Source organism: Grus americana, chromosome 3 (genome assembly GCF_028858705.1).
Source record: "Grus americana isolate bGruAme1 chromosome 3, bGruAme1.mat, whole genome shotgun sequence".
Taxonomy (NCBI): domain Eukaryota; kingdom Metazoa; phylum Chordata; class Aves; order Gruiformes; family Gruidae; genus Grus; species Grus americana.
The window spans coordinates 64,568,295-64,772,839 of record NC_072854.1 but is presented as its reverse complement, the minus strand read 5'-3'; the positions used below and the strand labels follow the sequence as shown (position 1 = coordinate 64,772,839).

General features: G+C 42.2%; 4 protein-coding genes across 10 annotated transcripts; 2 read left to right on the top strand and 2 right to left on the bottom strand.

The window, feature by feature from the left end:
- Window positions 1-763: 763 nt before the first annotated feature.
- On the bottom strand, window positions 764-8,245 carry SMIM28 (small integral membrane protein 28). Its single transcript, XM_054820510.1, has 2 exons — window positions 8,059-8,245; window positions 764-1,465 (listed from the first exon to the last, which is right to left on the bottom strand). The coding sequence occupies exons 1-2, from the start codon at window positions 8,167-8,169 to the stop codon at window positions 1,067-1,069; spliced, it is 510 nt and encodes a 169-aa protein (XP_054676485.1). The 5' UTR covers window positions 8,170-8,245; the 3' UTR covers window positions 764-1,066.
- Window positions 8,246-22,470: 14,225 nt separating this feature from the next.
- On the bottom strand, window positions 22,471-124,258 carry ARFGEF3 (ARFGEF family member 3). Of its 7 annotated transcripts, XM_054820502.1 has the most exons (36): window positions 123,719-124,258; window positions 122,503-122,554; window positions 106,158-106,239; window positions 101,604-101,735; window positions 82,813-82,881; window positions 79,988-80,119; window positions 77,598-77,720; window positions 76,015-76,057; window positions 74,917-74,995; window positions 71,441-71,545; window positions 68,403-68,727; window positions 66,884-66,996; window positions 65,291-66,201; window positions 61,032-61,115; window positions 59,698-59,864; window positions 58,271-58,436; window positions 57,345-57,452; window positions 56,881-57,096; window positions 56,512-56,622; window positions 54,957-55,107; window positions 54,032-54,346; window positions 52,330-52,463; window positions 50,632-50,777; window positions 49,197-49,380; window positions 48,678-48,818; window positions 47,444-47,566; window positions 45,061-45,164; window positions 42,094-42,238; window positions 39,275-39,403; window positions 38,565-38,741; window positions 37,868-37,982; window positions 37,064-37,166; window positions 36,299-36,430; window positions 35,233-35,363; window positions 30,395-31,625; window positions 22,471-29,633 (listed from the first exon to the last, which is right to left on the bottom strand). In XM_054820502.1, exons 1-36 carry the CDS (start codon window positions 123,801-123,803, stop codon window positions 29,442-29,444), a joined length of 6,756 nt encoding a protein of 2,251 aa, XP_054676477.1. In that variant the 5' UTR covers window positions 123,804-124,258; the 3' UTR covers window positions 22,471-29,441. The 7 variants fall into 7 exon arrangements, with proteins under 7 accessions (XP_054676477.1, XP_054676478.1, XP_054676479.1 ...); XM_054820503.1 differs by lacking the exon at window positions 61,032-61,115; XM_054820504.1 differs by lacking the exon at window positions 77,598-77,720.
- Window positions 124,259-146,438: 22,180 nt separating this feature from the next.
- On the top strand, window positions 146,439-157,612 carry LOC129205259 (p53 apoptosis effector related to PMP-22-like). The gene is made up of 3 exons (XM_054822506.1): window positions 146,439-146,879; window positions 154,321-154,464; window positions 155,124-157,612. The coding sequence occupies exons 1-3, from the start codon at window positions 146,669-146,671 to the stop codon at window positions 155,357-155,359; spliced, it is 591 nt and encodes a 196-aa protein (XP_054678481.1). The 5' UTR covers window positions 146,439-146,668; the 3' UTR covers window positions 155,360-157,612.
- Window positions 157,613-165,269: 7,657 nt separating this feature from the next.
- On the top strand, window positions 165,270-180,062 carry LOC129204974 (p53 apoptosis effector related to PMP-22-like). Its single transcript, XM_054821838.1, has 3 exons — window positions 165,270-165,583; window positions 179,354-179,497; window positions 179,760-180,062. The coding sequence occupies exons 1-3, from the start codon at window positions 165,373-165,375 to the stop codon at window positions 179,972-179,974; spliced, it is 570 nt and encodes a 189-aa protein (XP_054677813.1). The 5' UTR covers window positions 165,270-165,372; the 3' UTR covers window positions 179,975-180,062.
- Window positions 180,063-204,545: the final 24,483 nt, after the last annotated feature.

Genomic DNA, 204,545 nt, shown 5'->3' with positions numbered 1-204,545 from the left:
ACCACCTTCCATAAACCAGCATCTGTCAACATAGTGAAAATTCTACCCTGTAAGAAAGAATTAAAGATAACATCATTGTCTAAGAGTAAGCGTGTGCAAGCCCTCCTGAGAAACTGAACCACTGCCACCAATGTGCTTGAATGAGATTTACTTTGGTCTAATGATGAAGGGAGAGGGAATATAATGCCGTTTTGAAATATGGAACAGATTTTTTCTGTGCATTTAATTTTATTAATTTTCCCCCTACTCTTTTACATGCTGCACCAAATAGGTCATGGGGTTTATTGTTGTAGACTTGTAAATCGGAAAACAAGTCAAGCCAGTACTCTGGAACATCAGGACCTTGCAGACCTTGGCAAGCAGCTTGCAGCAACAGTGTGAGCGTGCTCTTGTGTGGTGCTGCTGGAGTCTTCCTCACCCAGAACAATCAGGTCTTTTCTGGTTGTCCTCATTGCTCAACTGTGATAAAAGACAGCTTTTACCCACGGTGCACATTTGAACCTTTGAGGACAGTCTCTGGAGACTTGTAGAGGTTATATATTTATTTGCTTTCCTGAGAGCTGTTGCGATCATTCCAGAGCACTGCAGAACGATGTGATGTTAACATACACAGGTTGAGTAAATCAGCTTGTCAATTAAAAATAAACACATAAAAAAGAAAAAGCCAAACTGGAATAGGTATGTGCTAAAAGCCCTTTTAGTGACTGGCAAATCTATAGCATAATTTGTATTTCCATGTAGCTGAGGGATTGCAGAGGGACAGATTCCCACCTGTCCTTGAATTTAATCCTTGCGTGACACACTCTGTTAACTGGAATACCCATGTCACCGGTCTGGGATCGGTTTGGTGCCATGCTGTGTGTGTACGCTTCCCACAAGTGGAAGGCAGAGAATCCTAGGATGAGGTGAAGAGACTCATTCCCTGTTACTCCAAGTTTCTTCCTTCATTGATTCATTGGTTTGGCGCCTCATTTGGAATATTTTTGCTAATTTTAAAGGCCATAGCAGTTCCATGTTTGTGCCTTGAGGGGCTGCATGCTTCAGTTAAGGTGCTTCCGTAGGAAGTTTATTTGGTGCTGCTGGGCTGCAGCGTGCTCTCTTCATAAGGAGGCACTGGGTCTGGAGAGAGCTCAATGTGAGCCTCATCCATGGAAGTCTTCATGGTGGCCTCCTCGTAGGACGGAGGCAAACACACAGTGAGGAACGTGGCATCAGGGAGCAGAGTGGAGTAGTGGAAACTCTGTTCGCTGTTCCAGGGCAACACGGAAAGGAAATTGGACGCATCGTGCTCAGGCAGGGCCTCGGGGAGGTCGATGCTGAAGATCTGCCCCTGCGGAGCGGGGCGCTGGCAACGGCGGTACAGGAAGAGCAGCAGGAATGCCAGGAAGAGCATCATGGTGGCAGGCAATAGGATGCACAGAAATGGTTCTATGTCGTCTTTGGTTGAACTTGTCTGGGGTCTGCTCTGTAATTAAAACACATGGGCAGCGTGTTGGATTCCTGGAGATCTCTTAATCAGAGAGAAAAATTGCATTCTCCATCCCCTCCCCCTGCCCCTGACACAGCAGTTGCTTTTCCAGATGACTTTCTGTCTGCATCAGTGGCATTCAAGCAATATGTTTTGCAGGCTCATGAATTGCCAAACTCTATTTGCTGGTCCATTAAAACAAATGACAACTAGAGACAAAAGAAACGGCCAAGTTGCAAAGAGTGGTGGGTTTCTAGGAAACCCTGTCTCCAATGAGGAAAAATACCCAATAACCTGGAACTGTATGTGTTTTGGTAAGAAATTTTTATTACTCTTGGATTATACTGGGACCAGTCCTCATTGCAGAAGACTGGCCAATCTTTTAAAACTTGGGAGAACACTGAATTGCAGAGGAATAGGGCTGGTGATCCATCATCTCGTGTTGTTTCTTTCTATTTGGAAAACTCTACTGTTTACTTTAAAGAACAAATATTACAACAACTTTCCCTTTCATCAGGACCCACTGCCTACAATACCTGTTCTTCGGGCTGTTCTCACTTTACAGGCCAGCCACAAATAAAACACAGCGTGTCAGGACATCCTGGACTGGGGCTTTTTCTTCAGCTTGTTCTGCCAGCTATCCAAGAACCATTTTTCCTGATTAAAACTGTGGATAAAGAACTTCTGGTCTAAAAGTAATAGCAGCTGTGACTGCTGTGTCAGCTTTGTCTCCTGCAAAATGTAGTCCTCTGTCTCAGCTTTTGAATTGTGCTGTAGTGTTAACAGGAGTTATAAGCTATTTAAAAAACAAAATAATAACATTTGTGCTCTTTCGTTGTATTAGCTTCACTTTTAAAATTTAATATATCTTATTTCCAGTCTGACTCTATCTAGCTCTAGCTTCTAACGACTGTATCTCATTCAGAGTCTAGCCTAGAGATGGGGGGGGGGGGAACCCAAACGCTAGAATGCTGTTTATTATCAACTCATTCCCTTTGTAAATACTTGAAGACTGTAATCAGATGGCTTTTTCACATTTTTATGGTGAGACTAAACAGGTCAATGGATCAGGTTTCCTTTATCTTGAACAAAGGCAGCTTTGCAAACTGGAGTGGCTCTTTCCCGAAAGCATTTGGAAGCAGGGATGCAAACTGCAGTAATGGCTTTGTGAAAAGGGCCAGTAGCTCCCGTACCACCTTCTTACTCTATGAAAACTTTCTCTGCTTATTCTTCCAAGAATCCCGGTCATTCTTTTAGCTACAAAGTCACATTGTAACCTATGTTCAACTGATTATCTACCAGGCATTTGTTACTTCTCCACTTTGTTGTTACAAAATTCTTAGTGTGTGGTCATGCCTAAGAAAAAGAAAGTAAATAGGTTTTGACTTCTAACAAATAGCATAGGGGAGATTTCTGCTTTTTTTCCTGAGGTATTGTGGGTCTGAGGCCAAAGCCATTAAGGTAATTTTAAAATACATTGAAACTACTGTGGATTAGCTATTAAGCTTTTTTTCTCCCAGCTGTCTTTTACCACAAAAATGCATAATAAAGATTTATCTCATATTTACTGATCATTTCTTATTAAAGAGTTTCTGGCAGCACAAGCTGTAGTCTTACGTGACCATTAAATGAGCTACAGGAAACAGCAGAATTGGGAAAAAACTGTTCAGCTATTATTCTAATGCAGATGTTAAATCATCTTTAAAAAAGGAGGGGATTTTCTTAAAAATATTTGTTAATGCTTTTTTATCATGTCTTATGACATGCTAAAAAACCTTCACAGGAAAGTGAGGAAAAAGCATTCAGTATTATGTTTGTGCACTACACATACTGAAGCTCACTGACACTGTTATGTTACTGATACTTTATTTATTTAGAAGAGCTGAGCTTATATTGGACAGCATTATTTATGATCAGTGAAGACCATGGATCGTTTTTGAGATCCGAGTGTAAGCTTTGAGTTTAATTTGTAGTGAGCGAGCTTTCAGTCAGGTTAAGTGTTGTTCTTTGTATCTGTGAGTTGCGCACTCTCGTGGGTGGCTGTGAGGATAGAGGGTGAGATTGCTGCTATGTCCCACGTGGGACTAGTAAAAGGCACATAAAGCCCTGATTCTCTCACCTTTAAACTCAGTGCAACTTCCATTGGAATTTCACTGAAAGGAAGATTGTGTTTTACACCATGGCCAAGGACAGCACATCCTTGTGTGCTGGTGGAAGCACGGACTAGCGTTATGGTTGCCTGACATGGTCTCATAGAGAGACTGGACTTTTGGGAGTCCACAGGATGGCGAGGAGATAAAGGAGGGACTGGTGGGTCGGATGCGGATTTGAAGCACAGGATAAGAACCGACGTTCCTGAACTGAAGAGCTGTGGAAGGGTGCAGAGCAGAATTGTGCACCAGTGTGGATGGAGAGCCTCGGCTTGTGAGGAGGATGCACAAGATGCAAAGCTGTGAGGAGGAAAGCCAAAAGGGAACCGAGAATGAGGGCAGTAGGATTGGATAGGACCGAGAAGAGAAATCTGAGGAGCAAATGGTGGGGCTCCTCTCTCGTGGGGGACACCGGTCCCACTCTCTTTGCAGAAGAAGAAAAAGGAAAGGGCTAGTAATAAACTGGGAGGCAGGGGAAGAAAAGGTTAAGCTTGACAGAAGGAATTAACAACTGGTCTTGGGTCTCTGGGGAATACTTTGCTCCAAAGCCTCAACTGGAACCCAGCAGTCTTGGGTCTTGAAAAGAAATATTTGTCAACAGAAATATGTAAAATGTATTATTCTTGGACGGGTCAATTTGTATCTAGTGGTAAGAAAATGGAAGAAAACAAACTGTTTGTAGTACGAGCAAGCTCAGATGGCCACAGTCTGTGAAGAAGGTTTAAAACCTAGATTCATTTGCATGTCAGCATGGTTCCTGGGCTGAAAACTCTTTTTTTTGGTTTTTTTTTTTTGTTTTTTTTAGAAGCCCTCTAAGAATAACCTATAAGATTGCTTCTCAAGTTGCACATTCAAGCCCTCAATACTGAATAAATGCCAGCATTCTGGGAATATGTGAATCCTTAATTTGATCACACGTAATTTTTAATTATGCTGTTGTGTACGAAGTGCCTGCTCTAGGGTTGTGACAGATTGTTTAGGGGAGAAGACCACAGTACCTCAGAGTAATGTGTTGCAGGCTACGTAGAGTATGATGTAGTGACTGAGTTGGGAGCCTCTCGGAAGAGAGGGGACTGCCTGCTAGTTTGGGATAGTGAATGCTCTCCTGGGGAGCTGTATTCCTGTCTCTTACTGAATGCCCTAGGGGTGGCAAGACAGTTCAGCTGAGGTGTTTGTTGTGGGTTTTTCATTAGTTATACGTCACTTTGAGTGCCTTGGTTGAGATCCATAGGTCTGGTCTGCAGAAATTCTGCATCTGCACTGGTGTCTCTGAAGGTGAAGGAGCCTGCGAGTACTTTCTCACACTAAGGGATCTGGGCAAAAATGACATAGGTAATTATGAAACAGTTCAACTCCTCTTGTACCCCCTGAAGTGGTCAGGCAGTTGGACTAGATGATCGTTGTAAGTCCCTTCCAACTGAACTATCCTATTCTATGCAGAATAACTACACAAGTGCCTGGTGACTACCTATTCAGTAATGTGTATAAAACAAGACATAAGAGATTTGTTGTTTGAGGAAGACGCAGTAAATAAGCCCCTGGGCTATATGCTGAGAAGGGTGGGCAGAGTAGTATATTGAATGGCTAGTAATGAAGTGAATACCACGTCCTGTGCAGTTGTGAAAGAACAGTCAGTATGCGTTACTATGATCTGCGGGGTAGGAGCATGTGAAGCAGGTAGGATTAAGGATCGGGTAATATGTTTTTCCATATGCTAACAGGTGATATAAAGGACCACTTTTCCTCAGTCTGTGTTTCAAAGTGTCCATAGCTTTTTAAACACAGCTAACATTAAGCTTTAGCTCTCCTATTTGGGCAAAATAATCTGTAGGCTACCTAGTGTATTATTTGAGTTAAAATTGTTTTTAAGAATTTAATACTGCCCTACAGATGCCCAGAACTTGAAGTATAAATCACAGGGAGCTGCATGTCCATTTTGATACTGCCTCCTGCCACATATTTTACATGGACTGATTTTACAGTCAGATGTAGTTCAAAAAGCTGATTAACATCTTGTAGGTATATCCAGATACAGAGCAAATGTATTGGAAGACAACTGAGCAGTATTAGTCTCTGTTTTTCTGTTGTGGTTTTGTGCCCATTTCTGGGATGAGTGGCTAAGGGGCTACTGTGAGAAGTTGCAAAGACACACTTGGAAAATCTTGTAGCCATTAAAAAAAAGATTATGCTAAAAATAAAATAATTTTAATAAAATGAAACAAAGGTCACTTAGAAAAAAAAAAAATATTTGCTCTGATGTTCTAAATGAAAACTAAAGTTCTAAACTGAATAAAACTAACTCCTAAAACTGAAGCTCTAAAACTAGAAAAGGAACCAGTGTGTATAGGTGTCAGAAACAGCTGCTAGAACTGGAAAATAAAATGATCTAGAAATGAAACTGAATCTTCGGTAGTCGAAATGAAGCATAAACAAGTAAACCAACTGCAGAACATACATAAAGTAAAATCCTCTACTGTTTAACATCTGGAAGTTTCCAAACCAAGCATATGAAGTGACTGAGGGAATTATTTGGTGGTGTTTTCTTGACTGGTTTGGTTTTGCTGCTGCTTCACTGGAGGTCAGCGTGCCCTGCCTGTCTCATCCCAAGCAGCTATTGTCGGGCTGGAAGTGACAAAAATAAGGCTCCGACTTCCAGCATGAAGTAAGTTACAGACCCATAAATACAGGAAAAACATCCTTTATCAACAGAAAGGCTGAAAAGGGGATGGGGGTAAAAGGGATTATGTTTCTAAGAAGTCCTCTGTTTTCCCAGACCTGATGATTAGTAGGATGGTTTGGCCACTGTAGGCTCATGTTTATTCTCTCCCTTTCATTTCTGTCTTTGTAGGGACTGAACCGGGGGGTCAGTTTTCCGAAACACTGAGCACAGACTAGAAGTAGTAAAGCCTTTCGTTAGTAATCTGCCTGCCTACATTATTTTAACATGCTGAGCATGTACAGTTGCCCGCTTACAGATTACATGACCCATATCAGTTTAGATGAGCTTTTACTCGTGCCTGTTGGTAAAGGAATGAAATGCGGAGTGCAGCCCAGTTGTGCGGCATTTCCATCATGGGTAATGGAGTGGGTTTAGAATTGAACTCTTTGTCTAGACAAAAGAATGGCTTTGAAGGGAATGACCTAATGAGAGCAAACATGAGTTTAAGGGAAGCTTTTGTGTAAGGATAGAAAAATGAAAGTTTATTTGGCTTGCTTAATTTCCCGTTGAAGTGATTGATTGGTGCTAGGATTTATTATGTTGTTAATGATTTGCTAGAGTACTTAGAACTTCATTAAAACTATTTTTATTAATATAGCCCATATTTATACTAATATCTTTCGAAGTTGAATCAGGAAACCAGTACTCCTGAAATGTTTTAAGTGGATTTGGAACAAAGTCTGCTTTGGAGTCGTTAGGCTGTGGTCCACACATAGGTGCTTTTCTAAGCTCCATCCTGCTTCTTAAAGCTGATTCATTATTGCTTATAAAAAGCAAACACATATAACTCTGGCAAATAGAAAAACATTTTGATGTGGTTTTGTATATATTAATAATGACACATAATTTTAAAGTGAGCCTAGATTTACACTGAATTTTCAAATACTTGTTAGAGTGTGACTCTGGTGATGCTGTTTGTTACTCACTGTCGGACAAAACCAGTCTCAAGGCGTGAAGATGTTGCCATTGCTATTCTAACTCTGGCAGTGTTACTGATGAGGTAGATTTTGTCAAAATTGTAGAGGCATTTAAAAACTACTTTTTCTCCTGTTTTGACCCCCCCCCACACACACACCTACCCCTTTTTATTTTACCACAGTACAATTGATATCTCGGTTAAGTAGCATGGCCAGTTCATTTGCTAATGTTACTTGACTCAGACTTCTATTGGGGATATATGTGCACCTTAAATTATTATTTCTGATCAGAAAGCCTTTCGCTGTATTCCAGACAAAGCCAGAAAGGCAGACTGTGTTTTCATCTCCCAGGGCTACTTCCCTCCCCCCACTTGCCTGCATGTGATCCTCTCTCGCAGAAGTAATCAGCGCGCAGCTTAGGGAACAAGAGTTCATTGCTGACTGCTACTGACTCTTAACATCTGCAGAAAGGCTTCATGGGACCAGATCCAAAGCGTAAACATGCATTTAAAAGAAAGGAAACCAAGGAATAGCAGAATGCATTATGCTTAAAAGAAAGAATTAAACTTCTTTACCTGCTGCTCCAGCAGATTTTTCCATCTAATGTTTTTCTTTCCCCACAAATGTGTTTAAAACAACTTAACAGCAACTAATAAATACTCTATGTAATTGAGTAGTACTGCTGTGAAATGTCTCAATACCCAGGTACTTACTCTGTACTACACACCGAGGCATTACACAGATGTACACACACACATGCAAAGTCAAAGGACATGCCACAGAGACGAGCAGGGGGGTACAGACCTGAAGCTCTGTTTCCAGAAGCGGCCCACCTGGTTCACTGTTCAGCCAGTCATAGTTTCCCCTGTCAGCATGTCCAAATTTTCTCCAGCTGCTGCCCAAGAGCCACCTCATGCTTTCATTAACCTGGTCTTCTGTCTTCGTGCCTCCACCTTGCTTTGCTGCTTGCAACCGCGTCCCCGCCTCCCAGTCTTGATCCAGCTGGGCTGCTCTCAGCTAGTGATCCCTCTTAAATAATATCCCGTTTATGGTGGAAAAGAAAAAAAAAAAAAAAGAAGTTAGGCACCCCCCATCGTCAGGAAGCCAAGCAAATAGATCTCAGAGCCTCTCTCCTCTTCCAACTCAATCTCTCTGGATTTGCTTCGGTGGCCTACATTACCAGCAAAGCTGGCATCAGGTATCCGGGAGCCGGGGCTGATAGCGCTCTGATTGGAGCGCTCCCTGCATTAGGATTATTAAAAGGGGAATTTGCATGTGAATCTGAGCCCACATGGTCATGACTCCATGTGGATAAATAACAGTCTATATTTAGGTATCTAACAAACACTTTTTCCAACCAAATAAAATAAATAAACCCCGCACTTCTATGTGGAGAGCGAAGGTTCCCCCTCAGTTACGCAGCGTGAGGAGGAACCACGATCCGGGCAGGTTTTTCCTCTCTGTTGCTGGAACGTACAGTAAACAGCGAGAGTGGTTTCTGGGTAGAGAAGCAAGGACACAAGGCTAAATGCTGTGCTGAATTATTTAGCAGTGTTAGGATGTAGATGTTAATGATAAATCCAGAGAGAGAGCGCTGCCAGGAAAGCTTTGGTCACTGAGACCGTATGATTGCTTTCAGTAATAACGAGTTGTCAGTTCAGTTGAATCAGGACTCGTTTACAGCTTTCTAGGATAGGCGTTGTTAAATGGCAATTGTTTCCAGCGAGAAGCCTTTGTGCTGTTTATGCAGGAAAAAAAAAAAAAGGAAAAAAACTTTTCACTGATGTATGTTAACCTCTGAAGGGAGGACTGTTTAATCCAAGCTGAAAGTTGAATCAAGGTTTAACACTTAGTGAAAAGTTGGAGGTGGTTTTTTCTGCCTTGGTCTGAGCAGAGGGAGAGGCTGGTGGTAATACCCAGTCCAACCGTGGCGTATTTTGCACGGTTTCTCAAGGCTAACCTGGTGAAGCAAAAGTTGTGTTCAGGACAGGTGATACAAAATTGGGGTCAGAATTGTGACCTCTTATTTCCTGCTTGGACTTCCTTTCATCAACTCTTCTTCTGAGCTCGCTGCTCCCAGAAAGTTGCAGGCCTAATTGGCAGCAGGCTGAACTCTTGCAGCTCCGACAGCGGCGGTCGGAAGTGCTGGCGCTTGATGTTTCTAACGGGAGGACTCCGGAAGGGCCGGTTCCGAGGCTGGCGGTGATCCCTGCGACTGCAGCGTGCGGGAGGGATGTACCCTCCAGGTGAAGCTGGGTCCTGGGAAAGAGAGGAGATGGTTTGATAGATCCATCCCGTTTTGTTACCAAAGTTGCCAGCTGAGCAGCGGACGAGGAGCAGTAACATCAACTGAAGTGTTGGTCTTGGTGCTAAAGCAGCCGCATCGTTCATCGGAAACCAGACCCTGCTCTTGCTCCTGCCGGGGAGGTCCTGCGTGACGCTAGAAAGGTCACCTCAGCAAAGCCTTTGCACACCTGTCAGGAGACTCCTCCGTGCCTCACTTGTCATCTTGGAAAGCACTTTCAGAGGTGGGGAGCGCTTGCAGCTGCAACCAGAGTCCGGGGAGTTACGCTGCAAATTACAAGGTCCCCTGAGAAGCTGGGTCCTAACGTGGCTTAACAGGTCACAGCGAAATACTTCCGACTTGATGCCTCGACACCTTGTATGGAAGCAAGAATGATGACCGTCTTTCCCTAACTCATGTTAAGAAAATTAATTCCTTAAGGACTTTTGTGACTGTGTAGCTTAAATCTGTCATCTCATGTGTGAACAGGAAACATTCGTATACTATCTTAATTAGGCTCTTAATACAGCCCTAAGATTATTAATGCTATTTTTAAAAGCTCGCTGTTAAATTTGCTTTGGGACTGTGTCATGAATAATGAGGAGAAGTAAAAATTTATGTCTACTTACAGTATGAATGCTCTGTTCGGCATCCTCGGATCCTAGTCAGATGAATTTTAACCTAAAAATAAGGTGTGCACTTTTAAGACTCACTGACCTGATTTACCAAGTGCTGCTTTGAATTCTTGACCTCTGGAAAATGTTTAAGAATGATTTCATTTTGCACAGCTGAGGCCAAATGGGAATTTGGGGAAATGCAGTGGCTTTTGTCATGCAGGTAATTAGAATTTAAAATAATTATTGTCTCTCTGGCTTTTTATATAATCAGTGGACCCAGCAGGAAGATTAGTGAGAGCAGTAGAGATACAGTTTTTCTGATGCCAGTGGTCGAGTGCCCATTTGATGTACTGCCTTCGTAGAGAAGATCTGCTCTCGTGCAGAACCGAAACAGTACCACCTGAGACTGGATTGTGATGACAAATCTGTTGCAGATGTCTGGTGACCCTGTGTAGCACATGTGGCACTTATTTCTACTTCTTACAAAGAGCTCATAAATATCACCATAGCTTGGGCATGCTGTAGTGTTGAAGTTGGGTGGAGGAACGTCCTCGAATCCAAGCCCCGTGGCCAGATGTGAGGCTTGCCGCTTTGAAACGTGGGGGAAGTTGGCCTCTGGAGGTCTTCAGACCTTGACATGGATAAAGCTCTCCCCTCCCCGCCTCCTCCGCCGGCTTTGTTCTTTGAAATAGTTGAATCTAACAGTTGCCCTGTCAGCTAATCTGGAGAAAATAGCTGGCATGGAATGGTACCACCAAATTGATTACAGTTTGGTAAAGGTTTGTAAAACAATGGCAACATGGTGTTTTTAATTGCGGCAGCGTTGCTAATATCACTTCCAGTGTTCTGGCAGGGGAGTGGGGAGAGACTTTCTGAGGAAGCCACTGCAGAACATAGGTACCTCCACTGTCCTCAGGACAAAGCTCAAACTGTCTGTCATAAATAATTCATCTTTCTGATTTGCTGCGATGTTCGAGGCTAGCAGTGTAATTCTAGGCTGTATTGCCACTAATATTGGTAGGGAACAGAACATCCACAGATGCCTTTCAAATTTCTTGCTACTTTTGTCCCCAGTCTTTTTTGCCACTTTCCACAGGCGGTGGTGAACCTTCCCTGCGGGAATGACTCTGTTCTTGTGGGTGAGCGATGCGAAACTATGAATTATAGTGGGCGAAGTGTTACCACCGTAAATGATACTGTGTTACCAGGTATAGGTTTATTGGATGAAGAGGAGGGAGATCCTATCTCTTGCCTATAACCAGCTGATAGGTGCCTCCTTGTCCTTCAGGCAGGAGTGGTGTTGGCTCCTGTCCATTCCTTTTCACTTCGGTAATTAAGCAATTCATAACGATTCACTCTTTTTTTGGTAAATTTTTCATGATATTGAGATTCTGGCTTTGCTTTTATGTTAAATGTCAATACATTTGTTTTTCAAAAAGAAAGCACCTTCTGAAGAGCAATCTCCTCCCCCCATCAAACCAAAACCACTGTCACTTCAAAGGGTAGGTATGAGTTGACACAGCCCTGGCGAAAACCAGTATTCTGGAGAGCGGCGTTTGTGCATGCTCACGGCCTGCAGAACCGGAGAGAGGGAGAACCCGTCACAAAACGTGCGCGCGCTGACGCTGCGTACCTTGGCGCAGGAGCAGCAGCGGCCGTGGGAGCAGGGGGAGGCACTGCTGGGGTATTGATCCGATGCTGCAGACAAGTAGCTGAAAGCAAAACCTTTAGAGAGAGCGCCAGGGACAGACCTCGGGTCGCTGCCAGAGCAGAATCGCCTCCTGTAGAATATCCCTTAAAGTCTTGTGAGGTTAACAACGCTTGAAGAGCTCTGGGGCTATGGCGGAGCGCTTGTCACTGACCAGCATCCGTCTGGCAATACAGTTGAGAGACAGCTTTTGGGGGTTTTCTTTTTGTTTGTTTGTGTCTTTGGTTTTTTTGTTTGTTTGGGGGTTTTTGTTTTGTTTTGTTATTTCTGTTAATCTAGGTTTAATCTCCTTCATTTACAGTTGGTCATCGTTGCCCTGAATTCCTTTTTTCACTTATTTAAGTCTGCCAGTATGTGCACTGTACAGTATATTGTTCTTGTTTAGCCAAACTACAGAAATTCTTGTTTGTTTGTTTGTTTGTGGGAGGGTTTGCGGCATTTGTGGTTGGGTTTTTTGGTTTTGGCTTTGTTGGGGTTTGGTTTTGTTTTTTTTTCCTTCAGCCCACGTGGCCTTCTGTAACCGCTTAGCCATCTTGTCAGTGCTTTGTAAATCTTCCATGGCATTGGGACGTCGTGGTATCCGCTGTATAAAAGCGCTGTCCAAAAAGGAGCTATTACCTTTGACTTGGGCAGCAGCCAGTGCCTGGTAGAGAGGGTTTGGTGCTCAGCGGGATCGGCAGCTTTCCCCGAGCCATGTCACGAGGTACCGGTAGCCAAATTAAAAAATAATTATATATGCACAAAGTATAGGAATAGAAAAGAGCCATTCAATTTACGTAATACTGCTTCCACCATTTTAGCACAACTTTCTGAAATGTGTTGCTGAACTCAATTTACGCTTGAGTGATTCAGGATGGGCACTGTTCTGCTTGGGAACCCTGAACTTGAACTGGAAACTGGGCATGATCTACAGGTTGTCCTGTACCAGTAACAAGGAAGAGGAAGCAAAGGTTAGCTAAACATCACGGAGGTGGATGGCCTCTCTTTTCATCTTTCTCAGAGTTGTATTCTCTTGCCTTCTGCAGCCACTTAATCTTACCAGAGTTTCACAGCAGTGTGTGTCATCGTTGTCATCCCCCCCTACCCCAAAATATGATTATGAGCAGTTTGCAGACATCTTTTCTGAGATAATGTTATTAAAGACTGGATTTAAGCACCCCCAGGTGAAGCAAAGCATTTCTGAAGAGCCCAGCTGACCACGTATGCTTTTGGCTGCATACGATTGGAGAAGCGTTGCCATAAGCTTAGTGAGACATTAGGTGTTTTGCTACTTGATAAGCAGGATATTCCAAGAAGAAAAAAATGGACTAGAAATGCTTCAGGCAAAGGGAGCGAGGAAACAGAAAGGCACTAACTAGGGATAGATACCCGATGCTGCTGGCATATCCAAGAAGGGGCAATAAGCTCCATGGCAGCGGTCAGCCTGAAGAGGGGGAGAGCGGGAGGAGGGCAGCTGCGAGGGGGTGTCCGCGTGTGCGTGGCTGTGCACACGGAGAGGCAGGTGGTGCTGGGAGGAGGAGAGTTCATTCCATGTTGTGGAAAAGCTTACTTCTTGTGGTATATCAAAATAAATGAAGTCCCCTTAAGTACAAAATAGTTATTCCTTAAATATACGTGAAAAAACACTCATTGAGATTTCCTATAGAAAATATTAATTTGGTCTCCTCTTTTCTTTTTTGTTTTATAAAGCTTTATACCATTCTAATAGCAGCAATACAACCTAATTTAAGTTAAACCATTAAAAATAAGGTTGAACTATTGCTTTCTTGCCAATAATAATCATCATCTTCTATGGCTGGGAGATCTCTACTCAATAGATTGTCTAACACAGCTGTAAAATTTATCTGCATTTAACTACCAACTCTGGGCACCATTATAAATTGGAATACTCGTAGCATCTGCAGTGCTGGCTGTGTCTCTCCTTTTACAAGACTTCAGGAATTAGAGCAGATGTGTGTGTTACCACTGACATTAAAGAATGGCCTGTGGGTTTTTTATATCCTTTATCCACACTTTATTTCTTTTGCTGTTTTCTTCCAGTAATGTGTGCCAATATATGGAAATAAATTTTTAAAGTGAAAATATGAGTGTCTGGTTAACCTTCAGCTGAGCTTTTAAAAGTAAACTTTTAAGACTTACTTACATCTGACCAAACGTTATTTATTTTTATAGTATGGTATTGTTCATTGTATTTGATGTTGCTTACCCTGATTGTTGATCTTGTGTAATGCTGGGCAGGCCTTAGAATTGGACCTTGCAAGAAATCTGCAGAGTCTTGTACTGCATTTATTCAGTAAGTTGGGAATTGGTGAAATAATGTATAATAGGAGAAAAACCTAGAAAACTTAGATTACCCAAATTTCAACCTCTCTTGCAGCATGTTTGAAAGGTTAAAAAAATCCCCAAACAACCACCAACAAACAAAAAGCCTCCCCACAGAAATGCATAATCTCTACCAGTATCATCATTGTAGAAAAAAGATTAGCAAAAGGAGACTTCACCGATGGATCGTCTTCTCTTCCGAACATTCTTGTTTGGGGTGTGGATTAACAGTTAATTATCTTGTTTTGCAAGTTTGTTTTTTTTGTTTTGTTGGGTTTTTTTTAATTTGTTTGTTTTTTCCATAGTCCAGGAGCTCCAAATGTCTTTCATGAATACTAAGTTCTTGGGTTTTGCTCAGCAGCTGCCCTTTGTGCTTTTTTTTTGTTATGGGTTTTTGGGGGGTTTGGTGGCGTGGTTTGCTTTTGTTGGGTTTTTTTTGTTTGGTTGGGTTTTTTAGCTGTATAATTCACACAGGTTGAATCTCACTTTTAAAAAACATCAGTGATGTTACAATAATCTTTTAGTGCATTTGGAACTTTTTTTTTTTAATGTGTGTTTTCAGGTCATTTTATCTTCCTTCATTATTGTGCAGGGCTTTATACTTCTTTGGCGAGGTTGCTGGTGACAGTGTTTAACAAAACAGCATCTAATTCTGGCCACTGTGTGATCTCCACTAAAACAACTGAGCCCCACTAAGTGCAGTTAATGGTGATGTGATTTTTGCTTTGCCTATAACGACTGAGTTTCAATCCATTTAGCAATTCCTTGTTCAAACCGATACAATTTTCCGATGGAATATTGTGAATCTCTGTATCAAATCCCACGAGACTGTATCTAACTACAACAGTCTCTGTGTCAGTACCTGTTGCTAAGACAGTAAATTTTATACAAAAGCATGATCATACCTTCATAGTCTGATTTGGTTAATGTCATTTGCTGACAAAAATCTATCGACTCTAGATGCTTTAGAACCAGTGTGGCCAAGAGAGTGCTGTTGGGAAGGAATAGCTCTTCCAGCTTCTAGAACCAGCTCAGTTCTCCACCAGATTGGAAAAAAACGCAAATGACTTTGTCATGGCTTTAAGGGCAGGTGCAGCTCCGGAGCAGAAGAACTGTAGGTATTCACATACTCTCGTACAGGTTTTACAGGTTTAGAGAAGCCCTGGTACCTTTCCTGTGGCTAGCAATGAATCTGTGCAGAGGCAGCAGAGGTTACCCAGCTCGCGCTGACTGCCTCCAGCACGAATCAGGCAGGTTACGTGCTTCTCCTTAACCCCACCTCAACACCGGTTCGGTGGCTTCCCGGCAGCTGCAGGCTGCATCCGTAGGAGAACTGGGGCTGTACATCAGGAGACGCTTGTTCAGTGTTGTGCTCAGCTGTCAAGCAAAGGCCAAGGGTTTCCTTTGGACTTTGTCCCTTCAGGACAAGAGAGAAAATTCATTCTTGTCCGTGGACTTCTGAATCCGTATGAAACTCCCTGAATTGAAGTGTGCATTATTTAGCAGAGCGTCAGCTGAGAGGCTTTGGGTGATTTTGTGCTGTTTTAATTTAGGTGAACTGGAACATCCCTTTGCTTGACATAACACGTTTTCTGGGCTGTTGCAATTCAGAGTTCACGTCCTGAAGCTGAATCTCCTGTTGTGGATCTAAAGATTTCTGCTTCCAACTTATGGGGAAGACGCACAGCCCCCTGTAACCTGTAAAGTAAAATTTGCTATAGAAATGAAATACATGAAGAAAATCTTGTATGTAAAAAAGGCCCCAAATATGAAGCCATGACAAGAGCTTTATTTTCTCAAGTGTGCTTCTGAATGGTTCAACTTGTCAGCAAAATTGCGGTCAAGCCTAGATTTGAGGATAAGACCCTTGTTGCACAAAGACAGGCCAGCTAGCCTTAAATGCAGAAAGCTTTATTGGCAGGGCTGATGGCATACATTGACCACAACATTACCTGAAAGGGCAGAGAAAAGGGACAACTTCTCCCCATCAGTCAGGTGGGAAGAGAAGTGAGGGAGTCCCAGGCAGGTGTCCCCCTCCTTGGGGTGGCCTCTCGGTGCAGCAGGTGCCCCATAACACTTTGCTGAGCGTGACTGCATTGTTGTCATTGGGAGCTGCTCAAACTCCCCATTGGTTGCCTTTGCTTATGATGCTGTTAGCGCCAATTGCATCACACTTGATGCAGTGCATGTGCTGCATGCTGATTGGTTGCTAAGCTTTGTGCATATGTGTTATTTGATAATGTCTATTAGATAAATAAAGATCCATTACCCTAGTCGGTGCTGAAGTTACCTACTAAATCTGTGAGGGGAAGGCTGAAGAGCTCTTGCTATGGAGCGATAGACTGGAAACTAAAATGTCAGGAGGCAGAGCGAAAAAAAGGATGAGTTAAATACGAAAGGCAGACATTTTCTGATGTAAGGGATATAAAAACATTTCAGAATTGCCCAGTGCAAGGCCATAAGGATCAGAGTGCTTGGGACAACGAGGTAAAAGCACTGCCACAGTGTCCTCGGGCTGGGGAGGTGAGAGCTTACAGAGATGCGAGTGGAAAGTATGCTGCGGGATGGGGAATGAAAGGCCCTTGGTGTCAAAAAAGGAAAGGCACTGTGCAACACCCTCGGTAGAAAACCACAGATATAAAGGCAAAGGCTTTAAGTGTGGCTTCTTACGACAGGAGGCTTATCCAGGCAGCTGGGTATGGAATTGAAAACAGGAGATGGTGAAAGAACCGGGTTGTCTGGGGGATGTGTGAATGATTGGAGGGGAATAATTACACGTTAGAAATACCTGGGCAGTGGAGCTGCTGAGAACCATTATTCAGTGTGCACAGCTTTATAACTAACAGGCCAGGCTTTCAGCTAGCAGATTTAAGCTGCAGCCCATGAATGATGTGCTGATATTGGGGTGTACGGAGTTACGTGACGGTGTCTCCTGTGGGAAGCTGACATTGAGGTGGGGGCTTGCACAAGTGGAAGGGCCAAAACACACAACAGTAGCAAAACGTAAAGAAAATTCTGCTCTGGGGCTCGGGGAAGTTGAACGGATGATCAGAACGGTTCTTTCATGTGCACAGTCTGTCATGTCCTAAATCCAGGAGACTTTATTGTCATTTGAGAGAGTATTGAGAAAATCCCACCGCAGTGACGCCCTCCTGGATACCGAGCGGGAAGAGGCTGCCCCGTGGTGCGTTCCAGCTCAGCCTGCGTTGGTGCTGCTGCGCAAAGCGTTGTTCCTGCGTGAAGCTCCAGCGCTGCTCCATGGGAGCAGAGTTGTACAGCGGGGAAAGCTTGGGTCCAGGCTGATTATACGTGGATTTTCTTTTTAAAGAACAACTAGATTTTGCTTGGATGGTGGCGTACAAACAGAATCAGCTGTGAACAGCTGAGGCAGTTATTTGATTTGATTTCTGCTACAAGGTGGGGATTCTCTCATCCCATTTCCAGGCAGAGCCTCACACTCTCGAGGTCAAGTGACTCGGTGCGTTGTGGCAGGAGGAACGCGGTGGCTGCTGTGGGGCAATGGAGCCTGCACAGGTGAGCAGTTGTAACGGGCCCAGGTGGTGGGGGCAGCACGAGACCTGGCTGGTTAGAGGCATTTGTGTTTTGATGTTGTTCTTCAGATTTTTTGGGGTTTTTTTTTTTTTTGGTTTGTTTGTTTGTTTTTAAACTTTATTTGGCTCCAAACATTGCTTTTTGCCATGTGCAGGATGATGCTCCTTTGAAAGGGATGCTTGTCCTGCCAGCCTGGCTTCGTTTGATGGCTCAGGCTCTGAAGAGACACTAAAAGTGACACAGTTTGGCACGTGTGCCTTGCCCCAGGCTCATTTCTCATCCTGTTTTTCTTCAGCGATTGCTGCAGACCTGTGCTGTTGTCTAGGGTGGCACAGCTTACCCTGTACCCCCCTGCTCCCTCAGACACTTAATGGTGGTCATCCTTCTTGTCCTACTCTCAGTACAACTCTGCCTAAAAAAATCCGTGGCATGCTGTTACACTGCATTGCTGTTCCATCCCTCTTACTGCTCTTGTTCCCCTGAAATGCTAAAGGAGATTTGATTGAAAACTTGTAAGAAAAAAATAATTAGCAAACGAGATTTAAACCTTCACTTTTTTCTTTTTCTTTTCATGGTTGGCTTTGCAAACTAATAATTTTTATTCTCTTGGGCTCGGGGCTGGTCACAAGAGCCTGCATTGAGATATTCAATTATTTAGCATCCTTTTAAAAGAAAAGGTAATGTATGCAAGAGAGATGTAAGATCTGCTCTGATGACCACCCTTGCAGCTGGGACTTCAAAAAAAAACATTTTTGTCAAGGTGCTTGCTCTTGTGGTGCCACCATTGCAATTCTCCCCAGAAACGGTTCCCGTGTTTTCTCAAGGGAAGATGAATTGCTTTTGCAGGTAAGTGTTTTGAACCAACCAAGAGCCTTGTCACCTTCCTCTCCTTACATGAGTTACTGCAATACATTCTCAAAACCATTTTTCACTTTCTCATTATGTTTGACATTCTTGTTTCCCAAGCTTGAAGATTTGTCTGTTTCTGACCTCCTGCACCTACTTACTTATAGGGATAGATTTCAATACAGCATCTTACCCAGTTTTATCTTGATCTGTTCCTCTCCCCGTAATCTCTGGCACAAAGGAGAACCTGATTTGAAGTACAAAGCAGTCTGCCAGGAATGTAATGTAACATTCAAAACCACAGTAAATAATTGATAAATGCCATGCAGGAAAGTATTCCAAATTATTTTAATCTTAAGTAATTTTGTTTGACTGTGGTAGGGAATGAGGATGATGAGAGACCTCCTCAGAAGTGGTCACGTAACCACAGCAAACAAAAATAATTCATCTTGGGCATATTTCCTCAGAGCTGGCAAACCAGAAGTATTGTCTCTACTTTATGGTTACAGATCTCCCAGTAAATACAGTGTAGATGCAGGTACAAGTATCTTGTAAAATCAAAACAGAAAAACCAAACCAGATTCACTGCCATGGATTTCTATCAGGAGTCAGAAAAATTGCACATGCAGCCTGACTAATGTATTGGATTTGGGCTTTATGGGGTTTGGGTTTTTTGTTGTTTTGTTCTTGTTGGTTTTGGGTTTTTTGTTGTTGGGGTTTTTTTTCTTCAGTACAAGACTAGGACCTAACTGACTTGTGCTGACATCTAATTTGCTTTGATTTATTTGGGATTCTGTTGGGTTTTGAAACCTGGATGCTGAGTGCTCTGTTCTTGGACATTGTGTCAGGCATTTGGATAAAGAGTTCAACTTGTGCTTGTTTACGGTGATATTAGATGTTAAGAGGTTTATCCTGATCCTAGCTTCTTTGCCAAAAGCTCAGAAATTGGAGATCACCCAATGTTTCACATGGCTCAGTGGACAGAACCCACGCCTAGTTCTACTTACTTCTACTTCTGTCACAGGCTCACTCAGTGGACCAAAAGAAAGGTTTCTTCATCTGTAAAACATGGATCAAGAAACATCTGTCCTGGAGAGAGCATGCTTCCAGCAGGATTGCCGAAAATATTGGCCCATTATTACCATGGTGGTACCTTCTGAGTGTTTGCGTGTATGGAGGTGCCAGTGGTCTCCTATGCAACCCTATGGTGCATTAGCTGTTGCGTCCAAAGTGTGTTTCCCTTCTCTTTAGTCTTGCACCTGAAGTACCTGCTGGTATCTCTGGTTTGCCTTTCTATCACCCCTCCCATAAGCTGTCTTTGCTCTTGGTGGTTTTTTGGTTTTGGGGGTTTTTGGTTTGGTTTTTTTTCCCCCACTCTTGCCAGATTATCCCACAGGTCTACAGCTCTGGGATAAGCAAGAGTCCAGAGCATATGGTGTAGATACTTTGGGCCCTTTTGAGGTCAAGGACAAATTTTTTACTTGCTCAGTTGTTCATCCCATCTGTAAAATGGTAGTGGTGATACTGGGCACTCTCGTGGCACCCTGTCAAAAAATAGCAGTTAGGAAAAATCTTTGGCATGGTATCAGAGGAACTCCTAGTTGACCAGAGATTAATACAATGTAGCCAGTGGTAAACCTACATTGTGAAAAGCATCAGTTTTGAAGTTTTATTTGTTATAAATAAATGTATATCATGGAGGGAGACTAGGGCAACTTGATGTCCATGCACCAATCTTCGGCACTGGTAATAGCAGATGAAGGAAGAGCTTTACCAAAGCTGTTGAGAGAATGTGTGGTTTCGTGTGGTTTGGGGGTGTTGCTGCTCCTCTGAGCCTCCTGGGGGTCTGACTTGTGGAGGGCTCTAGAGGGAGTTGAGAGAGCTGACCTTCCTGGACCTAAAAGTCAGCCTTTCAAAACTGAACCACAATCACTTTATTCTGATAAGTATGTTTGGTAACAACTTCTGTGGGAAGTTTTCATCACTGGTCAATTAACAAAACCAAAAGCAATCTGTTAAATTTTGTCTACAAAGCAATACATTAAAAGTCCTCTGCCACTCCTGTACCCTGTTCTGGAATCTGGCGTATGAATTCAGTGACCCCACTGAAGGGGAGACAACACTTGAGAATTAATGGTGTGGCTGTTTATTTTTGTTTGTTTGTTTTAAATATTTGTTGACAACTGGTTTCTTTGGCAAGTGTCCTTAACCCTTTGTTCCTCAACAAAGGAAGAAGCCCAAGTGTCTTCTCTATAACTACAGAGAAAGTTCACTACTTCCACCGTGTGTGGACCTTCTCCTTTCACGCCGGTGGCAGCAGAAGCCGTGCTAGTCTTGACCCCACCGCTAAGTGAGAAAGCAGCTGGGAATTTGTACATGTAAGGAGTGAGTGGAATAGTGGAACAGTACTTTCTGTGTTTACCCAGTTGCTGTTTGACATTAATGAATGCTGTTTAGGAGGAAATGAAAATCTTTCTAATAGGATCGAGATGAGCCTTGTGGAGCAGCAGAAGGTGGTTTCCTGGAATGGAATTAGACACGACTGTTGGGATTTAACACACTCTGTTTTGCCAGAAGTGCCGTAAGATTACCAAAGCCTCACAACCTCATTTAGTTGTTTTGTAACCTGCTCTAAAGAGTCATGCTGATGAGGCGGTTGTGTAACAGACATTGAAGGCCAGCCCTTGTGTTGCCTCAGTGTGTGGGAGCCCATGCCCAGAGACCCCCGTGAGGCCAGGTGGGAACGCTGGCTGCATTTGCACTCTTGAGGTTACGTGCGAAGCTTGCCCTTGGGCTGCGGATAGCACCCCTGAGCGCACAGAGGTGTACCCTAAAGGTTACTGTACGCTGCTATGTCTTGTCGCTGGTCAGCGAGCCCCGTGACAATTCTCTTGACAGGGTACTGGTCAATGCTTTCTTCTTCTGTACCTAAATTCTGGTGGCATATAAAAGTCTGTGTGACTGCTCTGAAGGTGTTTACTGTTTTCATTAAATATTTCCATTAAATGAAAGGTTTTTCTCCAGCGGGAGCAATCATTGATCCAACTTTAATCAAAAGAGGGATTTAGGTGACAGGCGAGAGCACTTGCCGAGCTTTTTAGAGGGATGAAACATTGCAGCATCCATGCTGCTTGCATGCACCTGTAAATTTGGAACACTTTTTGAGTGCTAGCTAGACTGAGTGTGGTTGGGGAATGCCTAGCTTAAAAATCCAACAAAAGTTTGGCTGTGAACCAGCATTCCGAGGAACCCTGTCCTGCAATGGCTGCTTGTCCCTGGAGGTGTTTACAAGCAGCAGCTTTCACCCTGGGGGTGGGGTGGTGGTGAGACAGGCACTGTCTGGATTTCACTGGCAGTAAAGTGGTTAGTTTGGTGTGTGATGGAATTTGTAGAGTTCAATCCCTAAGGTTACTTTTAAAGACAATTTTCAAAGTTATTTAGGTGACTGAAAGGAATTGCCTTTTCTGCCATGTTTGTGTGTTGGTTTGTTTTGTTTTGTTTTTTCAATTCCATCTCTAATGAAATCAAAGTCAAAAGTATTTTCCTCATTTTAATGGAGGGATAAATGCTTCACCTGTTTAGATGCTTCAAAATTCTGCATAGTGTCTACTTGCGCCTCTAGCTGTCTCAGTAGCTTCATCCTTCTCCACCCCTGCAAGCCCAAACTCTGGCTAGGAGTGGTGTAGCGCTCATTGGTTAAAGTGGTCAGATCTCGGCTCCAAGCAAAAAAAGCACAGCAGTTCAAGGTGGCTAAAGTCCCCAGGTCATCTCTGAAAACTGCAGTCCCTGCTGGTACATACCAGGTATTTCGGGCCCCTTCTCAGTTCTGCTCCTTTGCTTCATCAGTAACTGTAAAATAACTTTCTTTAGACAAAACCAAAGCATAATTTATTTTGCATTTGCTTCTTTATTCTACAACACAAGCAACATAAATAGTTTATAATTTTTGTTTTAAAATATTTCCATTTCAGAATTCAGTCAGAATAAAATATACACAAAATACAATTTGCAAGCCAGCTGACAGTGACTGCCTGACCACTGGACACCCAAGGACCAAACAAAGCTAGCAGCACAACAGGACGCGGCGGACACGGGAAGGTGTTTTTCTAAAGAGCAGCAGAAAGGTAGAGGGAGGAAACGTGGATGAGACCAGGGAATTGCAGCTAGGTATGAACTCAGTAGAAGGTAAACCCAATGTAAGCACTTGCTTGACAAGGCAAATTACAGTCTCTTAAAAAGTATTAGTGGCTCCTCCTGAATATACAGCTAGAGAGATGAAGTCCTGGGAATCATGTTTTGTGGTAAAATTCTTCCTATGGCAGCCATCGTCACGGAAATAAATTTGATTTTTTGTTTTTGAACAGGAAAGGATTAGATCTTTGGCAAAATAGAGTGTCCACTCCCTTTGGCTTGCTTTCAGTTTTCAGTTCTGGTTGAAGGGCCCATGGAAGCGTGCTTGCAGTCTCACAAATAATGACAAAAAGGGGCAGGGGAGAGAAGTGGGGGGGGGGAATGGAAAGAAGGTGCTCGCTGCTGTCATTGCATACTTTTCAATCTCTTGCTCCCATCTGCCCCAGCAAACAGGGTGCAGTACAGCACCCTGTCACCGCAGAGCTCTGCCCTTCCTGGCTGTTCTCCCTTTGGTATCAAATCCTGCTTTCCCCTTCGGAGCTGGGGGCTGAGGAGCCACAGCCTGCTTGTGGGGGTGATACTTGTTCCTTGCTTCAACCTGCGTGCCTGTGCCTCTCCACTAGCTCAGCTCTCTCGTTTCCGTTCACTGCTTGTGGAAGCATGGCACTTCACTGCAGCCCCGATGAACCGAATGCACGGATAGCAAACAGGGCCCTGGTGCTCCGTGGTATTTAGATGAAATGTATGGAAGTACATAACTACCTTTTGAAAAGTGGGATGTTGGGGTAAAAGGATCAAAATAGATGCTGTTGCCATGTTTCTTAACAGAAAATGCCCTCCATAAACTCAGTTCCCTGATTCAATGTGGCAGTGGAGACTATGCAAACCTCAACTTGCAAATTTGCCAAAAATAAAGAGGATTTGAGGGATCTGGTCCCACAGGTGAGCTCGGTATTGCATTAATCCAGGATCATACAGTGTAGCTCCACCAATATCCACAGAATTAGGGCATTTCTTCTTCCCTCTGCTTTTAGTTATTAGCTTGGACACCTCTGAGCACTAAGTGAAAAGACTGATGTGTACTTATGCCACATGCTTTTATATTTTTTTTTCTTTTTAAATAGCCAGCCCCCCATGTTTGGCCAAAGCTCTTTGTTTAGTATGATAGGATACAGTTAGTGTCACAAATAAATGTTCTGAGGGGGATTAGTGGAAACAACAGAAAGAGGAGCTATGACTTCTTCCTTGCAGCTGTGCAACATCCTGGAGTCCCAGATGCGTTGCTGGTGAGGGCTGCTAAGTGACCTTTACATTGTATCCCTATAGAAGCTCTACTCAAAAAGGGAGGTTTGGTGAAGAGGGATCTCTAGCTGCCAGATGCTGTTATCTACATTGCATAAAATCCAACATTTGTGCTTCAGTGCTATGGTAACTTGGTCCTTTTATACTAAAAAGGAAGAAAAACTGTATTTTTTTAATTGATGGTACTGCGTCATTTCTTCAAATAATTGTAGAATGATCAGAAATGGAAAAAAACCCAACTGTATTTTGTCATATGCCATAATTAGCACTATACATAGGTCTTCCCAGAAATGACTACAACCAGAGTAATGAGTAAATAGCTTCCTTAAACATAAACTTATCACACCCCCCCAAAAGCAAGGGCAAGGGAAGAAAGGACTTAACTTTTTTTTGGTGAACTAAAAACTATCTATCACTGAGTAATGGCATTACTAGAATGGATTCCTAAAGGCAAAAATAGCCAAACCACGTGCTCAATTTCTGAATAAGCTTTTACACAGAAGAGCTAGGTAGAAATCAATTACTTTGGCTTGCTGTGGTCAGCCTCCTACAGGATAAAACTGTATCTGTGCAGAAGTGAAGGTTCTAATTTTGGGGCACTGGGATGTGTGGGAATATGTGCTGGTTCTTGTAGATTTTTCAAGTGGAAGGTGTACAGAGGACAGCAGCAGAGAGGGTGACATCAGGAACTGTGCAGGACTTTCCCTTTCCTGAGAACTTGGTGAACCTGTATGTAGGGACTGAAGGAATCAGGGACTGAGTCCTGAGTATTAAAGATATCCAGGTACGTACCTTGCATTGATTCCAACAGCTTAGGCACTCTAAGCGTGGGCCTAAGCTGTGGGGAGAGGTACAAAGTGCAGGCAGCACATGGAGCTGGACCTCTCTCCTTGCTAGCTTGTTTGCCACTCGGTCTCACACTGGTGCTGTGCCCAGCTCTGCAGTGGAGACACCAACACTGAGATGCTACCGTATCATGTGCAGATGGAGATTACATCTAGTAACACAAGGAATTTAAAGGTGGGGGTTATATCTTTGGCAGGTGAGGATTTGTCAGTGAATTTTACAGTAAGGTTTAGGTTTTAAACAAAACTTGAAGCTCAAATTGAAAGGCAAAGTACCTTATAAGTCACAGGTGTAAACTCTGCTCAGCCTTGACATGAGCCAGCTATAGTCCAGAGGACGTGAATTTTTTTATCTGTGAGGCAAAAGCTGTGCTGTCCATGCTTGGAGTTTTACAAGGAAAGTTTTGCCCAGGTCTATGTACATCTTTCCCTCATAATTCTTTCTAGATGCTGAATTGAGTCAGTTATTCTCAAGTGAGTGTTTATTCCTAGGAGAGTATTAAATCGGTACCTTAACATCTTAAAGATGTGAAAGCAAGTTAACCAAGGGATAGTGCTGGTAATTCTATGGCTGCTGAATGCTCAGAAAGGACTACTGCGGGTAAGTTGCCAGAACAACTGCATTAACTATTGCTGATGTCACACAAATATTCAGAAAGCATCAGAAACATACTACTAATGTGGACAGCACTCTGTAATTATGCAGAATGCTCAGAGTAGACTGGAGCTACAGGAATCCACACATAAACACATCAGTCATATCCTATATCTGCATATATTCACGCTACAGAATAAAGTGCAAGCATACACAATGGCCTGAAACTGGATCAATTAGGGTCAGACCCTGCTCCTGTTAAACAAGAAGAGTAATACTTCCCTCATGAGTATGCTGGATTTTTCCGCTTTAAATATTTGTACGGTGATGAGCTGTTCCATGTGAGTAAAGATAGTTGATGCTGGCCAACAGCAACCTTCTCTGTTCATGCCTGACTGTAAGATTTTAAAGCAAGATGTTGTTGCCTCTGATTCTCTGGTAGCCCTGAGGAGGGTGGTGGGGACTAAGCAAAGGCAGCAGAGGTGCAGCTCTGGTACCTGAGAAGGATGCCAAATGGCTTTTTTTTTTCTTTTTTCTTTTTAGGCAGTTCAGTTAAATAAAAATGACTGGCCAGTCATTTTTAAAAATAAGTGGTCAGTTCCATAAAAATCAAACCCAACTTCTATAGAAATTTATGTGACCAAAAAAAAGTAACTGTGAGAAAAGAGAAGGATGTGGTCATTAACCGGAGCAAAGAGAAAGAGCAAGCTCAGGCTATAATACAGACTGGTTTTTCAAGGGTCAAATGTTCTGATTCACCAGTAAAGCTAGTAATATGCTGCTGTTAGCTGATGTCTTATGTTACAGGGCTTTACGTAAACATCTGAATGGGTTACGTGAGAAAGACTTACACGTGTGGATACAAGGGCTATGTTGTACTACTGACCAAGGTGCTTCCCCACTCACAAGTGGAAAGCAGAAAAGCTGCTGTAGTACGGTACAACTGGATGTGATTGGGGTGTTCAGAGTTGGGGCGTCCCCTTCTGAAGCTCTGGACAGACTGGTGCCAGTAACCTTCTCCTGGGATGTTCTGGCAGATTCCTCGTTTGGGCTAAAAGCTCTGTCAGGCCTGAAAGTAGCAGGCTGACAGCCTTAAGCCCAAAGTATGCATGAAACAGCCTGCATAGGTCTATGAAATGGTGACTTCACACGTTTTGGGCTGTACTTCTTTGGGGCTTGCTGATGTCTGTGGCTAAACTAGCAAAAAAAAAGTAGCTGAGAATCTGATGAACCAACTTCATTTTTTTTATTTAGTTCTACTTTGGAGATGCATCAGAAAGCTTCTGCATCTCAGATTAATGGTTCCTGAAGTGGCGATAGGCTGCTCTCCTCACCTGCTTACCATTTTACATATAAGGAAAAGAATAGCAGCACATGCTAAACTTTGCTTATGTAAAGCCTGCTGCCTTCATGATTCCTTCACTCCCATTCCAATCCTTTTAAATTACATTTCTGGAATTACTCAAAAAGTTACTCATGACCTCTTATGGAGGGCTGTTAATGAGCAGAGGCACTGAGGGTGACAATGGGCACTTAGTGCATAATTTGGAGGGCAAAGTTCAAGGTAGGGCAACAGCAAAAGAGCAAATTTACTCCTACTTGTTTCCAGTATGGTAGCTGTAGTGTAAAAAGTTGAAATGAAATTATATTTTTGGGTCAAGATGGCGGCTAATCGAATAACACTAGGCTATGCTTTGATCATGAACTTGGGGGCGTGGTGGTACTGTCACTTCTAGAGCTGTTCTTCATGTTTTACAGAGGGATTTTTGTATTGCAACCACAATGCATAACCACACTGTTTCCTAGATACTAGGCCCTCTTCTGGAGTCCTGGGTGATTCCATTGGTACTGCTATCAATTTTACTTCAACATAATTTAGGGATTTGCTTCAGTTTTAGATTAGTATAGCAAGGATCTGTATCTGTTCAATGCATGTATAGTGAAAAACAGCAGAGGTGGGTGTTTAACAAACTTTAACAAAAACATAACCACCCTTTTACTCTGCTTAAAGATGTGTAAGAAAGACACGGCAACAGAAATCAAACCATGCCGCTACTCTCCCATATACCAAGGGCTAATCTCATCTGTCCCTAAGGAAGTACAAAAACTGGGGGGGGGGGGATTGACAATTGATAAAATTGTTAAATTACTCATTTATAAAGTCAATGTAGATGGTAAGAAGGTTGTTTTTAAGGAATTTTTATGTCCTTGAAATAATTTAGCAAAGGAAAGTTTTGAAAGAAAGGGAAACAGTGTGATTGATATTACAGAAAGTTACAGGACAAACATTCCCTGCACAAGTCTAGCAGGTGACAAATGGGAAGCAAGTGGGCAATGGAGGGAAAAGGCAGGAGGATAGTGGCAGACTCTTTGTAAAGCCATCAGCTTGGGCAATGGCTGTTCAGTGGAGTCTCCTGGCTCACTCTGTTTTTCTAGGTTTAAGATGCTAAAAGCAGTTAGTTGTGCAAAACCCAGGCCTGATATAAAGAGATGCCGTTTTGAGGATGCTTTGGAGCAGGGACTGAAGCTGTATATTTAGTTAGTGTACGCATTTTAAAAGCCTTGCGAGAACATCACTAAGGGGTGACCCAAGATTAAAATCAACTTATTTTTCAACAAATTATTTCAACTTCTAGTCAACAAATTATGTAGTATGGGAATATAAGATGGAATGTCCCAGGGGCTGTGGTAACCCTTTGCTGTGTCTAGTGTGCACAGCATCACACATGTATTTGACAATCCTTACCCCTTCTCCTCCCCCTTAATAATATCAGCAAATTGTAGTAGTCCCTATGAGCACTGCATAGAGGGGGTGTACCTCCAGGAGGATCTGTCCCCTTCTGTTTATTTACAGCAGCAGACAAGAAAAGGGAGAGAAGCAGGAAAGATATCTTCTTTTCAGACTATTTTCCATCTTGATTTAGCTCAATGTGGAGTGCTAGGCTGAGTTTAACATAGGTGATAAGGGTGTTCCTGGCTACAGCAGCTCTATATAAGCAAATGTGTAAGTTTCCAGTAGAAGCATAAACTAACTTAGCTGCAGTGTTGCTTAAACTGAAACACTTTATCGCTACTGTTTAGTTGAATGCTGGATATTGGCACATGCTGGTGTTTGCTCTGTGGTGGGTCTTCCCCTCAGCTTCACTGGAAGCAGCAAAACAAACTTCCCTGTTGCCCTTGGGGGGAATTAGATGCATGGGAAAATGATGAGCTGTAGGCATAGCTGAAGAGGCAGCCAGGGTAGTGTTGTAGAGAGGGCAGCTTGACAGTGCCATTTCTCTTCAAGCAGTACTCCACAAGAGCAATGAAAGGATGAATAGTCTGTGCTTCATTCACCAGTTTTAGACCTGGGATACTTTAATAGTCACTTATTAGCTACCCAAATGTGACCAGACTTCAAAGGCTCTTCCCAGAGCAAAATAAATTTCCACTTTCTCTAGTGAGTGAGGCATATAGTTACTGTAATAATCTTTATTTGGCCTTCCTCTCTCATGCTAATTTCAGAAGGGAAAAAAGTTACCCTAAGCAAGTGTCACCTTTTTACTTCTCCTATAGCCCCACCTTTTTCCTGACTTTTATTTATTTTTTTCAATTTACATGGGCTTACTGGCCCAGTTTGACATCCAGATGAGAGTTTGTGTTCACAGCTAATTGCCAAGTGTGGAAGTTCAGCTGCAGGTTCATTGTTGCAAATTTGAATTAAAATGAAGGCTACTGAAATGTATAACCCCTTTAGGTACCAGCCTGATTTACTGGCAGTTTCTAGATTCTGAGGCCATTCCAGATCCCCCCTGGACACACTTGCTTTGCCTCCTTTGCTAGTGTGAGGGAGGGACATGCAGTCTCAAGTGGACAGAGGACATACATCGACAAGTTCATTGTTTCTTAATTTATCACCAACAAATAAGCAATTAATGAACCCCAGATACTTCTTTGCTGTATACCTTGGATGTCTTCTCCCCTTTGCAACAGAGCACAGCTAGGTTTAAATGATGATATCGTAAACTCGGCCCACTCTTCCCAGCCATTCCCGTACTGCCTGGCGGACACGGATATCTGTCACGTGGCAAGTCAGCTGGCTGATACAGGGGAACACCGCTGGCTGCAGGGCTGTGAAAGTTTGGTCTGGCAGGGCCTGAATCTGGTTGAGAACTGTCAGCACCATGTTGGTCCATGCCTACAAAGTGGATACAAAAAAAGACGTTTTAGAAGACCCTTCTAAATAGATGAGACCACTAGTTGAAGCAGAAAAAAAGGTGTCTGATAGTTGCAGCCTCATGAAGAGGACTGAGTAACACCAGCATACTCATTTAATATTCCCTCTGTCTTCCTAATCCACATTCAGTACTGTAATACGTAGTTTGACTTTGTATTGCAGATATCACGCTCACCCTTCATCACCTTATATTTCATCCCACGGTGAACAAAGCCTTTCAAGTTTGTTGCTTTCACTGATTTATTCATTTGGACGTGTAAGCAGCAAGTTTCTGTTTAGCAACAGAGCCCACTATTTCTGCTGTGGAATTAACAAAAAAGCCTTCTTAAGGCTTTTGAAAATGTCATGCTGCTTGACACAATGCTTTTGTACTTAAGAAGTGGGCTAGAGCCCTTAGCGGTAAGCAATGAGGTTGTCAGTTGTTAGTTCTTAGGACTAAGTGCAACTTTGGCCCCAGTCACAGAAGCACTCTTGAAAGCTGTGCTACAAATATGCCCGAGAATAATTCCCTGAAGACTGATCTTCTTTTGATAGGACAGAATCAGGTTTTTATCAGTGCCAGCTGTTGAAACATTCAGTCCTCATCATGATGACGTCTTTATATAATGAAGACATTTAATGAAGGGATTATAATCAATAGAATAAAAGTAATAGAAAAAAGTATTTATAGATATCTTTTTAATTATTGCTATTATTGTTAGCATTCTACAAGTATGGCCTACCTGTATCTGGGCCTCAGCATCCCTAACAGATATATTCAGGGAGCTGACTGTGGATCCTGAGCGTGGTCTCTTCTCTTGTCTCAGGATCTCTGGACCAGCACTGAATGAATGCCTCATTTGACCTTGATCTATAAGATGTTGAGGCCGCTGGAGTATAGGTGAGTCTGGCCCTCTTGAACCAAGGAGCTCCCCTTTCTTTTCCACTTTGACCTCTTTGGTGAAAGAGGTCATGGCCTGTTGCTGCTTCCTCTTCTTGTACTCCGTCATAAGCTTGGAGATAGTTTTGTCAGTGGCTATGGTGTAGATCTTGTTGCCAGCACTCTCCCACCATTCTTTTTTCCTGGTTTGCTCTTTTTTCTCTGGTTTAGGACTTAGGGGTGGGGGTAGCAGCAACATTTCTCCACTCCCTCCTCGGGGTGTCAGGCTGTCTCCCAGTTGGTCCCTGATTTGACTCCGGTCATCTTCTGATGGTGTGTCCTTCCCAGATTGCCCTCCAGTCGACGGGGTGGAGGTTTCTGAGTGAAAGGATGGTAAAATGAAGAAAGAGTCACCTTTGAACACTGGAGGCTCCTCTACATTATTCTCCAGGTCCAGATGCATCTGGATATAGTTGTTGCACAGTTCCATACAGAGCTTATGAAGCCGCTTGATTAGCCATCCCCAGTCTGCATTGCTGACTGGCTGTACACTCAGAGATGGTATTCGAGCCCTCCACTGTCTCTTCTCCTTCCCTCGTGGGGGACTGACCTGGGCAGTTTCTTCAAAAATGTCTTCATCTTCTGAAGAACACTGCTGTGAGGAGTCTGTACTTCTCTCATCATCTTCAAAGAGGATCTTTTTCACTTGCTCTGCAGTGATGTTCTCCTGGTTTGTCAAGATTGCACAAACCAAAGCATGGAAGTAGATGTTGAAGCTCATTGCTGACTGGCGATACAAGTTGGCAGCTCCGCTAATACCTGACACTTTTTTCAGCAAACACTTCAACCCAGGTCTGGTGTCAAACTCTCTGGCTGTTCTATAGGAGTCCAGCAGCAAGTCAAAGATGACAGCCAGGTTTTGCATGGAGATGTACCTCAGAAAACCAGCCAACTTGTTTTCTGGTACTTGTACTGTCATTTTCTCCTCCAAGTTAGAAGGGCCTTTCACAAACTCTTCCAGTAAGATGTCATATAAATTCTGGAGCAGTACTTGGTGGGACAGCAAGCTCACCACTATTGTCCTGAAAGGAATACTTGGTAAACCAAGCACAGGAAAGAAAAAAATAAAATAAAATTTAAATGGTGCATTGTGCTTTTACTAGAAGTACAGGAATACTTCATATCTTAGAATCGAACATGAAAGCTGCAAATGAAAGGCCAAAGTTTCACAGCCTTGTTACAAAAAAAGTGGAAGAAGATAAAGTTGTCTAGAATGGTCTTTCAGCTACTCTTTCAAATACTTTCCTAGAAGGGAAGACGCTTACATTGGTTAAGAAAAATAACTGTCCACAGCAAGCACACTAATGGCACTTGTGCAGAGGTGGTATTAAAGCTCTATTATAATTTTTGTCCTTTTCTACAGAGATGTCTAACACTGAGGGATTAAATATGCTGTGTTTTGATGTCAAGGCAGCTGCAAGTACTCTCAATATTTCAGCCTGCTATAAAGAATTTGTTAACACACAAGTTATGCAGCACTTCTGCCATAGGTCCCTGACTATATTTTCTATTTTGGTTGCTGAACTTTGGCTAAATTGAAATATCCTTAAAATTCGTCTACCAGCATTTCAGCCAACCTTAACTTTGGCATGACAAATTGAGGCCAAAACTAGTTTACTACTCTGTTGCCATTTCCACTAATGCCAGGAGTACTTCTTAAACATAAAGCAAAGAGCCAACCAACCAACCAACAAAAAAATACTTACAGCAACATCAGCAGTGCAATGGAGCATGCAAAGAAGCTTAAGTCTTGCTGAAAGCACATATCATTGCTCTTAAGACTTCAACTTGAACACTGAGAGCCTAGCATGGAAATATCTATTCCTAATCCTGTTTCTCACTTATAATACTGGGTGATTCTTAGCTGCGCTCTGGTTAGAGAAATGCTGTGAGTTGTTCTACATCTCACTGGTTTTTTTTAATTGCACAGGGAACCCAGGAATGCCAAATTTTTCAGGTCATTCACCAGTAAATAACATTGAGAGGCTTACAGGCAAGGGAGGCTGGGAAGAAAGGGGGGACAAGATTGTTGTTTGGCATCTCATAGATTTAAAATTATAAACTTTGAAACCTATCTTCAGGCATTTAAAAAAAGTCTTTGCATAAGATTACAGCAGTGATGTTTTAAATGAAGCTGATGCTCTGGTACACATGGTAATACTTGTTTTGAATTAGGGAAGTATGATGGGTCACATTTTAGTTAGCATTGCTATCAAGTGAGGAAGAGATTTTTTCAGTTTGCTTGCAATACTCAAGTTTTAGGTCTAAGTTAAACTAAATCTTCATGCAACAGGAGATGTTTAGTTGTCAAACTTTCATTTTTTTGTTGCAAAAAAAATTGCAGTCAAAAAAGTGAAAGTTGTTTCATTAAACAACTTTCAAAAGTGTTTTCAAAATACCAAAACAAAAAGTCTACTTTTTTTTTTTTTTTGAGAAATCACATCAAAACTCAGGTTTGAGAATGCAATATTAAAAAAAAAAAAAGGGGTCAAAACTGTGCTTCTGAGGTTAATTTACCCATGTCAGGTTGCTTACCATGACACAGCTGTCAGTGCTGCTACACCAGTAAGACTTAGCAGTCGTCTTATCTGACAGTGCTAAAATCTTGATGATTAATACATATATTGGAGCTCTTTCTGGGGAAGCAGTTTTCTGCTGTAAAAATCATTACAGACTCTGACTCAGAAAAGCTTTTAAAAGCACATATAAAGTTAAATGAGTGCTTGCATTGATTTCAAGAGACTAATCCTGTTCCAAAAGCAGGATCAGAATGAAGGAGATCTGCTTGCTTTGTAATAGCCAAAAAGGTAATTTACAAGGACAGTTTAAAGTACTGCTCAATTCCAAAAGAAACTAGTTCAGAACTATAGGTGAAAACACACAATGCCAAAGCTGGTTAAGGATAGTATTTTCTTATTCTGCCCAAAGTTTCAAACTGAAATATATTATTACTTTTTAGGAAGAAGAAAAGCTCCCTTACCCCAGCTTCCTGTGAAACGATGCAGCATTAAGGAAACAAAAGCAAGAAGGGAGAAGAGAAACCCCACTAAGGTTAAAGTAAAACTTTTGAAAGGCCACAGTTACTAGCACACAAGACTGGCACATTATTGCACTGCTGTAGCAAATAGTCTGAAAAACAGTGGCACAGTCAACTTTTGAGCCCTGTTTTGGTGAAAAAGGAACATTGCTGGGGTAACATTTGCCTATTGGCATATACACTTTCTGCAGTTGTTTAGACAAAGCACAGTGTGAGAACATTCAGAGTTTGTATTAATTGCAAGCTTAATTTATTTATTTGTTTAAAGACAAGCAATACCCACGCTACCTTTATGAACGCAGCCTGTTAGATTGCATGGCCTTATGTGCCATGAGAGGGAAGAACTCCAGTCTTTTGCTTTGCATTCATGACAACAAAAAAGAATGATCTGCAAACCTTTGGATAAAGCACATATTTTCCCACCACGAAGGAAGGGTTTAGACTGTGATCTCAACCTTTCTTCGTCTCTGCGCAGGGCCCTGTTCTCTGAAGGTGAGGCAACAGAGCACCTGCTCTTGGGGGAAGCTTCTGTACAGCTGTCTAAGAATAGAGACATCTTGCACGGTCTCTCTTCCTGTCCATCCAAAGAAGGACCATCACATTCTGGCTCCTTGTTGCAAGCAATTGTTTAGTTTTGAATGAGAAGGCCTGAAGTGGTACAGAAGCAGGTTTGGTATCTAGCAAAAGACAATTTCATGCCATGTATTACATACCTTGCAATACAAACACAAACCCTGAATGCAGAATTCTAATTCTTGGCCCTAGTGATGTTACAGCAGTTGTTCAAACAACCGAGTGCAAGCAAAAAGAAATATTCTTTGACAGGATCAGATTGTCACGCAAATGCATGAGTTTCTGAGATGGTAACATACGGAAGGACTTCCACAAAAATAAAGTGCCAAGCAAAACCAATGTTCCCTAGATCAGTATGTTGACAGTTTTGCAGCTTTGGATGTGGTTTCTTCAACTTATACTGCTCCAGTTTATTCATTAACTTTTTCTACCTTCTTAATTCAGTAATACTGAATTTAAAAGACCATTACAGAAATAGACATTATTTCATTTGCTAGGTATCATTACAAACATAACAGTACTTCCAAAGCTTTTTCAAACTGATACTTTTTAACTCTACTTCTTAGAGAATCTTAGTATTGGAAAGATTTTCCTAGTATTTCCTATGAGAATTCTTTACTTAATTTAATCTGCATTTCCTCTACTTGAAGGGTTTGTGTGACCTTATGTATCCTTCAGGTATTTCTAACCTACCAATTTTTACTATCTATTAGAAACGTTTTCCTTATTTAGCGTACTAAGGGCCCTTACTAAGGACCCTGACACAGGTTTGTCTATAACTGTAACAGCTCTTGCACGTGCCTGCTCACCAGTGTATGATCATGCGAACATTTGGAGAGCAGACAGTGGTAAATTATTGTTTCCTGTGTCATAAAATCTACTTTTTATTTGATCAGTGTATTTCATTTTTTTGATGAGACCTATCGAAAGGCATGGTTTGCCAGGCTCTGTTCACATCTCTGCCAGTCTGCAATATTTTTATCTTGCTTTTAAAGTATTTGACACAGTATTTTCCTGAGAAGATATTTTACCTTCTCTGGGTATGCCCATTTGGTTTCTTATCTGGTGGCAGGTCAATGATGAGCACGCACGACTGGGCGTGTTCAAACCCTTCCTTGTTGCTAGGGGTCTTTGGGGAGCACTGAGTCTCCAGCATGAAGACCTAGAAAACAACAAGTTACATGAAACAATCAGTTTAGCACTTGCACTGGGTCCTTAGGGGGGCCGAGAATACAATTTTCTGCATTGTGAAAGATCTGTCATGATGACTTATTTTACGGTGATGGAGAGAATGCAAGTTATGCCCTCAGGCAGACCTTCCCTGGAGCATGCTGCTTTGGTAAAACAGCCTCAGAGCCATGGGCCACCTCCAGACACCCAGCAGAGCACAGGGCAAAGGACAGACATCTTTCTCTTTTCTTCTCAACCCTGACAAGGTTGTCTCCAACCTTGCTCTGCTGATTAGGAGTTAGTGGTGAGTTTTAAATCACTTGTTAAATGTCAGCATTATCTTCTAATTCTCAGTTACTCTTCTTCTTATTTGAAATCTATATCCAGGTATTTATAGACAAAAAAATCCACATTCTTCTTCAAACTCTGCTTTGATAGGTTGAACAAATCTTGTTTTTCTAATTTCTTATCGCAGTCACTCTTCTAGTGCATTTTTTGCCCTTTGAAATTACCATTCTTTAACTTAGAGTAATTAAAAATGTATATGACATTCTAGATGAGAATTCATAGTGCCACTACCATTTCCTTTTCTCTGTCAGAAACATTTCCACTGATGTATGCTAGGGTTGCCTTTTTAAAGATCCATTACACAATAGGCTCATCGTCAGTCCTCCTCAGTACCTATGCACCTTCCCCCAGCCTAGGCATTCCTAATTACTACTTAGAGGGGGACAATTTTAAGAGGGTTTTTTTCTAGTTTTTATTACTTTTCTCAATACTACTGTTAGATAAATAAACATTAGTCTGGTGATGAAGAAGTCCTTCCCATAGGGTTTGTGAGGAAGGTGGAGGTAAAGATGTACTTTTGTAAAGAAAAGCCCCAAGTTTCAAAGGTTCTCTGACTTCCCCTGAAACGTCAGTCAGTACCTGTTGTGCCATGGCTCTGATCCTCCAGTATTCAGCTTCAGCACTTGGAGAGAGGGAGGGGGCTGCCACCTTCACTTCGCAGGCATCTCCACTAAAGCTTTCAGAACCACTGTGGAAATAGCCCAACAGGTTCTACAGAGAGACACAACAACAGACTTTCACTGTGCGTTAAATGAAGTCAGTGGCTGTAGCGCTGTACAGCCTGTTCACATGTAATACAAGATTCGGAGCGATCTGTCCCATTACTATCAGCTGGTCACCTGCTATTTAGCATTTGATGTATTTGATGCAAAGGCATTACAACTTCTTATGTAGTCTGGCCTGTGATGAGGATTTTTTTGTTACAAGAAAGATAGTGAGTTAAGAAATAACCTATATGGAGCATGCAGCTACAGGATCAAGTAAGCAACTTTGTCTTCTGTCTAGTTTTAGCCGATCCAGAGGAAGAAATAGATCAAAAAGTAAGTTTTCACCTACTAAACTCTTCTGATTTCATAGTGGCAGGGCAATTTAAAATAAGTCTGGACTATTAGTGACAAGTGTGGTCTGCATGTTTAGAAAAACTGATTTCAATCTCCATTGTTGATCCAACACCTTGCATTGCAAGTGAACTGACAAAACAAAAGCTGCCACATAATCCTTACACTTCTTTTCTTGGCTCTGTACCCAAAAACTTTTCTGCAACAGAAAAAGCCACCTGTCAAAGGTTAGTGAGTCTATAACTAGTGTGATTACATTTTGATTGACAGCAAAAAGGCAGTTTACCTTTACTGGCTCCAGAGTGGCAGAGAACGCATCCTGCAAGGCACAACATGCAAGCCTCCACATCTCTTCAGTAAAAACAGGCCCTGCTGTCACTAACACATACCTGCAAGGACACAGTAAAACATTACCATGTTCAAGAAGGAACTAGACAATTCTTACTTGTAATGGGAGGAGGTTGAAAACAGAACAAAAGGCCTACTCAGTAGCTAGCTAATGATATCCAATCTCCTCAGTTGTTACCCTGACCTATTTTTGTAATTACACTGTAGTTTTTGACTTCTCCCCACCCCTGTGCTTTTCCTCTTTAAGTAGTCATCTTGCCAGGACAAGAATCACGCATTGTGTTAAGTATATAATGCAGTGCTTATTTTGATTATGACTGTAATAACCTGAAGACTTTGAAAGGTATTAATTACCTCTAAAGACCTGTGAATTCCAACAGAAAGACCCTTGATTATTTTTCCTAAGGGTTAATTATTGACTAACCGCATATAAGTAATGTACAGTGCTTTTTATGGGAATGATACACATAGCCATGCCTAAAATCACAGGTTCTGAAGCAGACAGAAAACAGCAAGAAAAGGTTAGTAAGTCTAATATTTATTTTTCAAATAACAAGAGATAGATATATAGTAGACTTCTTTTGAGATGTTAGCCAATTTAATCAGTCCACAAGTTCTTCAAAGGCATAAAGAGGGCTGGAACTAGATGATCTTTAAGGTCCCTTCCAACCCAAACCATTCTATGATTCTATAAAGACATATTTTTTTTTAATATGCTAACAGAGTGAATAGACTGTGTTACCTGATACAAGAGCAGCCAACTCTGGAAATAATTTCTGTTGGTTCTGCTACACAGGCTACCAGCAACTTGAAAAGATCTTTCAGCATAGTATTGATCATATTTTCATAACCAATATCTATAAGGAAAAGACATGGACTGGTTTTAACATCATTGCCTTTTCATTATATTTAGAGATAAACAGTCTTCCTACACTTACTGCTATTCAGAGACTTTGCAAAACAAAACCTTTTATGCAGCTATCTCTAGCGTTCAATTTTGAAACATGCATCACATCAAACTGAAATAAGAACAGTCCTTTTGATGTTAATAATATAAAATGTCTGGGCTTAAGTGGTACTGGAGAAATTCTGTCAGATCCTGTTTCTGAACATTGTAGTTCTTTATGATCCAAGTCTTAGTATTTTCTTTTGGAAAGTACAATGTAGACTGTGATGATTTAATTTTGAAGATAGCCCTGCTCTGAGCGGAGGCTGGACTAAACAACTTCCCTAGGTCCCTTACAAGTTAATTTTTCCATAATTCTAAGCCCTATAAAAAATGGAAAAAAACCCCAACCCCAAAAAACCAGAAATTTTCAACCCTCTTCCTCCTATTTTATGCTTGAGTAACCAAAAAGCAATGAAACCATCTCCCCAAGTAGCTATTCAGTAACATGCCACTGATGACTGTCAGTAGATGTGACAGTGCAATGACATACCTGAGTGTATGAAATTTTGAATGTGCTCCACTACGAGTTCACAGGAAAGGCCAATGGCATGCTTGAAATTAGCAGATGCCACATCCCAGTAAGAATGATCGCCATGGCTGCGATGGAGCCAAAGAGACATCGTGGGAAGAAGAAGATGTACAACTGCATAAATGCCAAATCCCGGGCCTTAAAATAAACACAACGATGGTTGTATATTTTTGCTTACAAAGCCTACATGCACAGTAAATTTGCTAAGTTGTTCCAAGTTTGAGGCTGGGTGATGCTAAAGAAAGCAGGTTCTGAAACTTTTTTTGTGGGATGAGAGGGGTAAGCAGTTTTGAGTCTAGCTGTGAGGTAGTATTTGAACATTTAGCCAACTGTTTACCTGCTGTATTTCCCGGCAGGTCTACAGGACTATATACTTTTCTTTCTCCATTTCCTAGATACCAGACAAATGTTTTCTGTGGCTAGGACATTAATAAAGTACTGCACCTCTTTATTTGTGCAATAAATGTAAGAGTATGTTTAACATACTTTTGTCAATGTAGAACAATGCACTAATGGAACAACAGATCATGTTCTGAGAAAATTCCTTTCTATTTGAGAACGTCTCTGTGCAGCTCTAGCATAAGTAACACACTTTGCAGAAGTGGTTTAGGATTCTAAGAGGTTCGGGTCAGGGCTCTACTACCTCACATTTTATCAAGCCCTTTCATTACCAGGTGTCTTGGCAACGTCCCTCAGCAATTCAAAGAGCAGGTCCAAAGTTGGAGGCTGGTGCTGGCGGGGACAGTTGGATATGGCAGTTGTTAATTCTTCCAGCAGAATAATCCAGACATTGATAAGGCCTACAAGTAAGGAAACAAAAATTAAAAGCCATGAGCGAGCTACTGCATTGACCACAGGTGAAACTAGCCCTCAGGATGTGATAGAGGCTAAGAAATTAACTAACTTAAGGATCACGGGTTCTTGCACATTCACTGCACTGTTGTAGGCAGTATCAATTTTTTAAATGATGGTCTCCTTTTCCTTCTATTTTATTAAGTTTGTGTTTTGCCCCTTCCTTCCTTCTCCATGTGCATCTTGTTCTTGTCTTCTTTCTTAGTTTACTACTCCCACTAGTCCAGTCTCTCTAACCTTCTTTTTTAATTTTTTTTTAGTGGGACATTTTACACATCTCACTACCATTGCAAATGCTGCCCAGAATGGTTTGTACCCATTTAAGTTATGCTTTTAAGTAAGCATCCTAGGTTCACTAGCCATAATTTAACTGTCTCTGTTTGGTACCCAGAACTGAACAGTAATAATGCCTCATGAAGTATCATCAAGTTGCCTCACAGGTCATCTTTAGATGTTAAAAGGTCACAGGTAGAAGAGTATTAAATGTGGATATGGCAGAGCTGGACAACTATCAAAACAGCAGTTAGGATACAGGTCGTACTGTGAGTTCACATCTACATTAGAAAATATGTATCCCTAAAAGATTATGGGATACAACTAGTTTTCAATATAATTTTGAAGATGATTAAGAATTGTTGCCCTTTAATTTTTCACAGATCATTTAAGTACTTGCTAGTTCCCCATGATATTATCAATGACTAGAAGGATCTTGCATATTACACTCACAATGCTTCTGCAATGCACAGCGTTATCCTTGAGTTGTCTCTTTAAAAGGCTAGGGGTTTATTAGGCTAAAATGAGTTTTACTTTGGTTCACTAATAAGCCCTTCTTCTCTGCCACTGGTAGCCATACTGATTTAATCTGTGTCTGCACGATGCCTGCTGGCTAATTATGTTCCAAAAGCAATAAAAAAGGCTGCAAGGGAGCTTTGTTTAAGATGCACTGAGTTTGCTGACTGCAAGAGTCTTCTGGAGAATCAAGAAAACCACAGTGAAATCATTACTTAGTAACTGTGTTGATCATTTATTTATTCACACCACTTCCACAGGGCAGTATGTATGGTGACATTGTTTGAAGTGATATAGACTTTAATGATGTTTCTAGCTAAGGAAACAGCACAAATCACTCAGCACGAAATTTAGGTATCTTCAAATCTGGGAGAACTGAGTATCTTTTAGAAACACCCTCCTGAAGAGTTTAGCATGGAATCAAATACACGATGAAAATACACTACACCACCATATGGCAAAGTAGGCTAAAACATTTTGCACCATCTTGTGCTGACTTTCAGCACTAGAGTGCCAGGTGAAGCACTGTCTTCCATCTTTGTGAAGTCAGTTTGTCTAGCAATGTTCTAATACCGTTACCAGCTAAATAAACAATGGGTGAGTTTCAGCACTTAGCTCTGACAAGAACCAGATTAGAAGGTTTCTTTCCTGCAGGGTGGCATTTCTATTCACAGCAAGCAAGACATTGATAGGCGGACCCACTTCAGAGCAGTAGACAAGTGGCGCTCACCTAAGGTGGGGAAACCCCAGGTCACGTCCCAAGCCTGACTCAAAGCAGGGACTTCAGTGACTTGGGTGTCCCACATCCCAGGTGAACATCCTAAAATTTCCAGACAGATAAAAAAAAAACCCCACAAAAAACATAGAAAGAAGAAAATAAAGTGTTGGTTTTGGGATGGTTTTTTTTAAAAACCTAGGACTTGTGGTTTGCTTTTTTCAGAGAGCAACTTTTCTCTCCTTTATCCAGGGCGGCAGTGGAACAGGACAGTCCATGTGGTGAAAGACCCTAGATAAAAGTAGGTACCAAGAATCATTCTGGTGAGGCATGTGAATGAAATGCATTGGGATCAGCCTGCTTTCTGCCTGCCTGGATCTGGCTCTTCACAGAGGAAGCCAGGTTAGAATAGCTCAATTGTTCAGATACTCAAAAGTGACTGTACTGCTTCGAAGGGCCGTCATGAGTCCCAAAGCAGTAAGGCTGCATTCCTCTACTGCTTGGCTCCACACAGATCTAGTTCATCAAACACCTGATTAATCCACAACTCATATAAGCCATACAAATAATCAGGAGACAAATGCTGCTTGTTTTTCTGGAGGTCATAGTGCTTTTTATGGACTTTAGAAATACACTATTAAGTTCAACAGACCACAGGACATAAGTTTGGAAATATGTTTAAACAAGCATTCTTTATCTTTCTAAACTCTAATTCAACACTGATTATTTTTTCTGTTAAAGGCAGGCCTGCTAATACCAAACTTAAAAGGTTTTCACGCCTTTACTTCAGCTGTGGTCTAGAAAGTATTTTTGTGTTAGCTCTCAGAAATACATACTGGTTGTATTATGAATATCAGGATAATTAAAATATTGTTAATTAAAATATTATTATATTGTCCCAAGAGAGGGGTTGTATTTTTCTCATATATGAGATGTATCTTTTAACATAAAGAAGGTGATGTGACCTGAACTTCCAAGCTCTGTGTGCGCACATGTGTGTATGTAACCAACAGGGAGACAATAAACTATGACGTTTTTCCTCTCCTTTTTGCTTTCAGCAGTTGGCAAAATTTACAGTGACATGTGGAAGAAGCAAGTGATTAATTCCGCATTTACTGCTTTCAATGCACTTACCAGTGTCATCATCAAAGTCAGAAAGGATGCACTCAATACCATCCTCACTGCTGGCTGACTGTTCCTGCACTCTTCGGGGCAAGTTAACCAGCCGGCCACTGAGGAAGATGGGTTTCAAGGGCATTTTATAGATTTTGGCTAACAACTGGGAGGGGGGAGGAGAGAGACAGAGGGTAAAAAAGAGAAGAAAAGATAAATATATATGGGAAAGTTTGTAAAAGCTATCACAACACAGGTATGTAAACTAAAATAGAAGCTATGAAAGCAGCATAATGTCAGCATCTGCATTGTTCATCCAGCAATAGCGTAAATGAAAAACACAACTACAGGCCAGAAGTCTTCTGTTCAGTGACAAGTAAGGGGTCGGGGCGAGGGAGAGAGGGGATAAGAGAGGGAGAAATACAATTTAAACAGCACATTTTTGGGAAGGGAGTTTGCTCCCTCCTCATTTGTGCAAGACAAACGCTACTACTTACTGATTGCACTTATGACTGAAGAAGCTCCATTAGCTGTACACAGAATATTTTTGAGCTCTGAAGGACTAAGTGAATGCTGATAAAAGCACCTGTACAGGTTTACTTCAGAGCTTCACTGCCTGGGTTGCCCATTACACAACAAACTGCAGAATTGTGCTATAGTAGCAGGCCTATCTAAAGTAAACCACATATTTGCAATATACAGACAGGATTTCTTTTTAGTCATTCCTGTTGTTGTTCTACTGGCAGACTAAAAGGTGTAACAAGATAAAAATGGCTGCTTCTTTTAAAGAGGAGAAAATATTTCTGCTTCACTATGGACTGGGGTTTGTAAGGATGAGGAAGAGTGATGTGATGCACCATAGTGTACAGATAGAACATACATTAGATATACACACAGATATTCACTGATTTTTCTTTGGTGAACTTCCTTTGCGAAGTTCCCACCAACTGGAAAAGGGGAAACATAACCCCCATTTTTAAGAAGGGAAAAAAGGAAGACCCAGGAAACTACAGGCTGGTCAGTCTCACCTCCGTGCCTGGCAAGATCATGGAGCAGACCCTCCTGGAGACTATGCTCAGGCACATGGAAAATAAGGAGGTGATTGGTGACAGCCAACACGGCTTCACTAAGTGCAAATTGTGCCTGACAAACTTGGTGGCCTTCTATGATGGGGTTACAGAGTCCATGGATAAGGGAAGGGCAACTGATGTCATCTACCTGGACTTGTGCAAAGCATTTGACACTGTCCTGCATGACATCCTTGTCTCTAAATTGGAGAGACATGGATTCGATGGATGGACCACTCGGTGGATAAGGAATTGGCTGGATGGTCACACTCAAAGAGTTGTGGTCAACGGCTCAATGTCCAAGTGGAGAACAGTGACGAGTGGTGTTCCTCAGGGGTCGGTACTGGGACCGGCACTGTTTAACATCTTTGTCAGCAACATGAACAGTGGGATCGAGTGCACTCTCAGCAAGTTTGCCGACGACACCAAGCTGTGTGGTGTGGTCGACATGCTGGAGGGAAGGGATGCCATCCAGAGGGACCTTGACAGGCTTGAGAGGTGGGCCCGTGCAAACTGCATGAAGTTCAACAAGACCAAGTGCAAGGTCCTGCACATGGGTGGGTGCAATCCCAAGCACAACTAAAGGCTGGGCAAGGAATGGATTGAAAGCAGCCCCAAGGGGAAGGACTTGGGGGTATTGATTGATTGATGAGAAGCTCAACATGAGCCGGCAGTGTGCGCTTGCAGCCTGGAAAGCCGTGTCCTGGGCTGCATCCAGCTCTGGGGGCCCCAGTACAGGAGAGACATGGAGCTGTTGGAGCGAGTCCAGAGGAGGCCACGAAGGTGATCAGAGGGCTGGAGCACCTCTCCTGTGAGGACAGGCTGAGAGAGCTGGGATTGTTCAGCCTGGAGAAAAGAAGGCTCCAGGGAGATCTAATTGTGGCTTACCCGTATCTAAATACGGGCCTACAGGAAAGCTGGTGAGGGACTGTTTATGAGGGAGTGTAGTGACAGGACAAGGGGTAATGGGTTTAAGCTGAAGGAGGGTCGATTTAGATTAGATGTTAGAAAGAAATTCTTTATTGTGAGGGTGGTGAGGTACTGGAACAGGTTGCCCAGAGAGGCTGTGGATGCCCCATCCCTGGAAGTGTTTAAGAACAGGTTGGATGAGGCTTTGGGCAACCTGGTCTAGTGGAGGGTGTCCCTGCCCATGGCAGGGGGGTTGGAACTAGATGGTCTTTGAGGTCCCTTCCAACCCAAACCATTCTATGATTCTATGAACAAGGCAGTTTGATATGTCTGCTATTTGTTATTCTGAGCTGCCTTATTCTTTCCTTCTCCTCTCAGTCTGTGTACTGAATCTACCCATTATCTCTGAAATTAGGTATTAAGTCCTTTCAGCTATGGTAGTTATCTTTTGTTATGCATTTGTATTTTACCCAGGAAAAAAAAATGGCCTGGGTCCAAGAAAAAGTACCTGCAAGTACTACAGAAATACAAACAACATTATAAAATGGGACAACAAACATCCTAATAACCCTGGATAATAATCTGTGCTGTGTGCAAGGAGATTACAGGAAACATGCCAGCACTCTAATTGTTAGAGATTTGTCCTGAGCTTCAGATATGTTTTCATGGTACAGATAAGCTGCCGCTGTGCTTTAGAGCGTGTAACCTGTTGCTCTTAAGATCTGAGAATTCTTGGGATTTGGGTTTTTTCCCTTCATTCCTAACACTGTTTACAGTAGCTGTTTAAATAAGAATGAATGTAGCTTTGATTATGTTACTACTAGGTTTTCAACATTCGTATTTTCCCACATGCTCCTTGGGTCTGAGTGTTTTTATCTCCTCAGTTTTCCCACCATTAGCTGGCCTAGATTCCTTCAGATCGCCACTCTCCATCTGGCAGTGTAGGTTCCAGCTGGAGGCTGGAACTGTTTCCTAGGCCAGGTTAGTACCTGTGTAAGATTGTTCTTCATACCTGAGAACATCTCCTGAGGTAATCAAGCGCGGGAAGGCACAAGTCTGTAGATGCAGATCCTGATCCTGGCACACAGTCACCCATCTCCTTACAATCTACTTCCCCTGGGGACAGGAAAGGCAGCATTGGGAAGGACAGAAGAAGAGAAACAAACATAGCATTAGTTTTCCTTTTTCGTTCAGTTGTGCCCTAGTGTCTGAATAGAATCCAGAAAACATCCTCTGTTTGATCTTATTAGGTGACGACCAGACGATTCTCATACAAACAATACAGTAATATTGGTCACAGTTCATACATGGACTTTCATATGAATAAAATGCTTTAATAAATACATGCCTATTTAGTAACTCTTTAGTAGAGCCTTTGGGAGTTCTTATAATCACGCCTTGTAGTCATCTGTCATATTATCCCCACTCCACTTTTTTCCATACGTGTATGAATTACTTGCTCATATTCACCCTTTGCTCAATTAATATACTAATTTTTTTCTATTCATTTGCACCCCAGTGCCCTGGAAAATTCTTCTACCACGAGTTCTTCCTTTTAGTTTATTTACACCTTAAATACACCATTTTATATTCTGTGCTATGATATTTCCTTCTGCTAATACAGGTGTCAAGGATTCACAGTTTCAACTGTACGACATCCTCAGGCTCTAGTGTCTCAATACCACAGGTATTACCCTGTGGCATCAGCAGACTCCTACTTTTAGGTCAGCTTCACTAAGGTGTATTAAATAAGCAGACCAGTTCCAAGGCATCCTGTTGCAGAGTTCCTCCTTAGATAACTCCATTCACTCCCAGCATTGTCCCTTTCTGCACAGTCTGTTTTCCTCCCCTCTCAGCCAATGTTCTGACCACCTAGAATACTTGGCTTATAGCCATTTTTCTGGTTTAGCCAAATACTTCCCATTCAGTGCCAAATCTGAAGCTTTACTAAATGTCTATATACAATAACATTTTATAGCCTTAAAAGCTACTCATCTCATAAAAACCACAAGATAAATATTAAATCCTTTTATTAAATCCTACTTTATTCTCCTTTTCCTACATTTATTTGCTTTTTCTATGCCCCTAACTATTTCCTCCATAATGTATTTTAAAGTCTTGTCTAGTATTGGGATTAGCCAAGTCAGCCAGTGAAGTTTGAATCCTTTAGTTTTATGTTAAAATGCACATAAATGGTAGTATATTTGCTATTGCTCAGTACTTAAGTACCCCATAGTCCTACTACCTTTAATACAAAAAAGATCTTGCTTTTTGACATGTAACTATAAAGGCGACAAACTTATCTCATGAAAGTAAGAAACCTAAAGAAATATAAGACAGGATTTCAAGTTCTCCAGAAGGAACATGAGTTCCCTCTACTGGTACTGGACATGCAAATTTGTTTCTCTTTTGTAGTAATAAATACAGTTCCGTTCTGTCATCACAAATTGAACTCTGTCCCTGTTGAAATCGATGGTGAAATAGCTTAATAAGATGAGAATACCATTAAAGACTAAATCTGCTGGAGTTAGGTGCTTCATTTAAATTAAAGGGAGTTGCTTACAGGCCTAGGCATCTCTGTGAATTAAAACACATATTAAAAAAAAAAAGCCCCATTTTACCACTCATTAGAAGTTTTTCAATTTACATAAGGAAAAAAAAATCACTGCCACAGTTTAATGAAAAGTGTCAAGTTCTAACGATCAAGGCAAGCCATGGAACATGAACATGGGGGCAGAATGACCCAACACCATTTTGTCTTTGTTCTGAAGTTTGGTAAAGCACCACAATTACTCTGCAGGGTCACCTTGACTTGACATGCCTGGTCTCCGCTGCCCTCAGCAACAACAACAGAAAACCTAATCATGGGGACAGAGTGTTAGTTGCAATGCTTGTGATCTCACTCAAGGTTTGGCAGGTTTTCAGCACTACATATGCCAAACTACTGCTGCTGAGGTGGGCAAGAGTAGAAGGGAGCTACGTGGCTTTGACTGCCGAATGTAAAACATATCTTGTTCTGTTGCAGACAAGCCATGCTGTCACTGCACAATGCCAGGCCATTTCTGCAATAATCTGGTTTTTGGGTTGGTTTTTTTTTTTTTATTAAATGAATATAAGCAAGTCCTGATGCAAATTAAGATCAAGTGAAGCAGACATTCAATAGTGAGATGCATCTTTGCTGCTATAACAACTTGAAGAAGTGATAGCATTAAAAATGTTTCTGAAATAATCCCTTGGTCTTTCTTTTCTTTTTTAAAGCATTCTGGACTCAACTGCTTCACTGCCTCTCTCTTCCCTACCATACTATGTATTACATAACTGAATTCTACTCTTCTGCAGGATCAAGTATGACATATCATGACTTAATAGGATAAAAGGAAAATAAAAATAATTACCCAGTCCTTTGACAAACTTCATAAGGCACATAATATAACTGGTGGCGGCATTGGCAAAGACCTGGATGCTGTCTGTGTTTAGAAATGCTTCAAAGACATCAAACACCGGAGCCTGGCGTTTCCCTGTGGAAATAACAAGATGAGAACTCTTCTCCATCCCCCATAAAGGTGATTTTCCAACAGTTTTTCAACAATTTACCTGAATCTGTAGAATCTCTTCTATTCTGGGCAAAGGCAGAATTGATCTTAGATCTAAAACCTTCTCTTGCTTCTGAGGCAACTCGTGTAGCCCTTTATAGGAAGTAATAAGGATTCCCTCCTTTGCCTTAGCTATGAAAAATATCAGCTTATGCCTGCCCTAATGATAAGAGCAGGTTTGAGCTCTTGAACTCAGCTCAGTAGCTAACACTTCTGTTTGGTGGAGGCTTCTGGTTTAGCTCTTGGTAGCTGCCAAGATGACAGCAGTCACGTAGAAAACTATTTGGACTATACAGTAATAAAATAGCCTTGCTTTTCCTAAATAGTTTATCAGACTTCAAAAGCTGTATATACTTGCATTTTGCCATTGATTATAACAGATCTGAAATACAAAATTTAGGAGGAAAACCATATCCCTTACAAGTGACTTGGAACATTTAAAAATACCTTCTAATGGGGCAAAAGGACAGATTAAAGTGATTTTCCCCTATTACCCAGTTTCCATATAAACAAACATCTTTGAAATCAGGGATGCAGAATCAGTCTTACAGCAAACATGGTTTGTAATAGTGCTAGCAATTTGAAGCCTTGTGATTAAGTGCCTGGACAAGCACTTGCCTATATCATCACACTAACTTACCCTGATGTATAAGAGCAATAGGTTTCACATACTAAGAAAGTCCACATGAGAGGTGCTGGTTGTATACAGCATGCTTTCCTTTCTAGCAGGACAGGCACAAAGGCCCAGCCAAGCTCAATACTCCTGCGCTCAGAAATATTCAAGTAGGTTTGAAACATTTCTTTCTCATTCTACTCATCTGCCAGAATCTAGAAGAGAAAAAGTCAGAACAATACCTCTGCTTTCCCTCCCACACTAATAAACCAGATACTTCAGTACAGTCCTGGAGTATTGCAGAGCCACTGCTAAGTGCCACTGTTCAGGTAGGGCATTTAATATATCGAGTTAGTTATTGTGTCCCCAAGGAATAAGACAGGGAAAGAAAAGCACATATGAAACAGTGCAGTAAGTCCTTACCCATAGAGTATTCTCCTACAAGGTACTCTTTAACCTCTGACTTGCTGCTGCTGTGCACTGTTTCCAGGGCACTGAACAGGGGTCTCCATCCTGACTGGATCTGGGTAGAACACATTTCCACCAACTCTCCTATAGAAGTGACTACCTGCAGACAGTGTAGGAGAGGTTAAAAGAATAAAATAAAAAACCAGAACTGATACATAGACAGACTTTCAGAAGGAATGAGACTGGCTTTAAACACATTCCTAGATTTCACTATGTCAGTCTAGACTAATTTTTTTTTTTTTTTAGACAATAGAGAAGTTTTATTTAATTGCTTTAAAGCCAGGTGTACTGTCTCTGTGCTCTACCACAACGCTGGCTTAGGTAGGCAGAGCCCTCCTGATTCCTTGAAGATGATTAAGGGGCATCATTTGAAGGGAATTTGGGAAACACTCTCAAGTGGACCAAGCGCATTCTGGAGACCATCCTTGTTATGGGTGTAGTAAGCCAGATAGAGACACCCTGATCAGGGCTGACTTGCCTGGTCTTGGACATCCTCATCACAGAGCTCTAGCTGCATGATACGCTCAAAGGGGCGGAAAAGCGCCTCATTAAAGTGAAAATGAGAAGGCTCATTCCAGTCTGTCAGCACTTCAGTGAGGATGTCATGGATGAAGGAGACAGCTTTCCGAGACACGTGTCTCTCCTTATGACAGGCCGCCTGCATGGAGAGGAAGAGTATTAGTTTGTCCAAGCAAAAAATTTGCTTTTAGTGAGACGCTTTTAAGGGAGATAAGCACTTCATGCTGCTGAACCCTAAAAACGGCTTCAGTGCTAACACGACTAGGGACCCCACTGCAATGAAAATGGGAGAGAACTGCCATGGAAACAGATGACTGAGACACTGAGCTCCTTGGGAGTCCCACAGATGCATGAAGGTTTGCTGACAATTCAAAAAGCACAGAGCTAAAAATAAATTAATTAAATAATAAATCCCACACAACAGAACTCGTGTGAAATGGCGTCTTTTGTTTCTACCATGTGATCATCTTTCCCTTCAAAAAGGTAGTTTCTGCATATATTCACCATACCTATCTATGCATGACCAAATGTCACTTTTTATTTGGCTATTTATGGAACTCAAAGTGAGAAGGTTCTCATCACTTTTGGAAGACCTATTAAAAAAATTAAACACCAGTGAATCTGGATATAAATTTCTGTTTTGAGCAACTATGCAGGTTATGCTAAATTCTGTCCTTTCCCTGATGTTGCTCCTTCTCTCATCTGCACTGAAGTCAATAAAAAAAAGATTTAAAACTCCAGAGAAGCATGCTCCCAGAAGACCTGGGCAGATGACACCACAAACCTCACCAACAGAAAGAAAGGAAGTACCGCATGTTTATTGCATGATACAAATCAAAAAGCTCCAAGAAGTCAAGACATCAGCATTTCACCAGATAAGACTGAAAGTTTGGCTGAGGAAAGGTCATTTGTTATGACCAAAATCCATTATGTGGCTGCTACTGGCATGCCACTGACCAGGGTTCACAAAGAAGGAGAAGGAAAGGGAAAAATGCCACCATCTTCCCAGTTGAGCTGGCTTTATGTGGGAAAAGAAAGCCGGCATCCTTTTATGGGAAGACATGCAAGGATGCAGACCTCAACTGGAAAAATAAGTAGATGGAAGAGTTACTTGTAACCTCTTAAGGTGGTTTCATTTTTTTCACCACAGACACACAGGAAATATCGTATTGCAAAAAACCAACACCTGTCCATTCCAGTTATTTAGAAGTGTACTCCTCAGGGGCAGTGTCACAATATATGACACAGTATATGCAATACCCCAGCAGGAGTGTAAACAGATTTGACAATGTTGAGGGTTGATATACATTTTAAGAGCTATCAAGCTTTCTCCAGCTTTTTCAGCTTTGCCATCTCTTGCACACATTCCCATTTCCTCCCCCACTCCTACCTCTACAAGATGAGGTGCCACCAGGCTCCAGCAGCGCATGAGGTGGAGCAATGGGCGAGATTTACTCCTTACAATTCTGAGCATGGCATCACCAAGTCGGAACAGGTGAAGTGCACTTCTCCTGTCCTGGGTAGATTTTACTTCACCTACAAGAAAGTATAAGAAAATAAATGGAAGCTAAGCAACAGCAGCTTCTCCATCTCTACAGGTCTGGAATTTAAGTCAGGTTAGAATTCATTAGAATTAAATCAGGGGTTGGGGGAGCAGAGGGGAGGGTGGTGGAGGGGAAGAAAAAGAAAATAAAAAAATCAGTGTAAACCACAGCCTATGCCTATGTAGGTAAAAGAACAGGAGATGGACCCAAGTTTTAAGAAGAACTTATTAAACATAGTTTATTTTAAGTGATTGGGTTTTTTTGCAAACATTTTAAAGACAAAGGCTTGGAGAAGTTGTGCAGAAAAGTTAAGCAAGGAGTTAAATAATTGATATTAAGACCCAAAATAGTAGTTGCAAAAGCCTTTGGTGACATCTACAGGAAAGAATATAAACTGCAAATTATTTAGTTTTGATTTGTCCTTTTGTATTTCTTATCAAGTAAAGGATATGAAGCAGAGGATGTGAGAAAATACTTTTCTGTTCCCCAGCCACTAATACTTGTTATTTCCTATTGAAAGGGATTCATCTTCCATTGCTCTTACAACATTTGGAAATACACTTCATTCTCCCTTAATTTAAAATATGCTGGTGCTTTTATCTCCAATGAAAGTAGCAATCAGGGGGCATACCACTTTAATATTAAAAAGTGCAATTAATTGCTCTATCCTAATTTTAATTTCATTATTACTAACTACTGTTGATTGACTGCTACATACATGATAAGAGGATCTCTATTTATTAAAAATAAAGTGATGAATGTTGAGGCCTGGAGACAAGCAAGAGAAAAACCCAAACAACTTGAAGTGTCACATTGAGAAAATGACAATTAACACTTCAGGGAGATGGGAAACCGATTAAATTGCAGACATATACCAGATAAAATCCACGTCTGTCACAGGAGAGAACAAAGCCTGTATGACTAATGTAACTTCTAAAGACATAGTACAAATTTACATGAAATATCTTCCTTTAGTTCCAATCCTTCTGCTCTATTCGAGACAGTGATAAAAATGACAATTTAAAGGCTTTCTACTGTAAGGTATATGCTCCACTCTGCTGGGGAAGAGCAAGCAGAACAAATCCCACTGCTTTATTGAGCATTCTTTAGTTGTGTGCTTTGTTTGCTATCACCCATTTTCTGAACACTTCTGAGGTTATCCCACTGTCAAATGTCTAACCTAAATCCACTGTCTTAGGCTGACATTCACCCAAGTTTCCTTATTGGATTGGGCTCCAAAATGGAGCTGTGATTAAGTATCTGCAGATAATTAACACCCCCACAGTCCAAGAACCAAATGAATGTCCTCTAATTTGTTTCACACCAGGCGTGGATGTGGTCCCTGTCCGAAAAAATGCTCAACCTTTCTAAAGACTTTGAATTGCTCCAAGAGAAAGATCTTATTAGACTAAATACTGTGTTTTATTTATACCTTGACATTTCAATTGGAAAAATTAAAACAGTAAGAATACAAAGCAAGTCCTGTAAGCAGTACAGTTGTATATGAAACACAGAACTCTGTAAGGGATCTTCGGACAATTTACCTGGCATTGCTAGGGAGTAATCAACTGTATCTGTGACTGAATGGAAAAGCTGGGCCTGAGAAGCCTTCTTGAGCTGGTAAAGGAAGCCTGCCAGTGACATCAAGTTTAACTTGTCAGCAGCATCTTCAAAGAGCCTGTGAGTAAAAGAAGAGAATCTAATTGAAAAATTAATGAGAAGCAGACTTAAATGTGTATGTAAGAGAAAAATCCTTATCCGTACATGGCTGCTATGTGTTGCCAGTGGTGACACATTGGGTTATTGAGGGCTTTTTCATTTATACAGTGCTACAGAAAGACTCTGATCCAGAACCTTTATTAATTGGTGGGTGGAAAGTAGAGTGCTGTAGGACCAACCAGAACCCTTCCAAGATTCAACCACGGTACTAAACCAAAAAGTCACTTTTTCAAGGAATCGATGCTTCCTCATTACTATATCTTCATGCTATATGCAGTTAATGAACCAGTAATCAGTGAGAATACGCCCAGTCCTCACAACATAGATCATCACAGATTCATTGACTTTAGAGTTACACCAATTTGCTCAATCTGAAGTTACAAACCCTTACATGAAAAAACATATTAATTCAAGTCTTAGACCTAAAGTTTCTGTAACTGAATTGCTACTTAGGAATATGAACAAGAGTTGTTATTTTCAGCTGCAATGAGCTCTTAAGATTTAAGAGTTAAAATCTGTACCCTTAAAGTAGTAAATTTATGCTTACATAGGAGGTGGGTTCCACAGAGATCATAGTGAAATTTCACATGGTGCAGCCACAAGTTGATACAAATATGATTTTCTGACGTTGCTTTTCATGAAAAACTTTCTGTGGTCCTGGGAAACTAGGGATTGAGTCCTAATAACTTCTGCACTGAAGTAACAGTGCAGAAATCAAACCTGCATCATTAAAATTACAGTACTGCTATTCTCTAATCCTTGGAACCAAGTTGTATTGTGAGCTTCCAGAATAAAAGATACTTTCCATGCACGAACTCCTACAAGCAACATCAGTATGCATTACGTTTTCCTCTGAATTTACAAGTAACACCCTCCTATGCGCAGAGATCAAGAATGCAAAATGTCAACTGGAAAGAAAAGGGTATTAGAATGATGCAAATCCAGGAAATTTTCAACTCTAGCCTGGGCTGTCAAAAGAATAGCAGAAATATTGAAAAAAATCTGTGACATATCAGTCTGCAGACCACGTTGTAAGGACATATAACCTAGCCATTTTGTAACCTTTCTTGGTGGCCCTTCCTCCTCCGGACACACTGGGGCAGACTGACAAGCTGTCCACGCAGTCCTGACAGAAGCAGCTACTTTCTAACTGACACCCATCTTGTCACTCAGTCCCTTCCTGTCAGGACAAGACACACATTTATTTTGTCTGCTTTAATGAACACAACAGATTAATTTACATGCAAGGAATAAATCCACCACTCTCAGGGTGCATTTGATTTACTTGGCATATTCACTGTTGTGCACATACTCAGTCCAGTACGGGCAGGGCAGGTACTGCAGAGATGCAGAAAACCAGGTCTCTTAGGAACTGCTGGTTGTGACACACAGGCAACTCTCTTGTGAAACTCAACTGAAGCAAGTGGCTGCAACAGACAAAGATCAGGATCCACTGCACCACAGAAAGGTCCATTTTGGTCCTGTTTTGGGAACAGGGATTCTGGCTCCTGACGGCACTGCTTTTACCTGTCAGCTTGCGTGGAAAGCGTGAGAACAGCCTTGGCAGCACTGGTCCCACACAGCAGGCTGCCTCCACGGAAGTCAAAAGCTCTGCCCTTACTGCTCTCCTTGATGAGTTCCTGGATGGAAACCGGCTGAATGACGGGATTGCTGCTGAGGGTGGTCTCCTGCTCGGGGGTCAGTACCTGGGGAGACTCCCCAGGCTCAGGGTCTGGGTGCAGCCCTCCAGGTGCCTGCTGTGACTGGGTGATGGTAAGGGAGGGCTGGGAAGCACTGTCACTGAAGTGGGTGTGCTCCAGTGTGCTGATGTACTCACACACCCTGAGAACAAACAGGAGAAGTGAAAGATTAATAAAACCCCTAAAACAACAACTCCTCCCCCCACTAGTCACCAGGCTCATTGAAGAAACACTTGGGCCTGTACTCCAGAGGTGAGTCAGAAGGGTAGTGCAAGCACAGCTCTTGGCTGCCTCCCAGCCTCATTGCTAGGAGAAGCCAGCTTACATGGAAACCTGCTGACAACTTACAGGTACTGATTTCTACATCTGAACCAGATATGACGCACAGGATGGTTTCCTCAAACTGTGCACAGACAATCTCTAACTCCCACACTACATGTGGATAACCTGTCTTCTTACATCCTTTGCCCTCCCCTGTGCCTAGATAGCAAATAGTTCAGTGGTGGTGCCTGAAAAGCCCATTTCCTGGGTTCTGCTACAGTATTCTAGTAACTTCAAAGTTTCTAAGCATTGATTTTGTCTCTGAATAGCAGTGGAAAACAGCACCATCTTTTCTCTTACAGATACTGACAATTCACTCTGACGTTTTTTATACAGAACACTCCCAGAGCATGTAAAGTCCTTTTTCTCAGTCCGTGACTTTCAGGCAACATGGTATAAATTCTGTTTCTTTTGGGAAAGCTGGTGAGTACCTGAACACATGAGGCCAACAGTCCTGATTGTGGCTTCCCATCTCCAGGCCCACGTTAAGGACTGCATCCATACACAAAACATGAGCAGTGTGCAGGCAGACTCCCTGCACTTTCCCCATCTGCTCCAGTTTCTGCTCCACTTTCTGTTTCACTGCAGCATGAAAAATAAAAACAAACCCAACACATTAGCTTCTCCAGCTTTTAAACAAACACTGGTTTGCATATAGGGTGATGGCAAAGGTATAAAGTCTGAAAGCTATAAAAGAACGTGGATTTTAGACAAAAATCAAACCAGAGAAACCAATTTCTTCCTAATAAACATAAGGCAGTTTTAAAATGAAAATCCTTTTTGATTGATCTTATATGCATGGGAAAAAAAAAAAATCAATGCCAGATTGACACCCTCCACCCCCAAATTCACATCTTGCTGCCCACAGAACAGATGCAGATTGCCAATGATATTACATGTTCCTCTTTGGAGCTGGCTGGCTGGATATTTACTTATTTTTACCAAAATCTCCTTTGGTACGGAAAAATAAGAGTTTCTGGATTTCACATCTATTTCCATACAAAAGTTTCACCATAGACCTTTTGTTAATGGATACTCTTGTCAAAGCAAAACTAATCCTGAGCTGAACTACAAGCATTTGGACCTTATTCTTTTTCCTGAGAATCTCTGAAAAGCTTAGTTTTCATGTTGCATTGGAATGGAAACAAATTTTGAAGCTTTGCAAGCTTTCATAGAACAGATCTGTTGGCCTCCGGCCACTGCTACTGCCTCCTCTTTGCTTCAGCGTGGCCTGGCCAACTCATTTCAGTCATATCAAGCAGAGTGGTCAAAAGCTAGTTTGTGCTCAGGTCTGTTCAGCTTTGTTTTCTCTATCGAGACACCAAATTTAAGTGCCAAGCAGGCTCATTTGTGCAACTCTGCTTTGTTATGGGCTTCTTGCCATTAGAAATCAGATGTTGTCAGACACATTTTATGTGCTTCTCCAAACAGTCACTAGAGACAACAATTGACTTTACTGACTTTCACTGGGTTTGAAGCAGTGGAATAGAGATGTAGAACTTTTTAGATGTTATACTTATATCATTTTTTAATTCCAGCTTCATTTAACATGATTCAGAAACAGTTTTAAGTATCTGATAATGACAAAAGACAACCAAGGATGTATACACAAGACAAGGAGGAGAACACAAACTCAGCTTATATTACCACCCAACACATTAAAAAGCCAAACTGTTTCTCTGATGCCCTCTTGGTTGTACTAGTATCACAAGGCTTAAAAAGCGCACATTTCAAAAATGCTATTGGCTTATCTGTTGTTCCACTGATTTCAGTTCCATATAAAATATAATTAGTGTGACATAATGTTAAGAACCTAGGACAGAAGGACATGTACTGAAGCCTCTAGACATACATCCCATATGCCTACAACTGAGTGGTGGCCAGTAGTGGCATTCCCCTCTGTCCTTCTATGTGTAGTATAGCACTTTCCAGCTGCATCTTTGCAGGCAATATGAGATAAGGTAGGTAATTTAATCATGTAGTTACCTTGAGCTATAGTATCACTGGGCTCTTGAATTTCTTTTTCCTCTTTCTCTTCTTGGACACAGGAGGCAGCAGCCATTTGGGCAAGAGCAGATGCACAGTTAGCAGCAACTCCTGTAAAGTAACAACACAATTACTGTTTAACCAGCATTTCCTCCCCAATCCCATGCAATCTCAACAACAGGTTGTGTCAAGGAAAATTGGCTGAATATGCCTATACTGTAGGGCAGGTGTGCTGTATGGGGAGCCCTACAGTCCAGGTTCCTATCCAAGACTGGAACAGGATGCTGCTTTTCTCTGTCCCAAATTCCTTCAAGAAAAGCTACCATCTTATTTTATGACTCTGCCATGACATCCCACATGCAGCAGTACCTAGAGCACAGCTCAGCCGGGCTGCCCTCCTCAGTCCATCCAGGCTCACGCAGATGGAGTCCTTCTCCTTTTGGTTCTGCTCCTTGGCTCCTTCTGCTCCCAAGATGAAGGCCAGCCCTTTGGAGCTGCCTGCCATGCGGCCGGTCAGTGGTGTGGACAAAGTGTCAATCAAGTTCTTCCAACAGCCGATTAAAAGGTATCGGGCAAAAGCAACTCCTGGAGTGAGAAATGTATTACTACTACTACTGGAAAATGACACAACAGCAGCTTTATCATCAGTGGTAAAAAACAAGTCATATTTGTCCTCTGCATGCTGGACTACCAATTCATGTGTAAGAAGTACTGACATACTTCCCTCAATCCTTAAATTGTTGTTCTAAAACACAATTTATCTGAATATGCTTATGGTATATAACAACCCACTGCTGGTAGATACACTTGTGCTTATAATACAGTCTTTGTACCTGCAACGACAGAATCATCTGTCTTCCGGTTTTGGGAAAGAGGAGATTGAGCTGAAGCGGATGCCATTAATTGGCCACCAATTGCACTGCTTCCCAAACCATCGATGTCTGCCAGAACATTAAAAAACAAGAGATTACTATTCAACACACAGATGGTATAAGGAAAGTATCTCCTACTAGCTCTTTGTTCAAATAAGTACTAGGGGTCCTTACTTCTCAGGTATGCTTTTTAGTTGGTCTTGTCTGGCACCCTTCTTACCTCTTTGTAATTGTACAATATACACATTCAAGCAGACAATGCATTTTATATCCATACAATGTTGTAGGCATCCTGCTGCCTTTCAGCTGATACCATTACATTTTTTTCCCTCACAGGAAGCTAAGGGTTGTTTTTAAGCATTTCTTAGAGGTGCTCCAGGTTTTCAGCTTCTCTCTAGCACCATTTGGCATATCCCTGGCATAGCACAAACCTGAACCAAGGGGAGCCCGATCTGTGGAAGGCTTCCAAGATCAGAAGCCCATATTTATATTTGTACTGCACCACAGGCACACTGAAATGGCTTTGCTATGACATCAGGAAAACAGCAGCCTTACCGCTTATCATTAACAGGTACCAAGTCTACCAGAACTGAAGTTGACAGAATGAATAGATGTTTTGGTTCAGTGAACAAACCTACTGTCCCTGTCTCCCAGGGAGACAGTTTCTTTTTAAACCCGTGCTTCAAAAGCTTTCAGTCTGATCCAAAACAAACACTAAAGTACCTGCCACAGTTAAGTCTGATTCCTTCTCCACCAGTAATTTCATGAAACATCACATTGCATGATGACATGCTGTTCTGTATGTAATGCAATGAAGCAGCATGTAACTATAGCTCATTCTAGACACTTGTTTGGAAGTTAGCCTTGCACCACAACACAGTACTGACCAGTCAGCATGGTGATAAGTGGAAGGCTGTGCTCTTCAGGGCTTCCCCAGTATCCAGCTTCCCCTAGCATGTTCCTTTCTAGTACCTGGTGGTACAGTTCTTCAACCCAGGCCTGGGAAAATACCATCAACACTCCACTGGACTGGACCTGCTTCATGAACTCCTTCTGCAGAGAACCATAAAAGCCAGATGTAAGACAACAGTAAGCCCTACAGCATGAGCCTCAGCTCCTAGATCTACTCCTGAGTGTAAAGGTATGCAGGAGTAGAAATGAAGTTATGCAAAAATAAGAATTAATCGAGGATTGCAATGTGTCTCTATGGTACTGAACGACACGAACAAGGAGCCTTCCCTTGTCTTACTGCAGTTCATGCAAGATGCAAATTATAACGACAGTTCTTGCACAGTGACAACGGGCCATGCTGATCTCTCACTATTTCTATAAGGTAGAGGTAGGATCTCAATTCCAATAAAAAGAAGTTGTGGCACCTAATGCTGCCTGTCAAGCAATCAGGCCCTTCTGCATTGAACAGTCATCACAGATGAACTGAGGTCCAATTAGGTATCTGAACTACTTTCAACAATACTTAGGTGATGCTCAGGCCTGTTGTGCACAAGGCTGCCCCTAGACAAGGTTCTGAGTCTCATATTTGCTCTCACAGCTGCTGAAGAACATACCAGAACTGATGATGATGATGTTAAAGCCCACTTGTTTTTGAGGTCTTCTAGAATATAAATTCTTTTACGTGGGAAGCTCAGTAATAATAGTACATTTTGACAGAATTTTTTTGTTTTTCTTTTTTTTTTTGTTCCATATATCGCTGATTTTTTATTTTTAGAAAAACTCTAAAACAACTTCTCTTGGGCAACTTAGTTGAAAAACATAGATTCATGTTTTATAACTCCTGCAGCCTTCAAAACAATTTTTAAAAAGCTGAAGAAGCTCAGGAATCCCAGGTGCCACAAAAATCATCAGTTCATACTACTAAAACCTAATTATTTTTCACTCTCTCATGTCTTCATCTGCATAAATACAAATCAAGTATTAAGCAAGAAATTTGTTATTATACTCAAAAGTAGTTGCAAGATGAAGGTATGTCCCTTGATAACGTGCACAAACAATACTTGCTTCAGCAATGACGCTAATGAAGATCTGTTCTGAAGACAGAGTATCCATCAAAATGACTGCTACTTTAATGATAATCAGTAAGCAGAATTCATTCCTCCCCAAATTACAGAGAAACTGTAATTCAGATGCATGACATTTATCATGCAAGATTCATAAGCAGCTTGGAGAATGCTTCATTTGCAATTATTATTTCTCCACTTAGCAAGCAGCCTGAAGGCTTTACATGTGGGCTTTTATGTGAAAGGAAGCAAAACAAATTTTCTTTTTTTTAACAGTTTTCCCATATTCCCCAACTCACCAGCAACACAGGGGCTTGGGCAGGCTTCTTCCTGTAGTAATCTGAGTTGGCCAATTTTAGGTTGAGCAGCAGAGTGTAATGTGAGACCATGTAGAGACTGTCTGCATTCATCAGAGTCTGGAAGCTGAAATTTAGGTTTCCCTCAAATCCTGGTGAGTGCATCATACCTAACAAAAACATCATGTGAGCTCTCACATTTTACACAAATTTTGCCTGGAAAAAAAAAAATGAGAAACTAACCCTAGCGTTTCAGCAGCAACAGATTGCTAGAATAGTTAATGAACCATCAGTAGAAATTACACTACTAAATGCACTAGAATAGGGAATAGAAAAATAAGTAGTCCATCTAAAATGCATTGCTGCAAGGCAAACGGAACACTCCAGTCACAGTCCAGCAAAGCAACACGCTAAATTTGAAATACAAGGAGCACCAGCATTCATTGGGATGCCTGCCAGATACAAAGCAAAGGGCAGGATACATCTGCAATGCAAACTGGAAAGGTGAGGTGGGAGGGGGCAGAGGCAAAGCCTGCTACTTAACTGAGCATATTTGCACCAAATGGTGCTAATGAGGGTGACAGCCCTTTCAACCCCCCAGTAAATGCGTCCTGGCTAAGTGAGTTGTTGGATGGGGACTGGAGTGCTTGGCACTGTGCAGGATCAGACTGTAATTATCATTCTCTCCGTGGCCTAGAGGTATGTGGGCAAATATCTGGGGCCAAGCTGGCTGGAACTGGTTACAACTCCAAGCCCTGTTTAGTTACCTGCTTTCTACACAGCTGAGCACTTGTAGCTCTGTCAGAGCCATAAGCCACCTGTAAGCGCTCAGTACTCCTGAAAACACTATTTGTATGAAAACCATGCCCTGTAGCACAATCCCTTCTTCCCACGTAGGATGAATGGCACATAATTTTCCTCTGAGTTAGTTGACCTACTGGTAGAGAAGCATAAATCAAGTATGAGCAATACCTAATTGAATTCCCATGATCTGTAGTTTGAGCCATGAAAAAACCAGAAATATTAGACCCTCCCCCCCAAATGACCCACAATATTTCATGGTTTTCACATCAACTGTGATGTGCAATTAGGGAAGAGTAAGGAGTAAGCTTTATCCTAGAGGAACATTTGAAATGAAACAAAAAACCAGCTTCCAAGGTTAGTTACATGATGAAGAAAAGCTGTGTCATTTGTTAACTGCTGCAGTGGTTTACTGTGAATATATTCCTCCCACCATAAAGCTCATGCCTCTTCTTAGACAAATTACCACAAACCATTAACATAAAAAATAATAATAAAAAATCCACACATAAAAAAGAAGCAAATGTTTTTCTTGCCTCGTGAGGGTTTGAAAGCTCTGTGCTGCTGCCTTCTCGGACTTTCCACTGTCGTCACTTTGGGGGCGTGGATAAGGTGAGTAACTGTTTGAGGGCGGATTTAGAAAGAGAGTAACTGTTCCAGGGTGGGTCTAAAAAATGAATAGCTGTTCAAGGGAGCAACCTTTGTGGAAGAGGGGTGATAGGACTGGCCACACACCATACCCACACGGGTTGCCGTGTGCTTGGGGTAGATTTCTTGTGGTGAACGTTAACAGAGAATCTTTACCTAATACCAAAATTGCAACCACGTGCTTGATAGTAGCCTATGAGTAGCTCCAGTGACTCCTTCATCACTGAAGGCAAACATGCATCTTAACACTTTGTTGGATGGAGGATCATGATATTGATGTAGCTAGAATACATTGATTTGATGCCTTATCTCTCTTAAATATGTACCTTGGGGACTAGAATCTGCTAGAGTAATAAAAACCTCAAGGCAGAGAGGTATGTAAAAGAAAAAAAAAAAGCCCACTTTATTTTGCATTAAAGTATTTTTTAAAGTGTGCGACCTCCTATACAAAACTACAGCTAAAAAGGAAGGTGTATAACTGCAGATAAAAGTGGCTACTAAATGATGGGTATGTTTTTGAGCACCCAAAAGTGTCTGGGAAAAATATGGTCCCTAATTTCTTCTAAAATATGGGAAAATAAACAACTGCATTTGAGAGACGTTGAGATCTCAAAAGCAGATTAGCTGATGCCTAAACTTGCAATGATGCTTAATAACATAAAAACCTTGCTGCTAACAGCTGTGGAATCAAAACTGAAAAGACATGCTAAAAATGTTTGCTCTTATTCACACAATTGCACACAATTTTTGGAATTAATGCCTTGACACTGCAGTTCATGAGAATAGTTATGTCCGAATTAACAGAATACCGATCATCAACTTTAATTATAAAAATCTGCCAGCTATAATAAACAATAAGGTTAGTACACTGTCTTAACAGAGACAACAGTTCATTTAAATTGACCAGGTAAAAGGAGGTCCTGAAAAAACGCAAACTTAATGTTTTGTGCAAGTCAACATAATGTTGAGAATTTTTAGATAATTCAGTATTTTTTAAGATAGACATCACACTCCAGTGTCACCAAGGAATTTTTTGGCGTTGGTTTTATCTAGCAACAAGGGGGGAACTTTCTGAGGAAAGATGAAAACTATAGATTAGAAAACCTTTTAACCAACTGGCTTCCAAATCTTAATTTCACTATAACTCTGCTTAGATGACTTCACTTTTTCCATGCTTATACTCCCATGACAGTGCCTCAAATTCCTACCTCCTTTCATTGCTTTTCAATCCTATGAAAACATAATAGTATTACAATACTATTTAAGGACCTAGCTTGTAGAAAGACTACTAAATTGTAGTTAATGTATTTTTCCCACTTTGAGTGTAACCAAAATTGAAAAATGAAACAAAGGAGTTAAATAAGGTCTCTGAGAAATGCAAATATACTGCTTCTGTGCTGGCTGGCCTCAGAACTGCACCTGCCTCTCTTCTTAACTTGAATCTTAACCAATACTCAAATTTCCTAATGTATTCTTCAGGAAGTATACATGAATAGATGTTGTACATACAAGGAGCAGGACCACTTACTCCAACTTCATCACCTAATTTGTGCCTTGAACTGTTGGTGCTAATGAAGGAGTCCTGAAGTAAAGACTCAAATATTGCCTATAGAGGCAGATCAGACTGGTTTCTTAGAAGCTCTCCAAGGGGAGTTCCTACTCCCAGACATGTGTTTCAACTTTAGTAAGTCTCTCTCTCCACAGGTCTTCAAACTCACACCTCTCTCACCTACACAGGAACACAAGTCCTCACCTCAGGAGGACTGATGGACTTTTGCTTAAGATCTGAGGCACAAGTTAAGGAACTGTTTCAGCTGGATTGAGTCTCATTCCAGGTGTCCAACTGAAACATAAACTGCACAAATCTTGTGAGAGCATAAAATTACAACTCTAACAGCCACGGCTCTGTGAAAACACCAGGATACCTCTTCCAAGCTATTTTAATACAGTAACTTGCTACTAGATTTTTCCATGATTCCTTACTGAGTGGCATCTTCTAAGAATACTTCACCAAATCAGACTGGAAACATGGTGTACACTTTTAAGTACAGATTTAGCCATGGGGGTGGCCTTCTTAGGAAAGTGAAAGGTCTTTCTCAACTCAGCAGCCTAAGTCCAAGACTAAATATCTTTTTAAAGAGAGATGTACAAACCAGAAATTACGGACTTAATGCAGAAATCGAGTGATATTCTTTCATCTTTCTCACTGTATTAGTCATGCTGGATAACAACAAAAGCCACGTTTACTCTTAACATCTAGAAGTCTGCTAGGTCTACCTCTTCCAATGCTTTAAAATGTTCTAAAGGGATTTGACAGACAAGCAAGAAAAGAAGTGGTATACTCATTCATGCATGAGGGAATAGGTACACAAAAGTCTAAGCTAGACTTTTAGTCCTGGTCTTTTGGCATAACCTCAAGATCACGCTTTTTCAGGAAAAAGAAATTCCTTGTGACAGAAAGGATACTTTTGAGCACCTTAATTAGGAATGTAATTAATATTAATGTTCCCTTTAAGATATCTCCTTTCTGTGATATAACATGGCCAATATTTCTTAAGAATGGCATCTACCATTGTCCTGGTTTTGGTAGGGATAGGGTTAGTTTTCTTCCTAGCAGCTGGCATAGTGCTGTGTTTTGGATTTAGGGTGAGAATAATGTTGATAACACACTGATGTTTTTAGTTGTTGCCAAGCAGTCAAGGACTTTTCAGCTTCTCTTCGTTCAGCCTGTGAACGAGAAGCCTGGGGGTGCTCAAGAAGTTGGGAGGGGACACAGCCAGGACTGCTGACCCGAACTAGCCAAAGCAACATTCTGTACCATATGACATCATGGTCCACATATAACTGGGAGGTGGGCCGGGAGGCGGGGCAGCTCAGGGTTTTGCTGAGCATCAATTTCAGGTGGTAAGAAATTGTGCTGTTCATCACATTATTATTGTTGTTGTTATCATCTTCCTTTTCTGTCCTATTAAACTGTCTTTATCTCAGCCCATGAGTTTTACTTTTTTTTCCATTTTTGATTCTCTCTCCCATCCCACTGGGAGTGGGGGACTGAGCGAATGGCTGTGTGGTTCTTTTAGCTGCCTTCTGGGTTAAACCACGACAACCATATTCCTGAGTTAGGCCTTACTTGGGCAGTGTTTAAACAAGGTATCAGGAATATCAGCTTATTCACCCAGCTTCATATCTAAATTATGCTGTATGATGACAGGAGGCATCCCTTCTGACTCTGTATGAGTTTAATGTGTGTGAGAGAGCACAAATGAATGAAGCAATGATTAGGAGAGGAGCAACAGGAAAGGCATTTGTGGTGAGTTAAGTTAAAGAAACAGAGAAATATATTTTAACAAACATTTCCACTTTGGCCACTGTCAGGAAAAAGAAGCCCTTCTAAAAATATATATTTATATACATTTTAAATATACTATCAACAGGACAAAATAGCCTTTGCATGGCGTTTTTTTGATTGACCAAGTCAAGATCCCAAAGGTTCTAACCCTGAAAGAACTGCTGGTATTTAATCTCTTAAAAGCCAAGATCTTTAACTATTTTTCACTTGGTCTGGGCTTTGAGCTTTGCATTGCCTGTCATGATAGATAGCAGTATTAAGAAAAACAAAAGAGTGAAGAAGAAGAGAGTTGCTCCTCTTTTCTTATCCTTCCAAGAGCTTACTGCTGTGGGATTGTTATCACCCTCTTTGCAAGGCTGGCATTACTAATAGTAATGCAGTGATGTACTAAGCTACTTTAATCTCTTTCAAAACAGGTGATGGTCCTCTCCACACCACTTTCATGCTAAGAGGCAACCCCAACCTCTCTTTAATGACAAATGTGCAAATTTTCTCAGCAGATCTTCACAAATCCATGAAGAGGTATCTTACTACAGAAAATTCGATTTCTCTGTTGGCTGAGGGCACAATGCAGAGCCTGTGAAGAGTCAATGGACTGGCCTCCCTTTGAATCAGTGCCTGCATATTCAATTTGCTTTGCCCTAAATGAAGTGTGCTGCTGTGGAGGAATGTGCTTTGTAAAGCACAAACCTCCTTATTCTGGATATGTTCTCGGAAGATGAAATCCTACAAGAGAATCTGTGTACAGTGCTGTCACAGTGTGCATGCTGCTTAGACAGTAAATAATTGCTTGCAAACCTGAGCAGAAGGTTGAAGAGAAGCTCTGCAGTGCTCCATCCACCTCCTCTATGCTGGGAAGAGCTATAAGCCGAGGTAGAAGAGCTTCAAGTGACTGGATAAACAGCCGTGCGCTGTGCTGGTCTGCTTCTTGGTTTTTCAGCAATTTCAGAGAGAGAGCAGCAGTACGTAAGGATCTGTGACCTGGACAATCCCGTGGTGTCTGCTCCTCGTCAGCCAAGGAGCAATTGTCAGAGCCTATGTCTGAGACATCTGACCTGCCTGAGTCTTTCTCTGCTGCCATGGAATACTGATCGCATGAATCAAACTCAGTCCTTGAAAGGTCCTGTTCATCTACACTGAAGTTACTTTCACTGTATCTGGATCCATAGGACCGGGTCTTGCAATCAACTGATAAGAAGTTAGTTATATCTGGATAGACTATGGTGTGGCTTCTCTGAACAACATCTGGCTGGTCGATGGTTTCTGACTCTGGTTCTCTATAGTGAATCTCTTTGCTTTCGTGTCCAGCTGGAGATGGCAGTGAGTTTTTTTGACTTTCTGGATTATCCTCTGGAGTTGTCTGCCCCATATCCCCTTCCAAAGTGGTCTGACCAGTGTCTGTGGTAACGCTAATGCTAATATCAGGACTCTTTTCATTTCCTGATTCCCAGGCAGGATTTTCTGAGGACAGGATGCGCCTCTGCCACCTGAAGTCGGCATCATTGATCTCCATGGAGTCCCTGCTTGTCTCGGTCCCATCCTTCAATTCTTCTAAGCGACGGAGCAGCAGCTGGATCTGCTCTTCACTAAGACCCCTCCCTTGGCTCAGCTCATCTAATGCTCCAAGCAGGGCAAAGACACAAGATACTGAAGCATAGCATGCTTCAATACCACCTTTGATGCATGCTTCTGTCATCCCATCCATGATGCTACAATTAAAACAGAGTTTAAGTGATGCAGCACATATAGTGAGCTCTATCATCCAACACCGCCCCTCCACAAACATGAAAAAAAAGTGAAATTAACCTGTAAGACTACACCTGAGGAAGACAACTAGTATTAGAACAAATTATTAAGTCTCCCATGTGGACATGGCCATGCACGGCATGTTCTCCCTTCCAGACAAGCACTTACACTGGAAAAAACCCTCAACATCCAACTGAAACTAAATTTAAAGCAATCTGTGTCCTGAAAATTATCTTATCTACAAGACAGGATCTTTACAAGAACTGAGAATCCTTCTTGCTCAATCTGACAATGTTTAAATTTTTGATTACCTCCTTTGACTTCATCATGGAAATGTACCTCTAAATAAGCACACATTTATTTCATTGGAAGGTTAGGGACTCAAACCCAAGAATTTCCAGCTGTAAACAAACATATTTGGGTATTTTCACAAACTCCACAAGGTAGTTATCTATGCCTTTACAAACAGGCCCAGACTGACAACAAAGCAGTAAGATCTTTTACCTCTCTTCCATTTTCACAGCTTATTTAATCAGGGCGATACCCTGGCTCATATTTGGTTATGCTTCTGTAAATACAACTGTTTAAGTATCCTATGTGCACAGGTTTAAAAGAGAAGAGGCTAAAGGAGAAAACAAAGCGTACAGCTTGAGAAGATCCAGATGGGACTTCCTTTTAGAAATAGACCTCTTTCTGGATTCTGACTCAGAAGAGCAGGGCCCTGCCAAATCACAAAGACGCCGAGGACTGCCAAGTATCTGAAAGGAAAGGAAGCAGAAGTTACTAGAGGATTATCTAAGCATTATTTAAATACAATAAATGAGTCACAGTTCTATCAAGCCCTGGAACCTGAGGTAGCAGTACTGTAATTTCTCACAGCAAGGGAAAACAACACACTGATGTTTTACCTATTAAAGCTACCTTTCCTCTTTTTAAAGGCAGAAAAGCAGATAGAGAAGAGCAGAATATTCAACAAGAATCAAATATAGAATGTTCTCTAGTGCTTTACATTTTTGTTGTATGTGTTTTGTATATGTTTCAACTGATACTGCACACAGGACAATCTTTATGCCTAAATATAGAGCTAGTATCTTGCATTACATTATATACTAAAGGGGGCCTTTGTCTTCAGTCACCCAGTTACAAAATTAGAATTACGCAAAGATAGGCAAAGTGATTCCTTCTGACTTTACCTGCTGGGTGGTGTCCTGTTAATGCCCACCAAGGAGAAGGCTTTACAAACAAGCCCGTATTAATAAGCAGAAAGACGCAACAGATATGTCCTGCAGGAAACAACATTAGACTGAGCTTTCCTAAAATTTCACTTGTCATCTTGCTGTTGTTTAAAATTAGAGGAAGACAAGTGCCAGGGTGACTGCCAGTTCAGACAACAACCCAGTGGGTGGCTGTGTGGTGTTAGATCTTCAGACACAAAACAGCTTAGGTATGCACAAGCTAGAACAAAAATCCTCTGAGAGACCACTGATCACACAAATTACATAAGTTGCCTTGTGTTCCACAACATGAGAAGAAAGTTACATATGTGAAATGGAAGAGCCCATGATTTCAGCTGCTGCTCAAAGAAGTCTTACAATGCTTCAGTTCTAGTGCTGTCAGAGGCACTGGGCAAGAGGCCAGAATAGAGTAGTCTTGACAAGGCCGCTTAAGACACTGGCAGCTTCCTTGTGGCTATTCTAATAAAGCTCAAGGAAACTGTATTTCAAAAACCTGGCATGTAATCAAAGCATACATTCACCTTAATGCCTGGAATACTACACTGTGAGGATGAATGTCTCCTTCTAGCAAAAGCAGAGAGTGAGGAAAGATGCCAAGGAAGTTGAGAACTGGATCACTACACTGTATCTCACCCAAAAGAGCAGTCATGACTCAGTGATAAGATCTGCTCCATGCAGTACCACAGCATGAACGCAACGGAGTTGCCATAGCAGCTTGCGTTATGAAGACAAATATAGCCATTACAACTTTGTAAAACTAAAAATATTTGTCAGAGTGGCTTTCATCTAACAGCTGTGCTGAGAAAGGGCGACTTCAACATCCCTAGTGCTAAGGTATGGAATGGACAGGTATGCACATATCAGCAACATTTACTGTTAAATAAACATTTTGCTTTACATGCCTGGATTTGCACATAGGATTATCCTACCTCCTTCATAATTTTGATGGCTTCTACTCGGTGCTGAGGTGGTGGGTAAAGCAATATCCGGTGATAGAGTGACTGCAGCACAGGCTTCATGGATTCCACTGACCCCACCAGTCGAACCAGTTCTGCTGCAATATAATATATGGTCCGTGCAACGGGCCCACTGAGGGCAGGTGCTGTGGAGGAACAACCTGAACCTCGGCCATGATCAGAGATCCCTGAGGAAGGTGAATCAGCCTCAAGGCAAATGCTGCTGTGGGCAGAGGTGATAGTTTTGTCATGGATTGGATTTCCCAGGATTACTACTAGGGCTGGACATAGTTGCTTCCTGAGAAAACGAGAAAAGCAGCAGATGGTAACTGGAAAAAAAAAAATCCCACAGGAACAGACTGAAAATAGTCCACAGTTAAATAAGATACACACTCTTGTTTTAATGATCAGTCAACAGCAGTGGTTAGATAGATTAACAAATTACACCAGGGTTTTTTCATCTCCCAAGCATCAGCACACTACTACATATGGAAATACTTCTGGGTGCTTTATAAACATGGTACTGATTTTGTAAGTTCATGTTGCTGCACAGTGCTGCCCTTTACAGGATAACATGCCTGCGTTTTTCATTGGCTGCAACCTATTGCAAGGTAGAAATTCTGGTTTTCTACTGCCAAGCGTTTCTTCTTCAGTCCAACTGGGGAGCTTTAAAAAAATCTGACAAAACAAAACCCAGTCTATGTTAACTAGGCCTGATGTTCCATCACTGAACTGCACATGCACTTATTTTAGTAAGCACCCTTAGTTGTGAGCCTCTGTTTTGGTGGCTTTTGAGAACATCATTAAAGCCCTCTACAGTAACTCAATGGGCACTGTAACTCCTCATATGCCACTATACACTAAAAACACTGTCCTTCCTTCAACCGTCTTTCTGCATGAACACTCAAGTTAAGTGATTCAAACCAGCAGATGACTCTTCTGTGGAAGCAGAGCCACAACCAACTCAGCACTTTGCTCCATTAGCTGTTATTTCAGCTTTGCACTCACGCACTTGACATTTTACTTCAGTCTGTGAGACCCTAATTTAAAAAGGCAAGTGCTGCATGAGAATGCAGTCCCAGACCTGATTTTCACTCATATGCCTCAGAGTTTCAGCTGGCGCCTAGAGCAAGCACCCAATGACAAGTAATGATTCAGCATAAAGAGTAACACATCCTCTCTACATCCTATTTTCTCAAGAATTTTATGCAGTCCAGAACTTTCATTGCTTCTCTTAATGTGCTTGCTAAAACAGCTTGGCTTCCTGAAGTTATAGAAAGAAAACCAGTTTTAATCAGACATCAGATAACGACTTTGAGTCTGCTTATTCCATTTCTTCCTCCAATCAGGTACACTTCAAAACATATCAATTCACTGCTTAAGAAACGTGCCTGCCTCAAAGCAGGTATAGTCACAGGATGCAACGGCAACATATTCCCCACACATCTTAGTCCCATCAAAGGGCTTTTGTATCAAACTATGGAGAACACTGTCAGAAGAATACAGAACTAAATCATCTCTGCCTGCTCCCTTCTTTATCTTCTGTTGACAACTGACTACAAAGTGCTAGCCAGAAAGAAAGTTGTGTGCATGTAGGCAACAGCTCCTTAAAGAACACAGACAACTATTGGTTTGGTTCACAACTTTACTAAGCTAATGGATTACTGCATACTTACACTGCTATATAGTCAAAATGATGTTTGCACTTAAAACTGTTTCATGTCTTCCTAGTGGTTTTTGTTTTCCCCACTTCATCTTAAGCATGTAGCTGGAGGATGCATATTCCTTGGCAGCAATGCAGGTTAAGAGGTCCTGCCCCTGATGGCTTGCCCTCATGATACACAGTTACAAATACAAACACCTGTAGATTTGCAGTGTAACCTGGATCATCAAAATGATGTAAATTTAAAATAAACCAGGAAGTGTTTTCTTTTAACTGAGATCATTTCAGTGTCCTTGCTTATACGATGGCCCCACAGTCAGTCACATAAGCATAAACAAAGGGTTGGGTGAAATTCAAGGGCAGGAACTTCTGAAATTGGTTTGTCATGAAAGAGAGAATTCTGCTCTTACATTAGAGCTCCCAGAGGCCTCAGCACAGGGTCCTTGCCAAGTGTCATCAACCTGAAGACCTCCCAGTCCAGCAGCCACTGATTTTCCTGGGACAGCACGGGAATTTATGGGTGCCTCTGCATGTTGCATCCTTAGAATTGGGCCCAAGCCAAACACTTCCATTTCAAAAATTACAGGGTAAAAGCACAAGAAATACATTTGCAATTAACAGCCACACATATCTTTTCTTAACACAATCGCCTGCCAAGGTCACAGGATGGGCATGGACTGCAAGGAACTGCATATTTCTGACATTCTTGCTTTATTACTATGACTCAATTATCCGTATGCTATAAAAAAGCACTACTGCAAACAAAAAGAAGGAAAGCATTATTTCAAGGGCTCCAAGGTCATGGTATCAAACAATTTAGAGGTAGATATGAACACTAAAGAGGTCAAGCCTTTCTGGTGAAGGGAAATTAAAAAGAGGATTTCTTGATAAAGTGGAAGCACCATGAAGACCATTTAGCCTCAGCCCTTATACAACGCACGTCATAAGCATTTCTGGTCACCAGCACACCATCTGACATTACTTTTGCTTATCTTCCTGTTTTGCTGCATCAGACCGGTAAGAATCTCTACAGCACCCTCTTACAGTAAGCAGAATACCTGTGTATTTAATGCCACACACAAATACAAACTATTGCAGAAAGCATAAGAGATTTTTCTGTCCTGGCTGAATACATTACAGTGATAATTCACTACAGGGATTTAAGGTGCCAGCTGAGCATGAGGTCCTAACCAATCTTATATGAGGCACAGAATGAGCTGATAGTAGGTTAACAGGAAATTCTGCTCACATCTGGAGATTTATTACAGGTTTGTTTGCATAGCTGGGGGGAGAAGGTCCTTTTATACTTACAAACTGAATATTTGCATTAGTCTTCAGATGTACTCACCATATGAGATCAGTGAACCCTTTGTGTTGGTGCATGCTGGGAGAGGAGCTGTTTAACATGGAGAGGATGCACTCCAAGTAAAGAAGCTGAAGTTGCCGATTGTCACTGGCAAAGAGAAAAGATGCCATTCACGTCACATTAAAACAAAGATTATTTAATTTTCTTAGATAACTACATTAGTTCACTTGAAAATTATACTGCAATTTAAACAGTGATTTATTTTGCCTCTTCTTATGGATTTACAATGGTGTGATCACCTTTATCATCCCATGTATTTTGTACTGATCACATGCAGTGATCTGCTACATTTTCTAAGTATAGAAATAGAAAGAAAATAGATTTAATTCATCAAATTTCAGAGTGAGGATTAAAAAAAAAAATCTATTTGAAAAAAGAGGAAGAAGAAACCAGAAATAATTATTCAAATTCAATCTAAAAACTTGAGGAGGAAGGAACTCAAACAGAGGAAAAGGAGACAAACAGAAGACTTTGGACTATTGGATAGTTTCTTCAGGCAATCTGAAGGGCATTTAGGCTGCTCTCTGCTGGTTAGTTTTTCTCCTTTCCTGGTGACAGCCACAATGATCAAAAGTCAGTGGCTACAGGCAGGTAGTCGCATGATGACATGGCTATCTTTCCGGGCCTTGCCAGTTCCTCTGTCAAAACCATAAACACAAAGTGAGCTTCATGAGAAAGAACGCGAAAGATCCCATGGACACCTGGAATTGATGCACTTGTAACATACAATGTGCTTGTACCTACTCTCAGAATTAGCTGCCGGGTTCAGGAGACAAGCAAGGTTGAGGTCTGCCTTATGAAAGTAGCTCCCCATACCAATTGCATTCATATTCTGATTTTCATTCCTAAAAAGATCAGGTTTTAATCATTCTTTTTTGGTCCAAGATGAAAGCTGGAAGAATGTATTTTCTAATGTATGATGGTAGGTAAAGGAAACTGTAAAGAATGGATTTATCTTAACTGAAATTCAAGAATGAGAAATGTCTGCTCTTCTGTCACTGCCTGAACTCCTTTTGTTCATAGAGATGAATCTTCATCTAAGTAGAACAGGACCTGTTTCACATGCCATGCAGAAAATCATGAATCCTGAGCCTAACTCTGTGCTAGAGAGGGTTTAGAACTTCTGGTTGGTTATATGTATACTAGAGGTGATAGCTTTTTCCTCACAATAGTCCACACCTATCTGGAAAGATGCACACATTCCAGATACAACTCCCTTCTTTCCCGACAGCTTTTCTTACAATGTGTCTTAACGTATACCATCAACATCTTGCAGTTGACACTTGCATGGGCATACACAGGGTATTCCTGCACTCTTGATTGCTCTGATGCCTCTCACTACCATATTGGTTTCCTGCAGGTAAGAAATGAATGTGGCACTCCTGCACACCTCAGCATAGCTGTTGTATTCATATCACTGCTGCCACAAATTCCAGAGTCACCAAAGTCACCAGTGGTCCCGAGAAAAAACATTCACCTCCCTGAGCTCTTCCTCATCAGTCATAGCTGTGCCTCCCCAAAACCAAATTCTAATAAGCTTGAAATTTAGGAGAATTAAAGTAATCTTCAGACTAAGAAATTAGAATAGGCAGTATAGCATACTAAAACCTCACTTCACTGACCTGGAGATTAGAAAGTTAAGTTGCTGCCAACAAAGTCCTTTGAAGGAGACAAGAAAATTAGCCTTGAAAGAAATAAAGGCTTTTCATTCATGGAGCTGGTTCTTTAACGAGCCATCCTAATTAAATTTATTTTCCTCAGATTCAATCTGAATCCTTTACTATGCTTGGCTCATAATTAGAGATCCTAACAGTCTTGGTACATAATTACAAGCATGAAGTAAATCATGGCTTAGTGAGTATTTTTAAGTCCTCTGAATTTCTTATTCTACTTTATCTACAGCATGCCTCAATCTGTTCTAATTCAGTACCATTTTATGGGGAGCTGGGGTTGCGGGTAACTTTTTAAAAGACTTTCAGTGCTTTTGAGAGATTCTGTCAGGTAGACAGATAGTTTTGATATTTCATAAGCAGTAATTCAAGGGGAATATCATTTGGTGGACAATACATATTAGACGATACCTGTTTATAGCTTCACATGTGGGCAAAATTTGATACAAAGAATTAATCTTTCAGCTGTTTTTGTCCCTTGCTATTGTTAGATACACACTTTTGAAGATCTCTTCTTATTGTGCTGTTAACTATGCACACAACTAAAAAAAATTAAAAAATGTTCCTTTAGAAGATTCAGAATCATGCTTCTGTTTTCCCAAATGCTGACACTGATTAAACAATGCTAAGTAAGGCACCCTCCCCGTTCAAATCTTGCTGTAGTTAGACACAGTCATGGGAAGAAAGTCTATAGAAGAATTGCACACAAAGATGTCTGCGCTGCCTTCGGCTCTGGTAGTTCCTAAGCCATAGTCTTCCTGAAAATGGCAGAGTATATAAAAGGAAGTACCGATGCGTGCTTGTTTTGCATTTCTCCATTTCCCCGATTTCATCACAGGCTACTTTCAGAGACATACAGTCCAACCAAAGACACATTATGCTACATTTAAAATAGTTTCAGACTGGCTTTTTTGCTGCTGCTCAGGTGATTTGTAACTGGCAGTAGTAGCAAGGTACATCTTATTTTACTGATACAGAAACAATGTTGTCAAGTAAGAACTTGTTTTTCCTTTAAAACTTTTGAAGTATTTCCACCTTGCTATATTTTTTTAAATAATTGCTGTATAATGTTTGCATTGCTTTTGCTTGGTTTGTCACCTCTCTAACACTTAAGGCTTTTTTTGGCTGATTTCTTAATAGACCATTAGTCAAGCCATGCTAGAATGCCACAGGAAGTAATTTTTAACTCATGAGTAAGTATTTACTGTTACAGTACTGGTCAAAAAGAGACTCTAGTATTTCAATGCAGTGTAACACCCTATTACTGCCCGTAACAACTGCATTTTATGAGTCAGGCTCACGCATTTCCAAGAAGGTAGAATGTATGATATTCCTAAATTTAAGGAATGCTTTGGTAATACAAATTATTTCAATTGGATAAATGCTGCCTTTCTAAGAAGGACGTATTAATTAATTCTGCATATTAAATGTTTCTGTTCGGTTTTTCCATGTCTCTTGTAATTGTTGTTCTCTCTATAATGGTTGCTTTCAAGCCAAAAAAGAAAACTTCTCCTTTGACAAGTATTTTGCTGCTATATGAGAGTTACTTATAGATTAGATTTACTGGAAGCTGTTTAAAGCTCAACAGTGCACAGAGAAGGCAAATTAGCTTTTTATTTCAAGTGATGATTAAATTAATGCATCATGAACAATACTTCCTCTACTAAACACTTCACTTAAGCACAGTTTTGGTCCATAATCCCAGAACTACAACAGTACAATCACATGTATCAGTGACACTCTCAATCTCCAGGTAATAAATTCAAATTATAAACTGAAATAACTCACTTTATGACAGCCTGGAGCTTCTCACAGAGCACAGTGAGGACAGATACAACATCATCACAAAGAGACTCAGCTGAAGTACCTCCAAAAAGGACAAAGATCATATGCATTACATATGTGCAGCTGGATTACAATCTCAATTCACTACATAGACTTTCAGAGTTGGTTGGAGCTTCAACAATGAACAGGGCTGCCAAAATTCATAGAGAAGATACAGTAGGAGAAGTCCTAGATTGGAAAGTGATCTCCACACAATGAAAATGCAGTAGTATTAAATCCAGAGAGAACATGGATTGCTTACATGCATTTACAGAACATCAACTGAAATCCACTTCGGATAATAAAATAAGTATATAAATAATTAATTAAAAAAAGGACTGGCTCCAGTACTTCTACATGGCAGCTAAAATTTCTGTATCTCTCCCTGTAGTTTGTCTCTGCTACACAGCTTCTGATGTCTGATCAAGTCCTGATCTTAAAACGGGACACTTGTGCCCTTCAAAGATTTTAGCCTCCATCCACACAAGTTCTCCTGCAGAAATCCAGTGAGAAGATCAAAAGCAGGAATTGTTTTTACCTATCAGGGAAGATGGTGGAAGTTAACCCGGAATAGGAGTAGAAAGAATTTTTTTGTAAAATAATCATTTGGCAAGTGTGAATACACCTTTGCTAGTGATGAGCTTTCAAAAGCTGCTGTTACACAAACCGCATCTCTGACCTGAAATACAGTAACTCAATCATTTCCAGATTCCACGTCCTACTTCATGAATCTGTTTCAATTTAGGAAGTAAAGCTGCTTATAAAATCTTTCTCCAGAGCGCTGAAACTCCTTAATTACAGAAGTTAGCACCTGGAAACAATTATACGTTACTATGTTGAATGCAATGCTATTACCATGGTCCAAATGAAGACAGGACTGAAAATACCAGGAACTAACAGGGCTGTCTCAGCTCTTACCACAGGTAAGATCAAGCTATGGAGAAGGTAAGAAATCCTGAAGATGTAATTCTTGTGACATCAAACAGTACTGTGCTGATGAAAGGTAGGTGAAGAATAAAAAAGTTGGATTGGAAGGAGTCACTAAAAAAGTGGTACAAATACCTTGAGTCTTGAATTTCTGCAAGGCGTCATGGTTTTCAATTGTCTGTTGAGGAAAGGCAAAGGTGGTGTAATCAGTGGAAGCAGTAGAAAACCACTGTAAAAGCAATACTTTAACAGCACAACTTTCTTAAATCCATGTCCTCTATCTGTTTTGGGTTTTTTGTTTGTTAGATTTCTTTTTAAGTGAAGTTTTTCCATAACATTTTCAAAAATCCCTTAAGATCTGTTTTAACAGTCACTTAGATTTAAGGCACTCACATCACATTGAGCTGAACTAGGATTTGTAAATCCTTAAGGGATTTCCTGCACCTAAAAACCCACAGTAATAACTAGGCATGGAAGTCACACTGAAAATAATTGAGAGGAAAGCATAGTCTAGATTTCACGAAGTGCTTAGAAACCCGAATCAATTGAGTATTAGAGAGTTTATCACATTGTCATCGTTAATGTTGCAGTGCCAATACAATTAATGGCAGTCAGGAAATGGAAACAACCTCTTACATCATTTGGTTTAGCTGTGGTATAGGATTCTTCCTATCAGTGCACACAGGGGGTCAAGCCAAATTCTCCTCTCAAGCACCAACAACAAACTGCCAGGAACTAAATGCAGCTCTCATATACTTTCATCTACTCCTCAACTAAGAACAAAACTAACAAAATTCAACTTTCAGACCCAAACTGAAATGTCAAAGTAATGCTTTTGATTTGGTATGGTTGGTTTTCGGTCAGTTTTCTTTTTGGTAAATGTTTTGGCTGGTAAAATGAAGCTACTTAGCACAGACAGAAGGTAAGCTTAAGTAAACCGATTAATTCTGTTCTGCTGTTGCTCATCTAGTCTAATAATCCAAAACAGAATTTATCATCTTAACCCAAAACAGATGTAAGGAAAATAATCTGTACAGCTACAGATAAATAGAAACTGACTTTTACAAATAGTACTTTTTTGATAATATAATATACAAAGCAGCACGAATGAATGTAAGAAGCCAATGAAATATCACATGTGCCCAGAACATTTACAGTTTTGCTGACAATGTGCTGGGATTTCATCCAAACAGCTCTCATGGATTTTAATAATGTAATAAATGGAATTATTTAATTTTTTTTGCTAACAACCAAGCAGAGAACTTCATAAACTTAAATTATCTTCTACAAAAAAGTAGAAGAAAAACCTCAATTATACTTTCCTTAGTTGAGAATTTGTTTATGTAAATATTTGTCATGCAAAAACCTTTGGCAAAAGGATTTCAATGAACCTTAGGAAAACAAGCAAACAAAATAAAGAATGGGAAAGGAAAAGGCCCAGGCAGCCTGACATCAGAACAAAGCCTTTTTTGTTTAATGGAAGGGGAAAAAAATAATCAGCCAAGTAGAGCTGACAATGTGAGAGCTGTGTTTCCGACAGACTGCTCTGAGGTAGGTGCAGAGTCGGAGCCCAAAAAAGCTTTTAAACACGATTAATTGCGGAAGTGTCAAATACAAGCCATAAGGCACAACAAGCCAGTACAATACACTGCATTCAGAGAAACAAAAAGGTACGCAGCCATCGACATGGAACCATTTGTTGATGCCAGAAGGCTCACCATATTTTCTTGCTTTTGTCGTAACTGTAAAGTCAAGTCACTCAACATTTGGCTGAGGGTTGCCCGCACAGCGGTGTTAATGCTCCGCTGGTGACAGCTAGATACATATGTCTCAATGCAAACCTGATGAGGAAACAAGATAGCAGTACATACATATGAACTGTAACTTACCAGTAACACATTTTAGGAGGATACCAAGGTCTCTTGGATACAGATAGTCAGCCTACCTTACTAGTCCATTTTGCTTTATTAGTACTTTAAGTTTTCAGCAATATGGAAAACTGAGTAAGTAGCATCTCAAAGCACCATGCACTTCATCAGTTAGTCTCACAGCTACAGGAATGGTAAGGCAAAATTGGCAAAGTTCTCCCCTTCTGTCAAACCCAAGTGATTTTGGCACTTGCTTTACTGCTGCTTCAATTGTTCATTTCTAGCTACTTATTTGTAACTCTCACTCTGCCAAGTCTGTATTTGCAGCATAAATACCCTCTGATTCTTTAAGGCTGTTGCTTCTGTTGTATAGGTATTTGCCACTTTTTCTGCAATTAATTATCATATACTGCAGCACATCTGAAAGCCTTTGAAGGCCTTTCCTAATCCAGAAAATACAATAGTGTTTTACGACAAATAACAGAAACAAGTGCCTAACTAATAACTGGCAATCAACCGGAGGGCTCCTCAGCTCAGCGATCCCACGGGAGCCAAGGTAGCAATGAAAGAACACGAATGGATCATCCAGTTCCCAGCTCCACGCCCAGCTGCTCGCAGGTTTTTGACACTGTGCTGTGACCAGAGCTGTACTTGACTTTTGCCCTCAGATGTTATACAAATAGTTGCCAAAGCATAACGCAGCTAGGATCCTGCAGACAGCACACTGCAAAACGCAGTTTCTACCCTTGATCAGATTTTCTGTGGGAGGTGTTGGTCTCTGTAAGAGCTGCTGTAACTGTAGTAACCACTGTAACTACTGCACAGTCACTACGGAGTGGGTAACAGTCGTGATGGAGCTGAGTAGGTTTGCGACAGAGCTATACAATACAATCTTCTCAGACTGTGTTTTGGTCCTTTGGCCTACACTGCACTTTACCACCAACAATGACCATAAAAAAAAAAAAAAAAAAAAAGATTGCTCTCATACTTTTCAGTCTTTGTGGTTTTATTTTGTCATCGTTGGGAAATATAGCTAGTGAGAAGAACCATGAATATAGACTAAACTAGCAGTGAAAAAAAATTTTTAAAAAATATATACTATAAATTACATGCATGAGGTGTATATATAAATGCATCTGGTGTATGTTTTTGAATAAGAAGGATATTGTATGATCTAAAGCCATTTTTATAGTTCCCCAATTAGGATGAGCTTTTAAGAGGGAAAAATTAAAGTGCTCTGATTACATAGGCTAATCAGTATTAACACGGGCACACAGACAAGACTCTTGATTGTTTCTAACTCTGACTGAACTGAAACCAAGCTATTCCATTGACTAAGAAAAAAAGGCTGTGGTCCCAAGGCTATGAAGTTTAAGATGAACATGCTGCTGGCACATTTCTGCATTTGTTAGAGTGGAGTAGAAAACAATATAGGTATGTTCCTAAGACCCTTTAGACCTGCTTACTTTGGGCAACCTCACATACCAGCATTTCAATAAAGCCACAAGCACAAGAAAACATGACTGAGTTTCTTGGATACAAACTGTATGTTGAGTCATCTAAGACATCACACATGGAAGCTACTTAATTATGGCTCTTGCTTTATTTTCCCTTATTTCCCAACTACACTGAGAGATAGCATTCCAGAGCTTTTCAAGTCTATGTATATCATTCATTATCTCATGCTAAAAACACTATGCAAATGACAAACTGAGACTGATTATCTCCTTTGACAATACACTAGAACAGGTTACAGTTGTATACATTTGCATAATATAAGGGACTGGATCGACAGCTTATCTATTCTTTTTGCCCTTTTTCAAGACTTCAAGATCCCCCAAAATAAATAAGGCTTTTATTTAGCTTGAGATCAATCAGTCAATGATGAAGATGGTCTTGTAAGTTAAAAGAAGGCCCAGACCAACTCTGTGCATCATTCACCTATCACCTGAACTCCAGTGGACAAAAAATCCTAAAGTCTGTTAACCATGCACAGCCCTACACAGAGGCCAAACCATTCCAGTGCTGCTGACATCATTCTCATGAGCTGTAAGTCTTTTTCTAGAATACCTGAATTAATTGATGAAGTACTATTCTCAGAGGTAGGCTGACTTTCTGGAAAGAGCATGGTTGATATCTCCTTCTCTCCCCTCCCCATGCCAGCTAATGAGCAACAGTACTGTCCACTTGAGCTCCGATCCTATGGAAGGCCCGTGTTCTAAAATGGCTGGGCAAGGTACCTTTTGAAAAGCCATTGATGAAGAAGCACCAGTAAAAATGGGAGAGCTCAGGGCCCCGAGGAGGTGTGCAATGGACATTTTGATCATTTCATGCATTCGGGGACTTCCAGCTCTATGGCATGCAAAACACAACTAAGAGCAAAACACAGAAGGGTTAGCCAATGAAACACAACAGAGTCAAACAAAACAAACCTCCAAAAGGCAGATGGGAGTAACAAATACACACATAAAAACAAGCAACACCATGAACAAAACTTTCTTGAAGGGGTCTAGGCAAGCATGGGAAGGTGCACACAGCAAGATTTAGTCTGTTTTCAATACAAATAATACTTAAGCCACAAAATATAGTACCCTTCATGTTGGATGCTTCCTTAATTTGAAGCTGATAATATTCAGAAAGATTTGGGGTGCCATTATTTTGTACACATGAATTGAGAACGATCAGGCAGTGCAAAATGGCCAGATCATAGCCTTGTTAGTCAGCGTCCTCAGAGCGTTCTACAGCAGACAGCTGTGCAGACAGCACCTTTCCAATTCTGCAGTGGCTCCACTTTGCTACAGAGGGCAGGCTAGGAAAAATAAGGGACTGGCTTGGAAAGAAATGCTAAATAGCAGGGGCACTGAAGCAGAAAGCTCCTCTCTGCCACCCTTCCCTTACAGCAAGTCAGAACAATAAATGCTGAGGCTAAGCAAACCTGAACTCGGAAATAATTTTCTGTTTCCTGCTGATTATACTTTGTAGAATTCAGATACAAAGGCATATTGAGTCTAGCTGTTAAAGTCTTTGTCTTACCTAAAAATCTGGCTACAAGGAACTTGAGGAAGCATCTATGTGCCTAGCGGGACTTGCTAATTAGAAAGACCGGGGCATTCACTGAAGCAGTATTTTCTCAACGAGTGTGGGGAAAATAGCTGTACCTCCAAACACTCCAAATAGAAACGCACATGCTCTGTGTTACAGCTTGTTTCAATTCCCTGAATGAAATGAAAGTTTTGTTTGCTTTGCTGGCACATCTCATCAGCCTGCATCAGAGCTCCTGTTCACTTTAACAGAAAAAGGACAAACTATCGTTGTGCTAATTTGTACCACGATATGAGCAAAGGTATGGCAGGCTAGCCTTCTGGGAATGAAAATGAAGTGCAGCTACCCAGAACAGCAGAGTTTAACTCCAATCTGTGAAAGAAAACTGCCATTTTTCAGGATGCTTTAAATGAGTAACAGCCCTGTTATCCAAATTTACAGAGAATAGAAAATATGATTTCTCACACAGCTTATAGCACACAGACCCTTGACTGATTGACCATTTTCTCCCAGTCTTAGGCAGTGCTCTTGAAGATTGAAATCTGAAAGGTTTAGAGCCATTAAATACTTTTCCCAGCAAGTACTTTCTCTAAGCTAGAGCTCTTTACTTACAGCAGAGAGATGCACTAAGCTGAATTCATCAGCTTTTACCTTCCATGTTAGAAAGTGTGCTGACAAAAAATGCAGGGAAACTATCTGTATTTTCTTCATTTTGGGACAAACTGAAAAGAGGGTTCAGTAAAACTTAAAAGTTGTGGCTTGCTCTAAATATGAATTCACTTCATCCTTGCTGCAGCATCTACAGGTGGGGTTCACAAAGACCTCCAAAAATAGCCATACCTTGTGGTCTTGCATAGCATAAGAGAAACCAAAGTCTAAGCTGTGCAGGACATCTGGAATGATTACTACTTTTTTTTATCCTGTATATGTTATATACAAACTGTTTATGTTGTATCCCTGCCTTTTAAAGCCCATTTGTTACAAACTGGCAGCCATTTTCTTTGGTTCCCTGTTATCCCTGCAGCCCCATTCTCAGCTTCTGACAGACAATGCAAGGTCAATTTTATTCTTAAACTTAGAAAATACTGTCACTTCCAGGTAAAGTGAGCTATTTTCACATGGGATTTTTTTTTCAACCAAAAAAAAACCCCCACCCAAAATACCAAAACCTGAGAAGGAACACGTCTCTAAATGTCTACATGCACTTAGAATGTAGGTCATGTATATTACCTTTACATTGCTCCACGGACATTAGCCCTCCCCATATCATGTTAACAATATAATTTTATAATACGTTCTGCACACAACAGCATGTGCTGCACAGGAGTATGAAGTGTTGTTCCTGTGCATCTTCTCTAGCCTGAACAAACAGCCCTGTGGCTTGCTTACACACTGTACTAAAAATATCACCCATCTACAAAGGCTCACTTAATAGACTTGCAGGTATGTTTTTCTACTCCAGATCTCCTTCACAATTTAGTTCAGACTAAAATCTAATGGAATAAAGGGAGAAGAGTGACTAATAGCACCAGGACAACACCATATATCTAGAGGCGTAGTAAATCTTTTACTCGGATGTATTAGGAAAAAGACACGCACAAGGCTAACACAGCACATTGTGGCACTTGTGCTAACATGGCACATTATGGCCTACACACCTCTCTTGAGGAAACTTTATTAGTTTTAGACTTGCACCAGGTAGGGAATCAGCACAGTGCTGTGTTAAAAAGAACTCAAGGAAATTTTTATATTGCAAAAGGCAAACTAAAGTAAGTATGAGGAGTAGTAAATGTGCGATGCTGTAACACACAATTGTCAGTTTCCAAAAGTGCCTTCCCATGCAAGCCCATCAACCCTGCCCAACTTGCAACTATCTCTTCACACTAGACATAAGGTAATACCAGTCCTTAAGATGGTAATTGTGATTTGGACTAGTTCAGTTCCAGGGTACATACGGAAGACACACTCTAGGTAGCAGGGGAACATTAAGTGACGCAAGCAATGGTACAACAGAGGCACTTACCTCAGCAATCTTCAACACTGAACTCCCATTCAGCTCAAATGTGGAGGTATATGTTATACAGAGCAAGACCTTGAATCAAAAGAGGAGGAAGGAAAAAAATTAGGTTTCATCTGTTATTACCTCCCTTCCCCATGCATGTGCTTTTAGCCACAGCTCCTTCCATTTTTAGACATGAGAAGCTTCTTAGCACTGCATGTTACTGTGATAAAGGAGACGGAAGCAATCAAGTTGCTTCCTCCTGAGAAGTTGCAACTGTTGGCCCCAGAGGTACAGCTCAATGGATTATTTATTGCTGTCTCCTACGTCTGACTATGGAAGGAAAGACAATCCAGTGATCAACTCTAGCTTTGGACTAGATAGCCAGAATCCATTCATATTTTAACCACAAGCTTTGCATGATTTATAATCAGTTCTTCCATTCATTTCTATTAGTATAACAAAGGAGGAAGGAAGAAATGCATACGATACAAGTTATTACTTAGGTGACGCAGATAGATAAGTATTATGTGAAACAAGCCATTAATTACTGCTTGACATGAGGCCTTCCCAGCCTAGGATATTTCTAGTAAGTGTATTATAGTCATTTGATAATGAGCAGCTAAAAAACAATTCACAAGCCCCAATTCATGAGGGAAGGCTTGTACTGTCTTGAACTCAGCAGGAGGAATAAGAACTAAAAAGCCCCATTGAACATCTTTCTTTGAAGAGAAGTGGAGTGGGAATGTGACTTGATCTACCAGGGATAGTGTGGTGGGTAAATGGGGCAACATAGTGAGAGGTGCTGTGGTGAGATGTCTTTAGTGCCTGGAGATGTCCTCCCTCCCTCCTTTCCAGAGACTGAGAGAGTCTGAGCTACTGTCCTCTCTCCTTCAAAGCATAAGACTCCTCCAGTGCCAGAATTTATGCTTTGCTTGGTCTGAAATAGCATGAGTTTCTTGGGATAAGCGCACCAGCAAATATCAATCATATTAACATTAATGTATTGGTCCCTGCAACTTCTCAGCCTCTAAGAACTGCCATTCTCTGCTTCACGAGGAAATGTGGGGCATCAGATAAGTTACTGGCTGTTACCCATTTCTCTTATTTATTACATGCTTTTCAGTGGTACTAGGTTTTTATTTTACGGGTAGGTTCAGTGACAGCGACTAATCCACAACACCTTGGGGTAACCTCCTTAGCCTAGAATGCAAACCAAACAAACGACTTCGCCACAGTATGTCTGATCAGAGCTTGCAAGATAAACAAAAAGAGGAGGCAAAGGGATGCATGTTTGGAAAGATTATTGCCCTCTGGTTCTTGTAAAACATAAGTTTTCTGACCTTTTATTGTGTCCCATGGTTTCCACATTATGGTGGGAACAGCAAATAATTATAATGTAACAACTTGAAGCAGGAAACTAGATCAACTCTCAGGTATAAGTTGTTATCTTCTCTCTAGGTAGTGATGATATCTAGAACCATCTTGGAGCCTTCATAAAGAACAAAAAAGTGCTGATCTGCAGGTTAGGAGAAGCAGACAACTCTAATAAAGCATCACTTAGCATGCTGGAGCCACCGAATGCCTATCATTACTATTGAATCTCTGCAGAGAATACTCCCCTCTGCAGATATTTTGCACCAAGGACGGGGGAAAAGCCATTGCTGGAAAGCAGGCATTTAATTACTATAGGGGAATTTGAATTCTCTGTACAACTGAAGTGTTGAGCATTAGCTACTTGCTCTTACCGGTACAGACAGAAGAGTGTGCTATTTTTCTGGAGAAGGACATAAATAATGTTCTTTGAATTTTGAAAGTCAGACTCAAAAGTTTCTATGCACTGAAATGTGCCGCACCTTTACAAATGTTTTTCTCAGCAGAAAAACTGTATTTCACTACAGGATGTCACACCTTACTCCAAGATTGGGGTTTTTTGTTTGCTGCTTTGTTTTGTCAATAGAATACCAGTCAAGAGCTTGATCCTATTCTTACAGAAGATGGTTTTACTATAAAAAGCATTCCAAGAAAATCATTATGTAATGGCCATTTTACGTTAGTCTATATATGCTATCTTGCCCTGACTCTCACTCAGTCCTTCATAAATAGAAGCTGAATAATGTGGACAAACACTAGAAGTAATGAGAACAGAAAAGGACACGCTACTCCTCTGAAGCACAATAGTCCTGGACTATAATCTCTTTTTTAGATATTTAGCATTTATCTTTAAAGTTTTTGAGCAAAGCTTCTTCTTCGTTTCTTCTGTGAAATGGGCAAAATGGACTTTCGCACCTTAAAAGTGTTACACGGCTTACCTCAGTATTATGAGGGGAGGTACAAGTCACAGAGAAGTTTCTGTTTCTAATTCTGAATGATTAAGAATGCTGTACTTTGGCACTAAGTGAATTCTAAACTATTGGTCAGCCTCACAGCCAGCTGTTGGGCCTCACCTTCTCAGCTTTTAACGACTCTGAAATTCTATTGACATTTCTAATAGTTGTGAGAGCTCAGCAGCTGGCTAAAAAATATATTCAGTATTTAAGGAAAAACTGTGATTTGTACTCTCCATATACTGCTGTGTAAAACACAGGTATAGCACGCAGTTCATAAACCCAGAGACAGACAACTGTCACCTCTCACTGACAAATCTCTTATCATGCTAAGGACCAAGGCCCATGACTACTCTTATTCAGTGGTTTGCATGTCCTGATTTTCCCCACTTGTAAAACCTTGTTTGCTTCATGTGACTTTCTGCTCTCTTGTACCATTTTGGCTTTGTATGGTTTGTTAATACCTAACACTTTCCACAGATCAAAAACTGGAAGCCATAATCTCCAGCACATGGAAGTACATACCAGTTTAGGCACTCTTATAAGCCCTTGCTCTTTGAAATCTCTTCTCCTTCTTTTTTTTTTTTTTAATTTTCTACCTTTATAGAGCTGAACCATGAAAAGTTAGCAATTATATGCCTAATCTTTTCTGTCTCAAGTGCCAATAACCTGCTTGTAACAGGTGAATGATAGAAAAGTTAGACATCGAGCACAGTAAGGAAGGGATGATCAAAACCTTGCTATGAAGCAATAGGGAATTTCAACAAAAAGACTGCTAAGTTTTGACTGCTACTCTTTGTATAAAATGAGACCTCGGAACCTACTAGCTAGAGAAAGGGCATACGATCTGATGTGATCAAGTCACGGAAGCACAAGAAGTTATCAGCCAGCATATTCTTGGCTTACTCCACTTGCTACTGTCTTCCCTCACAAATCATTTCTAAGATCTGAAAGACGGTCTCTGACCACAGCACAAGATTGCTCTCAGCTATGATTTCCATCAGCACCACTGCAGGGCTCATTTGCAGTCTTGGCGATGCTCCAGACACTCGAGTGTCTCCCCATTTATGTGGAACAAACAGGAAGACAGCAGGCTTCTCTGTGAGATTACTGGATGAAAAATGTGATTAAAAACAAAGACACACATAATCATTCAGATCCACTAAAAACACTGAGTGTCCAGATAGTATATCCCATAGGCTGCTTAACTACCTATGACACTACCTCAAGTAGTCTGTATTTAAAAAAAAAAATTAAAGAAAAGAAGTTTTCTTGTGCAATGACATTTTGTTTTTGCAACCATCAGTAGTGGAAGCAGAAACAAAATTATAAAGCAATTCCTAGTAACACCTTCAGTACAAAATTGAAAATCAGCTTTTACTGTGTGTTGCTGTGATGAGATCTTAATTGGTATGGACTCTAAACCACATGTTTTGTGTTTGTTTTTTTTTTTTAAAAAGAAGGAACTTACATGACTGTAGAAATAGTTTCAAAGTCACACAACCTCCACGATGTTTTGACTTGCATTATCTTGCAAATTCCCGGATGAGATCACATTTCCATAAATGGCTTAATGAAAGTATTCATTTTAGTAACTGTTGAAACCCTGACTGTCATGGAAAAAGAAATACAATTCCTACTCCCTGGAGTCCCAGGGTACCAACTGTAGTATAAGAGTGCACATATGGATACTTTTCACAATAAGTAGAAACAAAAAAACCCAAACCAAAACAAAAAAGGTGTTTCTGATGATATAATGAAGATCAATTGACACAAAATGTACAGGGTTTGAACTGCAATGTAGTTAAACTGACATTAAAATGTCTATCCCATATTTTAAGAGAGGCCTCAAAGAGGGAAAAAGTGGGAATATTTTTCGATTGCAAGACTGCTAAGTGTTGCTAGCCAAATTCCTCAAGTATTTAGCACATATTTGTAGTAAAAGGCAATTCTCACATTGAAGAGCTTATGGTAGAGCCACATCAAATACACAAGATGTGCAAGAAAGCAAGTAGTATCCCCCAAGATATAAAAGGTATAAAACTTAAAAGCAATTGTAATCTGTCATCACCTGAGGATGCTTCAGCACTTCACTGCATTTAAGTGCCAAGTCCAACATCCATACGCTACTGCTATTCTTCTTCTATCCTAGCACTCAAATGTCCCATTGGCAAAATCCTCTGAACATTCTCTCCCAGTTGGGAAGCACGTAGCCACTTCAGTCCTTAGAGTGCTGAATTCTGCAGCCACCTCTAATCCCTTTGTGGAATTCATAAAGGAAGCTCTTCCTGACTTACTTTACTTGCAGGCTTATAAATTTCGATGTAATGTATGCTCGGATGATTCTCAAATCCCACCCCCTGGAAGAAAAACCCAGCCAGAAAACAGGGCAGGACATACCTTTATCTCATTCAGTAATTTGACATTTAAAGTATTTCTGCAAAATAGTTTGGACAGGAGGTGTCCTCCTATTCGGCAGAATAACTAGTAACCTGTTCATATCGCATTCTTTTGGCCTTTAAGGAAAACAAGGGCAAGAGAAACAAACTGCATTAATGAACTCATGTACGTTGCGCCACCATGCATCACTGTACAAAACAGCAGATTTTAATTACAGAGAGAAGGGATGCAGTGTCTTCCATGAATCAGTAAACCCATAAAATGCTTTGCTATCAGCAACTGGGGCTTGGCATTATGAACGCACCAGGGCTCCGAACAACAGGACTGTATCTGGTGCAGAAGAGCCCCACACATTATCAGCGGTGACATACTGAATGCTCCCAGAACACCATGCCCATTAGTTCACCAGACTAAAACAGAATCACTGCTGAACACTATTTATGGTGGTATGAAACCAAGTGAAACTTCTGCTTATGTAGTACAGTTGTAGATGGGAAAGAAGTGATTTAAAGCAATTGCTTACTAGATATTTAACAGGTTTTCTTAACATCTCTGACAGGGGCTTTTATCTTTAGAATTGTAACACTTAAAGACAGGGAAGATTAAAAAAAAAAGGCTGACTAGCACTGCTAGAATGGCATTTCCCAATTCACAGGTTACAGGCTATTTAGGTATACTGCATTACTTCACAAATTAGAAGATATATATCTGAGCAAAACAAAACTGAGAAAGAAGAAATACAAAACTGAAAAATACCAACAAAAAGTTTAGGCTTTAAAAAAAATTATTAATCCTTTAATACTCCTTTTCTCCTTAAAGAAGACATTTTAAAATGAGAGATTCAAGTAGATCAGTCATGAAAAAAAGTGCTATTTGGTCTGCTCAGAGTGCTTGGAACCCCCCTTCAAATAGGTGTGGGTAGAATTATGTATGAGGCAAAGCAACAAAAATGCAGAGAAGAGAAAGACCATACCCATAAAAAACTTAAGTAGGAAAGTAGTAAAACCCAAAAGAAAGAAAATTATGCAAAGGAAATTTTAAGTGAGGCATCTTTAAAATAAACAGAAACAAAAAACATTGATCTACTTAAAAATACTTTTTAAGGCAATCATTTTACATACTGATAAGCATAAGTAATTAATTTAAAAAATAGAATTCCATGCTACAAACTATGCTGGTTTAAAAAGGGAGGAAGAAAAGACATTATAATAGAGAAGACGTTATAAAATAGGGGAAAGGCCAGGTAAGGAAGGAAATTAATCATAGAATCATAGAATGGTTAGGGTTGGAAGGGACCTTAAAGATCATGTAGTTCCAACCCCCCTGCCATGGGCAGGGACACCCTCCACTAGACCAGGTTGCCCAAAGCCCCATCCAACCTGGCCTTGAACACTTCCAGGGATGGGGCATCCACAGCCTCTCTGGGCAACCTGTTCCAGTGCCTCACCACCCTCACAGTAAAGAATTTCTTTCTAACATCTAATCTAAATTGACCCTCCTTCAGCTTAAACCCATTACCCCTTGTCCTGTCACTACACTCCCTCATAAACAGTCCCTCACCAGCTTTCTTGTAGGCCCCTTCAGGTACTGGAAGGCCGCAATTAGATCTCCCTGGAGCCGCCTTTTCTCCTGGCTGAACAGCCCCAACTCAGCCTGTCCTCATAGCAGAGGTGCTCCATCCCTCTGATCAGCTTCATGGCCTCCTCTGGACTCACTCCAGCAGCTCCATGTCTCTCCTGTACTGGGGCCCCCAGAGCTGGACGCAGTACTCCAGGTGGGGTCTCACAAGAGCGGAGTAGAGGGGCAGGATCACCTCCCTCGACCTGCTGGTCACACTTCTTGTGATGCAGCCCAGGACACGGTTGGCTTTCTGGGCTGCAAGCTCCAAAATAACAGAAAACCCTACATGAACAGCAAAATCTGTGCACTATTAACTCTGCTCCTGAGCATGTACACTGTAACACAGTATTTGATCACAGAGTATCACAGGCAATTTTTTTTTTCTCCTCACAGACCAGTCATGCATCAGGAAACCTGGAAAGAAACCCACTGCTGAGTTAACCTGGAGTAAGGAACACTTTTGCCATCCAAGATTTCAGGAGGAATGACCATAGAGGAAGGAAGACAGGAATCCTGCCCTCTTACCCTTCCCTCGATTGCCTCAGCCCTAGGGTAGAGCATTCCTCTAATTACTGATTTTTGTGCCTGACCTGAATGATTTTGATTATGCCACACTGAGTGGGACAGTTCCAACATGACAGTATGAGCACGTTCTATGTCTGAAAACACCTTCATAACCTCACAGCTGTAGGAGCACTGAGAAAGCTAAAATGTTTGCATTAGAATTTCTCCAGGAAAGAAACTAAGCCTACTTTTCCATCCTGCAAACCTTTTAAGAGACAAGACCAACCCTCTGCTTAGATTTTTAATGCCACACAGCTGCCCAGACCCACAGAGGCTGTCCATGGCTAGGAATTCAAGCACAGAAAGGTATTGACAAGAGCCACACATCCTGGGAAGAGGCTGGATTTTCAAGATACTGCATTCATTACTTACTGGTTTAGGCAGCTCCCATTCAGTATCCATTTGGCCATATCCAGGCCATTACCATTCTCATTCTTTTGTACACATTAAGGAGAAAGCTCAGGTATTTAATTCAAGACAGCAGTTTCTGCTACAATGGCCAGGCACCTAAGAACCACGGGAGTTATTTAATCACAATCTTAATTATGAGTACTAGGCATTTACCATAGTTCTAATTAATTTGGGAAAAGGATGAGTTTATCACGCAAGATAGGTCACTCAGTCCATTAGAATTAACCTGGTTACTTATGACTAAGCACATGCATAACATGACTCTAAAAAGTAACTAGAAAAAATTAAAAAGAGAAAAGCAAACCCAAGAGAGTCTGGATTTTTAGTTGGCCTACATTACAACAATTACAACAATTTAACTCACGAAAAGCCTAAGCGGAGGAAGCACTAAGAACTCTAGCTAGCACTCCTGGGCAGGACTGATCTTAGAAAAGAATCATATTTGCATGCACGTCTCTGGATTATGGACTGGACAAAAATCAGTTATTGCTTATGACAGCTCATATCAGGCACCACCATTACAAGAACTAATGAACACATTCAGGTGAAACTTTCTTCTACAATTTTTCACATTTTATTATTTTTTTTTCTTATTAATATAATTTTAAAACCGGTTCTGGATTAAAGCAAGCAAACACAGTTGAATAATGGTTTTTATTTTTTACTTTATTTGAAACACAGTCCTTCTCCACTCAGAAGACTGGAATGCAAATTATATTGCAAGTGATGTTGAAAAATGTTTGCAATAATGCAGTGCATAAAATATATTGAGGGGAAAATTATTTGGTATTCTAAAATTATATATTAATTAAAATATGTAGATTAACAGTAGGTATCAGCAATTGGGTTGCTGATTCTCATGCTGATAATGACAGTCTCTGTTCTCCATCTCCAGTTACATTTTTACTGTTCCACAAATGAAGTCTTATTTTTAATGGGCAGTGAAATCACTCTTTTTACTCCTATATAAAACTATTATACATGCCTTGCCTCAAAGAGGCAGCACAGGGAATAAAATAGCTTACATATACCTTTAAATCCAAGTTGTTTCAGCCCAGCTTCCTCCTCCATTTAATTTTACAGTTCAAGACAAAGCAGAACAGTTGCAAATGATATTCTATTAAGCATAACCAAGCTGTATGTGGAAAGATACATTTCATCAACATTAACCTTAAAACAATGAGAAGATACATTTATTTGTGAGAGTTTATTACAGTAATCAGCTCATTTACCGGTATCCAAGAAAAAGGTGTAGAATATAATCATCCACAGAGGCTGGGATTTTACAGTTGTGTTCTGTCCACATTTTTGATCAAACAATTTAGAACTACATTTCAAATACATAATATAATTTGTTCTCTGTCATGGAGGGCCAAAAAAAAAATTAACTAGCCCCCCACATCAAATCCTCTGTGTCTTGGAAAAAGAAAAAAGTTAGGCTTCCTCGTCAGTGGTGACAAACTTCCTGCCAAGTTTTCTGAAAAAGTTAGCAATAAGTTCTGCTCGGTTGCTCAAGCACAATCCAGCTTAAATCAATATTTGCATTAGATCAGGACTATCTCTCTGAACCTGTAACAACATGGTTGTGCAGAACCTAAAAAGTGGTCAACTATGGTTGTTAAAAAACTAAGAACAAACAAAAAATTGTCCCCAAACTTTCTACTACTCCTTGTAGATCTTCAATAGTGACCTTCTCAAGTGCTAATTTGATACCATAACTGGGGCCCTATCAATTAAACTAGTTTTTTTAAAAAATAAAATAATAAAGACTAGGAGATGGCTCTTAGTACTTGAAGAATCCCTTTGCATCTTTAAAGCACTGTAGTAGCAATCTTGGAAAGAAAAACTACAAATACTCAACCTAAAGACAGGATTTCAGAGACAGAGCTATTTGCTTCATTCTGCCTGTCCTTACAAAAGCTAAGTTGTACCACAGAACTCTAATTTAGATTTCAGTTCTAAATATCTCCAAAATGAAAACTGAAGAAACAAAAAGAGCTGTCTAGTATTATTCCTGGAGAGTTCCCAAATGCTGTATTAATGGATCAGTGAAGAGAAAAAGAAAAGATTGCCTTACTACAGCAGATTTAGTAAGGGTTCATTAAATCTTATTCACAGATTAAAAAGACTTTTGGCTGACTCCTCACTGAAAGCCTACAGAAGAAAGCCATAAAAAATTTGCCGACCAGTAAGCAGTACACTGAATCCACTAACAAATGCAAGTTGGAGTCACTTAGCATAAACTAATCTTTCCTAAATGAAATAGCTGTTCCCCATGGACAATAGGTAAATATTAGGAATTAGAAGAGTTTTCTCTCTCTCAAGCCACTTTGGAAAAATATTTTTTGGTTCCAGAAAATCCTCAAGTCTATTTCAAAAAAACATCCCAAGTAGAGTAGCCACAAATGCTATGTGAAGTCTCCTCAGGGTTAATAAGAAACAAAGCTTGGAAGCTCCACTGACAGAAATGTAATATATCTTTGTAACATGTCCAGCATATCATAACAGCATTAATTACAATAGTGAAATAAAGGCCAAATATTTTAAAAGACATCAAATCAGAAAACTGAGCTTCCTTCATTATTCTCATTCTTGTTTGAAAATTTCTGTCTTGCTAGCTGTAAATTTCTTGGGAAATTTGGGCACAGACTGAACTGACATGCACTGCGTTACATGACACAGCTTTGTCTGTGACTGAAGAAAACAAAAGGCAGGAGAACGGGAAATTTAAAATCATCAGTCATGCCTTTCTTTTTAAAAACTACTTGTTTACTGTCAGTATGCATTACATTACTGTATATTCCATTTATCTGGAGAGCTTATTTCTGGGTGAATACTCATCTACTAATTTACAATTATACATTGAGTTGGGTTTTTTTTTGTTGTTATTTGAGAATAATGTTAGCACAGTTAGATAGAGAGATACTGCATTATTAAGAAGGCTGTCAACTTATAAATAAAAGTCACCATAACACTAGTGAGAAAAAAAAGAAAAAAAGTTGTTCTTTCGGATTCTCTCCACTCTACCCACTTCCTTCATATTTGGTTTCACCTGCTTCAGCGCCACAGTTATGGTCAAAGATGAATTCCAGCTCTTCGAGGAGACTTTCCTGGAGGAACTGGACATTATGGTCAGGGTTACAGAAAAAAAATTACCAAAAAAACATCAAAGAGAGAAAGTAAAAATCACAGAATCGTTGAGGTTGGAAGAGATCTAGAGGCTCACCTATAGATTAGTTTCCTTTCCCACTGCTGATATGACCATATCTGATAGTGCTTTTGTCAATACCATATGTGTTGCTGCAAGCAAAGGTCTAATTGCATGAAGCAGAAGTACTTCAGCCATTTTAAAAACATCTGAAGTCAGAATTTAAAAGCATCACATCAGGAAAGAAATCAGGATCCTCCCACCAAATCCAAACCCATGATATTCATCTTCAGTCCACAGCATGTCCCCTTTCTCCTGCTGACTTTCTATTTGCTTGTTAGTCTAGTGCTTCTGGTCAACAAAATGTCCCTATTCCTCAACACAAGATACACCCTTGCATTTCACTCAATTATAACATGGCCCCATGTCACACAACAAAATTCTTCCAACTTCTGGGCCAGTTATATTGCGTGACCGTGTTCGTCTAAGGTAAGTGTCAAATTACTGCCCCCCCGCATTTTTTTCTATACATCTGCAACTGTATAGAGCAGTGTGTCACTTTGATGCTTCACTGATAAAACAATGAATTTGATTAGTCATCAATATATCTCTTCCTTCCCAACTCACATGAATATTGCAAAGAAGATATACAAGTAAAAATATTTAATTATTGTTTGAAACTGCAATTAAATTATTGATGTATTATAAAAAGACTGACAACCAGACACTGTATGATTGCGTGATTTTCCATTCCCTCGATACAGTCAGCTAGGCACAGTAAAAACACAAATTGATATTACATATGCTAGAGGGCTTTCAGTGTGATAGCAAAGTATCATGGTAACAGCAAAGGTGAATGCTAAAGTGGCCTTGTGTCAGATACACTGCTCCCTCTGGTCACACTTTCTGGATTACCTGGTTTCTCAGTATCTTTTAATATTTAAAGCACCTAAATAACCTCAGTTTAGTCCTCAGTGTGAAAATACTAATAAATCTCTGTCATAAACTGTATCAGAGGTACACAGAATACACAGACAGCACAGTCATTGAGATATTCTAAAGAAATACTAGGCTCAGCAGTTAAATAACATGCAAGTCTAAATGCAAAATTTACATACACCAGAAAGCTTGCTTTACTGTGGGGGAAATCAAATGCAGTTAGTACCCCTGTGTTTGCTATAGGTGCCCATTCACATCACAGAGAAATCATAGTCTTTTCCCCTCCCTCACTGAAAAGACCACTGCCTTCTTTTGGGCACAAACCTGCTGTTGACATAAGAATTACCCAGTGCTTAGTAATAATAAGGGTGACCTGCAAAAAGATAAACAAGGACTTCAGAATATCACTTCTACTCTGGAAATTCAAGGGGTGATTTCCCTACATAATTGCTCTATATGAAACATCTAAGAGAAAGGTGCAACCCACAACTGATATTCAGAAGAACTAGAGATACTGGCAGCAGTCTCTTAACTTGGAGTTTAGTTTAATATTTGCTTACTACAAAAAGTAAAATTCCATTTTAAATCAAAGTTTATAAAAAGGATAAGAGGTACTTCACCTAGCACAGAAGTGCTGTGAGAGATGAAGGCTTTGAGTTCATCTTGACAGCTGCATTTGGGCAAAATAAATCTTCCCTGGCTGCCCAGGGTGCACTCCAGCACAGTCCCCAGCCTGGTCCCTTAAGCCTGAACACTGTCAGCACGCTGGTTTTGTGATCCTCCAATCTGGGAATCTGTAGAACATGCCATGACATTCACCCTTGAAAATAAGGAGGATTTGGTACCTATCTATTAATTAGCGAGTGCCATTCCACTTTTACAGCAGTAGCCCCAACTGCTTGGTTTTTTTCAGTGCCAGAAAAGGTCCAGCTAGTACTCCTCTCCATTTATTTACAGCAATCATTAGCATTACTCTACTCCTTTCCTGTCTAATGCTGCCCCTTTATAACAATATTTGACAGATTCCAAAAGCCTATCAAGCCAGGCAACTAACTGCACTTATGCCTCTCCCCTGTGTTCTTCCTTTCAGTGCCAATTCCAGCTTCAATCACCTGAATGTGAAAAGCTTTACAGAATGCTCTCCTCAGCTAATCAAATCCCTTCACGCTCGCATCTGCAATACAGGTGGTTGACAACAAACCATTAAAATAAATATTTCAGAACATTTGTTTTAGATAATATGTGAAGTGTGAATTTCTGATGTACATTTATTGGGAACAACAGAAGATATTCTGGATGGGATTTAAAATAAAACACCAAAACCTAAACATTTAAGTGATTTAAGAGCTTACACAGCAGCAGCTTACAGTAAAGTCTGTACTCCTGCACCTCTATTTTCACATCTATTTTGCATGACTAAAAGCTTTTGTGGAATCTTTGATGGTTGCATTCTTAATACCTACAAGACTGGTGCAACTGTGCAGCAAGTCACCGAGAACCAGGCCAGTATCACTGCTGATCCAGTTTCACACAAACCTGCTCACACTCAGGAGCGTCCAATATCTGCACTGGATCAAGACGTATTTCATCTCCTCCAGATGAAATAACACAGTCAATCATATGCTGCCTTGAGGACATATTTTAGCAGATCACATTGCTAAGAACAACTGCTTGAAAAACCCCTGAAGGCTTTAGCCAGTCAGTCAGAACTGGGTTAGCTACAACATTTTCAAGTGTTGCGATGGCATCGGTAACCTTCAGGTTACAACATCAGAAGATCTCTACTTGATTTGACTTTTAGGCAAGGCTCAGATTTACTACCTCTTGAGTTTTAACTGCTCTGATTATAGTATGTTTTGGCATTCTGCTCTCTTGAAATATTTAAATCAAAATAGAAATTTTGCTTTGTTGTCAGGATGTAAAGATGTTGCCTGTTTTTTACCATACATGCATTTCACCATGCTTTTAGCCAGAAAAGGATTTGTACATCAAAATTTCATTCAATGGAATGAAGATGATGCTCCCCTTTCTCTTTTGCGCTTAAATGGGAATGGAACGTTTTTGTTTTGGTTTGGTTTTTTTTAAAAAAGTGTACGTAAGTAAAATCTTAGGGTTTTGCTTGGGTTTTATGTGTTTTGGGGTAGGTGGGATTTTTGCATCTCACATATTAAGACAACTTAAGAAGATACTCATAACTGTAGTAAATTACAGTGGTCACACTCTTCTCAGTGTGGGGGCAACGTGTCACAGATTCATGTCATTGCTTTCAAAGAAACAGTGCTGTCCTAGTTTTCAGCTAGGATAGAGTTAATTTTCACAAGAAGCTGGGAGGGGACACAGCCAGGACCCAAACTAGTCAAAGGGATATTCCATACCATATGTCATGATCAGTATATAAAGGGGGCTGGCCTGGGAGGAGTAGTCACTGCTTGGAATGGGCTGGCTCACGGAGTGAGCAAATTGCATTGTGCATCACCCGCTTTGTATATTCTAAGTACTTGTGGTTGTTATTTTCCTCTCCCTTTGCTGTCTTAGTAAACTGGCCTTATCCCAACCCATGAATTTCACCTTTTTCGTGTAATTCTCCTCCCCATCCCACCGTGGGGAAGGAGTGGTGCTCAGCTGCCAGCTGGGGCTAAACCACAACAGTCGTTTTTGGTGCCCAATGTGGGGCACAAAGGGTTGTGATAACAACAGATCTGACCAGAGCATGTTAAAACAAAGTTTTTATATGCATTTATTACATTAGGTAAATAGTCACTGGTCACAATGGTGTTTTGTTTGTTCACATGGCTGTGGTAGGTAAACCCGTACTTGTTGTATATATTCCCTGTGGTGCTCTTTATCACCTCTGGGAAAGGGGTCAGGATTCTCATTGTGCTGTACTGTGTAATATTGACTTACAATATGGTAACATCACTGGTCATGAGGTTAAGCTGGTATTTGTGGCATAGCTATCATACCCGTACCTTGGACAACACCTCTCGGAATTTATTAATAATCACACACAATCTACAAGGAAGATGCGCTCTTTCACCTCCCCTTTTCCCTTCAGGCTGGTTAGAGCAGCTTTCGAGAATTCTAAATATCCTTGGGATGTTCAAGCCAGCATGCTCCTATTGTTACATCTCCTGAATGTGTTCCAGCTCTTGTTTAGGGTTACAAAAAATTGTTTTAATACCACCTAGAGATCTGCCCTGAGGTTGGATAGTCATGGGTGACATGGCATGTGGGAGAATATGGGCAGGTATCTAGATAACTTCTCACCTCCAACGGCTTGCAGCTTCATGAACTTCACTTCCAAACAACTACAGGACTCTGATGAAGTGATAGAATATTTGAAGGGAAAATGCTGTAACTATTCCAAAGAGGCACGACTTACTGCGCTGTGCTGGGGCCTGGCCACTATCTACCAAACACACTGCTCGACAGTAGGCAGCACCATCGGGGGAAGAAAGGGAAAACATAGCAACAGGCACTGTGGCTATCCTCAACCTCGGCAACAGGCACTGCAGCTGAGCCGAAAAACCAACCTGTGCCGGTATCAGTCGCCCCTATACAGAAGAAGAAATACACAAAAAAAATCAGTTCACTTAGTAAGGGATGACAATGAACCTGGACCACCACAAGAATAGGAGGAAGAGGCAGAACCAGAGGTAATCACCCAATCTCTGTGCGAGCTGCAAGATATGTGAAAAAATTTCAGCCACCATCCAGGTGAGCACATTGTCACCTGGCTGCTCTGATGCTGGGATAAAGAGACCAGTAGCCTGGAATTAGAGGGTAGGGAAGCCAAGCAGCTGGGATCCCTGTCTAGAGAAGGGGGCATTGACAAGGCAATTGGGAAGAATACACAAGCCCTCAGCGTCTGGAAGCGACTTCTATCAGGCGTGAGGGAAAGGTATCCCTTCAGTGAAGATGTATGTTACCCACACAAGTGGGCCACCATGGAGAGAGATACCCAGTACCTGAGGGAATTAGCTCTGTGGGAGATGGTTTATTATGACTCAGTCAATGCGCAGTTACCCACAGATCCTGATGAAGTCCAATGTACTGGACCCATGTAGTGGAAGTTCATACACATCACACCATTGCTGTATGCCAACTTGTTGGCAGTAATGGACTGGAAAGGTGAAGAGGCACCAACAGTGGATGAAGTGGCTGGCCAACTCCGGCAATACGAACAAAGTCTGTCTCTTCCTCCCTCATCTCAGCTGTGGAGAAACTGTCCCAGAAGGTCCAGCAACTCAAAGAGAGTATGTCCTATTTCCCACCTGTACAGACCAGTATCTCAGCTATTAGGAGTAAGCATTCCTCTGCTCAAGAGGCAGGTTTTACCTGTGTGACCACCTACAGGACATGAGGATGTGGGATGGAAAACCCACCTTGACCCTACAGGCACGAGTACATGAGTTGCAAGGAAAAACAATCACAAAAGGGGATTCTTCCAGGAAAAATGCTGCTGCAGTTTCCAGCAGGCAGTTCCACAGACCGAGCAGAAGGCCTGGTTGTACTTACGATCCTCTTGAAAGTAACAAATACAACGAGCAGGATTAGAGGGGGGGCCCTGCCTCCAACCAGGCAGGGAAAAGGGACAGCCAGGTTTACTGGACTGTGTGAATTTGATGGCCTGGCACATCAGACCCGCAGGAGTACAAGGCTCTAGCGGACATCAGGGCACAGTGTACCCTACTGCCATCGAGCCATGAAGGGGCAGAACCCATCTGTATTTCTGGAGCGACAGGGGGATCCCAACAGGTAACTGTACAGGAGGCTGAAGTGAATCTAACTGGGAATGAGTGGCAAAAGCATCCCATTGTGATTGGCCTAGAGGCTCCATGCTTCCTTGGCATAGACTACCTCCAGAGAGGTTATTTCAAGGACCCAAAAGAGTACTGGTGGGCTTTTGGTATAGCTTCCTTGGAGACAAAGGAAATTAAACAGCTGTCTACCTTGCCTGGTCTCTCAGAGGACCCTTCTATTGTGGTATTGCTGAAGGCTGAAGAACAACAGGTGCCAAACACCACCACAACAATGCACCAGCAGTAATACCACACCAACTGAGAGTCCCTGATTCCCATTCCATTCTGCTGCCTGGCTAGAGAAGCTGATTGTAAAAGTACATCATGTAGATGCCCACATACCAAGAGTTGGGCCACTGAGGAACATCAAAACAACCAGCAGGTGGATCAGGCTGCTAAGATTGAAGTGGCTCAGGTGGATCTGGACTGGCAACATAAGGTGAATTATTTATAGCTCGGTGGGCCCATGACACCTCAGGCCATCAAGGAAGAGATGCAACATACAGATGGGCTTGTGATTGAAGGGTGGACTTGACCATGGACGCTATCTCACAGGTTATCCATGAATGTGAAACATGCACTGCAATCAAGCAAGCCAAGTGGGTAAAGACTCTCTGGTATGGAGGACAATGGTTGAAATATAAACATGGGGAGGCCTGGCAGATTGACTACATCACACTCCCACAAACCCGCCAAGGCAAGCACCATGTGCTTACAACGGTGGAACCAACCACCAGACGGCTGGAAACATATCCTGTGCCCCATGCCACCACCCGGAACACCATCCTGGGCCTTAAAAAGCAAGTCTTGCAGTGACATGGCACCCCAGAAAGAATTGAGTCAGACAATGGTACTCATTTCTGAAACAACCTCATAGATATCTGGGCCAAAGAGCATGGCATTGAGTGGATATATCCCATTCCCTACCATGCACCAGCCTCCAGGTAAATTGAACAATACAATGGACTGCTAAAGACCACACTGAAAGCAATGGGTGGTGGGACCCTCAAACACTGGGATACACATTTAGCAAAGGCCACCTAGTTAGCTAATTCTAGAGGGTCTATCAATTGAGCTGGCCCTGCCCAGTCAAAACTTCCACATACTGTAAAAGAGGATAAAGTTCCTGTAGTGCACATAAAGGATATGTAGGGAAGACAGTCTGGGTTAGCTTCAGGCAAAGGGAAAATGTCCCTTTGGGGGACATGGGACTGATTTTGCTCGAGGACCTTATCCCAACCACAAGTTTTACCTTTTTCTTCCAATTCTCCTCCCTATCCCATAGGGGGAGGCAGGGTGAGCAAGTGGCTGCACGGTGCTTAGCTGCCAGCAAGCGAGCACGCAGATTCTGAATCTGCAACACTCAAGAATGTAAAAAAGCAACTTGCAAAAAATTACTGCATTCCAAAAGAGACATGCTGGTTCAGTAGGTCTACTTCTTAACTCTTCCCCTTTCCCACTGTAGAGCCAAGAGAGGCAGGAAAGAGTCATGCTGGGTTAGGGCTGCAGATCTGGGTGTCACCAGTTAAACCTGGACGTGGGCAGAAGCCCGCTCCCATAAAACCGGTAACAGTCCGCACAAATAGTGCTCTCATTTTTTCTGCTGCTTGGGTTCACCCTTCTGCATGTTCTGACACTGAATGCGTATTGCACCCAGATAGACATCTTCAGTGGGAAAAAGTACAGCTAATACAGAGTAGTTTCAGAGCAGGTAACATATACTCATTAGAACAAGGATGTCACATGTAAGAAAGAAGTAAAATACCTAATTTATGCACTTAGAAGTAAAGGGGAGTCAAGTAAGTAGATCCCTATCTATCAATCAGTACTAGGTATAGTGAACATACAAAAAGGACCACCAGGTTTGTTCCAAAACGGTTTTGACCAGTGATCAGCTATAGCATAACAAACCCTGTAGCACAAAGTTTGCACCCAAACATCTGAGAACTATCCACCACCATACTGATTCACACAAATAATACAGGTATTGGAACCCACTTTTTTATGGCAGTGCTGGCAAATCATACAACCAACCCAATGACAGGGCAAGGAAATTTGACAGCACCTCCACTCCAAAACAGTACCTCCTGGCAGCTGAGCTTCCTAACACACACAAAACAATAATTTCCCTTACACACTAGTCCAGGGTCATTTTGGTGCCTAAATAAACTGTGGTCCACCATTAGCATCTTACAAAGAGAACATATAGCTAAGAAACTAGAAAGCATCTACCCACAAACAATTCAAAATTACAAACCTGCACAGCATACCTCATGAACACTAAAGCTCAATACCAAACACAAATTTCCAAATCTGCAAGTTACTTATCTGTGAACTCCCATGGAGTGAATTGATTGTCCTGTTTCAGTTTGCTAAAACTGAGACCACCAGTGTACTGACTCTTAATATAAACTATATCCTATTTAACTCAGGGAAAGACAAACCAAGTAGAAATGAAAATAACTGACATCTGCCAGCAGGAAGGAGGGAATCAAATACTGTCCTAAGGTGAAGATTTCCAAGGCAACAGCTAATTTGTTTGCTAACCCCAGCATTCAGTTATGCAGCCTCTGTTGCAAGCATTGACGTATGTGAAACACTAACCTTCATCACTTCAACCTGCAGGTCTTCGTTGAGCGAAGGAGTCACTTTGACAGCATTCAGCATCTGATTAAGCAACTGTTTCTCATCTGAGTCTGTTTCCACGGATACAAACCTCTCATCAGACAGCAGCTTCTGCAGAGAGAAAATGGCAATGCATAGGTTGAGACAAAACTGCCTCTGCCCAGTTCTGCTGTAAACTACTAGACCTAAACCTATTAGTGTTTGGTACCATGGTGGCTATGTTTTCTATGTACAAATTTCAAATTGATCTAATAACATAAAGTATGAGAGTACAGCAAAACTGGGAGATCAATGCCACGATGAGAGGACAGTTAACATCTTCTGAATCAGCTGTCATTCCGGTATCATCTTTCCTCATGCCACTTCTCCAGTGTCCAGAAGTAAGCAGACATCACTAACTGATGTGAGAGATCACAAACCACTCCAAGTAATGCCCTCAGCAAAACCTCTCGACATTTTAGAAGCAGGGAGAGGGTGGAACCCTCAAGTGTGTCCCCCACGAAAAAACTACAACCAAAAACTCCACTCAGGCTAGTATCCTGGCCTCGAACTAGTGCTAGCAGATACCCTGCCCAGCAGGAGACAGAGTCAGCTATCATTCATCTCACTCTGACAGGGCAGAGAGCACAAGCACTGTGGAGGTGGCGCTTCCGATCACTGACAAGATGTGCTTTGTGTCATTCAGAAGTTGACTAATAATGGAGGCAATCAAGTCCTCAAGAAGAAGAGTACTGTTAGCAAGCGACTGGCATGAGGACCACAAACATACATAAGAGTGTGTTCACTACAGATTGACTGAACTTCAGACTGAATATTTTAGACTGATCAGATTCCCTTTGCCTGGGAAAAGCCAGTATCTGAGCCAGTATCTCCCAACATGGTGTGGTGGATTGACCCTGGCTGGGGGCAAGGTGCCCACCAGAGCCGTTCTATCACTCCCCTCGTTCACTAGACAGGGGAGAAAAAGTACAACGAAAAGCTTATGGGTCGAGATAAGGACAGGGAGAGATCATTCACTAATTATCGTCACCAGCAAAACAGACTGAACTTAGAGAGGGAATTCATCTAATTTATTACTAAGCAAAACAGAGTAGAGGAATGAGAAATAAAATCAAATCTTAAAACACCTCCCACCACCCCTCCCATCTTCCCGGGCTCAACTTCACTCCCGGCTTCAACCTCCGCCCCCCTCAGCGGCACAGGGGGACGGGGAGTGGGGGTTACGGTCAGTTCATCTCATGGTGTTTCTGCCGCTTCTTCATCCTCAGGGGGAGGACTCCTCTCATTGTTCCCCTGCTCCAGCATGGAGTCCCTCTCATGGGAGACAGTCCTTCATGAACTGCTCCAACGTGAGTCCTTCCCACGGGCTACAGTCCTTCACAAACTGCTCCAGTGTGGGTCTCTTCCACGGGGTACAGACCTTCAGGAGCAGACTGCTCCAGCGTGGGGTCCCCCATGGGGTCACAAGTCCTGCCAGCAAACCTGCTCTGGCGTGGGCTCCTCTCTCCATGGGTCCACAGGTCCTGCCAGGAGCTTGCTCCAGCGTGGGCTTCCCACGGGCCACAGCCTCCTTCAGGTGCCTCCATCTGCTCCGGCGTGGGGTCCTCCATGGGCTTCAGGTGGAATCTCTACACCCCCTCATCCTTCCTCCATGGGCTGCAGGGGGACAGCCTGTTTCACCATGGTCTTCACCACGGGCTGCAGGGGAATCTCTGCTCCGGCACCTGGAGCACCTCATCCCCTTCCTTCTGCACTGACCTTGGTGTCTGCAGAGTTTCTTACATCATCTCACTCCTCCCTCCAGCTGCAAAAGCTATCCCTAACCGGTTTTTTTTCCTTCTTAAATATGTTATCACAGAGGCGCTGATTGGCTTGGCCTTGGCCAGCGGCGGGCCCGTCTTAGAGCCGGCTGGCATTGGCTCTATCAGACACAGGGGAAGCTTCTGGCAGCTTCTCACAGAAGCCACCCCTGTAGCCCCCCCGCTACCAAAACCTTGCCATGCAAACCCAACACACATGCCCAGTGGCACTATTTCCTCAGAGTTCTACTAGAAATGTCTCTTCCATTTAGTCTATAACCATCTTCATGGGTGCCTCTTATTAGTGGTAGGCATCCTGCAATAGATGTACCCACTCAAGTCTTTTCCCAGCTCCAATTTTCTTCAAAGTTCCCATGACAGAGCAAAACTACCTTGTCTTAGCTCCCAGGAACACAACCTTGCTCTGTCCCAGTGAGTCTTTGAGCAGCCCACTTCACCCTGTACATTCTGCTTTTTTGTACTGATGCTCCTGCCTAGATTCAAGTCTGTAGCACACTTCACTGGTTCATTCCTACTTCTTCTTCCTACACAGCATCAAGGACTTCTGTTTCTCAGCAAGTAGGCTGGGGGTGCACAAGAGGTTGCAACAGCTGACCCCAACCGACCAAAGGGATATTCCATACAACACCGTGTTCAGCAACAAAAGCTGGGGAAAGAAGGAAACAGGGGGGATGGGGACATTCGGAGTTAAGGTATTTGTATTCCTAATTAACTGTTAAGTGTGAGGAAGCCCTGGTTTCCTGGAGATGGCTGAACACCCGCCTGCCGATGGGAAGTAGTGAATAAATTCCTTACATTCTTTTGCTTGCACACACAGCTTTGTTTTCCCTATTAAACTTTGCCTTAGCCCATGAATTTTATCACTTTTACCCTTCCAATTCTCTCCCCCATCCCACTGAGAGTAAGTGAGCAGCTGTTTAGCCTAGAGAAGAGAAGGCTCGGGGGGATCTCATCAATGTATATAAATATCCGAAGGGAAGGTGCAAAGAGAACAGAGCCGGGCTCTTTTCAGCGGTGCCCACTGACAGAACCAGAAACAATGAGCGCAGACTGAAACACAGGAAACACTTTACTGCGAGGGTGACTGAGCACTGGCACAGGTTGCCCAGGGAGGCTGTGGAGTCTCCATCCCTGCAAATACTCAAAAGCCACCTGGACACAGTCCTGGGCAATCTGCTCTAGGTGACCCTACTTGAGCTAGGGGGTTGGACTAGACAACTTCCAGAGGTCTCTGCCAACCTCAACCATCCTTTGAGCCTGTGACCTACTTTTGGTAAATTCAAGATGTACTTCATCTTATTTTTGTCTCTTATCCTATTTTTTAACCTATCTCCATAGCATCAGTTGTGTCATTTGCTTTTTTGTCCTTCATAACTTCACATGTCATAAATGCAGATGAAGGACTGTATCGTTGCCTGGATTACTTTTTTAGGTTTCTTTAGAGGAGGTAACACTCTTATTTAAGGTACCATGCTGCAAATCTGCAACTTCGCAATTCCAGTTCTTGCAGAAGTCAAGTGTATGTGCAGTAAATTAGAGGAACAAAAAGATAAAATTTATCTTCACTGAGAGTTCCCAAGGAACTTATACTACAGTGGACAGTGGATCATTCATAATTCCTCCACTATTCTTGGTTGATCACAACTCTACAATGTTCTTCTAACAGGCGTAAGTGCACCAGTACAAGAGTAGACATATATTCAAGTTCCACTAGTCTACTGTTGCTTTCACTTTAAAAGCAATCCCCTGCCACCTCTCACATATCTGAAACACAGGGCACAGGATCTCAGAGTAAGACCAGAGTACTACACTGCACAAAGGTGATATGTGTCTTCTAGCAGAGCCCAATAATTACAGTAACCTTCAGAAAGTACCTTTATACCTTAGCTAGAGCCTCCTACAATCATGTTGTGCCCCAATATGGAGCACACTAACCAAATGCCCGACACCTCATACGCTGAATTAAGTGGATTTGAATGATCCACTTACATCCTTATACTCCCAAAAGAACTTCATGCCTGCCCTTTGAGGCAGAAATTTCTTTTTGGAAAATGGTGGCATGCATTTTACACTCCAGCAGTGTACCAGCCTTCTCCACAACTAGCATCCCCCTAGTGATAAGTATCTACTGATATATACTCATTTGTCCAATTAAAAGAAAGGTAAATGCTTTAGTTTTTATAATGTCAAACTCGTCTTTTTGTTCCTTGTGCTGCACTGCTGTTTTCTTTTGCAATTTCATAAACTTCCAAATCAGATGCTACTCCTACTGTTGTCAGTGTACAAAAAACCCTGAAAAGTGCCCACACATAGAGAATGCAGCTCCCAGATCCATTATTAACCTCTCCATCTTTCAAGCACTCCAGCCTTCTCTTCTAATCAAAGAAAACTAAAAACTTGACTCAGCTTAGTTTCTAAGACATTTAGCAGTGGCAAGGCTTATTGAGAGTAGCACAGGGCCACAGAAGGAAGAGTACATCTCCATTTCAACACTGAAAGCCAGGAACTCCCACCTATCTGCTGAACATTTTTAGCTTCTACAGAATCACCAGCCTTTACTTGCATTGTAACTTCTGAACACTGTTAGAGAAACATGAACAGTATTGTTAGGTCCACCTGAGGATAGACACTTTCTGTAGTATTTTTCAAAAGAAAAGCCTAGATTTCCTTAACACCCACTGTCTACTAACACACCCCCACTCTAAATCCATACCTGCATCCCTGCTAGAGCCTGTTGGGCCAGCTTCATGCTCTTTGATTCCAGAGCCAGTTGGAGAGGAAGGAGACACTTCTCCCTGAGGAAAATTTAAAAAAAAAAAAAAAGTAAAAAAGTGAGAGGGAACAATGGAACTAAAATTGGTATTCAAAGGAGTAACATTGTAACATTCCAGAAGGGCTGTATCACTTTCAATAAGATAACACTTGCATCAAGGAGAACTTCCCAACACTGTGAAGCACTTTTACCCTCTAAAGAAAGCTGGCATATTCCTTCACATACTGTTAAGAATGGCCTTTTAATTGAAATTTCACAAAATACTTCCCAACTGTTAGCCCTCTGTGAGCATCCATGAATGTGCAAAGCATAAAGAAGGAATTCACAGATCACTAGTGGTCTTTCAACTCAGTGTGATAAGTATTACACTTCAGTCACTTACCTTCTGTTTAATATTCAGGTTGCTAGAAAAGTGGTCTCATAATCCACTTTTTATTAGTCAAGTTTTGGTCTATGGCCTCCTCTACAGTACAGTGTGTCCTGTCATGTTAGCTCCCTCCCAACTACAAATGGTGCAGACAAAAGCAAATGTACACTAATGAGTTTTGTTCACACCTGAATTAGCATGTGCTAGACTAAGCTGTACTTTGATTACAGAACACCACCATTTTTTTTAATATTAAAATAAATCACTAATTAGGATAGTATGTTAGACGCTTTTGACTCAGTGCCCAGATACTGATTTTTTTTTTAATTTAGTGACCAAACCAAACAGTGCCTGGAGCTGTGACTTCTCTCTTTACTCCTTGCTCCTTATCAGAGAAAGGCTGCAGCATCTGAGGAACACCTAGAAACCACAAGCCCTTTAGGCCAACCCTGCTAGTTGACAGGAAACTCATTCCTGATCAGAGATACTCAGCCCATGTCCAACTGCAGTCTCCCTGAAGATTTGCAACACTTCATTAGGTCACGTATCATAAGAGGCACCTACCTGTACATACAGAGTCTATTTTTGCATCTGTATAGACATACTTGCTTATGGCAAACCATTCTGTGCCAGCCCTCAAGAGTCTTGATTCTCCAGCTGTCCGCACTGCACCCCAAGAAGCCCTTTTGGAATTGCATTCATTTCTTCCCCATGGAGACAAGTGTGTGCAAGGTAAGACAGAACAGAAAACAACTAGTTGAGTCTTTTCTTACCCAACTGGAAACCAAATAGCCCTGACTTGTTCCATTTGAAGTATTCTTCTTTGTCAAGTCGCAATGCACTCAAACACATCTCCAAAAATCCTGTCTTTTCAAAGCAGACTCAAAGATGTTTAATTTCTAAAAATACCAAATTGAAGTGTTTTTCCTCTTTTGCTCCTGTGAGCTGCCTTTGACCTGAATTCACTTAGTTTCAGTTGACCCACTGATAAATAGTTTATTTGCCCAAAAGCATATAAAAATTAAGGTATTGACTAACTCTCCTACAACTCTAAAGGTTCAAGTTCCGACACAAAACACATGCAGTAGACTAGCATGCATATTCTGCTCCTGTCACAAATCTTCCCTTCGTAACTAATTAAGGAGAAGCCCTAGGTTAGAGCAATAGTGATTACTGCAGTTTCAGACGTGTTGTCAAAGCTACCTAAAGCCATGCTTTGCCACAGTCTGCCCATTAACCTAGCAACCTCCCCCTAAAACTGGCAGTCTACAACCTGAACTTGCTTTTTAAAAAACTTAAATGGAAATTACCAAACACTGGCCGTCTCAGCTTTGGGGAACCTAACTTGCAACTCCTTCAGTGGATCCTGTTTGCAGAAGAGACTGAATGTCCACTCTGAGAAGTCAACTCTGTTTTGGGTGTATTCAGTTGGTATTCCTTTCTCTCCACCTTTCGCAAAAAAGCACACATCACAAGCTACCCCAAGGAGCACAAATCTGCTATTTGCTCTTTGAAATGCAACCCATTCCTTAAACGATAAATTAAAGGCTTGAGAGTCACAAGCATGGCTCAGTTACGCAACCTAGCAAGATTCTGTACTTTGCAAAGACCTCTTGAGAATCTGCAGGTCTCTTCATATTTGTACCTTCTTCAGAGGTCATGGGAATTTGAAAAAGGCCATTTGGCATAACACCACAAGAAGCTTTTTAAAAGAAATACGAATTACGCAGATTTCTAGAGAACTTGAAGCAGACTACACGTGTATCTTAAAATAGGTTTCTAACTAAAAGCTAACAACTTGCTTCATTTAGGATACTCTAAGAAACAGGAAGGCACAAAGCCCAATTTTCTCAGAAGCTCCTTTCTGGAATGTTTCTGGAATCAATGTAACTAGAAGGACTCTTAAAACCTGCAGGTTTAGCATCCAAAACAGCTTGAACTACCGAACATTCAGGAAATATTTCCTCATAGAGTGTTATATCATCCAGATCTACAGAAACTGCCAAAACATCTACTCCAGGGTTCAGGCAGTAATCCTCTAGCCAGTACAGAGCTGGCTACTGCCCATGTATCTACAGCCAGCTTTGCCTGAACCTGGGAACGTATAGGTAGCATGCAGGTAAATTGTGATAGTACTTTCTAGTTTAGAGTTGTGCCACAGCAATACACCTCTAACCCACAAAGCACCTTTAAGTGTAAACTTTTACCTTGTGACTTTGACATACTCTTTTAAAAGAAGTTGTCACGATCACCCTCTGGGACAGAATTCACATTTGAAATTAGTAGATCAACAGGTGCCAAAACAAGGTACCTGTGTATTAACTGGTATTCAATCAGCCAGACACACAGGAAAAAGAAAAAAAAAAAATCACAGTAGTGTATAGTACTAACTGCAGGGATGCTAAAAACTGACAATTATTTAGACCCGCACCTCTTCAGGGCAGAACACCACATTTCTTTTAGACTTTATACGGTTCACTGCACAGCATATAAACGTTTGGAGCATTATTAATACACAACAAACTTATTCTCACATTAAAGTGGATGGAGACTGGGAGGAGAGGGGAAAGGGAAGGCAGTCATAAGTCACTGGAGTGGATCCAGTTCAGTTTCATTATAATGAAGACAGGTGGGAGCTCCTATGGCTTATGTGTAGCTACCCTGCACATCAGCATGTTGCCTACCATCTGTCACCACGTACTGCAATGAGCAGAGAACAATGAGAGCTGTTTCTTGAGATATCTCCCAAAATGAAGAGCAAAAAATGACTAACAGGAGGATGGAAATTAGAACAGATTCAATTAGCTGAACTTCCCATCCTTGCTAAAAATGTTTAACTGAAAATCTAATTAAGGTTGCTGCAGCCTGTGTTCCTACTGTATTCTCGGAGAAAATGAATTGCCATTGTGTCATTTCCTGTTCTTGTTACCCAGTCAATTAAATCTTTAGCATTTCCATGCTACAGCTATAAAACACCTGCAGAGATACCTCACAATGTTTGATTAGTTTGAGCATCTTCCACACTTCAGTTTGACCTGCCATTTTAATGCATCATCTGCCAGTATGAGAACACAGAAGGACACGGCAGATAATCCTTAGGCAGAATGGGAGAGGATGACGTAAATTAACACAGTTGGTCCCTACCAAGGTCTACCACTTAAGACTGGGTTCGATAAGGCTGCACAAGAGATAATGCAGACCAGGATTTGTTTCAGAGTGCAATGAAGAAAGGGATTGAGGTTTCCTCTTAGACCTTACAGTCCCTTTTATAATTCCACCCTGTTTTGAGTGATCCCACACCATGGGATCTCATTGCTTACTCCACTCTCTGCAGATCTATATTATCAAGTGACAATTCATTCAGGTTTTGTAATGCTACACATGTAAGACATTTTACATATGTGAATTTCTCAGAATAAGCTGGTGCACATCAATATACTTCAAAACACGTTTAAGAATGTTTTCCATTTACCTTACTGTACAGAAACTAGTTTCACACTGGAACTCCTAAGTTGCCACACTAATGAATGCAGGTGTGGACATACGGACACAAACCACACAGTTTTAGGCACAAATACCAACTGAAACCTGAATGAGATGAGTCAAGTACAACACAGAGGGTGCACAAAAGGAAGGGAGCACCTTTGACTTGGAAGAGGGGAAGCTACCAAGAAGCTACCAAAAGCTTCAGGATAAAGTGTCCTGGGCATTGACAGATGAAACAAAGCAATGAAAACAGAAGCTAGAGGGAAGAAAGAAGTTGAGATGGTATAAAGAAGGAATGATAGTGAAGAAAAAGGATGTGCTCAAATATAAGTGGTGCACTATGCTGAAATCCACACTAATTGCATTGTTTGCCTATATCCACACAGCAGTGCTCTCAAAATACAGCTTAGTTTAAAAACCAAACCAAACCTACTACTCACCCACACCCCACCAAAAAAAAAAAAAAAAAAAAAAAAAAAAGAGAGACACCAATAACAGATCCTGGCTGTTGTGTTCTTTCCCTGACAGCAGAAGAGAAGACAGGGACCACTCTTTATCTGCTGCTGTTGTCTAAGGTCACCTGTGCAAAGGATATGGTGAGAGTCACTCCAGAACAAGGGTCTGGAAGAATGATTTTACAGCACAGAAAGTAATTGCAGACATGAACAGCTTTCCTAAGCACAGTGTTTCTATTAAAATCTGGTATAACACATAAATACTGAACAAATGAGTATAACATGATGGCAGCCCCCTCCCTTCAAAACAAAGAGTGCCAATTGCCCTCCTGTCCTGACCCAGAAGATCAATTAAAAAAAAAAAATATAAAAATATATATTCTAAGGTCACTAGAAACCAGTAGCCATTTGCACTAACAGGCAGTCCATTACAGAAAACAGCATTTGGTAAGCGTGGACCTTGTACTTGCAAAACAGAGTACGCAGAGAGCACCAAGGACGAAGACGCAGTCCTGTTCCTACTGAGACTACCTGGAGTTTTGTCACTAGACCTCCGTGGTATCTGGACTGAAACCTGAGCGACCTGCCCAGGATCAAGCAAAAAGGTCAGAGACAGAACCAAGTGTATAATCCAGGACTAGTACCTCCAGGAGCACAGGTTGTCCTTCCTGAGCTACCCCACTCCACAACTGTCAGCTTTGTAAACTGCAGAATGAGTCATGAGAACGTAAATAGCCTTTATATTCAGCATGCTGGGTTACAATGACCTTTCTAGTCGTCCAAGTTTGCCATGGCTCAACAACCTACCTCTTTCCCTGCAGGTCTGTCACAAGGGATGCTATGACAGGCCAGTCAAAACAGACTGCCAAAAAGGTCAGAGCAAGACAGATTACTGCTGTAAGTAAGAGATCGTGAAAATCTTTCTATCCGCACTGTAGTGGAAAAAGCCTTTAGTGAGAGGAGAATAATGCCTCATTAATTCACTCTCACGATGAAAAGTGTAATGAAGATAGGAAATGGCCGGATCTGAACTTCTTCTTGTTAGTGCCTGGAACACAGTCTCATGGCCCACCTTCACCTCCATGATACTGACTTAGGGAAGGAGGCACTATAAATGAAGTATTTGTCACCACTGTAAGAGTTATTTCCCGTCACACAAATGGTGATAACTATATTAATTTTCAGAAACGGGACTAAAAATAAAGAGAGATTAAAAATAAGACATCTCTCTGCATTATCTTCCCCCAGAAAATTACATAGCAGAAGCAAAATTTAGAACCTCAGGGCCTTATCAACATATAATTTGCATTACGCAGCATAATTCACAGCCCAGTCAAAGAACAGATAAGAATTTGATTCATGGGTGTTGCCATTTTCTGATATGCTGTTTGTTAGGCAGGATAACAGTCATAGCCAGAATCTGACATTTTTCAGTCAGAGTAACACTGACAGTTCAGAAGAACTTCTCAGTCCTGGCTGCTTAAAATGAACAAAGTATCACAGCGTGTAACCCCATTAGCCTTACTTATTCAAGCAGAAAAGTTGGCCCATCATGAGAAAACAAAGGATAAAGACAAATTCTCAAAATTCTATAGGTATTCCTAGCTGTCACCCTTAAATAAACCAAACAGAAGCAAATACTGTCCCTACACAAAAAGGGGGTGATTTAATTTGTGTAAAACAAACTCCAGCAGTGTATATATGTACATATGTTCATATAAAAGTAGAAATATCCATAACTCTTCTTTTCCTGTGCTAGCTTAGAGAACATTGGTAAAATACTCCACCAACAACTTTATGGTTCATAATCGAAGTACTTAAAACCTGGAGGAGGAACAGGAAATAAATATATCCTTTTTCAAGCAACAGCTCTTCAAGAAAGAAGATTTTAAGTCCTTGCTCTCATTCTACAGGAATGCCTAATTTTATCTACAGCAGAAATAGGACCGTCCCACTTGCAAAGAGTATTACAGTTGAGCTCAGACAGATGTTTGGAGCTTGCAGTGTACAAATATAGGGCAAGCTCTCATGACTCCACAGTGAAGGAAGCTGGCCAGGTTGCATAAAGGCTTTGGGCAACCTGGTCTAGTGGAGGGTGTCCCTGCCCATGGCAGGGGGGTTGGAACTAGATGGTCTTTGAGGTCCCTTCCAACCCAAACCATTCCATGATTGGAATTGATGGATCAGATGACTTCAACAGACTCCTTCAGCACTAAAATTAGTATACCTATGCAAATATAAGTTTGTTGATAGTACTTAGAGACCTCCTAGAGCAATAGGATAAAAGTTAAAATTTGAAGCCTTCCAGTTAGAACCCTTATTTTCAACAAAAAACTGCAATAAATTATCTTTATGATGCTGTACTGCTACAAGATGATCACGCACTGTTAGACAACTTCGATATTACAGCACTACATAAGAATGAACAAGCAGTTGGTGTTGCAGTTTACAGATCCTGAAAAACAACAAAAAAACCCCAAACCAAATCACAAAACAATTCAGAGAGTGCTGTTGTACTATGTTGATATAAATTCTGATGGCTTCAGCAGGGGCAGGATTTTACTCCAGTTACTCACAAGCATAGAGACACTTGTGTGCATGTTTCCCATGTCAAGAGATTTTCCTCTCACATAACCATGTGAAGTTTCACCTTCACTAATAACTTTATAATTTCTGGGTGAAAGCCAGGTCAGGCTGGACGGGGCTCTGAGCAACATGATCTAGTTGAAGATGTCCCTGCTCACTGCAGGAGGGTTGGCCTAGATGACCTCTAAAGGTCCCTTCCAACCCAAACCGTTCTATGATTCTATGATTTTTCTTCCTCAACACTTGCAGCTTCTTTAAAAAAAATAAATAAATTTAAAAAAAAATCTTTTTCTCCCCACACAGTACAAACCTCTTCACTTTTATCCAGTTACAATGGAAAGGCTTCTTTTCATATGACTTGAGGTTTAACTCTCCTTTTCTTTCTGTATCTGATTCTCTCTCACCTCATCTGCTGACATCAGCTCTCTCTTGGAGTTCCCTCTGGGTCTCCCCTCCAGCTCAGTATTTCCTTTTTCCATCCTCTTTGTTTCATGTATTCCCCCCCTCCTTTGGCTTTTCAAACCAAGACACAAAGCTATCACTTCACCCAACACCAAAGTGAACCTGCCTCTGGAGGGAAGCATAAGACTTGCTTATCAGAGGACACTTAATAACATAAGGAAAAGGAACTGAGGAATAATGCCTAAATGTAACTTCATACAGTTTGTTAGCTAGAACAATTTTTCAACCTGGAACATTGAATGAGACTGCAATTTAATACTGCTTGGTATTAAAAAAGTGACACAGTGGCATTTCTAATTTTTATTTACACACTTGCCAAGAGAAATCGATTTGCCATACCAGCAGAACTATAGCTCTACTCATGGGAAAGGCAAACATGAACAATTTAATCTTCCATCCAGCCTAATGCAGCCGAGACCACAGAATTCGTACAATCATAATTAAATAGCTTAGCACAGTCACTCAGCTGGAGAGCGCTTCTAAGGTCATTTGCTTCTTTGCTATACTCACTAATAACATCTTGATTTCAACACAAACACCAAGTTCCTAGATAGGAGCCTGATACTGTTGTCAAGATGAAAGTGAAACAGAACAAAACAAAAAACGTAAGCACACCATGTACTTTTGCCTGAGAGGAGAAGAAGAGATAAAACAGAAGATTCTACACAATATTAAAGTGGATAAGGCCAAAATAATAATCAGGCGGCTTCCTGTCTCCAAAGCTGTAGTGTAATCTCTCTGTGAGACATTATCATCACTCTCCCTAGAACATCCACCCCAGTAGATTTTTGCCTTTTGTGCGCATGGTACGACAGCCACTTACTAACTCTGCTCTTATGGAATTTGATGACACACCTAAATTTCACAAGACCTTCATTATAAAGCAATCTATATCCTTTAGGTGATTTTATTGATTATAATTTGAAGCACAGCATCAAGATGAGGTGAGGAGCAGAGTATCCATCCTCACTTAGCGTACGCCTCCTGGCCTGAGGCAGAGCACACGCTGGACTTGCTCAGCCTACAATTTTGAAAGTTTATCGAGCTGTTCTATGAAACCTCTCTTCCCTATATTTGGAAGGGAAGCTGAGAATTTTTCCAGTGAAAACATTTCTGTGTCAAAATTTCAGTACACTGAAAAGAACAAATAAAGCATCTTACAAGAATTAAACTTCCATCAGGAGAAGTTTTACAGTGCTGGGACAGGGTAGGATTGAGGGGACAGGAAAGAGACACAGAGGCACTACAGCACAGACATCTTGCAAATGACTTCGTTTTTTCAATTACAGCGGTATGGCCTAGAGTTAGTTAGAAAACAGTTTGATGAAGAAATGGGAGGATCAGAACTATTTCCGGTCATTACTAGTTACACTTTGAAGTTTAATGCTGCAATCTGCAACTCCATTCAACTCTCACAGTAGTGCAACGCTGAATCTTGACAGACCTAAGGGATGGTTGTTAAAAATATCCCCACATTTACAATGCATTATGTAATTTTATGCTCACTGCACCTTAGCATATTCAATTTCTTAAGTAACCAAACATTCAAGGAAACCAGAGGTAGTGCATTTTCTGCACCTTTGTTACTTTTCATGGAATGTAAATAAAAGAACTGTGAGAAAAGGCTTTAATTGTTCCCACTCACCCCTTCATTTTCAAAACAAAGAAAAGTCATGACCTGCACAACATCACACAAAGATCACAGCAGATTCGAGCCTCATTCAGCAGGAAAACAGTCCTCTCAGTTTCAGTGCCACTTCTCTTCTTCCACCCCCTGGTTTCCCTGTCCAACTGTATTTCATTCTCTAAGGCAATTATCAACAGCCTCCTGATGTTCTCACTTCCTTCTCCTCTGCAAGCACTAAAAGTGATCAGATGTTTAAAACAAACACAAAAACTGCTATCTTATTATCATCCTTAGATCCTTAGGGCAATATTTCAGTTGCATTTATTGTTAGAAATTGGACAAACACTCAAAACTATGGCTGCTCTCATCTTTTATTGGTACTATTCCCGGATTGAATGAATTACATCCCACAGTAACTTATGTTGGGGGTTAACCCCAATAGGCAGCTCAGCCCCACCCAGCTGCTCCACACTCCCATCCTACCAGCTCCTATGAAGAAATTCAACTCTAGCCCAGTCAAAACCAGTACAATGTGGGCTTCTGTCACAAATCTAGAATGGACTTTCAGAAGAATCCATAATAGGAAAAAAGACCCAAAGCAGTAGTGAATATTAAGGTTCACTACTACAAAAAGTCACGAAGGGCAGAAAGTTAGTTTCAGAAACACCAAGCACTGCACTTTAAAAAACAAAGCAAAACAAAAAAACCCCCACAAAAACAAATCCATACAAATCTACAAATAAGAGTAACAAATAATCTTTCAGAAGCCATGCACCTTTTCCCATGACAATACTGAACCTTTGATACCTTCAAAAGCCATAACCCCAGCTAGGCTGGGGACTCCTAGGGACTAGTCTTTAAGGACTCCTAGATCTAAAGGCCTTCCAACACTTGGAATCTTGTCTTGACAGCAAGAGTTCAGACATGCATGATGGAAACTGACCTATAGGCCCCTTTCCTCTCCAACACTGCTGTCTTTTGGGGTCCCAGAACAGATGCAAAGTTCTGCTGAGATAAAAATACCTGCCCATCAGACAAGAAATAGGGCCAGTTAGATATCCCAGATTAAACATGCAGATTGATCCAAATATTCCCCTCACCCACCCCTCAACATTAGAACTAGGAATACAACATTTTAAATCAAGACCAGAACACATACACCATTCAAAATGCCAAACGGGCTATATAAATGCCCCCAAAAGTCTGGATCCAGCCTGTAAATCGCCAACACAGGAGATGCAGCTCAGTAGTCCGCATTGCCACTCTTCTTGGCCAGACGCCTGCCAGGCAACTCATCATCCACTTGCTGAATGCCAGATAGCAACTCTGTAATGGTTGAGCTGCCTGAGTCCATATCCAGCAGTCAGGTTCAGGAGGAAAGCACAGGAGCACTTAATGCCAGGTGGCTGTGGCAGCAAAAGCAGGAAGCAAAGTGTTTCAAAAATAAGAGAGTAAAATAGAGAGAGGTATGCTAAAAACACTGCCCCAAACCACTCAGAGACAGTTATTCCTCCCTTCCTGCTCCTTTCTTCTGGTCAGGGGATCTGATAGCTAGATAGATAGATGACAGACCGACCAACCAGCTTCCCTATTCACACTTTCCCAGTAGAAAGTAACTGAAATTATGAACAAAATCAAGTAGATGGGAAAAGAACAAAATGATGAAATCACAAACGCTTCTTCACAATGGAAAAGCCAAAATGCATCCCAAGCCTCAAGATAATTTAAGTGGATGAATTACCTGCAAAGCTAACTGGATTGGAAGTCTCCATGGCATTGGATGTTTGGTGATGATCACACCACACTTACTGCTTTTATTATTTGTTGAGCACATGCAAGCTAAAATGTGTGAGCATGTTGTTTTATTGAAGAGTTTGTAAGCTGCATCTACTTCTAAAGAAGTATGTCAGATGCAAGGCTAGAGATGCAAAAATAAATGGCAGAGTAGAACTACCAATTTCATCCACAAATTCTCATGACTATAGGAAAAAAATGCAAGGAGGAGAGATATTTCAGAGTTCAGCTAAGTTTAAGGACTACTTCTGTTACTGGGACATAAACAGGGGGGACAGAACTAGACATAAGCTGGTTATTACAGAGGACCCCACTCACCACTGACTTCTGACTTTCCAGATCTAATCCCCAGAAATACTGGCTATTTTTGAAAGGCAATGTGAAATAACAGAGGGATGTAAGCTTTTGCAGTAATGAACATAAGAACTGCTACCAACACAGAAAGGACTTAGAAACACTTAGCATCTCTGAAAGCCAAGACTCATATCTCTCCAATTAGGCACCCAGAATTGGTGCCTTGAAGGCTTGAGCCTGTACCTCCATTTGATTTCAACTACTTTCTGCAACTTTTAGGTACAGAGATGTGCAGTGTACAGCTATGTTGAAGAAATAAATAAGCATTTGGAAAGCCTTTCTGGTTCTTCTTTGAAGAAAAAATGTAAATGAGTTACTATGCCAGAATGCTTCACTCATCAACATGTCTCACGGTCATTACTTTAAAGTCCACAGGGGAAACTTTAAGCTGGTATGAACAGCAATTTATACTATTGAGAGTCTTGCCTACGCATCTTCTGCACTCAGCCACATTTCTCTGAGAGTAAGGAGACACCAGCCATGCAAGCTCCGCAGAACAGCTCAAACTCGAGTCTACAGTGACGCTTCTGCTACACTGACAAAAGGGCAAAAAAACCATTTTTTGCCATTGTTCTGGTCAGAAGAAAAGTAGTGACAGGATAGTAAAAAGACCTGGAAGTTACTGGAAATGTCTTAGAACAACGATAATAAAAATAATTCCCTAATGAAGAATGGAAGGCATGTAGTAAGAAGTTCTGTGTTATAAAATTCCAGGTTCCAGTAAGGACAGAAACACCAAAACACAACAGCTAAACTACCCACCAAGCCACAGCCTCCCTCAAAAGTCCCAACCAGCCTCCCCTTTACAGCACCCAGTCCGTGCTGACAGAAAACCACTAAGTTTTATATAGTCTATAAGGCATAACTTAATTGCATAAAGCATTCAAAAAAACTCTAGTATAACCAAGTTTTTTCAAAGCACTATGTGACTGGCAAGCGCTATCTAGCCTCTTATTTTATTTTCTGGGGTGTGCGCGTGTGTATATATATATATATAATCCTCATGAGTATTAAACTGCTCTGATCAAACATTCTCTTTCAAGACTCTTTTTCTTGTGTCTGTTCAGTTACCTTTTACAGATCGTATTTCAGCCTCTAAAATCACAATGGAGAAACTGGCCAGGAATTAGCCAGGACAAGAGCCTTGCTTAGTGTAGGTCGTTGGCCTTAGGGCAGAATTTGTCATCTTAAGTGAATGCAGCCCAACTTAGTAGCAAACAATTGTTTGCTGGCAGACAACATTAAGCTCTCTTAAGCTATTTTCCACGTGATCAATTCACCAACTAAAACACCAGGACATCAATTCCTTTTATCTAATTCATTATTTATAAGTCATCCATTCAGCCTCCTCAAACACTTAGTGTATATCTAATCTTCACAACACCTGTTCATCAGAGACAAACATCATACTAGGCAGGCAACAATGGATCGGTTACCAATGGGTTACATGACTCTCCCTTCTCAAGAATTTACAGGACATCTATGGCAAAGCGTTGAACTGACTTAAGGTCATTTCCATCTTGGTCCACTTTAATCTTCTTTACTATTTCATACCCTGGCTCAATAGTCTGATCACAAGTTAAATTACTGAAAAAGCACACACATATTCCTATCTCAAGGCAGAGCTGACAGGACTCTGTGGGGAAGCCTCTATTTGTTGGAGATTTGTATTTCTGAAGAAAGTGAGACATTTAAATAATGCCCCTCACTAGAATTAATATGCAAGGTCATTAACTGGGATTTGGACTCATAAGTCCAATTAACATCAAAGGAAGCTGAACAGCAAAATAGTCTCATTTAGCTCCCTGAAGACATACCCAACAAATCTCTATCAAACTAATTAAAGAATAACATTCCAGGCTGAATGTCCAGTCATTGCACTCCCTTGGGGCAGAAGTACCCCAGGTGCTCCCAAACACAGCAGGCACATGCTGTCTAAGCAGTTACCAGACAAGTGCAGGAAACAGCTCCCACACAAATGCTACAGCTGAAGTCCCTAACTGATTGCACAGACTTCAGGAAACTACCATGTGGCCTGCCTGGTGTTCAGTAACAAAAGCCCAACCCAAGAGAGGAAACTACGGATAGATCAGAACATAAAAGTAACCTACCTCTACAGTATAGTGGAGATATGCACGTAACCGGTGTAACACATGTAAAAACCCCTGAACTCAACTAGTCATAGTCTGAGGAAATGCAAAGAGATAACTTGTCCTCCCCATTCTCGTGCTAGGATCACTGTCTTAAATGAAAATATAATGAAGAACCTCTACTTATCTAGAACAGTGGTTTCAAAACTAGCAAACAGCCTTTTACTTTTTAAGGGGGGGAAAAAGGGATCATGAAGTTTTACACCTTCTCCTTCTCGTGAGCAGACTTCATTCTTCAGTTACAGAAGGAAAAGAAGGACTTAAGTAAGGGCATGGTCATCCTTTTAAACAGCAGTAACACCAGCACAACTTGCTAGTGAAAGCCAGATGCTGCTTTGTGGAGCAAGAGAAACAATACTGATTGGGGTACTTACTAGATTCACTATTTCTGAAACCTAGCCAGTATCTATCTCAACTGGACATGGCAGATCAGGAATCTCTGTCCCTCCATTCTTATGCAGTATAGATGTGCCCTAGATCATTAACTTCCCCAAATATACTGTAGGGAAGTGCTGATATGCTTTCCTTGTATTCAGCATATTCTAAAGACACATCAAACTTTCCTACTAAACAAGCTGGAATGTTTTCCCCGACATGCACTACTCCACTCATTCAACTGCTGCTCTTAGAAGAGACCTCGCAAATACATATTTTTCTCCAGAACTATTTGGCACACTGCCTTTAACACTTCCAATATGTTACCACTACAGATCTCAGATCCAAGTTGTGGACTAGGGTCACTTGGTGGAAAGATGATACATACCTTCACTCTAACTAGTATCACAGAATATTCCAGACCTCATCCCCAGGCTCTGCTACTACACCCAAAAATATTACAGCAGAAAGGGTGAATGGCAGGTTCAAAGTGGATGATCAGCCAGGGGCTGATCTGTATTACAGCAGATGATGCAATGTGCACCTGATCAAGATGAAAGCAGGAAAGCAACATGGTCAGGATTGTCCATCCTGCACCCATCTTGGCTGTACTTCTGGTCATTGCTATTGCTCTATTTTCAAGGCTATTCTTTTACAGTGTTAGGAACCAAGCCATCACAGTGCTGTTCTTTAACAAATACCAAACAAAGACGAACTTTTATCTAAGTCACACATCATGCAAGCGAACTCCAGTCCAAGATGTGGCCCAGTGTGCTGATCTGGAGTCTGGCAGTAGCTTGTTAGCAGAAAATGAAGAGTAAGCTCAGAGTACTGGCGACAGCAACATCTCCCACACTGTCTGAGGTCATGTGGCAGAATCATACTAAGGACCCGGCAACCAAAGCTTTTATTCAAATTCTCTAGTGCATCCTTTATTTTGTAAAGCATCCAGTAATATTGAGTACATTGTTACTGACAAGTCTAACGTTAAGAGCTTACTTCATCATAGCTACTATACTTGTGAAAGTATTAGCTTTATTTAAAAATATTAGGATTTACAGTGGAAGAAAATCCCAACTAAATACAACATGAAGAACATTGAAGGAAGAAGAGAAAAAGGCAGGCGTATCTGTAAAGAGGCAGTAGGCAAGTGAAAAAGGAAGAAATGTGGTAACAGCTAACTTACTAATTCATAGGGAATGAGAGTAGTACTTAAAAAGAGAGACCATATACTGTATTAAAGATGAAGGGTGATAAATGGGAAGATAAAGAGCCAAGTTTTCTCCAACCACAGTGCCAAGTAAACATAATCTAATTCTAATGGAGCCACTGGGAATTACTTATCCAGCTGTTCTCAGTTGCCCAACCTGTGTTGAAAATGCATGTGTCTGGCACTGGTCATGTCAGACCTGTGCTACATCCATTCCCCATTGACTTGAGGCCCCTTCTGGACTACAGCTGATAGGATTTCAGAGCAGCAAAAGCACTGCTCTTATTCCTTCCCTATTTGGTGACCACTCTGGAATAACTAGCTCTTCAATCCCTAATTTTCCTTGCACAAAGCTGCACCAAGCATATCTGAAAGGAGCAGTGGGGAGTAATGACGTGATAAAAATACTCCCAGGAGAGTAATATTGTGGTAAAAAAGCATCACCGCTGTCAGCGGCTAACAGTGGATATTTAGGAGGACTACAGGACAGGCCAAATTTATAGCAACACTACTACATACTCTCTTATAAAGTCAATCATATCTGACTCCTGAATAAGAAGGGGTACCTTTGCATCTGGTAGACTTTGATCAATTCCATGGATTTGTTAGAGGTGCTTTTTGAACCCATGCAAACTCTTAGCATCCATTACATTTTCTAATAAGGCAAGCCTAAGTCTTTCACATCTTAACTATAAGCTGTGTGAAATAGTGTCCTCCTGTTTTGAACTGTGCACTTGCTAGGTTTTTTTTATGCTTCCTAATGGTTCTGTCGGAAGGGACAGTGAATAATTTTGCCTATTTAATTTCTCCATAGCAATCAGAATTTCCAAAATGAGATCTTAAATAGCTCTATAAATGAGGGCAGTGCCACCTCCCCCATTTTATGGTTGTACAAATGGAGGCAGGAAGAATGGAGAAGGCTTACTCAAGACAATCTAGCAGGCTAAAGGAAGAAGTAGGCATAGAAACTGTATGATTTTAGTTTCTACCTAGTGTCCTAGCTATATGATGATACAACCTTTCAGTTTCTAGAATATTTATTTTCAGTAAACAAAAACTGATCTAGATTTAAAAGAAAACAAGCACACTGAGAAGACTGAGAAGCATTATCACTTATACCGAAGCCTATCATTTAGAAGGAAAATTCTTTAGACCATAAGACAGACCTCCTTTCTAACCAAGTGTCACCATTATACGTACTCATGCTCATTTCAACACTTACATTTCATTCATGGCTAGAGGCCAAGGGCTCATCAGCAAATTATCCACTACTACCAGCCTAGATATGTATATCTACAAACTAAAGAAATCACACAGATTCAACCCTCTCCTCTGTCTGCCTCACTTCTAATTCAAATTTTTACTTCAATTTCACAAATACTCACAGCTGCACGTGATTCAACATTTAAATGTTCTTACCTTAGCTGATATGGAGGTATCTTGACAGCAGCATCAGGAGAATCCAAGGTTTCTGTATAACCAAAGGAAACAATAGGGCTTTTAAAAGAAACTCTTGAGTTCAACTATAATAATGCATCTGGCTACAATCTCTGAACCAATGATCCTAAAGTGTATATCTACTCCAGCTGACAGAACAACAATCACTGCTGCTCCAAGTCTCCAAAGATTTGCACGAATCTGTCAGGACACTGGGTGCCCAATGACAAGGCACCAAGTACCATCTCCTCAGTGAACTCCCTTTCACATACCAGCACTTCAGCAGCACATATACTAAAACTGGAACAGTACAGAGGATATTAGCATGGCTGCTGTGCAAGGGTAGCACACAATTAATGAAGCAACCCACAGAACATCAAGCTGAAAGACCAGTAATAAGACAGCAACAGGTATGAAGTACCACAGATTGCTATAACTATGTATGGATGAAAAATAAAAATTTAAAGCAATTTTAAGTATCACAGTTATGCTGATGTAAGTTAAGGTTCTTGCTGATTAGTGCACCAGGTAGCTAGCATCAAAAGCACTTCAAGTCACAGGCAAAATGGGTGGATACTGAGATGTACCTAAGCTCATATTCCATTAAAAGAATAACTTGTTTTATTGATCATTATTTCTATTATACAGCAAGGAAAAAAGAGCTCATGGAATCCGGTAAAAAAAAAAATCTAGCTTTTAAAATAGGTGTCCAAACGTTAAGCCAGCAGTGAAAACTATTGGAGGTTTTTTGCGAATATTCGGCGGGGGGGGGGGGGGCTTTTAGAGAAGACACGCTACCCTCCCCAACATACACAGAAACTGATAGCCACTGATACCCGCATCTGCCTCGCAAGACCCACGAAGCAGACTCAGGAGGGGGGGTGGCGGGGGACATGGATGCTCTCCGGGACCGCCAGCCTGTGCCACAGCCCTCTCCAGCAGCGCGGAGCTCCCGGGCATTTTGAACCGCCTGAGGCGCTCCGGTCCCTCCCCGCCCGCTGGAGGCTCGGCGGCCAGCGCGGAACAAGTTTGTCGAGGTCTCCTTGCCCCCGCCGCTACCAAACCTCCCCGTCGGAGGCTCCTGCACTGCACTGCAACGGACATGGCCGGGCCGCGCCCGCTCCGCTCCGCTCCCCCGCGGGCAGCCCGGCCGCGGTGGGGTCAGCCCGGCGCCGCTGTCCACGACCCCGCTCCTTACCGATGGCCCAGGTGCAGCTCTCCTTGATGGCCCTGTGCTTGCTCCCCGACGCCTCCTTCTGCAGCTTTCGCAAGATTTCTTCCATTTTGCCTCCTCCGGGATCCTCGCGTAGCCGCGGGGGCAGAGGAGCAGGCGGCGCGGAGGAAGAGGACGGTGCGGGCGGCAGAACGGTGCCGGGGCTGCCCCCGCTGCGGCCGTGCCTACGAGGGGACGGTGCGCGGCACCCCGCTGCCGCCCCGCCGCCGCTGATGAATCACGCCGAGCTCCATGGAGGGGACACGTCAGTTGTTGCCGCTGCGGAGTCCCTCCTCCTCCTCCTCATCTCCCACCCCGGGCAGGCCCCGGTGGCGCAGCCGGGCTGGGGCCGGGCCTGGCCCCGCCCGCCGCGGGCACAGCCCGGCGGCTGCGGCCTCCCCGCGCCCCAGGAGCGCAGGGAGTTCCTTACCGGCGCCGAGGGGAGAGGCGACAGCGGCAACTGCCGCCGGCCGTGGGGGGCCCGGGGACCGCAGCGGACGATGGCGCCGCCGAAGCTGGCCCCCGCGGCGGCAGCCACCCTCGGGGGAGGAACACGGCGCGGGCGGGCTGCGGCCTGGCCGGTTGCCATGGCGACCGGCGGCCTGGCTGGCGGGCGGGGGGCGTCGGCAAGCCCCTGCTTGCCCCCAGAAAGAGAGAGGGTGGGCTCCGTGTCTGCCTGCGGTTCAGGCTCAGCGGCTCCAGCCGGGGGACTTGCGGGGTCGGGCGGCGTGCCCGCGTCCGGAGCTCGGAAACGCTTTCTCGGCTTTGCAGGGCTGAGGCGCCCCCAGCCCCGCTGCTGAGCGCGGCCGGGGCCTGCAGGGCCAGATTCCTGTTCCCCAGCCCGGCGCTCCTCTCCCTGCAGCCCTGCCGCAGGGCAGCCCTCTGCAGAGCCACGCAGGGAGTCAGGCCTGCACACCTTGGTGTGCAGGTGCTGATCATCCTGTGAAACCAGTGAGATCAAATAAATGGCTATGACCCCTACAGGACCTGTGCCTTTCTCCCCAGGTGGCAGATGCAGAAGGTCATGACTCAACCTACTTGCCTGTGCCTTGAGGAGCACTTGCACCCCTGTGTGTCCCCAACAAGCCAGCCCTGGGAGAGAGAACAGCCACTCTGCTAGCTCAGACCTTCCTCTTGGTGCCCCGAATGCTTTCTACCCATCAAAACTCCTGCCTTCTTCAGTTTGATGTTTCCCTGCCCTATCTCCAGGAAGCACTACTTGCTCTTTTTGCAACTGCATCAGTTAATGTTAATTGAGTGTTTTAATGCTGTTGTCTTGTTGCAGAATATCTCTCAAAAGCTACAAGCGGACAAACAGGCTAGGAAAAGAAAAAGGCAACAGATAAGAAAGGCAGTCCAGGTAGCAGCTGGCGGTATTAGTGGTTATGTCTCCTACTGTTAATTGGAAGAGTACCAATTGTGAATTACCAGACAGAATATTGGCACCTGGTGAATCAGCCATAGCATTTCCCATAGGATATTGGGCTTTCAAAGGCTGTCCCTTATCCAAATACTTACAAGGGCTGATCCTGCTTGTGTTTAGAAGTATAATGAATGCATAATCCATAGTTGCATTTTAAGGCCAGAGTGTAAAACTCATGTCTGAAGAAAAGGATTTACAATGATGCCAGAAAGGTCTAGAGATGGATAGGGAATACGTAGAGCTGCAATACTAAAGATTAAAAAAAAAAAAAGCAAAGCTCTAACAGAAAGACCATTAAGCTTCAGATTCCAGGGTGTAAACCTACCTCTAAGAAAGTGGAAGTAGTTTCCCAGTTTCTTATCTCTGACCGTGCTCCACCACCTTCCTTGGAATGAAAAACTAGTAACAGCTAGTGGCCAGGGTTGTTAGGGAACCATGATGCTGTAAGTCAAGGCTCAAACTGAAGTGACGATGAATTGTTCCCCATCTATATGCTGCTGCTTTATTCTGTGATGCGCTTAGTGGAAATGAAGATGGGAGTTGGCTTCTGTCTTTTCAAGTCTTTGATTTTTTTTTTTTTCCTGAGGGAAAAACAACAAAAAGGACTGTGATGGTGTTTGAGGTATTTTTAATGCAGAAATGATGTACCGGAGATCATTTGGACCTGTGGAACACTAAAAGATAAATATGTATCTATTCATAGTAAATAATTAATTGCTTATTTTCAGGAAGCCAGTGATGAAACTGAATTAATTTTTAATTTTAGATTTTTTTCTAGCTAAATGCATCATCAACTCACAGTTAATTTCTCTGTGGCCTCTACAGGAAGCCCTTTGCAGCTGAAATCCTGACCAGAGCTACAGTGTTTTCATAGATGCTGATGTCACTGAATCAAGATTTGCATTTATTTGTGTTTCACTCACTGTCCAATGTCTTCAAGCAAAATGGATTCTGTGCTGCTAAACACTTTTTCCCATTAGTTATGTCAGCACACTGAGAGAAACAAAGGTCATGCTTAGGCTCTCCTTAGCATCTTAAGGTCTGCCTATGAGATTATGCAGATGGAAAAGCAAGTTAATTGTGATGAATCGTCCTGAGCAGATGTATGTCAGAGTACCATGAGTCAGCTTGCTGACACTTTCCATGTAAGGCCTTCCATCTCCAAATGAACAGGACTCCATCAATCCTTGTCTCTGTTGTCTGTCGTAAACACATAAATACACAGTAACCACATCCTGCTGGAAGTCAGTCACTGACTGAGCTTTGTACAGGGAGGACATCACATTTAATTATGTGCTTTGGGCTCCCCTTCAAGGCAAGTGGCCTAGGATGTCACAAGATCTGGAAGTCTAGGTACAGAGTAAGGGTGATGGAGGAGAAATTTCCTATCTTGTGCCATGACAAGACAGCTAAGCTTCTATGGTCATTCTTACAGCTCCTAAGTTGTCCTTGCCATGTCCCAGCTGCTGAACGCCAGGAGTCTTCTACAGTAGTAGAACTCAGGTCTGATGATCCCCTGCACAGCTCAAGCCTTGTCCAACTGGAAGTCAGAAGGATCCCATGCAGATCTCTTTGGGCAGCGTTACTGATCTTTTGCGTTATGTGAGTGCAGATTATATCCCAGGATATATATCCATGACTCTGAACACAACAAGAAGTGTGTAAGCAAAGCCAAGCTACTCAAGATACCCAAAGTAATAGAGCTGTATTAGTACAATTCTCCATCCAGGCTAGTAAGCAGAGTTAAGGAACAGTATACACTTGCCTTCAGCAATCTCCGTGCTACTATGACTCTGTTCCTTCCAGTAGCCAAGGAAGGCAATGTGGTGTTAGTTTAAATGTCTTCCCATACCATATAGCCATATTGTCCCTGTACACACCTGTCCAGTCACTAGTCTTAGATCCTAAAAAAGAAGCAAATGTACGGTGGAAAAATATGAGACAAAGGCATGTTAGACTGTGAGATAATCACATATATTTGCTATTAGTCATCATCACTCATATATTACCTATGCTTTGGCCATTTTAACAATACACTTAGGCAGGATCTCATTGTACACTGCAGACGCTGGACAGTGTGGACCAAAGAGATGGGCTGTGTCCCTGAGAACTTCCAGTTTAATTACAAAATACTAAGAAATACCCTCTAATGACAGCAAAACCACCTGGTTCCATGGTTCAAAAATGGTGCTTAGCCAGATTTTTCAAAATTACTCTTTTCCCAGAAGCACCCCCACGACTGGACTGACCAGACTCACAAAAGAAGCTTGGGCTCAGTTTTCCTCAAGAAGCTCTGTACATGTGACTGTCCGCATGTAGGACAAATTGCTCAAAAAACTTGAAGTGAAGGGGGCTGTAGCTGGGACATGGGCTCACCAGCACCTTCGTGACACCTGATACTAGAGAAAGGTACCTTCCTTCCCTCTCCCAGAAGGCTGCAAGACTCAGACAAGCGAGACCCTTGTCAAGGTTTGGTTTTAGTTTTGGTAGTCTAGACTGTAACCACATCATTGATGATGGGGTGGCATCTGTCATTGTTTGCCTGATTGCACAATGAGTTACCAGAGGCTAGCTGAGTGCTCAGTGAAGGCTTTCCTGAGCAGGTGCTGCTTTCTGCACCCTCCACAGCATGACCTTGCTGAACAAAGGCAAAGCACTGCAAAGCGCAGTGACAACGGGTGCTGCTGAGTGCAGGGATTAGAGAGTTAAGGAGAAAAAGCCCCTGAAGCGGGAGTTGTGAATAAAACTAGCATATATTCAGCGCTGTCTGTTCAACATAACTTTACATCAATTATTCTGCAAAGAACAGTTGAAGCAAAAGTAAAGTCTTGAGATCCACGGCAGGATAGAAATAAGAGACAAGAGACTCTGGCTCTGCTGAAACATACTTTCTGCAAAGGCAGAGGAAAAGCAAAAATCCCCTTAACTGCCTTCAATCTACCATAATCTTCTCATCTCCCTGTGGAATTGCAAAGGCAATCAAAGAGGGTATCAGGAATGCAGAACAGCTATTCTGGGTCACATCAAGGTCCTTTTTACCCAGTAGCTTATTTCTGACAGAAGTTAGTCGGGGATTCTTAGAGAAAGGGTAGAAACAGTATAGTGCCTCTTCCTCTGGCAAACTCTCCCCGTTTCTATGAATTTGCAGATTGGGCACTTCCTGAGAGTGGTTTTATCTTTATGTATTGAGTAATACCTGACAGATTTTTCTTATGTGAATGTATCTAAAATTCCTTTTGAACTTTTTAATTCTTTTGACCTTCACAGCTGTCCTGCGGCAACAAGTTCCACAGCTGAGTTGCACACCAACAAAAGAAAATACCTTTTTCATACAGCTTTACCTTCTTTTTGCTTAGGTTTTTGATGCTATCTAGCTTTTGTACTGTGAGAAACACTGCATAAGCTTTCCCTATTCACCTTCTCCCCACCGTTCATGATTCCTTATTCATTGAGCATGTTCTTATTCCAGTCTACAGTGGACTATTCTATTTAATCTTCATATATGATCTTTGGTCATACTGATTGCCCTTTTCTTTACCATTTCCAGTTCTGCTCTACCCTGAAATATGAGAATTTGGAAAGAAGAGTAAATAAATGGGAAAAGGCAGCATGAAGATTTGAACTATAAAAGCTCTCTTTCTTCCATCAGACTCTACTGAAAAGGTTTCAAGGGGAGAGGAAGTTACGAGTAACTGTGGAGTTAAGCTTAATATCACAAGAGTTCCAAGTTGGCCAGACAGCTAAACTTCAGAGGACTCCTTTTGTCCCACTTTTCTCCCCATAATCCCAGGGGCATGGAAAGAGAACTTAAGAGTGTAAGAGCAGTACATTCAAAGGCTTGAATGTAAAAGTCAGGATTGTACCATCTGGCCATCATATATTTGGAATATGGAAAATGAGCAAAATCAAACTATCTGAAGCTGTGTCTAGAAAGAGACTGAACTGATAACTTGTCATATAGCTGTATGAAATGTAGGTCACTCAAAGTTAGAAATGCCTTATACATATTTGAGGCCATAAACTGCTTTAAAATCTGTTGTGGCCTTTGACTGATAAAAAGATGTCTCTCATTATTAGGAAACAAGGACATCATGGCATCTACAGCTGTCAGATGCTTGTGAAGCAAAGTCAAGAAAGGTCGGTAAAACCTAACAACATACATCTCTGCCAGCCAGGAGATGGATTGTGATTTGCATACCGTGTTTGGTGTTAAGCATGTAAATAAATGGGTTGAAGTACTAGAAATATTCCTAGAAAAGCTGAAATTGTGTAAGTTTTCAACATAATATGCTGTTTTTAAAATAAATAGATTTTTTTGCCACTATTTCAAATTTTAATGTATGGCTCCTCTGTGACAGATCCCTAAATTTATTAAGTATAGTGCAAAGTGAAGAGAAGCACAAGGGACAGGTTAAATAGTTTATTTAATAGTGTTCATTTGCAGATTCTCTTCTGCCACAGATAGATTAATCTGAAATGAATTCTCTGTTTTCAGGGGAATGTTGTCAGTTTTACAATGCAATAGTGGCAAAATTCAAGTCAGAGCCTTCTTATTATGCATTCATATAATATTCACATATAAAGACTAAACATGAGAAAATTTCTCCCTTTTCTTCTCCATGCTGCCCCTGAACTCTCTGAGATGTGGTTTGAGTCTGTTAGTCAATGGTACTTATTTTACAAACTTTAAAGACCAACTTAGAAGATTTAAAAGATAAAATGTTCTGAATTAAGAGAGTGAGTTAGCTCCAGAACATAATTTGGTTCCTATTTAGTATGCTTTTTTCTGCTCAATAATAAGTAGGAACTTATTTCAAGGAAGGTAAGCCCTGGACTCCAAAAGCTCTTCCAAAGGATGTAAGGATCTGTTACTCCCCATATGCTCTTATCCCTGCAGACACTACTTGTTGACATCTCAAAGCTAGACCATGTTCAATACTTCCAACATGAATGAGGAGACTATCAATTACTTATACATCTCTCTCTGCCTGGGCACAGGGCTGAGTTCCTGGATTTGACACTTAAATTGCAAATTAACAGTAAAGTTGACCTGTAAGTAGACCTGTGGTATAGTCACATGCTTCGAGGTTTTTCTTGGGATGTTCTTCAAGGCAGCAGTTTGCTAAAGCTGACCGATGAACTTGTACATTGAGTGATGCCCTTTTATATTGCACTGCTAGTATTAATCAATGTGAAATCAATGCTCAGATTGTTATTGGCATATACTTTCTGGAGATATAATCAGAGGGAATATAGCATTCAGCTTCCAACTTGCTAAGAGTGGACAGTAATTGTCTCTAAGTCATGATCTGAAAATCCAATGCTAAATGGATATTGAACCACACAAAAGCTCTTATTACAGCAATAGGCATACAAGCGCACAGCCTTGTAGGCTTGAGGGAGAGCACTGTTATCCAGATATATGTTTTTAAGGCTTTTACATTAAATGGAAAACCTAGCAGAATGACAGAGTGTTTCCCAACGTGTATTTTGAAAAGGGATTTCAAAGAATGGCATTGCAGAGTTTGGATTTCCATAGCTTCCAGATCAAATATACTCAGTCTATAAATGAAAAACCTTGGGGGAAAAGGGATCTAATAACCAAGGCTACAGATTCATCTGGTTTCTAGGAGTCAAACTGGATTCCTTGCTATCTACAGTATACTATAGGGTAAGCAGAAAGAAAAAAGATGAAAATGTTTGTAAGATTATTAGAATGATGGTCCTTTAAAGAAAAAGGAGTATTTATAGGGATACAGTGTGAATGTATTTTGTTGACTTGATCTTAAACATAGCTAGCAGCAGCTTTGCTTTCAGTACTACTGTAAGCCTCACTGATTTCAGCGGTACATGATTGGACCTACGCAACTCTTCTCCCTCACATTATATTGCTGCAATTGCAACGAGGGGAACTGTCTGATTTCAGGTCTCACTGACAGGAAAAGAGAGATGCTTTTCTACCATAGCCCTTTACTTTCGCAATGTGCTCTTTCTTCTTTGCTGTGTGAGAGCTTAGGCTGCTGCAGAGTAGCTGCACTGGTTTGCCTGTTGGGTTTTTTTCTGGGCCTGTAAAGAATAGGGAGATAGGAATAATAAGAAGCCAGACCATTGGACTGAAGAGGATTGTTCTTTTATTGGAGGATAAGGTATCTTTTTGCCTTTTCAGGTACTTAATTTCTCAGAATGATTTTGTGTATATGGCTTATTTTACAAAAAGACATTAGATCTTAACACAGAAGTTCTGTGTAAAATTTAAACACCAATGAATGTTCAGACGTGTACAGTAACATTTGACATTTAGCTTGAATTAAAGATGCTCTGAATTAATATTGCTATGATTTCCTGACAGCTAGTTTACAAGAGATGATGACTCTGTCCTCTTTTCTTTTTCATCTGTCTTTGCTATTCTGTCTCATACATTCTCATATTTAGTTAGAATGTACACACAAAAGCAGAGCTATTAAAAGAACATGGAGGTGCAGCCTGTGCATTGCGATAAAGTCCAGATGCTCATCCAGCTTCATGCTCCTCACAGTCCCAGCCTCCTTGTTCACTCTGCCCAGTTCTGCCCTAGCTCCTCTATGGCTTTTTTCTTTTTTAAAAAATGAAATCTATCCCTTTGTAGATCTTTAGAGTTAGCTGACATATTCCTTTATGTGGGACAGTTCTAGTCTGAATTAGGTTAGAGTAACTTGGATTGAGCTATGTGTTACTGCACTACTCTCCATTTAGGACATGAGTAACCCATTTATGTCTAGGTTGGGCACTGCTAAGTCACACAGACACCATTATGGTACGAGATAAGCAAGTTTGTTTGCTCTCAGCTCCTGCGTCACATGCTATTGACCACCTACAGGTGTGCAGGTTTGCAAATAGAGGAAAGCTTGTCTTTGGTCCCTTACAGTGTAGAGTATTAGTATATAACTATCAAAAGACTCTGCAGAGATTTTAGCTGATAAGAACTAGTGACCTTACTGAACACATATAGACTGATTTTCTGAAATTTGGACAGATTTGGACAAGTTTTCAACAATGCAGCAAAAAGCATAACCCTGATACATAAGCCACTCATTTTGTTTTAATTCTTCATGACAACAAATGAGGACAGTACATCTTCTCAAAGAAAGGTTATCAGATTGTATTAACATTGGCAAAATATTATCTTCTCTCTTTTGTCCAGAAATAGTGAAACTAATCTGATCAAAATGCAAAGCAATCACCCCTGCTCCCTTCCAGATGGAAGATTTCAGCCCCAGTTAGTATTTGGCAAAGTGAGTGAAAATGAGATTGTACTGTGGTAGTTGCCAGGTAACCTTAAGGTAGTCTCACCTATAATGCCAGCCAACTTTATAAATGACATATATATTACAGACACAATATTTATTTCATGCAGTGACATGTCATTAGTAATGAGAATATATTTCATTTAATTTACTGTGCCTTTTCTGATCTGGGTGGAAGATGAAAACATTTTCTTCTTAAATACCAAGAGTTTAACTTGAATAATTTCTTCATTTGAGAACAGATTAGTCCAATAGTTGGCATGTCAAGGGTAAGTTGATCTTTATGGTGCAGAAGAACAGAGCATCATTGACTCATTAACAAATAGCACTGTAAATATCAGAATAAGAGGATTTAGTCATGTTGCCTAAGGATATATAAATACAAATTATATGACGTATAAATCATTGTGGGTTTTTTTCTGATTAAGTTCTGGAGTTCCATTTGTTTCTGTTCAGCCTTGTGCAAAATGTTGTAAACTAATTTACTGTTGTTGGCCACTGAAGGAAGACACACCTTCCTGCAGCAAGGGTCAGTCGCTGTTATAGGATTTCCCTTCAGAAGTGGAAGCAAGTCCTGTAGCCACTGCAACCCTTCCCAATAACGCAAGTTAACATGCCTCACGTGTTTCATGTGGTGTATGTGCATGCATTCTACTCTCTGAGGAGGGCAGCAGCAATTCTTGTATGCTCGGCCTTCGTTCTCAAAGGCTGTTGCTGTAAATAGAGGTTAGCCACTGCTGGCGTTTCTGACCTGACAGAGGTCCTCCAATGTCACAGGAGATGGTCCAGTAGGGTTACGCCAGCAGAAGAGGTAGGCCTATATTTTTCTCTGCTGAAGCATATCTATATATACATACCAGTTTAGAATCTCTAGTTTCATAATCCGAAGAGAAAATCAAACGTCTGGATACTAATTAAATTTTATTAACTTAATTAACTTAAAGAGAAATTCAAGGAGTAGATATACTGCTTGTTAATCTTTTCATTAACAATCTTTCCCCATTATGCTCACAACGAATCCAGTTCTACAGGAATTTGCATTCCACAGATGAATACAGCACATTAGATTATAAATTAATTTCTTAAGGGAAAACCCTTAAATGGGCATTACAGAGATTTATGATATGTTGTATGGATGGTTCATGTCTTTTGTCTTTGTGCTTAACAATGCAGCAAGAATACTATGTAACAAGCTGCATGTCGATACGAGGATTTATCACTGAGTGCAAAAAGTAAGCTTCCCGTGGATGATGGATCTTTATTGACACCTGCGTATGCTGAATCTCATCACTTTTCCCCCCACTTCCTAATTATTTGCCCCATTAATCTATTCACTTCAACGCTTTCTGAGGGTTGTTCTCTAGCAAACCAGCTGCATAGATTTCCCAAATTCTCATGTAGCAAGAAAACCACAATCTTCACATTTGTGTTTGTTTAACTTTTTCCTTGTTGAACATGGCACTGGGACATATTTTCAGTTAATGCCTTCTGTGCTTCTCAGATATCTCACAGCCTTGCTGTGGTGTTCAGTTACCTATAAAAGCCATTTATTGCCTCATGCATTCCTCCACCATGGGCATTATCCCTTAAATAATTCACACCCCATTATGCCTTACTGTCTAAGCTGCAAACCATATAAAAAATATTTAAGGACAGTCCTTACCTAAAGTTCACATAATTTCATATAAGTACAGTTGAACCCTATTGTGGAGTCAGGTTTGCTTCAAGAAAACCCAAGCTCAGCAGGAAATTTACTGTGTCGTGTGTGAACAGTTTTCCTCATGATTTGTGTCTGAATCATGAGAAAGAACATCTTCAGTGCAAGCTGCATTGTTGGCGGAGCATATACAGGCAGTTAAATCACTTTTATCTCCTTGATGCTCTTGTGATTTGTTCTTTTTGTTTGGTTGGGACTTTTTTTTCCATTTACAATTGGGCGCAAAGCAGATGGCAAAGGCTTAGCTTGACGTAACATGTCCATAAAATAGGCAAAGCTGTCAGTGAGCCTTCTCTCCAGCAGGTCTATTTCACTTTCAGAAGGATTTTTCTTCCACTGCAATGAACCTCAAAAAAAAAAAAAAAAAACCAAACCAAACCCCACAAACTTTAGGAAGAAATGAGTAGCTCTAGGAGCAGCAAAAGTTAACAACAGTTCTGCAGTTCTCTGACCTCACTGTAGAGCTTCTGGTTTAGGGGAGGAAGGCGATACTTTGCGATTCTCTCCTCCACAAGGCAATGTGCTTGGACGAAACTTGTAGGATTCCCTCAGTTTTGCTGCTTCTGCTCTTCTGTCATTAAAAGGTGTTTTGGGGAAGTAGGGAGTGGCAGGCAACTGGCAAAGTTATAGAGACATCAGCACTGCATGTGTCCATGGCTTGATAAAGCCAATCACATCAGTAAGTGCAGTCTCATTAAGTAATTTTCATCAAGTTCCAAAAGAAGACAAAAAAAACCCCAAAACTTAGATTTTTGCTCCCATAGGATTTGAGCTGCTGTTATTTCTGCTGCCAAAAGTGCCCAGTGTGTGCCAACATATACAACCCTTTACAGATAGACAGTAAAAACAGGCTTTACCCCAAAACACTATTGGGTCCTGGACTTGGGTCACAACAACCCCAGGCAACGCTACAGGCTTGGGGAAGAGTGGCTGGAAAGCTGGAAAGCTGCCTGGCAGAAGAGGACCTGGGTGTGATGGTCAAGAGCCAGCTGAATGTGAGCTGGCAGCGTGTCCAGGTGGCCAAGAAGGCCAACAGCATCCTGGCTTGTATCAGAAATAGCGTGGCCAGCAGGACTAGGGAAGTGATCGTCCCTTGTACTGGGCACTGGTGAGGCCGCACCTCGAGTCCTGTGTTCAGTTTTGGGCCCCTCACTACAAGAAAGACATTGAGGTGCTGGAGCATGTCCAGAGAAGGGCAATGAAGCTGGTGAAGGGTCTGGAGAACAAGTCTCATGAGGAGCAGCTGAGGGAACTGGGGCTGTTTAGCCTGGAGAAAAGGAGGCTGAGGGGGGACCTTATCACTCTCTACAACTGCCTGAAAGGAGGTTGTAGCCAGGTGGGTGTTGGTCTCTTCTCCCAAGTAACAAGTGATAGGACAAGAGGAAATGGCCTCAAGTTGCACCAGGGGAGGTTTAGACCCAAAAGGGCTGTCAATCATTGGAACAGGCTGCCCAGGAAAGTGGTTGAGTCACCATCCCTGGAGGTATTTAAAAGATTTGTAGATGTGGCACTTAGGGACATGGTTTCATTGTGGACTTGGCAGTGCTAGGTTAACGGTTGGGCTTGATGATCTTAAAGGTCTTTTCCAACCAAAATGATTCTATGATTCTATTCTATAAACAGAAAACACAGGTAAAACACTGTAATTTTGCTTATTTCTTAGCTAAAGAAATGATAGCATGGACTGCTTAAACCATTTGCCCCAGGCCACACACAATATCTGAGGAAGAGCTATGTCTGAGGTAGAGCTGTGCACAGAAAACTTCTCCTGAGCCACAGTTCGGTGCATTCACCACAGTTTATCATTCATTTTCAGAGTACTACGATGTTGTAACATATTATTCAAAGCTGCTGACAAGTCTGAATAGCTCTTTTTCTAACAAATGAAGGAGTAGCAGTTGGCAAAAGGTAATAATAGCACTGGGCAGCAAAGATTATAACTGCCTGTGCCATGCATTGTATTATACATTTCATCTTTAAATGCTCCTTTAGAGAAGCACAAACAAGAATACAAAGGAAGCTGAAATCTGACACCTGCCTATAATTTATAATAGCCATTATATTTTTGGTACAGCCATCTCTTGGCAAGGTAAGTTCTTTTATTTATAGGCAGGGGCTGCTCATGATTTGCATGCTAATGCATTCACATCTGCAAAGCCTATAAATTAGCCTCCAGCTCATTATGGCAATGCCATTGTCCTACTTGCCAGTATGAAATCTGATCCCAAATGTTTCAGATGTCCACAAAATTAAACCAGCCTGAGGGAAGAGTTTCACTGTTGCAGTATTAACACACCAAAAAATATCTCCTCCACCCCCCCACAACCCCCCCCGGAAAAAAAAAAAGGGAAAAGAACATAAAATGACTGGAGGAAACTGCTAAGTGTTTCAGAAAGATGAGCCCAAAAGCCTAACACTCAAGAAACCGGAAAGCTGTTCCTATGTTTTGAGGGGCTTATGCCAGTTCAGCCAAAAGAATGAATTTATAGCAGCTCTGTAATGGGCTACCGATAAAAGTATCTTCATAGAAGATACTTGGCTGTGCATCCTGTGTTAATTCACTTTGACAAAGTTAACTGGATAGTACGAGACTGCTGGGCCGACAAGTTCACCTTCTGAAATCTCTGCAGGCTCAGCTTTGCTACTGTGGGTGAGGTGAAGAGGACTCTCCACCAACCTCAGATAAACTCTGGCTCACTCTTGTAACTTCCATCTGGTTACCTTTAACTGTGCTGAAACACATAGACATGCCCATCCTTAAAAAAGAGAGAAGTGAAACCCTTACAAATAAACCCCAAACCCTAGCTACATCATTGGAAAGATCTTAAACAGGGTGACAGAGCTGCTGTCAGCAAACTCTCATCCACTGCCCAGACTTGCTTTTGCATTACTATACTGCTTGCGTCCTCCAGCCTTTTCATCTCTTCCTCCCAACCTCTCCACCTGCTCTTTCCTGGCTGTAGAGTCCTCAGAAAACTTCCTTCTTCGTTGGCCTACTGCTATTAGGTAAATGACGGTAAATGAGAAGAAGAGCTGAAACAGGAGAGCTTCAACTGAGGCTTCAGAGTGGGAGGGGGCAAAGCATAGGTCATTGCACAAGTGTTATGTTGGATTCAAGATCCAGATGTACCTGTGTGCAGGAGATGTAGCAGTATGTTGAATTTTTTTATTGAATTCTGGTTGATGAGAATAGCCAGTTATTTATTTATTTATCTGTAACTCTTGTTTGTCAGAGCAGGTGGGAGAGGAGCAGAAAAGCAGGGCTCTGCATGAGTCATAACCCAGAAAAAGCTCTGCTGAGAATACAGCTCACACTGCTCTGCAGCGTAGCCCAGATGATAAGCATCAGCACTGCTGTTGTCTCCATGTTGTCAGTCTCATATTACCATGAATGACAAGATCCACTATGATGTATTCAAATGGGGCTGTAGGTAGGGATAGGTAGGGACTTCTCCATTTCATTTTCTTATATTTGTCTTTTTCATACTGCAATAAGGGGAATTGCAGCATAAAGAAAAAATAACTACTTGTTTAGAACAAACATAGAAATATAGAAAAAAAGGTGTTACTTCTACATCCAGGGATTTGACCTCGATTCTGTTCAACTGTACTTTTGATCTTGCAAAGAATTGCACAAGGTTAGATCCAGCTATGGGGCCCAGGGAGGGTTTATCCCACTACACAAGCGGGCAGTGCCCATGCGTGAGCCACAGCCCTGTCACCCTCTGTCACCCCTGCAACTGGCAGATAGCTGGCAGGTCTTTCCTTTAAATATGGGATGGTTCCAGTGGGCTCTGCAGGACCTTCCTACCTAAGAGCTGGGCAGAGAGTGAGGGAACAAGAGGGCCTGGTGTTCTCACTGAAATCTGCAGTTCAGGCATGTATTTAAAGGCAACCTTCCTGCCCACCTTAGGAGCCAGGTTGCTCGGTGCTGAGGCTGCGATGAGCTTCTCGCGGACGGGCCCTGGAGCGGTCACTGCTGGATGAGGACCACTGGCCGCATCCACGCTGCTCTGAATGCGCCGAGCTGGGAGTGGCAGCGAGCACTGATCTGAGTACCTCTCCTCCGCACATCTGCCTCACTGCAGAAGCTGAAGACCATTTGGGGCTGCCGAGGTGCCGGCCATACAAAGTGCTGCATGTCCCACAGAGAGCAAGCGAGCTCTGGCTGTGCCTAGAATTGCCCTTGTAGGCTGGATCTCTGCACGGGCACTGTGTATCACCCACTGGGCTCCTCTGGCCCTGCAGCACACTGAGCCGAAAGACTCTGAGTAGTTGCGAGAGATTCAAGTATTTGAGTAGTTTATCGATGTTTCCCATGTTTATTGTATTTCTTATTTTCCCAGCAGAATGGAGTATGGGATACACTGGATGGTGCTGTTTGGATACTGCACTGAAAAGTATAGTGTCAGTGCCTAGACAGAGCTGATGCCCATCCCATTTCTAATTGCATTCGCTTTCTAAGCAGGGCATAATTGCCTTTACAATTGTATGTGTGGGAAAAAAAGATCTTGGTAGCATTTTTATTCAGATCAACTGTGATAAAGTCTCATTTTCTCTTTCCTCTGTCTGTTGTGCTTTTCTTTAAGCTTTTGCTGAACCTGTATTTTGTACCTAGTTCCTTCATGCTTTTACTACGGAGATCCAAGAAATTATTTCTTCACAAATGGTAGCAAAAAAAAGCGTGCAAAGGTTAGAAACAGGCATGCTGTAAAGATGGTTTAAAAACATACATTTTCCTCTGTGTGTATTTAACAGTTTCCATCTTTGCCATATGTTCTTTCCCTCATCAATTTGCCTTTTAGATTGTTCTTTAACACTTGCCTATTTTCTTGCTTCTGCAACAGAAGGGAAGTTGATCTTTCATTTGTTCCGCAAATATTCCTTATTGTCCCAGGTTTTATTACCCCATCTGTTATTGTGTGATCAATTGAAGTCTCTCGTGGTCTCACTTTTCCAACTGATCACACTATACCACAGGTTATATTTCAATTTAATCGCTATCTACTGTATGATGTGTAAACTAAAAAGAGAGGAGCAAAAAGATGAGGATATTTTTCCCCTGCCTACCATTCCCCTCTTTCTGTGTAAGCACATATCTTCAGTTCTTACTTGTTATCGGTGACAGCGTTTAAACTAAATCCCTCATCTCCACTCTTTTCTACATGAATCCGATGCTTCCATCCCACTGTTTACTATTCTAAAGCACAGAAGTATTTACAGAACAAGCTCACCAACACTTGAGAGAAATGGGTAGATATCGTCACACTTCATGAGCTGAAGCAACGCTTCCCTGCAGCACCCTTGCCAAAATGGAAATTTCTCCTCCAAGCAGTGTTTCCCTCTTCTCCCCCTTCCATCTCCCGGCCCTTTCCTACTGCTCCCAACACTTACTCTTTGGTCATGCATGGCTGTGATAACTCTGCCTGTGTGTGTAGTTTTAAAATTACTTTTCCTCCCATTTTTTTAGGCATTTACAGACACTATCTTCTGCAAAGTCCTCTTTCATCTTCCTGCACTCAGCTCTGTCTATCACAGTAAGATGCTCAAGAAAGACATGTTTTTAAAATTAGAGGTACAGTACTATTTCTGCAAGGAGAAGCCAACCCTGTGTGATCAAGCTGATTTGAAGATGAGTCTTTTGCAGCAGGACAAATAGATTAAATTTCTCCTATCTGTCCAGTGCTATGGGAGAGAAGACTCAGCATCATAACTATTTATAACTATTGCTTTTCATAATAAATACAGCAAAGTGGGTCATTGCCAGGGAGGAACACAGAGGCAGCTTCTGCTGTAACAAGGCTTGGGAGGGGTTGTGTAAGAAGAAGCACCCCCGATTTGCCCCTGAAAATAATGACTCAAAGTATTGACGTCCATGCATGCTGCGTGAATCCAGTGTCACGTCCGCATGTGCTTCTAATTTGGTGTTGTGATCCCTCATTCGAGCAGGTGTTTAAAGACCAGACTGTCTCTTAGAAATCAGGCCTCGGTGGACTGAGCTATTGGGTGAGTCATTTATAAAAGCTAAACAGGGTCTTTAATATGGAGCTGTGCAATGAAATGTACACTGTCTGCTTCTGGATGCGCATGTGGAGATTAAATTTATCCCAAAAGCTCCTGATGCCGCTGCTGGGAACCAAGACATCCTTTTACAAGAGCTGCCTGTGCTGAGGCTAGAAAGAACGAAAAAGGTGACGGTGTTCTACAGCGCTGTGTGGGCAGGTTTGAGATGTGCATGGCTTTACAGAGGGGAAGGAGGAACCGAGGCAGGAAATATGGATTAAGACAAGCAAACGCAAACATGGGTGGAAAGGAAAGCTGCTGTAAATCTATCAAGCCAAATATCTTTTCCTCAAGATATTTGAATGAAAAACTCTCTCTAGATTTGCCTCTTCCCTCAGAACTGTTGAGTAAAAAAAAAATATATAAAAATCACCATGCTAAGAACAGACAGCAGGGCAGCAGCTTCTGGCTCCCTAAGTGAACTCCAAGCCACAGACGTAAGGCAGTGCCAAACTCCCGCTGGAAGGCACCACGGCATTAGGCTCTACCTTGCACACCTCTGCGGTGCGGTGCCGTGCGTGGACAGGAGCTAACGCCATAGGCTGCGTGACTCTTCATCAGCAGCGGGGAGACAACCGGACATTTCACTTCAGCCTCAGTCTAAAATAGCTGAGTGGGAGGAATCCCGCTTTGGGTTCCCCGCCGGCAGTTTCAGGGTGCCGTAAAGCACCTGAGTTATCTCGTTGCTCGAGGAGCCGGAATAAGAACGGCTGACTCGGTGCCCATGAGAGGGCCCCAAGCCGCTCGGGAGGCTCCGCGGTGCCAGGCTGAGGCGGCCGGGCCGGGCCCAGCCCCGCTGCGGGGGGTTTGGCGGGAGGTGCCCGCCCCCACCCGCCCCGGTCACGGCCCCGGCCCCGGCCTTTGCGGCGGCGTTTCCTGCCCCCTGGCGGTGAGGACCCGCCACCCGCCCACTGCACCCCGAAACCTGCGGCACGGCCCCCCATTCCGCCAGGCTGCCTGCTGGGGGAGCGGCAAACGCGGGGGAGTGGGGATGCGTGCATCACACGCGCTTTTAGAAATAGTGTTCTCGTAGGAGAAATCTCAGGTCTCACTTAAGCCGAGTTTCAAATCTGATGCCCTTGCTCAGAACGGCGTGGAAAACTAACAGTCTCCCTGTAGACTGGAGTTACAATAATGCATTTCCAGCTTTGCATCTGATATTGCACAAATACGATATTTTCCAAAACACATCTTTCAACTTATTTGATGTGAATACGCAATTCGGAATAAATACAAGCATGCTGCTCTGCAAGAATTAGTAAACCTTCCCTGTGTCTCTGAGTAACCATAGTTAATGTTAAAACTAAAAAAACCCAGTGAAAACCCCCAAACCCTCATGCATAAGTATACATGATACCTTGGGTTTTCTTGGAGATAAGGTTCAAAAAGAAATACTAGCAACTCTAGGCAGTAATGCTCACAAGCTGCACCAAGCTCCCATTCCTGCAGGAATAGTTTCGGTGTTAGCCAGGCAATTGCTAGCACTTTGTTACCGCTCTCTAGCATCATGCACGAAGATGGTCAGTTTGCAGCCTTGGAGAGGGACTTACGGACAAAACCAAAATTAACATGGAGGTCAAGGATGACACAGTTCTTTATATGATGCTTCTCTTTTTTACATTTTGAAAATGCAAATGAGAGGATGAGGTAAAGGAGGAAAAGTTGCAACAACAAATCTATAGACCGTAATTGTTTAAGACCCTGGATACAGTGTGGGCACGATCTAAGTGAGCCTGAGGCCTCTAGAGAGCTCTGGGGTAAAATCCCAGCCACCAGGGATTCTGCCATTTCCTTTAACAGAGATGGGATTTCATCCAGTGCAACTCCGGGACAATGCAGAGGCCTCTGCGCAACCCAGGTGTAGAAAACTGGAGTTGCTGAGTTAGTGAGCTGATATGCACCTTGATGACTACCTGTATAGCAATCATGGACACAGCGTGCACAGAAGGAGGAGGGCTCTTTGCCATCCTTTTATTTCTAAGATTTTAGGTCATCTCAGGCTGCAAGTCATATAAGGTGTCTCTAGCTGGAATGAGAAAGGGTTAGTCACACCTCTGTGGGCCACACTGATGTCCTAGTATTTTCACAAGGCTTTCGAAGCAGACTCATCAGCACAGCAGTTGCACAGAGCCAGCTTATTTCAGCTGTGCCAGCCCCAGATGAGTCTCCAATGTAAGCTGAGTTCAACCAAGGGCTACTGACAAGACCTGGTCAGAAGCATTGGTTTCTTTTAAATTCAGATAATGGTGGTTTTTCAGCACGCATGAGGAAATTGAAGTTTGATCTGGAAATACTGCTGGAGTGGTTGTTGCAGGTTATACCAAGTACCTCCCATGCCTATCCTGCTTTATGGGTTGAATGACTACCTTGTTTTGATGATGCTAATTAGGTATTATGGCTGTGATGCCTGAAGAGAGACTAAGTACAATTAGGGCACTTGGACACGGAGGAAAGTGAGCATAAGACGCTGCTGAAGGACAACACCCATGAATTATAAAATAATTGGATTTACAACAGCTATTCAGTCTGCAGACATTGCTTTTTTCTTAATGGTTTTAGCTGAGAGGTAAACAAGCTAGAAAAATATATTCAGATTAAATGGAAAAAGGAAAGGAACCCCAGTCCGGAGGGGATCCCCCTGCCCTGCCCCACAGCTCTCTGCTGCAGGGCAGAGGGGTGTCCTTGGCACTGTGCTGCCTACCATGTCCCCCTCCCCAAATCAACTCTTGGGAACTAGCCTGCAGATTCCCACCAGCCCATTTCAAGCCATACCCATGAGAGCCTAGCCGTGCCTGTCTGGGCTGGAGCTGATCCCTGACCTTCACTCAGCGCCGCTTGGTTTTCTCTGATAGCTGGGTGAATGATTGCCAGCAGTGGTAAATGATTTACTCCATGTAAATCACCGCCTACTTGAGGGGCATACACCTTGTTATGCTGGAGAGAAAAAACATTGCTATAGAACCCCAAAGATTACAAAATTATCTGATTATTTACATGATAAATAATTAAAAGTAAGGATAGTGGTGGTGAAAGAAGCCTATGATTCCTTTTTCCTATGGTAAAAGAAAAATTTGGGAAAAGGGTCTAGATTTTCAGAATAACTACAGAACTTGTAGCTGTGTTCATAGCTGAAGATAACGTGCTTTTGACAGGGCAGCTTGGTCCAGAATGCCCAGGTAGATTCAGGCAGGTTTGATTGTTTAGTAAAGCAATGCTCCGGTTTATTTTGTTACGTATTAGGGCATCTTTTCCTCATGATCGTAGCACTACATGTTTTTCATGCGTGTATTGTTGCAGCCCCACAGAGCTGACTCCTACCATCTGGCCTCTGTGAAGATGCAGGCTACACAGCCTGGAGGTGAGAAAAACTACATATGCTGCTGAAGCTGCCTGTTTTGCTGCAGGAGGCACTGGTTTATTAGTTTACTAGATTTCCTCACTACTAAATCCAAGCAACGTCAGGACTGAAGGCAGATAACTTCATTGACAGTGTTGCAGACCCTTGGTCACACCGAATGAAATCTTTGGTATATTATCTTTTAACTTCAACTAGATTTCCCAGATGTTTAAAAACAAAGGAGAAGATGGCATTTCTCTCTTCATGGGGTCACTGGAAGCAGCAGGGTAATCCATGAGCACCGCTAATGCCCGAGGTGGGTTTGGGGGGTTCGGTGTGATGTGGCAGAGCAGGGCCGGGCTGCCCTTGGTGCTTCTTGCTGTGCTCCCCCAACCACCGCAGGGTCCAGGCGCTGCGGCACTCCACGTGCAGGCACAGCCTTGGGAAACCAATTAATGCAACTAGTAAAAATGGCAGCCAGCTCTACGCTCCTGTCCGAACCGGGGGAACTCTCTAACTTTTGACCTTGTGACGAAGCGAGCGCTTTCCTGACGGTGCATTCCTACTGTATTTCTCACAAAATGGATGAAATTCAACCTCCCTTCTCTTCCAACAGCTGTCCCTTTCTGTGCTGAAGAACATACCTTCTGTGTCTGCTTCTGAGGTGACTTGGGTGCTGACAGTGAGACTGCTGGAAAATCACCTCTCAGCACCACCCAAATGAAGTTCTGCTATAGTGACAAAAAGAGATGATTATGGTGCCCAATTCTGCCCTTACTTCTCCCCTATGCAAAAACTGTGTGCTGGAGAATTACGCTTGTTAGTAGTTCAGGCAAAATGTATTTGCAGCTCTATTTTTTTATGAATTTAGAATGAAATCTGAACAGTGGGCATGACCATCAGGAATGAGGGAGGAATATTATTTTTGTTGTAGTGTGGTACTGATAATTTGAAAAGGACAAAGTTATGGTAATTAAGACTTCAGGAATAATACCAATAATACTTGCAATTGATACTGCAAGGAAACACTGTCAAGAACTGAAGGATGGAAGAGGAGTTAAGAAAAAAAGTATTTGTGTGTAAAAGTGTATATATGTGGGTGTATGTGTTTATATATGTATATATTATTAAACAGTAAATTGATACCTCATCACAATACAACTTACTATACAGGAATATGCAGGGCATTAATTTTTCCAGATAGGTAATTTAAAACTACATTGGATCTTAAAACCAGCCCTGTGTTATTTTGCCAGTGAGTATGTACTTGCCAGTAAAATCCCTTGAGACAATTAAGTGGTAAGTAGTCCCTCAACAGTATTCAAAAATTGGAAATTCTTAAAAACATCTACTCAAAAATACCTTTTTTTCAGTTTTTAGGAAATGTTCCAATAATTCATAGCTATAGCTTGTCATCTGCACTCTTTGAAAAGCCACAACAACAAATGCAACAAATATGCAAATAATCTTTTAAAGGTAGTTTTCAAGAGAAATGGTGTACTTCAATTATTATTGACAGAATTGATACTTCTCACAGTCCTATTTTTCAGTCACATTGTATTAACAAGTACATACTTCCTAGATACATATAGCATCTTTCTAGATTTTTCTGGTGGGAACTTTGAGGAGGATGTTGAGAGAGGGCTCGTGAAACTCTGTGTGGTTGGAGGTAACCTACCTGAGATTTTTGCAGCTTGCCCATGGTGGTATCATGTTATTTTTCTGGTTTTAGCATCACAGTCCATTCCTTGGCATTTGCCAGCAATTGGTACTCGAACGAGGTTCACCATCCCTTCTCACAGGACATCTCCTCTGAGTATCTTTTGAGCAACTGACATTGGGCACAATTTGATCATGCTTGACACAACTGTGACAAAATCACATTGGATGCAGTCCAATAAGAAATCACACGCCTCCATCCTCCACGAAACCCATGTAATCCCCCCTACCTGCTATTCTTTTTCAGCCCTTCAGGCATCAAAGATTTGTTTTCCTGTTGACCTCTTTGCTGAGGCCTTGAAGCTGCTCCAAGACTCGACCAAATATGTGTGAAATACGTGCCCAAAATGTATGCACCCCTAGTCCTGTGTCAGGCACATGTCTGCTCATATGACGAGCATTTGCGTTGGTGCTGGGCAATGGGATGACATGATGGGATGTGTGTGGATCTTATTGTGGAGAAGTGTTTCTCCCATGACAAAAATGTTGGCTGTTCATGCATGCCATGTGATGGGGAAGCCTTCATTTTGGTCATCTCGGGGGTGCATTTCCAGACATGGGATGGGGAAGGATCAGGGCATGTGGGTCCTGAGTACCACTCCTGGACTGTGCCCGGCACAGCCTGGTTGGAAGCCAGAGCACAATTGCAATCAAGCACTCATTAGTCTGCCATTAGGAAACATGCATTTGTTTAATGCTGAGCTTGATGCCAGACAAGGCTTCCTTGTTAATAATGTCACATTCCCACCCTCAAATAACACCTTCCTTTCTTCTTTGCATTTGCATGAAAAGTTGGACAAGAAGTTGACCGTTTCAACTGCAAAGCAGCTTATTGCAAGCTTTTGGTACCTGAAGTGGCTAACATCATTAGTATTACCCATGTTGGGTAACGCTGGTCTGTCTGTCTAGCGAACAGAGAGGAGAAGGATGAGCTTCAGCACCCGGGAGGAGGGCAGGGCTTGTGAAACCTAGCAAGAACCTGAAGTTTTTGCTATGGTTACGTTTCGGGGTGGCGGGGCCACGGCGGAGAAGCGGGCCCGGAGGCGGGAGGGTGGCAGCCAGCAAGGGGTTAAGTGCAAGCCCGAGCCGAGGGAGGCCGAGTGAAGGGACGGGCGGCTGGCGGGGCAGGGAGGGAGCCGGGGCAGAGCGCGGAGCGGGGCCCAGCCCCGAGCTCCCTCCTCTCCTCTCCTCTCCGCCGGCCCCACCGGTTGCGGCCGCCGCCAGGCTTAGTCAGAGGAATGTGGGTGGGACTCCCGCCTCCCCCGGCACCTTAAAAACCCGATCGGACCGACACGCACGCAGTCTCCCGTCCCGGCGGAGCGTCCCCGCCGCACCCCGCCCCGCCGCACCCGCGACGCTCGGGCTCGCCGGGTCCCCCCGCCGGCCGGGCAGGATGGTGGTGTGCGGCCTCGCCTGCTGGAGGTGCAGGTGGCTCCTGCCCCTGCTGCTGGGCCTGGCCATCATCATGGGCATCATCGCCCTGGCTGGCAGGGGATGGCTGGAGTCCGAGTCGGAGCCCTACGTGCAGCAAGCGTCGCTGTGGGAGAGCTGCACCCGGGGCCCGACGGACCTCAACTGGAACTGCGAATCCCTCATGGACTACGGTAAGCGGGGAGCCCCCTGCCCTCCCCTCGCCGGGACCCTGGCCCTGGCCACCAGCCGCACTCGGGGGCAGCGGCTGGAGAGCGGTGGGTGCTAACGCCGCGAACGGCCTCCCCGCCTCTCTTGTGGAGCAGCTGCTTTCTGGGATGGGGTTTCCCCTGCAGAACCAGTGCTAACGCCGGTTTCAGGGCTTAAAAGAAATACAGGTCCAGACTGCTTCAGAGCAATCTTTTCTGTCAGTACAACACTGAGAAGCCAGGTTGTTTTGTGTTGTGGTGGGGTTTTTTTTTGGTTGTTTTTTTTTTTTTTAAAGTTATTTTAGAACCAAAGTAGGAGAGCCAACTGGCCACAAGTCCCTTCAGCTCTCCAGTTTGCTTTCTTTCAGTGATCTGCAGGCTGCCGTCCTGGCAGCCTTGCCCAGCACTGGGCTGTTCCCCGTGCCCGTGGCCTCACCGGTCAGATGGTGAGCAGGGAAACCTGCACACAGGGAGTCCTGTCCAGAGCCTCACCTGGATGATAGCCAAACTGACTTCCCCCAGCCCTCCGGAGGGAGAAGGCACCCTAATTTAACCCTGCCTGGCCAAGGGAACTCAGATATTCAGATGCCTCCCAACTTGCAGCTTAAAATGGCCTGATGTGGGTCTGCAGACAGAAAAAAATGCCATTTCCTCTGTATACCTCTCTCTTGCACTGGGGCCTACATCAGCCAATAACTGCGCCTCTGTTTTAATTTGCTGAGCTGCTTCTGTATCTGGCATCGCCAACGTTATATTCTTACCACACACTCCCAGTTTCTGAGGTTTTGGGGGACTTTGGGGGTTTTTTTGCTAGAACATGTGAGTTGGATTACATCTGCTTTTCCCTCAAACAAAATATTTCTGGACTAATAAGCAGACCCGCCTTAAGATCCTGGACGAGGGTACTTTGGAGACTGGGAAGCTGGAAGGGTGTGTTTCAGCTGGGAGAGCTGGGACTGCTGCCCCGCGCAGATCCCTTGCCGCCCGAGCATGGTGGACTGACTTCCAGAAGCTTTCCATTGCAACACTCGTGCGTAAGCTAAATCTTGAATATATTGCAAGAGCAACTGGCTTCATTTCTCAGCCAGGTGATGACTGCAGGTCTTACTGTAGGTGGAAGAAATCTGGCTAGTATGACAAAAATACCCATCTCCCCCATTAAAGAGAGAAGAAAAGCTAGTGCAGTAGAGTTGCTGAAATTTGCATTGCACAGGGGAGAACTGCTAATGCAGTAGAGCTGGTGAAATTTGCTTTCTTCTGTAGTGACACTGCTTCTCACATCCCTGCGTACTGATGGGTGTGTGCTTTGCATCAGTCCCGAGCAACTTTCTGCTGTTTTTGCTAGTTAACAAGCAGTCAAAGAGGAATAGTATCCTTCACTTCCCTTATTTAAGCCTCGGCTTATTTAAACCAAAATTTATTAAAATCCTTAGCTTATTTAGACCAACTTGACATTGCCTCTTTTCTAATTTTCATGACATCAATGCCACTGTCTATTCAAATACTATTTACATCTAGAGACAGGGTATAACATATGAGTTCAGGTTTGATTTATTTTGTTTCCTTTTTTCTATGCTAATGCAATTACACTCAAAATAGGTGAGGGCATTTACAAAGGAAGAAATGCCTAGCAGGCATTTACAGCACTGCTGCGGGGAAAATAAAAGTTAATTAATTGAGATGCATAACTTGTGTTTTGCATACAATAACTACTATGCACTAACCATCCTGCGCCTCTCCTGATGAAACAAAAACTTCAGAGTGGATCCTCATTAATAGAAAGCTCCCTTAGACAGTTTCTTAACTGAGCTGCAGCATACGTACTGAGAAGTGGAAGAGCAAAAGCAGGCGAGTCACTTATTCTACGTGGGAAAGAAAGGGACAGGAACAAAGATTTGCAAATAGGAATGTCTCCTAAACTGCATTGCTTCTTAATGCACATTTGCAAATACCACATAAGAGGGAAGAAGTGGAAGGGGAAAAAGAAGAGTGGGAGGTCATTTGGTAGGGAGCTGGGGAAGGATTTTGTTTAGAGCTCTGTACTGGTTTGTATCTGGGAAGTACCTGGCTGGCAGCGTCTGTGTATTATCAACATGTTGCAACGCAGAGCTGCTGTACTACACTATAATATGACTCAGGACGACTTAGTCTGGACCATTGCAGGATTAAACTGTTGACTACGTCTTTAGAACATATCAGTAAACCATCAGATATGACAAGGATTGTTTGCAATGTGGTTACTTGGAGAGGGCTCTTGTCTTTATAGTGATGAGGCTATGAGTTTAGGAGCAATATTTGTGGGTGGCTATGTCCTCCTGGTTCTGAATGGCTGCTCCCAGCACCTTTGCTTTGAATTATCACTGTAAAAGATGGGCGTGTAAAGGTGATCGCATGGAGGTTAACTCTTTCTTGTATTCCTAACAGCCAGTTGATATTCATTAAGTGCACAACAGCCAACTTAGAAAAAGGGAAACATTCAGCTGGATCGTTAGTAAGTGCCAAAAGAAAAGGAAAAAAAGAAAGAAAAAAAAGGTGGAACCAAGAAGTAGGAGCCCAGCCTTTGTGAATCATGTTTTACCGCAGCTGTGCCACTGTAGCTGTGTCCCTAGAGGTATGGACTTTGATACCACAGGTTATTGGTGAAGCTGAGTGCATGTGTTGACTTCACTGAGAGGCCTGGTAAGTAAAGGAGGAATGTTACAGGTACACATATCTTTTCAGTATGCCTCTTTTCAGGCATGCTTCTGTCTGATTTATGATGCCAGGATGTATTAGAGACAAACAGACTTAGTTTATAGTGTCTGCTGAGTGCAGGCACTTGGAAGATGCTGATGGAAGAGGTGTAGCAGTTGGTGTCCCTATCTACACCCAGAAAATATTTACTGCAACTCTCCAGGGAGCAGGCGAGGCTGGCGTCTCTGCCGCTGGGCTGTGCGCGCAGCAGGCGCACTTCCACTGCTAGCAACCCGCAGTGTTAGAAGTTGGAAATATATAGGACTGTGCATCTCCTGAGCTCCTGGCAGACCCAAGTGCCTGAAGTCAAGTTTGTACTAGGGGGCTTTTATTTAATAGTTTGGTAGTATAGCAGTTGCTTTTCCTGCACTTCTAAAACCAAAACAGAGCTGTGATTCCCAGTATTAATTCCCAACCAGCCCTCCCAGCAAACCTTTGATTCTGGGTTGTCCTGTGCTCGTGGTGGGTAGACATATACCTTCCCTTCACCAGTCATGCTACCATGGAAGTTTGCACATTATGTGAGCAAGAAAATACTACTGATGGTGCTCTCTTGCTTGCAGTCCGCTACTCCTTTGTTTCATCAACGAAGCAGATATTTTTGGGCATTCTATGTACTGGGGTCTCAAGGCCAAACCAGAATTGCTACTGCTATTTATATACAGAAAAATATTATAAGTGGAGTGTAAAAATGTGCCTCATCTACGCATGTCATGGTAAAACTTTCTACCCTAAGATTCCAGTTATTCACAAGCTAACAAACTTGCTTGTTTTTGTAAGTGAACAAAGATGAGAAAGGCTTGTTACTTCAAATCCTGTAGCAGTTCATTTTCCTGCTAGACTATTTCCTAGTCCTTTTATTCATTTCTAAAGGGAAATCTAGATTTAAATATCCTACCCTGTAGAGCTTCCATCTCCTCCCTGGTGAGGCTGAGGCATGGCCAAATAAAATCAGGAAATACACCTAACACTAAGGCTCTGTTGCTTTTTTTTTTTTTTTATTTCATCATATTACTGGTGCTCATCATTAAATAATCCCAACCCCTCCTAGTTAGTTGCACAATAACATTTGCAGCTTAGTTCCCTTCCATAGTGATCATTAATCAAGCTATGTAATAAAACTTTTAATCCTTCCTAATAATTATAGACCTTCAGCCCCCAAACAGTTTTGGTTTTTTTAATGTTCTTTCAACACCACCTAACTGATAAATATTTTTCTACTGATTAGATGTAAAGAACTTGACTCTTCTTTGAGGGAAAGCTGACTTGGGGAATGCTAATACCTCCAACTGTTCTGCTTTTCTGCTCTCCTGTTTATGCAGCCTCAAATTACTCTGGCGTTATTGTTTGATTTCATAAACAAACATTATATATATATATATGCCTATTTTGAGTAAGAAGTACTCTCTCTGCCAAATGAAGGGACCTGAGAATTTTCTATTTTCACGGAAAACTTAAAATTCTGCCTAAATGTCTCATGATTACAAGGTACTTCTGAGCACAAACCAGCTAGAAACTGGGTCTGATCTGTCTTTCTCTGAGTGTGATCAGGTCTCTCCAGCTCTTAAGGTGGCTGTGAGAGTAAACCCGCACCTCTCCCCTCCCGGCAGCCAGGAGCCGTAGGCGGAGGATCTTGCAGACAGAGCCGGAGAGCTGGGTGCCTGCAGGAGCTCTGTCAGCTCTCAGGAGCCTCTGGGAGGAGAAAGAGCCGGGAAAGCCTGACTTGATGGGTATGGGGGGCATCCCTCACAGAGAAACACCAAGTTCAGTCGGAGCCCTGCAGCAACCCCTCCACTGAAACCTCTCCCCGTCAGTGGGGGTAGCAACAGTTTGTGGGGGAAAGGAGTGTGCCAGGGCTGCACCCTGCGCTTGGTAAGGGTGCAGCCTCCCACTGCAACCTCTTCTATCAGTCACTTATTGAAAGACTTCCAGTTATTTTTCTGAGGTTTTTCTTGCACTGTGTGTATGTACAAGTCCAGAGCTTTTTGCTGCCCTTCCTGTGACTCCCACTGGTGCTCATGTGGCAGGCTGGCCATTTGATGGTTATTGTCTCGTCCTGTCCAGTGCTGTGGCCAGCACCTATGACTCAGTCTTAGCAGGTTTTATCAGTATCAACCTGCTGATAACTGCCATTGGAGAAGATCCAGCAGGAGAAGGAGAGGAAGGTATGGGGTCACCAGCACTGAGCTCTGTCACATGTGAGCACAAAACCCACTGAATTTCATAATGGTGGTACCTACTACTGCCCTGCTTCCGAAGACCTGAAACAAAGCCGGGCTTGATATTAATCTTCCTGACAAGACATTTCCTACAGCTATGTGTATTGTCATTTTCATATCACCAGAGACAAGAAAATAAATTACTGTGAGCAGAGATGGGGCTGACCTGTATCCAAAAGCTTGTTATACTTGTAAAGTAAGCACAGAGGATATGGAAATAGCAGAGAGAGCACTGGGGGCTTTCTGGCTCATATCTCCTCCAGTCGTGTTTGTGTTGCACCAAACCTCAAGGTGACTAACCTGCAGGTGTATTTGAGTTTGCAACCTAAATTTTATCAGGCAAATGCCAGACTTGGCTTCCTACGTTGTGCCAGCACATGTAATGCATCTGAAAGGGAATGTGCTTTGATAACTAAGTGTTCCTTCTTCCTGCTGTGCTTTTTTTCTTAATCGTGGAAATATCGATACGTAGCATTCCTAGGTCATTTAGTCTGAATCACTTTTCCTGGGCTGGCTGTGTGTAATGGTTAAATATCCCTTTATATTAGTTATCCCTAAATAAATCCTATTGTGGAGACAATATCCAGTACCTGCGTTAGGTACGTCAGAGAATATTTTGTATGAAAAGATTTTATCAGACCACTGACATAGCTTTAATCTCCAGACGCTCATCGGGTGTCCTCCCTCCCTGCCTCCTCAGCCCGCAGCACTCTCTTAGGGAAGGGATATGAAACATGCACAGCTGGCGGAAGGAGAATTAATTTGAAAAGTTTTTGCTGTCTTGAGTAGCTCCAAGAAGGGAGAGGGGAAGGAAATCCCTTTCCTTACCCTTTCTGTGCCAGCATGACTGTCTTCAGGTGGCAGTGGTGGTGGCTGGGGGTTTTGGGTTGAGATCTGGCTGACGGGTGGCTGCTGTATTGCTATTGGAATAGGGGGGAAAGAAACCAGTTCAGACTGATCTAATGAAAATAGCTGTAAAACAATGCTTTGCTTTCAAAGAGTAAATTGATGTACCTAGTAGAGGTGTCTGAGAGTTTTACTGCATTCTCGGTCTCAAATTACTAGGTTGTCCCCATTTATGCAACTAGTAGAGTACATGAGTTAAGGTGGAGGATTTTAACTCTTTAGGAAAAGGTTCTCTGTCTCACTGTCTTTTTCCTCTTAGTTTTTGCACAGGAAGAACGGAGCCTATGTTGAAAGCAGGGTGTCTCCAGAGTCACTTCAGCTGTGTTGGAAAAGACAGCTCTGATGAGAGAGAGATTTTTTGGAAAACATTCTGACCTAGATCTTGCTGCCCTCTTTATTCCCATGTTGGAGGGAGCTCGGGATCTGGCCCTACCTCTGTCTGAATGTGTGAAAATAGAAACCCACGTTATGCAGACGTGGGAAGTGAGCTGTGCTGACAGCTGACTGGAAAACAAAGCACTAGCGATATGGTTTAGCCCATGTGGGCAGGTATCCTGCCTCCAGGGCAGGAACACCTTTCCTTGCTGCTGTTTGCATTGGGCTCACCTGAACTCCTCCTTGGTTTCTAAAAAGGACAGGGTCTGGCTGTAATGAGGGCCTTTTCACCAGCCCCTGTTACTGCAAAAAGGGAATTGCCTGCTGGTTTTGGGGAGGTTTTCTTACCTTTGTTGCCTCTGCCCTGGCCTGTGGTGGGTGAGTTCTGGGTGCTGGTGCATCTCTGCTGGGATAAGGCCAATTGCTTCGTGCCTGAGCCTCTCCAGCCTGCAGCTGCTTGATCCTAAGAATCTGCACCACCCCATCCCATCAAATGTCAAAGTAATGATTCAAAGAGAACTCTTCCACTTTACCTCAGATTCTGCTGTTTCTCCTCCACCTGCTACATTTCAGCTGTTTCTAAATTTTTTCAGCTTGAAAATAGATACTGATTTTCAAGAGCTTTCTCTTTGTCATCTCTCACTTCAGCTATTCCAAATCTATTTCTTTTCGGTCATGCTAATTTTCCTCCACATGCATTTTTCTTGTCATAAACAAACAGGCAAGAAGCTGGATGCTGACAGCACTATTATTTCCCAGCAGCTATCTCCTGCGGTGGTACCCTCTTGTCTGCTCTCATCCTCCCTCCGTGCATGGAAGTGGTTTTGTAAACTTGCATGTTGAACAGGAACGGTAACGATAAAGTACATTGTCAGTTGTTGTGTGCCCTGTCTGCTCAGATGTGGGTTTCTTACAGATGCGGGATTTGGAGGTGTTATCTCTATTACCATACTGCACTATATCCCCCTACCTTTTCAGCAGGACAAGTTAGGAGGCAGGGACTTCTGTGCTGCTGCACCAGCAATGGCACCTCTCAGCTGTGCCCTTTGGAGGCATCTGGTATTGCTTTGACATAGGGCGTGCTCACAGTAAAGGATTTCAACAAAAAAATTATTAAAGGAAACCAAAGACCTGCAATGACCTACAGTTCAGTGCACTGCTGTGTGTAACGTCTTTCTTGTTTTCTCTTCAAGGATGGGGGAGAGCAGCAGCTGCCACGTACCTCGTTGGCTTTGTGATCCTGGTCATCTGTTTCGCCCTCGCAGTCATCGCGTTCTCGATCGAGATACTCCGCTTCAACTTTGTGCGAGGAATTGGAGGCTTGCTCTTTGTTGTTGGTAAGGCTGGGCACAGAGACAAGATTATTTTAGATGTAAAACAGGCATCAGCAGAAAAACATGCTAGATGGAGCCTCCCTTATGAAATAAGCTGTCTTTGGTTTATGACTCATTTTCATGGGGAATAAGGGAAGGTTGATTTATGCTCTGAGAGGATAATGGTTAGGGAAGCCCCAGTGGCCTTTGTCAGTTAGCACTTTCCCAAAAGCAGTGTACGGGGGCAACCGGCACCTCGGGGGCAACCGGCACCTTTGACCCTGCATGTCACATGCAAAGACTCAGGAGCTGAGAGGCCCGGGTGCTTCCCACCTTCCCGAGGGGAGGAGCAGCGACGGGGCTGTGGTACAAGCGGGAGGTAACTGGCTCTGCAGGGATCACGGTGCCTGGCTGCAGGACAGGGCTGGTCGCGGCATGCAGGTGCGCGCCGTAGCAACCTGGCAATGTCAGCCGTAGCTGCCACAGTCAGATAGGCGTAGGGATCTGTCTGGGCCAGGAGTCACGTACCTTTCTGTAAGAATGCAGATTTCATTGTAGGACTGAAGCTAACCCTTGCAGATCTTAAAAAGATAGGCAGTTATCTCCAGGTACCTTTTTTTAGTGGGAAGTGTAAAGCATTCATTGTCATTTACTCCTGCTTTTCTTTCTTTCTTTCTTTCTAGCTGCATTCCAAATCATAGGCTTGGTCATCTACCCAGTGAAATTCGCAGAAGAAATTCCACTGACGGGAGATAACATGTTCAGCTGGGCCTATGGCTTTGGTTGGGCCAGCACTGTTGTTGTAATAGGTTGTGCTTTCTTCTTCTGCTGCCTCCCCAACTGGGAAGATGAAGTCCTGGGAAACATCAAGCCTACCTATTACTACTCGTCCCCAGAGAGAGCACCATACTTAAATTGAAAGATTAAATCCAAGTACAACCAACTGTCGAAACAGCAGAGGAGCACCTCTGATGTAAATTTGGTGCGATTATAGGAGACTGAAAAAAACCACCTTATTTCTCCAGAGTATTTCTTACTAGCCCTGGCAATAAATTAGTAAAAACATTGGCATCTTTAAGCAAATAGCTTTTACCCAAAGTATTATTTACGTATTATCATGTCGATTCTGTTTGGGTGGTTTACTTGCTCCTTCCCCTCCTGACTAATTGAGTCATCCTTATTTTATTCAAACATTTGCTTATGAATAAAGATGTAGTGTTTCAAGTGTAGAAAGGAAGAGGAGAGATTTTAAACAACCCATTAGAGGGACCTGCAAGTTATTTTGTTTTCACCTCTGACAAAATTGCCTTAAATGGAACTGGAAAAAAAACAGCCTTCCAAAGAATGGGTTTTTTTCCTCCAAAGTCGGTCCCAAGGAAGGAACTTCCCTGAGGCTATTGCAGTCACCTGCTGCCTAAGAATCTTGTTTCATTCCTGTTACTGGACTATTGTTGACTATTAGCTATTTGAATTAAGGGGAAAATAAAATTACAATTTATTTTCCACCAATTGGTGCTCTTGAACGGAGAGATCTCTAAAGCATGGAGCTGGTGTGTGTAACAGTGGCTAATGTAACACTTATTGGTGGTTTTGTGGCCACAGCAGGACTTGTGATGGAGCCACATATAATTTGATGTACATTGTCACAGAGAGAATCAATAAACCTTCAGATGTTAAACTGCATACATTTTTACATGGTATTCGAGGGATGCTGATTTAGAAAATGCCTTTGAGTAGAAACATGCACTGTTCTTTATGTCTACCTTTGTAAAACTGCAGGGTTTTAATTATCAGCCGTGCTTTGGAGACAAATCTTAGCATAAGGTGTTGAAAACCTCCAAAAGTTTCTAAAGCACGCTGTAGGTACTCCAGAGTTTAGAAAACTTGAGGATGCTTTGTGAGTCACTAGGTATAACAGGTAAAAATAGAAAAGCAGTTCCATGAGTAATTTACGTATGCAAACTTTGTACAGACACCCGTCTCGGGGACTAATCTGGCTGGCTCCTAGCTTGTGTTTCTGGAGCCAGCAATTCCAAATAAGTATTGCAGTGAGGCAGAGCCGTGTCTGTGTTGATCATGGACCTGCAGCACCTTACAGCAGATTTAATTATAGTCTATAATCTTTGTCAGAGCTTTCTTCAGCTGGGGAAGAAGAAGGAAGAGGCTCTTTTGTGGAGCTCCTCTTCCAGCTAGAGGGGAAGTAGCTCTAGCAGAAGCAGATTTCTGAGGGGGGTACAGGTAGGGTGGTAAGCAAATGCTGCGCGTTACTCTGTGTAATGAGCAGTTGGGGACTTATTTCTTACTGTTGTGAACGCAGTACTTAGCAGAGGGTAACTGTGTGAGTATATGTATTCATGCACGTGTACAAAATAGAATTTACAAAGCATTAACCAGCATACTGTAAAGCTAAAGTCATTTAGAACTAAGCTTTTTCAATACCCAATATTTCTTGTATTATATATTGTATAGCTTTCTGTTTTGTAACATCTTTTTTAATTTGGTAATTCTGTATATTGCGTATGATCTTGTTTTGGAAAGGCCAGGTGACTTCTGAAGGTCCCTTCCAGGCTTGTATTTTATAACTTGACAGAGTGTAAACATCTGCAGACTTCAGAACTGTGTTACAAGCTCAATCATGGCATATATAATCAACTGTATTTATGATTCTTGCTGAAGAAGAGAATCCTGTGACAAATGTGCCTTTTTTTTTTTTTTTTTCTTTTCTGTATAATACTGGCTGGTGGGCAATACTGTGTAGACTTCTCTGTGTCATGAGTAATGTTAGGACCTAATTTTCTAGTGAATTCAAAACACAGCAGAGAATCCCAAGTCTGGAAAATCCTTGCACAGCTAAAGCTGAGAAGGAGAAAGGACGTAAGAAAATGGACACCCTTCCTAATGAGAGGGAGGATGGTATAGTAATAGGGTTCAGCATAACTTAAGTCTTTTGTATGGGGTTTTTATAAGCATTGTCATAACTTGTCAAAAAAGCACAAATGTAAAATAAACTTGGCTCTGAATGTACTGGGAGGGGTGGAAGCATAACCAGCATGTTACACAATTAAGATGTTCTGGAGAAAGCTATTGCAAATAGTCATTAATTACTCTCAAGTGATACTAATGTATGTGGCATTCCTTTCAAATGTGGTGGGTTAATTAAAACTGTTTTAACTGACAGTTGTAGAAACTTGGTGTTGTTTGTGGTTCACAGATTAATTTCATAAACTCAAGCAAATAGCCATTCTTTACTTCTCTTCACATGAATATCAGTATCCATGAATTGTCAGGTTAATAAAAGTAAGTTAAAGACCTCTTATGTCTAGGAGGCAACACCTTCATTTTCTAGTCAAATAAGCTTGGGTATGCACTGTAAAACATGGCTGTACGCTTTCATCAGAAGTGCCAGGCATAAAAACCCCTTTGCTAAGCCAAAACCTCTTAAATGCATCACAACTTTAGGGAACCCTAAACACTTGAAGAATGTTACGGTCTACAGGAGGTCTCAGATGTCGGAAGCCTGTTCTTTTTTTTTTTTTTTATCAAAACTGCAAAATAGCTTTCATACACTGATCAAGAACTTTAAATATGAAGACAAAGATGGTACTCACCTGCTGTTTTCAGTGGAAGGCTGCACTTCTCCCATGATTAGAAACCTTCCCATTTCTAACCTCAGCTTATGCCTGGCCCCTGTATAGCCCTGTGTGAGTGGCATTCGGTACCGTGAACAACACTTTCTGTGTTTTTACAGAGAGCAAATCTCTTGTCGGCCACTGCTGTCTTAAACCAGCCTGCAGCTTCTGATTTCTGGAAAGACAGGTTCACCATTCTCCTGATTTTTTTTAGCTGTCCTCTTCCTTAAATGTCTTAGTTTTAAAACACAGTTACCACCCTGGATTCTGGCAGCTTGCATGGGTTTCTTTTGGGTTTTGGTGTGTGTCCCTCCCAATTACTCTTAAATTTAAGTACATAATTAGGGAAAATATCCTTGTTCCTTTTAGACTTTCTTAAATGCTTTGAAGATAATTGGAGGGTTGGTATAATGCCCATTTTTTTTTCATATGAAGAACATTTGTACACTTGTTTACCTACTGGTCTGCATTCAGCTGCAGCCTAATTCCGTGCTCACCAAAATGCCCTGAACATGTCTTGGGAGCTTCAGGGTAGCTCCTTCTAACCCAACCCTGGAGAGAAGAGAGCAGTTTGGGAGAGTCCGAGCACACTTGGCTCTTTTCTCAGGGGGAGTTATGAGCAATCCAAAACATGTATGACTGGGTGCTAAGGAAGGCTAAGTGACCTGAATGGGATGATTAATGATTAAATGTCATGGATATGGGAAACAGCTGCCACACCCCACTGGGATTTTGTATTTTTAGTTGATGTAACAAGTGACTAATTTTTTAGACCATTCCTTGAGAAGGTAGAATTCTTAAGAAGTATTCACCTGACCTTTACATTCTGCATCTAAGGACTTTTGGACCTATAATACATACATAAATCAAGACAGTGTAGTAACAGATCATTCAAGGGTTTGTTGGGTTTTTTTTGGGGGGAAGGAGGGTTGTTATGGTGATAAAGCACTATAGAAACATTGGAGCGAGTCCAGAGGAGGGCCATGAAGCTGATCAGAGGGCTTGAGCACCTCTCCTATGAGGACAGGCTGAGAGAGTTGGGATTGTTCAGCCTGGAGAAGAGAAGGCTCCGGGGAGATCTAATTGTGGCTTTCCAGTACCTGAAGGGGCCTACAGGAAAGATGGTGAGGGACTGTTTATGAGGGAGTGTAGTGACAGGACAAGGGGTAATGGGTTCAAGCTGAAGGAGGGTCGATTTAGATTAGCTATTAGGAAGAAATTCTTTACTGTGAGGGTGGTGAGGTACTGGAACAGGTTGCCCAGAGAAGTTGTGGATGCCCCATCCCTGGAAGTGTCCAAGGCCAGGTTGGATGAGGCTTTGGGCAACCTGGTCTAGTGGAGGGTGTCCCTGCCCATGGCAGGGGGGTTGGAACTAGATGATCTTTGAGGTCCCTTCCAACCCAAACCATTCTATGATTCTATGAAACAAAAGCATCCACATACTGAAAGGAAAGGTTACATATGCAGAAAAGAGTTGCTAAGATCATCGAGCACTTATTAACGATGAACCAAACACATACATCAATGGAAACCAAAATGCTTTAGCAGATGCACAACAGCCGGAAGAGCCGAGGTACTGGTCCCACAACACAGAGCAGTGGAGGTCACCGGCAGTACGGAACAGCACCCTGAATAAAGAGAGTTTTCAGTGCTAGTAGGTGAAACTGCACAGATTTTAAAATTAACTTGGGAGATGATAATCACAACCAGAATAAAGCATGATCAAATCAGGAGGCTATGTTTGCCAGAAGTGGGGATGCTGAGTTTCTGAATGCGATTCCTGTAACACGTACATGCACAGTAGTGAAATCCATCTGCAATGAGTCCACGCCAGTGCGATACGTCAGCATTACTGCACTGGTGCAGCAGTTTGTCTGTGTAGATCCCATTGACCAAGAATGTGTTGGTTTTACTGTGCATGTGCAGTGTACATATATGATAGGTTCGATGCATCCCTGGCGCAGGTCTGTGCTGGTACAGTAAGCAGCCTTTCGTTGGGGCTTTCCTGGCATCCAAAGGTATGTGCCAAGCTACTCCAGCTGTGGAGCTTGACATCCAGAAAGTCCAGGCAAAAAGTCAATGCCCTCAAATTTTGCCTCCGTAAAATTATTGGGAGTTGTCAGAATAATCCAAAGGGGGTTTTAATTATGATTTTTGAATACCTAAATTTAATAAACTGAATTTATAATAAAGACTGCAGTGGAAAATATGCAGGCATATCTAGAGCTTTATAATACGAATATTGTAAGTATAAATAATATAAATAAATAATAATGTATGATAAGCAATATGCATTGTATAATATAAATAATAAATATTAATGTTTACATGAATTATATTCCTCATGGTACATCTTTGCAGGATTGGATAGTATTTACCAGAAGCATTGGTATGACTGTTGCTTTTTATTTGTTTATGGGATTGTGGGCAACACATCCTATTTTCCACAGGGATCTTTGTGAATATGGAAATATTTTATAAGTATTAAAAATTGCTAAGCATCAAGGGGACACATCAGAAATCAGGGTTCACTCTGTTTGAGAGGGCCCAGAAAGATTCGGAGTGAAACTGTAAGCCTAAAAGCCAGCTAAGTCCTGTCCTCCGCTGTGCTGCCCTGGGAAATGACCACCAGCTAAAGTACGTTCGCATGGAGGTTTTTAATTGGGGCAGGAACTGACCTGTGGTCATTACGATCCCTTTTCAGTAGAGAGCTTATTTTTAAACTCTCTTTGTGCTAGCAATCCCATAGGAAAGAAATAAGCAGAGCTTATTGCAAAAAAAAAAAATCAGATGAATCACAATACTTGAAAATTGATTTCTGTTCTGATTTGCAATAGAAAGACAAAACAACTTGCAAAACAAAACTTGGGAAAATCGCAACTGGCATTTTGTATCAAGACAATAGGAAAAGTTGAAAAAGTTGATAGGAGAAAACCATTTTCATTTCAGCCCACTTTCCAAATCAATTCCATATCAAACATTTAAAACTGAAGCAGTCATTTCCATATAATATTTTGGTTTCAGCAAAACCCCACTTTTGGCTAGAGAACCTCAAAGTGAAATTTCATGGCCGAAACTCTTAAAGATATGCTTGGTATGTGTGTCTTATCTGTAAATCTCAAAGTGCTTAAAGAAGTAGCTGGTGCTGTTCCCAACTGACCCATAAGGCACAGTAACTGAAAATGGTTTCTTTGACACAGAAATGTAAATAGCGTAAGTTTGGCACCTGGGAGTTACCTACGTAAGGCTGATTTTATTTGCCTCCTAAGGCAGCTGAGCTGTACGTTTAAAAAGGAGTTACTGTTATGATCCAATGCTATGGGACAACTATTTAGTCAGCCTAGGGGGGCCACAGGGAAGATGTGGGGCACAAAGCAAGTAGCTTATGTAATTTATCCCATATGCAGAACAGGGCTGCACTGTGCCACTCTAACACTATTATACACTATTTCATAGAAAACCTGGGTGCAACATGCCTCGTGTATGCCCATCAGAGAGCTTGCACTCCTGCCAGCCGCCCAAGGAAGATACAACCAAGAATGGTTACCAATGGCCAGGAGCCATCTCGGCTGGTAGCAGCGTAGTGGGGTTAGAGGACACCCTTGACGTCGGCCGTTTGCCTGGGGAGGTAGGATGAATGCGTCAAACTTCTGCAGACCATCTGTGAGAAATAACTGGGGGTTAAACCTCGTTCCAGTATAGAGCCCACCCTGAAGAAACTGTGTTCTTTAGCAAAAACTAGCTGAAAATGAAATCCATGCTCAGGCACACAGACACTTTTGTGTTTTCCTAATGTTGTGTTTTCCTAATACAGCCTTGCATTGATCACAGAAACAGCAGTCCTGGATGCAGCCTCATGTTTGTGACTCAGCTGTTTAAACCTGCTCTCCTGATAATCTTCTGGTTTTGGACCAGTAACCCCACTAAGGAAAGGAAGAAAGTGCTTCTTAAGCCCAAGCGTTTGTCTCGTCGAGGCAGGCCTGCTTTACTGACAAGAGTCAGTGAGTGCTGCGCGCAGGGCAGGTTTTAGAGGTCCGACAGCAAGCCGGTCCTGGACGGTTCTTGCTAAAAGTCTCAACAAGACCCCGTGGAAATTTTCCTCCAAGCTCAGCGGCCAGCAAACAGAGGTCTCAAACCTCTGCAGAGCTTTCCTGCGCTCCGTGAGGCAGCTAGAAGAAGGCTTTCCCAGGTGGGCGGCTGCAGGACCGAGCACCAACCACTCCCAGGTCATTGCAAGCATCATGGACAAACCTCAGTGTCCAGCCGCTGCGGGAGAGTCCCTCAGAAAGGCCCCGCGTGTGGGAAAATACAAGATCTCGACTGGGTTCATTTTTTTAAGAGGGTGTTCTTATTTTGCAATGAAGTAAAGTTAAGTCCTGTTCAAAATGCATTTCCAGTATCCTTATAATTAACATTTTCCTTTTCAACAGATGTTGTTGGTGTTAACCAGGAGGGACTATCCACAGATAGTGGAAAGGAGAAAGCATTTGCTTTCACGTAAACACCCAGCTCATAAGCTGCAAAATACAAAACACATTGTGGGTAAGTCATTGCTTCAAACCACGGACTCCTTAGCCAAAGTTTTCAATAATTTTTCCTTGATTGCCATAGGAGCATCAGAATTACACGAGACACTTCGTTTTATCGCCTTTGAATACATCTACCTCTCTGCTGTTCCAGATACCACAAATTACCCTTGTATTGAATGTGACGATGGCTTATAGTTTTAAGTTATTTAAGGATGACAAAGATGGGCATGATGCAGAAACACCTATGATGACTGAACACTACTCATCTTTCTTTCACAGCGTGATAATGTGTTCTGTGGTATCACCTCGCAAATGCTAACATTTGTGACAATATGCATTTGTCCACAGGTGAGTTATCACAAAAACTGATGATAAATCCTTCAGTCATAAATGCCTACCTGAAACATGGCCGAGCGTTCAAAAAGCAGGGAAGAGGATTTTATTTATCAACAAACACTGGCGCTCAAATACCTGACAGTGCCTGACTTCATACTGGATTTCAGCTACAAAACTGCTTTCACTTGATTTGGCTATTTTATCTGAGGGAAAAAAAACCCAACAGGCTGAGTTTTTAGAAAACTGCAACTGTTCTTGAAGGACTGAAACTTGGCAAGAGACTGGATATAGACGGCTGAGTGAGGGCTCGGCTACAGTCTACTGCCGCATTCAAGAATGTTTCTGGAGCCATCTTTTAAAAAACATTTAATATCCAAATCCAAATCCATGTTCTCTCAATCTTTTGGAGTTTATTGTGGCCATTTCTACATCAGCTGTGGCAACAAAAAGAATATGTGTAAATGGACCTGGACAGTTTGCATGTACCAGTGTATTGCCCTAAGGGTGAGCATCAAACAATATTTGTTATAATGTAAATATTTTAAAAAATCATGCATGAAAATTATATATTGTAGTGTTATAGAATTGGTAAATGACATTTTAAACATTGTATCTAGGTTAACAATAACTGAATTTGTGGATAGTACAAATGTGGACTACAAGGGAAGATATAGGATATTTTAAGGAAACGGTGCTTCCCTAAAGTGTCCTTTACAAAAAATACTTGAGGTTGTCCCTTATTTCCAATCCAAAACAGCAGCTGAAATGTCTTCATAGTTGGCTTGAAGTGACATTCAAATTCAAAGGCCAAATCTGTAATAATGTCTCCTGCTCTCACAGAGACTTGTTGAATGCCCCTGATGGACCTCTCACAACTGCAGGGATACTGGGCTGTGTCCGTACCGTGGGGCAGCCACTGGCAGGATGCTTCAGCTAGCCAGAATTGCATGGGCTGGAGAATGAGAGGCAAAGCAGCCACACCACTGCTAATCTACCACCAGGCTAATAAGCTATCTCTGATTAGAGATAAGGCACGGCGTCACATTAACCCGTTCAAATTGCTTTCGTGATGGAGCTCCTACCTCTTTGTGGTGCTGCAGCTCATTGCTGTGGATGTTCCAGTGTGCGTCTGTGCAAGCTCAGCGCCTCTTCATGTACTCCCCTGTACAGTGTATAAATTCAACATAAATTATTAATTTATTTTACTTAGTCCAGTATTGATTTATGAATATTAATTCAGCAAAATGCTGTGGAGTTTGCAGTTCAGCATGGATGTCACATTTCACCATGAAAGCTGCAATATAATAGCCTATCTCTGCGAGTAAATGAGGTCTGTACTTGAACGCAGACCCCTCTGACTAAATCCACCATGGGAGCAAAGGATACTTTGCATCCTCTGTGCTTAACCACGTTTCACAGAAACCAGCTTCAATCTGCAAGAGGTGCAGCTGCTTCCAGATGTAAACATGTCTGAGCCCTACCAAAATACTGGGTTGTAGCACGTGTGAGTTCAAAGGGAGAGTGCTACAAACATGGCTATACCACTTCTGAGCTGACAGAGAGAAAATGCTGCCTGCACTCGGCTGGATGGCTTCCCGGGGCATGGCGAGATGATGGTTCACCTCTGTGTTGCTCTCACAGCACGTTGCAGACAGGCTCCGACAGGCCCCGGGCAGCGCATATACAGCCAGAGCCACGCGCAGCGAGCATTCGTAAGGCACGGTCAAATCACAGCTCGTGTTCGTTCTCCCACTAAGGCTATACCCAGACCGTACTATATTTTTAATGGTGAACCTTGTTGTTTGTTTTCCCCTGCAGCTATGTCCCAAAAGGGGGACGGAGGGCAGTCACACATTCTTCATTGCCTTAGCTTTATAGCAGCTAGAGGAATTTTTATTTTTACTTGTAAAATGGGGTCCAAGAAAAGCAGCTTTCAACCTCCAGGTGGCAAGTTTCAGAAGCAACCACCCTCTAATGCAAATAGTTCCCTGGCTTGTCTCCTGTATTCGCCTGCCATAATGCAAATCCCTTAGGAGACAGAAAGGTGTAAACACAGCTGTGAGATGCTCCTGCTGGTGGGGAGTGGCAGGAAGGAAAGCGTTAAATGCCGAGGGTGAACAGCACCGGATTTGTTACCTAGTCAGCAGGGCAGAGAGGATCCCACAGATAAACTCAGCCTCGGAGCTTTTCCCCTGCTCAACTGGTTATTGTTCAGTGGCAGCTCTTACTCATCCAAATCTAGGTGGAGCTCCCTCCCTCCCTCCCTCCCTGCTGTGTCCCTCCTGATTAAAAAGCTTTTCTCAAACATCTGCACACACGCTCGCAGGTACCGGCACTCACTTTCCAGAAGCTTTGCAGAAACACCCTTTGCTCTGCCTCATTGAATCCGTAGCAGAGACGGCCACCCGCATCCCACCAGCCTCCCCCTGCCCTGGAAGATGGTGAAGTACGGCCTCGACTACACGCGGTGCAGATGGATCCTACCCCTGCTCCTGGGCATAGGCGTCATCTTCGGTATCATTGCGCTGGCGGGCAGGGGCTGGCTGGAGTCGCAGACCTTGCCCTACGTGCACCGAGCATCGTTATGGGAGAGCTGCAGGAGGCCTGAGCAGGGTGGGGAATGGACCTGCGAGTCCCTCATGGGTTACGGTAAGCGCCTGCAAGGGTGGTGGGGAGCAGTCTCTGAAGCAGTGGGTCACATCTCCGAGCTCATCTTCCCTCAGCTCTCCTAACCGTATCGCCTAATATCTGGCATTTATATATGAAGTTATGGGCAATGGGGACTGTCACTGAGGTACATCAAGGCTTTTGACTCATGGGATGAAGAAGAAAAATTCCCTCACTCTTGTGCAAAAAGAAATCTGGTTGCTTTAGATGGTGGGTTGCATAGTACAAAAATCCACACATGCTAATGTACCTGTGCAGAAAATATTAAAGCACTTAACATTTTCTTCCTCTCGTAGAAGAAGCTTGTAACCTCTTCTCACTAATCACTGCTTTCCAAAACTTAACAGCCACTGCTGATCAAAAGTCCAAACAGCAAGTTGGTGGGTAGGCCTGGCATCAGTATGATAAGTCAGGCCTGAGTGCCAGCAAGAAATGGGGAGGTAAAAATGTAAGATGGTTGGAAGATATTCCCAGGGAGTGTCAGGCTGCAGAATGCTGCCCTGAAACTGCTCCGGTAGGTGGGTCGTGTGAAAGAGTCTCCTTGTGATTATGAAAGAAAGCTTTAAAAGATGAAAGGATTTCTTGTTTGTACTGAGTTTTGGTTAAGTATGCTATTAAACATATTGACCCAGGTGCAAGATGCAAAAAGCTATAAACCACTGAGTTTAAACTATTGGGAGAATAGGCCAAGAGAAGGATCACTCTAAACGTGCCCTGTTTCTTTATTTTTCTTTTTTTTTTTTTTTCTATATATCTGCTATTGGCCACACTCTGAAACAAGTTGTTGTGAGTCATGGGCTGTTAGCCTGAGCAAGGAGGAAAGTTCAGGCATTCTTACAATTTATGCTAATTCAAATTAAAAGGAAAAGCATTTTCTGTACGGCTCAGAGTCTCAGCTGCTGTTGTTGAAAAGGCGTGCAGAAACACTTGCAGAAGCAGTCTCAGGGATCATTTATTACAGCTTTTCAAAATTGTTCCTGAAAGATTATAATCCACAGTCAAACTCTACCTTCTAAGCACAAAATTCAGCTGTAACGAGTTAATTGCAGCAGGCCTCTGTGAGTGCAGGGCTCCAGGACAAGTCTCGCTTCATTCAGCATCGTGCCCAGTCCTGCCCTCAGAGCTCCGGCATCAGCCGGGTGGCTGGGCATAGATCAAGCCGGTTTGCTGCCTCTGGAACATGGCGCTGGAGAGCAGGAGAGAGACCATGATGCTTAGCAAAGGGCTTCTCAGTCCTGAGTTTGCACGAAAAGCGAGCCCTCCTCCTGATCGCCAGGTTAGGCACTATCTGGGTCATGAATGGACAGAAAACATTTAGAAGTTTCACCTTGCTTCTCTTGATAATACAACAGGAGTTTCGCCTTGCTTCCAGGTCCTACACAGTTGTTTGGCATTTCACTTCCTTCCTTATCCTGCCTCACTCTTACGTGCTTAAATTCTGCAGTTGTATGCGCAGTTTCCCACTGGACGGCATCTACAGATAAACCAGGGAGGTCATCCTCTGTGTGGACTCTCCTGCAATGTCTGGGGTTACCATAAATCACATCCACAATAAGTCCGGCACTTCTAAGACGTTAGAAATGTTGGACTTAGCACACACATGCAGAATATTCTCCCGTGCGTATACTGGAGAACCAGCTGGTGCTTCTGAAAGCATTAGAAATGCTGTTCATGTGCTGCATGACTGCGTTATGCTCTCAATGGGCATGCATCTATCATTTGACCTCTTCAAGCTCACTAAATACCCAGAAAACCTAAGCAAATCCTGAAAACCCTCCTGGACAAAATTTCCAGATGGAAAAGGAAGGTATGTCTGGGACAATGGAGTCATGTAGCCAATGGGAGAATATGTAAAGCCTGTGTGTAAAAAATGTGTGCGTAGGCCAAGTGACAGCGGATTACGCTGCCAGGCTTCTGCCTCTGCAAGGCTCTGCATTACAATGTACATCTCGGCTATTGCCGGGGTGAGTTACCCCTGACCCGTCAGAGGGCTGTAGATCTGACCATTAAGGATGTAAACTCGTGTCACTGTCCAGATCCTTTCCAGCTCCATCCTTCAGACACCTCCTCTCCAGAGGTGGGATGTGTTCCGATCCAATCCTGTCCTCCGGTTTTCCTGTCATTCTGTCCTTGCTCAGTTGGTGTGAGGTTGGGATTTTTCTTCTGGGGCTCCTGGTTTTCCTCACACAGGGTGCAGGTGCCTGATTCTGGTCTTGGATTACACCCAAAAGACCAGGCCATGAGACAGCTTCTCACTTGTGAGCATCCAGGTCTTGTGTTGAGCCTGACTCTACCTGCCTCGGTGGTGAAATATAGGTTTTTAATAATTCTGGGATTACATTTATCCACACTGCTCCAGAAAGGTCATAGAAAACAAGCATTCAGCATCATGTTCTGTGGGATGTTTAACTTTGTCTCATGCCAAGCTAAACACAGTTCTCAGTAAACAAAGTGTAATTACAAACCTTCCTGAGCACAGAGACAAAAGACGTGATGTAAACTGAAAGGACAACAGTGTTTTACACCTTTCCTGAGATAAACTCTTTCTCTCCCTGCTCTATTCCACAGTTCCCATCTCCTTTCCTCTGCGCTTTACTCTCAGCTTCCCTGCCTAATCTGCCACAGGCTGGGTAGGTTCTGAAATTTGGTCCTTCTGAAGGGGGATGGTTTCACTGACATACGTGATACACATGTGTCCCCCAGCAGCTGCCAGCAAATATTTTCAATGTGACTTGGACAGTATAGCTATCTTAACCCACTACAGACATCTTCATCTTATCATAATTAGATGTAATTGTAACATCCTTGCAAGTTGTTCAATAGAATGTGCAAATTCAAATCAAATTCTCCACCTGCAATGTGTGTAATTCCCCTTGAATCTCTGCTGTATGGCGTAACATGTATACACACAGACAGAAGACAAAAACCCAACATCGTTGCGGTCGGTCAGTTTGAATGTTTCATTGGTTGCTGCAGTGGAGTTTGGGGTCTCTGAATAGTTGCTTAAGCTGACAGAATTCAAAACCTCACAGGGAAAACAAGGTGCCTGTACAATTTTTTTTCCCAGGAAGTCAGGAGAATAACAGTTATCTTCTGTGAAAGCATGTACACATGCTAGGCTTTCTGCAAAGTTTATGAGCTCTGTGGAGAGTGAGAATATGAAGAGTTTATATGCTGTTATCTTCTCCAAGAGTTCAGATCTTCTGCTTTAACTGTATGACTCTCATCTAGACTTTATCAGAACTCTTTTGCTTTTCAAGTATATTTAGCTCAAATAAATAGAGCTTTCTAGGAAAAAATATCTCAGGCATTAGGATGCTTTACTAGAAACTAATGGAGTTTAGGATGAGGGATTGAGAGATGCAAACTGTAGCTCTGCAATGTTCTGACACTTGGAATAAATAAAGGTCTCAAGCTTATAACGTGCTTGAACCTTTACAAAGACTTTTTGGATAGATAATGAGCACAATATGGAAAGTATCTGGCTGGGACATGGCTGAGCTTGCAAAGAAAATGCAGAGGTTGAATCCCTTTATGAAGCTAGCACAGCACCCCTTTGTATATATAACCTCTCTTGAACAAGGTGTGTCTCAGAGACCTGAGACACTTTTTCAGTGTGTAATTTATTCCACTGCAGGCTTTGAAGATGTTTAAACATGTGTGGGTTCTGTTGGGGGAAAAGAACTGATTTTATTTTATTAGTCCCAATATGATGCACAATAGGATGAAAAAGTCATGGCTACACTTGTCTCATCTTATGTTCCACCTGGCCCTGCAGCTCTTCCACATGCATATGCTGCCATCAGAATAACTGCAAGCATAAAACTCTAAATTTAGGTTGAAGTGGTTGGCTCATTTGCATGGTGCAAACAGAGATCTTGGGGAAAAAATCAGGAAAAGGCATTTCCACATGGCAAGTGGAATCCTGATCTTCAGTTATTTTCGGATCAGTATTCAATTACAGCCTTGTCCTAGGATGTGTGGAGGGTTTAGTGGCTGTGGAGATTAGTGAAGAGATGAATGATTTTGCCATCTGGAAAGGACACCTTCCTGCATCTTGCCTTCCAGGCAAATAATGGGTACCTATGTTCTAGCTCGTTCCAGTTTTATTTTGGTCCATGAATATTAATGCAATACTACAAGATAGCATGGCTAGTAGAGTAGGATTATAATGAACAGAAATTACTTCAAGTATGGCAGCAGATGAGTATGTCTGCAGGATAAGTGAAAGAAGGGAATGCTGCAAAAGGTAATATCCTCTTGAGAAAAGAAATCTTCCGCTTTAGTCTCGTAAGAACTCCATTGATGAGAAGATTTTCTTCCCTGTTTTGCCTCTATCAGGCTCTTGGGTCCGGGGAATCTTTTGCTATGATGAAGCATCATTTATTATTCTGGAGGAATAGCAAAATGGAAATTACTCACTAAAAATCCCCAGCTAATGATACAACAGCAAGGTACAATTATGTGGTCAGGATCAGTCTCTGAGCAGCAAAGGACCTCTCTTGGTACTACATCTACCACGGGCCTTGCCCTGCTGGCCCTACAGCTCTTCCTCTGGAAAACTAACTTCTCCAGCAGACCAGTGACTCATCACACCCGGGGCGCAGGACAGACCAGACACCAGCTCTCCCCAGTGCCACGCTGCCTACGTAAAACTGTTTTGCCTTCCCCCACGTTCCCATCACATCTGACAGCCAGCACCTAATCCCAGGCGTGGGGAAACCCTCACTTGCCTCAAGCCAAAGCAAGCGCCCTTAAGCAGAGTGACATGGAGATATTTCCAGAGAGAAATGGAGACAGCCCCTCTCAGCAGGGCCTGGGAGGAGAAGCAGGCTGTTCCGGTGGCTCTTTGGCATCCCAGGGTGTCTGCATGTAGGAACAGAAATGAAGCAAACAAGTAACGGTGCTGTTGAAGCAGGGACTAGCTCAAGTCACAGGGTCTTTGTTGCAGGCTTTCCCTGAAGTCAAGGTTCTGCACCTATAAGTTTGCAGAATTTGGTAAAATTCAAGTAGATTTGGAAAAGTGCCCTTGCGGCTGGGATATAAATGCTGGGGAGGTTTCTGACCAGGCCAAGGAAGCCTGGGGGAGAGCCCAGGGTGGAGCCCAGCTCTATGCTCTGTGCGTTGCCTGGATTGCAGGGCAAACCTTGACTCCTTTGACACAGGGTGAACTAAAAACAACAGCTTGTTGCTGTTCCTGCTGCATCATAGCATGAAACAGTTATATTTATATTCGGTGATTGCTGGTAGTTTTAATGACAGTGTATAGAGAAGCACATAATTTCCTAAGTCATCACTCTCCTAAAAGTGCAACATTTCCTGGGAGTAACCAGTGAGAAATGAGATTACAAGATTAGTTGCTTAATAACATAGAATATTCATTCATTATTCAAAACTTAGAATGCTAGAAAATACAGGCTAAATTAAACGTACATAGTAATGAAAATATCACAATCACAGTATATTTAGGGAACTCTGATACAAGAAAGAAAAAACAAATTTGATTTTTCCCCAGCTTGTAGTCGACATTCCACTGTTACTAAAGAGGTGTAAGAGAAGGGAATCAGGAGCAGAGCATTTAATTACCATGGCAATTTTCATTCTTCATCTGCAATTGCTAGCATGCTTTCCCTTGTAATTTTAGGGTTTGTCCTTTTATACATTTAGTGGCAGATTCATTTAATCAGACTCTTTTCTAAATAATAGTTAAGCTCTTCAGCAATTAACTCTACAGAGAGCAATTGCAGACGGCATCCCACTGTTTATTATCCAACATCCCTTTAATAGTTACAGTTAAATTGGGTGGAAAACCAGCAATTGTGTGGAGGGTTCTCATCTCCCCATTGGGAGATACGATCTGCTGGTGTTGAGAACTTTGCGAAGATCCTCAATACTTTGCATCGTCAGGATCTTAAGTCCTTGAGAGGGTACCATTGACTCACAGACACGGCAGGCATCTCGGCTGAAAATATATAGAAACTTGTGGCTAAGCTCTCATTTCTCTTCACCTCATCTCTTCCTCTAGCTTACTGAGGTAATCTGATACAGCAGGGCTGTAATAACCTCTCCATAGTCTGAATGGTGATAAGGACTGCAGGACAGATTTTGAATTCCACCGTAGGGTTAAACAGTCAGGTTACTTAAGCAGGAAACCAGTTATGCAGGAAAAGAAACAAAACTCTCAAAACACTGGTTTTTCTTTTAAATTTCCATATCACTTCTCACTGACAGCTTGTATTGTTCCAAGCAACTTTGAACACGTTGAGTCAGTGAGTATTGTAATGCGTGTTTCTTCTTTGTCAAGCACCACTACAAGACCTCTCATAGGTCAAAAATTCCCAGGAACTCAAGTTGGTTGTGTAGTGATGGTGTCAGCCTATGTCCCAGAGGTTTCTGACTTCCTTCTACTGGTACTAAATAACACTTCAGATCACACACAGTCCTGCTCAAGTACTAATCTGCAATTGAATACCTCTAATGTCACTTAGTATGTTGAATAAGCACACTGTGCCCAAAACGGGCCCCAAATGTAGGAAGCTTCTGTGCAGTTCATTAACAACTGCATCAGCAACAAGCAGCAAGTGATAAGAACTTTAAAGATGCATTGTAAAAGCTGTTTCATTCACAAGGAGAGTAAATAGAGCTTATGATGTATTTTGTGAACACAAAGTACCATTTCTGCTTATATGTTGTGTGGTTGGTTTTTTTTTTTGCAAATGGTAAAATTTTGCTTCTAACAGAAAATTAGATTCAGATTCACAGCTGCTCCCTAACAGAAGGAAACTCCCTAGTGCAAAAGGCGACTTTCAGCAAGGTTTCAGAACAAAGTTTGCTCACAGCATGAAAACTGCGGATCAAGAGTGAGAACAATACTTGGTGCATATGGAAATGAGATGTAAATTCAGTGTTCTTCAGCCTTGGATGACTCTGGGAAAATAAAATTTCAAAAGAGCTTTTTGGAAAGGTTCCACTCTGCTGTTTCAATTAAAAGTCCTAGTTCACAGCCTGTGTTATCATGGAAGTTTAAGTCACATTAAATATTTTAACCCACCTTTAATTCAGGGGTAGTTAGGGAGCAGGTACATCTTGCTATTCTGATTGACTGAGCTTATGTATATGTACTGATTAATCAATACCTTACCTGTTTTATTTACCTGACCCTCCTAACTCCCATATACACATCCAAGTGCAAGTAATGCTGCTTTAATTTAAAATAAATAGGAAAAAATAGGAGGGAAAAAATGTTACAGCATTAAAGTGTATATAACTGAGCTTTAATCCCAAGATGTTCTCAATGTACGCAACTGTTTCTGAAGATAGTGTGAGATAGGGGTACTCCCTGACTCTCTCATGAGCAAACCTTTAATTCTGAGGCACTGTGTGCACATTATTTTAATAGCTAACTTACTCCCTTGGTGCTCCCTTTGATGATGGCTCTACGCCCTCTGCCACTTCTGCCTCCCTAGTGCTAAGTAAGCATCAGGGAGCAGCCCTCATTAACACAAGATTTGCAGAAGCCAGCTTCTAAGTCAAGCTTGTACATGCCCGGGCGTATGATGAGATGAATTTGAACCACTCCCTCAAGATGTAACTGCTCCTCCCCTCAAATTCCAGTTGGAATAGCTTCTAACTTGAATTACTTACCTCAGTTAAGAGAAGAGGTTTGCAGAAGTATGTAAAGCCTTGGATGCAGGCTTTACATGTTTGTAAGTGAAGTCAGTGGTGGGGAACTAATAGATTTTTGCTTCAAAGGAGTTCAAGTCCACCAAGTCAAGCTAAGCTATCATCTTAGCACTAAGCTATGGTCAAGAGCAGACTGCTTTCTGCTAATATATACTCTGTTTTACTGGCAGATGGCCTATGCATAAGGTTCTTTCCCTTACTGTTGCCATCTAAAATCTAAAATTATGGGGTAATGGTAAGTCTTAATTCTTTCTCATTTATGTGGGACCCACTACTAATCACCGAGAAACTTTTGCAATGACATTATCTTACTGTGAACCTAGATAGGTCATTCTCTGCTTCCACGGTTCTCTCTTAAGTAGTGGCAAGCTAAAAGCCGGTTCCTGCTCACATAAAAATGGCTTGCATGTTATGAGATAATATTCTGTTGTTAAATGAGAAATCCATATTTACTGCCAATGAATTCTAAAGAAGTAATGCTAGGGGGAAAGGAATGGAGTTACCAAAAAGGATGCCAAACAGAAGGACCAAAAGTTCTGTATTCCACTCCAAATTATATAAACTTTCACACACACACACACAAACCCCAACCAAAAACCCCCAAACATCTAGTATTGACTTCCCAAGAGAAAGATGTTCAGAGAATGCAGTTGTTTTAAGAATGATCCAGATGCAATATAGAAGCTTACAGAATAATACACACCCAATCATGCCTTTGATTTTTTTCCTCATTTTATTCTGTTCATAAATTATCCATGACTAACACGTGATTTTCTGCATTTGCGCTTTCAGTCTGCACATACAGTTTATTCATAAGAAGCTGCTTTTAATAGTTTCTGATTTATCTTGGCTGTGTACAAACGTGCACACTGGTATTTCAATGTCAGCTCATGTGATCAGCAAACACTTGCAGAGATTTCAATTGTCACTTGTTTTCAAAAAAAAGCATGTAAATTTCCCATAGTTGGCATGTTACAAGCCATGATTTCCAGAAGACAGGATTTTGCACTGTCCAGCATTTCACAGGTAACACAGGTGATGCAAAGTCCTGGATGACAGTGGCTTGCATCTATCTACACCAACAGCTCACAAAACTTCAGCTGATAAATTGAGCTGTGGATTAATGAGTTCGATGGGCTATCTCAAGATTCAAGCTAAGGAGAACACATGTTTTTCTGCAGACATGCTCACTTTCACGTGGAAACGTTTTTGAGGAGAACAAACTGAAATGAAATGGATGAAACTTGACCAAAGCAGTTCCTTTTCAAAGTGAAGCATGTGCTCTGCAGAGTTCACCACACCCTGATGAAGAACGTCAGGTTGAGAAACCTAAGTGAGTTCAGCTTTGTTTCCAAAATAATGTTCTTTCCCTTTAATCAGAGAGATGTAAAACAGGTCGAGCTCTGCAAACTCAGCCTAGAAACATTCTCATTACGTACAACGCAGGGATGAATCACCACCACGGTAGAGTTTAGTTCTTGTAAGAATTGCTTTGCAAGACCAGAGCTAGAACTGCAGGGTTTGTGTTTCTTTCCCTTGGTGGTATGAAGGATAACAGAGCAAAATATTAGTCTGTTATATTTCCTTTCCCCTCCCTCCCTGTTTCTTTTGAATTAAAACTATCCTTCCTAAAATAGCTGCACAATTCACTGCAGTGGCTGATCAGTCAGCAAGAACCTGTAGATAATTGTTGGTGTCTGCGAGCTGGCAATAAACATTTGGTTTTCTTTCCAGTGCTAGTTGTGTATTTGGCTTCAAGCCAGGAGGGAAATTTGGGGAAGGCTGTTCTTATTGATTAGACCAAAAGAAGTACTTCTGAAGTCTCTGGGGTTGCTTTCAGAAAATGTCACCCAAAGAGAGAGACTCAGTAGCTCGTGTGGTTTGAGGGTACCAGATCAAGAAAGGCATGAGAACATAATTGTGAATGTTTTCCCGTGCTTCGAACCACATACACCAGAAACACAGAAATCTGTATTTTTTACAGGGGAAGTAGACTTCCCATGCTATTTTCAAGGCACAAGAGCTCTTTTTTGAAGGCACTGTTTGGAGCACGAAACACGGCAGGCTAAGGAAAGACTAGATCTTGGCTCAACTTACAGCTGAGCAAGGGAGTTTATTGCCTTATCCGTGAAGCGCAAACAGTGTTTACGCTTTTGCAAACTGGAAAACGCATGAGGGAGTAAAATCAGGAAGGCGGGATACCGGAGACATTCTCGGTACCGGCTCTCTAACGAAGTTCATCAGCTTCCCTATGGCTGCAGTTAGCAATAGGATATTCAGAACCTGTTTAGATGGTGCAATGCAAGAGGTAGTCGTGCTACCTCTAAACTGTGTTAGCTTTAACAGCAGAGTAATAAAGCTGCGTTGCTATTGTATACTGTGTCAGCTAATTATCTTGCTCACAAGCAAGTGAGCTCTGCACTGGCACGGGTGGACTCTTTCTGGTCTCTAAATTAGCTCAGGAGTCTCCTCGCGCAGCAGGGAGTTTTAGAAGGCAGGCACTCACTTTCATTTCCCAGTAGTCACATATTACTGCATTCACTGTGGGTAGTCTGGACTCTCACAAATCGATGTACAAAACACTGTAACTAGAGCGACTGTCCTTGTTCTGCTGAGATAGGCGTCAAAACGTGGGTTCCTTTTGCCTGTTTGGGATAGGAAGGTCTTGTTTTAAGACAAAATTGCTTAGAAAATTGCCAGTTAGAAGGAGTTTTCAAGGGTAGATGCTGTGCAGCTTCCTACAAACTCTTTCATAGTGTTCATTGATGTTCTTTCAGCTGATAGAGGAGCTGAAAAGGGGAGAAATAGGACCCACATGCAAGTGTTACAGGATCCTGCTGGTATTTAAGGACAGTCTCACATAAACACACATGTTGGGGTTTTTTGGTTGGGTTTTGTTGTTGTTGGTTTGTTGTTGTTCGTTGTTTGTTTTGGTTGTTTTTTGTTTTTGTTTTCCCTAATAAGCACATTTTGACCTTTAAACAGCCAAAACATCACTGCCATTTTGGGAGGCTGAGAAAACAGGTCTCACAAATTGCTGAATATTTTCACAGACTCAGCCTGATGTCCTGTAACCTGCTGCTCCCTCTGTTTCTGTTTTTGATTTTTTGACAGGTGGGCTAGATCCTTTCAGCCTTCACCTGCCATCTCTCTCAAGAGAAGTGTCCTCTGAGTTAGTATTGCACCTGTGATCATTCTTTGGCCTGGATTCACGTTTTCAGGAAAAAGTTTTGCAGTTAGAACAATTTATTTATGCTCTTCGTTTATGTTAAAGCAAAAAAAAAAAAACAAAACCCAAACCCAAAAAACCAACCCACAAAGCAATACTGGTTGATAAGGAAAGATTTAGGACCAAATTAGGCACTCATTTGTCAGTGTTTTCTGACCACTTTAATTCTTCTAATTCTGGCATTTTAAAGGATTTGTATTAGTTATATTGGTAAAGACGCTAAGCTACTCTAGTGCTCCTGGCTGGCACAAGGAAAAATAAGTACCTCAGATATAGAAACAGTTGCAATTATTCCTACGCATAGCTTTTGCTACCTTTTACCCTAGAAAGGTAAGGTGCTTGCACACTGTGGTCTTAGACTACCGATAACTTTTTGTCAAGGACAGTTGAAGTCAGGGTACCGTTCCTCAAAAAGCCCCCATGGTGACTCTTCTGTGCAATTATCACCTTACCTGGAGCTGCGTGTTGGTTTTCTTACAACATTGAGGGGTTTTTTTTTCTGTTTTGTAGAAGTGAGAGTCACAAAATTGGCTGTTAGGTGATTAAGCAATGCCTCCTCAAGTTGTAAGCATCCTGCAACAAGCGTGTCTCTTCTTGCCATACAGCCAATGCCCGCCGGGCTGGGTGTGCACCCAATCTGCTCTCATACAGTCACAGCATTTGTAACGCTACTTCAGGAAAAACACCTGGGCGAGCCTGGCAAAGGAGGGAGATGGTGGCATGGGCAAGGTGCCACCAAGCATGTCTGTGGCCACCAGGCACTGCTTCCTGAAGCCCCCAGGCCAGGCGATGCTCCCACCTCGGAGGACGGTGCTCTGCCATCAGCTCCTCTCAGGAAGTAAGGCTGAGCTTCGGCAGACCGTCTGCTGCCCGCAGCAGCGGCGGTGGCAGTGGGTGAGATGAAACCCCCAGGTCCTGTGGTGCCTCAGCACTCCCTGGGCTGGACAGCTGTGGTCTCAGTCTGCTCTGGGAAAAGACACCCCTTTGCCCAGGAGTTTCACACCTAACCACAACCAGTTGTGCACCTAGCAAAAACCATCACCTCTAGATGTGCTTGTCATTTCACCCTTCTGCCAGAAGTTAGAACACTCATGTCCAAGAGCAGTGAGGTCACCGCTGCTGAGCAACTTCTCTTATGGCCAGGTGCCCCTCTTTTTTTGCTGCTTTAGAGGGGTGGCAGAGAGGCTGGGAGCAGGAGCATCCTCAACAAGGTAAATTGAGGTGTGGCAGTATGAGAAATTCCTCTTCCTGGCTGTTTACTTTGATATTCTGCCTGAGGTACCTGCTCTGCCTCCAAGCCTCCTGTAAACTCTTTGCTGTCCCTTTGAGTCTTCTCAGGCAGCTGCCTGCTTACAGGAAAAATAATACAGTTGAAAAGCTGTATAGGCAGATGGAAACTTTTTGGCATAAGGAAGAAAAAGGACATGACGTAAAACTGAAAATGGAGTGCAATAGCTAAAATGGAGCAGGGATCATAAAGCGGAGGGGGATGGTGAAAAGCAAACAAAAAGGGAAATTTATTTTGATGGGCTGATGGGAAGAAAAGTGGAGTTGGAAAATCCTGATCCATTTTTCTAGTCTAATAGCAGAGGTGGTGTGGGGCCTGGGGGAAGAGAGGTTGAGCACCAAGGTGTCACTGGCCAGGGACAGGCCGGTGGCTTTCTCGCCTTCCCGACGCCGGCCAGGGGGAAGGCAGGACACTTCACATTTTATTACTTACGTGCTCCAAGAAAACAAATTGTCAGGTCACTGGATATCAAAAATCTTAACTTACTCAGTTCCATTGAGAACTTTTACTGATCAGCACGCACTACATTTAAGTTCAGTTATAATTATCGTCAGGGTTGTTTGGGCTGTGATGATTTCTCGGCACTGCTGCTGCGTATATTTGGTTAGAAGCCGACACCTTACAGACACGTAGTGTAGGCGAGGGGGTGAAGTCTGTAGATGCCCAGCAGACTTCAACTGCCTACTCCATCTACATACACAATTTAAAAAGTGGCAGAGTGGGCTTTTTACATTCAGAAGAGGAGACACTTTGATCTCTTTGAGCAGTAGTTGCCCCTCAAGACATAAAATACTGAATAAATAATACCTTTTTTTCAGTTGTTATGCCAACACAATATGCTTAGATCTGACATGTTATAACATAAAGCTATATAATTTGAAAATGAAAGTATTAATATCCTGAACAAGCTTTTCAAAATGAAATGGTTCTGACTTTGGATCAAAAGCAGAGGTCAAATTTCCCTACAAAACAGATTCCAAATCTTTAGCTCCTTTTAGGGCACAGAGCTAAACAAAGGCTGAAAAGGCAGGAACCCCTGAATTTTGGCATTTATGGACTATTGCCATAACTTTACATTTGCATGCCAGAGTGGTAGTGCTTGTATAAACATTTTTTTTTTTTTAAAAGGAAGAATTTAATTAGTTTCAGGGATAGTCTAATTCTCCTTGTCTATGCAAAATGCTGCTGGTTTTATGGCATCTGCTGGGGCAATGATATTTATTTTTGGAGGAGAGTGTCCATTCTTTACATTCCATCTTTACAGTCATTTGAATCTCAATTCTTAATTGTTAAATCTAAAGCCTGATTGCATTTTTTATGAGAGGTCAAATCTGGCATTTTTAGACATTCTGCATTTTGTGAATGATTTCTTGTGGAACTAAAATGTTCACCTACGAGAGGAGAAAAAGCTCCCCTGCTTTCCTTCTTGGGAGCTGACCTTCTTTTTGCATTTGTTTGAAATTAGCTTTTCATTATAAACCAGAAAAAAATACTGCAAGGGATTATTTTTTTGTTTTTGTTCCTTTCTAATGTATCTTCCTTCTGATTTCAGCTTGGGGAAGAGCTGCTGCTGCCACATACCTGGTCGGCTTTATACTTCTAGTCATCTGTTTTGCTCTGGCCATCATAGCATTTGCCATTGACACACTTCGGTTCAACTTCATACGAGGGATTGGAGGCTTGCTTTTCGTCGCTGGTAAGGCAGTATATGAAGTCAAGTTTAGCTTGTGCAGGTATAGCCACAGTAGAACTGGCATTTCCATCAGCTGGTTCTATACCCAGCTCTTTGCTTGTGTGCGCTTGAATTCTCGATGAAAAATAACATGAAGTCTGTCATGGCAGTGGATTGATTTTCAAATGCTCCTAAACATGGGCGGGTTTAGTTACAGGTATTGTGGAGGCAGGCAACGTGATGGGTGTTAGCTTAAACATTTTTTTGTGTTCCCCTGTTTCTTCAGCTGTGTTCTCCATCATGGGCCTGGTCATTTATCCTGTAAAGTTCTCGACTGAAATCGAATTGACAGGAATCAATATGTTCAGCTGGGCCTACGGCTTTGGCTGGACCACCGCCATTATGGAAATATGCTTGGGATTCTTCTTCTGCTGCCTTCCTAACTACGAAGATCAGATCTTGGGTAATGTGAAGCCCACATATTTTTACTCTTCCCCATAAACACCAGGAAAAATGCGTTTGTATTCCAGATGTATCTGACAGACCAGCTACGTTTTCCAGAATATCGGCATCGAATCTTAATAGAAAAGGCTGGAAACTTTTCAAATGCATGTAGAAAAATGGTACTGGCATTCTGCAATAAAGTTATCTACTCTATTTTGGACCTTCATATCTGATGTGGGTTGGTTAGATGAAGTCTCAACATTAAAAAATCTTGTGTTTCCTCATTCGTTCCCATAAGTGGGGTGTATGTGGATTCCATTGTATCTTAAATGCGTTCATAGTTCTAATTAAATTCAGAAAAGCTTTTCAAACTGCCAGTAAGCAAAACAACGTATATCATCTTCCTGAAGGAAAGCAGCTCACAAAAATCCCATTTTGTATGTATAATTTTTAACCTGAAGATTTTGCACATTTTTTTCAAGAAGCAAATACCTTTATCCACTGACCGCCAAAGTAGTAAATTAGTCAGCCAGCACTTCATAGCTTTGCTTCCATTTTTCATTCATTCATTTAAGCCACAGGGACAGGGTAAGAAAAGGACAAGAGAAAGCCCCCTACAAAAGCCAGCATCTTGACTTTTACCCATCCACGTGGAATGTAAGTAAGCATTTACTTCTGAATATTTGTAAGAATAAGCAAGGACCATCAGTAAACCCTAAAAAATCACGGCATGGCATTGCTGGGCCAGCACAGAGCAGGCAGAGGCAGAGGGCAGTTCAAGCCACCCCTGCAACCTACAGACCTGGTTTGAAGAGGCTCCTGGTGTGGCTTTCTTCATGGGCATCTGCCTCTTTTATCCACTGCATCAAAATCCGTGGCTTTAAAAAGCTCTGTTATACTGGTCCATCTCTTTTATCCAGCGTAAAAGGGTCAGGAAGGACTTAAGCAGAGGTGTGATTCCCCTACACATCAGGAATGGACCCGGAGCAGCGTGAATGTAGGTATCGAACATTTGTTAAAAGGCCCCTTTTTCATTGGTTTGCTGTTCATAAGTATTTTAAAAGTGGAAAGCGTATACTGTCACATGTAAGTGAAAAATGCATAAATAGCCCTTTCAGTACACCTTTCAGTATTTTATACTCCACAGTGCTGCAAACCTGGATATACTGTAAGCAGTGAAGTATACTCCAGACTCTGCTGGATTTTGCCTTGTTAATCCTAACTTTGTAATGTTCCTTTTCTTCTCTTAAGCGAAAAAAATGATACTTCTGCTATGTGGAAAAAGAAGTCTCATTGAAATCCTTAGCTACAGAGGATTATCAGCTTGTAACACATCTGCAATTTTGTAACTATCCGTACTTTATGTAAAGTGCCCTGCCAAATGTTCTTTACTGCAAAGCTAAAATTAATTAAGGCACAGGACTTAACTTTTTTTTTTTTTTTTTAAATTTTTAAAGTAATTAACTCCATTCACTTTTATGGTTTGACTTTTAACTTTGATCAATAAACATGCGAGGTGTATCAGACCAATGGGGAGACTATATGCAACAGAGAATAGTTAGACAAGAATTTGCAAATACCTTAAGAAGATATTTCCTAATTGGACAGAAATTAAAATGAAATAGAGTTGAGAAAGCAGTTTGCATAAAATAACTTACAATTCTTTACATCATGTTCGGAAAAAAATTATCATAAGTCTTTTCATTATGCTTATTATACCTAATAAATGATGGTATCTATGTATTATTTCAAAAGTGAGTCTTAGCTTTTGTTCTCTACTAAGAGAGGGGAAGTGTGGAAGCCCCCTAACCCTCCTCTTCTGAGGCACCGCCTTGGAGCACCTGACTGGACTTTGAGAGGGGAGAGTAACTTACAAATCTAGCATCAAAACAGCTCATATTTTTCTTCAGTCCTGTTCTGGCTGTCTCCCAAGGTCTTGTTCACAAGCACATGAGAATACCGGACTTGCTCTGCTTGCTTATGCTCTATGTGGAGTCTAGTAACTATATGCACGACTCTGCTATAGCGTGCTACAGCTCGTTTTGGCATGGAGGGCAACGCACTCCTGTTCACCAAACAGGAAGGCAACGCGGTCCTGCTCAATGTTTTTGCTCCAACAGACGTGGCAATCCCTTGAGGGAGCAAAAGGGAACTTCAGCAACCACAGATCGTATTTACGGTTTCTTTAACATTGGCTGGACACTCACCCAACATCTGGAGGTGGGGAAAGGTGCACACAACAAGGTCGAGAGTGACTCCAACCTTGACAAGAGAGCAGAGTGTAATTAAAAGGCAAAGAAAATCTCCAGTGACAGATCATCCCCCCTCCTCCCCCCTCTCCCTTGCTGCTCTCAGCAGCTTCACCACCTCCTCCTCCTCTTTCTCCTTCTCTTCCTCTTCCTCCTCCTCCCTAAGGGCGACAGAGCAGTGTCAGGGCCGGCGGCTGCGGCTCTGCGGGATGCAGCCCCAGTGCCCATTCCCCACTGCCGCTTTCCCCTTCCTGGGAGAGAGGAGGAATGGAGCACCTTTGCTGACCCCAGCATGGCAGCAGGGACCCTAGCCCAGCTCCCTGCCCCAGGCCCCCACAGGGAAAGGCTTTCTCTAACAAAAGGAGGGGGTCGGGTGGGTACCCAACAAGCAGAAGCATCACAGGGGCGAGAGCTCAAGTGCCTGCCTTTAGGGTCGTTTGCTTCCAGTCGTGGCAGGCCAGTTCACCACAGATCTCTAGAAAAACACATCCTAAACCTTGCAGCAGAGAAAACAGTGAGAAAAAGTATAAAGCTGTTGTACAGATCCCAGCGCTGTTTCCTGTGACTGCTGCGACAGGGGAGCACGGCTAAAGCAGCATGCAAAATGCAATCGGATCTGACAGAAAAGGAAGCTGAATCCAGAAGCCAAGGATGTGCCTCAACCAGATTATTAACTAGGTTATCAGCTGGCTAGGTTACCAGCTCAATTGTTAAATTAGTCTACAGCCAGGCCACGTAGATTATTAACTAACTGAATTGTTAGATTAATATGAGCTACACCAGAATCAGAAAGTTTGGATTTTCAAGCAAAGGAGAAATTAGAGGACGAGAAGTCATCCCTTTAGTTCTGCATCTCCATTTGGCAGGGGTTTTGCTCCAGGTCTTGCCTATAAGAGAAAAGGGCACTTAACCACTAAGAGCAGCACAATAAAAGACTTAAAGTTTCGTCGTGCCCAGTGGCAATGCTAAAGAGAGATCAGGGATGAACAGATGTCTACAAGATCTGGCTTTCAAGAACATTAGGTCTGCTACAACAACAGAAGGAAAGACTTGACTGCTGAAGGCATTGCTGCTGTTTCTGTGAAATTAAGAATTAGGGAGCCATCCTCCAACAAACACATTTTATCTAACAACTCAGCTATACTACTGAAAAGCAAAGGAAAAATTGTGCTGAAAACACGTGGAATGTCAAGCAGCCTTACAGGTGCAAACTGAAGCAAAAGAAATAATGAAAACTTTCTACTGGTAAGTTAATATGTTCAGTGTAATTTCTGCTGTTTCTGCCAGACCTTATACAACATTTGGACATCTCGGTCTTTTCAATTTTCTCTGCAAATAGGTCCATATTTCACTATACATTTCTCAGGCACCTGCCATTTGGTCTTAAAATACAGCCTGCTTAATCAGTAATTCAAATGTAATCTAGTTTGTAACTGTATTAAAGTTGTGCATATTTTGCTGTACGAACTAATGCTATGAGTGAAGTTTTGACCCCATTGACATCACTTGCAAAACATTTATTGATTTTCCTGAGGCTGACATTTCATCCTTGAAGTGCAAACCCTTTTTTGACATGTGCTCAGAATCAATAGTATCTCCATGGGATGTTCCATTGATTTCAGCAGCTCTGTTTGCTTCTGGAGTAAGACATTGGTCTGTACGAGGTAAGGAACAAGAGTTACAGCAGGCAGGATTGTGCCCAGAATAAAGGGCAATTCAATGTGTGAAAGATTAGCAGAATCTAGGTCATAATTAAATCACATTTTGTTAGATACACAACATGGTCATGGTAAAAACATTCACCTTTCCTTTTGACACATCTCAGTTGTGCAACAGTTATTACTTCCTAAAATTCAATTTCTTGGGAACACTTCCTTGCACGTTTCTATATTCAGTCAATTTCTGTGTGCTCTGAAGATGAGCAGGTTTAAGAAAAGAATGAAACAATCAAGTTTGTGATAAAGGAGAACAGAATTGGCCCATTTGTACGCTCTGTCGGAAAGCAGGAATCAAACCGTCTTCCTAAAAGGACAGTGAACTGAACAATCAAAGAATTACATCTGAGACATATCAGAAATTCAAAACTGAGAATTTAAAGACTGCTATATAGTTAATAATGGGGAAAGAGAGACCAAGTCATGTGAATCTTCCTTTATCTTTTCCCTCACTGTCAAAATACCGCTTTTGCTAGAAATTTTGTTTTCAAGAAACAATTGTTACTCTGGTGCAGCCGCAAAATCATGTCTAGACCTAAGTTTTAGCTGCAAAGTTCTTCAGTGCTAAGTGCAAAAACCTAGAAAAGCACCTGCATAACCTTAAGCTTGCAGCTGGTTCTGATGGAGTCATCAGAGCTGTTTACATAGATGGTTCCTTAAGTGACTTAATACATTAGGGCTCGTATGCCTGTCCACACACACTGGTTAGTTCCACGGATTTCCTGCATCTGAAGTGATGTAGTAATTTTTTTCAATTTTGCTTTTTATTTTTTATGACCAGAGTGAAAATGTGGATGCATCATAGAATTTTGCATGTGACTGCTGGGTGTGAGAAGAATTTATGGGAACAACTTACAAAACAGTTTTACTGTGTATGATAACAGAGAATAGATCAAACTGCTCTCTCTTGGATAGCTTTTATGACACATCTTTTTACTTGTGCCACTGTTTGCCTAAGCAATCTGTTTTTCTGTAACAACAGTTTTGTGAAAACCTACTCTAATGATTGTATCATACTGAAAAGAAATTATATTAGGTATCCATGGAGAACCCATCACGAAGAACTTTAAATAGCCCTTGATTGTCCAAGTGCAGTTCAAACAGAGAGAGAGATGTTGCCTGCAGGATTTTCCCACAGAACTGTGTAAGCCCAGGAGAAGCAGATTCACGCTACTCTTGACTGTGGGCCTGGGTTCCATGCCCAGCTCCCCTTTTCTTACAAAGGAACTGGTGCCCTAGAGCCTTGTCCTTAGCGAAACATCAAACAAAGAAGTAAAATGTAAACCAGAAAAACAGTTAAGGAAAAATGTGACATAAAGACATATACAGATATACATACCTTGTATCACCAATTAGTCTATAGTTGACCTCAATGTGAGTGAGGATGGACCAAAGTTATGTAAAACACACTTGGGTTTGCACTGTTATTTCTTTTTGTTCTCCCCCATATAGAACTTTTCTCGCCTCAGTTCTATAAAGCATTACTGCTCCTTGGCGAGCTGTCCCAGTTTTACCACACCCTGTCCTGACAAGCACACCCATGCTTGCCACACTCGGATCTGAAGCTTATACAGAGTATTAATACCACTCGGCTTTTATCCCTTAACCCTCCCTCTTTGCTTCTCAAATAAAAAGGTTTTGAAGTAATAAAATCTTGCTGACATTAGGCAAATTAGAAGAATGGAAGATTTTCTCAGACCATTTTGGAATTAATCCTCAAAAGAAGAAAGAAACAAGAACTGAGGTTCAAGAGAAAAACTCAGTCTAGTACAAAAATGGTATCCCAAAATCTACTTGTAGTAAAAAGTTTTGGGGTGATTAGCAGCCAAATTACCTTTGCAGCTCCCCTGTTACATATGAGCGCGTACTCTCTGCTGCCTTGCAGTTTCTCACTAACATCACCAAATCTTCTGGGCACTGCTCCCCGAGTCCTCCGTTATGCAGAAGGAGGAGCTGCCCATCGCCTCTGCCTCCTACAGAGCCCCGGGAAAGGAGCTTGGGGAAAGCCTGGAGGACTCACTTGGCCCTTGTGTGATGTGGCTGGTGCCTTCACGGCAGGACGGGATGGTTACCCGCCTGGGAGCAAAGTTTCCCTCAGTTTTAGCCTACAGTCCCACACAAGTTACTAGCAAGTTGAAGCTGCCATTTTATTCAGCTGAGAGGGTGGTGTGTGTACGCAGATGGAGGTTAGAGACTTGGCGACTTAGCCCAAGACAGAAAAATATTCTTGTAAAATAAATCACTGTGTCATGGTTTACAACCTTCCTTAAGATATTCCCATGGATAATACACAGAAAAAGGAAGGGAACAGACGCACGTGTTTATAATTCTTAGGCCTGGTGCTTCAACACCAAGAAATACTCTTTGGATTAGTAACAGGAGCATGACTACAAAGAGCTGAAACTTTACCCTTTGCCCTGAGTCACAGCACAGATAAGGGACCTCCTGTGTCACCGAGTTCTGCCCCTGGCTATCAGAGAAAATTTCTTATCATCTCATTAATTATCTGATCCCAGCTCTGCTTTACCATCCATCTTCCATAGGAGGCTGATCTGAAATATCATCTGAGAGTCGGCCTCTGATTTCCATCCAACACGTATCACTAGCCAGACGACAAGAGTGCCTCTTCCCCTGGCACTGCCTATGGCGATACCCGGACCTCACCCTGGGGCAGCATGGTGGCCTCTGAGCTTTCCTCCAGCACGATTTCTTGTTTTGACTGTAAGAACTTGCATTTTGTCTGCTCCATCCCCTTCAACACATCCTTCCCCAAGCAGCACACTGCCTTCCAAATCTGTGCTCCTGTCCTGATTGCCGCCTCGCCTCCCACAACTGCCACTCTGGATAATTACTGTCACCCCGGTGGTGCCCTGGGCATCCTTTGGGTCCCTCCTGTCCCTCACCCAGCCTAGAGAACAATTATTCTGAGTTGGCCACACAGCAGCCAGATGGGGAGCACTCCTCACGCCATCCGTGTGAGCAGGCTGGAGGGGAGCCTTGTTCGTCTCTGTGGCAGTGCGTGCTTAAACAGCACCTAGGCCAGCATGAGGGAGCATTGCAAAAAAAAAAAAAAAAAAGACAGGAAAAAAAAGCGAAGAATGAGGTAAAAGCAAACTTTTTCAGTTCTCCATCTGCACAGTTAAGACAAACAAGGACACAAGAACTGTTTGCTAAAACACTTTTTGCAGTGGCGGGCTTGAAATTACATGTCCTGCCTTCACCTCCCAAGCTCCTGAGGGCACTTGGGAACTGTGGTGCTTGCAAGAATGAGTTCTTTAAAGGTTCAAAGAAAGCTGGAGGGTTTCTTCTCCAGATACATTTCCACCTCCTCCTAGCGATACAACTCAAAGATCGCTCTGGAACCTGCAATGGGAGTGTAACCAGCACGAAGCAATCAAACCAAAATAGCTCCGAGGAGGAAAGACGGCTTCAGGCATCATAGTGGGTTATCACCTCCTATATATAATATTAGCTTACATATAGAATATTACACAGATCACATACATTGCATGTCTTGGGAAAGGATGCTTTGCTTTAATGTATTAAACATTACTACAGGTGGGGTACTAGCTTGCATTAGTATTGGAAATGGGGATTGATATTCAGCAACTTTGTGTCATCAAAACAGCTCCAATCTGAGCTGTGTTTATTTGTAGCTTACTGTGTAAAAAAATCCAGAAATTTGGTATTAAGTTTGCCTAAATGATGGATTCTTAAGGGCATTTTTTTGTTTCTTTTTATTTGGCTACTTTAATGAACTTCAGCCCAGAACAAATATTTATTTCAGCTTCCTTTTCCCAGAATAATTTTTTCCAGATTTTAGAGTAATAAAATTTTGAAATGAAATATTTAAACTTTATTTCAAAATTATGCAGGTACGAAACTTTAGTTGTTTCATTTTTATTTTTTAGTGCATGAAAATATTCACAAATGACAAAATCTGAGAGTTTAAAGTCAAGCTGAGATCCGATTCGGTTTTTAGTGAATGATCTATTTGTCCCAGAACTGGCCTGGTTCTGCTGTTGTAAATACCAGTAGCTGTTTTGCTATTAAAAACAGTAGTATAGCTAATGTAAAGCTAGTGTAATCTAAAGAGATTCTTTCTTTCAAGTCGCTAGCGATAACGTACAAACAGCGAGTGAAATGCAGAGAAAGGCATGGCTTTGCCAGTTATCGGATGAGAGATCGAAGAAGACTAAGCCAAGTCACAGATGACTGGGCTTGTACATGGGCTCCTCCTCGCTCACTCGCCCGGTTTTGAGAGTCCCTGCCAAGTCAAACACAAACATAAAGATGTGTTGACAGCCTGTGAAAAGCATTTTGAAAGCAGGGAGGCACTGCAGACAAATGCCAAATAATTACAGTCCTGCTGCCGTACGCTCTTCCCACTAAAAATGTGATCTCTGCCTCACTACAGCTCTAGAGATGTTTTAGTTCCTTACATTAGGAAGCTTCATTTAGTCTGTGTTAATAAAGTGAAAATGTAGGCTGACTTAGTGATAAAAAAAATGAATAAACTAATGTGCAGGGGCTGTTTGAAAAGGGAGCGCTTGTGTCCTTCTTACAGAGCTTTGCTATCGCGTTTCCTTCTTCCCTCGTGGCTCTAAGTAGTGCTATAATCACCTCTTGTAAGCAAAAAAATATGGATCAATACCCCTCAAATACCAAGTCTCATCAGGGTTTGGGACTGCCAAAACACTGTATAGATGCAAATACTAAGGATCTAGAATATCTACTCACACAAAAATTAAGCTCAGCATGAAACAGTTGATGTGGGCAAGAAAACGAGAGCCCCTGTTCCAGCTTTGGGGCAGGCAGCGTATTTCTACTGTCACAACAGATGAAGAAATACACTGCGCAGTCCCGAGGAACTGAATCGGCAGAAAACCTGGGCCGAGACGCTGGCAATGAGACATTCAGTATCAGTTCTTGGGCAGAAAATGCTCCTCGGGCTAGGGCCGGGCTGCTCCCAACCTCCTGGGCAGAGGCAGGAGGCACGGGCGGTGCAGCCCTCTCCCACTCGGTGCGGGGGAGCAGCTCCTCTGCAATCGCCCCGGGGCAGTGAGACACTTGGCAGAGAAGCCATCGCAGCACCGAAATTAAAGTTACAAGCTGCTTTCCCATGGCAGTGCTGGGACATAGCATGGTGCTTTATAATTATGTTTTGGGAGCCTCCGCCCTCTTGCCCTAATTTCCAATTAACAGTTGTACCCTTCCCAACAGCGATTGCAAACATCCTGCAAACAGGGGGAGGAGGCCAGGAAGGACCATGCTGCGTAGGTCAGTAGCAGGCTGCAATCTGGAGAAATTACTTTATGTCACCGCCACCAGCTTCTCAGCCTCATCACCTAATTAATTTTCTTTTGTAGACTCACTGACAGTATATTTAAACCCGCAGGGAAAAATGGGCAGCGAGTGGAATGGAAATGTGGTGGGAACGGAAGGAAAGGGGAAACTGAGACAAGGCAGCAAGGCAGCAGGTCACAAGCTCTGCAGTGCTTCAGCCTGGACATTATTTCTGTTGTGAGCCAACTGTGACCCGTCTAGACCGAAATGCTAGGCTAAACACGTCAGCAATGGATGTCTTTTTTCTTAGTTTGTTTTCCTAACCATGCCTGCATGTTAGACTGTGTCTTCTCCAGTAGGGCTCCTCGGCTTACCCCTGCCTCATCCTAGACGACACAGAAATTGCACTGAGAAACCACTGCTGTTCGGCAGTCTCATGATCCTTTGAGAAGTGGAACATCAAAACTGTACAACTAATAGTATTTTAAAATATCTTCTTGCTTAAGTTCTGTGAACTGTTTCATAGGTTTCATAAGCCACTGATGGTTTATATACAGATTTTTAAGATATTTGCAACTCCTGATTCAAATTCAAAATGTGTAAGACATTTTCATCTCCAAAAGTTTGTCACTTGAAATTACCTGGCGGCTTTAAATGACCGGTAAACTGCTCTGCGTGCCAAATGGCACAGACAAAACCAGGATATATGATTTGTGATGGAGGCCAGCAGCACCTACTTTAATGAGGGAGAAAGGTGCAGGTAGGTAGCTCCTGAAAATGCTCTGGTTTACCACGTCTGAAGAGATAATCCTTCCCTGCTGGGTTGTGTTACTTGGTCAGTAGGTTGCAACCGTGAAGGAAACATCACTTGCCCATCACACAGATCCTCCTCTGACGCTCTCTGCTCCTCCTCCTCGTTCGCTGGTGGAAGGAGGAGGGTTTCACAACTCTGCTGCCGTCCACTCTTTTCATGTGGGTATAAATGAAGGAAAAACCATAACCTCATGAGGGTAATTTAAAACAACAACTTTGTCCATTGTAATGATAATAATTGAATACCTCCAATAGGATGTTAAAAGGATGCTTCTCCCTTCATTTGTGTAATAAAGAGTTTCCTTTTAACTTCAATGGTCCTTGTTCTATCATCTGTGAGTAGCAGAAAGTATTATTAGCAACAAATATAATTTATATAATTAGAGATTTATGGGCTTATATTGAACCCTTTACCAGCCTGTTTCTGTTTCTATACACCGCAGTTTTCTTGTTTGTTTATGCAGCTGGTAAGAGCCTGGGTGGCCATTAAAATGGAAATTGCGAAATATTTTCATATAGAAACTTTTCCCCCCAGAAAAAAGCAGATTTGGATTAAAAAATCAAAGCAACCTTTATGAAACAGTTTGGTTTAATAAAGACTTTCACCCAAAATTTGTTAGAAGAGATTGTAACACTTCATTGCAGATTTAGGCACGTTATTTTGATATTATTTTTATTCATGTGAAACAACAAAAACAGTGTTTAATGAGATGTATTTTTTTAATCTTATCAAAACAAAAGGGCTTTGGCCTTATGAAAATAACCTTAGTAAATCCTTAGTTTATGTTTTTAAATAACTTTTCCTTTAGATCTTTTAAATCTATCTCACAATGGGTGGAAATATCAAAATATTAAAACGTAAATTGCAGAAAAGAAATTTCTTCACTGACCACTGTCAATAAATGGAATTTTGGGGGGTGAGTTATATGAAAGTTTTGATTCTGGTGAAATGCTTGTGACCGGTGGTATCAACCTGGAGTTATTTTTCATTAAGGAACTTCTTTATAGGAAAAAATAAATGAAAATAAATGTGCAAAAGAGAAGTATTCCTGCAGTTATAGGTAATGAAATGAAAAGGTAGAAGAAATGTCCATTCTGGTGGAAATGGTGAATGTCTTGTCCATTTGAAGAGTAAGTACCAAACCTCAAGCTCTGTAACTGGGGCTTCAGCCTACGTGGGTAGGTCAGATGCTGCCTTAAAGTGAAGCCGTGGTCAAACTGACACCCCAGCGCTGGCTGCACTGCTCGCCTGGAGCCATCGACACCTGGCACATCGGTCTCCTTAGACTTACCTGAGGAAAAAATCTTGGAACAAGGCTGCAGAGGGGGCACAGTCGGACCGGGAGACAAGGCTGAATAAGAGATTGCCTCTTTCTTTGTCATGGGAGAAGTTGCAACACAACCAGTTTATGACCAATGCAGTTGCTATTGCTGAGGATAACGTGTTGTAAAGTATTGGCTTCTGCTTCAATCCAACGTGGCATCCATGACATTTCCTTTGCTCCCTGTGTAGTACAAGATGGATTACAAGCAAAGGGAAGAGTATTAATTGTATAATTAGCAAATGATTTAAGCTGAAATGTTACTGATTTAGTAAGAGCTTTTATTGCAGCACAAACAAGCAGCCATGTCTCACATAAAAGACACAAAGCTTTTTGCTCATAGCTCTTCAGGAGTTATTAAAGCTTTTTCAAGCTAGCCTGGACTAAAAGGTTGACTGAATGATCAGCAGCTGCGCTAATTGGAGATCTTTCAGCCATCAGTCAAGGAGGAGGCAGGGGCAGAGGACAAATGCACATTTTCAAGACAAGAGTCTGCATTGCAGTTCAATGAGTTAATATTAACCCACACTTTTGTCCGCTCTTGTCTGATTACACTTGAAGTGTTCTGATAGCAGAACTTCCAGACAACTCATCTTTCCATAGTCCGAAGAAGGCTTCCCCTCAGTGTCTTAGGGAAAGAGAACCCTGAATCCACACAGAAATGATAAAAAGAATCAGGGGTTACCTTTTTATTTCTTTTTTTTCCCCCAGGAAACGCAGAGTGACCATGACTGGTCAGGTCAGTAAGTGAACTACAGAAGGAGTGAGTGATGTGGAGGAGGAGAGGGCCATGCTGAAAGCCTTTCTTAAGGAAGATGTGACAGTGAGGAAGCAGCTCAAGAAGAGCTTGAAATGGCTGCTAATCCCAATGTGAAACGCCAGTATTTCAAGTACCACAGTGGATTGCTCTTAATGTTATTTTTCAATTACATCTTGTTACTGCTGCAGCTAGTTATCCATGTGGGAGTACTGTGGGGGAAGATTTTAGCAAGCTGCACGTACAAACTGGGCTTTCAATGTTGTAATTTACTTCAGGAAAGTCATCATCTTTCAGCAGTTTGTCGTGTGTGATGATTTGGGAGGAAAGGGAACCTACAGGGGGTTGAGCTTAGCTGTGATTTATTCAGTGGAAACCTCAGTTTTGCCTACACGCGTGGATATGAAGGATGAACAGAAAAGCATGGCCAATAATCTAGTGAGTGCAGGAACAGAACGCTGTAATCCTCGAGTGCCACTTACCTCCTCTGAGCATCTGTTTCCATGTAAAATAGGCATAACAGCATCTTAGCATGCATATGTGAAAGGTACACTGAAACTGTGGATGTTTTTGCATTTAGCTGTAACTGATTGCTAAAGCTGGCAAACAATCTGAGCCTGCTGTTTCTCAGGATGCCAATGCAGCCACTCCTCAAAGGCAACGCCCAAGGCAACACCATCACCACCCTGATTTGAAAAGAAATTAAGAAGCTGCTTTCCTTCCTCTTACTCCTCTGTGTCCCAAAATCCTAATTCGCTCACATCAGACACTGGTGATTGAAGCAGGTGAAGCAATACTGTCCTTTGTGTCCTTTGCCATGTTTTAGAGAAAGAGCAATGATGACAGCACAAAGTAACTTCATTAGAAGCACATTCAAAATACTCAGAATATTTTCAATAATCTTTGTTGCTGATTCCGAGCAGACTGCAAACTGTTTGGGAGTTGTATATGTTTTAGCAGAAATCAGCATCTTTTTTTTTTTTTTTTTAGGTCTGGTTGAAAGTTCAAGCTTTCAAGCTTTGTATGTTAGAGAGGTTAAAGCCTACACAGAATCACAGAACGGTAGGGGTTGGAAGGGACCTCTGGAGATCATCTAGTCCAACTCCCCTGCTAGAGCAGGATCACCTAGAGCAGGTTGCACAGGATCGCACCCAGGTGGGTTTTGAATATCTCCAGAGCAGGAGACTCCACAACCCCTCTGGGCAGCCTGTTCCAGTGCTCTGTCACCCTCACAGTAAAGAAATTTTTCCTCACGTTGAGATGGAACTTCCTGTGTTCCAGTTTGTGCCCGTTGCCCCTTGTCCTGTCACTGGGCACCACTGAAAAGAGTCTGGCACCCCACTGTGATCTGCAGCAGCGGCATCGGTACTGGGGATACTGCAGCACACCAAGGACACCAGGATAACCCTCAGCGTTGCGTTAGCAGTGCTAGCGTTGCCATTCTCCTCACAGTTTATGGCACGGCAGTGATTACCACGGGTGTCTTGGAAGTTGCCGTGCGGCAGAAGTCGGTTTGTTCTTGTAACTGAGCAACATGTTGCTGTTGCACAGGGGGATGATGAATCACAAGGGTGTTGGTTCAGGCTTGGCAGGGTTTGGCTCAGAGAAAGCACTAAACAAAGGAGCCTAACAAATCTTGTACAAAGTCAGGAAAACATTAATGTCATTTTGCAGCACAGGGACTGGCCAACGCAACAGATAGCAGGGTATGCAAAGGAAAAATCCCTGGCTTCACAGCCAGAGGTGCCAGGTAGCAGAGGCAGCCTCAGCAAGTGACCAGAAGACAAATTATATTTACTCTGTTGTGTTTTTTTTTTTTCCCCTCAAGGATCACTCTGTGTTTAACAAAAGCAAGGCTCTAATGTTTGTGTGTGTGTGTGAGTGTGAACACAGAGCCTAACAGCAACCAGACAACAACTTCTGGATGAACAGTGGCTTTAATGGATATTAGGGCTTCTGGCAGAATTAGAAACTTTGAAATTTGGTACAAATTTTAGAAACATATGCAGCCTTAAGGAATGGATTCTCTTAATCAATTTTTCTTTTAACTTTGAACAGATTTATGAGAGTTTAATATCCCATAGCAAGCGTTACGCAAAGTTTCCCATTCGCTGCAAATAAAACAGGAAATAATGAATAGTGGGGCTGTATCAATTACACAGTTTGATAAGACTGTAAATAAGCAAACTCACTCATGAAATGCAGTTCTTGAGTTAGTATGTTTGTAAATCTATAATTTCACTAAAGAGGGGCTGGGCAAATAACAGCACATTTGGTTTAGGTTGTATGTGAGCAGTGGCACAACCAGTCTTTACGTCGGAAGGCAAACCTCCTTATCAGGGAGCCTCCAGGTGGGAATATAAAGGTAACCAACTGAAAGCTTGTCCTTTACCCCAGGTATCATGGGGCTATATGTTGAACCACTAATTTTCTGTCGTTTATTTTCAAACAGAAATCAGCCTTGATTGAGTTTCAGCCCAGACATTTAGAAATCCCTGTTCTAAATTGAGCTTGCTTGAGCCATAAGGATTTTTGTCCATATCAGGAGTTGTCTAATTCTCAAGTCTTCCTGTTTGTCAATATCGGAAAGATCAATTTTGCCTCTTAAAAATGAGATATAACTAGAGCTCCTGCTTTCCCAAAACCTGGCAATGGCTGTGACAGTCTTACAAAGCTGCAGAGAAGGATCCTCTTCCATTTTAATTTCTTACTACTCCCTTTGTTAGATGTATGGCCTCCTGCCATGGGTTATACCTCACCCAGAGTGACTTGTGTTAATGCTCCCCAACTTGTTTCAGGCACAGTCAGTTGGATTATTTCAAACCTTTTTTCCACCAAGTCTCTACTTTCCTCTGATTTACGTTATTTAGCCTTGTTGATAAACAGTGATGTGAATTAGAAAATGCTTCTGCAACTGTGGTGTTGACAGAAGACCTGTGGAAGAAAAATGTAGCTGGGAATCACTTTTTCTGCTGTCACTGAACCCAGAAGAGGGCCCCTGTCCTTGCAATATGAAGTGCACCTCTGAGAGCTTCTCTAGCTTAGCCCAACCATGTTTTCATCAAGGTCTTTGGCAAGCCCTTCTTTAGGAGTACGTGGATGTGACTTATTTTTTCAAACTACACCTGACTCTCTGTCTGCTTCCTTCAAAATCCCACAGACCTCCCTTACAAACACCCATATAAAGTTAAGATATAAAGCACTTTTGTGTAGCCCGAATGTACAGCTAATTCTCCATTAGTGTTTTCTCTGGTTTCAAAGGAAAAATCCATTGCACCCTGGGGGAAAATAAAGATACAACAGCATGTAAAAGGTCAAGATATTTTCAAGTGGACATGTAAAATATCTACAGGTGCTCAGGATATTCTGGCTTTCTCATTACACACACCAGATAACCCAAACTAATCAAGCAAAACCAAGACCATTTGTCTATATTAATATTCCAAGTCATACATTGAGCACAACAGATCTGTATTTGGTTTTGGGATTCTATCATTTTAAGAAAAATTCTCCATTGAAGCAGAGAGCCAAAATTAAAATAATTTTCTACTAGTCCTAAAAAGCAAATGGAGCTAGTTGATTGGCACCATCAGCAGGAAGGATTGATTGAACAGAACTACCTTTTCTCCTTTTTTAAATCAAGAGTTGAGACCTTTAATAAGGCAGCGTTGGGGAAGCTTGCACTTTGCTTCTGACACCGTACCTCTGTTGGTAAATGAAGGCAGGATTGCGTCTTCCACCTCAACTGACAGTTAGGTGCATGTGAAATAAGTGTGCAGGAAACGTGAAAATAAGGAAAGTTAAGAACAGAACTTTGAAATGGATCTGAGGCAAAAATTTAGACAGCTGCAGTGTAGTCTCCTTTGACAGCCAATACTTTTACAGTCAGTAGGGTCTATGAGGAAAACCATCTCATGCGCTTCTCTGTCAAGGAGAAGGTGAGCCCAGCCTCAGCAACTTTGGTGTAGACATCTAAGAGAGGTTAACCTATGTATATGTCTATCTCACTTGATCTTGGTTTGTGTATCAGTTTCAATAATCTCAAATTTTAAGGCTGTGACGTACTTGTCACTACAGTCCTGCCTCTTGCATGACACAACCATAAGTGTTATTTTTTAATGAATAAAATGTCAATACTGCCAAAATCAGCCTTTATAGTTTATCTGTCAGAAGAGTGAGATCACTTTTCCAACTTTTTAAATGCTTACTCTTTTGAAGGATTAATGGAAAAAAATAAAAAAAAAAATCCAAGCAAACACCCTTTACCTGTTCTAATCCCTGGATCATCTTAAGGTGGGAAGAAAATGCTGCTCAGAATTTAGTTTTTGTGCATATTTTCCATACTGCAGAGTTGCAGTCAGCATCAGACTAAGCTCTCATACAGCTCTGGGCCTGTATGACCCAATGCTTTTCTGTTGTGACTGGGCACCTTTGAGAGACCTCCTGGCCCAGAGAAGCCTGTGTGGGCCAAGGATCTCCTCTCCTGGAGAAGCTGTGGTGACCCTCTAGGGATTGGGGACTGCCAGGAAGGAGGGCTGACTCCACTCACACTGCGGGGAAGGGTCCGGAGGCCTCTGGCATTAGCCTCTGGCAGGTCTCAGGCACAGAAGGGCTGTAAAATAAAGCAAGAACTGAAAATATTTAGGTTTAGTGGCCTGGTTGGGAAAATTTTAACAAGTCATGGACCTGTCCTGGATTACCCAGTCATGAGTTCTTCATGAGTCAAAATGTGAGGCTTTACTGATACTGCCACTGGTAGTATTGACGTTTTCTATTGTAATACGAGTATACACCTAACACTTATTTTGGTCTTGGTCAACTGAGAACACCAGGCATAAAGCAGGGGCAAATCAGGCTCTAGACTTAGATAATCCCTTTTGGTCTCTTCCTTTCCCAGTCTTCCCAGATAATGTTTTATGGAATTATTGAGTAAAGACTTAATATATAAAATCTTGTAACTGGCTTAATTTAAAAAAAAAAAAAGGAAGAAATTGTTAGAAAATAAATGAGAAGCTACTAACTTTAATTATACCCTAGTTACCTATGCTCCTTGAATTTTGCATCCTGCCCATTACGGCTGGGTGGGATTAGTCTCCCTGCTTGAATCCCTAAGTTTGAATCCCTCAGAGCTGGTGACATTGCTGGAAGCCAGCAGAACCATCTCTACAGTGCTCCCCATCAGCTGGTCTGAGGAAACCTACTTCAACCAGGCTGCCAGAAAGCACAGTAGTGCTAACTGCTGTGTGTTAGCATGCAATTTTTTTCTATATTTGTTGCTTCTGCAGCTTCTTGTAAGCCTGCTCCCTGTGAAAGTCAATGGCAAAATCCCCTCTGACTACATTTTATAGAAGGCAGTTCAAGTGTTGGGTTTGTATCTGCTTTTCTAGCCCAATGAACCTGTAAAGAGGTTCATTAACATCTCCCCCTCCAGAGATGATGTGATCCTGTCTTCTGCAGTCAAAGCCCCATAATTTAACTGCGGTTAAACCTACAGCCACAGTCTCAGCTCAGGCTGGAGCATAGGAGCTTTTACTTCAGTTCTTTGCTTTACACCCCACTAGCTTGACCTTTACCATGCAGATGTCTTAGAGAAAAGATTCAACCTAGTGATATGGTTGGAGTCTTCCATCCACCTCCCAAAAAAAACCCCACCCCTCAGTCCAATCCGCCATGCATATTGCAATAAGTAGGGGACTGCACATGAGAGGAAGAATTAACTTAGCATTCAGAAAGGCTACCAGTGCTTACTGTTACAGCCTGATATCTGTACAACCTTCATGTGCAAAATTAAACAGGCTTACAAGCAAACCTCCTGCAGCTCTAATAGAGTATCTACATGCCTGTTCCACTTTGTGTAGAGTTTCCTTTTATGCACAAAATAGTCAAAAGATAGTCTTTAGGAGCAATGCCTTTTCACCAGGAAGACTGTCACAAGTTCAGCTGCAGCTTATCATGCCCTGGAGTTCTTTGAAGTTTATCCTAAACAAATCCAAGTAAACAATAATTAGCTGTGGATGGGTGTGGGTCTTAATCAGAAGGCACAAAGCATTCATATTTATTAATCCTCTTGTACCAGGCAAGTTTATCTCCCAGGTAGAAAAGCGTTAGGGTCTTCAATGGCTCTCTTGAAAATATCTCACAAGAATCTCAAGGATGTTACCCTTTTCAAACTGGTTTAGAAAAGGCAGTCTGCTTTCTCAGATTGAATATGACAACCAGTATAGTAGCTTCTAAAGTGAACCTTGAGGTATTGATGATCTGCTTTGGACATTTCAATCAGCTGGGTTTTTTTACATCTTGATTTGCTTGTTCAAACCATGAGACCAGCTTGAGCCTTTCTGTGTCTGTGGCGAGAAGGAAAGACTTCACTCTTAACAGCATTTTGCAAGTAAGAAGTTATTTATTATGTAGGAAAAATAATAATGTGTTATGTGGGGCTATAATAACTTTAAAAATTGATCAGTGAGTCCTCCCACGTAAAACCTAGTTGGTGACCACAACTTAGTTTTTGATGTGGTGGCTGGTTAATTTTTGAAGTTATATTTTTCTCAGTTGTTTGACTTACAAAGCAACCTTAGTTTTCTGTATTATTAGTAGCTACACTGACGTCTCTTTATGTCATTTCTAGAGACTTAGTGTTTGGAGTAAGAAGGTTGTAATCCCTGCTAGGGATTACCTGGTAAACTATAAGCACGTGCCCTCAGTTTCCTTGGTGGGCAGAGCCAGTTGAACCTTGTAGCTATAAAGGCGTGCTGTTTTTTGGAAGGAAGAGCTGTCAACAACAGTACAAATGGTCTGATGGTCTTAGAGAGCCTTTTAATACTGCCCTGCCACCGTGATTACTAAATTTAGATTAAAATCTGGAAAATTTCTTAGAGGTTTACAGTAGCCATTCATTATCGATCTGTCTCACGTCCCTTTTGGCATGAAATCAAAGCAACGTTGGCTCAAGAATTTGAAGTGAGGGCACAGCATTTCACATGGATAAGGCTGAAATTCAGTCTCACAGATATTAATATGTCTCTCGTTAATTTGTTTATTTTGGAATTGATCTAATTTACCACTTAACATAAAAAATTATTTATTTGAAAATAGAGAAAAGGTGGATTTTAAAGCAGAGATTTGTAAGGATCCCCATTCTTATTCATTTTTATGACAATTGAGCACCCAGTTCAGATCCTTTGAGAAACCCAGCTCCATTGATACAATTTATGTAGACTGTGTATATATATAATATAAGGGCCACCTGCACTTTAACTGTCTTGGAAGCTTTAAATATTACATTCCTCTACTCTAAGAGAGAGTTTTGCCCTTTTCCCATGGACATATACTCAAAAGAGCTTACACTGAGATTTTAATAAGGGACCTAGAAAAGTCAGTGGTACGATGAGTTTGAACTTAAGGAGTAAGTTTGGTAAATAGTTCAGACTTCACAGGTCTGTAAGACAGATTTGATTCCTTGTATGTAAACAAAATCACTTCTTCCCCTATATAGGAAGAGATGGAGAAAACATTGCAGCAACAGTATTTGCTTCTCTGCCTCCTGCGTTAGCAGGTGGTTTTTGCTGTCCATGCCCAGGCGGCAGGTCCCACGACCTGAGGGTTTTTTGAATATGAACAGCGTGAGCGAGAAGGCGGAAAGTTCCCAGAGGGCTAAAAACTGCAAACAGAGCTGTTGTGAGTAATGTCTAAATTTGGTCTCATGTTATCCACGCTCAATCCCACAGCAAAACCTCAGCTGATTCAGCCCTGAAGCAGACCACACATACAGAGCTTTGATAAATAGGCTGTTTAGACAGAGAAACGTGTAGAAATTCCCTGTTCCATATATTCTCTGAAACATTTTCCAGTGTGGGAGCTTGCTCTAAAGACCTAGACCCTCAGATTGAAACCAAAGCTCAATTTCTCAATTCTGGCTTCATGTTGTTGACAGTGAATCATTTAATGGACCGGCCAAGTCCTGTCATCATATGCCACTTGGTGGGCATGTGTCTGCGTTGCTTACAAGGTTCGCACGTGTCTGCAACAGGTGAGGTCATCGTTTCCCTCTCTTGTGTCACATTACAACGACACTGTCTGCACATTTAGAGCTATTAAAGCTCTTGAGGGTAGGGAAGCTACAGAGCCATTCAACAACCCACTTTTATTCAGCAGATTAGAGAAGGGAAGGTTCAATTTTCCAAAGTTGCTGATGCAGAACACGCCGCATGTGAGTGTTTGGGGTAGAGTGACCTGTAAGGGAACAAACACACGAACAGTGATGTGGCCAGACTGGTGCTGCTAATGAGCAGGGTGGCATTAGGTGGGTGTCGTGCTCAATAGAAGTGCTGGCTGCACTAATTACCAGAGGAAGAAAAGTGACTTATGTAATTCAGTGTCACTGAGGTGAAATAACAAAAGTAAAAATGAAAATACTCAGTCTAGAAGAGAGCACAATCCAAAGAGACTGAGCTACCCTGCACAGCCGAGCTTCTTGCCAGGCATGTGGATGATGGGGTGCTCCTCAGTGCCTGGTGCTTCCTGACTGCAGTGCAGCACCATCCCAATCCCACAGCAACGCCCTGAGCAAGAGGCCTTGTGGTCTTGAATCATAGAATCACAGAATTGTTTAGTTCAGAAAAGACCTTGAAATACATATTGTTCTGTCCTCAGAAAATTATGAGAGGAGAGGTATAGTCAGCCAGCCAGCCTACGCCTCAGGAGACCTCGACAAAGAAAAGTTCATTGTTTTGCCTGCCACTCACACCCTGTGTCACCTTGGGAAGTCACTTTGGGTAAATCAGTAAAGGACAGCTATGTTTTTAAGGATGCAAGATAGGAAATGTTTGAAGGCAAGAACAGTTCTTTAAAACTACCTTAGTTGGAGTACTAGATACTCTTCAGGGCTGAGAAATGCATTTTTCTCCATGTGGGACCTATAATTTAGCATTTCTATTAACACAGACACCAAGAGCTACCTAAACTAAACAGTGGTCATTCTGACACTAAGGGAGCTGGTAACCCCCTTACATTTGTTAATTTAGCAGGGGGATGTGCTGCCAGCTCTGAAGATGAGAAGCCACATGCAATTGCCCCTGCTGCCTGGGGTACCTCAAACCCACTGCTCCCCTCTGCCAGGTGGCACTCATTCTCCCTCCTGAGGTGGGGACACTGTAGAGGAAAAGGCAAGAGATAGAAGGCATCACTGCCCTGAGCTCAGAGATTAGACTCTGCCTTTTCTCATAGTACTAGTTAGACATTTAAGAACTGTTACGTAGTCTTGAATATGTACGTATGTTCATGGTCATGGACAGAGGTGGCTATAATCCAGTTTCCTGCGCCTTCTCCCTTCTCTTTATCACCGTGCTGCAGAACTGTGCTACCTCTGTAGCCCGATGGGATGTGAAGCCATGAGACTCAATGTGGGGGAAGGGGCTATAGCCATGTTTTTATGGGAAGCAGCTGAACCTAAGGCTCCCATGGCCTTGTGACTACTCTACCTGCTGGTGCCTGTCAAAAAGCCAGGCATTTGCATTAGAAACTTTCAGGAATAGACAGTAGCCAAACAGGAGTTTGCTGATCTGAATCTGTGTGCTTCGTTCTGACAATGCACCATTTAATTACCAATGTCTTTTTAAGTACTCCATCTTTCTGCCCAGTATTGAAGAGTGGGAGAATATTTATGAGCAAACTGCAGGCATAAACATACCGAAAGGTTGTGAAATTACAGATATTAGAATAATGAGCAAAAATACTTGACATGTCATGCTCTCTGAGTTAGAGATAAAGTAGTTACCTAAGTGATTCCTTTCCAACCAATGCAAGACCAACATTAATCATGTCTAACCATATAATTTCAGCTTGTACAGATACATTCTGGCTCCCATCCAGCTACTGAAAAGCTTAACCATGTTATAACCGCATTTTGATTATCTGTTGCTTAGGGAATCAGCTTCAGGCCTCCCAAAGGCCCCAAGGAAACGTGAACGAATGCCGTCAGTACCCTGGCAGGCACCGTCTTTCTTCTAAAAGCAGTTTAAGAACCGTGGCAGAGATCTCCATCTCTCTTGGATGCATCCTTTCTCCTGAAGCAGGCATCTTCTCCCGCTGCTGCCTATGCCCCCGGCCAGCTCTGTGCTAGGAGATGGTACCATTTCTGCCAAGTCCACAACAAAAGCCACCAATTTGGGAAGAAGAGTCACTGCTCGCATGCTTGCAGGAGGGGCAGTAAGCTGTTAGAGATCCATGTTTACAGCTGAATAACAAATTGTTCAGTAGGCAGTGTGGCATTAAGGAGTTAATCAGCAGGGAGGCAGAGATTAATGTCTAATTGTAGCAACTCCAGGCAGTTCAATTTGCTTCCCTTGGCCTGGTGACAGAGTGAAACCATCAGCTGGAGCTGTGTGAAGCCCGCTCCACCCAAATAGGGGCGGTTTCAACCAGAAATGGCTTGCCAATCTGCCCATCCTGCCTCCCTGCGTGCACTGAAAAGCAGAAATCACGTACAACTCTCCAACTCCTAAGCTCCAACTCCTAAGCTCCTCTGCACCGAGGGAATTACCCATGATCATATCCTTGATGGAAGCTGCCGTCTCCTCAAATTAGTTAGGCACGTTCACACACTGAAGAAAAGATAAAGTGGCTGAACAATTTGAGATTAGTTTCTGTCTCCTTTTGTTGGAGCCGTATTCACAGCGCAAGGCCTCGGCCCCCGCGTAGGGAGGAGAACGTGATCAAAGGGATTATTACAACAAGTTGCAACTCTGCACTGAAATACTGTTTCCTTATCTCACTTTTCTGTCAGTCATACTCCACTGCCCTAACTCTGGAGTTAGACCAGACTCAGGGAAAGAACAGGGTGCCCTGCATTTGGCACTGGGGATTAATTTTGTACTTGCATATCTCTTCAAAAAGACTTGCAGAAATACGTCCACTGTAGCCGCTTTCTTTCAAAAAGAATCCAATATCACCACTTTGTACAATAATTTATTTCTCACCTCTCCACACTGCCCAAGTCCTAAGAAATTGCTGTATGATTTACAGCATACCACAGCAGTGGACAAATACTGGGAAAGTACCTGTATGTTGTATTAGCAGCAGCAGCAGCAACAGTGGTTGAACCTGCAGGGGAACTTCCAGTAGGCTGGGTGAAGACACCCAGACTGCAATTTGGCAAAAAGTCTGGATTATTTTCTTTAAGAAACATATGATGGAGACCCTAAGGGCTTAAACTGCATGAAAAACCATGGTTTCCCTCATATGGTAAAATCAGTCATTCACCAAAGTAATTTGAATTACTTTTCCCCATGCAAGACCTTGTCTGCTTTAGGGGAGTGTCCTTGCCAGCCTTAATTCTGATTATGATGTTTCCTAGAGGAATAATTACTTTGGGCTCCCAGCTCAGAGTCCTCGACGTTAGTTCTCATGCAAAAGCGCAGAGAATATTTATGAGCAAACTGCAGGCATAAATATAGTGAAGGGTTGTGAACTTATGTGCACGCTGGCACACACACGGTGACCCCAAGCCGTCGCAGTGAGGCACTTACTTAGGCGCTGAGCTGCTCTGTGAAGGTGTCACAGACTGCAGCAAGTGCCACTTTCAGCCTCTGCTGAAGCAGTAACTGAATTCTGAGCGATACCATGGGGAGATTTGCCATGCAAAATGACACCTTTTTTTCGATGTGAGATAATTGCTCTCATTTTGTGCCTGTTTCTTTTTAGGTGATAAAGACAGGGTGCTTCTGTTGAAAGAATGAGACCCCAGGGACTAAAAAAATCGGGAGCGACCGCACACAAAAATCAGAAAATGCCTGAGCTGACCAGATGTCTTTGGTACTAAATGGTGCCATAGTGGAGAGATGGCAAATTTTCTCCTGTCTCAAGATCTAGGATTTGACTGCTTACTGTGGCCAGTGCCGTGACAGCCAGCGAACCTTTACTTCCAGACACAAGGAAGCTGCCATCCAGAAAGGAGGGCTGGGCTGGGCAGGGCCTGGGAGAAAATGTCTCCGTGGCCAAGGGGAAGGAAGAAGGCAGGAGCCTGACTCCATCCGTCCTGCTGGGCAGGAGCCTAGTGCTGTCGGCTCTTTGCGGAGCGGAGTTTATCAACCCGCAGAGGCGCTGGCAGGCCCTGAGCTCATCCTCGCTCTTTGCACCCACCTGGAACTGGGAGCTCCACCTCGTTGCCTGTGAGTAATAAAATAGCTAAACGTTGACTTTCCCAATGGGACTCCGTCTGAGGTGAATGGTTACCACTCCCCAAAACCTGCTAGCTGTCACCTCCCTGCTTAAATCGCCGCTGTACTCTGATCCAGGGAGTTTTACTGGTGAGAAGAGGAGTGCCTGTCTATCTCTGCAAGGAGGACGGAGCAGTATTTTCCTACAGGCGCTCAGTGCGGAGTGAAACGGCTTCTCGGGCTGCTGCTGCCCGCCCCCCTCCCCGGGATTCCCCCCCCGCTCCCGCCGGGACTGTCCGCCCCCCCCCCGCCCCCGTCGCGGCGGCGCTGC

What these genes read in the sequence shown, in the direction of transcription:
- ARFGEF3 (XM_054820502.1), bottom strand. Translation starts at nt 123,803, where the DNA reads ATGGAAGAAATCTTGCGAAAGCTGCAGAAGGAGGCGTCGGGGAGCAAG. An exon ending in GAAGTTTGTCAAAGGACTGG is followed by an intron (nt 45,165 to 47,443) that starts GTAATTATTTTT and finishes TCCTGTCCCCAG; the next exon opens with GGGAAGTAGATTGTAAGGAG. An exon ending in ATGCTGAGGCCCAGATACAG is followed by an intron (nt 29,634 to 30,394) that starts GTAGGCCATACT and finishes TCCACTTTGTAG; the next exon opens with GCATGGACCAACATGGTGCT.
- SMIM28 (XM_054820510.1), bottom strand. Translation starts at nt 8,169, where the DNA reads ATGAGGTGGCTCTTGGGCAGCAGCTGGAGAAAATTTGGACATGCTGAC. An exon ending in TTCTGGAAACAGAGCTTCAG is followed by an intron (nt 1,466 to 8,058) that starts GTCTGTACCCCC and finishes TTTTAATTACAG; the next exon opens with AGCAGACCCCAGACAAGTTC.
- LOC129204974 (XM_054821838.1), top strand. Translation starts at nt 165,373, where the DNA reads ATGGTGAAGTACGGCCTCGACTACACGCGGTGCAGATGGATCCTACCC. An exon ending in CGAGTCCCTCATGGGTTACG is followed by an intron (nt 165,584 to 179,353) that starts GTAAGCGCCTGC and finishes TTCTGATTTCAG; the next exon opens with CTTGGGGAAGAGCTGCTGCT. An exon ending in AGGCTTGCTTTTCGTCGCTG is followed by an intron (nt 179,498 to 179,759) that starts GTAAGGCAGTAT and finishes CTGTTTCTTCAG; the next exon opens with CTGTGTTCTCCATCATGGGC.
- LOC129205259 (XM_054822506.1), top strand. Translation starts at nt 146,669, where the DNA reads ATGGTGGTGTGCGGCCTCGCCTGCTGGAGGTGCAGGTGGCTCCTGCCC. An exon ending in CGAATCCCTCATGGACTACG is followed by an intron (nt 146,880 to 154,320) that starts GTAAGCGGGGAG and finishes TTTCTCTTCAAG; the next exon opens with GATGGGGGAGAGCAGCAGCT. An exon ending in AGGCTTGCTCTTTGTTGTTG is followed by an intron (nt 154,465 to 155,123) that starts GTAAGGCTGGGC and finishes CTTTCTTTCTAG; the next exon opens with CTGCATTCCAAATCATAGGC.